At 40.4% G+C, this 288,358-nt stretch overlaps 1 protein-coding gene, 1 non-coding gene and 4 pseudogenes across 4 annotated transcripts; 4 read left to right on the top strand and 2 right to left on the bottom strand.

Annotated features, from left to right (window-relative positions):
• Nucleotides 1-57,758: 57,758 nt before the first annotated feature.
• LOC130034164 (tyrosine-protein kinase Fer-like) lies at nucleotides 57,759-63,745 on the top strand (annotated as a pseudogene).
• THOC2 (THO complex subunit 2) lies at nucleotides 61,589-181,607 on the bottom strand. 3 transcript variants are annotated; one of them, XM_056125639.1, is made up of 41 exons: nucleotides 181,527-181,607; nucleotides 162,143-162,201; nucleotides 157,794-157,885; nucleotides 153,898-153,949; nucleotides 149,572-149,642; nucleotides 147,888-148,009; nucleotides 147,145-147,278; nucleotides 143,290-143,456; nucleotides 130,063-130,155; nucleotides 127,683-127,838; nucleotides 126,919-127,091; nucleotides 125,235-125,430; nucleotides 114,561-114,683; nucleotides 114,369-114,410; nucleotides 113,854-113,984; nucleotides 113,658-113,759; nucleotides 110,433-110,504; nucleotides 109,802-109,886; nucleotides 108,726-108,819; nucleotides 108,122-108,202; nucleotides 105,864-105,960; nucleotides 103,886-104,003; nucleotides 100,620-100,799; nucleotides 99,405-99,569; nucleotides 90,762-91,037; nucleotides 89,205-89,346; nucleotides 88,617-88,774; nucleotides 87,139-87,267; nucleotides 86,786-86,917; nucleotides 86,515-86,699; nucleotides 85,838-86,016; nucleotides 85,332-85,434; nucleotides 83,396-83,823; nucleotides 83,154-83,212; nucleotides 81,688-81,804; nucleotides 76,917-77,054; nucleotides 76,516-76,585; nucleotides 76,278-76,435; nucleotides 73,680-73,756; nucleotides 72,977-73,022; nucleotides 61,589-63,558 (listed from the first exon to the last, which is right to left on the bottom strand). In XM_056125639.1, exons 1-40 carry the CDS (start codon nucleotides 181,595-181,597, stop codon nucleotides 72,995-72,997), a joined length of 5,055 nt encoding a protein of 1,684 aa, XP_055981614.1. In that variant the 5' UTR covers nucleotides 181,598-181,607; the 3' UTR covers nucleotides 61,589-63,558; nucleotides 72,977-72,994. The 3 variants fall into 3 exon arrangements, with proteins under 3 accessions (XP_055981614.1, XP_055981615.1, XP_055981616.1); XM_056125640.1 differs by lacking the exon at nucleotides 114,561-114,683; XM_056125641.1 differs by lacking the exons at nucleotides 110,433-110,504; nucleotides 114,561-114,683 and having other exon boundaries at nucleotides 81,688-81,723.
• On the bottom strand, nucleotides 177,717-177,823 carry LOC130034342 (U6 spliceosomal RNA). Its single transcript, XR_008794108.1, has one exon. It is a non-coding gene; the product is annotated as a U6 spliceosomal RNA (small nuclear RNA).
• A 5,305-nt stretch (nucleotides 181,608-186,912) lies between the features above and the next one.
• On the top strand, nucleotides 186,913-187,527 carry LOC130034165 (SAP domain-containing ribonucleoprotein-like; annotated as a pseudogene).
• Nucleotides 187,528-206,195: 18,668 nt separating this feature from the next.
• LOC130034166 (peptidyl-prolyl cis-trans isomerase A-like) lies at nucleotides 206,196-207,423 on the top strand (annotated as a pseudogene).
• Nucleotides 207,424-230,450: 23,027 nt separating this feature from the next.
• LOC130034167 (60S ribosomal protein L34-like) lies at nucleotides 230,451-230,868 on the top strand (annotated as a pseudogene).
• The last annotated feature ends 57,490 nt before the right edge of the window (nucleotides 230,869-288,358 follow it).

Below are 288,358 nucleotides of genomic sequence, written 5' to 3' on the forward strand. Positions count from 1 at the left end.
AAATTATTGAGGGCCTGCTATGGGAGCAGGCTTAAGGAATTGTTGGGAAAATTGGAGATAATGGTGGTGGGAAGGTGCAATGGTGGTGGGATTGGTGTTGGTAAATTGAAGGTCTGTAACAAATCATCACGAACAACATTGTAAACCACAGTGTTTATATAGAGTTAGGGGGAAATAAAATTTTAAAATAAGCAGGTATTGGTAATTATGTGAAAAATTGTTCCTTGTGAATGGTTTGTAGGAATATAAGTTGGTACAAGTCACTATGAAAAACAATATGGAGTCTCATCCCAAAACTGTAAACAGACCCATCGTATGATTCAGCATTTCCACTTCTAAGTGTTTCTCTGAAGAACATAAAATGCTAAGTCTAAAAGATATATGAACCCATATGTTCAGTGCAGTACTATTCACAATAGTCAAGACGTACAAGCAACCTAAATGCCCAGAAACATATGATTGGATAAAAATACTCAATGGAATACTACTCAGCTATTTTTTAAAAAGGTGAAGTCCTGCCATTTTTAACATAGTAGGTGGAAATTATTTCTTAGTAAAATAACTCAAATAAAAAGACAAATTCTATATTATTTCACTTATACATTATATAAACAAAACAGATGTACTAATTTAAATGAAAATAAACTTTCAGATTATAGACAAAATTGGTAGTTACAGATTAGAAGGGGAAAGAGATCAGGTAAATTCAGTATAGAGGCTGGAGGGGCATCAATTACTTGATGAATAGGTTTGAATTTTAGTGATGAACTTAATGAAGCATATGCTCTTGTTCATAATGATTTAGTCTTGAAGCTTACATAATGTTCTAATGCAGAGTTTCTTTAATTTTAAAAATTATATATACACACTGCTATATTCACTGCAGCACTATTCACAATAGCTACAAAATGAAAATGAAATACTCATCAATGAATGATGGGTTAAATATGTGGTATGTTCACATAATGCAATATTGCTCAGGTATAAAAGCATTCATGTTATTTGAGACTACCATAGGTGGGTAGACCTGAAGGGAATTATGCTTAAAATATGTCAGAAAGAGAAAGACAAATACCAAATGTGAAGTATAAATATGGCAATATGAGAAATACTAGAAAAATAAAACAAAAACACTGAAATATTCTGCCAACAAAATGATGGTAATCAAATGGAAAGAGGATTAGGAAGAAATGGTTAGAAGAGACCAGTTGGATAGTGGTGAATGATAACCAGACCTTTCATGGTGGGCCTGATACAGCACATATATTTAGCCAAGTATGAAGTGGTAAGTTTGACACTCATGTAATATTGTAAACCAATGGCATCTTAAGTTTGAAAATAGTTTGAAAATAAAAGCTTCACACAGAGAAACTGTCAATTCATATATTAATACACTGAGGTACTCCAAATACTCCAAAGGATGGAGGCTAGGTTCCAAAGATATACCTGAAAACAGTTATTAAGGTAGCAATCAATAGTCATTCAAAAGCACTACTGAAAACGTCTGTGAAGCATTTTTAATATTCCAAAATAAATTTTAAAAGAACTGATATACAATTACAACTTCATCTACAATTCCTAATCAATTTGAATCCTTTCACAAATCAGAGTAATTTTATCTGTATCACTGTATCACTATCATCCCATTGATTGTCGAATTACTCGAGCAGGCACCAGTAACATCTCTATTCCTCTCAGTACTGAGATTTTAACAGTCTCTTCTTACTCATCTTTTCCCAACGATTGGAGGCTCTTTCAGGGTCAGAAGAATGAGACTTGTTGTCGTTACTGTATTTGGCATATCAAATATGCCACGGGGAGCTTGCCAAGCTTTGCCCATGAGGGCAGGATACAACTGGTAGCTTGCCGGGCTCTCCGAGAGACATATATTTATAAATTTCTTTTTTTTAATTTTTTTATTAGTGAAACACCATGAGGTACAACTGTAGATTTACAATTTTTTGTGCTTGGGTTTCGATTATACAATGATCAGATACCCATCCCTCCACCAGTGCCCATTTTCCAACACCATGGATAATATCCCCCCCACCCCCATCCCCCCATCCCAACCTGACTCTGTGGCAGGGCAATCCCCTGTGTTCTCTCTCTCCTTTTGGGTGTTGTAGTCTGCAAAAGAGGCATTGAGTGGCAAACATGTTCAGTCCATGGTCTACTTTTGATATGCATCTCCCCTCCTGGGAGGATCCTCCAAACACCCTTTATTTGGTGCTCCCTTCTCTATCTGAGCTGCCCTTTCCTCTAGGATACCCGGCTGGCCTCTCAGTTATGGAGTAATGCTCCTGGTGCTGATCTCAGCTATTCTTGGGTATTAATCTCATACTTCGTTACTTTATATCCCCCAGATGAATGCAATCTTTCTATGTCTATCCCTCTCTTTCTGACTCATTTCGCTTAGCATGATACTTTCCAGGTTGTACCACTTGTATGTAAATTTCATGACTTCATCTTTTCTAACAGCTACATAGTACTCCATTGTGTAGATGTACCAAAGTTTCTTTAACCAGTCATCTGTTCTTGGGCATTCAGGTTTCTTCCAGTTTCTGGTTATTGTAAAGAGTGCTGCAATGAACAAACAAGTGCAGATGTCACTTCGATTATACATTTTTGCCTCTCTGGGATATATTCCCAGGAGTGGAATTGCTGGCTCAAATGGGAGCTCAATTTCTAATTTTTTGAGAATCGTCCATACTGTTTTCCAGAAGGGCTGAACCAGTGGACATTCCCACCAACAGTGAAGGAGTGTCCCTTTCTCGCCACATCCACGCCAGCATCGGTTGCTTTTGTTCTTTTGAATGTGGGCCAGTCTCTGAGGTGTGAGATGGTATCTCATTGTGGTTTTGATCTGCATCTCCCTGATGATTAATGATGTAGAGCATTTTCTCATGTGCTTTTTTGCCATTCGGATTTCTTCTTTGAGAAAGTTTCTGTTCATTTCATTGCCCCATTTTTGGATGGGGTTGGATGTTTTCTTCTTGTGGAGTTTAACCAGTATTTTGTATATCCTGGATATCAACCCCTTGTCAGATGTGTATTCAGTGAATATCCTTTCCCATTCTGTAGACTGTCTTTGTATTTTGGTCACTGTTTCTTTGGAGGTGCAGAAGCTTCTTAGTTTAAGATAGTCCCATTTATCTGTCTCTGTTTTCACTTGCTCGGCCAGTGGCGTGGCATCTTTGAAGATACCATTAGCTTCAACGTCATGGAGGGTTTTGCCAACGTTATCTTCAATGTACCTTATGGTTTCTGGTCTGATGTTGAGGTCTTTAATCCATTTTGATCTTACTTTTGTACATGGTGTTAGGCAGAGTTCTGAGCCTATTTTTTTGCATGTAGCCGTCCAGTTCTGCCAGCACACTTTGTTAAAGTGGCTTTCCTTACTCCATTTCACATTACCTGCACCTTTATCAAAGATTAGATGATCATATGATTGAGGGGAGATTTCAGTGTATTCAGCCCTATTCCACTGGTCTGCAGTTCTGCCTTTGTTCCAGTACCATGCTGTTTTGATTATTGCTGCTTTGTAGTACAGTTTGAAGTTCGGGAGGTTGATTTCTCCCATTTTCTTTTTCCCAAGAATTGCTTTAGCTATTCGTGGGGGTTTATTGTTCCATATAAATTTCAGGAGTGTTTGCTCCATTTCTTTGAAGAATGTCATGGGTATCCTTATAGGGATTGCATTGAATTTATACAATGCTTTTGGTAGTATTGCCATTTTGACAATGTTAAGTCTCCTGACCCATGAGCAGGGGATATTTTTCCATTTCCTCATGTCCTCTTTTATTTCCTGAAGTAGCGTTTTGTAGTTTTCTTTGTAAAGGTCCTTTACTTCCTTAGTTAAGCTGATTCCTAGGTACTTGATTTTCTGGGGCACAATTGTGAACGGGATTGTTTTCTTCATGTCACTTTCTTCTCTCTCACTGTTTGCGTATAGGAAAGCCATGGACTTTTGGGTATTGATTTTATAGCCTGCAACTTTACTATACAAGTCTATTTTTTCTAGGAGTTTTTTGGTGGAGGTTATTGGGTTCTCTAAGTATAGTATCATATCATCTGCGAATAGTGAGAGCTTGATTTCTTCCTTTCCTACCTGAATGCCCTTAATATCTTTTTCCTGCCTAATCGCTATTGCAAGTACTTCCAGTACTATATTGAACAGCAGTGGAGAGAGTGGGCATCCTTGTCTCGTCTCTGATCTTAGAGGGAAGGCTCTCAGTTTTTCCCCATTGAGGATGATGCTTGCTGTAAGGCTTGTGGTAGATGGTTTTAATTATGTTGAGCAAAGTGCCCTCTACACCCATTTTGGCTAGGGTTTTCATCATAAAGAGGTGCTGGATCTTGTCAAATGCTTTCTCTGCATCTATTGATATAATCATATGCTTTTTATCTTTTCTTTTGTTGATATGATGGATTAAGTTGATTGATTTCCGAATGTTAAACCATCCTTGCATCCCTGGGATGAATCCTACTTGGTCATGGTGTATGATCTTTTTGATGAGTAGTTGGATTCTATTTGCTAGTAGTTTGTTGAGGATCTTTGCATCTGTGTTCATCAGGGATATCGGCCTGTAATTCTCTTTCTTTGTGGTATCTCTGTCTGCGTTTGGTATCATTGTGATATTTGCTTCGTAGAAACTGTTCGGAAGTGTTTTTGATATTTCAATTTCATGGAAAAGCTTAAAGAGGATTGGGAGTAAATCCTCTTTAAAGATTTGGAAGAATTCACTAGTGAATCCATCCGGGCCAGGACTTTTGTGCTTGAGGAGACTTTTTACTACCACTTCAATTTCCTTGATGGTGATAGGTCTGTTCAGTATTCCAGGTCTTCTTGGTTCAGCCTTGGGAGACTGTAGGAGTCTAGGAATTTATCCATTTCCTCCAGGTTTTGATGTTCCGTTGCATAAAGCTTCTCAAAGTATTCCCTGAGGATCCTTTGAATTTCTGTTGTTTCTGTTGTAATGACCCCCTTTTCGTTTCTGATTCGGTTTATTAGGGTTTTCTCTCCCTTTGTGAGTTTTGCTAGAGGCTTATCGATCTTTTTCCAAATCTATGAGTAGTTAATTTTCTCAAAGAACCAGCTCTTGGTTTCATTGATCTTTCGGATAGTTTTTTGGGTTTCCATCTCGTTAATCTCTGCTCTGAGTTTTATTATTTCCTTTCTCCTGTTCGGGTTGTGCTCCTTTTTTTGGTCCTTCTCCAAGCTCTTAAGCTGTGAGGTTAGGTTACTTATGTGTGCTCGCTCCTCCTTCCTGAGGAATGCTGGTAGAGCTATAAACTTTCCTCTTTACATAGCTTTTGCTGTGTGCCATAAGTTTTGGTAACCCGTGTTCTCATTTTCATTCGTTTCTAGAAATCTTTTGATTTCCTCTTTGACTTCCTGTCTAAGCCACTCGTTGTTCAATAGCGCACTATTTAATTTCCAGGTGTTTGATTTAGTTTTCTGGTTTTTTTGTGTGTGATTTACTTCTAATTTCAGCGCATTATGGTCTGAGAAGATTGTTGATACAATCTCTATCTTCTTAATTTTATGGAGGCATGTTTTGTGGCTCAGCATGTGGTCTATCTTGGAGAATGTTCCATGTACGCTTGAGAAGAATGTGTATTCAGCTTTTTGTGGATGAAGTGTCCTGTATATATCTACCAAGTCCCTTTCTTCCATTGTTCCCCTCAGATGAAGTATGTCCTTGCTAAGCTTGAGTCTGGTTGATCTATCAAGAGGTGACAAAGCGGTGTTGAAGTCTCCCACTAGTATTGTGTTGCTATTTATGTCTTTTTCCAAATCTATGAGTAGTTGTTTTAAGTACTTTGCTGGTCTCTCATTAGGTGCATATACATTTATTATTGTAAGTTCTTCCTGTTGTACAGATCCTTTGATCAATAAGAAATGGCCTTCACTGTCTCTTATGACCTTCTTCACTCTGAAATCGATGTGGTCTGATATTAGGATGGCTTCCTCAGCTTTGTTATGGGAGCTGTTTGCCTGTAGGATTGTTTTCCAGCCTTTGACTCTGAGTCTGTGTTTGCTTTGACTATTGAGATATGTTTCTTGCAGGCAGCAGAAAGTTGGGTTCAATTTTCTAATCCATCCTGCCACTCTACATCTTTTAATTGGTGTGTTAAGCCCATTGACATTGAGAGAGATTATTGTTATGGGTTTTGTCCCATTGTTCTGTTGAAATTTGGTGTATTTGAGGGGCCTGTCTTGCCTTAAAGTAGCCCATTTAGTTGTTCTTGTAACCATGGTTTTGAGTCTATGAAGTTCCTGAGCTGTTGTTTGTCTGTGAAACTGTGTGCTGTTCCTTCTATTATGAATGAGAGTCTCGCTGGGTAAAGTATTTTTGGAGAGGCATTTATTTCATTGAGTTTTTTTCACTATGTCCCACCACTGTTTTTGGGCCATGAGGGTTTCATCAGAAAAATCAGCTGTGAATTTTAAGGATGCTCCTTTGTAAGAGATTTCTTTCTTCGATCTTGCTGCTTTCAGAATTTTGTCTCTGTCTAAGGTTTTGGTCATTTTGATCAGAATGTGTCTTGGGGTACTTTTATTCAGATTTCTTCTAGCTGGTACCCTTCGGGCCTCCTGAATGTGGTCACAAGTTTTCTTCAGCTCTGGAAACGTTGTAGCAATGACGTCTTTGACAGTTTCTTCTTCATCAAGGTTTTCTTCCTGTCCCTCTGGGACTCCAATAATTCTTACGTTAGCCCTCTTGGCTTCGTCACGATCTTCTCTTGCCATCTGTTTACGAATAGTGAGTCTCTTTTCCGTTTTCTGCTCTTTCCTGGAGAGTCTCTGAACTTCATCTTCGAGCTCACTGATTCTGTTCTCAGCCGCTGTTACTCTGCTGCTGAGGCCTTCCACTGAGTTTTTCAATTCGCCTACCAGGTTTTTCAGGTCTGACATTTCCGATTGCATTTTCCTCATTTCTGCCTTCAAATCCTCATCTTTTATTGGCATTGCTTTCCATTGTTTCTTTTAGTTCCCTAAGCATCTTAAGTAACTCCCTTCTGAATTCCTTGTCAGAGAGGTTGTCTAACACTACAGTACTGTTGATGTCTTCTGGGCTAGCCTCTTCAATAAGAAAGTTTGGTGGGCTTCTGCGTTGCTTTACCATTGTGACAAGTGTGGTTTAATCCTTGACGTTCACTGTTACTATTCTGCTTGATATGCAGTGTGAGTTGAGAGAGGCTTATGAGTTATTGGCTACTGAGTTTCTAGTGGCTGAGCTAAAAAAGAGAAGATTCCATCTAGGAAGGTAGCTTATGGTTCCTAGGGCATATGTAGTGGGAGAATATTTCGCGGCCGCATTAGCGGCCGCAGCTCTGGAAAGGGTCCCTGCACTGAATAGAAGGGGAGAAAGTTCACAGAGACCTTCAGCTTTGTTGCTGGGAGGTGGGCTCGGTTCCCGTCCCGCACAGATCAGGGGGAAAAACCGGCTGTCCTATGAGATCGAGCTAGCTGCGTGTGCGCAGAGAAAGTCCCAGGCCTTGGGGGCGGGCTGTACCTGAATGGAAGGGGAGAGAGTTTGCAGAGACCTTCAGCTTTGTTGCTGGGAGGTGGGCTCGGTTCCCGTCCTGCACAGATCTATATATTTCTTTTTATGATTTGTTTTCTACTGTCCGAACCCCATCAGATATGGTGCAGAAATTGTGGGAAATGGGAAGGAAGTGTTTTATAATGTGTTGTGTGGTCCAGAAAGCAGCCTGGAGCATGGCAGTGGTTGGGTAATGGAAGTCGGCTGCGAGGAATGGGTCCCTTGGGGTGTGGAGGGCTCTCACCTATCTCACAGCCTGATGCAGAGTCCGGTGGCATGGTTCTGGGAGTCTTATTTTATATTCCTGTGGGGAGGAGCATCCTGAGTTCTGGAGGGTGGCCGATGAGGAGATTATCTGGTGCTGGCAGGGGCTGGCTTATAGGTGTGATCCCTGAGTCACTGGAGTCACTGGAGACTGGGGGAAGCAGGCAGAGTATCTCTGTTCTGGGGTCCTTTTGAGTCCATAGTCCAAAGTCATGAAGTTCTGCATTATCTGGGTTCCGTGGGACTTGATTAATGCATGAGGCTTAGCCTGAGCATTCGGAAGGCAGCCTGGAGTGCGGCAGTGGTTCGCTAGTGGAGGTCGGCTGCTGCGGCAGGGTCCCTTGGGGTGGGGAGGGCTCTCACACGCCCCATAGCCTGGCACGGAGTCTCAGAGTAATTTTATAAGCTTTGTGCAAATGTAACCATTGTAAAATCAAAATGAAGAAATAGACAAAAGATAAAATGACTTGTTTATCAAATTTATGTTTAAATGTTTAATTGACATATATAATATATATACTATTTGATCTTTGCAGCACTTTGTTTATAAAAGAAAACCCAGGCAACAAATCTCTTGATATGTTCGTAGGATTTTTCAAACCAATGTTTAAAGCTTCAAAAAGTGCGGAAACATTGAAGACAAAGTTGGCAAAACCCTCCATGACATTGAAGCTAATGGTATCTTCAAAGATGTCATGCCACTGGCTGAGCAAGTGAAAACAGAGACAGATAAATGGGACTATCTTAAACTAAGAAGCTTCTGCACCTCCAAAGAAACAGTAACCAAAATACAAAGACAATCTACAGAATGGGAAAGGATATTCGCCGAATTCACATGTGACAAGGGGTTGATATCAAGGATATATAAATTACTGGTTGAACTCCACAAGAGAAAACATCCAACCCCATAAACAATGGGGCAATGAAATGAACAGAAACTTTCTCAAAGAAGAAATCCGAATGGCAAAAATGCACATGAGAAAATGCTCTACATCATTAATCATCAGGGAGATGCAGATCAAAACCACAATGAGATACCATCTCACATCTCAGAGACTGGCCCACATCCACAAGAACAAAAGCAACTGGTGCTGGCGCGGATGTGGCGAGAAAGGGACCCTCCTTCACTGCTGGTGGGAATGCCGACTGTTTCAGCCCTTTTGGAAAAAATTATGGACGATCCTCAAGAAATTAGAAATTGCTCTCCCATTTGACCCAGCAACAACACTCCTGGGAATATATCCCAGAGAGGCAAAAATATATAGTTGAAGTGACATCTGCACTTGTTTGTTCATTGCAGCAGTCTTTACAATAGCCAGAATCTGGAAAAAACCTGAGTGCCCAAGAACAGATGACTGATTAAAGAAACTGTTACATCTACACAATGCAGTACTATGAAGCTGTTAGAAAAGATGAACTCATGAAATTTACATACAAGTGGTACTACATGGAAAGTATCATGCTAAGCAAAATGAGTCAGAAAGAGAAGGATAGACATAAAAAGATTGCATTCATCTGGGGGACATAAAGTAACAAAATAGCAGATTAATACCCAAGAATAGCCGAGATCAGTACCCGGAGGATTACTTCATGGCTTAGAGGCCAGCCAGGCATTCTAGGGAAAGGGCAGCTCAGATAGAGAAGGGAGCACCAAATAAAGGGTGTTTGGAGAATCCTCCCAAGATGGGAGATGCATGTTGAAAGTAGACTATGGACCAAACATGATTGCCACTCATTGCCTCTTTTGCAGACCACAACATCCAAAAGGAGAGAGAGAACAAAAGGAAATGCCCTGCCACAGAGGCAGGGTGGGATGGGGGGGATGGGGGTGGGAGGGATACTGGGATCCATGGTTGTGGAAAATGGGCACTGGTGGAGGGATGGGTATTTGATCATTGTATAATCGAAACCCAAGCACAAAATTTGTAAGTCTACAACTGTACCTCATGGTGTTTCACTAATAAAAATTAATTTAAAAAATACTAGTTAAAAAAGTGCAGTCACCTATCATAAATATGTGTATGCATATAGATGTGACATTATGATCTATTACACAGAGAAGAGATAAAGGAAGACCTCAAAGAGAGAAGAGTAGCAGTGTTGGCCGATGAGGCAAAAGCTGGGAAAAGAATTCACAACACTCGCCTGATCTTCAACAACTACAAGACCAAGATGAATGCCCTAAGATGTCCTGATGGATCTATCATATCTTCCAGAAGGGCAGTAGAGAAGATTATCCACAACTACTACTCGGATCTCTTCAATATACACATCCACCTGCCCACATACCAAATTCCACAGGATGGATATGTCGTTCCCAACGTTCTCCCATCCGAAATCTGACATGCGATTCTGTCAGTAAAGAAGCGTACAGCAGCTAAAACCCTGGGTAGCCCAGCATCCCTGAGCCTCTTCCTGTTCGACTCCAACGCTGTGCCAGTCTTCCCCCCCCCACGGCAGTTAATCCGCCAGTATTTGAACCCGAGACTTGGCTTTCTCTGTGCAAGCACACCAAGCGTCCTCTAGGACCCTGGGTCACCCAGCATCCCTGAGCCTCTTCCGTTTTGTCCCCAATGCTGTGCCGGTCTTCTTCCCCTCGAGCTGGTCTCCCCCACACCCCCGCTGGCACAAGGTACCTGTGGGGGCATGGCCTCTTCGAAAGTGGGTGTGGCTTCTGTAGAAGTGGACGTGGCCTAATTTTAAGCGGGCAGACGCTCACACGGATGCAGGTAGTTTAGTCACACCAAGAAATCTAGTGTAACATCTCAGTCCCCATACCTCCACTCCAACATGAAGAAACAAAGAAAATCCCCACCACATGGGGAGGACGATGAAAAGAGTCCAGTAGCCTCAGTAGGTGCTACACACCTAAAAGACCTCTCTGAGAAAGAATTCAGATATGAAGTAATGAAGATGTTCAATGAGCTCAATGAAACAGACAGATACCCAGTAACATGAGAGAAACAATCAAGAAATTACAGGAAGAAATGAAAGAAGAAATTGGAAAGCTACGCACAGAAATGTCACGAATAAAAGATTCTGTAAATGAAATAAAAAACTCAGTCTGTGCCCTCAACATTAGAATGACAACAGCTGAAAACAGAATCAGTGAGCTGGAAGATCAGCTGCACCAAGCCAATAGGCAACAACAAACAATGGGAAGAGACCTCAAAATAGCTCTAGAGCAATCAGAGTCCCAGGAGATGACACAAAGAGGAACAACATTAGAATCATTGGACTACCAGAAGATCAGGGAAACAATCCCAACGAAAAAAACACGGTGAAACAAATCACTGCTGAAAAATTCCCAGAGTTCCACAATGCAGCCATTCAGGTTCAAGGAGCCCGAAAGGTGCCAGCTAAAAGAGACCCGAACAAAAACACTCCAAGACATATCATAGTTAGAATGATTGATGCTGCTGATAGAGATACAATACTGCAAGCAGCAAGGGCAAAGAAGGAAATCACATACAAAGGAGCACCCATTAGATTCACAGCAGATCTATCAGAGGAAACCCTTGAAGGTGAAAGGCAATGGTGGGATACAAAGAAAAAACTCACTGAAATGAACACTTCACCAAGAATTCTCTATGCAGCTAAACTCTCATTCAAACTCAAAAGAAACAGTACACTATTTCTAGATAAACAGCAGCTCAGGAACTTCATACACTCAAAACCAAACCTAAAAAAAGGGCTAAAGGGACAACAATAGACAAGACAAACCCTACAAGCACAACACACCCTTACAGAAAGATGACACAAAACCCCATAACAATAATATCTCTAAACATCAACAGTCTAAATTCACCAATTAAGAGACACAGAGTGGAAAAATGGATTCAGAGACAGAACCCAACATTCTTCTGCCTACAGGAAACTCATTTGAACAGTCAGAGCAAACACAGACTCAAAGTTAAAGGATGGAAAACAATCCTGCAAGCAAACAGCTCCCTCAAAAAAGCTGAGGTGGCCATACTAATATCCAACCACATCAATTTTAGGTTGATAAAGATTAGAAGGGACAGCGAAGGCCATTTTCTATTCATCAAGGGATACATACAAAAGGAAGAAATCACACTCTTAAAAGTATATGCACCTAATGAGGGAACAACTAAATATTTAAAATAACTGCTAACAGATTTTAAGGAAGACATTGCTAGCAACGCTATACTAGCCCAAGACTTCAACATCACCTTATCACCTTTGGATAGATAAAAAAAAAAACTCAGCAAGGACACATTAGCTTTGAAGGAAGAAACAGAAGAGAGAGGGCTTGTAGACCTATACAGAGCTTTACAGCCCAAAAAGAAAGAATACACATTTTTTCCAGTGAACACGGAATATTTTCCAAAATAGACCATGTGCAAAACATACCTCAATAGAATGAGGAGGATAGAAATAATATGAACAATCTTTTAAGACCATGATGCACTGAGAATAGAAGTGAATCACACACAGACACTGAGAACCAAATCAAACATCTGGAAATTAAATAACTCAATGATGAACAACGAGTGGGTCAGGAAGGAAGTCAAGGACAAAATCAAAAGATACCTAGAAACAAATGAGATTGAAGACACGAGCTACAAGAACCTACGGAATGCAGCTAAAGCCGTGTTAAAGGGAAAGTTTATAGCTCTGTAAGCATTTATCAAGAAGGAAGAAAGGGCCAAAATAAACAACTTGACTTCACAGCTCAAAAGCTTAGAAAAGGATCAACAAAAGGAGTCCAAATCAGGCAGAAGGAAAGAGATCATAAAACTTAGAGCAGAAATCAAAGACATGGAACCAAAAAAAAAAAAAAAGAATAATCCGAAAGATCAATGAGACAAAGAGCTGATTCTTTGAGAAGATTAACAGGATAGATAAACCACTAGTAAGACTCATAAAGAGAGAGAGAGAACCCTAATAAAATGAATCAGAAATGAGTAGGGGGATATCACAACAGAAACCAAAGAAATTCAAAAGATCATCAGAGACTACTTTGAAAGTCTGTATGCCACGAAACAAGAGAATCTAGAAGAAATGGATAAATTCCTGGATTCCTATAATCTCCCAAAGCTGAATCAAGAAGAGCCGGTTTTCAACCCCTGATCTGCGTGGGACGGGCACAGAGGCCCAGCTCTGGGCAACAAAGCTGAACGGCTCCAATTCCAACAGGTACCGCCCGCCCCCAAGGGCCTGGATCCCTCTCTGGGCACGCACAGCTAGAAACAGCCCCTAGACAGCCGGTTTTCAACCCCTGATCTGCGTGGGACGGGCACAGAGGCCCAGCTCTGGGCAACAAAGCTGAACGGCTCCAATTCCAACAGGTACCGCCCGCCCCCAAGGGCCTGGGTCCCTCTCTGGGCACGCACAGCTAGAAACAGCCCCTAGACAGCCGGTTTTCAACCCCTGATCTGCGTGGGACGGGCACAGAGGCCCAGCTCTGGGCAACAAAGCTGAACGGCTCCAATTCCAAACAGGAGATGTTCCCAACTCCTCGCCCAGTGTCAGGGACTCTTTCTGGAGCTGCGGCCGCATTAGCGGCCGCGAAATATTTTCCCACTACATATGCCATAAGCTAACTTCTTAGATGGAAACTTCTCTATTTTAGCTCAGCCACTAGAAACACAGTGGCCAATAACTCATAAGCCTATCTTAACTCACACTGCATATCAAGCAGAATAGTAACAGTGAACGTGAAGGACTAAACCACACCTCTCACAATGGTAAAGCAACGCAAAAGCCCACCAAACTTTCATATTGAAGAGTCTAGCCCAGATGACACCAACAGTACTGTAGTGTTAGAAAACCTCTCTGACAAGGAATTCAGAAGGGAGCTACTTAGGATGCTTAGGGAATTAAAAGAAACAATGGAAAGCAATGCCAATAGAAGACAAGAGGATCTGAAGGCAGAAATGAGGAAAATGCAATCAGAAATATCAGACCTGAAAAATCTCGTAGGCGAATTGAAAAGCTCAGTGGAAGGCCTCAGCAGCAGGGTAACAGCGGCTGAGAACAGAATCAGTGAGCTCGAAGATGAAGTTCAGAGACTCTCCAGAAAAGAGCAGAAAATGGAAAAGAGACTCACAATTCGGGAACAGATGGCAAGAGAAGATCGTGATGAAGCCAAGAGGGGTAACATAAGAATTATTGGAGTCCCAGAGGGACAGGAAGAAAACCTCAATGAAGAAGAAACTGTCAAAGAAATCATTGCTACAACGTTTCCAGAGCTGAAGAAAACTTGTGACCACATTCAGGAGGCCCGAAGGGTACCAGCTAGAAGAAATCCGAATAAAAATACCCCAAGACACATTCTGATCAAAATGACCAAAACCTTAGACAGAGACAAAATTCTGAAAGCAGCAAGATCGAAGAAAGAAATCTCTTACAAAGGAGCATCCTTAAAATTCACAGCTGATTTTTCTGATGAAACCCTCATGGCCCAAAAACAGTGGTGGGACATAGTAAAAAAACTCAATGAAATAAATGCCTCCCCAAAAATACTTTTCCCAGCAAGACTCTCATTCATAATAGAAGGAACAACACACAGTTTCACAGACAAGCAACAGCTCAGGAACTTCATAGACTCAAAACCATGGTTACAAGAACAACTAAATGGGCTACTTTAAGGCAAGAAAGGGCCCTCAAATACACCAAATTTTAACAGAACAATGGGAAAAAATCCCATAACAATAATCTCTCTCAATGTCAATGGGCTAAACGCACCAATTAAAAGACATAGAGTGGCAGGATGGATTAGAAAATTGAACCCAACATTCTGCTGCCTGCAACAAACGCATCTCAATAGTCAAAGCAAACACAGACTCAGAGTCAAAGGCTGTAAAACAATCCTACAGGCAAACAGCTCCCATAAAAAAGCTGGGGTAGCCATCCTTATATCAGACCACATCGATTTCAGAATGAGGAAGGTCATAAGAGACAGTGAAGGCCATTTCTTATTGATCAAAGGATCTGTACAACAGGAAGAACTTACAATAATAAATGTATATGCACCTAATGAGAGACCAGCAAAGTACTTAAAACAACTACTCATAGATTTGGAAAAAGACATCAATAGCAACACAATACTAGTGGGAGACTTCAACACTGCTTTGTCACCTCTTGATAGATCAACCAGACTCAAGCTTAGCAAGGACATACTTCACTTGAGGGAAACAATGGAAGAAAGGGACTTAGTAGATATATACAGGACACTTCATCCACAAAAAGCTGAATACACATTCTTCTCAAGCGTACATGGAACATTCTCCAAGATAGACCACATGCTGAGCCACAAAACATGCCTCCATAAAATTAAGAAGGTAGAGATTGTATCAACAATCTTCTCAGACCATAATGCGCTGAAATTAGAAATAAATCACACACAAAAACAGAAAACTGAATCAAACACCTGGAAATTAAACAGTGCACTATTGAACAACGAGTGGATTAGACAGGAAATCAAAGAGGAAATCAAAAGATTCCTAGAAACGAATGAAAATGAGAACACGAGTTACCAAAACTTATGGGACACAGCAAAGGCTGTGTTAAGAGGAAAGTTTATAGCTCTACAAGCATTCCTCAGGAAGGAGGAGCGAGCACACATAAGTAACCTAACCTCACAGCTTAAGAGCTTGGAGAAGGACCAAAAAAGGAGCACAACCCGAACAGGAGAAAGGAAATAATAAAACTCAGAGCAGAGACTAATGAGATGGAAACCCAAAAAACAATCCGAAAGATCAATGAAACCAAACGCTGGTTCTTTGAGAAAATTAACAAGATCGATAAGCCTCTAGCAAAACTCACAAAGAAAGGGAGAGAGAAAACCCTAATAAACCGAATCAGAAATGAAAAGGGGGTCATTACAACAGAAACCACAGAAATTCAGAGGATCCTCAGGGAGTACTTTGAGAAGCTTTATGCAACGGAACATCAAAACCTCGAGGAAATGGATAAATTCCTAGACTCCTACAGACTCCCAAGGCTGAACCAAGAAGACCTGGAATACCTGAACAGACCTATCACCATCAAGGAAATTGAAATGGTAATAAAAAGTCTCCCCAAGCACAAAAGTCCTGGTCCAGATGGATTCACTAGTGAATTCTTCCAAATCTTTAAAGAGGACTTACTCCCGATGCTCTTTAAGCTTTTCCATGAAATTGAAATATCAAAAACACTTCCGAACAGTTTCTACGAAGCAAATATCACAATGATACCAAACGCAGACAGAGATACCACAAAGAAAGAGAATTACAGGCCGATATCCCTGATGAACACAGATGCAAAGATCCTCAACAAACTACTAGCAAATAGAATCCAACTACTCATCAAAAAGATCATACACCATGACCAAGTAGGATTCATCCCAGGGATGCAAGGATGGTTTAACATTCGGAAATCAATCAACTTAATCCATCATATCAACAAAAGAAAAGATAAAAAGCATATGATTATATCAATAGATGCAGAGAAAGCATTTGACAAGATCCAGCACCTCTTTATGATGAAAACCCTAGCCAAAATGGGTGTAGAGGGCACTTTGCTCAACATAATTAAAACCATCTACCACAAGCCTTACAGCAAGCATCATCCTCAATGGGGAAAAACTGAGAGCCTTCCCTCTAAGATCAGAGACGAGACAAGGATGCCCACTCTCTCCACTGCTGTTCAATATAGTACTGGAAGTACTTGCAATAGCGATTAGGCAGGAAAAAGATATTAAGGGCATTCAGGTAGGAAAGGAAGAAATCAAGCTCTCACTATTCGCAGATGATATGATACTATACTTAGAGAACCCAATAACTTCCACCAAAAACTCCTAGAAACAATAGTCTCGTATAGTAAAGTTGCAGGTTATAAAATCAATACCCAAAAGTCCATGGCTTTCCTATACGCAAACAGTGAGAGAGAAGAAAGCAACATGAAAAAAACAATCCCATTCACAATTGTGCCCCAGAAAATCAAGTACCTAGGAATCAGCTTAACTAAGGAAGTAAAGGACCTGTACAAAGAAAACTACAAAACGCTACTTCAGGAAATAAAAGAGGACATGAGGAAATGGAAAGATATCCCCTGCTCATGGGTCGGGAGACTTAACATTGTCAAAATGGCAATACTACCGAAAGTATTGTATAAATTCAATGCAATACCTATAAGGATACCCATGACAATCTTCAAAGAAATGGAGCAAACACTCCTGAAATTTATATGGAACAATAAACCCCCACGAATAGCTAAAGCAATTCTTGGGAAAAAGAAAATGGGAGAAATCAACCTCCCGAACTTCAAACTGTACTACAAAGCAGTAATAATCAAAACAGCATGGTACTGGAACAAAGGCAGAACTGCAGACCAGTGGAATAGGGTTGAATACACTGAAATCTCCCCTCAATCATATGATCATCTAATCTTTGATAAAGGTGCAGGTAATGTGAAATGGAGTAAGGAAAGCCACTTTAACAAAGTGTGCTGGCAGAACTGGACGGCTACATGCAAAAAAATAGGCTCAGAACTCTGCCTAACACCATGTACAAAAGTAAGATCAAAATGGATTAAAGACCTCAACATCAGACCAGAAACCATAAGGTACATTGAAGATAACGTTGGCAAAACCCTCCATGACGTTGAAGCTAATGGTATCTTCAAAGATGCCACGCCACTGGCCGAGCAAGTGAAAACAGAGACAGATAAATGGGACTATCTTAAACTAAGAAGCTTCTGCACCTCCAAAGAAACAGTGACCAAAATACAAAGACAGTCTACAGAATGGGAAATGATATTCACCGAATACACATCTGACAAGGGGTTGATATCCAGGATATACAAAATACTGGTTAAACTCCACAAGAAGAAAACATCCAACCCCATCCAAAAATGGGGCAATGAAATGAACAGAAACTTTCTCAAAGAAGAAATCCGAATGGCAAAAAAGCACATGAGAAAATGCTCTACATCATTAATCATCAGGGAGATGCAGATCAAAACCACAATGAGATACCATCTCACACCTCAGAGACTGGCCCACATTCAAAAGAACAAAAGCAACCGATGCTGGCGTGGATGTGGCGAGAAAGGGACACTCCTTCACTGTTGGTGGGAATGTCGACTGGTTCAGCCCTTCTGGAAAACAGTATGGACGATTCTCAAAAAATTAGAAATTGAGCTCCCATTTGAACCAGCAATACCACTACTGGGAATATATCCCAGAGAGGCAAAAATGTATAATCGAAGTGACATCTGCACTTGTTTGTTCATTGCAGCACTCTTTACAATAGCCAGAAACTGGAAGAAACCTGAATGCCCAAGAACAGATAACTGGTTAAAGAAACTTTGGTACATCTACACAATGGAGTACTATGTAGCTCTTAGAAAAGATGAAGTCATGAAATTTACATACAAGTGGTACAATATGGAAAGTATCATGCTAAGCGAAATGAGTCAGAAAGAGAGGGATAGACATAGAAAAATCGCATTCATCTGGGGGATATAAAGTAACGAAGTATGAGATTAATACCCAAGAATAGCTGAGATCAGCACCAGGAGGATTACTCCATAACTTAGAGGCCAGCCAGGTATCCTAGAGGAAAGGGCAGTTCAGATAGAGAATGGAGCACCAAATAAAGGATGTTTGGAGGATCCTCCCAGGAGGGGAGATGCATGTCGAAAGTAGACTATGGACTGAACATGTTTGCCACTCAATGCCACTTTTGCAGACCACAACACCCAAAAGGAGAGAGAGAACACAGGGGATTGCCCTGCCACAGAGACAGGGGGGATGGGGGGATGGGGGTGGGAGGGATATTATCCATGGTGGTGAAAAACGGGCACTGGTGGAGGGATGGGTATCAGATCATTGTAAAATTGAAACCAAAGCACAAAAAATTGTAAATCTACAACTTTAAAAAAAATAAAATAAAATAAAGGGGAAAAAAAAAGCTGAATCAAGAAGATATGAAATACCTGAATAGACATATTAACATCAAGGAAATTGAAACTGTAATCAAAATTCGTCCCAAAAACAAAAGCCCAGGTCCAGATGGATTCACTAATGAATTTTTCCAAACATTTCAAGAGGACCTACTGCCAATCCTTCTCAAGCTTTTCCAGGAAATTGAAAAAACAGAAACTCTCCCAAACAGTTTCTATGGAGCCCATATCTCTCTAATACCAAAAGGAAACAAGGACACCACAAAAGAAGAAAACTACAGGCCGATATCCCTGATGAACACGAACGCGAAAATTCTCAACAAAATACTAGCAAATAGAATTCAACTACTCATCAAAAAGGTCATACACCATTACCAAGTGGGATTCATCCCGGGGATGCAAGGATGGTTTAACATTCGGAAATCAATCAACATAATCCATCATATCAACAAAAGAAAAGATAAAAATCATATGATCATATCAATAGATGCATAGAAAGCATTTGACAAGATCCAGCACCCGTTTATGATGAAAACCCTTGCCAAAATGGGGATAGAGGGAACTTTCCTCAATATAGTTAAAGCCATCTACCACAAGCCTACAGCAAGCATCATCCTCAATGGGGAAAAACTGAGAGCCTTCCCCCCAAGATCAGGGATGAGACAAGGATGCCCACTGTCTCCACTACTGTTCAACATAGTGCTGGAAAAACTAGCAATAGCTATTAGGCAAGAAAAAGAGATTAAGGGCATCCAAATAGGAAAGGAAGAAATCAAGCTCTCACTATTCGCAGATGATATGATACTATACTTAGAGAACCCTAAAACCTTCACCAAGAAACTCCTAGAAACGATAGAATTGTATAGTAAAGTTGCAGGCTATAAAATCAATACACAAAAGTCCATGGCTTTCCTATATGCAAATAGTGAGAGAGAAGAAAATGACATGAAGAAAACAATCCCATTCACAATTGTACGTCAGAAAATCAACTACCTAGGAATTAGTTTAACTAAGGAAGTAAAGACCTTATGGTACAAGCACGAAAGATCAAGTACGACATCATTGGTCTGACCGAAACGAGAAGACATCAATCCCATCATGCTGTTTTCGACACTGGAGAAGAACTGTTCCTTGGAACATGTGATAAAAGAGGCGTCGGTGGTGTCGGTATCCTTGTCAACACAAACTTAGTCACAAGCATTGATTCATTTGAATGCCTAACAACCCGAATCGGACGATTACACTTGAATAAATGTGCTCACTACCGGCAGTTTCTATCTATGTTGTCTACGCACCAACATCCAGTTATGGTGAAAAAGAAACTGAGAAATTCTACATGGAGCTGGAGAAATTCTATAAAGAAGATCACACCTTCTACAAGATCATTGTCGGTGATTTTAATGCCAAGATAGGACCAAGAAGATCAGTCGATGAACTCCACATCGGAACCCATGGCCTGGAATGGAACGAACAAGGTGACAGACTGTCTGAGTTCATCATGTCAACCAAAACCTTCCATGGTAACTCACAATTCCAAAAGGCTGAATCTAAACGTTGGACATGGGAGTCTCCCAATGGACGGTTCCACAATGAAATAGACCACATCATATTCAATCGGCGGTTTTGCCTAACCGATGTTGCTGTTGTCCCAAAATTCCAAACGGGATCAGACCACCGTCTTCTTCGTGCAAAATTCTACCTCACAGAACGAGGAGAAAAGAATGCAAGGTTTAAGAAGAAGACTCCCAGAACAACCACCAACTGGGAACTCTTTGGCTCTGTTGCAGCAACATGGGAAGATGCCATCATTGACAACATTGATGAGGAATACGATCGAATGATTCAGCACCTCCATGATTGTGCAAGGAATGCCAAGAGAGAGATAACCACAAAAAACCGTCTTTCTTCGAACACTCTTGAACTTATTCGCCAACGTGGCGTGGCACGTGCCTCAGGCAACCACAAGCAAACGTCCAAACTGGCAAAACAGTGCAGAAAAGCCATCAAGGATGACCTCAAAAACAGGAGAGCAGCAGTATTGGTAGATGCAGCAGAAGCTGGGAAAAACATTCGTAATGCCCGCCTGTCCTTCACCAACTACAAAACCAAGATGACTGCCCTCCGACATCATGATGGATCTATCACATCTTCCAGAAGGGCAATGGAGAAGATTATTCATGACTTCTACTCAGATCTCTTTAATAGCCACATCCACTTGCCCACATACCACATACCACATAATGGATATGTCGTTCCCAATGTTCTCCCTTCCGAAATCCAACATGCCATCTCGTCGGTAAAGAAACAAAAAGCACCTGGCCCAGACAAGATCAGACCTGAACACCTGAAGAACTTACCATCAGTACTCATCAATACATTAGCTCGACTCTTCACACGCTACCTGTCTGAATGCAAGGTTCCATCCCAATGGAAAACCAGCAAGACTGTACTACTATACAAGAAAGGAGACATCCACGACATTGGCAACTATCGCCCAATCTGCCTATTGTCTGTCATCTACAAACTATTCACTCGAGTCATCCTGAATAGGATTAGCAGAACACTAGATGAAGGACAACCATGTGAACAAGCTGGATTCCGAAAAGGATTCAGTACCATTGACCATATCCACACAATAACCAAGCTCATTGAGATATCTCGGGAGTTCAAGATGCCGCTCTGTCTAATGTTCATTGATTTAAAGAAGGCCTTTGATTCTGTTGAGACGGAAGCGGTCATAGAAGCCCTAGCCAATCAGGGCGTACAAACTCAATACATCAGGATCCTTCGTGAGCTCTATTGCGGATTCACTACCAAGATCTCACCATTCTACAAAGAAGTAATCATCCATATCAAGAGAGGGGTTCGGCAGGGTGATACCATTTTACCAAAACTCTTCAGTGCCACCCTCGAGAACATCATGCGACGACTAGAATGGGAAAACATGGGAGTGAAGATAGATGGTCGGCAACTACACCACCTCCGCTTTGCTGATGACATCGTTCTAATAACACCAAACATCAGCCAAGCGGCACAAATGCTTGCAGACTTTGACCGTGAGTGTGGAAAGGTCGGACTACAGCTGAATCTTACGAAGACAATGTTTATGAGAAACAGCCTTGTTCCTGACGCTCCATTCGCTCTCAACGGAACCACCATCTCCGAATGCAACAGTTATATATACTTAGGTCGAGAAATCAACATGATGAATGACCTGGCACCTGAGTTACGCAGGAGGAAGAGAGCGGCTTGGAATGCCTTCAAGAGCATTGAAGAAATAACTAAAAGGACAAAGAACCTCCAACTACGAGCACATCTCTTTGATTCCACTATTCTTCCTGCATTAACGTATGCCTCAGAGACCTGGACCCTACGAAAAGAGGATGAGAACACTATTCGGGTCTCTCAAAGAGGAATCGAAAGAACTATGCTTGGAATATCACGATTCACTCAAATGAGAGATAGAATCCGGAGTTCTGATCTTCGTCAACGCTCAAGAATCAGAGACGCTGTCTCATTTGCCAAGACATCAAAAATCAGATGGGCTGGACATGTAATGAGGTTTACAGACAACCGCTGGACTAGAGCCATTACTGATTGGATTCCACGAGACATCAAAAGATCACGTGGACGCCCACCTATAAGATGGTCAGACTTCTTCGTCAAGACCCTAAATGATCGGTTTGAGGCTCTATATGTTCCTAAAACGAACAGATACCATTGGGCTACACTAGCACGCAACCGGGATGAATGGAGACGTTACTGGCACCCGCTCGAATAAATCGATGAATAACGGGGATTAAGTGATTAAGTGATTAAGTGAAGGAAGTAAAGGACTGTACAAAGAAAACTACAAAACGCTGCTTCTTGAAATAAAAGAGGATGCGAGGAAAAGGAAAAATATCCCCTGTTCATGGATCGGGAGAAATAATATTTTCAAAATGGCAATACTTCCCAAAGCACTGTACAAATTCAATGCTATTCCTATTAGGATACCCATGACATTCTTCAAAGAAATGGAGCAAACACTCCTGAAATTCATATGTAACAATAAGCCGCCACGAACAGCTAAAGCAGTTCTTGGGAAAAAGAAAATGGAAGGAATTAACCTCCCGAACCTCAAACTCTACTACAAAGCAGTAATAATCAAAACAGCACGGTACTGGAACAAAGACAGAGCTGCAGACCTATGGAACAGGGTTGAATATACTGACATCTCCCCTCAAACATATGATCAGCTAATCTTTGATAAAGGGGCAAGAAATGCGAAGTGGAGTAAGGAAAGCCTTTTTTAACAAGTGGTGCTGGCAAAACTGGATGACTACATGCAAAAACTGGGCTTAGATCTCTGCCTAACACCATGTACAAAAGTAAGATCAAAATGGATTAAAGACCTCAACATCAGACCGGAATCCATAAGGTACACTGAAGACAAAGTTGGCAAAACCCTCCATGACATGGAAGCTAATGTTATCTTCAAAGATGTCACGCCACTGGCCAAGCAAGTGAAAACAGAGATAGACAAATGGGACTATCTTAAACTAAGAAGCTTCTGCACCTCAAAAGAAACAGTGGCCAAGATACAAAGACAGTCTACAGAATGGGAAAGGATATTCTCCAAATACACATTCCACAGGGGTTGATATCAAGGATATACAAAGTACTGGTTGAACTCCACAAGAAGAAATCACCCAACCCCATCAAAAAGTGGGGCAACGAAATGAACAGAGTCTTTCTCAAAGAAGAAATCCGAATGGCTAAAAGGCATATGAGAAAATGCTCTACATCATTAATTATCAGGGAGATGCAGATCAAAACAATAATGAGATATCATTTCACACCACAGAGACTGGCCTACATTCAAAAGAACAAAAGCAACTTGTGTTGGCGCGGTTGTGGCGAGAAACGGACCCTCCTTCACTGCTGGTGGGAATGCTGACTGGTTCGACCCTTTTGGAAAACAGTATGGGCGACTCTCAAAAAATTAGAAATTGAGCTCCCATTTGACCCAGCAATACCACTCCTGGGAATATATCCCAGAGAGGCAAAAATGTATAGTCAAAGTGACATCTGCACTTGTTTGTTCATTGCAGCACTGTTTACAATAGCTAGAATCTGGAAAAAATCTGCTTGCCTAGAACAGATGACTGGTTAAGGAAACTTTGGTACATCTATACAATGGAGTACTATGTAGCAGTTAGAAAAAAATGAAGTCATGAAATTCATATACAAGTGGTACTACATGGAAAATATTATGCTAAGTGAAATGAGTCAGAAAGAGAGGGACAGACATAGAAAGATTGCATTCATCTGGGTAACATAAAGTAACAAAATAAGAGACTAACACCCAAGAACAGCTATGATAAATACCAGGTTGTTCACTCCATGGCTTAGAGGCCAGCTGCACACTCTAGGGGTAAGGGCAACTCGGATAGAGAAGGGAGCACCAAATAAAGGGTGCTGGGAAGATCTGCCCAGGATGGGAGATGCCTGCTGAAAGTAGTCTATGGACCGAAATTGACTGCCACCCAATGTCTCTTCTGCAGACCACAGCACCCAAAACCAGAGATAGAACAAAAGGGAGTACCCTGCCACAGAGGCAGGGTGGGATGGGGGATGGGGCGGTGGGAGGGATACTGGTAATGTTGGGGGTGGAGAATGGGCACTGGTGGTGGGATGGGTACTCGATCATTGTATAACTGAAATCCAAGCACAACAACTTGTAAGCCTACAACTGTACCTCATGGTGTTTCACTAATAAAAAAAAAACATGCGGGGCCTCACAGGATGGGGTTGGAGCAAGCCCTCTACTCCCCATCCCAACGACTGCCCGAGTCGCCGCCCACAAATGGCCTCTATGCTTCCTGATCAAGCTGCTACACTGCTACACTGTCCTCCCATTGTTCATCGATTTTGCTCGAGCGGGCCCAGTAATGTCTCCATTGTGAGACTTCTTTTTACTGTGTTTGGCATATTGAATACTCTCGGTAGCTTGCCAGGCTCTCCGAATGGCCTCTCTGGCTCCTGATCAAGCCGTTTAATGGCCATGATCCCAAAGACTCAGAAACAAATCTCGAAAGCTAGCGGCTTTTGGAAGAAATATGTCCAGTCCCTGGAGTAGGTTACTAGCACTGGGTCACCCCAGGTGGGAATAGGTTTCGTGCCTGGGCCTGTTCCCCCTGGTGGCCTGGTGACCTCCATCCTCCAGAGGCCACTGGACAGTCTGGGCTCTCAGTGATGAGACACATTGGGGCTCATGGGATGGGGGTGGAGCTGGCCCTTTCCTGCCCACCCCAACAAGATCTGAAGTCGTCGCCAATGAATGGCCTCTCTGGCTCTTGATCAAGCTGCTTAATGGCCATGATCCAAGAGATTCAGAAACAAATCTCAAAACCTAGTGGATTTGGCAGAAATGCATCCAGACACCACAGTAGGTTACTGTCGCCAGTCCACCCTAGAAGGCAAAGGGTGTTGTCCCTCCACCTGCTCCCCCTTAGGCGGCTCGGTGGCCACCATCCTTCAGAGGTCACATGACAGTTAGATTTGGGCCCTCAGTGACAAGACACAGTGGGCCTCACGTGATGGGGGTGGAAGTCGGCCCCTTCCTCCCCATCCCAACGAGACCCCGAGTCGCTGCCCATGAACAGCCTTTCTGGCTCCTGATCAAGCTGCTTAATGGCCATGATCCCAGAGACTCAGAAACAAATCTCGGAACCCAGCAGGTTTTGACAAGAAATCCCTCCAGACTTAAATGTTAAAATTTCAGCATTTCAAAATCGCGCAGCCACTACTGCAGCCACAAGACATCATATGTTATTCTTAACTACCAATAGAAAACAAATTGTCTACTCTTGCCTTTTCAGCAGATATAAGTGTTGGGGTAAAATTCCAAATAATAATGCTGGGTCTGGTGTCAAAATATTTAATGTGATCAAAAAGAGAGAGTAATGTGCAAATCATCTGCCCTACAGGTAATGGGGGGTGTGGTATGGGGGTATACTAGGGTTTTTGGTGGTGGAGAATGGGCACTGGTGAAGGTACGGGTGTTTCATTGTATGACAGAGACTTAAACCTGAAAGCTTTGTAACTGCTCTCATGGTGATTAAATAAATAAAAATATAAAAATTTTTTTAAAAAAAAGTAAGGTTGAGTTCATGTCCAATTCAATCAGCTAATCAGTGGCTGAATAAATAGCAGTACTCCTACATTTAAAAAAATATTTTAAAAAGAAATAAGAAAAAAAAAGAAATGGAGCAAGCACTCCTGAAATTCATATGGAACAATAAGTCCCCGCCAATAGGTAAAGCAATTCTTGGGGAAAAGAAAACGGAAGGAATCAACCTCCCTAACTTCACACTCTACTACAAAGCACTAATAATTAAAACAGTATGTTACTGGAACAAAGTCATAGCTGTAGACCAATGAAACAGGGTCGAATATAATGACATCTCCCCCCAAAATATATGGTCATCAAATCTTTTATAAAGGAGCAAGAAATGTGAAATGGAGCAAGGAAAGACTCTCTAACAAACTGTGCTGGCAACACTGGACAGCTACATGCAAAAAAAGGCTAAGACCTCTGCCTAAAACCATGTATAAATTTAAGATCAAAATGGAATAAAGACCTCAACATAAGTCCGGAATCCATATGGTACATAGAAGACAAAGTTGACAAAACCCTCCATGACATTGAAAGATGGAGGGTTTTGTCAACCTCCTTCAAAGATGTCATGCCACTGGCCAAGCAGGTGAAAACAGAGATAGACAAATGGGAGTATCTTTAACTAAGAAGCTTCTGCACCTCAAAGAAACAGTGACCAAAATACAAAGACAGTCTACAGAATGGGAAAGGATATTTGCCCAATACCCATCCAACAAGGGGCTTATATCAAGGATATACAAAGTACTGGTTGAACTCCACAGGAAGAATACATCCAACCCCATTAAAAAATGGGGCGACAAAATGAACAGAACCTTTCTCAAAGAAGAAATCCGAATGGCAAGAAGGCATATCAGAAAATGCTCTATATCATTAATCATCAGGGACGTGCAGATCAAAACAATAATGAGATATCATCTCACACCAAGAGACTGGCTCACAAGAACAAAAGCAAACTGTATTGGTGCAGATGTGGCAAGAAAGGGACCCTCCTTCACTGCTGGTGGGAATGCTTACTGGCTCAGCCCTTTTGGAAAACAGTATGAACAAAACAGAGAACAGAAAAAGTATAGTCGAAGTGACATCTGCACTTGTTTGTTCATTGCAGTACTTTTACAATAGCCATAATCTGGAATAAACCTGAGTGCTCGAGAACAGATGAGTGGTTAAAGAAACTTTGGTACATCTACGCAGTGGAGTACTATGTAGCTGTTAGAAAAGATGAAGTCATGAAATTTACATACAAGTGGTACTACATGGAAAGTATCATGGTAAGTGAAATGAATCAGAAAGTGAGAGACAGACATAGAAAAATTGTTTTCATCTAGGGAACATAAAGTAACAAAATAGGAGGCTAACACCCAAGAATATCTGAGATAAGTACCAGGAGGTTCACTCCATGGCTTGGAGACCAGCTGCACATACTAGGGGAAAAGGCAGCTTGGATAGAGAAGGGAGCACCAAATAAAGGGTGTTGGGAGGATCTTCCCAGGATGGGAGATGCATGCTGAAAGTAGACTATAGACCAAACACGATTGCCTCTTAAAGCCTCTTTTGCAAACCACAGCACCCAAAAGGAGAGAGAACAAAAGGGAGTGCCCTGCCACAGAGGCAGGTTGGAATGGGGGGAATGGGGGGGGAGGGATACTGGGGTCATTAGTGGGGAAAATGGGCACTGGTGGAGGGATGGGTATCCAATCATTGTATAATTGAAAACCAAGCACAAAAATTTGTAAGATTACAACTGTGCCTCATGGTGTTTCACTAATAATTTTTTTAAATGAAAGAGAAAAAAAAGAAGTGACTTGTCTATAAAATATGGAAAATGCAAAAAAAAAAAAAGCGTAAAGCACCTGGTCCAGACAAGGTCAGAACACCTGAAGAATCTGCCACCAGGACTCATCAATACACTGGCTCGGCTCTTCACACACTACATTCTGAATGCAAGGTTCCCTCCCAATGTATAACCAGCAGGACCGTTCTGTTGTACAAGAAGGGAGACATCCAGGACATTGGCAACTATCGCTGAATCTGACCGTTGTCCATTGTATAGATGTTGTTCACTCGAGTCATCCTGAATAGGATTGGCAGAACACTAGATGAAGGAAAACAATACGAGCAAGCTGGGTTCCGAAAAGGATTCAGCACGATCGACCATGTTCACATGGTGACCAAGCTCACTGAGGTTTGGCGAGAGTTCAAGATGCCACTCTGTCTAATGTTCATTGATTTAAAGAAGGCATTTAATTCTGTTGAGACGGAAGCGGTCATGAAGCCCTAGCCAAACAGGCTGTTCAAACTCAGTACATCAGGATAATCCGCGAGCTGTATTACAGATTCACCACCAGGTTCTCACCACTCTACAAGGAAGTGATCATCGACATCAAGAGAGCGTTTCAGCAGGGTGATACCATTTCACCAAAACTCTTCAGTTCCACCCTCAAGAATGTCATGCAATGACTGGAATGGGAAGGAATGGGAGTGAGATTGACGGTCAGCAACTACACCACCTCCACTTCACTGATGACATCATTCTAATAACATCAAACATTAGCCAAGCAGCACAAATGCTGGCCGACTTCGACTGTGAGTGTGGAAAGATCGGACTGCAGCTGAATCTCACAAAGACAATGTTTATGAGAAAGGGTCTCGTTCCTGATGTTCTATTCGCTCTCAACAGAATGAACATCTCCAAATGCAACAGTTATGTGTACCTAGATTGAGAACTCAACATGACAAATGACCTGGCATCTGAGTTACACAGGAGGAAGAGAGTGGTTTGCAACGCCTTCAAGAGTGTCAAAGAAATAGCTAAGGATGAAGAACCTCTGGCTCTGGGCACATCCTTTCGACTCCATCGTTCTTCCTGCACATAACACTACTGGGAATATACCCTAGTGGCCCAAATGCACACAGAAGAAATGTCATTTGCACTTCTATGTTCATTGCAGCATTATTCAAAATAGCCAGAAGCTGGAAACAACCCAAGTGCCCGAGAACAGATGACTGGATAAAGAAACAATGATACATCTACACAATAGAATGCTATGCACCTATTAGGAAAAATGAAGTCATGAAATTTGCCTATAAATGGATGGACATGTAGAGTATCAGGCTGAGTGAAATGAGTCAGAATGAGAGACAGATATAGAGACCTGAGCCCTATGAAAACAGGACGAGAACACTATTCAGGTATCCCAAAGAGGAATCGAAAGAGCTATGCTTGGAATATCACATTTCACTCAAGTCAGAGAAGGAATCCAGAGTTCCAACCTCCTTCGATGATCAAGAATCAGGAACGCTGTCTTGTTTGCCAAGGCGTCGAAAATCAGATGGGAGGGACACATAATGTGATTTAGAGATGACTGCTGGACTAGAGCTGTTACCGACTGGATTCCACCAGACATCAAAATGACGCATGGCCACCCACATACAAGATGGTCAGACTTCTTCATCAATCCCCTGAACAAACAGTTTGAGGCTCTTCATGTTCCCGGAGCGAGCAGATGACATTGGGCTACACTAGCACGCAACACGGATGAATGGAGATGTTACTGGTGCATGTTTGAGCAAATCGATGAATAACAGTATGACAAGTGAAAAGTGATACAAGTGAATCTATTACATTAGATTGAAATTATTAAATTTACTACTCACTGTCCTGTCACTGTCCTCCCATTGTTCATCGATTTTCTCAAGCGGGCCCAGTAGCATGAGACTTTGCTGTTACTGTGTTTGGCATATCGAATATGTCACGGGGAACTTGCCAGGCTTTGCCGTGTGGGTGAGATACTCTCGGTAGCTTGAAAACAGAAACTACGTAGCATAGCTCTAACAACCAAAAAAGAAAACTAGTTATTGAGTACATGGGTTGCTCTAAATTGTGAGACTATAAATGTTATTTACTTTTTATTTGGGTATGTTACATGAAAAACTGCTCTACGTCACTAATTTTCAGGGAGATGTAAATCAATACAACAATAAGGTATCATCTCAGACCACTGGCACACATCCAAAAGAATATAAGCAATCACTGCTGGCAAGGATGTGGGAAGAAAGGTACTCTCATTCACTGCTGGTTAAAATGACAACATGCTCATCCATTTTGGAAAACAATATGAACATTCCTCAAAAATCTAGAAATTTAGCTCCCATTTGACCCAGCAATAACACTACTGGGAATATATCCTCGTGGCCCAAATGCACACAGCAGAAATGTTATTTGCACTTCCATGTTCATTGCAGCACTATTCACAATAACCAGAAGCTGGAAACAACCCAAGTGTCTGAGAACAGATGACTGGATAAAGAAACGATGGTACATCTACATAATGGAATACTGTGCAGCTATTAGGAAAAATGAAGCCATGAAATTTGCTTATAAATGGATGGACATGTAGAGTATCAGGCTGAATGAAATGAGTCAGAAGGAGAGACAGATATAGAATGACTAGCACAGCGGGTAGGGCGTTTGCCTTGCACGCGGCCAACATGGCCGACCCGAGTTCGATTCCTCGGCCCCTCTCGGAGAGCCCGGCAAGCTACGGAGAGTATTCGATATGTCAGACACAATAACAACAAAGTCTCCAATGGAGACGTTACTGGGCCCGCTCGATCAAATCGATGATCAACGGGTGGGCCTTTACCTTTACCTTTACCTTACAGAACTGTAGCACCGTCCTCCCGTTGTTCATCGATTTGCTAGAGCGGATACCAGTAACGTCTTCATTGTGAGACTTGGTACTGTTTTTGGCATATCGAATATGACACGGGGAGCTTTCCAGGCTCTGCCATGTGGGCGAGATACTCTCAGTAGCTTGGAGGAATCGAATCCGGGTCGGCCGTGTGCAAGACAAACACCCTACCCGCTGTGCTATCGCCCCAGCAATAGACTAATAACCAGGCCAGGAAAAACAGGAGCCAGGAAGTCTGGTCAATTGTTGGAAGCTTGCCACAAGAGTAACTGTGGGGAAAAGGGCAGTTGGGATATAGAAAGAACCAGTATGCCAATAATAGATGAAAATGATCTTGGACAGGAACTGAGTGTAGAAAGTAAGTAAAGGAATGTATACCTGATAACTTTTCAGTACCTGTATTTCAAAGGAAAAGACAGAAAAGGAGAGAGATAAAGAGGGAGAAAAGAAAAGTGCCTGAAATAGAGGAAGGTAGGTATGGGTGGGGGAAGGAAACTTGGAACATTGGTGGTGGGAAATGTACAATAGTGAAGGGATGGATGCTGGAACATTATATGACTGAAACCCAATTATGAACAACTTTGTAACTGTGTATCTCACTCTAATTCAATCAAAAATAAACTACAAATTTAAATTTAAAAAAATAAAAATATCCAGAGGCCATTGGACAGTAAGGCTTGGGCCCGCAGTGACGAAACTTGTTGGGCCTCATGGGATGGAGCTGGAGCCAGTCCTGTCCTCCCCACCCCAACGAGACCCCAAGTCATCGCCCATGAACGGCCTCTCTGGCTCCTGATCAAGCTGCTTAATGGCCATGATCCCAGAGACTCAGAAACAAATCTCGAACCAGCGGCTTTTGGCAGAAATGCGTCTGGAACACGCAGTAGGTTACTGTCGCCAGGCCAGCCCAGGGGGGAAAGGGCATTGTCCATCCGCCTGCTTCCCCCTGGCGGCTCAGTAGCTATCATCCTCCAGAGGCCACTGGACAGTCAGGTCTGGGCCCGCAGTGACGAGACACATAGGGCCTCATGGGATGGAGGTGGAGCCGGTCCGGTCCTCCCCACCCCAACAAGACCCCAAGTCATCGCCCATGAATGTCCTTTCTGGCTCCTGATCAAGCTGCTTAACGGCCATGATCCCAGAGACTCAGAAACAAATCTTGGAACCCAGCAAGTTTTGGCAGAAATCCCTCCAGATTTAATTGTTAAAATTTCGGAATTTCAAAATCGCACAGTCACTACTGCAGCCACGCAACATCATATGTTATTCATAACCAGCAATAGAAAACAAATTGTCTACTGTTGCCTTTTCAGCATATCTGAGTGTTGGGGTAAAATCTCAAATAAAATAATGGTGGGTCTGGTGTCAAAATATTGAATGTGATCAAAGTAGAGAGTAATGTGGAAATCATCTGCCCCATAGGTAGGGGGAGGGTGTGGATGAGGGTATACTGGAGTTGTTGGGGGTGGAGAATGGGCACTGGTGAAGGTACGGGTGTTTCGTTGTATGACCGAGACTTAGACCCAAAAGCTTTGTAACTTCTCTCACAGTGATTCAATAAATAAAATTATAAAAAAATGAAATAAAATAAAAAGAACAAAATTCCTGAAACACTACTCAATGAATTACATGCTGCTTACAGTTATTCTCCTTGTAATTTTGTAAGAACAGGCAGAGAAAAAAGACAGCAATCTCAGCCTAATCCCTTAGTATCTTCCAGGAGTGGGGAGCTGGGTGTAACTACAAAGACTCACCCCCAGCACGGAAAGAACACTAGAAAACCAATGGGAAAAACACGTAGAAGTCCACCAAGCTTAATGATCGCAAACAATATCACCAAAGACGTAATCAACACCAGGAAATCCTCAGTGTCTTTGGTGACACTGTGATAGAATTTCAGTGAGCTCAAAGAAATGATAGCACAGATAGTTAGCAAAGCACAAGAAAACATGAGTCAAAATGAAAAGGTTACTACAATCAGAAATGAATAACATGGTATGTGATACTTAAAAAGTTGCTAGAAGCTCTGAACAGCAAAACCACAGAAGCTGAGCAAAAGATCAAGGAGCTCCAAGATGCGAAGGAGGAAAGCAGTAGGGCAAAGCAGAGGGTGGAAAATTATCTGAAAAAAAAAATGTACAGCATACCAGAAAACTATGGGATGAGTTCAGGATAAACAATATAAGAATCATTGGAGTCTCTGAAGCACAGGAATAGAAATGTTTTAAAGAAACACTAGTTGAATAAATCATCAATAAGAATTCCCCTAAGCTGAGGACTACAGGTACCGAGATCCAAGAGTCTTAAAGGGTTCCAGTGAAAATAGACCCAATTAGGAAAACTCCAGGACACATTATACTAAAAATGACAAAATCCATTGCTAGAGAAAGAATATTGAATGCAGCAAGATTTTTAAAAAAGGAACTTAAATACAAAGGAAATACTATTAAAAGTACAGCAGATCTGTCTAATGAGACTCTATGAGGCCAAGAATATGGAAGGATATAATACAAAAACTCAACAAAATGAGCATCTCACCAAGAATACTCTATCCAGCTAGATTATCATTCATATTTCAAAGAACTGTACAGAGATTCATGGGCAGCAGACAGCTTACTAAATTCATAGCCTTGAAACCAGTTCTACGAGAAGCATTAAAAGAGCTCCTTTAGATATTCACCAAATACACATCTGACAAGGGGTTGATATCCAGGATATACAAAATACTGGTTTAAACTCCACAAGAAGAAAACATCCAACCCCATCCAAAAATGGGGCAATGAAATGAACAGAAACTTTCTCAAAGAAGAAATCCGAATGGCAAAAAAGCACATGAGAAAATGCTCTACATCATTAATCATCAGGGAGATGCAGATCAAAACCACAATGAGATACCATCTCACACCTCAGAGACTGGCCCACATTCAAAAGAACAAAAGCAACCGATGCTGGCGTGGATGTGGCGAGAAAGGGACACTCCTTCACTGTTGGTGGGAATGTCCACTGGTTCAGCCCTTCTGGAAAACAGTATGGACGATTCTCAAAAAATTAGAAATTGAGCTCCCATTTGAACCAGCAATACCACTCCTGGGAATATATCCCAGAGAAGCAAAAATGTATAGTCGAAGTGACATCTGCACTTGTTTGTTCATTGCAGCACTCTTTACAATAGCCAGAAACTGGAAGAAACCTGAATGCCCAAGAACAGATGACTGGTTAAAGAAACTTTGGTACATCTACACAATGGAGTACTATGTAGCTCTTAGAAAAGATGAAGTCATGAAATTTACATACAAGTGGTACAATATGGAAAGTATCATGCTAAACGAAATGAGTCAGAAAGAGAGGGATAGACATAGAAAGATTGCATTCATCTGGGGGATATAAAGTAACAAAGTATGAGATTAATACCCAAGAATAGCTGAGATCAGCACCAGGAGCATTACTCCATAACTTAGAGGCCAGCCGGGTATCCTAGAGGAAAGGGCAGCTCAGATAGAGAAGGGAGCACCAAATAAAGGATGTTTGGAGGATCCTCCCAGGAGGGGAGATGCATGTCGAAAGTAGACTATGGACTGAACATGTTTGCCACTCAATGCCTCTTTTGCAGACCACAACACCCAAAAGGAGAGAGCACAGGGGATTGCCCTGCCACAGAGACAGGGGGGGATGGGGGGATGGGGGTGGGGGGATATTATCCATGGTGGTGGAAAATGGGCACTGGTGGAGGGATGGGTATCTGATCATTGTATAATCGAAACCCAAGCACAAAAAATTGTAAATCTACAACTGTAAATAAATAAATAAATAAATAATAAAGGGAAAAAAAGAGCTCCTTTAAAGGACAGGAAAAACTTCCCATCATGTGGCATTGAGTATGACATTCACTAATGGTGTATATGGTTGTCTTCTACTAGATAAAGAAAGGCTAAAATATAAAGCAATTAGTCATCACAAACTGATTTTATTGATCTATTTTCTGATAATTCTGTTTGCCACACACTGTAAAAGGGTGTAAAAAGGTGTAAAAACTATAGAGCAGGTACCCTGTAGTGTGATGTCCTTGTATTCACCCCTTGCTGGGGCTTGAATTGGGGGAGGGTCTATCAATGGCTATAATTAAACAGAACAATAAGGGCTTCCACAGTTAGTAAGTAGACAAAATTAATAGTCCTGTTTATGTTAATCTTTCTTTTAGCTATTACAAAATATTTTTCCTAATTAATAATACAGAAAAGGTGAAAATTTCCATTGGGGGTGGGGCCTCAGTATTACTAACTAGAAACTTTTGCTAATGGAGCCCTTTTCTTAGGTCACAAATTCAAATCTGAAGTAGTAAAATCACCAGGATGTTTTTCTATACCCAAATTATTGTTAGCACTTTCTGTATGGCCACTAGGTAGCACCAAAGTCTGCTCTGTCACTTTGTAACCTAATGGAAATCACCCACAGGAGAAAATCTTGCAGTTTGCTGCAATTTAGGTGGAATTGGAGGGCTTTGTGTTAAAAAAAAAAAACAAGTTAGAGAGAGAGGGACAAATACTCGATGATCCCACTCATCTTTGGAATATGGACAAAACAAAGGAGTTGACAGTATGGAAAAAAAGTCCCTTGGTCTTTGATTTAAAAACTAGGAATATTGGGGCCAGAGAGATAGTGCCATTGATAGGGTGTTTGCCTTGCATGTGGCCGACCTGAGTTGGATCCCCAGCATCCCATTTTGTCCCTCAAGCATCGCCAGGCATGATTCCTGAGTGCAGAGCCAGGAGTAACCTCTGAGCATCACTGGGTATGATCCAAAAAGAAAAAAATAATAAAAACACCCCAAACAAACAAAACAAAACAAAAACACTGAGAATATCAAACAAGAGGGTAGGGGAACAAGAGGCAGGGAAGGATTAGAATTGAAGTAAGGGCCGTGTTTGAGGGCGTTGGGCAATTTGATAGTGGTCAGACATAGCAACTTTGTACAACAAAATCATAAATGTTAACACTGTTTTAAACCTATTGCCAAAACTACAATAATAATCAAAATGGAAAGAAGAAATAATTTAGTATGTTTAATATATTTTCATTCCTTCAGCCACTATTTCTGGAATATTTTTATACCCTTTTCTCTCTCCCTCTGTGATATCAATTGCAGTATTACAGTAGTAGGAGATCTTGGTGGCGGTGAAGGTGCAATAACTTTGTACAATAAAGCCATAAACCAGGGGTCAAAGAGATAGGAGAGCGGATAAGGTATTTACCTTGCACTCAGCCAGTCCAGGTTCAATCTCTGACACCCTTCTGGTCCCTCTGAGCCACACTATGAGTGACCCCTAAGCACAGAGCCAAGAGTAAGGCCTGAGCACTCCAAGGTTTAGACACTATGCCCAAAACACACTCCTCCCAAACCATAAGTGGTAGCACTATTTGTAACCATGCTACCTAAATTATAACAAAATATAAATAAAATTAGGCTTGGCAAAACATTAAAATAATAAACAGCAAACTTTGTGTTCCTGTGGTATGCAGTAACTGATATATCCACTTTATTATTAGGTCATCCACTTTCTAGTCTGGCCCCCTGCAGATTCTCCTATAAGTCTGTGTAACTTGACAGTCAAGAATTCAGACAGCACTGAGGCTGACTGAGTCTGTGGCCTCCTTGCTTCTAAGGTTTCACAGATAATTACCAGCTGTCCTATTGCCCTTGGGTTCAGTATGACAGTTTAAGTTCATAGGCATCAGCTTTCTGCATCAGCTGCCATCTGGAATGTGCTCAGAAAAAATAGCACTTCCAGATATATATCCATAAGAACTGAAAACAGGTCCTCAAATAAGTATATGCACTTGCATGCATATAGCATTCCCTATTCACTAAAGGTTAAAATGGTTCAAACGCCCACTACTAGATGAACAGATAAATAAATTATGATATATATGGACAATACGACATTATTTGGTTACAAAGAAATGAAGTAGGGCAAGGAAAGGAGCTAAAAGAGCTAGAGGACACACTTTGCATGTGGTGGCACCAGTATCGACACTTAGCATGTAGTGGCACCAGTATTGATCCGTTGTCACCCTATGGTCCCCAAAGCACCAATAAGAGCAAGCACAATGCAGGGTGGGGATTCCTAGGCACACCTGGGTGTGGCCCCAAACAACAAAAGAAGAACTAATAACTACTACAATATGGATAATTATAAGTGAAAAATTATGCTAAGGGAAAGAAGACAAACAAAAAGGTTACACATAATATGAATCTACTTAGAAAATGTATGGAAAACATAAACTTATAGCACTGCACTGCCCTCCCATTGTTCATCAATATGCTTGAGTGGGCACCAGTAATGTCTCCATTAAGAGACTTCTTGTTACTGTTTTTGGCATATCGAATACACCACTCATATATATATATATATATATAAAGGTAAAGGTAAAGGCCCTCCCGTTGATCGTCGATTTGCTCGAGCGGGCCCAGTAACGTCTCCATTGGAGACTTTGTTGTTACTGTGTCTGGCATATCGAATACTCTCGGTAGCTTGCCGGGCTCTCCGAGAGGGGCGGAGGAATCGAACTCGGGTCGGCCATGTTGGCCGCATGTAAGGCAAACGCCCTACCACTGTGCTATTATTTATATATATATATATATATATATATATATACATACATATACAGATACATATGTATGTATCATAACATTGGGTTTGTCCTTTCAGCCTTGCCACAGGAAACTTAGTTTACCTTAAAAAAATGTTCTTTCTGTATGGACACAGGAAGACAGTTAATATTATGCTTTGTAACTTGGGAGTTGATTTACTCCAATAATATTTACTCCTGGGCATCTGCTCTCTCAACTCAGTTGCCCTTGGTTCCTAGCACCCCAAAAGCAGGGTACTAATGAGGACTGAATGGACCCAGGGCAAGCTGTGAGCTACCCTGGCATCAAAATGGGCCAGGCAAAAGCGCCACAATACTCAACTATAAGTTGAGAGCATGAGCATAGACAAATGCTGTCATGATCCAAAAGTAACGACGAGACTAGGACCCTGCCGGGGTTAGGAAGACTAACCTGGCCCGAGGACTGTGGTCTAGAATATATAGTAAGAAGTCCTCAGGAAGAACTAAACTTTAATTTGATATATCTCTTACTGTGCTCATAAAAAATGAAATTGCTAGAAATAGAAGTAGATTTACTACAACTATTTAAGTGGATGAGAGACAATAGGCAGATTGGGCGATAGTTGCCAATGTTGTGGATATCTCCCTTCTTGTATAGTAGTACAGTCCTGCTGGTTTTCCATTGGGATGGAACCTTGCATTCAGACAGGTAGTGTGTGAAGAGCCGAGCCATTGTATTGATGAGTACTGATGGTAAGTTCTTCAGGTGTTCAGGTCTGATCTTGTCTGGGCCAGGTGCTCTTTGTTTCTTTACCGACGAGATGGCATGTTTGATTTTGGAAGGGAGAACATTGGGAACAACATATCCATCATGCTGAATGTGGTATGTGGGCAAGTGGGCGTGGCTATTAAAGAGATCTGAGTAGAAGTCATGAATAATCTTCTCCATTGCCCTTCTGTGTAACCCCAACAACGGCCAGGATCCAGAGATTATCACAACAAGCTCCCGGGAGAGCACAAGGCAGAGTCTCCTACCCTGTGTCTGACTATCCTCGCCAGGGCCCAACAGCTGAAGACCTCCAGGCCCCAACCAAGGCCTTACTGGGGCCACTCTCCACACACTTGGATAAGCCTCAAACATAACAGAACTGGCAGAGGAACCCAGGTGTGTGGGACCCGGGGCTGAGATCTCCAAGCCCGCACGGTTTGGGACTGGACCTGTCAGTAGCTAGACAGTTACACCCTCCAACTGCCGTGTAACCCCAACAACGGCCAGGATCCAGAGATTATCACAACAAGCTCCCGGGATTTTTTATTTACTTTTTTTTTAATTTATTTATTTACTTTTCTCTAAGTTTTCAGGGTACCTTAAATATCCAACCCGCACGGCAGAGCCTGGCAAGCTATCCGTGGTCTATGCCAAATAGACCAAATTGATATGCCAAATCCAGTAATAAATGGATCACATTTCCCTAACCCTGAATACGCAGAGTCGAGAAGGATATGGAAGGAGAGGCTGATAAAACACCAAGGCAGACATAGGCTGCCAAAACGAAGAAAGACAAAAATGATTGTCTGTACTTTTAATGCTCGTACGCTGGCATCTGCTGCATCCATTGAAGACCTTATGGTACAAGCGCGAAAGATCAAGTACGACATCATTGGTCTGACCGAAACGAGAAGACATCAATCCCATCATGCTGTTTTCGACACTGGAGAAGAACTGTTCCTTGGAACATGTGATAAAAGAGGCGTCGGTGGTGTCGGTATCCTTGTCAACACAAACTTAGTCACGAGCATTGATTCATTCAAATGCCTAACAACCCGAATTGGACGATTACACTTGAATAAATGTGGCTCACTACCGGCAATTTCTATCTTTGTTGTCTATGCACCAACATCCAGTTATGGTGAAAGAGAAACTGAGAAATTCTACATGGAGCTGGAGAAGTTCTATAAAGAAGATCACACCTTCTACAAGATCATTGTCGGTGATTTTAATGCCAAGATAGGACCAAGGAGATCAGTCGATGAACTCCACATCGGAACCCATGGCCTGGAATGGAACGAACAGGGTGACAGACTGTCTGAGTTCATCATGTCAACCAAAACCTTCCATGGTAACTCACAATTCCAAAAGGCTGAATCTAAACGTTGGACATGGGAGTCTCCCAATGGACGGTTCCACAATGAAATAGACCACATCATATTCAATCGGCGGTTTTGCCTAACCGATGTTGCTGTTGTCCCAAAATTCCAAACGGGATCAGACCACCGTCTTCTTCATGCAAAATTCTACCTCACAGAACGAGGAGAAAAGAATACAAGGTTTAAGAAGAGGACTCCCAGAACAACCACCAACTGGGAGCTCTTTGGCTCTATTGCGGCAACATGGGAAGATGCCGTCATTGACAACATTGATGAGGAATACGATCGAATGATTCAGCACCTCCATGATTGTGCAAAGAATGCCAAGAGAGAGATAACCACAAAAAACCGTCTTTCTTCGAACACTCTTGAACTTATTCGCCAATGTGGCTTGGCACATGCCTCAGGCAACCACAAGCGAACATCCGAACTGGCAAAACAGTGCAGAGAAGCCATCAAGGATGACCTCAAAAACAGGAGAGCAGCAGTACTGGTAGATGCAGCAGAAGCTGGGAAAAACATTCGTAATGCCCGCCTATCCTTCACCAACTACAAAACCAAGATGACTGCCCTCCGACATCATGATGGATCTATCACATCTTCCAGAAGGGCAATGGAGAAGATTATTCATGACTTCTACTCAGATCTCTTTAATAGCCACATCCACTTGCCCACATACCACATACCACATGATGGATATGTCATTCCCAATGTTCTCCCTTCCGAAATCCAACATGCCATCTCGTCGGTAAAGAAACAAAGAGCACCTGGCCCAGACAAGATCAGACCTGAACACCTGAAGAACTTACCATCAGTATTCATCAATACATTGGCTCGACTCTTCACACGCTACCTGTCTGAATGCAAGGTTCCATCCCAATGGAAAACCAGCAGGACTGTACTACTATACAAGAAAGGAGACATCCACGACATTGGCAACTATCGCCCAATCTGCCTATTGTCTGTCATCTACAAACTATTCACTCGAGTCATCCTGAATAGGATTAGCAGAACACTAGATGAAGGACAACAATGTGAACAAGCTGGATTCCGAAAAGGATTCAGTACCATCGACCATATCCACACAATAACCAAGCTCATTGAGATATCTCGGGAGTTCAAGATGCCGCTCTGTCTAATGTTCATTGATTTAAAGAAGGCCTTTGATTCTGTTGAGACGGAAGCGGTCATAGAAGCCCTAGCCAATCAGGGCGTACAAACTCAATACATCAGGATCCTTCGTGAGCTCTATTGCGGATTCACTACCAAGATCTCACCATTCTACAAAGAAGTAATCATCCATATCAAGAGAGGGGTTCGACAGGGTGATACCATTTCACCAAAACTCTTCAGTACCACCCTCGAGAACATCATGCAACGACTGGAATGGGAAAGCATGGGAGTGAAGATAGATGGTTGGCAACTACACCACCTCCGCTTTGCTGATGACATCGTTCTAATAACACCAAACATCAGCCAAGCGGCACAAATGCTGAATGACTTTGACCGTGAATGTGGAAAGGTCGGACTACAGCTGAATCTTACGTAGACAATGTTTATGAGAAACAGCCTTGTTCCTGATGCTCCATTCGCTCTCAACGGAACCACCATCTCCGAATGCAACAGTTATATATACCTAGGTCGAGAAATCAACATGATGAATGACCTGGCACCTGAGTTGCGCAGGAGAAAGAGAGAGGCTTGGAATGCCTTCAAGAGCATTGAAGAAATAACTAAAAGGACAAAGAACCTCCAGCTACGAGCACATCTCTTTGATTCCACTATTCTTCCTGCATTAACATATGCCTCAGAGACCTGGACCCTACGAAAACAGGATGAGAACGCTATTCGGGTCTCTCAAAGAGGAATTGAAAGAACTATGCTTGGAATATCACGATTCACTCAAATGAGAGATAGAATCCGAAGTTCTGATCTTCGTCAACGCTCAAGAATCAGGGACGCTGTCTCATTTGCCAAGACATCAAAAATCAGATGGGCTGGACACGTAATGAGGTTTACAGACAACCGCTGGACTAGAGCCATTACTGATTGGATTCCACGGGACATCAAAAGATCACATGGACGCCCACCTATAAGATGCTCAGACTTCTTCGTCAAGACCCTAAATGATCGGTTTGAAGCTCTGCATGTTCCTAGAACGAACAGATACCATTGGGCTACGCTAGCACGCAACCGGGATGAATGGAGACGTTACTGGCACCCGCTCGAATAAATCGATGAATAACGGGGATTAAGTGATTAAGTGATTTAGTGATTGCACTTCTGGAAGATGTGATAGATCCATCAGGCTTCGGAGGGCAGTCATCTTGGTTTTGTAGTTGGTGAAGGACAGGCGGGCATTACAAATGCTTTTCCTGGCTTCTGCTGCATCTACCAGCACCGCTGCTCTCCTGTCTTTGAGGTCATCCTTGATGGCTTCTCTGCATTGTTTTGCCAGCTCAGACGTTCCCTTGCGGTTGCCTGAGGCATGTGTCAAGCCACGTTGTTGCATAAGTTCAAGAGTGTTTGAAGAAAGGCAGTTTTTTGTGGTTATCTCTCTCTTGGCATTCCTCGCACAATCATGGAGGTGCTGAATCATTCGATCGTATTCCTCATCAATGTTGTCAATGACGGCATCTTCCCATGTTGCCGCAACAGAGCCAAAGAGCTCCCAGTTGGTGGTTGTTCTGGGAGTTCTCTTTTTAAACTTTGCATTCTTTTCTCCTCATTCTGTGAGGTAGAATTTTGCACAAAGGAGACGGTGGTTAGATCCCGTTTGGAATTTTGGGACAACAGCAACATCGGTTAGGCAAAACCGCCGATTGAATATGATGTGGTCTATTTCATTGTGGAACCGTCCACTGGGAGACTCCCATGTCCAACGTTTAGATTCAGCCTTTTGGAACTGTGAGTTACCATGGAAGGTCTTGGTTGACATGAACTCAGACAGTCTTTCACCCTGTTTGTTCCATTCTAGGCCATGGGTCCCAATGTCGAGTTCATCAGCTGATCTTCTTGGTCCTATCTTGGCATTAAAATCACCGACAATGATCTTGTAGAAGGTGTGATCTTCTTTATAGAATTTCTCCAGCTCCATGTAGAACTTCTCAATTTCTCTTTCACCATAATTGGATGTTGATGCATAGACAACAAAGATAGAAACTGCCGGCAGTGAGCCACATCTATTCAAGTGTAATCGTCCGATTCGGGTTGTTAGGCATTCGAATGAATCAATGCTCATGGTTAAGTTTGTGTTGACAAGGATATCGACACCACGGACGCCTCTTTTATCACATGTTCCAAGGAACAGTTCTTCTCCAGTGTCGAAAATGGCGTGATGTGATTGATGTCTTCTCGTTTCGGTCAGACCAATGATGGCGTACTTGATCTTTCGCGCTTATACCATCAGGTCCTCGATGGATGCATCAGATGCCAGCGTACGTGCATTAAAAGTACAGACAATCATTTTTGTCTTTCTTCGTTTTGGCAGCCTATTTCTGCCTTGGGATTTTATCAGCCTCTCCTTCCATATCCTTCTTGACTCTGCCGTATTCAGGGTCAGAGGAATGAGATCCATTTTTTTTTTACTGGATTTGGCATATCAAATAGACCACGGATAGCTTGCCAGGCTCTGCCGTGTGGGTGGGATATTTAAGGTACCCTGAAAAATTAAATGAATGTAAATAAAAAGTCGTGTGGCTGTGAATGCGGCCACGTGCTCCCAGGAGCTTGGTGTGATAATCTCTGGATCCTGGTCGTTGTTGGGGTTACACGGCAGTTGGTGGGTGTAACTGTCTAGCTACTGGCAGGTCCAGTCCCAAACCGTGCAGGCTTGGAGATCTCAGCCCCAGGTCCCACACACCTGGGTTCCTGTCCCAGTTCTTTTATGCGTGAGGCTCATCCAAGTGTGGAGAGTGGTCCCAGCATGACCTTGGCTGGGGCCCGGAGGTCTTCAGCTGTTGGGCCCTGGTGAGGACAGTCAGGCACAGGGTAGAAAACTCTGCCTTGATCTCTCCCAGGAGCTTGGTGTGATAATATCTGGATCCTGTCATCTACAAACTGTTCACTCGAGTCATCCTGAATAGGATTAGCAGAACACTAGATGAAGGACAACCATGTGAACAAGCTGGATTCCGAAAATGATTCAGTACCATCGACCATATCCACACGATTACTAAGCTCATTGAGGTTTCTCAGGAGTTCAAGATGCCGCTCTGTCTAACATTCATTAATTTAAAGAAGGCCTTTGATTCTGTTGAGACGGAAGAAGTCATAGAAACCCTAGCCAATTAGGGCGTACAAACTCAATACATCAGGATCCTTCGTGGTCTCTCTTACGAATTCACTACAAGGATCTCACCATTCTACAAAGAAGTAATCATCCATGTCAAGAGAGGGGTTCAGCAGGGTGATACCATTTCACCAAAACTCTTCAGTACCACCCTCGAGAACATCATGCGATGACGGGAATGGGAAAGAATGGGAGTGAAGATAGATGGTCGGCAACTACACCACCTCTGCTTTGCTGATGACATCGTTCTAATAACACCAAACATCAGCCAAGCGGCACAAATGCTGACCAACCTCGACCATGAGTGTGGAAAGGTCGGACTACATCTGAATCTTACGAAAACAATGTTTATGAGAAACAGCCTCGTTCCTGACGCTCCACTCACTCTCAACGGAACCACCATCTCCAAATGCAACAGTTATATATACCTAGGTCGAGAAATCAACATGATGAATGACCTGGCACCTGAGTTGCGCAGGAGGAAGAGAGCAGCCTGGAATGCCTTCAAGAGCATTGAAGAAATAACTAAGAGGACAAAGAACTGCTAGCTACAAGCACATCTCTTAGATTCCACTGTTCTTCCTGCATTAACATATGCCTCAGAGACCTGGGCCCTACAAAAACAGGATGAGAACGCTATTTGTGTCTCTCAAAGAGGAATCGAAAGAGCTATGCTTGCAATATCACGATTCACTCAAATGAGAGATAGAATCTGGAGTTCTGATCTCCATCAATGCTCAAGAATCAGGGACGCTGTCTCATTTGCCAAGGCATCAAAAATCAGATGGGCTGGACACGTAATGAGGTTTACAGACAACCGCTGGACTAGAGCCATTTCTGACTGGATTCCATGGGACGTCAAAAGATCGCGTGGATGCGCACCTACAAGATGGTCAGACTTCTTCGTCAAGACCCTGAATGATGGGTTTGAGGCTCTGCATGTTCCTAGAACGAACAGATGCCACTGGGCTATGCTACCACGCAACAGGGATGAATGGAGATGTTATTGGCACCCGCTCGAGTAAATCAATGAATAATGGGGGACCAAGTAATCAAGTGATTTAAGTGGATTACTTGCTGAGGAAAGAAGAAAATGACACACCCTGGGTGGGATCTCGCTCTTAAACAGATCTCCTAGTAATCCAGAGTAATCTCTTTAGATGAGATTTTATGCTTGAGTTAATCTCCTGGAGGAGTGGTCTTACTCCTCTTTGTTGATTTGTTAATGTTCAACCCACCTTCGTGTCACCACCCTATGTGATTGCTATATAAACTAAGACTGTAAGAGCAGAACAGATGGAGTCAGAAGCGAGAAAGGTCATAGTCAGAATCCAGGGGTTAGAGTCAGAAGTGAGAGCGGGTCTGGCTCCAAAAGTCAGTGTCAGGATCCAGGGAAGCAGAAGCAGAGAACGGAAGAAGAGGGCAGAATCAGAATCCAGAGCGAAGAGCTCCAGAGAGAGAAGCAGAAGGGCTCTAGAGAGATAGAGATCGGAAGAGACCAGAGGAGAGACTCAGAGACAGAGTCAGAGATAGAGAGACAGACAGAAGAGAGCACAGTGGCACACACAGAAGCAGAGCACAAAGGAGCCATCACAATCCGGTCCATACACAGCGGCTCGCCCAGAGAGCCCGCCAACAACACTCACATCTTCCCATCCCTCTGTATGCACGTTTTATATATATATATATATATATATATATATATATATATATGTATATATATGTATATATTCGATTCGTCCATCAGTCTCAGCCCGACAAGCTACTGAAAGTATCCCGCCCACATGGCAGAACCTGGCAAGCTCCCCATGGTGTATTCGATATGCCAAAAACAATAACAACAAATCTCACAATGGAGACGTTATTGGTGCTCGCTCGAGCAAATTGATGAACAATGGGAGGACAGTGCTATATATATATATATATATATATATATATATATATATATATATATATGTAACTGTCACGGTTCTCCCGTTGTTCATCGATTTGCTCGAGCAGGCCCAGTAACGTCTCCATAATGAGACTTGTTCTTACTGTGTTTGGCATATCGAATACATCACAGTAGCTTCCCAGGCTCTGCCGTGAGGGCGAGATACTCTTGGTAGCTTGCCAAGCTCTCCAAGAGGGGTGGAGGAATCGAACTCGGGTCGGCCATGTTGGCCGCTTGTAAGGCAAACGCCCTACCGCTGTACTATTGCTCCAGCCCATATATATGTATATATATACATATTTGAATCAAATCAAATATATATATTTGAATCACCATGACCTCCAGTTACAAATCTTTCATGCTTGAGTTTAAGTCATTGTATGTCATACAATGATAGAACACCCATCCCTCCATCAGTGTACATTTCACCACCAACGTCCCCAGTATCCCTCTCCCCACCCCATCCCACCCCTCCCCTGCCTCTATGGCAATTTACCTTTTACTCTCTCTCTCTACTTATAAATCCTGTATATATTAAATGGTCATCAATTTCTCAGTTTTAATTTGTAAAATATTTTCATTTTTCCACTTCCCTTTGTTGTTCTTCTTGGTGTGATGACTGAACAAAGATACATGCTCAGTTTGGTATTTGATCACTTGGTTATGGCACTCACCAGGGGTAACACACTATAGTTGGGGTGCTTGCACATGTTTTAATTGCAGTGCTCACCAGAGGTGTCACACTTGAAGGAATTGAACTCAAGTCTTCATGTTTGAAAGACAGACACCCTACTATTGAGTAAAGGCCAGCCCCCAAATAATCAACTTTAAAATGGTTAGAATATGTTGTACAAATTTCACTTCAATACATCATTTTCTGTTTTGGGTTTGGTTTGGTTTTGAGACACACCCTGATTTAATCCCCAAATCAAAATCACAAATCACAAATCGTCCTGTTATTTGTCGATTGCCTCGAGCAGGCCCCAGTAACGTCTCCTTCATCCTAGCAGTGAGATTATATTCAAGGCACTTTAGGAAAATGAGACCCATCATTGTTACTGGTATTTGGCATATTGGGTACGCCACGGGGAGTTTGCCAGACTCTGCCGTGTGGGCAGGCTACATTCGGTAGCCTGCCAGTTTGTCCAAAGTAGGTCCCCTCCAATGGGCCCCGGTGAGGACAACCAGGCGCGGGGGCAGGAGACTGCACTGTTCTCTTCAGGGAGCTGGTTTTTATAGTCTCTGAGTCTTGGCTGCTGATGGGATTACACAGCGCCAGGGGGCCAGTTGGTGGGTGTGACCCCTGCCTACTGAAATTTGGAGGATCTGGGTGGAGGATCCTCGGCCCCAATCCGAGTAGGCTTGGAGATCTCGGCCCCGGAACCCGCGTGGCTTTGTCCCTCTGCCAGTACCTTCATGTGTGCAGAGAGTGGTCTCAGCATGGTGGTGGCTGATTTAATCCCCAGCACCAGAAAATTCTCCCTGCATCCCACACAAGTATTGCCAGTGCTCCCTGACTACAAAGCCAGAAGCCCTGAGGGTGACTGGGTATAGCCCCCCAAAACAAAAAATACATATATAATCAAGCTCTATATAAATGTTCCAAGCAGAGCTGTATCATTTATGTCATTTGATCCCTATAAAATTACTAGCAATACTTTACCAAGGAGTAAACTGCGTCATAATCCATATAAAAGAAGACATAAAACTATTTTTGGTGGGAAAACTGCTGTTTTTAAAATTGCTTTCATCTCCTTGCATATCATTGGGAAACGGAACTATTGAAAACATTTTATTAGATGAGTATTATTTTTAAAATTCCGTTTTGTAACAAAAGGTGCTGCTAACATTTTAACAATAATTTTAATGCTCATTTACAAAAGCTCTTAATACAACTGATTTTTTTTGCTTAGAAATAGTTCTTTTTAAATTTTTACTAAAGAGCCATGATTAACAGACTTTCTGATCATTGCATTTTAGACATACAATAATTCAATACCAATCCCTTCTCCAGGGCCAACTTCCCTCTACTGGTGCTCCCAGATTCCCTCTCCATGCCGAGCCCCCAGTCCACCCCTGCCTGTCAACTTGATAGGCACATTACAAAGTTTCAGTGGTTGGAGGAAAGAAAAGATTTAAACCTAATAATATCAATAATGATATAAAATGTGTGATCTAAATATGACAATTAAGAAGGCAGAAACTGTAAAGGAACAAATGAACAAATGCCTCAGAATCTGAGAATGGGGCTATAATACTAAACTTACAATGAGTGGGTGGGAGTGTGAGGGGAACCAGAGACAATGGTGGAGGGAAGCAGTCACTCTGGTGGAGGGTGTGGCATTGGAATGTTGTATCATAAAACCCTATAATTAACAGTATTACAAGTAACTGTGCTTCCATAAAAAATTTAAAGGGGGCTGGAGAGATAGTACAGTGGGTACAGTGCTTGCTTTGCATGCGGCCAACCTGGATTCAATCCCCAGCATCCCATATGGTCTGCTGAACATTGCCAGGGCACAGAACGCAGAAGTAACCCCTGAGCATTGCCAAGTGTGGTCCAAAAACAAAAAAAAAATATGCAAAGTAAAGATAGTTTAATTTGATTAAAAAGAAACCCATATTTAAGATAAAGAAAAGAAAACTATAAAAATGAAACCTTAAAAAGCTATATTACGCCCGCTCCTCTCTGGAAAGAAAGATGGCGGCCGCACGGGAGCCTTGTGGAAAGCAGGTTTGAGCCGGGGCTGGCGGGAGCGGCAGGGACCTCATGGGAAGGGGGGCTTTGTGGGCCGTCCCCCACGCCCCACTGAGGTCCCCGGCTGCCCCCCACGAGCGGCTCTCCGGCACGGCCACGGCCCCGGAGGCACAAGGACTTAGCACAGAGAACCAGCCGCTTGGAGCAGAAAAGCAAATGGACTTGTGTTAAACCGCGCACCACCAAGCCTGCCCGGAGGGGAAAGGGCATTGACCAGCCTGCCCGCTCCTCTCTGGAAAGAAAGATGGCGGCCGCACGGGAGCCTTGTGGAAAGCAGGTTTGAGCCGGGGCTGGCGGGAGCGGCAGGGACCTCATGGGAAGGGGGGCTTTGTGGGCCGTCCCCCACGCCCCACCGAGGTCCCCAGCTGCCCCCCACGAGCGGCTCTTCGGCACGGCCACGACTCCAGGGCACACAAACCAATCTCTTAACTAGCTAACTTTTAATAGAAATTCTTCCAGGGTCAATAAGTAAAATAGCAGAAATTCAAAACCGCGCGGCCGCTATTGCGGCCGCGCGACATCATTTTATTCTTAAACCAAATTGTAGAAAGCAAATCATTTCACAACGCTGTTTCAGCATGTCTGATTGTGGGGGGTGGGTCGTAAACTCTAAACAATAATTGTGCATCTTCTATCGAAACAATCTATCTAGTCAAAGTAGATAGAGTATTAACTAGAACTCATCTGCCTCACAAGAATTGGGAGGGGTGGGAGGTGGGGGTCTATTGGGGTTCGGGGTTAAAAATGAGTATTGGTAAAGGGAAATATGTTTGGTATCTACATGACTGAGACCTAAACCCGAAAGCTCTGTAACTTTTCCCACAGTGATCCAATAAATAAATTATAAAAAAAAAAAAGCTATATTAATTGGAGGTGGGGGGTTTGGGTCCACTCAGTAATGCTCAGGGCTTACTCCAGGATCTGGCTCAGAAATCACTTCTGGTGGGGTGTGGAGCGGAGGGGCATATTGGATGCTGGGGATTCAACACATGTCAACTACATACAAAGCAAGCACCTTACCAGCTGTACTCTCTCTGGCTTTTAAGTAAATATAGGTGAAATAATAAATCACAAGGTAGGTTGGAAAATATTTTAGCTGAACTTGAAAATAGCACACATCAAATTTGTGGGGTGCAGAAGTACTGTAGCTAGAAATTTAACACACTGAATTGTTAAACATTTCTATAAATTGGTTTTCTGAATATTCAAATCCTCGGGAATTTTTTCATATCAACCAGTTGAAAAAGACTTCCCAAATCACATCTGAGATGATTAGTACCTGTAGACTCATATTAAAATTTAACTGGATAGGAATGGTGTGAAGGAGGAATAAGTGACACTGGGACAAAGGTGGGGAGAAGTGAGTACTCTGGTGGAGAGTGTGGTGCTGGAATATTTTATGCACGAAACCCAGTATTGTAAATCATGGCGCCTAAAGTAAGATTTTGGAAACTTTAACTGAACCCGACAGACACAGCTCATATACCTTACTCATTTTACAGTTCATTTCTTGATACATTTTGTAATCATCAACTTTTTCTGTATTATTGATGCTATAGATCAATTATCCTGGAAAATAGTGTCTATACAATGGTACCTAGCAATAACATGTCTAATTAGAATTCATGAATGTTCCTTGATAATGATATAAGTAATCCTAGTAGATAAGTATTACTACATAGTGTATGAACTCAGAATGACTAAGTCCTCGAATATAACTCAATCATAGTTTAAGGGGTTAGAACAATATCACAATGGGTAGGGAACTTGCCTTGCATGCAGCAAACGCAGGTTCAATCCCCAATATCCCATAAAGTACCCTAAACACTGCCAGGAGCAATTACTTAGTAAAGACAAGTGTGGCCCAAATATATTTACTTGTGTTTTTAATTTTGTGGGAAGGATAATGAAAAAGTGGAAAGTAATAGCAGTCATGGAAAGTAATAGTAACTTTATCATTCTGATACTCATGTATCAAAATCCAGAGATCAGAATAACCTATGTTATAGTTATATTCTGTGTAAACACAAAAAGGGGCTGCAGCGCTCTATCTCTTCCACTGCCCGCATTCGGCAACCTCACACCACTTCCCCTACCCAGGGAGGTGGATGGCAATGGGCAGACGAAGGAAGGAAATGAGAGCCTTGCTGGTTAGTCTTAGTTGCAGTTTATTCCAATCTCATCTCCATTCACTCCTGTCTCTCTCCCTCTGCTTCTCCCCCACCCCACTCTTACAGTCCAGTTAAATCCCTCCACATGAGGGGTTGGGGCTTACACATAAGTGTGACCACAATCAATAGGGTTAAAGTTCTTTCCCTCGGGGAAAGCTGCTTCTAGGACAGATTCTCATTTAGCAGCTCGACCCACCCTAGAGCGGAATTCCATGGGTGTTTCTCCTCTCCTTGTCCAACAAACATATAAGCATTCACAATATTAATCATTTTGTATGAACACAGTAAGAGATACATTAAGCTTATAGAATTGCTCTCCTAGGGCCATCTTGATCTCAGACTACAGTGCTCAGGCCAGATAGTCTTTCCTATCCCTAGCAGGGTCCTTATCTCGTCGTTACTTTGGGATCATGACAGTATTTGTCCATAATCAAGCTCTTAACTTACAGTTAAGAATCGTGGCACTTTGGCCTGGCCCATTTTGATGCCAGGGTAGCTCACAGCTTTCCCTGGGTCCATTCAGTCCCTCGTTGGGACCCTGCTTTTGGGTTGCTAGGAACTAAGGGCAACTGAGGCCTAAGTCAAGAAAGCAGATGCCCAGAAGTGAATAATATTCGAAGTAATTAAAATCCTATGTTACAAAATCATATTAACTGTTTTCCTGTATCTATACAAAAGAACATGGTTTTAAAGTAAACTATTCAAAAGATATAAGGAGAGGAGAAAGACAATATATAACTTAAAATACAAGTTCCCTGTCCTAGAAGGATCTGACCTTACAAAGTAACAGATTCTGATTAGGGGGAAAAGCTGATTAACTGATTGGGGAAGAGCATAGAGAAGTGGTTACAGATAAACTAAGGAATGGGAGTGACTGGGGGCAGGGAAGGGGGGGATTATGATGGGTGTTACTCAATGAACCTAAGCTTCTTGTGGCAAGGGGGAAAGAACAAACCAATGTTAGGCCTAAATTATTTAGAGCTATATTCCAACAATATTTCAGGTCATTTTCTTGCTCTATCCCTGAAACAAAAGCTACTTATAATTTTCAGTGGAGCAATTCCTTTTTTAAAAAATTATGCATTTCTTAAACTACATGTCCTGGCTCAACTAAAACAATTTTTCATTATTTCTCATTAAACACTGAGCAACACATCAAAGCTTTGTCAGTATGACCCATGCAAAAATGGTCAATAGTTTTCAAAAGTAGCTAATAAAACCAAAAGCAATTATTCTTACAATAAAATTTATTTTAGGCTGCAACACTCACTTCCTTCCGTCATTTCCCAATATCCTATTATGTCAATTCATATCTATAAACATAACAAAATCTGTGTCAATTTGCATAAATTATCATATTTAAAGCAGTTTTTTGTTTTCTTAACTCGACTCAAAATCTCTTTGGCTGTGTGTCTCTACAAATGTAACTGCAATTAAATTTAGTATCAAACCATGCTCCTGATAACTAATGAGACAGAACATTAGGTAAGTATAAAATACTAAAAGTTTCTTTCTACCTCAGATACATTCTTAAAAGTCTGTCTCCATTGAAAATGCCTCCACTGAAAGGAGGGAGAGGGTGGGGACAGGAGTATACTGGGGAGATTGGTGGTGGGGAATGTGCACTGGTGGAAGGATGGGTGTTTGATGGTTGTGTGATTGTAACCCAAACATGAAAGCTTGTAACTATCTCACAGTGATTCAATAAAATTTTTTAAAAAGGGAAAGGTAAAGGTAAAGGTCGATTACCTTGATCGTCGATTTGCTCGAGCGGGCCCAGTAACGTCTCCATTGGAGACTTTGTTGTTACTGTGTCTGGCATATCGAATACTCTCGGTAGCTTGCCGGGCTCTCCGAGAGGGGCGGAGGAATCGAACTCGGGTCCGGCCATGTTGGCCGCTTGTAAGGCGAACGCCCATATGGCTGGAGCGATAGCACAGCGGTAGGGCGTTCGCCTTACAAGCAGCCAACATGGCCGACCCGAGTTCAATTCCTCCGCCCCTCTCGGAGAGCCCGGCAAGCTACCGAGAGTATTCGATATGCCAGACACAGTAACAACAAAGTCTCCAATGGAGACGTTACTGGGCCCGCTCGAGCAAATCGACGATCAACGGGAGGGCCTTTACCTTTTACCTTAAAAAGGGAAAAAAAACAGTCAAGCACAACTTTTAAACTACTGAGATCTTGTTACTTGTTACTTTGTAGATCATGAAATCTACAAACTGCACAGTATATTTAAAGATATGCTTATAAAAATCTAAAATGCCAAAAATTTCATCTTAGGAACCTTTACCCACATATGCAAATATTTTATGGACTGCACGAATTCATATGTGTTCCTGATATAGATATATCCTTACTCAAATGAGCTTAGATTAACACTAACATTTCAAGGCCACTAAAAATCATATCCCTTTACTTACTGAAAATTTACTTATTTCTTTCTGAGAAAGCAAGTTAACTTTCAGGGCTTCAGAGTCACAAAATTTTCTCTCCAACTTTTTTTTTCATGATGGACAGTATAATAGAAATTACCATCCTCTGTGTAGCCTGCCTGCTATCTCAAAGCTAATTTAGTACCCATGTGTGTACATGACATTTTGGGCTATTAATCTCATTTTGGGGTTAATACCCAGAAATAAAATTTTAACACTGTACTGTATATTTTATAAATCCTTACTAAAATAAAATATGACTAATTCACTGGCCATGATCCAGAGACTCATAAACAAATCTCAAAAGAGATCAACAAGTCGCAGAGATTCTTCTGGACCCCACAAAAAGCTGGGCACCCCAGAGGGGGGCAGATCAACCCAGTACCCACCCAAACAGAGCCCCAACAACCAAAAGTTCCCACACTCCACAAGCACAACTATGCTCAGGCTAGAATCCACATTTTGGGACAAGCCTCACCCAGAAATTAATCTGCTGAAAAACTCAGGCATGTCGATTTTGTGACTGAAATCACCACGCTTTCACAGAACCAGGGATGGGCTGCCTCCCCACCTCCATCTCCCTGTACTTTCAGAAACCCTGGTAGTTAACACACATGGCCCAGAGCCACTACCCAAACAGTCAAAAATTTAACTCCAGCTGTATCACCCTGTTAAAAAAATTTTGGACTTCCTGAATCAGGCAGTCATATTTGCCAACGAAAACACTTCGAACTCTACAACACTGATAAATCAGGAATAGTACACCATATTGGATGCTATGTAATGTAGAAGGCAACCAACTGTGATTAACAAAATAGAAACACAGAAGGCTTAACCTGTAACATCTTGTAAGCTCTTATACAAAGATTTAATGGCCCCATGGTGAGATACAACAAACTTCACTAACTTCCTTCTAAGGAAGCATTTTTTGATCATTCTGTTATCAAATTATTGACAGCAAGCAATATAAAATAAATTATTGAGGGCATGCTATGGGGGTGGTGGGAAAATTGGAGACAATGGTGGCGGGAATGTATAACGGTGGTGAGATTAGTGTTGAAATATTGAATGTCTATAACAAATCATCATGAACATCTTTGTATATGAAATGTAAGGGGACAATAAAATAATATATAATAGAATAATTATATAATTGTTGGAGGAAAATAAGGCTATTCAGAGTGTCACATTATTACTTAAAATGCTTCCATGAAATAGAAAAATATTCTGTATCATGGACCAGTGTGCAAACACACACCAAGAACAACGGGCAATGGGGATGGCAGCAGCCTATCTCTCCCACCACCTGCGTTCGGTATTCTCAGGCCGTTTCCTCACTCCAGGGAGGTCGATGGCGATGGTCAGGTGAAGGAAGGAAATGAGGGCCAGGCTGGTTGGTCTTAGCAGCAGTTTATTACGTGGAAGAAGTGTATGTCATAGTGGCTCCAGGATCTCTCAACCTTGTTCTCTCAGCTTCTGTCCTCAGCCAGCCCCATCTTCCCAGGTTCTCTAACGCACGTGTTTCCCCAGAGAGCCCTGAAAACTCCCTTATATAGATCATGGTACCTCTAAAGGGCGCAATACAGTGATGTCATCAAAAGGAGTTACAGAAAGAACAATGAGATGACAGAACATATATTGTTTCTTTACATCCGCAGGCCAGTAATCTTGGCCTCACCTTTCACAAGCTACAAGCACTTGGATTAGCATATCGAAGACCAGCCTGCTAGAGCTTGGGGTCTACATCTCGAAGACTAGCCTGTCTCTTACAGTAAGGTTTCTGTGAGATAAGGGAAGCTGCCTCTCCACAGTAAGGTTTCTGTGAGATAAGGGAAGCTGCCTCTTGCTTACTGAAGGCAGATGAAGGGGAGAAATGTTCAGTCTCACCCAAGCTAGTCAGGAAAAATGGGAAGGCTGCTTCTAGGACAGATTCTCATTTAGCAGATCAACCCACACTAGAACAGAATTCCCTGGGTGTGTTTCTCTTCTCCTTGTCTGATCAACATATAAGCATATATAAGTCATTTTGTATGGATACAGTAAGAAATACTTTAAGCTTATAGAATTGCTCTCCTAGGGCCATCTCGATCTCAGACTGCAGTGCTCAGGCCAGATATCTTTCCTATTCTTAGCAGGGTCCTAGTCTCATCGTTACTTTTGGATCATGACAGCATTTGCCTATGATCAAACTCTTAGCCTATAGTTAAGAATTGTGGCACCTTGGCCTGGCCCATCGCGATGCCAGGGTAGCACATAACTTACCGGCTTGCCCTGGTTCCATCTAGTCCCACGTCAGGACCCTGCTTTTGAGGTGCTAGGAAGTGAGGGCAACTGAGGCTTAAGTTGAGAAAGCAGATGTCCAGGAGTGAATAATATTCAAGGACAATTAAATCCTAAGTTGTAGAGCATAATATTGTCTTCCTTCCAAAAAGGACATTGCATTAAACTATTCAAAATACATAAGGAGAGGAGAAAGGCAATATTAGCTTGCAGTGCAAGTTCAGTGTCCTAGAAGGATGAGACCTTACAAATTGGTTGGGCAAGAGAGCATAGAAGTGGTTACAAACAAACAAAGTAATGGGAGTGACTTGGGGGCAACCTGATAAACTTAAGCTCCTTGTACTCCAACAGACCAGTGACTTTACAAAAACTCCAAGTCATTTGTAGATCAATCAAAAAGGCAAGGCGAGATATTATAACTTTCATCTTTATGTTCAAGACAGGAAGATTAGCTTCTAACTTGCCAGTAAGTCAAGAGACTTGGAGTCAATTATAAAGTTTTCAGTAGTTCTAGCAAGAAACAGAAAAAAATACTTGTTATCTTGAATCTTTTTGAGAATCTGCTGAAAACTAAGACCCAGAGAAATGCACAGACCACAAACTCACATTCAACTTCTGGGATAGATGAGGCCCCTGATACCTTACAAGTCCACTTATGAGCTTGAAATTAAGAACTACGCTCTAGGGGCTGGAGCGATAGCACAGCAGGTAGGGCATTTGCCTTGCACACGGCCGACCCGAGTTCGATTATTCCCAGAATGGTCCCCTAAGCACTGCCAGGAGTAATTTCTGAGTGCATAAGCCAGGAGTAACCACTGTACATCGCCGGATGTGACCCAAAAAGAAAAAGAACCACATTCTAGAAAATTAGCAAGTTTAGTCACCAGTCATTAGACCTCAGTAGAGCTTTGGGGAAACAGAGAAGTGGGTAGGGCACTTGTCTTGTATGCAGCTGAACATGGGTTTGATCCCTGGCACCCCATATGGTCCCCAGAGCACCATCAGGATTCCTGAGCAGAGACAGGAGTAAGCCTTGATCACTACTGAGTATGGCCCCAAAACAAAACAAACAGAAAAAAACAAATCTGGAGCTTAAGAATACTATGGATTACATAACTCTCATGTAAAAGGTTCAAAACCCAGGCTATCAGGAAATATAAATGTTTATGTCTTCACTAAAAATTTCAAATATTCCTTTATATATTGCCACTCCACATGACTAGTTAGTAAGCCTTGCCTCACCTAACCTCTTTATCCTAGTTTACTGTTCCTCAGAGGACCTCCTTCCACCAAATATTAAATATTTGTCGTTTGACTCCACTATCTAGGATGACATTTTCTGAGAACAGAAACTTTGGAGGCCAGAGCAATAGTAGGGCAATTGCCCTATATGCTTTACTATCCTTCTGGCCCCTATCATGCTCATTTTTTGATATTTTAACTACCTGAAGAAGAGCATCAAGAGTTATATCCCTGAGACCTCTCTCAGAAGAGAGCATAGACACTAACATAGTCATGCCACCGCGCCAGGATGTTTCTTTCAGGTCACCCCAGAGGGGGATGAGTGAGGTCCCTCCCCACCCCAAGGACCCAGGCCCAGCACCCAAAAACCTCCAGAACTCAACCTCTGCCATGCTTACAGCCACTCTCCACACGCTTGGCAGGGATTCATCCACGAGTAAACCTATCCCTGGAGACCGCTCTGCCACATTCACGGCTGTGTGACATCTCATACCTCACACTACAAATGCACCACATTTGATTGGGTTTAAAGTAGAAGGCAACCAACTTTTAGAGACATAAATATACATATATACATATATGTGTATATATATACATATGTGTATAAGCACACAAGGCTCAACCCTTAACAACATATTAGTAATCTCCTATAGAAGGGCTTGATGGCACGTGGGTAAAATACAACAAATCTTCACACACTCTCCTCTAAGGAAAGTTTTTTGGAGCATTTTCAGCAGTTTATAACAAACAATACAAACGGTTTTGCTTTGGGGCAGGGGTTGGGGTTTGGGATGGAAACATCCAAAATATGGTGGTGGGAAGGTGTCATGGTGGTGCGATTGGTGTTTGAATATTAAATGTAATCAAATATTGTGAATTGTAGCACTGTACTCCCATTATTCATCGATTTGCTCGAGCGGGTCCAGTAACGTCTCCATTGTGAGGCTTGTTGTTACTGTTTTGGGCATATCGAACAAGTCACAGGGAGCTTGCCAGGCTTTGCTGTGCAGGCGAGATACTCTCGGTAGCTTGCTGGGCTCTCCGAGAGGGGTGGAGGTATTCCACCCAGGTTGGCCAGGTAGGCCTCATACAAGGCAAACACCCTACCCTCTGTGCTATCACTCCAGTCCCATTGTGAACTACTTTATAAAAATAACAGTTACATCCCCTTGACAACTATAAAATGTCAGCATTCCTCAATCATTTTAAGCCTTATCATTTTCTAAAATAAATTTTTGATATGCATAGGTCTTATTGTTTCATTTCCCAATAACCAGTGTAAATATGTTATTGGGAAATAACATGCGCTAAGCATGTCTTCAGACCACGGTAAATACCCTAAGTGCAGAGGTAAGCAAATGGAATTTTTCTTATTATATGAAACATCATTTGAAAACCATGTAGCCCATGGACTAAGAAATGAGAAGCGTCAACAGCCTCCACAATCCGGACTCTACCATATGAATGGGCACAGTTCCACAGGTTCTGAACCTCTGCACTCAATACCCAAACAGGTCCAATAGGTCCAACTCCACAGCTACTAAACCACACAACCATGACAGTTTCTCCAAATTCCACAAAGCACAGGAGGCGCACCGCCAACACAATGGGGAGGACAGGAACATGCCCACAAGTTCACTGAGCGAAGACAAGAACAGAGTGGGTTTTTTTAAAAAGTTTTATTAGTGAGACACCATGAGGTACAGTTGTAGACTTACAAATTTTGTGCTTGAGTTTCAATTATACAATGATCAAATACCCATCCCTCCACCAGAGTGTTTTAACTAGCAGAGCCAGCTCAGTAAATCCTTGGGCCATGACTTTAGTGACACTATTGTGAGGACGTTTAATGAGCTCAAAGAAACGATGGCACAGGTGTCAGAAAAGCCAGCAGTGCAGAAAAAAAGGTCAAATGCTGAAATGAGAAAACTACAGAAATGAAGAACATGGTAGGCACATTAAAAAGAAACTCAATAGAAGTTCTGAACACAGTAACAGCAGCCAAGCAAAAGATCAAGGAGTTCAAGGATGAGATGGAAGAGATCTCAAGCAAACAAGAGAAGATGGCGTAAAGTCTAAAAAGAAATGAACAGCACACCATGAAATTATGGGATGAGTTCAGAACAATGTAAGAATCATCAGTCCCTGAAGAACAGGAAGGAAAATTTGATGAGACAATAACTTGAGAAATCACAGAGGTGGAATCTCCTAGAACTGAGGGTTATAGGTATCAAGGTTCAAGAGGCCCAAAGGGTCCCAGCAAAGAAACTCAACTAGGAAAATTCCATGATACATTTTACTCAAAATTACAAATCCCCCACTGAGAGAGAAAGATTAGTAAGGAATTTACATTAAAAAGAAAGTCTTTTAAGATTCAAAGTAGAACAGACTCTCCAAGCCAGAAGAGAACAGAGGACTATCAAACAAAAATTTGATGAAATGAACATCAAATCAAGATCATTCATCCAGCTAGATTATCATTCAGATTTAAAGGAATGATACAAAGTTTCAGGGACAAGGACAAGCAACAGCTTAGGGAATTCATAGCTTTGAAACCAGCTTAATATGAAGCATTAAAGAAGCGTCTTGAAAGAACAGGTCAAGCTTCTCAGCATGTGGCATTAAGTATGAGTCACTCACGGTGCTCGTGTTCTATGTAAGAATGTATATTTACTCCTCGCTTGCTAAAGAACTTAATACATTTTCAATAATGGAATTCACATCTCAGTGATAGTTCTATGTCTATCACTTTTTTATATTGAGACCATTATTGCAATCTTATCTGCATTATCACTTAGGCAGTTTCTATTTTTTAAATATAAAACCAATTGTCTATGTATATATATGTAGCACTGTCCTCCCATTGTTCATCAATTTGCTCGAGCGGGCACCAGTAATGTCTCCATTGTTACTTGTTACTGTTACTTGTTACTGTTTTTGGCATATCAAATATGTCACGGGTAGCTTGCCGGGCTCTCCAAGGGTGGTGAGGAATTGAACCCGGGTCAGCCATGTGCAAGGCAAATGCCCTACCCACTCCGCTATTGCTCCAGCCCATATACAAAGACTAATATCCACAGCCAGGGGAAAAAGGGGCTAGGACTGGTCAATGGTTGGAATTAACCACAAAGGTGTGTGGGGCGGAGAGTAGGTAAGATAGAGAAGGGACTAGTATGACATGACAATAATATCTGGAAATGATCACACTGAACAAGAACTGAGTGTTCAAAACAGGTAAAGCAATATTCCTGATAACCTTTCAGTATCTGCATTGCAAACCACAATGCCCAAAAGGAAAGGGAGAAAAAGGAAATTGGGAGAGGGAGAGAGAAGTAAAGTGCCTGCCACAGAGGCAGGCTGGGGAGTGAGGGATGGTGATGGGAGGGAAATTATGCCGGTGCTGGGAAATGTACACTGATGGAGGGATGGGTGTTGGAACACTCTATGACTGTAACCTAATCATAAATAGCTTTGTAAAGTTCCATTTTAAAGTGATTCAATTAAAAAAAAATTCCCCTTCTTAGGATAAAACACGTTCCCCCCCCATCTGATTTTTGGGCCACACAGACAATTCTCGGGGCTGAATCCTGGATCTGAGCTTAGAATCACTCCTGGTGGGCTCATAGACCATTTGTAGTACTAGTGGTCAAACTCAGGTTGACTGCATGCAACGTTATTTCTATTTGAAATAGCTATTTCAAATATTTCAAATATGAGCTATTTCTCCAGCCTGAAACACTTTGTGCTTTAATAGACCTAATCACATTTTCTCTTTTAAATTTTTTAAATCCTCTTCCTTTATAAATTCTCACTAAATTTTACAGTTGTATGCTTTATTTCATGTAAACTCCAAAATATATTAGTGAATTAAACTTTTATTAATGACAGGGAAGCCATGATTATTGCCATAATGAGACCCAAGTATAAAAGTTAATACAAAGTATTTGATACCCAGAGGTGAAAACTTAGGTAAGTGAAAGTAGGCGTTATAATGTATCAAATGATTTTAATCTACTAATAGAAATTAAAATTGTATAGCAATCAATCACAAATTGACTTTTATTGATTTTCTGATCATTCCATTTGCCATTCCTTTTAAATTTTCTTGTAGTAAGCAGTATAAAATAATTTAGTTAAGTGCCTGTTAAAGGGCAGGACTCAGGGGAAGGAGAGAAACTGAGGGTGTTGGAGGAGGGAAAGTCAAACTGGTGATGAGATTGGTGTTGTAATACCGTATGCCTGAAACTATTATGAATAATTTTATAACTCTTGTTGTCTTAATTTTTCAAATGATAAATCTAACTGAACTATTTCTAAATTAATTTTAATAAATAACATATACACAATGATATACAATCATTGAGAAAACTACTGTTTATTTAGAAGAAGGTTACACCAGTAGAATTCAGTAGATAAAAAAATTTTCTTTTAAAAATGTCACTGTGAAACTTTTCCAGATGAAAGTTTAGCAATACAAAGCATTGTTGCTGTAGGATTAAAACACAATTAACATTTGACACCACCAACCCCCATTTGTCTAACAATTACAAGAAAAAAAGGGCAAGGGATAAGAGAGTGCTGGTACCTTTTTCTTTTTAAAATAATTTGTAATGCTGTATATGTACTAGTATATAAATGATTTCTAAGCATTCCATAAGACACACTGTTCCCACTTTTTAGTGATGAACACTGAAACAAGCCAAATAATAAATTGAAAGTGAATTTTTAATGAGGTAAATTGAAAATGTTCATTAATTATTTTCAAACCAAAAAAGGAAGCACTTCAGATTTGGGGATAACAAAAACTAAACCCAGGCAATATTTAGTTAACCTAAATGAAATTATGTATACATGTAACCTTATTTGCTTGTTGGATAACTATAAGCAGCACATTGTGCTAAAAATATAGAATAATTAACACTTTCAGCCATTTACTGAAAATAAACATGAAAAAACTAAGCACAATTTAAAATACAGTAATGCACAACTCAAGATTTTTAAAGTTTTCAGCATGGAGCAAAAGCAGAAAACTGAATAATTTAAGAAGATGCAAATGGACTCTTCATTCATAATTCGTTGAAATCTACTCAGGAAAACTTCCTTGTCACAGATGAGCATTTTCATTCCAATCTCACCTGAAAGAAACAAAGTGATTATATTGATAGATAAGGAAGAAATGAGGAAAGGTGGAAGAGAGGCAGTAAAAAGGGAGTAGTGAAGGAAAAAAGGTGGAACATGAGAGAGAAGGAAGAAAAAAGGGAGGGAAGAGGGAAAACCATGAACAGGAAGGAAAGAGAAGAAAAAAATGAGAAAGAAAAAGCAATGAGCTCTGTCGATAAGGCTTAAATTAAGTACTAGAGATATGTTTATGTATTCTTTAATGCCCATTCTTAAAACTTTAAAATGGACAAAAATGATGTTTTTAAAATGAATATATTATGAGAAAGGAGAGAAGGAATGAAAAGGGTCATAGAGGATGAAAGAAAAGTCAGCAAAACATTTCACAGGGGGAAGCAATTATTTGTCTAAAGGAAACAACACATAGCAATGAGAAGACTGATTTTACAGGATCAACAAAGAAAAATGACATCACATTTTTTCATAAGGATGCAGTTTTAATAGTGACATATTAAGATGTAATGTCTGCTAAATTATAAAAATTGCTTTAAAAATATATTGACTTAATTATACTTATTTCCTTTCCTTTATGTATTGACATTTTTCAAATACTGCATATTGAAATAATTTCAAAACATAATCATTACAACATGTGGCAAATAAGTTTATCTGCCTAACATTGTTCTCAAATTTTAAACTAATGCTTAATGCATTAAACTTTATTGATGAAAATACTACATTCACGTATTTCATAAAATCAAAGCTACAAGGGCCTTAGAAAATCACACTTTCATGAAATGCCGACAAATAATTTACATATCTTTTCTATATAACATTCTGTTCACACACACCATTGATAATCTTGACATTACCAATTTTAACTGTGGGCACACTAATGTTGAACTTACAATTTCAATACCTGAAAGTTCCTTCCATCACTAATGAATGGATAAACAAAACGTGGTACACAGTCATACAATGGAGTATTATTCAGTTATAAAAAGAAAGTCCTGATACATGCTATAACATGGATGAATCTTGAAAACATGATGTTAAAGAAGTCAGACACTAAATATCACATATTGCATGATTCCATTATTATGAAATGTCCAAAACAGGCAAATTCGTAGACAGAAAATACATTACTTATTTCCAGGAGCTGGGAAATAGTGAATTGGGAATAACTGCTAATTGCTGTGGAATCTCTTTTGAGTGATAAAATTTTCTGGAATCAGACTGTGGTGATGAGTATACAGCATAATATACAAAAAAAAAATTTAAAATGGCAAATTTTGTGCGTAAATTTTATCCCTTTTTTAAATAGAAAAAAAAAGTTTATGTTCCAATAGAGATCATCATAGTACCAGTATATCCATAAACAGAATTAAGGAATGGGTTCTCAATCATGAAGACTTCACATCAGGAAAACTGCTGGGAAAGGAAATTTTGACGATATTATTTAAGAGCCATCAAAGGATAAAACTTCTGTTGCCGTTAAAACTGGCAAAGGTGATCTTTCCTAGGAATTGAAATTAAAATTTTTACAAGAAGCTAAAAATCCTTAAACAATTCAATCATACCAATATTGTCAAACTTATAAGAGTTCAAACACAAATACAGCCTATCTACATCATTAAGGAACTGGTTCCAAGAAGCAATTTCCTCTCCTTTTCTCGTAAAGAAGGATGAACTAAAAACAATGAAATTTTCATTAGATGCTGCTTCTGGATGGCGTATCTTGAGCAAAAATTGTACACACAAGGGCCTTGCTGCAAGAAACTGCCTGGAGGTGAAAATAATGTTCTGAAAATCATGACTTTGGAATGTCTCGTCAAGAGGATGGTGGTGTATATTCATCTTCTGACTTAAAGCAGATTCCCATTAAATGGACAGCACCAGAAGCTCTTAATTATGGGAGATATCGTTCTTAGAGTGACGCATGGAGCTTTGACATCCTCCTCTGAGGGACCTTCAGCTTAGGGATCTGTCCATACCCTGGAATGAGAAATCAGCAAGCACAAGAGCAAGTGGAAAGAGGACAGTGGATGTCAGTCTCTCAGCAGTGTCGAGTGTACTTATAAAATAAAATAATGCTGAAGTGTTGAATCACAAACTGAAAACCACCCCCAAGTTCAATGAACTTCAGAAGGAGCTAGCTAACACCAAGAGTAAAGTCACATAGTGATGAAACTGTGTGAAACTTAAGTGTTTAGGAATCTTTCAACAGAGTAGTAATTTCTCATCATTAACAATCAAAATATACAGTGATAGCCAGAACATTTTTTCAAATATTTTACTTTTAAAGAATATGTGCTATTTTGCAGTCAATCCTATTTGATCCCTGGAACCACATATGGTCCCAAGCATGGCCAGGAAGTAATCCCTGAGAACAGAGCCAGGAGTAAGCCCTGAACACCACCAGATATGGCCCACCAACAAAAAATGTACTTTTTTACTTTTTAAAAATTGTGCATGCCACTTTAACCACTGTAAATAATTGGCTCTAAATATAAAGGCTTACAGATCCTTTTTCACAACTAGGACTGATGTTTCTCAGGTATTTTTTTTTTAAAAATCCTTCAGTTTGGTTCAGAGTTGGCTTTCTTCTGCCCTAGATACCTACTCTATTGAATCTATAAAGTACAATGACAATAACAAGTTTGCAGGACATGAAAGGTCAACAAAGGTGGACTTCTACCTCTCATTTAAACAAGATTACATTCACTTTCTATTGGGAATTATCTATATGTCTTCGTTTTTTCCCCTTCTTTTTTCTTGCCAGAAAAAGAACCCAGCTGTATTGGTATCACTGTCAATTCTGCTCCATTATGCCCTCCTAATTTGTAAGGAAATTCGAAAACTATGTATGAAAAGCCCTCAAAGATCAACCTCTCTGTGACAGCATATTTTATATGTTATTTTATAGAAAACTGTGACAAGACACAAGTTTGAAAAAACACGGTGGTCTGAAGGACAGGTAAGACTGGTGATCAAAGTAGAGAAGGTGAAAACTGCCTTGTTAACAGAGGTATGCCTTTCTGAATACATACCAAAATTTTATGTCAGTTCACCATGAAGGTCATAAGAATTAAACAGTAGTTCATAAATCCCTAATAAAATACCATACTGATGACCAAACCTTTCCTACAAGAAATTAAAAATTATAAATCACCAAATTAACAATAGATTATCTTGGTTAAGTATCTTTACATCAGTAGAGGCATTCCAGAATTTAGTTCCCTTTATTTTGACAATGCCTGAAGATGTTAGGATGTCATGAACTCAGTGTTCTCTTTCTGTCCTCCCACCCTCTCAGCTACCCCTACACACACACACACACACACACACACACAATCACCCCTACCACCAACACACCCGCCTGCCATAACCACCCATGTAGAATGAGGTTGACTGTTAAACAGTCAAACAATTATTTATGAGGAAGACGTTGTAAAAAGAAATACAAAGGAAAAATCATTCTAATTCCACTTTACTAAATTATTTACTATATTTAAAAATATGGGCTGGAGCGATAGCACAGCGGGTAGGGTGCTTGCCTTGCATACAGCCAACCCAGGTTCAATTCCCAGCATCCCATATGGTCCCCCGAGCACTGCCAGGAGTGACTCCTGAATACAGAGCCAGGAGTAACCCCTGTGCATCGCTGGGTGTGACCCAAAAAGAAAAAAAAATTTTGGACGTTTTAAAATCACTTAATGCAGATAAAAATTATAGAATAATGTTACTATCAATAAACACGTTGTAACAAAGGAATTTATTAAACACATAGTATAATCAAACCTTTTAATAGAAAAGATAGTAAGGTCAATGCTTTCTCTATTCCAAGAGATAATACTTGGAATTATCAATAGTTACATAATAGGGGCTGGAGCGAGAGTATAGCAGATAGTGTGCTTGCCTTGCATGTGGCCTACCTGGGGTTTGATCCCCAGCAACCCATATGATCCCCCAAGCACAGTCAGAACTAATTTCTGAGTGCAGAGCACCAGGATTAAGCCCTAAATACTGCAGGGTATGCTTCCACGCCCCCCCCCCAAAAAAGAAACAACCCTTCCATAATAGCCTTTCTAGTAGAATTAAAACAAATTCATAGTTGTTTGAGTAGAAGGAAGGGATGCAATTACTGCCTTCAACAAAATCACAAGCTAAGGAGAGAGATGTATAACATACTCATATATACATAGGAATCAATGATTAGGACTCTGCAGACAAGCCCTGGTGCTAAGCCTATCAAATAAACACACACAGGGTGAAATTACTGGGAAAAATACTTAAACATATGAGTAGTAAATAGGTAGGGCATTTGCCTTGCACACAAATGACCCAGGTTCAATCCCCAGCACCCCATATATGGGCACCCTGAGCCATGTCGGGAGTGATCCCTGGGCAAATCCATGTGTGGCTCAAAAACATTAAAAAAGGAACTTAAACTCTTTCTGTCACTGTCACTGTCCTCCTTTTGTTCATTGATTTGCTAGAGCGGGCACCAGTAACGTCTCCATTGTGAGACTAGTTACTGTTTTTGGCATATAGAATACGCCATGGGGAGCTTGCCAGGCTCTGCCATGTGGGAGGTATACGCTTGGTAGCTTGCTGGGCTCTGAGAGAGAGACAGAGGAATCAAACCTGGGTCGGCCACATGCAAGGCAAATGCCCTACCTGCTGTGCTATCGCTCCAGTAACTCTTTCTACTCCACTAAATATGTCCAGGATCTAAAAGTAAACCTCATCACGGCAACACATTACTGAAATAAATCTTTGAGCACCTGGGAGATGTTTCCAAGTACGTACTAAAGACAAACGGCTCAGAAAAGTAATTTTAAAAATTGTCTGTTGGTACAGGTTAATGTAAAGTGAGCTAAGAATAAACAAACTAAGGCTAACAAAAACAGACCTACTCTCTACTTAAGGAATATTGCACCTAGACAGTTCTAGCTCACTATTGCCACATAAAACTCAAGATATGTTACCAGAAATGTCAATTCTGGCTTTGCCAGAAATGGGTAGTGAATTTCTGATTTTTAATGATAACCAATTGTTAATAAAAAATATTCTATGAGGCCAAGAAAGCACATCTTAACAAGGTAGATTCTGTGCAAGGCTTGAGAATTTATAACATTTAGTCTAAGTTAGAGTATACCTTCAAGATTGAAGTTCAGAGACAATCTTATCAGGTTTTTTTGGAGAGAAGGATTAGAATAGAAATACTCTGTATTATTGATATAGACGGAAAGAAAAGAGCTCATTAATAATGTTGTTTGAAATCAAAGTCTAAGAAGACTGATCTTCTCAAAGCCTGAACCAAGTCTCAGTTTTAGCACAGAATCTTAGTTCTAAAAGGAACCTTAAAAGTTAGTTGAACTACAAAGCATTATACAGATTTATTGCACTACTCAGTAAATTCCAATGACAAAAAAATGAAACAAACTCTCCTAAAATTTATATGGAACCATAAAACTTCCCAAAATAGCTAAAGCAACTCTAAGAGGAAAAAAAGATGAAAAGTACTGTGTCTCAACTTTGAATTGTACAACAAAGCTATAATAATCAAAACAGTATGATACTGGAATATAGTTAACAATGAAACAGAATTGAGACACCAATGGAACAGAACTGGGAGTCCTCAGTTAAACTCCAGATTTATGGGAATTTAAACTATGACAAAGGAAATACACACACACACACACACACACACACACACACAAAGTGGAGCAAAGAAAGTTCTTCAAGTTCTTCAACAAATAGTGCTATAAAACATGGAGAACCAGATGTAAAAACTGAAATAGGAACCACATCTCATGCCATTCATGTAAGTAAATTCAAACTGGATTAAAGAAACCTTGAAATTAGACCATAAAGGCCCTCCCGTTGATCGTCGATTTGCTCGAGCGGGCCCAGTAACGTCTCCATTGGAGACTTTGTTGTTACTGTGTCTGGCATATCGAATACTCTCGGTAGCTTGCCGGGCTCTCCGAGAGGGGCGGAGGAATCGAACTCGGGTCGGCCATGTTGGCCGCTTGTAAGGCGAATGCCCTACCCACTGTGCTATCGCTCCAGAATCCATAAAATATATTGAAGAAAACATAAGCAGAATTCTGCAGGATATGAACCTCTGGAGTGTCTTCAACAAGATGACTAGAGCCAAAGACCAAAAATACCAAAAATAAGCAAATGGACTATATTAAATTAAAAAGCTTCTGTACAACGAAAGAAACTCAAGTTAAAATAAAGGCACCCTGGGGCTGGAACAGTGGGTAGGGCATTTGCCTTGCATGCGGCCCAACCCGGGTGTGATTCCCACCATCCCATATGGTTCCCAGAGCACGGCCAGGAGTAATTCCTGAGTGCATGAACCAGGAGTAGCCCTTGTGCATCGCTGGGTATGACCCAAAAAGCAAAAATAAATAAAGCACCCAACTAAATAGGAGAAAATATTTGCATATACTATATCAGATAAAAGGCTAATACCCAAGATATGTAAGGCACTCACAAAGCTCAACATCAAAAACAAAACAAAAAACCCCCAAGTGGAGCTGAACAGACACCCCCCCCCCAAAAAAAAGACATATGAAAGTCCATGAAAACTGTTTATCTTCACTTATCATTAGGGAAATGCAAATCAAAACAATAATGAGATATGTGTTTCCCTCTCTGGAGAAGCCCATGTTCTCTCTTGAGCATGTATCTCTCTCTCCCTCGTATTTCTCTATGTAAATTTCTTTGAATAAAAATAATTTGCTTCACTTAAAAAATGAGATGCCATCTCACACCAGTCAGAATGACATACATTAAAAACTTCTGCCAAGAATCAGAGTTGGTGGGGATGTGGTTAGAATGGTACTCTCACTGTTGGTGGGAATTCATCTGGTTCAACTTCTATGAAAAGCAATATAGAGATTTCTCAAAAACATATGAACTGCCATAGTACCCCCACAATACCACTTCTTAGAATTGACTCTGAAAGCACAATAATATTATATATACGTATCTATATTTATTGTCGAGCTTAGTACAATAGCTAAAATATGGAGAACAACCAAATGTTGTGGTATGATAGTTTTGAAATGAACACTGGACACAAACTGAATGCTGAAACGAGGTAAAGAGACATAATGAGCTTTCAGTATCTGTATTACTAACCTAAAAGGTGGGGGGGGGGAGAGGAGAGGGAGGGCAGGGAGAGGAGAGATGTCTGCTAAAGAGGCAGCCTGCAGGGGTGAAGGTTGGAGGGAAACTAGAAACTGGGGACACTGGTGTTGGAAATGTACAATGGTTAAAGGACCAGTGTTGGAACATTGTATGACTGAAACCAAATCACGAACAACTCTGCAATTGTGCATCTCACGGCAATTCAATTAAAAAGGGGGGAAAATAAAGACAAAGTAAAAGCCAAAAATATAAAGGTGTGTATGGATATCTGATGGAATACTATATAAGAAAGAAAAAATGATGTAATTTGTTGCTAGAGAGTATCATGCTGGGTGAAGTAAGTCAGAAGAAAGGGGATATATAGAAAATGATCTCTCTCATATATGAAATTTAAGGACAGTCTGGGAGCAATATATGTCCAAAGACAACATTAACTGGAGAGCTGGTCCACAGAACTGAGCTTAGAGTCAGGGAGCGGGGCACAGAAGGGGAGAACTAACCAGAGATCTTGGTAGAGGGAAATGCGTAATTCTGGTATGGTATTGCAATGATGTATGCATGAAATCATCATTAAAAGTATTGTAAACCATAACACCAAAACAAAGATTTTTAAAGTCAAATTATAATAAATTTAAAACCTAATCTAAAACAAATTATTCAAAGCCAACATTCAATACAAAGGGCAACACATATCAAATTATAAATAATAAATTAAAGGATAGTTCCAGGAGTAAATTTTTAATAAATTAGTGGGGAAGGTTAAAAGCAAAGAAGCTAACTAGTACTGTTCAAGAGACTAAATCAAGGAAATTATGAGCTTAGGCAAGAATTTTAGCAATAACATTCAACAGACAGAGAACAGGCAGAAAGGTTTTTACTTTATTAAAAGTTATGAGACAGAAAAAGAAAATAAAACACGTTAAAATGCAGTCTTTCTTTCAACATGGGTCGAATTTATATACTGTATTTTCTTAACCCTAATGTGATCATTTTAATATTTCTAAAGTCAGAATGGTATTTATAAGTCAATGTCACTTTTTAATTTACCCCTCTCAACAGTTCCTTCCAGAAATCAAAACTGAATCTTAGAGTTACTGTACTGTAGCACTGTCCTCCCATTGTTCATCGATTTGCTCGAGCGGGCACCAGTTATGTCTCCATTGTGAAACTTGTTGCTATTGTTGTTACTGTTTTTGGCATATCGAATACGCCATGTGGAGCTTGCCAGGCTTTGCCATGAGGGAGGGATACTCTCGGTAGCTTGTCGGGCTCTCCGAGAGGGAAAAACAAATAAATAAAATAAAAATATATACTATATACCCTGAACCTACAAGCGGCTGACAGGGGTCCAATCTCAAGCATCCTATACCCCCAAGTTCCACCCTTGTTAGCCTGGAGCACCACTCGCCCCACCCCCACCCCAGGCTGTGATGGCTGGCCTCTCCAGGCCTGGAGGTGTGGGCTGGGCGCAGGGCAGGCCACTCTGAATTAGGAAAATGTGACATTATGTAGTAACTCCCTTTTCTGTAAAATGCCAAATAATATAAAAGGGAAAGAGGAAGGAGCAGCATATTTTAAGTAATTTAAAGGTAAACGGTGCCATTCAAAAATGTTGAGATCTGTAAAAGAACAGTAAGATCTAACTTATCCTAGAATATAGCTAACACAAAAAGGCAGCTAAAATAGCAAAAAAAAAAATCAACTAGAGCCTTGTAAAATTGAAGGTCTAGTACATAGGTTTCAACAAGCACTTGAACACAGAGAACAGCAAGCTAAATATATGTTCAAAGGATATCTAAAGTAAGGTGTTTAGTTATAAGACCACACCAACCTAGCGCCCTGCCCAGACTTTTCATGCCTTTGAGAGATTAGAAAGAGGCAAAAGCTAGTTGAATATGGATGAGGTTCTATAGCATAACCTTCACATACCAAGGAATAATATGTAGGAACTGAGTAAAGAAAAGAAAAAATACGTAAAATCACATAATTGTCAGTAACAATCCTTGAGTCATCCCAACTGAAGATATTAAAGGTAGCATTCTGTTTCGTTTAATAAAACCACATGGCAAAGTAAGAAGAATTCAAGTAAAAAGCCAAAACAAAATAAAGATTTGGGTAAAGAACTGAAAACGTGTACTAAGTTTATAATAACTAGAATTAAAGAACTGGCATGAAAATTTCACTTACAATATTCCTAATATAAAAGTATACTATGGGCTAGAGAGGTAGTACAACAGTAGGGCATTTGCCTTGCATGTAGCCAACCTGAACCAGACACCCAAGCACCACATATGGTTCCCTGAGCACTGCCAGGAGTTATTACTGAGCATGAATCAAGGACAAATCCCTGAGCACAGCAGGTTATGGCCCTAACTCCCCCCTCCCAAATCTACTATATTCTCAATGGTCTGAGTAACTCTATTTACCAGACTCTACACTACTTAGATAACAGACACAGAACAAGTATGCAGAAAAAATATCAGATAGTTATCTACTAGGCAACCTCAAAACACTTTTTAACCAAATTAAGTATGATCAAATCCATACCCTAAAGCTTATACTCTTACACAGAAAGACACCTCAGGTATTTCTTCTCCTTAATTTAAATAAGGGTAAATAGCCTTGGTTATCTTGGTTATCTGCACAAAAGATTAGATACAGCAAATGCTACTAAGGGAGGAAAAGGACAGACAAGTTTACAGGATTATCATTAAGGATAACTTAATGACAGCAAAAAGGCAAGAAGAGACTAGAGAAAGAAGTACTGTAGCACTGTCACTGTCCTCTCATTGATCATTGATTTACTCGAGCAGGTACCAGTAATGTCTCCATTGTGAGACTTGTTACTGTCTTTGTTTTTTTGCTTTTTGGGCCACACCCAGCGATGCACAGGGGTTACTCCTGGTTCATGCACTCAGGAATTACTCCTGGCCATGCTCGGGGGACCATATGGGATGCTGGGAATCGAACCCAGGTTGGACCCAATGCAAGGCAAATGCCCTACCCGCAGTGCTATCACTCCAGCCCCAGACTTGTTACTGATTTTGGAATATCAAATACACTACAGGGAGCTTGCCAGGCTCTGCCATGTGGGCAGGATACTCTTGGTAGCTTGCCAGGCTCTCCGAGAGGGGTAGAGGAATCGAACTTGGGTTGGCCGCATGCAAAGCAAACGCCCTACCCGCTGTTCTATCACTCCAGCCCTAGAGAAAGAAGCGGGCAAATAATTCTGCATACTTCAGTAATCCTAAGGTATCACCCAACTAACTATTCAGATCATGTTCTTAGTACTCAAAATAGACTATACTGGGTTCTAAACCCACTCACTATCCATCAAGGATATATAATTTGATTGTTAAGACACTTCATGACAGCTGACAGCTGTCCTCCCGTTGTTCATAGATTTGCTCGAGCGGGCCCAGTAACGTCTCCATTGTGAGACTTCTTGTTACTGTGTTTGGCATATTGAATACTTTCGGTAGCTTGCCAGGCTCTCCAAGAGGGGCGGAGGAATCAAACCCGGCTCGGCCGGGCCTGGCTGCGCACAAGGCAAACGCCCTACCGCTGTGCTATCACTCCAGCCCAAGACACATCGTATTCTGACATAATAACTATCTCACATGGTATAATATGACGAAGTTGCATATTTTAAATTCCAAACCTAAAAGCAGAGATCTTATTTTTTGTTTTGTAAAGCATAGACAGTGGTAGGGGAAAAAAGGCACAAAAGCTTAAAACTAAATTTTCTGCATAACATGCCTATATGAAAAGGCAAAAAGAATAAAAAAACTAGACTAAGAAGAACTTTTGCTTATTGGTTCCGTCAGCTAATATCTCTGTATTCTTGAGTTTCAGTTTAAAATGCAGCTAGCCACCACAACCTGCAAGACTATGTGGGAACGTTCTTTAAAAAAGATAATTATCCAGAAAAGATGGAAATGAGTGGTGGAGAGACTCAATGTTTTTAAATATATCTTGGTACTAAAAATGATGCAAAGAAAGCCAATGTAGTTTTTATAAAAATATAAATCTTCATACTTATAAAAGCATGCAGCAATTTGGCAAAAACTGAAAAACACCTTAAAGAGAACTGTGAACCTGGTTTTGAATCTATATCAAAATGCCTGGGTATTATATTTATGTAAAAATTCTAGTTGTATGTTACAAAACTAATAGTTTATTGAACATTATCTGACCTCATTTCATGTGTCTTTAAATGAAAGGGAGGTGAAAGAGCACTCACCTTGATTTTAAGTCTTCATTATCTGTGCTTGTCCGAAGACTTATGAGTGGATGGCAAATTAAGGGAGAATAACTTTATAGGAAAAAAAAAAAAAACCAGAATGGTGTCTTATCTCTCAGAACAATCCAACAGTTCAGAGAAGTTATTGGCTATGACCACCAGGTGGCCTCAAATTCTACGAGCTCTGCTCACTTGCTGCTTCAACTTGCCTTCTATTTCTCATACACTCAGCTCAAGGGACTCTGTTTTCTTTCTTAATACAGTCTTTTGTGTCATAAACTAACCTGTCATCACAGATGTTAAAAAAAACAGACATCAAGTCTCCCATTTCCAAATTTCCAAATAAGTATTTAGGCAGGAGAGATAATACAGCAAGCCAGGTGCTTGCCTTGCATAGAGCTGACCTAGGTTCGTTCCCTGACACAACATATGTTTTCCTGAGCACCACCAGGAGTGATGCCTGAGCAGAGAGCCAGGAGTTAGTTTGAGTACAGCCAAGTGTGACCCCAAAACCAAAATAAAATAAAAATAAGCATTTAACCACATATTGTAAGAGTGTAATTTCAAACATGACTATTATCAAAGCTTTTCATTACACTGATTAAAATCAATACCAAAAGGGCTGGTAATATAGCACTGTATGTAAGGCACTGGATTTTATTTTGGGTACAGGAAAATAAATAATAAACTTAAAAAAGGATATTGTTTCTTCTCTTCCTTTCCTCCTGAACTGTCCCGTTTCTCTTTCTTTTCTAACTTTTCTTTATCATGCCTGGACTCCTATAAAGCATGGTGGAATTTTGTTGGAATCAAATACAAAAAGTAGTCCCAAATCCCTTTTCATTACCCACAAGTAAAGAGCTTTTTTCTTCCAAAACTTAATGACACAAAAAGCAGAAGCAACAAAAGCAAAATACTGAAATTTTGATGGAAAGCAAAAACTTTCGTGCAACTAAGAAAAGAAAAAGAAAACCTACGAAATGGAAAACTGCAAATCACACGTCCCCAAAAGGATCAACAATTTATAATATATAAAAAAGTCTTTGCAGTTGGAGAGATAGTACAGCAGAAAAGGCACTTGCTTTGCATGTAGCAGACCCAGGTTCAAGCCGTGGCCCCAAATATGGTCCTCTGCCAGGTGTTATCCCTGAGCTTACAGTCATCTGCCAGGTGTTATCCCTCAGCAATGCCAGGTGTGGCCCAAAAACAAACAAGAATCAAGCATTGCCGGGGGGCAGAGGGGGTGAATAGGGTTCCTGGGCCACTGAAGGGCCTCTGCCAGGTCTTATCCCTGAGCAATGCCAGGTGTGGCCCAAAAACAAACAAGAATCAAGCATTGCCGGGGGGCAGAGGGGGTGAACAGGGTTCCTGGGCCACTGAAGGGCCTAAGCAATACCATTCCCTCAGGTTCTTGCATTGAACTGCCAGTATCATTGGAGTGCCCCCCCACCCCCGGATTGCTAGGGAGACCCCACCCCTCCTCAAAAAGAAAAAAAAGGTAAAAATATATAAATAAATTTCCCCAACAAAGACATATGAATGGCCAAGGACAATACCATTAGTCATTAAGAAAATATAAAATCAAAACCACAATTAGACACCACTTCATACCCACAAGGACAGCTATAATAAAAAACAAAAGAAAAAAGAAACAGAAAGCATTGTCAATGATGTAGAAAAATGGTAGCCCTTCATATGCTGCTGGAAGAAAGGTAAACTGTGCATCCACTGTGAAAAAATGGTTTAGCAGTTCCTCAAAAAGTTAAAACATAGAATTACCAAATAAACTAGAAATTCAACTCCTGGGTATACACAAAAAATTTAAAACACATTTCAAGCAAATACTTAACAGCATACACATGTTCATAACAGCACTATTTACAATAGCCAATAGCCGAAATGTAAAAAACAACGTAATGCCCATCAACTGACGAATGGGTAAACAAATGTGGTATATTCATGCAATGGAGCATTATTTATTCATAATAAAAAATGAAGTGCTGATACATGATACCATAGAAGAATCTTAAAAATACCAGGGCCAAAGAGATGGTTCAGAGGGCTAGAGCACATGCTCTGCATGCAGGTCCAGATTTGAACCTTGGCACTGCATGGTCCCCTTAGCACTGACAGGTGTGGCCTCAAAAGACAAAAATATTATATAATGTTAAGTGAAAGTCAGAAGAGGCCACAATACTAGACAATTCCCCGTTTTAACGAATTATCCAAAATTGGTAAATCCATAAAGACAGAAAGCAGATTAATAGCTGTCAGGAACTAAAGGGATGGAAAATGGAAAATGGGGAATGACTGCTTAATGAGTACGGGGATTTTATCTAGGATGATGAAAAATTTTCTGAAACTAGAAGATGATGATGATTATGATGATGACTGAAAAAGTGTTAAAATACTAAATACCACTAAATTGCACATTTTTGAATGATCAAATTTTAGTTTCACAAATTTTACTTTAAAAATTTGTATTTCGAAAGTTTTCCTTTTTAAAGCATATAAAAATTTAAACTTTCACCTTATTTTTCCAAAACTTTTAAGGTATTTTGAGTATGTGTTAAATACTGTGAATGTATCTCAGAATAGTGTTTTTGTAAACATTTTATACATTGGGAAAACATGTTTACTTCATGACAGTTGCTTGACATTTATTTTTAATATCAGCCATTAGTATCTAAGAGAATCCACACCACATTTAATTTGAAAATCACATACAATTTGCAAATACATCAGTGTTTATCAGGAGAAAGTATTATAAAAATATGCTTTAAAAATCACAATATTTCATGGGGCTGGAGAGATAGTACAGCAGGTAGGGCATCTGCCTTGCATGCAGCTGGCCAGGTTCAATTCCTGGCACCCCATGTGGTCCCCTGAGCACTGCCAGGAGTGATCCATGAGCACAGAGCCAGGAATAAGCCCTGAGCACCAACTCATGTGGCCCAAAAACAAAAAAGTTAACAATAGTTTATGACACTGTAATGATCAGGGAGAATATTTGTAACCATATTTTAATATGATGAACAAAGAGAAACTAAAGTCTAAGAACTGAAGAATGGAGGAAAAAGCTGAAACTAAACAGAAGTGGGAATATAATGGAGAGAAAAGGAATTTTGGAGGTAAAAGAATTAATTCTCCCAGTAATATGGCTCTGAACTGGCTTAATTCCCTATGTAACCTGCACTCTCCCAAAATAGTATTTGACTACAAAATACTCAATATCTGCTCAATTGTTAAAGGGTTCTTTTACTAGAAAAAAATAAGTAATTCCTTGGATTTTTTACTTTACCTTTTTTCCACCAGAGGAGATTTTATCCATCTTTTCAGATTTAAATGAATCGCCACCTTTTTCTTTGCCTGAAGATTTTGACTTATTTTTTTCCTTGTCTTTCTCATTTGCATAAGGAGATTCACATGGACTTTCACTTTTGTGTTTTGAAACCCCCACTAAAAATTACAAAAGAGAATAATGAAATCCTTCTCCAATTCAGTTTGATGTTTGCTTCAAACATAGTAAATCTACCTACTTGTTCCATTTTCCTCTTTTCGTCTCTTGGTTAAGTCTGGTGGCACTTCGCGGTCATTGTTTGAGTGATCCTAGAATCAAGAATTGTGAACTACATTGATCAAGAGCTTATGTTTTTGTTTAAAGTATTACTTTTATACAAGGCATAACAACTAACTATAGGAGAATATTTAGGAGTAGTTTCATATACACAACAAAATGACAATGAAAAGACAAGCAGAGCCGGCAGAGATTACCAGACTGTAGATCCTAAATATTCAAGCATACTTTAGAGTGAGAGCACCAGCTTTAAAAAAATACTAAATTATAGGCTGCCATGAAACAAACTAATAATTTTTAAAAGAACATACTACTGTACATGATAAAAAGCTTTCCAAACTAGTTGTTAAAAAAATTACAAACCCTTTTTCGCTCTTTCCTGTCCTTTTCATCTTTTTTCTCTCTTTCTCTGGATCTTTCCCTCGACTTGTCCAAATCTTTCTTGTCCATTTCTCTCTCTTTACTCTTGGATAGTGGTGGAGGAGTATGATTAATGTAGAGCTGTTAAATTAAGGCAATATTACTAAAGATTATTAGTTTTCCAGTATTGGCATTATTTGCTTGATTGTTTATTTAATGAAAGACAATAGGTAGTTAGACCCAAAGTCAAAACTGGTCAGCTGTCTGGATTACAAGAGGTAAAATAAGAGAACATGGAACAAATTATGCAGAGGCTTCAATCCTTGATCTTATGAAAATGGATCATTAAAACTCAATAATATCATTACTGCCTCAACTGTGACTCACATTAGTAAATTCACAAGAGAAGAGTTCCTTTCATAGTTCTATATTGTGAAGGCCTATTACCAACAATACAAAAGTCCATCTGAGAAAAATGACTGGACTTTTACTATCCATAGAATCCAAGAAATTTTGAAAAATTTAGCATCTATTGATAGGCCATTGTTGATGGTGTGCCAAAGGGGAAAAAAACCTAGCCATAGCTTTACTAATAAATATTTTGTGCCTTGTATAGGTTATACTAAATTATTTTTAACTGTAAAGGCTACATATTTTTACATCTAAAAGCACTCAAATTTCTATTAAATAATCACAATTGACTGTATAACTCAACAGTTATATATAGCTCAGAAATCTATACCATGAACTGAGCATAATAAAACAATACAAAAACTGAAAAATTAACTGATGGTCTCTATTTTTCTCTGCCAAAAGATTCACAGGCAATAGAACAAAGATCAGATATGTCAACTCTAAATAATTAAGAGATAGCCTTACTTATGTAAGTCATAAAAATGGAAGTCCATCATAAAAGAAAATATTAAGGATGTTATATACCTAAATCTTACACCACTTATAACTGTTCTATGAAGCTTATGTTAAATTTAAGACATTGAAATACTGAATGTTTGTTACATAACTACACCATCCTAGGTATTCCTTACGAATGAAAATACTGTGGTCAAAAATCTGTACACCAGGAAATCCTTTGATGGTCAAAGGAATACATAAAAATGATAACCATCAGTTTGAGAATAAAGGAAACAATTATTTTTAACAGCATCAAACATTTTCAATTCAGTTGGCTCAAAAACACTGCCATAGCAATGCAGAAGCAGATTCTTTAAAATTTCAGTGTTAAAAAGCTGATGAGGAACTGAAATAGACAAAATGTTTATTAAATAGCAAAGAGCAAGAGAATAAATTAACAGTCATAAAAGTACTTGTCTAAAAGGTACTCTTGCTGGGTATATTACCCTAACCTCTCATTAGTAGTCATGTTAATATTACTTACAAAACTGGTAAGACAAAGTAAATAACACATCATGGCAATACCAAAAGATTTCATTCAAGTGTTGCTTATTTCTACCAATAAATACAACAAAAACTTTGTGTTTATAAATAAACATGCATGAATACATGCACACACAAGAATGAAGTTAATTTTAGCACACCTGACTTTAACTTCTGTACTGCACTAAGAAAACTGTTTTGAACTAAGAAAACTAGTTTAGAGATATACCAAATTCTATTTCTTCTTTCTAACCTTCAAAGAATGGTTCTGATCACAATACTTTTCCACGAAAACATAGTTTCTGTCTGCAGAATAAAATCCATATGCCTTAGCATAGATATTTTAAGCTTTTCACAATCTTTGCACAACTATGTACTACTAAGGAGAAACTCAAAAATGCGCTCTAAGCTGTGGCTACCACTGTTGCATAAACATCCTCTCCTTCCCAACAGTTTTTCACTTTACCAAAATGGTTGCTCACTTTCATCTTATTCTCTTAAAGTCATACAAAGATAGCTCAGAAGTCACTAGCATCTCAACCTTCCCTCAATCCTCCAACTCACTAATGAACTTTTGAACTATTCTATATTAACCTCATTTGTGTCACAGACGTCACCTATAAATTTTGTGTTCTTAATTTTTGTCCACAACATAGTTTATGAGACAGCAGTGGAACTCACATATCATATTTCCAAGTCTCTTGCACAGAGTAGTAAATACATGTTTGCCAAATAAAATTAATAATTTGTTAAACTGATCTAGAAGCACTATTGGATTTTTTTGATTTTTTTATTCTAGACAAGGGGATCATTAATGCATGAAAATAATTTGATTTCAAATGTGCTTAAAGAACACTGCTACACTGACTTTATTAAACCTTCTATACACACGCATATGCATGTATATATCTGTGTATGAATGATGTATATATAGCCTCACTTTTAGGTTTAGGCTTAGGTTTAGTTGCTAATCCTTATTTCAAAATCAATAGAAAAGCTCAATTGTCTTGAGGTGGTTATTGCTGCCCCCCAAAATTATAGAGAAAAGTGACTTAAAATAGCTTTTAGGATAGGTAGGTGAAAAGACAACTGACCAAACTAGAAACATGTCAAACAGAAATTGGAGGTGAACAAGAATTGAACCGACAAAAAAGATTTGGATATTACGGTCTCGAGCAGGTAGTACAGCAAGCAGGGTGCTTGCCTTGCATGTAGCCAACCAGGTCGATCCCTGTCATCCCACATGGTCCCCTGAGCCTGCCAGAAATGATTCCTTAATGCAGAGTCAGGTATCAGCCCTGAAACTGCCAGGTTGTGCCCCCCACGACAAAAAGGAAATAGAAAACACATAAATATTAAACTAGTATTTTCCCTATACTGAACCACTTGAAAAGCCAAGAACATGTAATGAAATAACAAAAGAGAGGATCCCAGGGACAAAGCATAACAAGGCTAAACTAAAACAGGGAAACAATTTATATATGAGAGTGACAAGATAACATGAAAAAAGGGACACACACCTTTCAAATCTTCTAAAATAAAAAAGCTATCAGAGAAACAATGAGTTTATATAATCAGCTTTAGATATAAGTTCATTTCAAAAACTGAACATGTAATCATATCGCCAGGTACCACACACTTAGCAGTATCTGAAATCTTATGAATCAAGTAATTTTTAACAGTGCATTTATATAAAACTTTCCAATTTCCTGGTTGAATATGAAAAAAAAATCTACTATGTTTTACATGCTCACAAAAAACTCACCACCTTTTTTAAGGGGTTGGGGGAAGTGACGTGAATCGTTATAATTTGAAGAACAAGGCAAATACTAAAAGAGTTGGAAACCTTTTCAGCTATTGTCAATATGGATGCTAAGAATCAAGAAACCAGAAACCATAACTTCTCTAAAAACTATTTTCATTGTAGTAAGACCACTTTAAGAACCTTAATTTGAGTGGGAACTAGCAGGTTATAGTTCCACTGGAAAAGATGCCACTGTATGGCATCTGGACTTCTTTAGTCTTTTAGTAAAAATAAGTACTATTACCTTCCCTATCTACTTCACAACACTGTTATGAGTATGAAATCACTATCTCAAATGCCTATCTCACATGTTTAATTTTCAAAAAGCTTTCATCAAATGTAAGAGGAACCATTAATGATTAGAAAATTCAGTTAACTATTAACAGCAGGTTTCAAACTGCTTCCAAGTTATGTTTCAAAAAATATTCACAAGGTAACATTGTTAACCCATGAATTTAAAAGTCCACAAAGGTCATGGTTAAGACTGATTGTTAAGACTGGCATACACAATCTCAAACTAATTATGAAAACCTAATATATTTCAATACATCTGTATTTTAGCCAATAAAAAGTTTTACTTTAAAAGAAACCATTCACAATACCACTGATAATTTTGATAAATACAGTATATTCTAAAAACAATGCTTCAATTTCAGGACACAGGCACAATTGCTAATCTAAGTAGTTAAAATTAGTGCGTATTTGCCCAATATCCACAGACATTTCATAATAAAGCTGTATGTCTAAAAGCGGTTAGTAATGTCAACTGGCTTTGTTTCAAAATTTCATTTTGTATCGGCCCATCAAATAAGAAATGCTTAGATATAAGAAAAGGCAAAGTAGAAAATCAAAGTGAAGAGGGTACAAATTTTATACGACAAAAATAACACAAACAATGGACAATTAAACTACAATAATGAAATGGACTCTGTAGTAAGATACACAAACTGCACATTGTTTTTAGTAGCAGAGTGCTCAAGAAAGTAGAGCAATAAGAATTAATACTGACATGTAAACACACTCATCAAGTTGATTATTTCCTTCCAAGAGAATAGAATGATTAGTTCACATTAACCATATTTCTTGCTATTATGCTACAACTACCCATAAAAGTAGTTTGGTAAAGGCAATAAAGAAAACTCTATGGATTGAGATGGCTCATTTTTAGAACAGCTATGTAACTGCATCAAATTTGTTTTTAGGACTTTGGTTTGTCTTTTTAAGAAGTTAGAAAACAGCCTAACAGATTTTTGTTGAGATATAAGCCTACTCCCCAAAACAAACCAACTCTTTCCCCAAACCTTAATGTATTTCCAGACTTTGAAGCATAAAAGAATAATGCAGAACACAGTGAGCAGGAAGAGAGTATAGAAATGTCACATTACACACATTTTATAACAATCTCATTAAAAGGGACCATTGTCATCCATTGTTTCTGTTTGTAATGGGTATTTTTAAAGGTTTTTCTACAGCTTAAACTGAATTTACTTGAGTACGGGTATCTAATAAGCAAATGAAGTAAAGACTTTTGTTTGTTTCTTTTACTTAGGCATGATGATTTTAAAAGACTCAAACCTTTGCTGAAGACTCCTTGAGTTCGATGAGACTGTCCTGTAGAAAATGAATGGAGATGACAGGTGAGCTGGCATAGTTCTCAGAACCCAGAGGAACTTTGGGAAGTATGGCTGTAACCTGGAAATAAACCAGCTACTTCTTGTGAAGATAAATCTTGTGATGTTATTATTACATGATTATCAATAAGAAAAAAAAAAACAAAAGCAAAACCATGTAATGGAATTGTAATGTTCAAAAAACTAAATTATATGTACTCAATGTAACAAAAATCTTACTTTGTTTAGAACTTTAAAATGTCAATGCCACATCTTTTATCACTGTACTTAAGCTACAATTAATGTTAAGATCTGAAGAACGGAAAACCTATCTTTCTCCACAAAAAAAGTTAAAACAGTGGAGATCACTGTGGAAGAACATTGCCTTACATTTTTATACTTTTTCTTTACTTGGGAGGTTTCAAGTTTCACTTCACTAGTCAGAAAACTCTGTGGCATTATATTAACAAGAAAAACTTCTGTAAAAGAGTAATCACTTTTTTACAAAGTGTCTCTGATGATAATTCTCAGACCTCCCAAAATAAGCATATTAAAAAAGAAAAAGAAATCAATTATGGCATTCCACCACAGTGCTCAATGAATAATTATTAACTTACAGTTTTAAAAGTTCAACGTCCTGCAATTCAAAGATTCCATGAAATTAGATGACTTTAGAATTAAAATTAAATATGGAGCAAGGAATGGCTACCCTGAGTCTTCAAGAAGGCTACACCCACGATTTTGTGCTGCAGTTGAATGCCTGGGGTTTCTCTTTGCTGGGTGGTAGGATTGGATGCCACATCTGCTTTTATCGTAACGCAAGGTTCAACTTGTTGGGAACCGAATGGGTATAAACAAACCTCCAAGGGAAGATACAACAGAAGCTGCATGCTCACTGAATATACACAACTACAGGAGAACTGATCACCAAGGAGACTTTAAAATGGAACTCCTTTCAAGACTCCTTCTTAGAAGGCACACATCGGTATGATGCTCATCAAGAAGCTTGATGAATTCAGAGGTATCTTGTTTATCCTGTATCATCCAGCAAGTCTTCAGAGCTATACATTCTTCAATATTTATGCCGAAAAATAGGCTTCATTCTGCTGAAAAGATTCATTTGCTTGTAGCTACCATTGCACTCCAAAAAAACTGCTTAAAGCAGTGAGGCACTTCTGAGTAAAATTTCTCTTGCACTTTGAAGCGCTATAAAATTAGTGCTAGGTCCTTGAAGTTTTATCATTTTTACAATAAAAACACTCAATAGGAAAAAAATCAGTCCACCAATATGTAAAAAATGCATTTTGTAATGCAATATAAAACCTCCAGTGGCTCCAGTGAATACTCGGCACAAGACTTGAAGGAAGTCAGGACACGTATTCCAAACAGGTGAGCCTAATATGGACGCTGCCTTCCTCAGGCTATACTAACCTTTACTGTTGAGGAATGTGATGGAGAAGGGTGGGTATCAATTTTACGGCGTTTTTGTTCTGTTGAGACAAAAAGAAAAAGTCACAACAAGGTTTATTTTCACTTTTCCCCAAATATTTCCAAAAACTTATCAACTTTTTAGGCTCATCAAGTATCAATCTTCCCAGATAACTTGTCAAGGACACAAGAACTAACTATACATAACAACAGAAGGTAAACAAGTATAAAGAAAGACAGTGTACCCCTTTCAGGTTCTGCAGCATCTGATCGGGGAACAGGTGACTTCAAGGACCCAGAAACTGGTGGTTTTTCTCCTCCTTTAACATTTTCCTTTGATTTAGTTTCCTTTGCTATATCTCTCTCTCTGGATGGCTCCTTCTCTCTTTCCTTTTCTTGAGTTGATTTGGACTCTGTATTGGGAACAACGGTCTTGAATTTCTCATCTTTAGCTTTTTCTTCCTTCTTCAATTTTTCTTTCTCTTTATCAGACTTGGGTGTTCTTTCCTTCGTCTCTCTTGCTTTTTCATCTTTATTTGGCCGCTCTTCCTTTGGTTTTTCTTTACCATCTTTACCAAGTACTCTTGCCTCTGGAGTAGTAGCTGGGGTCTTTTCTTTTTTCTCTTTTTCTTTCTCTTTTCCTTTTTCCTTATCATTTTCTTTAATAGCTTTGCTGTGGACAAATAAAATTATAAGGTTTTAAGTTTTCATAAATATATTCTGCATTTTAAGTCAGAACAGATTTCTTCCTTGTTTCTTAACATACAAAATTTTAAAATATGCACAGTGGTCTACAACACCTACCCCATAAATGTAAGATTAGGAGTTCAATCGCCAGTGCTACCACATATCCAAGTGTGACCCTGGCAGCTCTGCTCTCTGCAGTCCTCACACTACAAACCATCTCTGACCCCACTGCAGCCAGGTGTTCTATAAGCACCATAACAAAGGGGTGCAATCATCAGCAAGCACAACTAAAAGAAACGTGAGCACCAAAGCAAACCTTGAATGAGCCTCACAACCAGGAATTACAAGAGCACAAGGAACGAACGGGACAGGACCTTTGCTCTAGTTGTACACTGTGGTCAAGTGTGCAAGCACTACAAACTTATGTGCAACTCTGGTGAGCACCACAACTAAATATGTGACTCTGTCAGGCACATTAATGTGTTACCCTGGTCAATGTAACAACAAAGGGAACGTAGGGTGGAACTGAATAAAAACATTCTACAACTAAAAGCAGCCCACTCTGAAAACTAAAGTACAACTTTAACCAAACCCATAAACAGATTTAAAAGAATGTTTACAATAATGTCAGGCCTATTTTTATGTATATTCATAACTTTTGAGATTTACATGATAACAATCACAAATTATGCCAGAAGTCAAACAAGGGTTGTACTATCAGGAACTGGATTACTTGGATAGATGGAGCACTGGTCTGAATCAGTACAGGTTTCTTTTACATTATTTATGCTCATCCAGATTGTCCACAGGAATTGCTTATCTTCTTTTAAAAAAAAAATACAGATCAGGGACTGGAGTGATAGCGCAGCAGGTAGGGCATTTGCCTTGCACGCAGCCAACCCGGGTTCAATTCCCAGCATCCCATATGGTCTCCTGAGCACTGCCAGGAGTAATTCCAGAGTGCATGAGCTAGGACCCCTGAATATCGCCAGGTGTGACCCAAAAGGCAAAAGAAAAAAAAACCTCATAATAAAGATGATAAACATCATGGTAATAGGCACATAAAAATTTCATTATCCAACACAATCACGGCAGGGCCTGGCAAGCTCCCCGTGGCATATTCAACATGCCAAAAACAGTAACAATAACAGGCCTCATTCCTCTGACCCTGAAAGAGCCTCCAATATGGCAGCGTCGGGAAGAACGATTAAGGAGAGGCTGCTAAACTCTCAGGGCTGGGACGAATGGTGACGTTACTGGCGCCCGCTCGAGCAAACTGATGAATGGGATGACAGTGACACAGTGACAGTGATCCAACAAAAACTATTTTCATATTAACAGAACTAGTACTCTGTTCCATTCCTATCAAATGAGGTTGATCCTCTACAAAGGCCAGTGATGTGGCTCAGTGATAAAGTAATAAAGTGAAAGGTTCAATCCATAGCACTGAGGATTGGGGATTCTGAATTTCGATTTATAGTACATATATCTTACCTATTAGAGCCACTATTTCCATTGTTTGAATTTCCTTTTGGTGTGGCAACAGAAGCTTTATTAACAGCTTTCACTCCACACTGAGATCTCTCCCTTGATTTATCTGAAATAAAGGTAAAATTTTATTATTAACAAGTCCCTGGACATAGATTAATTTCACATCAAGATTATTCTTAATTAATTGAAAGACACTTTGGGGCCAGAGTGATAATACAGTAGGTAAGGCTTTTGCCTTGCATGTGCCTGACCCAGGTTCAATCCCCAGCATCCCAGTAGGTCCCCTGAGCTAATTCCTGAGTGAGAGCCAGGAGTAACCCCAGAACATCACCAGGTGAAACCCAAAAACAAAAACAAACAAAAACAGAAGCAAAGGCCTGAATGCTTGATAATTACATACCAAGGGAATTTAAAAAAATAAAATTATATTTTACTTGTTATGGGATATAGAACACTTCAATTTGTTGAAGCAAAATATATTACTTATAAATTTCTACAAATAAGCATACCAGTCTCCTCAGTACTGCTTTCATCTGACTTAGATGTACTTCCTATGGATGATGAAGAAGGCCCACCACCAGGGCCATTTTGTACACTGGCAATTGCATTTCTCGGAGGAGGGTCTTTGTGATGAAACTCATTTTCAGGTATCATGTATGACTTTCTACTTTTCAACTGCCCAGAGTAGCTGAAAGTCGCACAAAGTATTTAAATATACAAAAACAAATCAAATAACAAAAACAAGAGGCATACATGAATAAAATTAGCAAGTTTTTCATTCCACTATTTGGAGTTAAAGTATAAAAAATTAACTTTCAGTAAGTTTTTGAAGTTCTTTTATAAGAGAGCCCTAGATTCTATCTTTAAAATAAAAATTTCTATGTAACTAATCCTTCTGCTAAGATACCCCTTTTTCTCCTACTGAAGATCTGATAACTGATGATCAAATTACATTTCCTCTAAGCTAAGGCATATTATATTTGACTTGACACTGTCATCCAGTCTAGACTGGAAGCTGATAATCAGAATTGACAACTCTCACCAGCCTGGGGGAACATGATCGCATAATCTCCCATAATCTCCTGAAGTAAGGCAGATAAACTTCAACACTGTAAAACATTTTAAAGTCTTCAGAATTCTTCTGTAATCTAGTCTCACAAACCACATTAAAGTATAATTGTATTACCCCATAGCCAATGCATATAGATCTGGCCTCTTCTCCTTTTCTTCTTGGCAGATTTTATGTACTCTTCTTTCCAGTGCCTGACCCAAATTCAAAACTTTTGGGTACCAAGGAAGTATTTTTGTTAGCACAATCAAGATATTCCTGATGTGAGTATATTCTCCTGTTTCAAGGCAATGTACTGATGCCTACAATAAATATCATAAGATAAATTATTATGAATGTGTAAGTATGAAAAGAAAATAAGCATCACCTTGTAGAGTTTTTTTTTTACCTTGGTTAGTTTATAATGCCATTTATGTACAACATGTCGAAAATTTTCATAGTCTAACTGATCAGCTTTATTTCCACCATCAAATCCAGTTGCCCGTAATATAGTAAGAAAACCTGGATAGTTTCCACATTCCTATGGGGGGAGGCAAAGAGAGAAAGATTATAGCTTTTAGCAGAAAGAAGCACAAGTTGAAATTTAAGTAGACTGATCTAGATTAATGAGTACAAGTGAAAACACAGTGCATATGGGAATGGCAACTCTGTCAAATGGTTCAGCTTATTCACTGATATCTGGAATATCAATGGCATTTGAGAGAACAAAATACAGTATGCAATGACACCTATTAGCCATACCTTTTCATATGTGGCTCTATCACTGTGCCACCTAGTCACAGTCTCTAACATACAGCAAAGAAATCTCCCATAACGACTAGCTTCATTTTCAGTACAACTTGCAACTGTATAAATTATGTCAGAGAAAACCTAGAGGAAAATGTAAAAAATAAATATCAAAATTAGTCAAATCATCCTGTTATTCGTCGATTGCCTCGAGCAGGCCCCAGTAACGTCTCCTTCATCCTAACCCTGAGATTATATTCAAGGCTCTTTAGGAGAATGAGACCCATCATTGTTACTGGTATTTGGCATATTGGGTACGCCAAGGGGAGTTTGCCAGTCAAATATTTTAAAAGAACACACTATGGCAAATAATACGAAACTATTTAGAAAGTTTAGGAAAACATTATCTTTCCCTAATACAATAACAAGACAATTAATAATTCCGGCTTTTGGGAGGGAATATCACATTCACAAAGCAACAACAAAAAAACTTTTATTTAAAAAATAGTTGGGGGTTGGAGCAACAGAACAATGGGTAGAGAGCTTGCCTTGCACACGGCTAACAGGGATGCACTCCCTGGCATCCCCGAGCCCGGCTAGGAGTGATCCCTGAGTGCAGAGGAATACTTCCTGAGCACTGCTGAGTATAACCCCCCCAAAAAACAAACAAAAAATTCCATCCTTTAATGGGGCCAGAGAGATAGCACAGCGGGTAAGATGCTTACACGCAAAGAAGCCAACCCAGTTTTGATCATCAGAATCCCATATGGTCCCATGAGCACTGCTAGGAATAACTCCTGAGTACAGAACCAGTTGTAACCCCTGAGCATCGCCAGGTGTGGTCCAAAATAAAACCAAACATATATCAACAAATAAGGTTGGTTTGCAATGACAAAAGAAAAATCTCATTACTCAAGTCCTTTTATAAATGGTTTTGAAGGGGTAAAGGTAGAAAATGGAGTTTGCACCTATTATGAAAAATACAGTACACTAAATGTAGAACAAAAATATTAAAATAAGGGTATTATGTATTAGGCACTATTCAAAGTGTTTCTATGTATAGTGATTCACTTAATCCTCACAGCAATTCTTTATAGATATCTTATTTTGCTGATAAGAAAACTGAGATATAGGTAGCTTAAACAACTTGCAACCATATGTCTAGAAAGGAGATAGGGGATTTAAAGTTCAGGCACTTGTCTGAAGTTTCTGCTTTTTTTTCTTATTTTTTTTGGGGGGGGTCACACCTTCAAGTGCTCAGAACTTAGTCCTGGCTCTGTGCTCAGGGACCACTCCTGGAGTTGCTTAAAAGACCTTATGTGGTGCTGTGGATGGAGCCGAGATCAGCTACATGCGAAGCAAGCGCCTTAATCACTGTACTTTCTCCAACACTGGGTTCATGCATATAACCATACACACCAATACTATCTTTATAATGTTTAGCTATGTCTGTTTAAAACATTTTCTTAAAGATTGCATTTTAAAGAACTTACTCGGTCATAGCAAAGAAGTGTGGAAAAATTTGGAGTTTTTTGTTGATGTACTAATTCAACAAAACGAGCACAGTAAACAGCATCAATTGCTGAAAAAATACACCGAGGAAATATACATAGCTGAAGAAATTTTGTGATGGTTTCATTTTTGGTAGATTCTAAAAATAAGGAAAGAATAGAGTAAGTGGTAAACTTCTTCCTCAAGTACTTTAAAGCCATGAAACATGATAGCATACTAACTTCAGTTAGAGAATGCTATAAAATTGCCAGCTACTTATTGTTTGTAACCAAAAAGTTATGCCTGGTATGACTTTCATTTTCACTCTGTGAACATTCTTCTACCCTACTTCTCCATAAAAACAATTTTTACAGAAAAGTTGAATGACAAGCTACTGGCATTATAAGTCAACTTCACCACAAACTAAATTAGTCTGCTTCAGTTTAACGTAAGAAATTGAGTCCGTGTTAATGAATAACTAAAGATCTAGTGGATAAGTATAAACAAGATATACCATAAGATCTCCTAAGTTGCAAAGGTTTGCTTATATAATTTAATAGTAGCATGAATGAAACAATCCCCAAACTCACTTGCTAAAAGCCAGTTGTCCTTTTCCAGTTTCAATCTCTGTAAAACTCGTTGTACATGTTCCATCTGCTTCTTTTCTTCTTCAAGAAGCTTGTCCTGTAGGGCAGTACAACGCTCCTTTTCCTTTTTCTTTTTATTTGGAGGCTACAATGTATGTTAGATACTTTTCTAACTAAGGGTACATTGCCTTCCCTCTTGCTTTTAATTTAAAAAATTTCAGAGAAAAATGTGAATATTATGACTTCAGCATGGATAACTTAGGGGTTCACTTGGTTATGTTTTCACATCCATCCAACAAATTTAAGACATCCTATCCAGTATTCATCCACCGATCTTAGACTCTTTCATTCTAATGTTCCAACTTCTTACACATCTTGTGCATTTCCACCACCTTCCCACCATCTAAACCTCAGTAACTCACAATGATTTACACAAAGTCCACTTAACGGGGTCTCTATCCTAACGCCAGTTCCTTCCTCCATCAAATACAGCCTTTGTAGCTGCTGCTACAGTAATCTTTCTAAAGGTCTCAGTTTATCACTGTTCCTTCCTCAGCAATCAAAGTAGCTGTCAACAGGTAGGGTGTTTGCCTTACATGTCGCCAACCTGGGTTCAACCTCTGGCAGCTCCAAGCTCTGCAAGGAGTGATCCCTGAGCATAGAGTCAGAAATAAGCCCTGGGCACCACCAGTTGTGCCCACAAAACAAAACAAATCAAACGAAGGAGCCATCAATTTTATAAAGTCTTCTCTTCTAACTTTCGAGGTATATAATTTTTTTCTTATTGGGTCACAAACAGCGATGCACAGGGGCTACTCCTGGCTTTGTACTCAGGAATTACTCCTGGTGGTACTCAGGGGACCATATGAGATGTTGGGAATCAAACTTGGGTCGACCGCATGCAAGGCAAACGCCCTACCCATTGTGCTATTACTCCAGCCCCGGTATTATATAATCTGGCACAATCCTAACTATTCAGATTTATCACCAAGACTATTCACGATGGTAAAAGTGGTCTCCTTAAACTTTTGCCTACAGAATACATTAAAGCCAGCTCCTAAAGAATTCTCCTTCGGAAACTGGAATCAATCTTGAAATTGAAATTATTAATTCACAGAAATACTAACTTGCAAATACAACTTTCACTAGAAAAGCATACCCAGATACCTTTTGTTGCTTTGTTTTATAGGCCTCTCCAACAGTGCTGAGGACCACCAAAGCTACTCACAGAGGTTCTCAGAAGGCCCTGTGGTGCCAGAACTTGGAGACCTATGCATGCCAAGCATACCCTCCAGTTCTTTACACTATCTCCTGGGCCCCCAAGTGCCTTTTGATTAATCATAACCTTCATCCATTTACCAAGCCCTTGTTTCAACTATCTACTAAGAGGAAATAATTAAAACCACCTGTAAAATATATATATATATATATATATATATATATATATATATATATGTATGTATAAGCAAGATCACAGCTTTAAGTAATCCAAGTGCAAAATATGGGCAAATGAAAATACTATAAAGTTATGACACTTGAGCTCCTAGAACAAAAACTTACCATTTCCTGATTATCATCAATTGCTTTCATCTGGATTTTAAGTTTATTCACTTCTCGTTCATAGCTGGTATGTGGAACTGCAAGGTCATACATTGTCAATGACCAGAATGTGGCATAGAATTGAGGACTGATGTCATCCCAGACTTTGGAAACATGTAAAGAGACAACTGCTTCATGTACAGGAGCCATCACCATCTCACAAGATGTAATGTACTTATGAACTTTATGTTGTTGTTTACTTCCCTTTTCTGATTTCTTAAGTTCATCATACTTTGACTAAAGGTAAAAGTAAACATAAAACACAATTTCAAGCACTGAATTTCACAGTATAAATACCTATGTAGCACTTTCAAGGTCAAAAGATGACTATCTCATAATGGTATAGAAGTCCTAGTTTCTTCCCAAAATTTAAGACTAAACAATCACTGAAAGCAATTCCAATATTTAGTCCTACTCACTACGAATTTTACAGAAGCACTTATCAAATCTGACCTATTGAGTAAGAGAACAAGTATATATGCCCCACATATATTCTCCTCATTTTACTATTAGTGCTGTATCAAGGATGAAACACTAAAGGCTACTACTCTGTTTTTAAGATATTCAAGGAAATAGAACAGAGGGTTATAATATTAGTAAAGAAGCAGAACAGAACTAGCAACAATCAATTAGAAGACAATGTTTTATCAGTATAGATATCTCTATCAGCTGTTTTAAAAGTTAAATTAAGAGAAATACTAAGAAATATTATGAGGAAGTGTGCCAAATGTAAAAAGAAATTACAAAATGGATTTCTTACTATTTATCTCGTGCCCTTCAATCTCTCTAAGATGTTAATGTTGTTTGTGTTCTTGTCTTGGGCCACACCGGGCAATGCTCAGGCATTACTACTAACTCTGCATTCAGGAATTACTCCTGGCAGTTCTCAGAGGATCATATGGGATGCCAGGAATCAAACCCAGCTTGGCTGCACGCAAGGCAACCACTCCACCCACTGTACTACCTCTACATCCCCCAAGATGAAAGTGTTCTGATGAACAAAGTCTTATTTGATGAAAAGACAAACATAGGGAGAGTTGTGCAGGGTCTTGCACACTTTGATGGTGCTGATGGAGGTACAGTAACATTATACATAAACACTATATAGATTAACACCATTGTAATCATGGTGTTAATGCTAATTATACCATTGTAGTACTGTCCTCCAGTTGTTCACTGATTTGCTCGGGTGGGAACCAGTAACGTTTCACAACAAATGGTGAGACTTGCTGTTACTGTTTTTGGCATATCGAATACATCACAGGTAGCTTGCCAGGCTTTGCCACATGGGCGAGATAGTCTTGATAGCTTGCTGGGCTCTCCAAGAGGGGCGCAGAGAAATCAAACCTGGGTTGGCCGCATGCAAGGCAAACACCCTACCGCTGTGCTATCGCTCCAGCCCATCGTATGGTAATTCAATAAAAAGTATAAATTAAGAATTAAAAATAAATGATCCTACTACAATAAGTTATACTTGTGCTTGAGCGCACCAATTTGAAAACTAAGACTCCAACTAAATGCTATCACTTTATCTTGATGGGTTCCTCCATGGTGACCATATACCATGAAAAACAGAAATATAGACCACACTGAAGATACTGAAAGGGCACCAAGTAAAAAATGACAAAAGGCTCCTTCAAAGAAATGGCCACGTGGGGCTGGAGCAATAGCACAGTGCGGAGGGCGTTTGCCTTGCACATGGCCAACCTGGGCTCGATCCCCAGCATCCCATATGGTCCCCCGAGCACCACCAGGAGTGATTCCTGAGTGCAAAGCCAGGAGTAACCAACCCCTGTGCATCGCCGGGTGTGACCCAAAAAGTCAAAAAGAAATGGCCACGAAAATAAGAATTACAGAATCAACGGGTATTAGGCATTGGTAACTTGATCACTTGATATACAATTACTGATCAACTTGCTCGAGCAGGCACCAGTAACGATTCCATTTGTCCCTGTCACGTGCTAGTGTAGCCCAATGGTGTCTGCTTGCTCCAGGAACATAAAGAGCCTCAAACCGATTGTTCATGGTCTTGACGAAGAAGTCTGACATTCTAGTAGGCGGTAGGCCACGTGACCTTTGACGTCCCATGGAATTCACTAGGTAATGGCCATACTTCCAGCTGTAACCTCCAAATCGCATTATGTGTCCAGCCCATCTGATTTTCGACGCCTTGGCAAACGAGACAGCGTCCTTGATTCTTGATCGCTGATGGAAGTCGGAACTCCGGATTCTTTCTCTCACTTGAGTAAAGCATGATACTCCAATCATAGCTCTTTCGATTACTCTTTGGGAGACCTGAATAGGGTTTTCATCCTATTTTCATAGGGCCCAGGTCTCTGAGGCATATGTTAATGCAGGAAGAACAGTGGAATCGAAGAGATGTGTCCGGAACCGAAGGTTCTTCATCCTCTTAGCTATTTCTTCGAGGCTCTTGAAGGCATAACAAGCCACTCTTTTCCTCCTGCACAACTCAGGTGCCAGGTCATTCGTCATGTTGACTTCTCAACTGAGGCACACCTAACTGTTGCATTCAGAGATGTTTGTGCCATTGAGAGTAAATGGAGGGGCTGGAGCAATAGCACAAAGGGTAGGGCATTTGCCTTGCATGCGGCCGACCCAGGTTCGAGTACCAGCATCCCATATAGTCCCCCAAGCACCTCCACGAGTAATTCCTGAGTGCATGAGTCAGGCATAACCCCTGTGCAATGCCGGGTGTGACACAATAGTGGGGAAAAAAGGAGAGTGAATGGAATGTGAGGTACGAGACCATTTCTCATAAACACTGTCTTTGTGAGATTCAGCTATAGTCCGACCTTTCCACACTCATGGTCAAAGTCGGCCAGCATTTATGTCGCTTGGCTAATTTTTGGTTTTAATAGAACAATGTCATCAGCGAAGTGGAGGTGGTGTAGTTGCTGATCTTCACTCCCATTTCTTCCCATTCCAGTTGTCGCATGACGTTTTCAAGGGTGGCACTGAAGAGTTTTGGTGAAATGGTATCACCCTGCCGAACTCCTCTCTTGACGTCAATGATCACCTACCTCCCTGTAGAACGGTGAGATCCTGGTAGTGAATCCGCAATACAGCTCACGGAGGATCCTGATGTATTGACTTTTAACACCCTGTTTTGCTAGGGCTTCAATGACTGCTTTAATCTCAACAGAATCAAAGGCCTTCTTTAAATGAATGAGCGTTATTAGACAGTGGCATCTTAAACTCCCGAGAAACCTCAATTAGCTTGGTTATCTTGTGGATATGGTCGATCGTGCTGAATCATTTTCGGAACCCAGCTTGCTCGCATGGTTGTCCTTCATCTAGTGTTCTGCCAATCCTATTCAGGATGACTCAAGAACAGCTTGTAGACGACAAACAACAGGCAGATCAGGCAATACTTGCCAATATCGTGGATGTCTCCCTTCTTGTACAGTAGAATAGTCCTGCTGGTTTTCCACTGGGACGGAACCTTGCATTCAGACAGGTAGCGTATGAAGAGCCGAGTCAGTGTATTGATGAGTACTGACAGCAGATTCTTCAGGTGTTCGGGTCTGACACGGTCTAGGCTGGGTGCTGTTCACTTCTTTACTGATGAAAAGGCATGTTGAATTTTGGAAGGGAGAACTTTGGAATGACATATCCATTCTGTGGAATTTGTTATGTTGGCAGGTGGACATGGCTATCGAAGAGATTTGAGTAGAAGTCATGGATAATCTTCTCCATTGCCATTCTGGAGGATGTGATAGATCCATCAGGATGTTCGGAGGGCAGTCATTTTGGTCTTGTAGTTGGCGATGGACAGGCGAGCATTGCGAATGCTTTTTCTGGCTTCTGGCCGCATCTGCCAGCACTGCTGCTCTTCTCTCTTTGAGGTCTTCCTTTATTGCTTCTCTGCACTGCTTTGCGAGCTTGGACATTTGCTTGCAGTTGCCTGAGGCTTGCGCCAAGCCACATCGGCGAATGAGCTCAAGAGTTTTCGAAGACAGGCGTCTTTTTGTGGCTATCTCTCTCGGCATTCCTCACACAATCATGGAGTTGCTGAACCAGTCTATAGTATTCCTGGTCAATATTGTCAATGACTGCATCATCCTATGTTGCCGCAATAGTGCCAAAGAGCTCCCAGTTGGTGGGTCATTCTCTTCTTAAACTTTGCAGCCCTTTCTCCCCGCTCCGTGAAGTAGAATTTTGCATGAAGGAGATGGTGGTCTGATCTCGTTTGGAATTTTGGGACAACAGCGACATTGGTCAGGCAAAACCGTCCACTCATTATGAATGATGTGGTCAATTTCATTGTGGAACCCTCCACCGGGAGACTCCCATGTCTGATGTTTAGATTCAGCCTTCTGAAACTTTGAGTTACCATGGATGGTCTTTGGTCGACATGATGAACTTGGATAGTCTCTCACTCTGTTCGTTCCGTTCTAGGTCATGGGTCCTGATGTGGAGTTCTTCAGCTGATCTTCTCGGTCCTATCTTGGCATTAAAATCAATGACAATGATCTTATAGAAGGTGTGGGCTTCTTTATAGAACTTCTCCAGCTCCATGTAGAACTTCACAATTTCATCATAATTGGATGTTGGTGTGTAGACAACGAAGATAAAAACTCCCAGCAGTGAGCCACATCTGTTCAAAAGTAATCTTCTGAATTGGGTTGTTAGGAATCCAAATGAATGGCTCATGGCCAAGTTAATGTTGACAAGGACACCCACAACACCAATGCCTCTTTTGTTGCATGTTCCGAGGAAAAGTTCTTCTCTGGTTTTGAAAACGGCATGATATGATTCATGCCCTCTCATTTCAGTCAGATCAATGATGTTGTACTTGATCTTTCCAGCTTGCATGATTAGGTCCTTGATGGATGCATCTGATGCCAGCGTACGTGCATTGAAAGTACAGATAGTCATTTTTGTCCTTTTGGTAGCTTGCCAGGCTCTCAAAGAGGGGTGGAGGAATTGGACTCGGGTTGACCAGGTTGGCTGCGTGCAAGGCAAATGCCCTATTCGGTATGCTATCACTCCAACCCACTATTCAGCTATACAAAAAGGTAAAAATCATACAATTGTCCCCTTCCTATGTTTCTTTCTGTCCTGCAGATGAGAGTGCCTTTTGTATCTGTCCTTCTTTCTGACTAATTATAATAAAAAATTCTGTAAACTTTTATTGGAGCACAATTCAATATAATTTATATAATTGACATATAATATATATTTACATATCAATATAAAAGTTATTGTATCATTTATTATATATTTAGTAAATATAGTGTAATGCTGGGCTGGAGCGATAGCAGAGAGGGTAGGGCATTTGCCTTACAAGTGAGCAACATGGCCAACCCAAGTTCGATTCGTCCTCCCCTCTCAGAGAGTCTGGCAAGCTACCGAGAGTATCTCGCCCGCACGGTAAAGCCTGGCAAGTTCCCCATGGTGTATTCGATATGCCAAACACAGTAACAATTGTCACCGTGGAGACATTACTGGGCCTGCTCAAGCAAATCGATGAACAACAGGAGGACAGTGACAGTAACAGTGTAATCCTATTATATATGTGTGTAATTTTATATATAAAAATTCTCTAGCTACATATGTGCTCCACTGCAGAATATTTGTTTTTAAATCATTGCAATTTTTATTTAGGCACCATGATTTTATAATACTGTTAATAGTTCATGTCACATGTTTACAATAGTGTTGGCACTTAAAGTTTTGATGATACACAGTTACCTCACCTCATCATCAAAATGCCAAAGTTATATTCAATCCACCTCATCATTCCTCCCACACTCCCTCCCTGCTTACTTGGCATCCTCAGTTCTCTAAGTTTTTAAAGCTAAAGATTTTTTTTTTAATTTTTAAAAATTTGGGTCAGCCTCTTCCCTAAGATTTAAAAAAAATCTCATCCCTTATTTATATTATAAAAGTACTAAATCAGTTATGGTTCATTCTAAATCATGAACTCAGAGCCAGAAAGTCAGAAATAAAAGTGACACTTCTAGTTCTGCACCATGACAGGCTGTTGGCTCCTTACAGTCCAGGATGCTAATATCAGGATCACTAGTCCAAAGGCATAGCAAGACCTCTTTGTTGCAGAGGGTATGCCATGCAATTTCTCAGAATCCTGTAATTATTGTACAAGTATATTAGTTATAAAAGGGAATTAGTAAGACTTATCACTTGTTATTCCTATTTAAAGATCATACATGTAACTGCTGAGACCACACAAGTAACAAACTGAAGAATGTTATGAAAAAGAGGTCCCAATAACACCACATAGCTGAGAAGACAGCAGTTAAATTTTAAAAAGAGGTTTAAAATGTTAAGGTGGAACTGGGGACACTGGTGCTGGGAAACGTACACTGGTGGATGGATGAATGTTTGAACACTGTATGACTGATAGTTCAAACCTCCCCCAGTCATCTGGTTCTAAATCGGTAACTTCTACTTCCAGTTACTCCAGTAAATCACTAATTAAAAATATAGTCTTGATCAGAAAATACGGCTATGCTTCACATTAACCTAAGATGAATATTTCCTTGTCTAAAGTCAGTTTAACTCCCTCTTCAAGCTCACATCTTTAGTCAAATGGAGAGGCCTAACGGTTTTTGGCTGGCTGAATTATTCCCGTGAGAAGGTGCTTGCAAGGGAATAATTCAGCCAGCCAAAAACTGCTCATATATTTGGCAGATATGAGGTTTCTGAATAGTAATTAGTAATTAAAAGTATAGTAATAATGATGGCTATCATTTCAATTTATGATAGAGTCCTATCAGTCATTCATACACATTCAGATTCTAATCAAAGGCTCAAGGAAGACCTCTATCCAAGAAGCAAGAACCCCCAGCGAAATATGGTTGTCCATTGAACAAAACTATAGTTACTAAAGGCTAACTCCCTTTCTAAAGGATAGACTGGCCTATGATTAAAAGACTTATCCCTGACTTTGCTACAGAGCCACCTTTGTATAGTTTTGTTTCCTCCTTTGAGAGGAAAACATGATTTGTTCAGACGTCCATATCTCTTAAATCACAAAGACACAGTATTTCACACGAAAAAGTAGCTATTGATATGAACATCCTGCTCATTTTTTCTGGCTTGAATAAATTCAATCAACCTCAGGCATCAAGGTTAACTGATAAGGTTTAATAATGTGGATTACTGTGTTCACAACTCAATATGATCAGACACGTCAGAATTCCTTACATGAATCAATTTTCCCAACCTCAATCCTTTAAGGAATCAAATTTCCTGCTGTATAGCTGAAACTTAACTACTGCAGAGTGGGATGACACAGGAAATAACTACAAAAGAAAACATATAATTCAGGTCTAAAGAGATAGTACAAATCAGTGGCTGAATAAATAGCAGTACTCCTATATAGAAAAAAAAAGAGATAGTACAGTGGGTAGGGTACTTGCCTTGCATTAAGCCAACCCATATTGGATCCCCAGCATGCCATATGGTCTCACAAAGTGCCAGAAGTGATTTCTGAGTGCAGAGTCAGGGGTAACGCCTGAGCATCACCAGGTATGACCAAACACAACCACATATACAATCTCTAAACTGAGATATTTTAAAGGGAGATTCTGTGCTATAATCTCTCCCCTTCCCCTCCAAAGAGTATAGTACAGAAACTGTTACATACTGCTAGTCAAGTGGTAACTGAACTAATTAAATTTAGTCCATAATAGAGGGATGTGTGCCACTGTGGTATCTGATACGTAAACATCAACAGCTGACAGTCAATTAAATAATCAGACAGAACCAAAATTCCTCAGCAAATATTTTTCTATGCCTTTACTACACAGCCCTGAATCTCAACTTAAAACAAGAAAGGGTTCTATCCCAGTTTAAGAGAAAAGACAAAGATCAGTAGTTAAAGTCATGGACTTAAAAACAATAAATAAATGGCAGAATTGAAACCTATACAAATATCAAGAATATATTAGGGGATTCAGTTAGTGTGGGGAAGTGCTCACGTTTGCAAATGTAACACTGACCATGGCCCAGAAAATGAAAAGTAAATTCCCACCTGAGAAGCACTACTTTGTAAAGAAAAGTGTAGATGGCAGATAGAGAAGGAGAAAAAGGGTTGTCCCCTTTTTCCCCACATAATACTTGAATGTCAACCATCACTACTTGGGATACCCTGATGAAGAAGGTTCTAGTTTGGTTTTGTTGTTGTTGTTTGGTATCAGTTTTTAATTTAGATGAAGAAATAAAACAAGAAGCATGAGCATACCTTTCTTAGAGGCTGTACAATCAAGAATGCAAACATTTCTTTCAATCACTGGATGAGAGGCAAGTCTTTCTATCTATATGTATTTCTTTGAAGACAATACACTAAAACTAAGTCAACTACTTGACAGGAATATTTAAGGAAACAGGACTCCAGACTGTTTCTCAAAATGGCACACCAAAATCAACTGAATCAGAATCATCAGGTGCTTGTTACAAAAAACTCAAAATAGATATTTCTAGGTACCATTCATGTTAGTGAGTTAGAATTTGAAGAAATGGATGTTAATATCTATGTCGAATGCAAATGACTTTACAAATGAAATGATTAAATATTTATAATAATTCTTAAGTGACCGCACAGATACTTATACTCACCGAAATATGATGAGCATACATTGGCCTGGACAGAAAAAATGCTGCGTCATGGGGTGTATGAAACTCATTACAGAGCACATCAATTGAAGGGACTCGCTTTATATAATCTTCTGTGCTTAGATTGGATGCTAAAAACCCACCAAATTGTACCAGAGTATCATGACACTAAAATTAAAAATAAGACAAAAACCACAAATATGAAACTTTTCGATAAAACCAATATTTTCTACAAAACCAATATTTTCCAAAATAAGATATCAGTTTATTAGTATTTTATTAGCAATTAAGAATACAAATTTTACAACTTCAAAGAACTTTAGAGATGATCTAGACAAATCATATCATATTACAAAAATACAAGAGTGAACACACTCTAAGAATGATTAATATAAATTTTAATAGCCAACCAAGTCTCAAGTTCAAAATTTAGTTATCAAAATCACCCAAAAAACTGTTTACAAGAACATTATGGGCTACAAGTGAATCTGCACAAAAACCAGGTATGCGGGACTTGTGACTGAAAACTCCCAGGTTCAACAGAACCTCAACCAAAGTAAATCTATCCCTGGACCACACAGCGGCAAACACTACTCATACTCCAAGAGTAGCGCACCACATTTGATGGGGCTTAAGGTAGAAGGCAACCAATCTTACAGGGAAATACATTTTTATTTTTAAAAGCACATAACAACATATTAGTATTCTCTTATAGAAAGGCTTAATGGTCCCTGAGTGAAATACAAAAATCTCCACACACTCTCCTCTCAGGAAAGTTTTTGGGAGCATTTTCAGTGGTTTATTTATAACAAACAATACAAAATAAATATTTCAGTTCTGCTTTGGGGCAGTTTGGGGTTCGGGATAGAAACATCCGAAATATGGTGGTGGGAAAGTGTAATGGTGGTGGGATAGGTATTTGAATATTAAATGTAATCAGATATTGTGAACTACTTTATAAAAATAAAATAAAAATTTTAAAAAAGAACATTATGGGCCAGAGAAATAGTACACCAGGTATGGTGCTTGCCTGGCAACCCATGGCTCCCTGTAAGAGTAGCCCCCAAATGTCACTGTTTGTGGCCATAAGAACAAATAAAATAAGGAATACCAACATAAACACAAAAGTTAATCAATGATGTGGTTCAGTGCAAGAGCACATCATGCCAGGTGTGTACACACACACACACACACACACACACAATTACATTAACTTGCCTGATCATAGAGCTTTCCCACAAGTTTCAAATGTTTCTCACCACCTTCCTGAAAGATTACCCCATTTCTCTGCTGAGCCATAAGTAAACAAAGAGGAAGAGCAAGATCATGGTCCAATAATGCATCCTTTAATCGCTGAGAGGATTTTTTAGTGTTTCTGATCTGGCCAAAATAACCACCCTAAAAAGAACAGACATAAATTTACCAGTGTATACCAGATAACATGTGCCACCTGACTTGAGAAAGAAAAGCTCAGTTATGATCCTGAAGATGGAATCACATCTGTATCTCATACTCTATATTCCATTTCCTCCTTCTCAAATTTAAATGACAATATGACTATAATCACTGATTTACAAAAAACTGTTAAAAGTTTAGCTTCTGTATATTTTCCATTTTAAACCTTGAAGTTACTTACTAGCACTGTCCTCCCATTGTTCATCGATTTGCTCGAGCAGGCCCAGTAACGTCTCCATCGTGAGACTTGTTGTTACTGTGTTGGCTTATCAAATATGTCATGGGTAGCTTGACACGCTTTGCTGTGCGGGCCAAGATACTCTCGGGTGCTTGCCGGGCTCTCCAAGAGGGGCTGAGAAATCGAACTCAGGTTGGCCGTGTGGGCCTTGTGCAAGGCAAATGTCCTACCTGCTGTTCTATCGCTCCAGCCCTTAAACAGTATTATTCTTCATACAATACTGAACTGACTCAACAACAAAGTAATGATAGTGAGATTTATTCCAGTTAGGATATTAAGGAGAACTGCACTTTTTTTTAATCAATGAACCAACGTGAGGTACAATTACAGATTTACAAACTTCCATGCTTGCATTTCAGTCATATAGTAGTTGAGTATCCATCCCTCCACCAGTGTCCATTTTCCACCACCAGTGGTTCCAGCATCCCTCCCACCAGCCCCACCCCGTTCCCCTTCCCCCACGCCCCCCTGTGGCAGGACATACCCTTTTGCTCTATCTCTCCTTTTGAGTGTTGTAGTTTGCAATAGAGGTATTAAGTCGCCATCACGTTCGGTCTGTATTCTGCTTTCAGGGTGCGTCTCCCATCCACCAGTGGATCCCCCTAGCACCATTTACTTGGTGATCCCTTTTCTAACTGAGCTGCCTTTTCCCCCAGTATGTGAGGCCAGCTTCTAAGCTGTGGAGTAATCCTCCCAGTACTTATCTTTAATAATCTTGGGTGTTAGTCTCCCATTCTGTTACTTTATATTCCACAAATGAGTGCAAGTTTTCTATGTTAGTCCCTCTCTGACTCACTTCACTTAACATGATACTTTCCATGTTGATCCACCTATACACAAATTTCATGACTTCATCTTTTCTAACAGCTGTATAGTATTCCACTGTGTTGATATACCAGAATTTCTTTAGCCAGTCATCTGTTCTCAGGCACTCAGGTTTTTTCCAGATTCTGGCTATTGTAAAGAGTGCTGCAATGAACATACAAGTGCAGATATTATTTCGACTATACTTTTTTTCCTCTCTGGGATATATTCCCAGGAGTGGTATTGCTGGGTCAAATGGGAGCTCAGTTTCTAATTTTTTTGAGAATCGTCCATATTGTTTTCCAAAACGGCTAAATCAGTTGGCATTCCCACCAGCAGTGAATAAGAGTCCCTTTCTCCCCACATCCAAGCCAGCACTGGTTGTTTTTGTTCTTTTGGATGTAGGCCAGTCTCTGTAGTGTGAGATGATATCTCATTGTTGTTTTAATCTGCATCTTCCTGATGGTTAGTGATGTAGAGCATTTTTTCATGTGCCTTTTGGCCATTCGGATTTCTTCTTTGAGAAAGTTTCTGTTCACTTCCTCACCCATTTTCTGATGGGGTTTGATGTTTTCTTTTTGTAGAGTTAAACCAGTGCCTTGTAAATCCTTGATATCAACCCCTTATCAGATGGTATTGGGTGAATACCCTTTCCCATTCATTTGATTGTCTTTGAATTCTGTTCACTGAGTCTTCTGAGGTACAGAAGCTTCTCAGTTTGAGGTAGTCCCATCTGTTTATCTCTGATTCCACTTGGTTGGCCCTTGGAGTGTCCTCTTTAAAGATACCTTTAGCCTCAATGTCGCATGAAGGAAATGGGCAGAGGAACCCAGGTATGCAGGACCCGGGGCTGAGATCTCCAAGCCTGCTCGGATCGGGACTGGGCTTCTTCCACCCAGATCCTGCATCTTCCATTAGCTAGACAGTTACACCCACCAACTGCCGTGTAATTCCACCAACAGCCAAGATCCAGAGACTATAAAACCAGGCTCCCGGAAGAGAGCAATGCAGAGAGAGTCTCCTGACCCCGCACTTGGCTGTCCTCACCGGGGCCCCTTGGAGGGGCGGGTTGAGTTTCCCTCTCACCCCAGCAGAGCCCCAGCAGCTGAAGACCTCTGGAACCCATCAACAGCCATGCTAAGACCACTCTCCACATGCTCAGACAAGCCTGACGCATGAAGGAACCAGCAGAGGAACCCAGGTGTGCGGGACCCAGGGCTGAGATCTCTAAGCCTGCTTGGATCGCAACTGGGCCTCTTCCACCCAGATTCCCCCATCTTCCAATAGCTAGACAGTTACAACCACCAACTGTCGTGTAATCCTAACAATGCCCAAGATCCAGAGACTATAAAGCCAAGCTCCCGGAAGCTTGTTGTCTAGTTGTTGTTGTCCTGACCTCTTATTGTCTAGTTTTCGCTCTAAGAGAACCCGGCAGGCTACCGAAAGTATTCTGCTCGCATATATGACAGGGAACTCCTGTAAAGGTGATTAGAGGCTGCCCCAAAAGCCTCCATCCCTCTCCAATAGCCCGACAAGCTACTGAGAGTATCCTGCCCGCACGGCAGAGCCTGGCAAGCTACCAGTAGCATACTCGATATGCCAAAAAACAGTAACAATGATGGTCCTCATTCCCCTGACCCTGAAAGAGCCCCCCAATATGCCATTGTGCTACACTAGCATGAGACAGGAATGAATGGAGATGTTACTGGCGCCTGCTCAAGCAAGTCAATGAACAACAGAATGACAGTGATACAGTGATACAGGATATCAAGGATCACAGAAGTTTTGATACTTATTCACTGTCTTTGGCACTTTGTTTCCACGTTATATAAGTTTAAAATAACCAAAATATCTCAAACTCTTAAGGGCAATTGTAAGAAGAGAGTATGGGGATTTGACATTTGGCTTCCTGTTGTCATTACATGGATTTTTAATATGAGCATGCACACATCTTTAAAAGTCAATAAACAAAAATAGTAACTCTTACTTCAGCTTTTAATTGCTCTCCACCAGTCATGGCCTCTAGTTGCTCCATTGTCATTTCCTCTGTAATTTCTATTCCTGCCATTTTCTGTACCACTTCTTTCAAAATAAGAAGGTCAAAACTGTTTAGAAAAAAAGAAGTAAGTTTACAGCTGAAAAAGTATACTATAGAATATTAATATATTGAGAAATCCCCCAATTATTTGTATGTTAATAATGGGGGAGAGAGGTGAAGTGGCTTTTAAGGAAAAACTGCAATGTAACCTATTACTACATTGAAAAATATTTAGCATATATGTTTATGCTCAGTTAAATTTTTTACTTGGAAATAATGTTAAACTTGCAGATAAAATACAAAGATAAAAACAGTACAAAGCACAATCATGTACCTTTTTTTTCAACAAACTACTAGCAAAATTTAGTTTTAATTTTTACTATTAATATTTTTAATTCCTGTACATGTTAGTTTTGCTTGTAATATCTCCTTTCCTACCCACCCCACCAACACACACAAACAAAATTTTGGAACTGTTTGAGAGTAGTGCTTTAATTTTTTGCTTGGAAATAATATGAAGCTTGCACACAGAATGCAAAGATAAAAACAGTGCAAAACACTATCATGTATCTTTTGTCTCAACAAACTACCAATAACACTTAACTCCTATTCATTTTATCATTGTGCTAGCAAGCTCTCACTTCCCCCACCCCCAACCATACACACACGTTATTTTGGAACTTCTTGAAAGTAATCATTTCTGGGATACATTTTTTCCTAAAATTCCTAAGAAAGTATTTCCTAAAAATAAACTAGTCTCATTTAAATAACATCTCATTTTTACCAATTCCAGCAAATCTAACACTACTTTCACTTCATGTTTACCATGTTTACCAAATAATGGTCTCTGTAGAGTTTTTATTTGTTTTGAAACCACACACACTGATACTAAGGGTTTACTCTTGAAGTGCTATGGGGTATTCTATGGAGCCAGGGATCAAACCGAGGCTTCAGCATGCAAAGTATGCGCATGAATTGAGATATCTCCTGCCAAGCTTTATAGTATTATTTTATTCTCAGGTACATCATTTAATTATAGAAAACTGAAAATGGAAAAAAAACACAAAGACTGCACCATGCACTGAGAGCTAGTGACATAAGGCTTAGTGAGGGGCAGGCTGCCTACCAATCATAGGTTCCTCTCTATGGAAGGGGGATTGGGCAACACCAGGCTATGCTCAGACATTACTCCTGGCTCTCATGGAGGACCCTATGTGGTGCTGGTGATCAAACTGGGGTCAGTCACATGCAAGGGAAGTGCTTATTCCCTGTACTATCTCCCCAGCCCCTACTTAGGTAATATTTGTTCAAAATATCAGATCACTTTTGGATTTTATCAGAAAAAGTTTTGGAAACAATTTCTAGTTCTTTGATTCTAGACAATCTACAGCTCTTGAAGCTAAATATACTAATTCAAGCTCTAAGCACTAAGGGTCCAGAGCAAAATAATACAATTCAGAATTTATAGAGAATTCACTATTCAAATAGTATCTAAACTGTATCTCTAACATTTAAATACCAAAAACTGTGGTCTAAAAATACTACATACACTCTCAAAAATAGACATGCTACTACCAAATGCTCAATGTAAATATCAATTACTCTCCATACTGTTATCAATAGAGTGATATATTTTGTCTTAAGAGTGATAATATGCCATATAAACCATTTATTATAAATCATGTTAATAAAAATGAATTAGTCTTTTGAAGGAATCACACATATATATTACTCATCCAAATAAATTTTTACAAAAGCATTTATCTATTAAATTATAATTATTCTCAAAATTCCAAAAAGAATTAGATGCAATGATTCTTACCCAAGCTTACAATCAAGTTTTTCAGAATGAAAACCTCAACATTTTAATATCATCAGAATTATTCTACTTATTGCAGTTCATTTACATACAATTTGCTATGAATACCTTTTGCCTGCCTTTAGCTGATTAGCCACATACTGAAGAAGACCAGCAAGATCAATAGGATATTTACGAAAAACTGCGCCACAAAAACTTGCCAGACCTGTATGAAATAAAAAAGAAATGTATAAAAAGTTTATAAAACAAAAAGCACAATATTAAAATATCATTTCTTCAACTACTTCAATTTCTTAAACCAAATTAAGTAAGAATAATTGCTAATTGCTGATGCTATTGAGTAAAGTTTTATTTGACTAAAGTTTTATAATAATAGCTTTCATTGAATATATACATGCCAAGTATTATTCGAGAACTTTGTTAATAATCTTATTAAATCTTTGCGATAATCATCTCAGGACGGTATAAACCTATGAATGAGGCAAATTTGGAACATATGTAATGTAACTTGCCCATAGATCACAGTCAGTACAAGATTGAGTAGTTATTCAAACCTATTTGGTCTAATCTCAGACCAACTGACATTAACTAAAATACAAAAAAAATATTGCATTCAACTTTGTATTAACTTTGACATTAACTTAACTTAACTTAACTTAACTTAACTTAACTGTATTAACTTTGACATTAACTTAACTTAACTTAACTTAACTTAACTTTGACATTAACTTAACTTTGACATTAACTAAAATACAAAAAAAATATTGCATTCAACTTTGTAAATGATTAACCTACCAAACACTTAGCCCTGCCAATCTAAACAAAAGATGCACATGCATTATGCTTCCCGAGCCCATGTGCTAATGCCAAGCACATGCGTGCCTGAGCACGTGTCACCTGCATCACCCCTCATGAGATGTGTACTTTCATATCTAATGCTGGGATGTGTACTGGAGCAGCTCTTCCACTCTGGAGAAGCCCATGGTCTCTTTTGAGCACTTTATTTCAGTGTCTCTTTCTCCTTCACTACGCCCTTCCTCAAAACTTCAAAATAAAATCTACTATAACCCCCCCCCCAATGCTCAATGTAAACATCAATTACTCTCCATACTATTATCAATAGAGTAATATGTTTTGTTTTAAGAGTCATAATATGCCATATAAACAATTTATTTTAAATCATGTTAATGAAAATTCTTTTGAAGGAATCATATATTATAATATATGCCCCTCAAATGTTCAAATAAAGAAAAAAACTTTTTTCATTATGCTCAAAGTTATAGACAGGCAAGAAAACTGATAAAAGTATTGTTCATTCAAGAAGCAGAAGAAAAGATGAATTTTAATGAATAGCACTTTGTTATGAGTAGGGATGAAATTCCAGTCAAGAAAAGGGATTTCTAGTAAAGTCAGATTATGACTTTGGGGTGTAAATGTTAACAGGAAAAGCTTTCTGAAAAGGGTGAAATCTCAACTGAAATCTAATAAATAACTAAAGGGAGAATGTGGTAAAGAAGATATCAAAGGCACATGAGAAGACAGTCTATAGAGGAAGTAATGTGCAGAAGAACCACTGAATATAGAAAAAACTCAGTATTCACAGAAGCTACAATATTGGGGAAGGGTGAAAGATGAAAACTTAGAGAAGGGCTTGAGGCCAAAATAACTTAAATGTATGACTAAATAAAGTTTTCTGACTCTAAAGGAAAAATAAGAGCACAACTCCAAGATTCAGCTATCAGACACAACAGATTGAAAGAAGAGGGAACTGGCTTCAAAGCCTATCATGGTAAAAAAATAATTTAAAGACTGAATTTTTTAAAAAAAAAAACCTAGTTTTAAGACAACCTGAATTCTAGTAATGCTTACCCCAAATTCTATCAGAACCAATCAGTATTTTGATATTTCCTTCTGATTTTGGAATATAAATAATACAATATAATCTTACATAGCCAAGTAGTTGGTCATTCTGTAGAACAAACTGAGTGGCTAAAAATTTTTAAGAGCTAATGAGGCTGAGGGAAAGCTGATCACCTTGCACACAAGCCAACCTGAGTGGGTTCAATCCCTCGCATCACATATGGTCCCAGATCCCTGCAAGCCTAGATCCCTGTGCTCAGAGCCAGGAATAAGCCCTGAACACAGTCCAGTGTGGGCCCTTTTAAACAAAGTAAATTCTTAAGAGGGCTTTACAAAAAACCTCTTGGAATACAAACCAGGAAAGTTACAACACATGAGGAAAAAATCTGGGACCCCAGGGACTGAACCCCAGGACCTCACATATGCAAGACGTGCTCTGGCTCTGACCCATCCATATTCCTGAGTCCCAGATGGGAATTAATCTTTGGAAAAATTTAAATACTTACTCTGAAGCCAGCTTGAGATCGTTGTATCATCATGTTTCATTCTCTCCTTTTCTGGATTAGCTAAAGCTTCAATGATACAGTCTTTTCATACATTAAGAAAAAAATTAAGGGACTACATTTCTAACAAATTCTTAAAGCAAAAATATTATGCCTTAGAAAAATATTAGCTTGACATTATAACAAATTACTAAGAAAACATTCATTGTAGTTCCTACTTTTCTTAGTCATTTTCTACCTGTTGACAGATTATAGCTGTATCAAGACGGATATAACTTATCATCTCTACATACAACACAAACATACAAATACCTGATTATCTCAATTTCAGATTAGTCAACTGATTCAACTTTCAGATTAACAAAAAAACTAGAAATAAAATAAAATGTTCAAGATTAAGATTCTATGAATTGTGGGACTGTACAGCAAGTAGTACAGCAGGTAAAGTACTTGTCTTGCAGGAGCTAACACAACTTCAGTCCAGCAAACCATAAGGTCACCCTAACCCTGCCAAGCATGATCCCTGAGCACAGAGACAGATGTGGCTCAAAATAAAACAGAAAGATTCCATTAATTGTAAAATCTGTTATTTGACTTGAAAGGATACAGGCCAAGACATCATAATTCAATGAAGTGAGATATTTCAATGAATCTACAACAGGTGTTATTAAGTTATCATACTTCTGTATTTGTGACAAGATCTGGAAATAACAAAGAATACAAATATTAACTAACCAAAAGAGAATTTCTACTGTGCCAACTGAATAATATTTCAAAAGAAATAATGCTTAAAATAAAATGATTTGCTTCCATTTTGCATTTATACAAAACCATCTCTTCTATAATTTCCCAAGGAAGTATTATTCCAAGTTCCATCTACCAATCAGAAAACTTCCTGGGCATGTAAATTTATACTGTGGCATTACAGGGGAATGTCTAATGTCAGATGTGTTTTAGAAATGTCTTTTGAAACATGTGTTACAAGTGTTATATGTGAATAAAATAAAAAAATTATGCAAATGTTTCTCACAACTAAAATCAACACATAATGCCTCTAATAATGTTATATTTTTAAATCAAATTGTAGTAAACAAATATTTTTGTTTTTAGATCACACCCAGCGATGCTCAGGATTTACTCCCACCTGTAGGCTCAGGGATCACTCCTGACAGGCTAGGGGGACGATATGGGGTGCCAGGCATGGAACCCAGGTCGGCCACATGCAAGGCAAATGCCCTACCAACTAACTATACTATCACTGTGGCCTCCAAAGTAACATTTGACTACATATTAACGTAGCACTGCTATATATGTAACTAGAAAACAAGATTACCAGTAAATGTATTGTACAGGAATTTTTGTTTTCATTGGATAAAATCTTTTTCTGAACACTACCAGTTTCAAAAATTTCAAAAATTCCACATATAGGGGCTAGAGCGATAGCACAGTGGGTAGGGCGTTTGCCTTGCACGCAGCCAACATGGCCAATACAGGTTCAATTCCCAGCATCCCATGTGGTCGCCCGAGCACCACCAGGAGTGATTCTTGAGTGCATGAGCCAGGAGTAACCCCTGAGCATCACCAGGTGTGACCCAAAAAGAAAAAAAAACAATTCCACATATAAATGTACTAATTTCAATATAACATATAACCCCTTAAGACAATATTAACCTCAAAACATACATAATCAAACAAAATGGTTGGATTGCTGTGGCTCAACTTTCCAATTTGTCTTCCAGAAGGCTTCACATTTTCCTTCGTCAGACGCCTACAAGGGAACAAAAGGGTGGCAGGTATCATCTTGAGTAATTTCCTTCATAATACTGATAGCTTTGCAACATCATTGGCAAGAAAACAGTTCATTCCCAGTAACTAAAATGAATGCATGTAAACAACCAAATTTTTCATAACAGACATTAGTGCATATCTTAGGCTATTTTAATTAGGCATTCTCACAGAGGGAATTAAATTTTTTTGTAATAATGCTTAACATTTGTAATATATATCTCCATTTTATAGTAATAGTTCAATAAGCATTAAAATCTTAATACACTACAAGTACACAAAACTTTTCTTACAATGGAATATAATTATTTTAGATTTAAAAGGGATCATTTATCAGTTTAGGGATTAAGCTATCAAATTCAGTGTAATGCAAACTAATGTCTCATGCCATCTGTCTCAGTAACTGATAGTATTAGCTTATATGTATTCATTAATAAAGTTCTGGTCTTCATATTCAAAGAAAATATTTATAATATACTGGAAATTTATATTTAGGTTTGAGAGATAGTACAGTGGGCAGGGCGCTTGCCTTGCATGTGGCCAACCCAGTTTCGATTCCCGGCAACACATACGGTCCCCTGAGCCAAGCCAGGAGTGATCCCTGAGAACAGAGACAGGAGTAAGCCCTGAGCACGCCTGGGTTTGGCCCCCAAACCAAAATAAATAAATAATTAAGACCCTTTATGGTTCTTCTAAAATATAAAACTTTATATCTATTCTACAGGTACATAAAGCTTTTCATATAATTAAGCATAATTATTTTAGTTAAAAGGGATGATTTATCAGTTTAGGGATTAAGCTGTCAAACTCAGTGGAATGCAAACTAATTTTATGCCATCTGTCTCAGTAACTATGAGAGTAATAGCTTATCTGTATCCCTTAATATAGAAAGTTATGTTTTTAATATTCAAAATAAATATTTTACAAATATTATGGAAATTTATAACAAGGACTGAAAGATTGTTGTGAGCAGGGCACCCTACCCGGGTTCAACCTCAGCACCCAGATGGCCTCCTGAGCCCCACCAGGAGTGATTCGTTGAGCACAGAGCCAGTAAATAAATAAATAAATAAATAAAAGCAAATGAAAAGTATGCAAGGTGTAGCCCAAAAACCTAAAAATGCATATTTATGAAATGCTTACATTCAACACAATACCTTACACTCTTATATAATACTTTAAACTTGTCTAAAGAGCTTATTATGCAATAAATGAAGACTTAAAATCTGAAATGCTTATAATGTGATATAAAACTTTCTACAATAAAATATACTGAAACACATACTAAATTCCGTTTACAGTTCAAGGTATGTGACTTCTGGGAAGTGATAAATTTAATAGTTTTATTAAGAAGGTTTATATTAAAAACTGACATACCAATTGAAAATATTTCATGAACCGCTTCCCTTTACAATTTCTCTATGGTCTAGCTATAATTTTCCAAAGAGAGGAGACCCATCTGTTTTAAACTTTGGCTATACTCTGATCCACCTTCAAACTTACCACCACCTGTCCTGACTTCTAACCCTACTATTTGAGGTGGCCCTCCTACTTGTTATCACATTCCCTTCTGTCTTCACCACCCTGGAGGGAAAAGCAAATAAAAATAAAGGAATAGTTTCTTGATTATGTCATCCCCTTAAGCTACACATGGAAGTCTGACATATGGAACACAATCAACAAATATTTGTGAAATTAATTAAAATCTCTATAACAAATTCATGTGGTCTTGATTGTTTGGGGGTCACAGGAAAACAAAAATATACGCAAAGGAACAGAAGCAAAGGGGACCAACATTCATTAAAGAAAACGTAAGTGGGCTCAGTACATCTGGAACAGGCAGGAAATGAACTTAAAAATAGGGAGGGACAGATAATGAAGGATGTCTAAGATCCTCATGCCAGGAAGTTTAACACATAGGGGCTAGAGAAATTACAGTGGGTATAGTGCTTGCCTTGCACACAGCCAACCTGGGTTGAATCCCCAGCATCCCAAATGGTCCCCAAACTACCAGGAATAATTCCTGTGCGTAGAGCCAGGAGTAACCCCGGAGCATAGCTGGGTATGACCCAAAAATTACAAAAATGATTGACATATAACCTGTTGGAAAAGGGTAATCTCAAAGAACTTTTTGGAATAAAGAAAATAATACAAGACACTACAGCACTCAAGAAAAAAGAACTAAGGTAGGAGCTGAAAATGTAGTACAGGATTTGGGGTGCATATACGCCTTGCATGTGTCCAACTCCTATTTAATCCCCAGCACAATATGGTCCCCAAACCAATACTCAAGACTCCAGAATATTTCCAGGTAATCCCTGGGTACCACAGGGCCTGAGCAGTACCACATCCATGTGTCCTTATTAAACCTCTATCCTAATTAGCCAAGAATTAACAGGAAGATGCTTGAGCCGCCTGAGCACTACATAGGAGGCCAAAAATAAAGGGTGTGTGTGTGTGTGTGTGTGTGTGTGTGTGTGTGTGTGAAGAACTAAGGCAATAGCAAAATAGTATGGAAAAAACAGACTCAAAAGATTTAAGTTAACCAAATAGCACTAAATTCAGTGCAAGGCACACAATAATTGGTCACAGTCACGGTCCTCCCACTGTTCATCGATTTGCTCAAGTGGGCCAAGTAATGTCTCCATCGTGAGACTTCTTGTTACTGTGTTTGGCATATTGAATACGTCACGGGTAGCTTGCCAGGCTTTGCCGTGCGGGGATGATACTCTCGGTAGCTTGCCGGGCTTGCCGAGAGAGGCGGAGGAATCAAACCTGGCTCGGCTGGGCAGGCTGCGCACAAGGCAAATGCCCTACCACTGTGCTATCACTCCAGCCCGCACACAATAATAACTCCATAAATGTTAGTTGTTGTTATTAAGTTGAAAACTCTATTTTAAGATTGGAACTCTTTCAAAAGGACCAGTTCTAATAGCATCTTCCCTTTCATGACTTACCCAACAACCCCAAAAGTGAAATAGTTCACACTCTTATTTGCCCAGAGAACATTACACATACCATTTAACAGCCCCTATTTACTGTGACTATCCACACACCTGTTTCCCCAAGAGAGTTATGAACAGAGACAGTATCACTGTGCAAAGACAGTATCGTTGCTGGGTTAACTATTTAAACTAGAGAACATAGTACTTTAATTAGAATAACTATCACTGCACAGATACTATGCTGGAAATCACAACTGTGTATTTGGTATCTGATGCAAGAAAAATCTGAAGAATATTATTTTCATAATTAAAACTCAAAAAATTTACCAGAAAGTAGAATAACAACACATATATACTTCAAATGACATGAAAATAAATGTATTCCAATAGATCTTCAAAAAGGAAAAAAATAATATTTAGCAGAAAAAATTGCAAGAAACATGATTTACCAACACAAGCCATTATTTAACATATCAGGGTAAACTGAACATAGATCATGATAGGCTGTGCTTTACATTGTATGCTTATGCAAATACACAATATATTTATTATCCATAAATATATCGTAAGTATATATATATACGTATATATATATATATATATATATGAAACAGCTACTAAAACATTAACTTGATAGTCAAGGAACAAAATCCACTGATCATGCTACTGTCAGTATATATACATATAGCCATTAACAAATATTCCTGAGCTTCCTCAAAATTGATGTTTAGACTCTAGATGGCTAAAAGAAAGTAAAAGAGATGAAAATATACCCAAAATCAATGAAAACGAAATTAAATTAAACTTACTTCATGATGTATTTAGCTCGGTCAATTGTTTGAGCTTTAACTTTTACTAAAAGTGGGTGACTATTATAAGTTTCATTCTTCCACTGGCCATACAGACGATACCTTAAATGGTAAGATGAAAGAATTAGGAAATGTTAAAATACTCAATTAATACATTAGGTTAGTATTTAAAAATATGAAATGATTATGTATTTACCTATGCTGATATGGAAATGTTTTAAACATTCCCCATAGTTCTTCAGACATACAAGCATTGCAATCCATCAAAGAGAGAGATGGAAGTAGTACCTGATCAGTAATACTAAGCAAACAGCTGAGGATAATTTCCTAAGAAGAAAGGGAAAATTATTTTATTGAAAGTTCCATATTAATTTCAGCCGAATAAAATTATTACAACCTTGAAAAATGTCATTACTTGATTTAAAAATCTGTCAGACTACTGCTCTCTTTTCCACAATGATTGGTTTTGTTTCTCTAAGATAGCAAATGAAGTCAAAGGAGGAAACGGGTAACATTTTATTCCTCTTCTCACTAAGGTGAATCACCAAAATAAGAAAAGGGTTTGGTCCTTCTTAAAAGTTAATTTCCTATGATATTCAAATAAGTCATATTCAGTGTTTACAGCATAATTAGTCACACAAGTGGTAAAAAACTTGTTTACACTAACATTTTGACAAACATTAGGCACATTAAATTTTTCTTGTCTCTTACCGTTTTTTCTTTATCCTCTTGCCTGCTTCCTTCAGACTGAAACTAAAATTATAAATAAAATACAAAAAGTTAAAATTATGCTTACACAATATAGAGTTTTAAGTTTAAAAATTAATTTTCATATGGTTACGATTTGTTTCCTTTTTACATACAAGTAGATTTTTTTACTTTTATTTTTTTGGGGGGCCACACCTGGCGGTGCTCAGAGGCTACTACTCCCAGCTCTGTGCTCAGGTGACCATGCGATGCCGGGGATCGAACCCGGGCCTCCTGTATGTAAAGCACGCGCTCAGCCCATTGAGCTCTCTCTCTGGCCTGCAGGTAAATTTTAAATATAATCTTTGTTAAACAATTAACATTTTAAAAACGTATATTTTAAAACTGTAAATAACTCTAAATAATCATACTTTTAATTTTTAACATGGGCCACAACCAGCAGTGCACCCCAGGCACCCGAGAGCCACTCCTGGCAATGTTCTGCCCAGAGGTGTAGTTCTCGGGGATACCAGGGCAATTCAGCACTGCTGGGGATCAAACTCAAACAAGTATTCTACTGCTGGATCTATTTTCTCCAGCACAGACATTCATTAATTTTAGAATCAATCTTATAAAGCATTTTTCTCAATTTCATCACAATTCAAAATGTCCTACAAATGATCTAAGTATTTATTATTCAATTGAAGCCAAGACAATAATTTGGTTATGATATTTATATTTTTCCACTTAAAAGAAATTTAGTAAAGGCTACAACAAGAAAAATTTAATACAAATAAATTGAAACCTGTTTTAATTCACCATTACTTAAGTCCTCACTGAAAAATAAAGCCACAATATTAGTAACATTGCTGACAAAAACACTATTGCCAAGCTTAGACAGAAAAAAAAAACATAAGTAAATGATTTGTAAGAAGGCTGCTGAAAAGCTGCCATGTTTGATGTTGTCTACTCATTCAAAATGAAGTATTATTTGTATGTATAGATAGGTGAAGGGTTGGGGCATTATTTATAAAAACAAATGACTGAAATTCTGACACTCAAGGATAATATTAATTTCTAGAAGGGATTTAGCTGAGGGATCCAGTGAGGGAAAGGTTAAGGAAGCTAATATAAGGGCTTTTGTGGCTATGCTCTTATTCATGCCTTATCATTCAGAGAAGTGGAACTTTTGTACATTTGTACATAAAATTATTGCACTATCATGTTGCCTTGATCAGAAAACATGTATGAACACTTGTTTTTTCAAAAGTCAGAAAGAAAAAAAAGCGCACTCCTTGTACATCTGAGGTCCTAGGTTCATAGTACATTTTTAAAAGAAGATAGAGAAGAGGAGAGAACCTGGGGTAAGCATGGAGGGATGGGGACAAGGGGTGGTGGGACTGGAGATGGGAACACTGAGTGCCTAAAAACCTATTGTAAACAACTATGTAAATCAGTGTTTAAGAAAAAGAAGACTAATGCTGAGAGAGAAAGAGAGTCAGGGAGGAAAAGGAGATAACAGATAATCTCCATTCTCTTGTCTTTTTCCTTTAATCTTCTTAACCCAAGTATTAAAAAACCCTCTGGGGCCAAAGAGATCACTTAAAGGGCTATGTGGCATGCTTTATACAAGAGAAAGAGGTTCAAGCCTTACAAGGCTCCTGAGCACTGTCAAGAAAGACTACTAAGCACAAAACCAGAAGCCCCTTAGCCTCACCAGGTGTATCTCCCAAAATAGCAGATCTCTCTTTCCGCACAATACTAAATTTTGTTTATGGAAAGTTTGGGGGGGGGAAGGAGGAAGAAAGAAGAGAAACAAAGGACTTCTATTCACTTACTATGTGCTAGGCACTAAGAATTCAAAGATGAACAAGAGTCCCTATCTATGTATGAAGAACACGGAAAGGTAGTCCCTAGAGAACTCTTCAGAACTCAAAAATTTAAAAATTCAAAATTATGTTTGCCATTAGGGACCTCAATCTTTTTTTAAATTATAGTTTAGTAACAAGACTACAACAGTGTTGACATTTATGGTTTTGATGCTAACAGTTATTGCACCTCACCATTACCCAGGTATCCAAGACACTCCACCCACAGTCCTGTTACTTCCAAATCCACAAGGTATATTTCACCCTCCCTCCCTCCCTCCACCACTTTGTAATCTCAATTTTGCATTCCAAAGCCAAGGGTTTGTCATTGTAGGAATGAACCAAGCATTCACAATTATGAATAAAACCAAGCATTCACAATTATGCCTAGATAGAGCATCAGCTGAATAAATGAATGACCCCAAGCAGTTTCTAATCTTGTCTTATAAAGACAGAGAAGTTGAGAGGGTTACAAAGCAGTACCGGGAAAAAAAAAGAATGCAAGTCCATCAAAAGGAAGTTTTGGGGAAGCCAAGAAATCAAGGTTGAAAAAGAAAATAACAAGACTGAAAACAATCAAGGTTGAAAAAAGAAAAATAGCAGGGTGAATTACATTTTATTACAAATATTTTTATTTACCTTCATGAATATTTCAAATATTAACTTAAGACAATCTCAGAAAGGGAAAGCTTGTGACTACACAGAAACCTGAAGCTGCATCTAAATAAATTATGGTACTACTTTCATCTTTTATTTTCTCATTCTTAACCATTATTTATCAAGTACACACTATGTGCCATGTACTAAACATAGAGTTTCACATCTGTCTTAAAATTATTCTATGAAGAAAATATTTTTCAAGAAATGATTCCATAACTCCCCTCAAAAATGACACAGAAATTAGAAAATATGTCCTATAAGATAAAAAGTTACAAAAATATAAATATACGAAGCTTGAACACAAGATAATGGAATCTTCTTTCAATGTTTTGTTTGAAAATCTTTTTTTGTAAGGGCCACATCAGGAGGTAGTCAGGGATCACACTTGGTAGGCACAGGAAACCATATGGAGTACTGGGAATCAAATCTGGGCTGACCACATGCAAGTTAAGTAAGGGCACTATGCTACTGCTCCAGCTCTCAGCGCATATATTTCAATAAGAAACACATAGGACTTCATAAACAACCAAAACGTTGATATCATATCATTTATGAAAAGACAGGAAGAGAGGGGGTAGAAGAGGCAGTTCAATGGGCAGAAGTTATGATCAGAACGCACTCCATTCTTTGTAAACAAAAGTTACAGCATTTTGTAAAATTCCTTAATTTTGTGTGGAATGCAGTCAGTTAGTAAGTTGTTTGCAAGGTCACTGATAACCGGATAAGTCGCCCCAGGCCTTAGACAAATTAGTCAGTTTATTTTAGTTTTATTTTAGACAGCTCCTTATCAATGAGGGGCAGAAACTTCCCACCTTGAACTCAGGCTGGCCAATTCAATTGGCAGCACTCCAATTTGATTGGTCAGTGGACCCTTAAAAGACAGGCTTCTGACAGCCTGTCAGACTCTGATGTAACCTCTGCATCTCCTGTCTCCAACATACTTGGGACCTGGCGTGAACCTCTGAATCTCCACCTTGTTCCCAATGTGCCTGAGACTGGGATGGACTCTGTCCCACAGGGGTGACAAGCCCTGTCCTTCTGCCAGCCTCATGTCGGGTGGAACGGACAATCCTGAGCTGAGACTGCGGAGGTCACCGGATAACTAAGAATTCCTGGATTGTGGCTTCAGTTAAAGGGGAGGATAGGATTTGGAATATTTATTAGTTACATGATTGTTTTAGTTGGATTTGTTTGCTTATATGTATGACCTTAGTGATGATATTGATTATGTGAATCATTATTCAATAAATTGAAGTATTTAAGCATATCTAACTCCACTCACCTCTATCATGCTCATGACAGCAAAACACAATAAATAATAATGAAGGAATTCAAAAAAGAGAAACTAATTTAAAAAATACCACCTTCCAATATATTTTGATTTTGGTCAATACAAGTCTGCACCAAGATGCCAGTAAAGAAAATACTATGGTTACCGATACATAGGAATTCAGAATGTGTTGGTTCTCATTTCTTTGCTAGAGTTGCTGAATTTCATATTATAGCATTTAAAAAGTCTATAGTACACGTAAGGGGGAAGTATATTTATATTCTTAAATCAGAAAATAATTTACCAGGATCATGGATAAACTGCAGAGCACTTGCTCTTCATATGAGGTCCCTGATTTACTTCCCAACAAAGTGAGGGGGAAAACAACAATCAGGAAAATGACTTCCGTATATTTTCTTCCTATATCTCAGGCAATTGAGTCTTAGAACAATAAATTTATATATATATATTTTATATCCTTTATATAAAGGAATAAAATAAAATCACGTAAAACAAATGAATTTCTATTTTTTAAAAAATGTATTCAAGGGGGCTGGAGCAATAGCACAGCAAGCACGGCATTTATTTGCCTTGCACACAGCCAACCGAGATTCGATTCCCAGCACCCCATATGGTCCCCCAGCACCACCAGGAGTAATTCCTGAGTGCAGAGTCAGGAGTAACCCCTGTGCATTGCCAGGTGTGACCCAAAAAGCAAAAAAGAAGAAAAAAACCATTAAAATGTATTCAATACCACATTACACAGAAAAGTAAAATGTTATCAGTCTTTAATTCGACCCCATTTTCACTTTCCAATCTACTGGCTACCACTACTGACAGGTCACATGTTTTGTGACTGCGAGGTAAGAGATACCGTTTTCGGATTGTTCTGCAACGTGGTTTCCACACAAACACACATACACACAGTCAAGTCAGCATATATAGCTCTACCAAATCAAGAAAGATGTGGATCTTGCTTTTTATCTAGTATCTTTACCACCTTTCAGTATCAGAAAGTCCAAGGATAGACAGTAAAGTTCCATAACTACAATGGCAGCATTAAAACTGCAGTGAAACATTTCAAGAGTGGTTTAAATATTGAAAGCATTAAATATTAGCAAAAAGGAAACCAATAGATATATTGCAACATAAATTTTACTATAAAGGGAATGCCCTACCACAGAAGCAGGATGGGATGGGGGGTGGGAGGAATACTGGGATCAGTGGTGGTGGAGAATGGGCACTGGTGGAGGGATGGGTACTTGATCATTGTATAACTGAAACCCAAGCACAAAAATTTCTAAGTCTACAAGTGTACCTCATGGTGTTTCACTAATAAAATTTTTTTTAAAAATTTAAAATTTTTAACTTGTTAAAATAAAGAGTAAACACAAGGAAATGAAAAAGCTATATTCATTAGCTAGAAGAATTAAAACGGTAAAAAATGATAATCGTATCAAAAAAAAGTAGATTCAATGCACTACTTATCAAAATTCTAATGGCATTTATCAAGGAAACACAGCAAACTTACTAAAAACTGAAATCAAAAAAGATCCAAATAAAGAAATCTTGAGAAGATGACAGACATCATATCCCCCAACTTTAAACTGTACTAAAAAGTTAAGAGTAATCAAAATACTGAAGAATAAAAGCAAAAACTCAGACTAATAGAATACTAAACTCAGAAATAGACCCTCAACATATATAAACAATTTACAACAAAGAAGCCGAAAGCATAAAATGGAGAAATGGAAATCTCAACAATAAGTGGTGCTGGGAAAAACAGATAGCACAGCGGTAGGGCGTTAGCCTTACAAGTGGCCAACATGGCTGACCCAAGTTCGATTCCTCCGCCCCTCTCGGAGAGCCCGGCAAGCTACCGAGAGTATCTCGCCCGCACGGCAGAGCCTGGCAAGCTACCCGTGACAAACTCAATATGCCAAACACAATAACAACAAGTCTCATGATGGAGACATTACTGGGCCCACTCGAGCAAATCGATAAACAACAGGAGGACCGTGACCGTGCAACAGAATGAAACTTGTTCCGTATTTCACATCATCCACAAAGTTTAATTCAAAATATTAAGACTAAGATGTTAGACCTGGGATCATAAAATACACTGAAGAAAACAGATGAAATACTCCATGATACTGGCTTTGGTGGTGTTTAAGGATACAATTCCACTAGAATAAAAGAAACAAAAGCAAAAACAAACAGATTACATCAAACTAGAAAGCCTCTGCACTGCAAAAGAAAGCATCATTAGAACAAAAGAATATTATGATGAATAGGAGAAAATATCTGCACACCATACATGACAAAAACCAACATGCAAAATAAAGAAAACTTTATTCTCGCAGTGATTCGATAAAATTTTTTAAAAAAGAAAATTTATATAAAATCTAAACAACAAAAATAAACACCATCAAAAAATGGGTAGAAGATTGGAATGGACATTTCACCAAAGTGTACAAGGTCAATATAGACAGGAACATGAAAAAATATTCATAATAATTTAGTATCATTTTAAAAAATCTAAAAAATGAGGTATCACCTGACATCTGTGAATATGCTCTATATCAAAAAGTCAGAAACAAAAAGTGTTTACAAGGGTGTGGAGAAAAAGGAAGGCTTACACAACATTTGTTAAAAAGACTTTCCATGTTCTATTTAATACATCTAGCTCCTTTGTGATCAAGTACCTCTAAATCTGAGAGTAAAATACTGCATAATGAGGAGAGAAAGTTAAAAAGACGGAAAGGCATGCTTTGCCTGCAGGAGTTCCACAAGTTCCAGGAGTTCCCTAGCACCACATGGTTCTTTGAACACCACTTGAGTGTGGCAAAAAAATTAAAACAAAGAAATGCAACCACCACTCATAAAATCTGCAGCTGTTCTTTTTGGGACTGTTGGTCCACACAAAATAGTGCTCAGGAGTGACTCCTGGCAGCTCTCAGTGAACCATATGTGGTAGCAGGGGATCAAATTAGAGTTGGCAAAACTACAAAGCAAGATCTTTACTACTTGAACTATGTCTCTGGAGCACTTAAAGTTGTTCTTATAACTATAACTAAATGCTCTATTGGTTGACAAATGAAATCAGGTATTTTTCTGGGCAGGGGTGGGGGCACAACCAGTGATGCTCAGGGGACCATATGGGATGCCAAGTAATTGAGCTTAGGTTAGCCACATGCAAAGCAAGCACCCTACTCACTATGCTATCTTTCCAACCCCAAAATTAGGTACTCAGCTTAAAGACCTTGGGGCAAGCAAAGATCTCTTGGGGAGAAATGCAAATCATAAAAGTACTACTGAAGTAAAAGTAGTCAAAATTCAAATTTTGGCTTAAAATTTTCTTTTCACAAATATATACAAATGGGACATCTAAGAAGTTTCTGTACTACAAAAGAAACAGTGAGTAAAATAAAAAGCCCCAATTAAGTGAGAAAATATTCATTTACTATATATCTGACAAAGCAGTATACTATCTCATATTACAAAAGCACTAATGAAAACTTTAAAAACATGTATAATTCAAACCCAAGCACAAAAATTTGTAAGTCTACAATTGTACCTCATGGTGTTTCACTAATAAAAATGTAAACAAACAAACAAAAAAAACCCTTAAAAAACAGAAGCTAAACTTCCTCAAAGAAATAAACATGGATAATAGGCACATGAAAAAGCATTTGTCATGACTGATTATCAGGAAAAAGCAAATCAAAACCACAAACAAATACATCACCACACACCAGCAAGTATGGTCTGTAATAAAAATATTAAAAAGTGGGTCAGGGGCTGGAGTAATAGCACTGCGGGTAGGGTGTTTGCCTTGCATGCAGCCAACCTAGGTTCGACTCCCAGCATCCCATATGGTCCCCCGAGCACTGCCAGGGGTAATTCCTGAGTGCATGAACCAGGAGTAACTCCTGTGTATTGCCAAGTGTGACCCAAAAAGCAAAAAAAAAAAAAAATGTGGATCAGAGAGTTAATACAGAGGGTAGGGCACTTGCTTTGCACATGCCCGCCCTAGGAACAATTCCTGGCTCTATATATGGTCCCCTGAACCATACTAGGACTGATCCCTGAGCACAGAGCCAAGAATAAGCCCTGAGCACTGCTGGGTTTGACCCCAAAACAAAATAAAAATTAAAAGTCCAGAAATAAGTGCTAGTGTGGATGTGGTGAAAAGGGGTCTTTCATTCACTATTGATGAGACTGTTACCTGGTTCAGCCTTTTTGGAAAAGACTTTAGAGGTTTCCAAAAAAAGGAATATAGCTTCCACTGACCTGTGAATTCCATTTCTTACCCCAAACATACAAACTCATTAATTTGAAGGATATATGCACACCTATGTTTACTGCAGCATTATTTACAACAGTCAAGATCTGCAAACAACCCAAATATCCAACAACAGATGAGTGAATAAAGATACTATTTAGCAGTAAGACCAAAGTTTATTTTTCTTGGGGGAAAGGTCCATACGCTAGCAGCTCTCAGGGCTTACACCTGCCCCTGTGCTCACAGGGCCCTCCTGGTGGTGCTGGGAGGTAATATGCAGTGCCAGGAATCAAACTGGGGTCTAACACTTGTAAAAAAGTGCTTAATCCCTATACAATCTCTCCACCCCAAAGCTTATCTTTTTCTACAACATGGATGGAACTGGAGGTCATCATGTTAAGCAAAACAAGTTGGAGGAAAAAAGATAAATGTCAAATAATCTCAGTCACATTATGGTACATACAGAAACAAAGAAAAGAGTGTACACTGCCCAGCAAAAACAAACCCCCAGATTATAACAGAACTGTAGTTTCCAAGGAAGTGGATTTGGGGCAGGGTAAAAAAATGACATAACAAAAGAGAACAGGAGTCTTTTGCACTTTGGTGATGGTTCAGGTATAGTAAGTTTGCATAATAAAAAATACTATTGTATACCATATTATTACCTCAATTATTTTAATTTTTGCTTTCAAAAAATAGCTAACAGAACGAAGATAAATTGGGCTGAAAAGATGACTGAAGGGGTAGGGGCACATGTGTGGGCCCCACAGTTCAATTCCTGACACTGCTTAACTTTCCCAGGCACCATCAGGTATGACCTAGGTAGCTTCCAAGTGCAGCCCAACCCAAGCACCAAATGTTAAGACCTGCACTATCAGTCCATTCATCAGGGATGGTCTTGCCCACTCTACTTCAGCAACACTGGACATAGCTCCTATTTAAAAAGTTAAATCAGTCTGAAAAAATATTTTGTAAATGACTTATCTAATAAAGACCCTGAATCATATGCATGAATGTAAATATATATTAAGAACATGTGTATCTCAATAACACGAGTAATCCAACCTAAAAAACAGTCAAGAGGTCTGAATACTTTACAAAGTAATAATGTAGATTTATAAAGATGATTACAAATAGGTACACAAGTATAGAAAAAGATGCCCAATCATCATTGGTCTTCAGGAAAATGTAAATTAAAAGCAAAACAGATTATCACTATACATCTATTAGAAAGACGAAAACTTACAGGGCTGACAATATCAAATACAGGGGAGGATGTGGCCAACTGAAAGTTGTAACACTGCTTCCAGGAATGCAAGATAGCACACCCACTGTGAAACAGTTTAGTAAGTTAAACATACACTTACCCATTATGTGTAAAGAATACCACTCCTAAGGGGGAAAAAAAACTATCGACCTAATGAAGTATTATTCAACAATAAATAAACTACTGACATGCAAAACTTGGATGAATCCCAAAAACATTAAGTGGAAGAAACCTGAAGACAGAAGGTATTTTATACAATTTAATTAATGAAGTTCTATAAAGAGCAGAATTAGGTGACAAGAATCATTGGCTGCCAGAAACCAACAATGAAGAGAAGAAGAGATCACAAAGGGGCAAGTGAGAAATTTCTGGGTGATTCTGAATCGTGATTGTGGTGATGCACATACAACAGTGTGATTTGTCAAAACTCACTATATCAGTGTGGTTTACTCTATGGAAACTGTACCTCATCTAAAATCAGTGTGGTTTACTCTATGGGAACTGTACCTCACAGCTAATCTTTCTTAAAAACAATTTTTTAAAAGCATGAAGTGGTTACCCTTGAAGAAGTGATTAGGAGTTAGAATAAGAGAACTCTGGGGCACTGATATGGGTGGTAGATACAAGGAAGTTTAGTTTGGAGAAAACTCTGTGCAGTACAACTGTGATGCACATAAAAGTTTACTTAAAGATAAAAGAATGGATGCTGAACAGTCTGAGATTGAAGAGGCTTCATACCAAAATATGGCAATCATTCAAAATCGCAGCCAGGAAAATAAGTGAACAGAGAAAAGGGGGTGGGGGAACACTGAGTTAACTATCAATCCTTAGGGGGTTTAAAGAGAAACCACTTCAACAGACATTAAGAATTGTATTGCAAACCACAATGCCTAAAAGGAGCAGGGGAGAAAGAGAAGAAAAGTATCCACCACAGAGGGCAGGCTGGAGTGGGGACAAGAAAGTGGGGGATATTGGTAGATTGGTAGTGGGAAATGAACATTTCTGAGGGGCAAGAGTTAGAACACTGTGGACTGAAGCCCAATCAAGAACAACTTTATAACTATATCTCATGGTGATTCAATTTTAAGAACATAATAAATAAGATACTGATAACTGGTTTTCAGTAGGAAGTTTACCACCAGGTGGGGGTAGGGGGACAGAGATGGGGACACTGAGACAAAGGTGGAGGGAAGCAGACATTCTAGTGGAAGGTGTGGTGCTGGAATGTGTTATGCATGGAGCCCTACCAATAACAGCTTTGTATACAATGCCTAAAATCATTTAAAAAAAAAACAATAACTAGCCCAAAGCATAGGAGAACTAATAACCTAACCATATTTTCTATTCACAGACATGCATGCATGCATGCACATATATAGCTGGCATACAATGAACTTCCCCCAAATCTTACTCAATACAATTTATCTTAAAAAAGGTTCACCTTATTTTTACTTCTAAAGATACACGTAACAGATACATTCAGGATATTTAATTTCAAAATTTAGGGTTTTGCCGGAAAGTAAAAGAAAAACTTACTAACCTCCTTCATAAATGACTTGCCTATGCGCACCACTTTTGCAAATAAAATGGGATCATGAGAAAGGTGAGGGCCAAGGTAACAAAACATATTGAAGACATCCCTTCTCAAGTCTTCAAAGCTCTCTGCTTGTTTAGGTGCTTTCTTATTATGCAAAGCATTAACAGGTGAGCCTTTAGCACCTTTAGGAACACCAACCCTAGAAAAATAATCAAAAATATATAAACAATATTTCATGTAAAGTTAATAAGTCATCTTAATCAGTAAGTAAATCTTTTAATCCTCACATTTGCTTTCTGTATTTCAATAGTGCCTAACTTTGTTATTCCATATAAATTAACTCACAACCAAAGACAAAAATGATTTGGGGTGTGGAAAAATATTTTGGAAGTAAAATTAGGACACTGATGGAGGGTCTTGGGTACTTTTGTGGCAATGAGGTGACATAACTGCATATATCAACACCACAAACACTACGTAACTAAGTTTTCGAATCTGTAATACCAAAATGAATTTTAAATTAAAAAACTAATATGATATTCAAATAGAGCTCAGGAGAAAGCTTTGAGCTAACTGCCTAAGAAAAGGAAATCAAAGAAACGCAGATATTAAAGACCATTCAACACACAAAATAAATGTTTTTTAACTTGGTATCAGGAATTTGGGTATTAAAATGGGAAATCATAAAGAATGGGATTCAGAAGTACCAGAAGATAAAACAAAAATATAACTAACAAACTTCATGCAAGTCAATAAACATTTCAAAAATGGGTTCTATTACCTGAACTCAGTATGAGGGGGGTGATCACAGGGAAAGCGAGGAGCATAACAAAAATAGATACTAAATAGAATGGTATACTTTCAGCACTTACTCACCTGCTGAGCAATTGCCCCACTCTGAAGTCAAAACAGCCACTCTGAGAAAAAGTGGGCCATATTCCAGAGGACTAACAGCAGCAGCTATGCACAAGTCAGAGGCTGGTAATTTTTTGGGAGGGTACACCCAGCTGTGTCCAGGGCTTACTCCCAACTTTGCACTCAGGGATCACTCTTTGCAGTACTCAAGAGAACATGTGGTACAGATCAAGCCCAGGGCAAGGGCAAGGCAAGTGCCCTACCAGCTATACTATCACTCTGGCCCAGAGCTGGCGTTTTTAAGGCAATCTTTGATCTGTGAAACTGAAACCAGATTTGCTACCAATACTTCTCCTAAGTACACTTTAGTTAGGTTGAAGACTAGAACTGGTGACTCAGTAACTAGAGAGGATAAGAGATTGTACTAACATTTTCTAGAACAGCCACATATATGCCAGGAGAAGAGAAACAGGAGTAATGTCTTAACTCAGTTAATCAAAGAAGATAAAAGACACTTAGTTAAAATGCTAGGGATTTCCTCCCCTCCAAGAGAGGAGGAGAATCAAAATCAGAAGAATGAACTTTTCACACTCAATTGAGCAAACCGAACCTAGAAACGTACCTACGGTGTTTAGACTACATTCTACAATACCTAATGAAGATATTAGGAGATAATTCACATTAAAACATACTGGTATAGTCTGTGGAAAGTTCTTATCTTCTGGTAAATCATATACGCTTGGTTTGAGGAGACAAGATAAATATGCAGGACTTTTTAATCATGCTACGCCATTACTACCTCAATGATTTAGTAAAATATATAACGACATACCTTCGGTAGAGAGGCTCAATAGTTATATGAATGAGCTTGCAAATAGCAAGGGCTATTAACTTATGTGAAGCTGCGTAGTATGGAGGCATCTGATCCATAATGCTCTGTGCATGTTGCCAATCACCAATCTTTAACAAGGCTTCCAACAAACCAAGTTTTTGGTTGTCAGGTGGCTAAAAATGGACAATTACAGCAAAAACACTTAGAATACAAGAACAAACAAATCTTAATATTTTTTTCCATTTAAAAAGGTTAAACACCACAAAAACATGCCAAAACGATAGCTGGTATTCATAAAAAATGAAGTGATATTTCCCTGAAAGGAAAATCAAGTGCTTTAGGCTATTAAAATATAACAAAAATACTTTTACATTTACACATCTAAGTTGAGATAGTTTACAGACTTGGAATAAAATTCATTCATTTTAACTATTCCTTTATAGCCTGAGAACATTAACATACAGAACAAAATATAATAAATACATTCATGACTTTATTTAGAATACATTTTGAAATTTAAGAAAAACATGGCTCTCACTTTTGGAAACATTTCAATTATGCTAAAAACAAAACCATCTTTGCAAACTATCATTTCAAACATCACATCACATATCATATTTAAAATTTATGCTTTCACCCAGGCACTGCAAATATGATGTTACTTTTAATAAGAAATTATGTTTCTACAAGTTAACTATTAAAAGTTAAATCTTATAATTTTAAATCTATAAGACAGTGCCACATTTACTAGAATAACTTTATACCTTCTCTACCTTTTCCTCCTCTTTTTCCTTTTCTTTCTCTCGTTCATCCATTTTATCAGAAGACAATACGACCATTGTAAGTTTTCGAACAATTTGCTTAGCTTCAATAATTTCTCTTTTGTGTTCATCCATAATGCAATTATCAGCAGGAAGAAGCTAAATATGGTTCAAAGAAATTTCATAAAATAGTAAATACTGTTTGTGTAGATATATGTATATATAAATCATGTACTATTTTCACTTGATAAAACAATAAATAATAAGCCTAGATTATATCAGGACCACAAGTTCTCTAATAAATTTGTCTCTACTATTTTCTTATAATCTCACAGAGCTAAGTAGCTGAATTTGTACACCCTTTAAAATCAGATAGCAGAGTCAGAGGAACAATACAGTGGTTAAGGCACTTCCCTTGCAAGCAGCTGACCCCTGTTTGATTCCTGGAGTAGGCCTCCAGTACAACCAGTTATGTTCAAAGAAACCAAAATAGACAGAATCAGATAGCAGTTCAAAGTTTCACATCCTTGTGCTGAAATTAGATAAGGGACCAAACGTGATAGTCTCTTAGTATCTATATTGCAAACCATAATGGCCGAAAGTAGAAAGAGAGTATGGGAGAAATCATCTGCCACAGTGGCAGGGGGAGGGTTGGGATGGGGGAAAGACTGGGGACATTGTTGGTGGAGAATGTACACTGGTGGAGGGATGGATGTTTGATCATTGTATGAAAAAACTCAAACATGAAAGTTTTATAACTGTACCTCATGGTGATTCAATAAAAAAATAAGTTTCACATCTTTTGTTGTCTTAATCAAGTACAATAGTTATGCATACCATTAGTACTGGTTCACTAAAATGATTAGACTTCCCTGTAATGGCCAAAGTTGGGGGACACAGATATGACTCTGTAGTAAAACAAGGCCTTGCATATTTAAGGCTCTGAGTTCAATCCCAGGCACCACAGAAAAAATAAAGAAAAGCCAAAAGGCAGATTAGAGTACCACATATAGATCAAGTTTGGAGAGGTGAGCTATTACACAAAGGGGTAAATCTGATTCTTCTAAATGAAAAATCTCTCAGTAAAGAGTTATCAGCCCAGTGTACTTTCAGGTGTGGCACCAAATCAAACAAATCATCAACAACTTGACAACTCACTTTTTATTTTATGGATACCTATTTGTCTTAATTAACAAACCAATTTCAAATTATAAAAAGACCAAATAATAAGTCAATTGTCCATTGTGAAAAAACTTGAAGATCTCAATTACAGCAATCTGCATGAGTGAAAAATTTAGACATTTCATTAAACAACCCATATGCAGGGGCCAGAAAGACAGAAAAATGGGTAAGGTGCTTGCCATGCATATGGCCAACCCTGGGTCAATCCCTGGCACCACATATGGTCCCCAAACATCTCTGGGAGTTCTGAGTTCAGAGCCAGGAATAACCCCTGAGCATTACTGGGTGTGCTGATTAAAAAGAGACCTGATAAAAAAAGAGGCTGTTAATCACAATCATATACTCTTCTAGGTTCTGTATCCAGCCAAGAAAAGCTAAATATAAAAGTAGATAAAGGACCAAATGTGATAGCCTCTGAGTATCTGTACTGCAAACCATAATTCCACAAAGCAGAGAGAGTATGGGGGAAATTGTCTGCCATAGAGGCAGGGAGAGGGTTGGAAGGGGGGTAAATACTGGGGACATTGGTGGTGGAGAATGTGCACTGGTGGAAGGATGGTGTTCGATCATTGTATGACTGAAACTCAAACATGGAAGCTTTCTAACTGTATCTCACAGTGATTCAATTTTAAAAAAAAGCCAAATATTTATCATAACTCAATAAAAATATAAGAGATTTTTAAAAACTGGGGCTGGAATGATGCCACAGCAGATAGGGCGTTTGTCTTGCATGTGGCCGACCCCGGTTGATTCCCAGCATCCCATATGGTCCCCTGAGCACCGCCAGGAGTAATTCCTGAGTGCAGAGCCTGTGCATCACTGGGTGTGACCCCAAAAAAAGCAAAAAAAAGAACTTTTTAAAAAACTGAACAATTAGGATTAACATCTGGGGGAAGAAAACATTTTTATATCCCATATTTTCATAATTTGTATATATTAGTGAAATCTAAAATCACATTTGATATAACTTGGCTTAACAACCTTGAACTTTGTATGGGTAACCTAAATGTACAGATTTCCATAGTCTGTCAAAGAACTATACTCATTCACTTTAGAAAGTAATCACAAAACAAAGTATTAGGGCTTCAAAAATTAAGACCTAAGAGGTTAATCAACATTGAGAGTGCTATATGGCTGCCTACACCTCTTTCCCATTCCTGGGTAAACAACCAATATTCTCAGCACAGCCCACATGACTTACATGTACATACAGATCATCTAAATCAATAAGATTATATTGTAGAAGTACTGCCGCAACTCTGTATAAAGATGAAGGGGTTTCTCCATTTGGTTCCTTAAAAGAACAAAAAGTATTTCTCTTTAGTACATAAAATAGAGAACCTTAAATCACAGGCTTTGACAGATCAAATAAGTCCAGGTCAATTATACTACTTATTGTTCTTCCTGATCAAGTATAGATACATATAGACAAAACATTTGAATTCAGAACAAACTCAATAATACCAACATCCTATTTTCACCTGAAACATCACTGAACATAGGGAAAGTGAACACAATCTACAGAACATTCTAATACTTGAATAAATTCAGATTTTATACAACATAATATTCTGTACTTCTGTTTATATGTATGTTCTTAACTTGCTTTTTCAATTAGTTTTCAGTAAAAATGCAGTGAGACAAGACTAACAAGTCTGGAAGTATAGAACCACCTGTATCTGTTTTATATTTCTTAGGCCTCAAAAGTACTGTATCTGCTTGTCAACTAATTTCCCCTTTAAAATAGTTGTCTACAGAAATTATACATGAATAAACGAACAGTTTAAAGGAATGCCCAAGTCTAGTCCAACACTGAGTACCCTACACAAATAAGGGAGTTTCATTCCCCCCCCCCAATTTTTAAATTTCTTAGAACCAGATAAATAGAAGAGTGAAGATAGAATAAACAGGCAATTACTAGTGGCAAAAATGCACATTAAAATATATTACAATACAATATTTTCTGCTTCTACTCTATACTAAAAATGAGCCCTTTTTAATTAGACCCCACCAACAACATGATATGCATATAACACAAAGTTAGTTAAAGTAATACCACATAAAGGTTTTGTTACACTCACTGTCTCAATTTTTGAGACAGTCCTCATTTTAATAGTTTTATAATCATAATTATCTCTTTTTTTGTTATATAAGTAAAAGGTTTCCAATGTTCCAAAGAAAACCCAAAAGAGCTCACTACCTAACTTGACTCTACCAGGAATATTATCATTACTCCTGGTAGCACTTGTTTAATTGAATGAATACAAGAATAACCCCTCAAGGCTAACACCTATGCCCATACTCTGACTTTCACATTGCTCTACACAAAGCCTGACCTATTCCAACTCTCCACATCCTTGAAACATTATCATGGAATTATTAAGAACTCATGATCCATAAACACCACCCTATATATCCTTAACATATCCTCTAAATGTTCCCCTCACCTTCATGCTCAAACAGCACTTAGCACCTCCTAGAAACATCTCTGCCTCTGTAACTCAGTCAATGTTTGCTATTTCCACCCTTCTCCCCCAACCACTTCAAATTACTAGGTCTTTTTTTACTTCTTCTAGCTTTCAGATCATCACTCTCCCTGTGGCCTCCCTAAAGTCCACCCTGACTTTGAATCTTATATTCCATATTCTCCCTATTAATAATTATCCTGATCTAGTTTCATGCAATTTTGAAGGATGTTTTCAAGATTTCAGTGGTTTCACTGTTTCTGTTTTGTTTTGGAGTCACATCTAACAGCACTACTCCCAGTGAGGTGCTTAAAGGATCATGAGGTACCTAAAGTTAGAACACAGGACTTCAGACGTGTAAGGTAAGTGCACTGAGCCACATCATAAAGTCCAATGTTTCAGTGTTAATTTTTACTGAACTTGTTTTGTGTTCAAAGATTTGGTCATTTCCTAAAGAACATTCCATGTTCACTTGGGAATAATGTGCCATCTAAATAGAATAGTCTACATAAAGAGCTGGAGCAATAGTACAGCAATAGTATAGGTAAGGTGTTTGCCTAGTACACAGCGAACCCAGTTCAATCCCCGGCACTACACAAGGGCCCCAGAGTCCCACCAGGAGTGATCCCTGAGCACAGAGCCAGGAGTCAGTGATGAGAACTGCTCCTTGTGGCTTAAAAATGAACAAACATATGAGTATTCTATGTAAGCTTATTAATTCTAATTGTTTACACGGTGGTTCAAATCCATATTTCCTTATTGATCTCTTTTTGTCTGGCTTCTCTGCCCATTAATGAGAAAGGGTATGGAAATAATCAAATGTCATTGTGGAATTAATTGTTCTTCAGTTTTGTCAGTTTTTCTTTATATTTTTCTTCTGAGGCTGTTTGATGCATATGTTTGTACCTATTTTTGACCTTTGTGGGGCTGATCCTTTCACAATGTCCTTCGCTTTCTGTTGTAAATTTTTTTTACCTGATGTCTTTTTTTCTCTGATATTGGTTAGAATAACCACTCAACTCCCTCCCTGGATACAATTGCCTGAGATACCTAGTTCCACACTTTCACTTACAACATATTTCTATCTTGAATCTAAACAAAGTGTTTCTATTTTTAGAGGTAACACTCTCAAATCATGCTTTTAGATACACTACAACTCTTGCCATTATTAAAACTAAAAAGTATGATTCCTTTAATTTAAATTAAGTACTAATAAGGAACTGTCATTTTTTGTTTGTTTTCCCTATTACACTATGTTTTTGTTCCTGATTTTCTTCATTACTGTCTTCTGTTTTTTTCGTAGTATACCATTTTTATGCCCTGCTTCTTTCCATTTGTTTATATTTTAGGTTATTTTTAAGAGTTTCCCCTATGTAGAACAATTAATCTATTTGGTGGGGAGGGCACACCAGATGGTACTCAGAGCTTATCCAGACCTTCGGAGATTCCCTATGTGCTGCTATGGGTAAGAACCCGGGTTGGCAGTGTGCAAGGCAAGTGTTATAAGCTCTATCCCCTACAACTAGTATTTTGAGTTTATAAATGTAAACACTCTTATAACCCTATTACCTAAACTATAGTAAGTTTTAATAAAAATTAACTTATAATAACCTACTTTGAATACCAATTTAGCTTCAATAATTTATAAAAACTGCTATATTTCTCTTCTCTCCCTTATATCTTTACACAGTAAGTACCAATTAACAAATTGTTTAAGTCCTTTTGAAATAATAAAGGGCAAAAAGGAGGTAACAAACCAAAACATCAAAGTAATAAAGGTTTTTATACTAATCTACAATTTCATTTATCAGTGATTTTTATTTCCTCGTACAGACCGAATGGCCATGCTCAAGCTCGACCTCCAGCACTGCCTAGTCCCGAGAGCCCCACCAGGAACAACCCATTAGCCCTGAGCCAGAAGAAGCTCATGCTCATGGCTGGGGGTGACCCAAAAACAATAACAAATTTTAAAAGTGTATAAATATATATTCAATGACCTAGAGTCTACTCATTTCAGACTACAGGATTCCCTTTAGCATTTCTTTGCAGAACAAGTGAACTGGCAATGAATTCCCCAGCTTTAATTATAAATGCCTCTCATTTTAAAAAGAGTATTCCTTAATATACAATTACTAGTTGCTTTATTATTTCAGCACTTTATGCCATCTCACTATATTCTGAAAAGAAATCAGCTGTTAATAGTGTTATGCACCTCCTGTACCTAATGAGTCATACCTTTTGCTGCTTTTGAGACTCTGTCTTCAATAAATTTGACTGTATAATATATCTTGCTGCAAATGTCTGAGTTAAGACTGACTGGTATTTGCAATGCTTAGCGGAACAACAGACTCTAATCTTTCATCAAATTTCTAATTTTTCAACTACAATTTTCCAAATTTGCTATTACTTTATCTCATCTTTCTCTGGGTTATTATATAATGAATATACTGGCTAAACCAATATTTTCTTCATTCTTTTCTTATCAACCCACAACAGTTACTTTCAACTGATTTATGGAGTTGACTGTTCCCTCAAGTCTGTTTCACAACTACAGTGAACTTTTAATTTCAGTTATCAAATTATTTTACATAACAACTTATTAGGCTCATCTTTTACAACTTTTATATATTAATACTTTGTCTAGTAAGATAGTGCTCTACTTGTTTAATTCTTTATCAATAGTTTCCTGTAGATAAGCATACTTAAGGACTGTGGTTTAAATTATTTATCTAATAACTACTGCCTGGGCTTCCTCAGAGATAGTTTCTGTTAATTTCTTTTTTCTTATGAAATATCTTTGTATCTTTGCATACCTCATTTCTTTTAGAAAACTGTTTATTTTGGATATTATAAAGCAAATAAAAGATTCTGCTCCCTCTGGGGATTTTTAAAAAATCTTTATTCAGTTTTGCATTTTGGGTCACACCTAGCGATGGTCAGGGGTTATTCCTGGCTCTGCACTCAAGATTTACTCCTGCCGGTGTTTGGCGGACCGTATAGGATGCTGAGGATTGAACCAGGTTGGCCTCTTGCAAGGTAAACGCCCTACCCACTGTACTATCACTCCAGCCCCAGGATTGTTGTTTTGTTATCTAATGATTTTTGTAAATTTGTTTTGCAATGTCTGTATTAGTATGTGGCACTAGATCTATATTTTACTAGCTTAATGGTCAGCTAATGTTCTGAGTTTTCTCTTTTTATTATTTTTGTGGTTTTTGGTCCACACTCAGTGATACTAGAGGATTATTCCTGGCTCTGAATTCAGGAATTACTCCAGAAGGTGCTCAGAAGACCATATGGGATGCCCAGGATCAAACCTGGGTTGGGGGGCTGGAGAGAGAGCACAGCGGGTAGGGCATTTGCCTTGCACACGGCCGACCCGGGTTCGATTCCCAGCATCCCATCTGGCCCCTAAGCACCACCAGGAGTAACTCCTGAGTGCAGAGCCAGGAGTAACCCCTGTGCATCGTGCATCGCCAGGTGTGACCCAAAAGGCCCTCCCATTGATCATCGATTTGCTCAAGCGGGCCCAGTAACGTCTCCATTGGAGACTTTGTTGTTACTGTGTTTGGCATATCGAATACGTCACGGGGAGCTTGCCAAATAAATAAATAAAACCTGGTTTGGGCACATGCAAGGCAAGTGCCCTATCTGCTATACTATCTATTCAGCCCAAGATTTGAGGTTTCTTAGAGGCCTAAAACCAAATAAAAGAAAAAACAGAAAAAATATATATATTCCCACTCTTCACAAAATGACTCTCATCAATGTTTTACAAGGCCATTTATTACTCTTAATCTTTACTTCCTACTTGCACATAACCTGAAAGGCTGTCAGAGAAGAAAGTTCGGATTTTTTCTTCTTTCCTTGTCCTTTTTCCTTTCTTTTTTTTTTTAAGTCCTTTACTTAGCATGCATACAGCTCCTGAAAATGCATGGTCTCCCTCCCCACCAATTTCCTTGTATATGTAGGAGGATTTTCTACGCTAGAGAAGCTTTAAAAAAAAACCTACGCTTCTGGGGCTGGAGCAATAGCACAATGGGTACGGTGTTTACCTTGCACGCAGCCAACCTAGGTTCGATTCCCAGCATCCCATAAGGTCCCCTGAGCACTGCCAGGAGTAATTCCTGAGTTCATGAACCAGGAGTAACTCCTGTGCATTGCCGGGTGTGACCCAAAAAGAAAAAAAAAACCCTACGCTTCTTTGTATTAGTATACAACTTCTTCTTTCCCAGTCTGTTGGGCTCTTCTACTCATAAAACTGCTGTCTCTTGCTCCAGGGCTGCTAAAGCTAAGAGCTGTACCTTTAACTTCTGGCAAAAGCTGCCCCAGAAGGGGTGAGAGAGATAGTGTAGCAAGTAAGGCATTTGCCTTGTATGCAGCTGACTGGGTTAGATAGCTGGCATCCCATATGGTGCCCTGTATACAGCCAGGAATGATCCCTGAGCTTAGAGTCAGATATAACCCTACATCTCGGTGAAAAAGGCTGTCCCAGTCCTGATAATGCTCCTCTTCAAGAAAAACAAAAACTGGTCCTTGTGTCAAGTCATTCAAGGAGCAGCCAGATAAATTAAGAACTTTTAAAAACAATCCCTTGCACCCTGTAGTATTAATCATCTGCATTAGGCATGGGAGTTTCTTTCTTCATGGCCACCATCGAGTGTAAGGAAACTTAAAATGCCACAGTGCTCTCAGCCCAAATCAGAACGTTTTATTCACCAAGCATTTCCTTGGTTGTATGTTTTCTACTAGGTTCCAGGTTTCTGTAAAACCTGACTGAATTTTTACCATTTCATTAATTGTTTATATAGGAGAGAACTCTGGAGAATTACTCTGACAGTTTTTCCAAGATTTCCAACTGCTTTCATCTAGGGATCTGTGCTAAGTGACCCTCTTCATTTAGCAATTACCATACATCTTTTGATTCTCTGTCACTCTCTATCTATTTTTTAATTCTTGTAGATAAGCAGACATGAGGGCTGGAGTGATAGCACAGCGGGTAGGGAATTTGCCTTGCACGTGGCCAACCCAGGTTCGATTCCTCCACCCCTCTCGGAGAGCCCGGCAAGCTACCAACAGTATCCCGCCCGCACGGCAAAGCCTAGCAAGCTACCCGTGATGTATTTGATCTGCCAAAAACAGTAACAAGTCTCACAATGGAGATGCTACTGGACCCACTCGAGGAAATCGATGAACAACGGGAGGACAGTGCTACAGTAAAGCAGACAGGAGAATAGTGCTTTCATCATGCTGGCTTCTCAGCCCACTAAACTCTTCTAAAATTCTTCTCCTCTACCCTATTGCAGACATTCATTCCATAAGCCTAATTTTAATATTACATACAGCTAACAAAATGCCAAAATTTCTCAGAAACAAATCTCGGAACCCAGCAGGTTTTGGCAGAAATCCCTCCAGATTTAATTGTTAAAATTTCAGAATTCCAAAAATGCACGGCCACAGTAGTGGCCGTGCAACATCATATGTTATTCATACCCAGCAATAGAAAACAAATTGTCTACTGTTGCCTTTTCGGCAGATCTGAGTGTTGGGGTAAAATGCCAAATAATAATGGTGGGTCTGGTGTCAAAATATTGAATATTATCAAAGCAGAGAGAGAGAGCAATTTGGAAATCATCTGCCCCACAGGTAGAAGGAGGGTGTGGGATGGGAAGTATACTGGAGTTTTTGGTGGTGGAAAATGGGCACTGGCAAAGGGACGGGTGTTTCACTGTATGACCGAGACTTAAACCCGAAATCTTTGTAACTGAACTCATGGTGATTCAATAAATAAAATTTAAAAAGGGGGGAGGGAAGTAAGGTGGAGTTCATGCCCAATTCAATCAGCCTAATCAATGGCTGAATAAACAGCAATACTCCTACATAAAAATAAATAACGCCAAAATTTCACTCGCCATCATAGGTCCTTCATGCTGCTGACCATCATCATCTATTTCTCTTGCCCTTGCACTCTCCTACATAACAATTTCCAACCTTCTTTCCTAGCCTGTCACTGTCCTTCCGTTGTTCATAGATTTGCTCGGGCAGGCCCAGTAACGTCTCCACTGTGACACTTGTTACTGTGTTTGGCATATCGAATATGTCACGAGTAGCTTGCCAGGCTTTGCCGTGCAGGCGAGATACTCTTGGTAGCTTGTCGGGCTCTCCGAGTGGGGCAGAGGAATCACACTCAGGTCGGCCATGTTGGCTGTGTGCAAGGCAAACGCTCTACCCACTGCGCTATCGCTCCAGCCCAACCTTCAATACCTACTTCCTTGTATTGTCTCTCAACTAATGTCCTTACTTTCTAATTCAGCAAATATATTAGATCAACAGGACTTCTACAAACACTCATCACCATAGCTATCCACCTATGAAGATTATCTACTACACAGGTATTTCTGTAATTTTCAGCATACCTCTATCTAATCAATGCATCCACTAAACCCTACTCCCTAGAGCTACTGAAGAAAACGGAGGCCAAAACAGTAAGATGGGTAAGGCGTTTGCCTTGCATGCAGCTGATGCAGGTTCATTCCCTGGCACCCACTATGGTCCCCCAAGCGCCGCCAAGAGTGATTCCAGAGCACAGAGCCTCTTTAATACCACACTGAAGTACACCAAAATGGCTAGTTCTTATCTTCTTGCTAATAAAGCCAATGAGCAGTTTTAGTCCACATCTTAAATTATCTATCAGAGGCATTTTACAGGAATTGGTGGCTCCTTCTTCCACTTCACTTTCAAGGTGCAACACTCTCTTTTTCACTTACCATTTATGTTCTTTCTTACCTCCTTACCTGATCCCTCCTGTTCTAGACCTTTTAACATTTGAGTATCGGATACTCGGTTATTGGTCCACTTTTATATTCAACCTTTGGTTATTTTATCCAGTATCAAAACTTAAAATTTCATCTACATACTTTTGATACACATATTTATATTTCTAACCAAGTCCTTTCTCCTCAATACCAGATCAATACATGCAGTTATTTCTCAACATCTCCATATGAATATCTAATAGATATCTCAAACTTAATGATTCAAAACTGAATTCTTGGACCTGGGATATGGATTAGTGGTAAAGTATTTACCTTCGATGTGTGAAGCCCTATGTGTTCAATTTCCAGGACCGCAGGGGGAAAAAAAACTGAATTCCTGATTCCTATCTTCAATACTCCAAACCCATTCCCCTGAAACTTAGCATATCCCAGTATATAAGACCAACTTTCCAGCTCCTAAGCCCCCCACCAAAAAAAAACCTGGAATAGTCCTCAATTCTACTTTCTATATCTAATTCAGCAAATACTATTGATTCTACCTTCAAGATATATTTAGTCTCAGCAACTCTAACTGCTACTATAGCCATACTCATCAAGTCAAAATTCACATAAACCTTTTGTTATCTCTTCTCACACAGATACACGATAAACATCCCACGCATATCACTATTAGAGGTTAAAAGGTAAAAAAAGGTAAAGGCCCTCCCGTTGTTCGTCGATTTGCTCGAGCGGGCCCAGTAACGTCTCCATTGGAGACTTTGTTGTTACTGTGTCTGGCATATCGAATACGTCACGGGGAGCTTGCCAGGCTCTGCCGTGCGGGCGAGATACTCTCGGTAGCTTGCTGAGCTCTCCGAGAGGGGCGGAGGAATCGAACTCGGGTCAGCCATGTTGGCTGCGTGCAAGGCAAACACCCAACCGCTATGCTATCGCTCCAGCCCATTAGAGTTTAAATAAATCCTTATTACAGCATCTAGTAAAACATGGAAACTGACACATCTGTCCAACCTTTATAGACGAAACTGTGTTTGAGATTAATCAAATAATACAAGTTGATAAGGTACAAACACCTCTTTATAAAAGAATGATAGCTAATACTTGTAGAGGGCATTATAAATTAAAAAAACTTGGAACATTATAAAAAATAACTATGAGGTCGCATGATAGTATAGTGGATATGACATTTGTCTTGCACGTGGCTGACCTGAGTTCAACCCCCGTATCCCCACAAGGAGTTATTACTGAATGCAGAGATAGGAGAAACCCCTGAGCATCGCTGAGTATGGCCCTGAAAAAAACTGACTAGAGAAAGTATTAATATTCTAAATCACTTAATGTAACTGGACATTCTGCTGGGTATGGCCCAGAAAAATAACTGACTAGAGAAAGTATTAATATTCTAAATCACTTAATGTAACTGGACATTCACATTAACACCAATATCACTCTTACAACTGACAAGGAGAGAAATAGCATTGGATAATGGAAGGATTGACTGTAAAATTCTCAAACCCAAGTCAGACATATTATACAAAGTGAAATATACAACATAATCAAAAGTATACACTTGACATAAAATATTTTAGCTGAAAACAGCCAAACTTTTAGACTTAATACCATGTACAATATGAAATGCAAGGTACAAAGTACAAATTAAACCAACCATAAAAAGTATCAAATAAATTCAAAAATCTTCAATGGCAAGTTTCCGCAATAAGACAGTTACTAAAGGAGGATATGCTCTAAATTTAAGAAAATTGAAGAATTCTAACAATCAAATGTAATGTGATTTTTTAAATATTTTTTAGTTTTTATAGTAATGTCTTTTCGAATAGATCACTGAGCATTTTACACTTGTAAAATGCATTAGGGAAACATTTGAGGAATTTGAATACAGTCTGAGTTTATATATTTACTATATAACAAAGATCAACTTGGGCATACAAATGATATCATGTTTATAAATGAAAATGCCAAAGAAGTTCAGTCATACGTGGGATATACAGAAAGGGAATGGACAAGAGCAAATGAAAACAAATCCTTGGATTATGAAAAAAGATATGAGGTTAACCCAGACAGGCAGACAGCACTAATATTACTGTAAAAAATTTAATAAACAGAAAAATTTCCTACTTTTAAAAATTAAAAAATAATGTTTTTAGGAGTATTCAGCTGCAATAAAAACATGCAATATACCAATATAAAATGTGTTATAAGTGATAGGATAATAATTATTATGCCATTACTCCCTTGCTAATATATTTGAAAATGTTCATAATACAGTGAAAAGGGGGGAGGGGCTAATGCAAATGATTGGAAGCAACCGTTCCCAATTAGATCCCCAGAATCACATAATCCTTCAAGCATTGCCAGGTGCAGCCCTGGAGGCCCCCAAGCACTACCAGGTTAACCCAGGTAATCCCTGGCACCAAAGGGCACACACAGCATTCTGTCTCTGGCACTGAACTGATGATTATGTGGCAGAGAATCACTGGGAGGGATCCAGAGCCTCATGAACAACACTTAGGAGACAAAAAAGCAAAACGAAAACAAAATTAAAAAATAAAAATAACTGGTGCCGGAGCGATAGCACAGCAGGTAGGGCGTTTACCTTGCATGCAGCCAACCCGGGTTCGATCCCTGGCATCCCATATGGTCCCCAAACACCGCCAGGAGTAATTCCTGAGTGCAGAACCAGGAGTGACCCCTGAGCATCGCTGGGTATGACCCAAAAAGCAAAAATAAATAAATAAATAAAAATAGCTGAAGCCAGAGATACCAATCAAAGAGTTGGAGTGAATGTTTTATAAGCTAAAAGCCAAGAGCTGGCACCCACAATATTCTCCAAGCATTGATGAGCCTGCAATAGCCTCCAATCACGGTCAGGTATGACCAAAACAAAACAAAATTAGAATTAAGATCATCTACCTTAGTGCACTAATTTATAGTTAAACATTACTCTAAATCCACTGGTTCACCCCACCAAAGTCAAAAACCTTTCCCTTTATATCTTTATCTATCATTGACATAATCTACCTATTTCTATGATCTAGTTACACTGGCTCCTTGTTGTTCAATACTTCAAGCATGTCTTCAATTCAACCTCCAGACCTTTGCATAGGCTGTTCTCTTTGCCTTCAGGATCAAGAATCCTAACAATTCACTTCATCACATTCTTTGTGTCTTTGCTACATTTTCACCTTTTCAATGAGATCTATTCTTACTCTTTTATTTAAAATTGCAAATTCCCATTCCAACAATCTTCATACTTGTTATGCTCGGTTTTTGTTTGTTTTTATTCTGGTTTTTCTTCATTAGAAAGGGATAGGTTGATCACTTTCTAACCTTTCATTTGATTTACTGAAAACACAAGGACCATGAAGGCAAGGAAATGTATTTACATAAATAATAGCCCCAGAATCCACAGCAGTACCTAAAATACAAGAGGTATTTCTTATGCACACCTCTTTTGTACGAGTATTTCTTACATAAATACATTTAGAGTACAACTATGCCTATACATTGTGGGATTATTACTTTTTTATGTTTCAATCCATAAATCAAGGGCTGTGACCTGGGTCAGTCATTATCTCCTGTGGCAAGACAACTCCAGTCAAGTTTGCCTTTAGGTATCCAAAAACTGTCTTGTATTCCTTTCTTTCTGTTTTTTATGATAATCCTTGTGCTATCCCTAAGCTTGCTATTGTGCCAATCCCTGTTAGGAGAATCTAGCAGATTTGACTGCACTCCCTATTACCTAAGTCGAACATTCAGAATAGTTGATCACAGGTAAATACTATATTAAAATCACTCTAACATAATTATGGGGATGACCAGTTTTGTCAAGAGAGAGAAAAATAAGAATTCCCAATTGATGAAAATATGGACTGTGGACAAGTTGAGTGAATGAACATTTTCAAATAGCAGTAAAGGAGGGGCAGATTAAGGCAAGAGAATAATAACACAGGCTGATCCTGGGAACCAAAGTCAAATTCACTTAAAAGTCCTTGATTTTCCTGGATTTTTTTTTTACCTCCCAGACCACAATTATCTATGAGATCTCTAACATTTTATTTCGTGTCTTCAGTGATATTTAAGCATGCAGTCTCACAACATATCTCAAGCAATAAAAACAAGGGAACAATGCCAGACAGAGCAATACAAGGGATACTCTCCAAAATTAAAGGTGATTTATAAATCAAATGTTTCTTCAATGGATATTTCTTAAAAAGGTTGATAATCTTCAAAAATATTTTAATATTTTCAACACTACCCTCAGATATTTTTAATCAGTATGAAACAGATATATTATGAGGCAAGGTCTCATATAATTTAATTTTAAAATTCACATAAATTTAATTATTGTGATTTGCTTTGAAAACTAGTATCCAAAGCCCTAACCTAAAAATTAGTAAAACAGAGACCCTGTCCTATTTGTTTCACAATCCAGGAAAGAGATGTAGTTTATTCTAACATAACCTCCTAAGTGCTAGAAGTCTGCATGCCAAGTTTTATCAGAATAGAGATTAAGAGGTGACAAACTGTTTATGGCTGAAGTGTCAGCCAAGAATTATACTGAGAAAGTAGCCCTTGATCTTAAAAAACAAATAGTTCACAAGATAAAAATAGGTGAGAGGTTTAGTTAAGAACAATTATAAGGGAAGACATGAATGTGGGTGTACTTAAAGCAGACCTTCTACCTTAACAAGTTTTCAATTTAAGGCCATTGACAATCTAAAGTCTTCCCACCATTCCATTTCCTGCCCCTTCTTTGCCCCACACCTTAAAAAAAAGAATCAAGCCATGGCAAACTATATACCATGTCTTTAATCTGTGATGTACATTAATGCCACCATATCTTCACTCTCACCTCTATGCAAGACACTCATCAAACACCTATTAATTCTTCAAATTCCAGGCTTTTAAAGGGGAGGAATATATCTATAATGTCTTCCCTAACTCTCCAAAGGCAAACATTTATCATGCTTTTCTAAAGGCTTTCACATCACATCATTTATACTAATATGGTGCTCATCACCTACTAGTTATTCATCTCTTTAACCATCTCTTCTGTTAGAAAGACTAGCTAAAACTAATTTATAAATAAAATTCAAAATAAATTATATAAACATAAAATCATTAAATTAACCCCACTCTATATATGTACATATAAATGTATATTTTTACCTGATAAAATTTGAATTTGAACCCAAGAATATGACACAGTGTTTGCGGTTCACACATACTCATGTAAGATTCTAATAAAGATATAAAGAAGTCATCAAGCTCTGGCCTGCATTCAAACACTTCTAAAATGACATCCAAAACTCTATTGGGATCCAGATTAAAGCATCCTGCAACAGATGAGATATACACAAATCAACTGATTAAACATTACTTCTAGTAAAGTTATTTACTTTCAGGGATAACGTATATAACAAAATAATGTTTTTTAAAACTTCTTTTAGAAGTTTGCTTCGTTTGCCCCAAAGGGAAATCTTCATAACTGTCAAATGATCAAGTTTGCTCCTGAAAAGACATGTGACTTACACAAATCACAATTTGGGTTAATGACAGGGCTAGTGTTAAAGCCCAAGATCTGTCACACTAACTCAAGTACCCTTTCTTATGTGTCACAATATCTTATCAGTTCTTGAGTATTCAGGAGAGTAAAAAATAAACCACATTTTCAATTCTTGGCAAACTATGAAAATCAAACAATGCATTTTACAAGTTACACAAAGAAGTGTTTAATGATTTATGCAGACATCTGAAATATCTATAAATATCTCAAATAAAAGCAAAACATTCAGATTGAGCAAAATATGCCATCATTTTTAGAGTCATCAATAAGTTTATAGTATACAACAAAGCGATAAAATAAAATTGAATTGCAGCATTGATTTATATTTAAGCTTTTTGAGCAGCAGTCTAAAGGTATAACAGATATATTTCCAATATTAAAGAGATGAGAGAAAACCAACAACTTGAGCACAGAACAAAGGAGTGTTGACTGAAAAAGCAAAGAGGAAAAAGCAGGCAATTGAACAAAGCAGAACAAAGAAGGGTAAGAAACACTGAATAAATGCTCATGAATATTGTGGGTATTCCCCTGGGTATGCTAAACAGAATCAATGATATAGATTTAATGAGCATTTTATCAGTCATCCTATTCTTAACACATTAGCTCTATTTGCTTCTACTTCAGCTGTTCTATAATTATAGTGCACATTCATGAGAATGTAACCATTTACACACAGCAAGTAGAGAAATAATTTAAACAATTTAAGCAAATTCATCAATCTTTCTCTCAATAATATTTATGACTCGGTGAGCATGAGTTATCAATGTGACATGCCCTCAAGTTTATTCAACTCCCACATACTTCATGCAGAAAGCTAAAAAAACAAGTATCAGGGCTGGAGCAATAGTACAGTGGAAAAGGCACTTATATTGCATGCAGATGACCCTGGTTCGATCTCAGGACCATATCATTCTTTAATTATCACTGTGGTTGAACACCACATATGGTCTCCCAAGCCTCCTCAAGAGAGAGATCCCTGAGCACAGAGCCAGAAGTAAGCCCAGAGCACTGCCTGGTGTGACCCAAAGACAACTGCAAAAACCAAGTATCAGCCTTTGCATCTTTCATAAAAGAAAAACTGTCTTATGAATTTTCTATTAAATGTCTCAGGCATCATAAATTTACCCAAAGAGAATGACTTTGGCTACATTAGACAGAAACAGTAACCAAGCAAGATTTTAGTCTGATCATTAAAATGATCTTTAAAATCTTAGCGATTTGTTAACTGTTAAGCTTTCATATTTAATGAGCCTCTAGTAGCAATCAGTAAGCTGTAAAGTCACAACAATTTTTTTCTAATGTAAGTTATGTATAAAACATAGGCACTTTTTGTGGAAGCTTCTTAGAAAGGCTTTTGTCCAGTGCAAGCGCCCCTAGTCATGTTCTGTTGGAGCAGGCGATAGTTCAAAGGACAGCAGTGCAGGCCTGGTACTAGAAGGCCAGGTTCTATTCTCAGTACCACATCATTTTTTAATTATCACTGGGGTGGCCCCAAGCACTTCTAAACCCAAGCAGCACTGGCCTGAGTAATGCAAAGTAACACCAGAAGTAATCCCCAGGTCTCCTGAGGACTGCTTGGGAAACTTCAAGCAAAAGTCATTTAATCTTGAAAGAGATCTTAAGCCTAGCTCCTATTTTTCTCACCAGTTACATTACGGAATAAATACACACATGTAATACTTTTATGTCTTTTGAAGAACAGAGAACCATGTTGAAAGGAAACAAGTGGAAAAATAAGAAAATAATGAACATATAATGGCTATAGATTCATTACTTCATTTAAATAAACATAAAAGGCACTACATTCCAGGTACTTATGAGGTGGAGATTACCTCTCCTATCCTTGAGGAAAGTTTATAACTTTTGGCTGATACATATCTGAATAAATGCACCAAAAATTACCGAAGTTTCCCAAAGATGAACAAGATGGCTAGTATATTAAGATAAGTAAGTATAACTAGAAGAAAAAAAATTACTAAATTGGCAATGGCAGTATTGGGATTAAAGCAAAACTGAGGTCCTTAACAGAAAACAAAGAAGATCAAGGTAATACTGTTAAAATATGATTTGGAGAGGTGTCTAACTTACACATTTAGATAAGAAATCAGAAATCAGAATGATAGCTTCAAGAATCATGTTCCTAAAAGGAAATGCCCTGCCACAGAGGCGGGGTGGGATGGGGGGGATGGGGGGATAGAGGGGTGGGAGGGATACTGGGATCACTGGTGGTGGAGAATGGGCACTGGTGGAGGGATGGGTACTCGACCATTGTATAACTGAAACCCAAGCACAAAAATTTGTAAGTCTACAACTGTACCTCATGGTGTTTCACTAAAAAAATATTAAAAAACAAAATGAATCATGTTCCTGGGGCTGGACCAATAGCACAGTGGGTAGTTTAATTGTCTTGCACACGGCCAACCCGGGTTTGATTCCCAACATCCCATATGGTTCCCCAAGCACTGCCAGGAGTAATTCCTGAGTGCATGAGCCAGGAGTAACCCCTGTGCATCACCGGGTGTGACCCAAACAGCAAAGAAAAAAAAAATCATGTTGCTGGCAAAATGGATGTTATCAGGTAAGAAATACCACGTTCTGAACAAAAGAAAATCATCCGACACCCAAAATTGAATTAGAAACAGGTTATGCTATGGACTGAATGTTGGTGTTCCACCAAATTTCCTGCTGAAATTTAAATGTCCAATATAATGGTATAAGGGTAGAGCTCTGTGCTTATGTCATGCGGGCAAAGCTTCTCAAACAATGGGAATGAGTCAGCCAGAAAACAAATTAACAGACCCAGCAAGAGGAAATCGACCACCTCAGCACCTACATTCTAGGCACTGAGGTTAAAGGTACTAAACCAAGCAAACAAAGCCTTCATTTCCTTGTGGAGCTTAAAAATTAGCACGGGTATGCATGCTATATAAGAAAAATAGTCAGCAACAAGAAGTGCCAAGTGTGTGGTCAGAGAAAGCTTCATCAGAAAGGTAATATCTGATTAATGTCTTATTGACGTGTCATAATATACTTGCTGGACTAGTACAAAAGTTTAGCCCAAGAAATCAAATACTACTCATGGAATACCACAAGTTTGCAGTTGTGATATCCACCTTGTTCTTCGGAGACAACAACATGACTTTTCTCTATGTGCGTAAATTTCATGGAAACAGGGGCAAGAGATTATACAATGGTCAAGGAACCGGCTTAGTATGCATCTATCACAGGCCCCAAACATTACCATGTGTAGGCTCAGCTTTCAATCAGTGACCCAGTAAGTCTAGAATCAACAAGAGGTGCCACCAGGCTCCATGACCACTACTTGGGAGACATCCAAGTCCCACCAAAGAAAGAAAAAACTATGAGACTAACATTTTCTGTTTTATGTTACACTTGAACATTTGCTGTACTTATCTTTTTACTTCTGTCTTTATAGTCTGCAAATTTAAAAAACTTACCTATTAAAGATTTGATATTTTCTAATATCAAATCACTAGTAACATTTCCAGATAAATCTTGTCCCAATTCAGCAATCAGCTTGGCATAACCTTCATTCTCTTCTCTTAACAAATTGAATTTCTGCTGCTTATAACTGAAATTATATAAATATCATACAGGACAAAATTTGATTAAAAGGCTGCTATGAAACTGCTGTTTTCATTTGTTTCTTATATACAATCTTCAGAATAACTGTTAAAAAGTTTACCTCTCTGTATCTTTTAAGATAGAAGGTAACAGTGGTTCAGAATTACGTGCATGAGAAACCATCATTAAGAATATTATAAAAACACGGAATTTCAATCCACAAAAAAATTAGTAAAAAGGAGTAACAGTGGTTCATAAGAGACACTCCAATGTTACTTCACAAGGAAAATCATTAGCACAAGGACAGCATATCACTAATACACCAAGGAGCAATAATTTCCACCACTAAGAATAACCATAGTTCCAAATTTTATTGGCAGTAATAAAAACAATTAGTATTATTTTAACTTAGAATATAGGAAAAAACACTAGTTTCACACAGATAACATTCACTGTTGACCTAAACTCCTTGTTTTAGAAAGAAAAAATACAAGACACATGCTAACAGCAGCAAAAATAGTCTTTCAAATTGCCTACAGAATCTTCTGGCATTTTAAGTGAAAACATAAACATCACTCAGGTTTTTTATATCCAGCATAAATATAAATGTACTTACAAGAGCTTTGTCTTGATTTTAACAGACTTTTGATTGAACTGCTGTGATTGTTTGATAAGTCCTAAGGACTCCAATGTTTCTGGATCCAGGCGTTCCTTTAGAACTGTGTCCGAAACTAAATACTGCATCAAAAAATATTGAAAGTCATCTGTTCCTTAGCATTTCAACCATGCATTCATATGTGTTCAAAAATAATATTTCATAATAGCACTGCACTGTAGCACTGTCCTCCCGTTGTTCATTGATTTGCTCGAGCGGGCCCAGTAACATCTCCATTGTGAGACTTCTTGTTACTGTGTTTGGCATATCAGATATGTCATGGGTAGCTTGCCAGGCTTTGCCGTGAGGGTGATATACTCTCAGTAGCTTGCCAGGCTCTCCGAGAGGGGTGGAGGATCGAACCTGGGTCGGCCGGGTCCACTGAATGCAAGGCAAACACCCTACCCGCTGTGCTATCGCTCCAGTCCAATATTAGATAATAAGAATATTAAAATAATATACTATAAACAATTTATAACTTTTTAAAGGCTTTAAAGGGTACTTTAGAGATAGAACAGGGGTCAAGGCAGAGGACCCACATGCAACCAGCCTTGGTTCTATCCCTAGCACCACATGGTCCCCTGAGCATTGTAGATTTAATCCTAGAAGCCCCCAAGCACTGCCAGGGTGACCCAGGTAACCCCTGACACTGCAGAGTCAGAAGCAGCACCAAATCTTAGGTCCTCACAGTGAACCACTAGCCCACTAGGCTACAAATCACCAGAAGGGGAACCCTGGACCTCTTGGACACCACTTCAGACCCCACCCCACAAAAAAGGCTTGGAAGTTTAGTAGCACAAAAATCATGAATCTAAGTATTAAAAAATTAAAATGTTACTCTTTTAACTAAAAATACATTTGCTATACCCAGCCTATGAACAGTAAAAACAAAACAAAACTACAGACAAAATTCTGATTGATCTTATTGAGTGTATCAACTCAATGTTCTTTAACAGAGCACATCAGCCACTTGGGGGTATTCTTTTGTTTTGTTTTTGGACCCACGCCTGGTGGTGGCTCATGGACCACGTGGTATAAGGAATAGAACCCGGGCCACCTACCAAATGCATTCACCTACCAAAAACAAAGCATACCCTTCGCCCATTGAGCTCTCTTCAGCCCCACATCAGCCTTTTCTGCTATTTAAGTTTATTTCTAGCACAGCAAATACATGTACATTCTTCCAGTTTTAAGTAATGACACTTCTACTTGGTTTTAAACTTATGAATATTAAGCAGTTTAACATGTTCTAGAATTTATCATTTTAATCTACGTCCATTTTTGTTGTCTAATAATGGATTTATGACACATTTTTCACTTCAAAACCTTTTCAGATCATTTCTACTCACTTGATACTTACCTTCTTCTTAATCACTTTAGTAAGTCAGGAGTATCACCAAAGGCTTTATAAGTATAGGTCTGAAGAGCATGCAGTTTATATACATATACAAAAGCTTGTAAATATACATGTCTATGTGTATATAACTTATAATTTCATAGAAATTATTAACATGTCTAATATAACTAAACATTTCATGGAAAAACCCAAATCTCACTAATTGTCAATATACTACTTCATTAACATGATTTACTATAAAGGTAATTATTCTATGTAAAATTTAGAGACAAAGTATTTTAAACTCACCAAACATGCTAATACCAATTGTGTAAAATAGTCTCTCTTGCTTTTTTCTTCTAAACAATTTGTCTCAATATCTATAAAGATGAACAAAAATAGATGAATATTTTCTTAGACTCTAAACTCATGAGAATAGCAAGTAAGGGAAGAATGGGGAGCATAGGAGGTGGTGGCCGACTGCTGGCAATGTAGGACCACTGATCAGAGGTGTTTGACATCTTGACAATGTAGAGTTGAGGTAACTCTATACATCAGAACTGCAAGAGTCAATACTACTGTAAACATGCATGCAAAACTATTAGCATTTTTAAACTAGTTTAATAGGAAGCAGAGGGGAGACTCCATGGCATTGGACACGAACACTGGTGATGGGTTCAGAGTTGAAACAGTGCATACCTAAAACTATTATTAACAGTTAAGTCACAGTGCCTTAAAGGAAAACTGTTTAAAATTTAAAAATTGAGTTAACTAGATTTCAAAATGGCTAATTCTAAATTTAGGAAAAATTTAAATTATGGTTAAACATGAGCTGTCCTATATATGCCTGTGAATGATTAGAATTAACTTCTCTTCCTATTGAAGAATGACCTCACAACAAATGCTATATCCATACAAGAGTTACACGCTGTGTCACTCAAAATAATCACTGTCACTGTCACTGTCCTCCTGTTGTTCATCAATTTGCTTGAGCAGGCCCACTAACATTGTGAGACTTGTTACTGTGTTTGGCATATTGAATACGTCACAGGTAGCAGGCTTTGCCGTGTGGGCAGAATACTATCGGTAGCTTGCCGGGCTCTCCAAGAGGGGCAGAGGAATCAAACTCAAGTTGTGGCTGTGTTGGCCACATGCAAGGCAAACACCTACCCACTGTACTATCGCTCCATCCCATTCAAAATAATAAAACTTAAAAATACTTATACTGTTTTGGGGGGGCTGAAGTGATAGTACAGTGGGTAGGGCATTTGCCTTGCACGCAGCCAACCCGGATTCAATTCCCAGCATCCCATATGGTCCCCTGAGCACCGCCAGGAGTAATTCCTGAGTGCAAAGCCAGGCGTATCCCCTGAGCATCGCCAGGTGTGACCCAAAAAAGCAAAAAAAAATATTTATACTGTTTTCAAAATTGGAAATATTCAAGCAAAGCTTAAATGATCAAATCTTGGAGCTGAAGCAATAGTATGGGTAGGGTATTTGCTTTGTGCCCAGTCAACCAGGGGTTTGATCCCTGGTACCACATATGGTCTCCCACCACCCCAGCACTACCAGGTGTGATCCCTGAGTGCAGAGCCAGGAGTAAGGCCTGACCACCACCAAGTGTGGCACCTGAACCCCACAAAAAATGTCTAAACAGGTTTTGTTCTTTTAACCAACATTTTTCCTAATACCTAAGGAAAGGTAAAATACCTTAAGGGGTTTTTTCCAAAAACCCTAAGATTCATCGACCTTAAGTTTGCTTTCCTCTTAAACTTCTAAGTAAGGTACTATTGTCTAGGTGTTGGCCATGTTAGAAAATGATATTAAAAGGACCTCAATAAATTTCTTAGCAAAGTTACCGCAATAACCAAACAGGCTCTATTAGCACAGCTATGCTGTTTTCCCTTGTTTTCTTTATTCCTTTGCTCCTAACTCACAGATTAATCCTAACTAATTCATTCATTACCCTTGATTCTTAAACTGAATCAGTACTTGGTAAATTCTCTTTAATTTCCCCTTTAAGTTTACTAAAAATTCCTCAACTATTTCCAACTAGTTACCAATATCAACAACCACCCCAGCTAAAGATTCCACCAGTGCATCAAGTTTCAAGTTGCACAAGACCAATGGTAGGTACACTTGAAGTTAATAAAGTTGACAGGTCCCTTCACCATTACATGATTTTACTCTTTTGAAGAAAATTAAAGAATAGTACAACTGGGTAGCGCGTTTGCCTTGCGCAAAGCCAACCTGGGTTTGATCTCTGGCATCCAATATGGTCCCCTGTGCTCGTGAGGCATGATCACTGAGCAGAGTTAGGAATAAGCCCTGAGCATACCCAGGTGTTGGCCAAAATAAAAAAAAAAACCTTTCAATTTTTAAAAATAAAAGTATCTTCACTAGTAAGTTACAGTACTGACTTCCCTATAAACTTTTAAAGTATTGCAAAGACACCGGGCTGGAGCAATAGCACAGCGTGTAAGGCGTTTGCTTTGTACAAGGCCAACCCGGGTTCGATTCCCAGCAATTCCATATGATCCCCTGAACACTGCCAGGAGTAACTTCTGAGTGCAGAGCCAGGGGTAACCCCTATGCATCACTTGGTGTGACCCAAAAAGCCAAAAAAAAAAAAGCTTTACAGAAGACCTATAATATAGAAAGTGCTACCCAAAGCCACCTATTTTAGTATTGTTATCATCATTATGACTGCCATCATCATTATTATTAGTTAACTCATTATTACTCCTATTTCTCTACCTTGATCTGGGCTCACACTCAAGAGTGAGGGGGTGGATGAGTGAGGGGGCAGGTAAGAGAAATTTTCTCTCCAAGTTTGCTGCCCTAATCCTGCTTGTAAAAATGGACTGGACAGGCTAAAAGAAATTTCTTAAGAGCAACCAAACATCTTGAATTCATGTTACTTGTAAAAAAGACTTGTAACAATAATTTTTAATACCATGCAATGCAACAATGGAGGATAAATATATTACAATTAGTTGATAATTTCTGATACTTTTATCAAGGAAAATTTTTTCACAAAATATTACCTACAAGTAGTAAGAGCAAAATTTTTAAATTATAACTTGTTTCATAGATTTAATTTTAATACATCTTTAGTGTTAGTTTTTAGACATAAACAAACAAAAGATTTTAGAATTGTTGGCATAAATGAACTAATCCAAATGAGAACAGAAAACATAGATTATCATCCAAATTATGAACAGTCTTAAAAATGAAAATAGACACTATCAATGACTATGCCAGGGAAGTAAAACATAACTAGGACAAATGTTCACCCCGTCACTGGTCTGCTCTTTCCAATCAACATTCATTGTCCACATACATTCTATCTTGCTCCAACCAGATTATAAAATCTTTATCAAAGAATCAAACACAGGACATTTGAATTCATGAAGAATAAATTCCAGATTCTAAGAAATTTTCTGATTCTAGAGTTAACCTTAATGAGTTTGAGGATGCAGAGATAGTACAGTGGGTCAAGTGCTTGCCTTATAGACAGCCAGCCCAGGTTCAATCCCTAGCATCCCATATGATCCCCAGAGCCCATCAAAAGTGATCCCTAAACCCAGCACCAGGAGCAAGTCCTGAGCACCTCCAGGTGTCACCCAAAACAAAACAAACAAAAGATTAATAAGCTAAAGCAATTCATTCCGTTCTGACAAGCCTTCAAAAGATGTCTTTTTTTATTTTTAAGTGATTATTATGATGTCTGGCTCTTATATTGTTTTCTGTAAAAGCAAAGCTAGAGAATGTATATAAGATTGATGAAAAAAACTCCAAAACTGCTCGCAGTTATATTCAGACCTAAAATTAGACAGAAAGGTGTAATTTGCATTACATTTTTAACCCATGCCTCCGATGGAAGGACGTTTTGTTCTAAGTCAAAGAAATATTCCTTTTTCGTTTTTTCTTTTGGGAGCATACCTGGAGGTACTCAGGGATTACTCCTAATTCTGTGCTCAGAGATAACTCTGGGTGGGGGCTCAGGGGTCCATATGGCATGCCCGGGATTAAACCCAGGTCAGCCACATGTAAGATTAAGTGCCCTACCTACTGCACTATCTCTCCAGACCCAGAAATATTTCTTTTTTAATCAACATGAATTTTTATTTAAACTACTATTTCTAAAGTTGGTGTCTAATCTCCCAAACAATGTATTTTGATTACTCTAGCATTTTTACTTCTAGAATTAACAAGAATCAAAAATGTAAAAATGAAAGTAAATATAAATTAAGTGTCCTAAACTTGAGAACATGACACTTATTGATAACCTAAATTAATAAGAATAATTTTGAAGCTATTAAAATTTGAGTTAATTCAAACTGACTTCAGAAAACTTGGGACTTTTACTTGATATTATGTAATGTGGCTCAATTTTATAAGACATTCTGAAAAATTCAAGTTATCTAAATTATACTTTAAAGTTAGTTCATAGTGATCATACTCACATCTGACTTACAATATCATATTCTTAATAAAGTAAAAACAAAATAATCTATATTTGTAGAAACATTCATACATTTCTAAGTATCTTTCAAAATAAAATATTTTATTTAACAGTATGCTAATTTCTCAAACCCCACTTTACAGGTGAAACAAAGACCTGATACCGACCGAGTATGCAGAATACATCAGCAAGAATGGAAGGCATGTCCTCACGAAATTCCTAATTGTAAAAATAGAATTAGTCATCGTAAATACTAGAATAGCAATTCAGCAAGTATTACAGTTTTAGATTTAACACACCTGAGTAAAACAAAATCTAAAAATATACACCACTATGTTGACAAAATTATTCAAATTCCTTTAAGAACATAAAAAGGTAAATAATGGTTAAAATATTTCAATTTCTAAATAACTCGATTACAGAAACAACCAAGGGTACATTCTCTGCTGAGAATGTGCAATCAGAACCTAAAATGTTTCCCTTCTCCCTCTGTCCTCTGCTCCGTATTTCCCACCCTTTACATTTTTCATTCTATGAGTGAGTGATATCATCATATATCCAAAACACAGACTCAACAAAACTGAAAACATAAGATCTAAATTAAACTACAACCACTGAAACATTGTAACCTGCCTAATCAAGTTGACAGGTAGAGATGGGGTAGGGTTTGAGTGGGGAATAAATATGGAAAGCTGCTGGAGGGACGCTGACACTGGTGGGAATGGTGTTGAAATATTATATACCTAAAACTCAACTATCAATAACTTTGTAAATCACAGTTAATTAAAAAAATACAGGGGGCTAGAGAGATAGTACAGCAGGTAGGTAGGGCGTTTGCCTTGCATGTGGCCGAACCAGAGTTCAATCCCCGGCACTCCATTTGGTCCCCCGAGCCCCGCCAATAGTGATCCCTGAGCACAGAGCCAGAAGTAAGCCCTGAGCACAGCTGGGTGTGACCCAAAAACCGAAAAAAAGAAAAAGAAAAGAAGAAAACAAAACCAAGGAGGATTAGGAGACATAATACAGAAGGCAAAGCACTTGCCTTGCATGCAGCAGACCCTGAGTCTATCCCTGGCACTGCATAAGGTCCTCTGAACACTGCCAGGGTCATTCCTGAACACAGAGCCAGAAATAGGAATAGGCCTTGAATACGGCCTGATGGGGCCTAAACCAATCCCACATATATACATACACAAAAGGAAACCAAGGCCCGAGAGAGAGTACAGAGCAGTCTCCAGCATCCTAGATGGTTCCCTCAAACACGCCAGAAGTAGTGCAGAGCCAGAAGAAACCTCTGAGCATCACCGGGTGTGGCCCAAAGATAAAAAAATAAATTAAAAAGAGATCAGAGAAGGGGTGAGGGCCATGGCTTGCAGGTGTGAGTCCCTTGATTAAATCCCTGACCCCACCTCAGAAAGGTAAGGGAAGGGATGGAAAACAATCACCTCAGGAAATATTGAAAAGTAAAAATGAATGACACTTTTTCACTGACATTTCATGTTACAAACCAGAATTTGAAGTACGTCACATCTACATAACTCAATAATATTAAAAATGGTACATTTTTTCACCTAATTTTAAATGCTGTAGGGACAGAAAAACAGTACAGGTTTATAAATGCATGCCTTAACTACAGCCAGGCTGGAATGAAATGATCATCCAAGTATGATCTAGTTCAGCCTTGGAGGCCCCCAAGCACTGCCAGGTGTGGTGCCAGAGATCTCTGAGCACACCTGGGGTGACCCAAGTAATCTCCAGTTATATCACAACAGGACATGAGCAGCACATCACATCCTTGAACCCTTGCATTGAAGCCTCAGCACCAAGAGGTATCTGCAATGTTCCTCAGACCTCCTAAATATTACTTGGGAAGTTCAAAATACAATTTTTAAAAAACAAAAATTTCAAATGCTGTGTTCAATACTGAATCAATACTGATCTATGCAAAAATCAAGAGTGGCAACATAAAATTAAATTTAAAAAAATATGGGCCGGAGTGATAGCACAGTGGGTAGGATGCTTGCCTTGCAAGTGGCTAACCTAAGTTCAAACTCCCATATCCAATATGGTTCTCTGAGCATCACCAGGAGTGATTCCGGGGTGCAGAACAAGGAGGAATCCCTAATCATTGCCAGAAATGCCCCCCCAAAAATTTAAACTAGGAAAAACAGGGGGCCAGAGAGACAGTTCAGTGGGTAAGGTGCTTGCCTTGCACACAGCCAAACCAGGTTTGATCCTGGCATCCATATGGTCCTCTGAGCCTGCCAGGAGTGACTCCTGAGTGCAGAGCCACAGGAACTCCTGAGAACTTCTTTGGGTACCCCAAAACAAAACAAAAAATTAAAGTTTTGAATTTTTTTAAAAACAGGAAAAACTAGTTTAAGCATCTGATGCCAAATAACCTGATTCTCTTAAGATGAAAACAGAAAAAAGTTTTCTTCAATATGCACTTTTATTTGTGGCCTTTGGAGAAACAATCAATCAAGTTTCCCCTTGCTTCTAGATAACTTCAGTACTAGATTTGTCTCGATTCCCCACTATTATACTTAATTTTAGTTATCTTCTATTGGTAAAGATAATAGTTCAATTACTGCAATTAGTTTGCTGAGACTATAATTAGCCTATTTTCAGATGCTGAAGAGAAATAGAATTCTAAAGAAAAACTGACAGCTGTAAGGTACACAATATATGTTTCTGTGGTTAAGATATAGGACAATGCAATAAGAGACTATGAGAAAGCAATGACAAAGCAATCCAGCTAAAGAAGTATACATAAGCAATAATTACGGAATCAAGGGAAAAGGGACACTTAGTGACACACACACAAAAGTTCATTTGAACTGTTCATTTTCAATAATGGGAAAAGTATTAGAATCAGATTACATAAACAAACTAAAACCTACTCTGATGCCCAATGTATGGAATGAAATAACCTTAACTGTCAACTAGTCTTTAGTGTCCGCTTCTTAAAGTCTATGAATTATGGCTACATCTACTTGAATGCAAGTATTCAAGCAACTTGAAGGCCAAAATAACAGATCAAGGTCAGAGTTTTCAAACACAGAATGCTAACTGTTTAGGAGATAAACAACTCTAAGCCAGAGAACAGTAATAGTATTAAGGTGCTGCCTTGCACATTGCTGGTTTCATTCAGGTTCTATCCCAGGCACCACACATGGTCCTCTGGGGACCCCCAGGAGTGATCCCTGAGCACAGAGCAAGAAATAAGTCCTGAACCCAGCTGGGCACGCCACTCCCCTAAAAGAAAATAATTCAAAAATAACACTAACACTGCTGTTATTAGAGAGTTCAGGGATGAAAGGGAAATTCATATTAAAATGTTTAATGTTCAAATACATCTCAATATGGGGAAGAAACATTCTAATAGAGAGTTAAATTTAGAAGTTTCTTAAGACTATCATTAGAAAAAACAAAACTTATACAAAGTAGATTATACCTTAACAGAATAAGATGATAGAAGCTAAAAGCTACAGAGGGGAAATCCATACTAATATATCAAAAGCTATAGTTCCTGCTTCAATAAAACTTACTAAAACACTGTTCTCAATTTAATAAAATTTATAAAAATTTCAAAATGAACCTAATAGTAATAATAAAACATTCCACTTGAAATTAGTTAAAATTTTCTAAAACAAACTGCAAACATGAAAACTGTCATCAAGTGAATGCTAGGTAGGCAATTCCAGTTTAAATCAATTTAATCCTCTATTTTAAAGGATAATGAATTTCTAAACATAAACACTAAGAAAATGATATTTGTATTGGGTGAAAAGTCTTCTAGTACTTTTACGGTAATACTTTTAAATTAAGTAAATCTTGATCTTGTTAAAAAGAAAAACTTCTGTCCTCCCAGCTAACCTAACATGTTCTCCTTTACAAGAAACTAAGCAAAAATACCTTTATTTGCAACAATGGCTCAAAATATTTAAAACAATGCTTTAACCTTAAAACACTAAGATAATTTTGAATAAAAGCTATACACTTTAAAGATATATAAAACACAGAACAAGATAAACAAATGCAAACACATAGATATACTTACGCTTATATCACTAAGGACGTTAGATGCCTGTTCATGTTTTAGATTTCCTTTAATAACATGGTATGATAACTCATAGAGAGCTTGCTGAAAATCTATCAAACATAAAAGAAGGTGTGAAGACAATCTCTTAAACATAAAATGTACATCATCTGGGGGAAGATTATGTATTTCCAACTTCTCAGATTATAAACAATGAAATATATTAATTATGGTTTTGTCTACATTTTCTTCCTTTTATCTTCACAAAAACATATTGCAAAAAGAGTAGAAAAAAGCTGATTCCACTACTTCAACTATACTTTAGCATTTCCTTCCAGTTTTTCCTGTATATATTTTATATATTCGTATTCATGGTGCAAACTGTTTAGTATTCTATTTGTTTGGGGGCCACACCTAGCCATGCTCAGGGCTTATTCCTGGCTCTGCACTCAGGAATCACTCCTAGTAGGGGTCAAAACCATAAATGGTGCTGGGGATCAAAACTGTGTTGGTCACGTGCAAGGCAAGCATACTACCTGCTGTACTATTGCTCTAGCCCCCCATTTGGTACTCTAATGCCTCCAATAAATACTACTTCGTTTTAGTTTGGGTGCCACACCCAGATGAGCTCAGTCCTTACTCCTGGCTGTGTTCAATGATCACTCCTGGTGGGGTCAGAGATGGAACCCACGTCAGCTGCTTGCAAGGGAAGCCCATACACACCACACTATCTCTCCAACCAAGGAATTCAAATCTTAATCACAGAAGGAGAATAATAATAGAGAACAAATGGTTAAATTATCTTATTAACATTAAGGTGAAATAAAATAGTAACAAAATAGTAAGGATTGCCTCAATTCACAAAATTTAAACACCCAATTTACTGATCAGAAACTACTACAGCACTGTGCATCAATCTTCTCTGTAACCAGTGCCCCTTCTGGGATTTTGCATTCCTGTGGCCCACATGTTGTGCCATTTGGCATCCAATCTCTCATCACAGCACTCACCCCTGTGCATTTATGGTTTTCTCCTCTAACACTCTTGTAATATCCTGGGAGTACTTTATCCACAGTAACTTTTCCCACAGAAACATGAATCACTACACTGTAACACTATCCTCCTGTTGTTCATCTATTTGCTGGAGTGGGCATCAGTAATGTCTCCATTGTGAGACTTGTTACTATTTTTGGCATTTAGAATACACCATGAGGAGCTTGCCAGGCTCTGCCAGGCAGGCGGAATACTCTAGGTGCGGAATACTCTAGGTGCAGAATACTCTAGGTAGCTGGTGAGGCTCTCCAAGAGGGAAACATGAATCAAAATGGCATAAAATTAATATTAATTTAATATTAAATATTGACTGAAATTAATATTCAGTCCTCTATAAGAACTGAAATATTCTGGGCAGAGAGATAGCGCAGCACCTTAAGGTGTTTTGTCTTCCACACAGCTGATCCAGGTTCAATCCCCTGCACCACATAGGGTTCCCCAAGGAATCAAGACCCCAGAAGCAATCCCTGGTCAAAGAGCCAAGAATATGCGCTGAGCAGTGCCTGGTATGGTCAAAAATAAAACAGAAAAAACTTTTGACTGAAATAATCACACCATGTTAAAGTATTTACAGTTTTTCTGAAAATTCTCTCATCTATTTAAGATGTTTATTGTAAACAAAATCAAGGTTAACTGAGCAGTTATAAACATGTCTTAAACATAGGGAAGTGGGGGTAGAGTATTGAAGTGTTTTTATAAAGAATTATTTTTCCTTTGTTACATGTATGGCAGTCAAGTAAGATTCAAAAAAGGAGATATTGGGGCCACAGAGAGAGTACAGCAGGCAGAATGCTTGACATGAATGCTGACAACCCAGGTTCAATGCCTGGAATCATATATGCTCCTCCAAGCACTCCCAGGACTGATTCCTAAGTGCAAAGATAGTAGCATCACTGGTGTGGCACCCAAAATGAGAGCAAAAAAAGAGATATATCAACATCAGAACTCTTTATGAATGCTCATGATGTGTTAAAAGTAGAATGAATTTTAAATAACTGGGAATGGGAGGGCTAAGAATGCTGTCTTAAAATAAGGCTTATCCAATGACAAAAAAAGGAAAAGGCTCATTCTTTAAAACTGCCCGGGGGTGGGGTGGCAGAGCAACAATGTAGAGGGCAGGGCATCTGCCTTGCATGCAGTCGAAGAGGGTTTGACACCTGGCACCACAAAAGGTCTCAGGAGCCTTGCCAGAAATGATTCCTGAGCACAAAGCCAGGAGGAAGCTCTGAGCACTGCCAAGTGTGGACAAAAAAATGTTTTCCAGGGCCAGAGAAATGGTACAGTGGATAAGGCACTTGCCTTTCATGCAGCTGTCCCAGGTTCAATCCCCAGCATCCTGTAAGGTCTACAAACTTACAGGGAATGATCCCTTGGGAACAGAGGCAGGAGTAAGCCCTGTGCAGAGTCAGGTGTGACCAAAACATAATGTTTTCCATTCAAATTTCCAAAATTTCTTTAAAAATAATTCAGACTCGGGAAATATCTGAAATCAGGGACATACAGAACCCAAATTCAGGATTGGAGCAGTAGTACAGCAGATAGAGTTGCTTGCCTTTCACCTGGCCAATCCACATTTGATTTGCAACACCCTATATGGTCCCCCAAACGTACCAAGAGTGATTCCTGAACACAGAACCAGGAGGAAACCCTAATCACCACCAGGTGTGGCCCAAAAGCAAACCAAAAAAGGGAACCCAAGTTCAATTCCTGATATTATTTAGACCCGAGAGCACCACTGGACATGGCCTTGGTGGCATCCGTAACTACTGGGCTTAGCAGTGAACTATCTAGCCAAGAATTTTGAGTACATGGGGCTGGAGAGAGAGAGAGAGGATTGGAGAGCTAGCACAGCGGTAGGGCGTTTGCCTTGCACGCAGCCACCCGGCAAAGCCGGGTTTGATTCCTCCGCCTCTCTCAGAGAGCCCGGCAAGCTACCGAGAGTATCTCGCCCGCACGGCAAAGCCTGGCAAGCTACCCGTGACATATTCTATATGCCAAACACAGTAACAAGTCTCACGATGGAGACGTTACTGGGCCCACTCGAGCAAATTGATGAACAACGGGAGGACCGTGACCGGAGCTGGAGAGAAAGTACAGAGGGTACAGCTAACCCCAGTTCAGTCTCCAGCATCCCATATGGTCCCCAAAGACCAACAGGAGTTGATCCTGAGTGCAGGGCCAGTAGTAATTCCTGCACATTGCAGTGTGCGCAAAAATGAAAAAAAAATCTTGAATCCTGAGGCCTGAACACTGCTTGGGAGCTCCCTCTCCAAAAACATATACTGTCATACTGGAGACGGAAAGATACTACAGTGGTTAAAGCACCTGTCTTGCATACAATCAACCAGTTCAATTCACAAAACTTCAGATGGGCCCCCAAACCTACCAGGAGTGATCCTTGAAAGCCAGGAATAAACATAGCCAGCTGTGGCCCCCAAACAAATAAGTATATAAAAGCATATACTCTCATCCTATCAGTTTTTAATTTTTATTATTGAGCTGTGATTTACAAAGTTATTGACAGTTGAGTTTTACAATTTTTATAACAGTAAACTCGTCTACAGAAAAATGTTCAAATCTATTCATAAACATATACAATAATAAATTTTATCAAATAATTTGGGGGCTATAAATTATTTTTCCAGATTGAATAACGTTATGGGTTCTACAACCAGTGAAAACTACATTTGAAAATGTATTTGCTTTTGTCACTCTTTTTCTAAATTCATGTGCCTAATTTTAAACTAATGGAAGTTAAACAGTAAAATTCTGTAAAGTACCTGAAAATTCATATCCTGACTTAATTACAAAGCATTTTATTAATAAATTACATTTGCAACTGCAGTAAACAACTCCTTTGCTTTTAATGTTTTCCATGACAACTACCTTTAACAAGATCCCTAGACACCACCTAAACATAACCAGCTGAACCTTAGTTTCTGGAAATTTCCTAGAACAAACAAAATCAGAATAGCTTCAATTTCCACGCTGATTTTTTCTTCTATTTATAACTTTTCTCTTCTATTTATAACTGATAGCTAGTCTGTATAATTTTTAAGAGTTACCAATTGCTGAAGTTTAAATATACATGACAATTATGAAAGTCAAACAATATACGACTACCACTCAAGTCAAGTAACACCCACATAGAGAAATGTGATATTTAATCGTAACTGTAACAAATTAATTTTTAAAAAAGCTTTATGTAATGTGAAATATCTTAAGTCATAAGTCTTGTTTTCATTCATAACAATTTAATAAAGAAATAGGATATTTATCTTAAATCAAAATAATAGGCTTATTTACTAAAGTCTTACCTCTATAAGTTGAACTATCATGGCTTTTATTTTCACTAAGGATCCGGCATAAAAGCAAACTAAAATAAAAAAAGATGCAACCTGTATTAATTTCCAATCCTAACACAGATAATCCCTGAAGGACAAATTACACCAAGTAAAAATATGTGGAAGTGCATCAAATATGTTTAAGTTTCATTAGTTTATAAGAATAGAACAAATCAAAAAACCTTAATTGGTCAGAATTAAAGAATGCTAATGTATCAATTATTTTTAAAACTAGTAATTAAAAGAATAAAAATCAGGTAATTCTGCCTATATTAACCAATACTGGTTAAGAAATTGGGTCTTGAAAGACAGTACAGGATTAAGGCACTTGCCTGACATGGATGACAAATTTCTATCCCGAACTACTACTGCGTATATTCCCGTAAGCCCTGCCAGGAGTGATCCCTGAGCAGAGCTAGGATTTTGCCCTAAGCATGGCCAGGAAAAAAAGTCTACTGGGGGCCTGAGAGACAGAAGATATGGCACTTGCATTGTACATATTTAATCATAGTTCCCAGCTCCAAATACATCAATGTCCCCCCCACCCCCAACACATGCACACGGCACTGCCAGGAGTGTTCCCTGAATACAGAGCCAAAATTAAGCCGAGCCAAAATTAAGCCATGAGCACAGCCAGACATGGCCCAAACCCCCTCTCACCCCTACCCTGCAACAAAATAATTTGATAGATATTTGACAAAAATCAAACTCCATTTGTTTTCTTTAATTCTTGGGTAGTTAGTTTAGCAGTAGAGATTTATTTGCCTTATATGTGTGAGGCCCTAAGTTAAGATTCCTGGCATTGCAAACAAACAAAACACTCTTAGATAACACAGGGTAGACAATGGATAACAGAGATATAGGACAATGGGTAACACAGGAATATAGCACAATGGGTATAAAGCATATCTCACATGTATGTGTCCCTCAGTTGAATTTCCGTCAAGGGGTTTAAGACAGAAGTACGGTATAGTGGTAAAGCACATGTCTCACATGTGTGTGACCCTGGATTTACTTTCTGTCAGCAACTATAATAGCTCAATCAGAAAATAATTAGGCCTTTTAACAAAAAAATTGAACAAGAGTCGTAGGACCAGACTAGCCTTTTTGGAAAATATGGGCATTCCTCAAAAAAAAAAAGCCTAGAAAATGAGCTTCCACATGACCCAGCAATACCACGTCTGGAAATATATAATGAGGCTGCAAAAAAAAAAAAACACAAAAGAAATTACATCTGCACTTCTATGTTCATTGCAGCACTGTTCACAAAAGCTAGAGTCTAGAAACAACCCAAGTGCCCAAGAACAGACAACTGATTAAAGAAACTATGGTACATAGACACAGTGAAATACAATGCAGATGTTAGAAAAGATGTAGTCCTGAAATTTGCTTATAAGTGGATGGACATGGAGAGTATCACACTGAGTGAAATGAGTCTGAAAGAGAGGGACAGACATACAATGACTGCACTCAGTAACATGAGACTAACACAAAAGGATAGTAGAGACAAGGGTCAGGAAGATTGCTCCATGGTTGGAACCCTGCCTCATATGCTGGGCGAGAAGGCAGTTGGGATAGAGAAGGAACCACTAAGTCAATTATGGTTGGAGGGATCGCTCGGGATGGGAGATGTTTGCCAAAAGTAGACAAAGAACCAAACATTACTGCCTCTCAGTATCTGTATTGCAAACCATAATGCCCAAAGTAGAGAGAGAGTAAAAAGGAAAGTGCCTGCCATAGAGGTAGGTGGGTGGGATGGCAGTGGTTGGAGGGATATTTGGGGTCATTGGTGGTGGAAAATGTACACTGGTGGAGGGATGGGTGCTCAATCATTGTATGACTGAAACTCAACATGAAAGCTTTGTACCTGTATCTCACGGTGATAGAAACAATAAATAAATAAATAAATCTTAGGACCAGAGAGATAGCTCAACAGAGTACGTGGTTTGCATGATCCCTGGCACTACAGAGTTCACCAAGCACAGAGCCAGGAGTAACACTGGAGCACCACCAGGTATAGCTCAAACAACAACAAAACCAAAAGAACTGAAAAGAGAAATTACTATAATTTGATAAAATGATGATTCTGAGTTTTCTTTGGAGGAGGGATTGAGTGACAAATGGCTGTGTTTAGGGCTTATCCTGGCTGTGCTCAGGGTTCACTCCTAGCAATGTTCAGTGAACCATATGCAATGCTGAGGAACAAACTGGGTCAGCCAAGTGAAAGGAAAGCACCTTATCTCCTGTATTGTCTAGCCCAAAACAGCCAATTCTAATAGCGTAGATGATGAACTCCCAATTCCAAGAAACTTTGTATAAATGAGCAGTATGCAGTTATCCATAACTCTAAAGATTCTTCCTGATATATAGGTTTTAAACTATATACTGCTTGCACTTTCTCTCTCTCTCTCTCTCTCTCTCTCCCCCCCCCCATAGGTTTCTATTTACGAATAGAAACTGCTAGTGGGGTTATGAATTGTTATGACAATTCTTATTATTTTAATGATCTTTCTGGTGCGAGGATGAAAACCATGACCTCATAGATACAAGGTATGCACTCAATGACTGAGTTACAATACCTGACCCCCCAAGACTTTCTGGACTTCTATAAATCTAAACTACATACTAATCTTTCATTTACACTTTTTGTTATATTGATATTGCACCAACAGTGCAAATCATGGTGCTTTAATACTTTTTTTAATTCTCAAGAAAAGGCCAAGGAAACCAGCTGGCACCTCAGCTTGTGTCAAGGCAATAGCACCAAACTGTCTCACTGAATTCTTCATGACTCAGAAAACAAAGGAGAGGCCAGAGCAATAGTAGAGTGAGTAGGGTGCTTGTTTTGTACAATGCTGACCAGCATTCCATATATGGTACCCCACATCCCCTGCCAAACCCCACTAGCAGTGATTTCTTGAGTGCAAAGCCAGGAATAAGCCCTGAGCACCACCAAGTGTGGCACACAAAAAAAACTCAAAGGAATTAGGATTGGAGACAGTGACATAGTACAGCAGGTAAGGCAATTGGACAAGGCTAACCCAGATTAAATCCCTGGCACCATAAATGGTCCTCTGAGCCTACCAAGAGTGATTCCTGGATGCAGATCCAGGAGCAAGCCCTGACTACAGCAGTGTGGCCCCAACACTCAAAAAAAAATCAAAGGAAAGAAAAAAGTCAAACTCAAGATGTCACTAAATTTTTTTCTTGACTGTTCACAAACAAAGCACCAAGAGTAGCTGTGATGAGTGACATCAGCAAGACTGGAAAAAGGAAGCCCCAGGCCTTCCTTCCTCCCATAGAACCATCCATTAAACACAATACACATATAAATTCCCTTTATGAGAAATTCAGAAACCAGTTAGGCTCTAGTACTCCAAGGAAAAACACTAACCAGCTTCATCAAAGTCAGCAGGAAAATCTGTGATATCCTCTCACTAGAGTCCTTAATCCTCAAACCACCATATAATTGCAAGGCAACTCAGGCTCCCAAATTCTCCCTGACATTCTAACCTGTAGGAAGAAGGGTGGGAGATGAGCAGGAAGGTGGCTACTTGAGGGACTAGTTTTATTCTTTTTAAATTTTTTTTTTGCTTTTTGGGTCACACCAGGCGATATACAGGGGTTACTCCTGGCTCTGCACTCAGGAGTTACTCCTGGCGGTGCTCAGGGGACCATATGGGATGCTGGGAATCAACCCGGTGCCGTGTGCAGGGCAGGTTGGCTCCAGCCCTAGTTTTATTCTTTTTTTTTTAATTTTTATTAGTGAGACACCATGAGGTACAGTTGTAGACTTACAAATTTTTGTGCTTAAACATCTTGCAGCAAAGTTAAGGTTGGTTTACTGTCATGTTTTTCTCATTTTTTTTTTCTTAGCACAGCCCTCTTCCAACCTGTTTCCTTCCTATGGTCCCTGTCCTACCAGTTGATATTTACACAATTTTCACCTGTGACCCCCTCCTCTCCTTGAAGTATCCTGGTGGCCTACAGGAGACATGACAAATGTTGCTTTAAGTGGCCAGAGTCTGCTGAGAACAAAATGATCTGGGTAGCAAGTTGTAGATCTCTAAGATACATAGTTCAAGAGTAAATGATACAGCTTGGCAGTCTCCTAGTCTGCCTAGGAATATGGTCTATCTAGTTGGATTTAGGGTAGGGTTTCTTGTAATTTTTCCACTCCAGACCTCTATTCACCAGGAAACAGGCAACAGTGGATAGGCCAGAGAGAGAGAGAGAGAATACAAAGATTAAGGCACTTGCCTAGCATGTGGCTGTTGCTACATTTCTATTTTAAATCCAGGCACTGTATATGTTTCCCAGAGTAGGACCAGAACTGATCCCTGAGTACAAGGGTTAAGTATGGCCCACAAGCACCACCAAATATGCCCCAAAACAAAAAAATGCAACACGGGCAAGCGCTGAAAGAAACAGTTTGTGTGATTAATTTTTAATTGAAGGTTTATAAACCTTTTACTGCTGCCAATTACTTCACAGTCCTCACACTCAGTTATGAAATCCCCTATAGAGTCATGACCACAGTTAGAAGATAGGACTTAGGACACTGACAAGATGGGGAATAATCTACCGTATGGGGTCACTAAGAACAAAAATGACTTGGGTAGTCTGATGCTGCTTCAGAAAATTCATGGTACAAAGACACCAAAGAATGCAAGAATATAACTGTCTTTAAAAAAACAAAAACAAAAATTAGATGGTCTTTTGAGTTTGGAATCCATGCATTTCAGTGAAGACAAAATCAGAGAAAAAGTTTGTGAAGCCCGCAGAATCTACTGCCAGGCAGGCCAATAAAAGCACTAAGCCAGTAGAAAAATGACTGAAAAAAGTGTCTTTTAAAATTCAGTGATACAATACAAAGTTACAAGAAACCCAAAGAAAATGGAAAAATCTCCAGAGACTGACTTAAAGAATTAGAAATATAAGTAGTATAAGAATTACCTAACACTGTAGCACTGACCTCCCGTTGTTCATCGATTTGCACGAGCGGGCACCAGTAACGTCTCCATTATGAGACTTGTTGTTACTGTTTTTGGCATATTGAATATGTCACGGGTAGCTTGCTATGGTACTCTCAGTAGTTTGCTGGGCTCTCCGAGAGGGGTGGAAGGATCAAACCCAGGTCGGCCGCGTACAAGGCAAACGCCCTACCCACTGTGCTATCGCCCCAGCCCAATTATCTAACAAGTATTTGAAATCACTATACAAAGATGCTCAATAGTTCAGGAAAATGATGCAGAGCAAAAAAGTATTGACAACAAAAGGATAGAAAAATAATCAAATACATTTTAGCACTAAAGAATGCAGTTAAATGGGGATGGGGAAGATGGGTGGAAATGGACTATGGGAAGATGGGTGGAGGGATATTGTCACGACACTGGTGTTGTGACTGGTGTTGAAATATATGCCTAAAACTGTTAATAACTTTGTAAATCACAGCTCCCTATATATTTTTCAAAGAATGCAAAACTTTAAATAAAATTTTTACAAGAATGCTAGGGAGTTTGCCTTGCACACAATCCCAGATGTTCCCCCAAACTCCACCAGGAGTCATCTCTGAGCACAGTACCAGGAGTAAACCCTGAGCTGATGTGGCCCCAAAACAAAAAAGAATGCAACAACTGAACTGATATACTCAGTGGAGAAGACCCAATCGCATTAAAGGAGTAGCAAGAAATGAGTAGAAAGGTTATTTTATTGGGAAGTGCACACCCGGTGGTGCTCTGGGCTATTCCTGGCTCAGTCCTTGGGAGCCCATGAAATGTTGGAGCTTGAACCCAGGCTACCTACATGCAAAGTATGTGCTCCAGCCCTTTGAGATATCTCCCTAGCTCCTAAAAATACTTAAAGATAAAATAGCTGGGGTGAGGGGAAAAGCTCAAAGAGATGAAATACACACCTTGTATGGGTAAGGCCTTGAATTTGATCTCAGGTACCACTTGCCTCCAACCCCAACCCCAACACTGCCAGGTGTGGCCATGTAAGCCCCTCAGCATCAAAGAGCCAAGCAACAAACAATCAGGCCTGCACCACTGGGCCAAGAGTTACTCCTAGGTCCCAACACCATTGGAAACCCCCAACCCCTCCAAAAGATAAAGAAACAATAGCTGAAAACATACCACTGGATAAAAGAATATGGACATCAAGATTCCAAAAACCCAATGGATCCAAAAAAAATGAGTAAGTTTAAGGCAAAAAATGAGTAAGTTTAAGGCAAACAAAAAGGGAAGAGATGGAATACATGTTAAGGCCTTGCACACAGCTGGCTCAATTCCTGGCTGCACATATGCTACCCAAGTACCTCCAGGATGACCCCTGAGCACAGAACCAGGAGTAAACCCTGAGTACCACTGGGTGTAGTCCAAAAACAATAAGAAAGCAAAGTGGTTCATCATATGAAAGGAAAAGCCCTCCCCAACAAGACTATCACTGAATTTCTAAGCAAAAACCTTAAAAGCTAGATGATAGTAGATCTATTCTAAGTGCTGAAAGGGAAAAATAGCCACCAAACAAGGATATTACATCCAGAGAAGTTGTCCTTTGAAAATGGGGACTAATTTGCTACATAAGGGAATGAAATCATCAACATAATATTTGCCTTAAAAGAACTAGGGGGGAGGGCTGGAGTGATAGTACAGCAGGTGGGGCATTTGCCTTGCATGCAGCCAACATGGACGACCCAGGTTCGATTCCCAGCATTCCATGTGGTCCCCTGAGCGCCGCCAGGAGTAATTTCTGAGTGCATGAGCCAGGAGTAACCCCCTGTGCAAAAAAAAAAAAAAAAACTAGAGGGCCAGAAGTTCCAGAGACATAGCTCAAAGGGACTGAGTGAAGGTTTTACATTCAGGAGCCTCAGATTCAATCCCTGGCACCACATAATCCTTCTGAGCACTCCAGGACAGGGCCCTAAACACTGCTCCAAGAGAAACCCACAAACATCACTTTGTGGCAAAAAAAGTAGATATAGTAAAGATGCAGTAGTTTGTATACAATTGAAAGCAATCTATTAAAAACTCAGAATAAATGCTGTAACTCTAAAATGTTTTATGCAAGCCCCAAGTTAACAACAAAGAAAGTAACCTAGAAAAAGCTTACAAGAGGGGTTAGAAAGATCATAGTGGGTGCTTTCCTTGCATATAGCTGACTGGGATTTGATCCCCAGCACCCCATATGGTGCTCTGAGCATTGCAAGGAGTGATCCCTGAATGCAGAGCCAGAAATAACCCCTGAGCATTGCCATGTGTAGCCCAAAAACAAACCAAAAACAAAAGACACAGAGAAGAAACTAAGAGAAGGCACCAGAAATGTGGCTCACAGCAAAGAACCAACCAGTGTGGTCCCTACAACAACTAGGAAAATATAAGAAAGACCCAAATATATACTGTCTATAATTAATTCACTTTAAGACCTTTATTAAAGACTTCATATTAAAAGTCAAAAGATAGGAGCCAGAGCAATAGTACAGCGGGTAGGGCATTTGTCTTGCAAGCAGCTGACCCAGATTCGATACCTGGCACCCCATATGGTCCTCCAAGCACCACCAGGAGTAATTTCTAAGTGCAGAGCCAGCAGTAACACCCAAAAAGCAAAAAAGAAGTTAAAAGATATAAAATATAAAAGGTATAAAATATAAAAGGATACTACAGGTAAATGGTCACTAAAAGAAAGAAGGGGTGGTCATTTTAAGTAACACAAAATGGGGCCAAAGCAATCATACAGAGGGTAGGGCACTTGCCTTGCACAAAACTGGTGTGGGTTCGATCCCTGGAACCCCTATTCCATCAACCAGGTATAATTCCTGAGCACAAAGCCAGGAGTAATCTTTGAGCATTGCTGAATATGACCCAAAAACCAAAACAAAAGTCGTAACTTTAGGAGTGGAAATGAATCCCTCCCCACTGCAAAAAAACCTGAGGGGTCTGAAATAACTCAGAGGTACAAGATTTTGGTTATACAAGGTCACAACACCAATGTGATGTCTTTCTGTATACTACTGGGGTGGCCCTAGTAGCCCCCCAGCACGACATCAAAACTGAGCTGCCAGAACCTAGCATCTGAACAGCTGGCTAGGTTGGCTTACAATTGCTAGAAGTGGCCTTTGGGCCTCCTGAGCACTGCTTGGGAAACCCCTAGCAGTTTCTTTGAGAAACAAGAGACATTTTCCATATAGTAAAACCAATAAAAGGCTTAAATACAAAAATATAAAAGAACCTACAAATAAAAATACCAACAGGGCTGGTAAATAGAGCTAGAAAATGTAATTTGCAAACAGGAGTATTCAGTTTGGTCCCCAGCACTCAATAGTCCCCCCAAGCATGCCAAGCTGCAATATCAAGTAGAGTGAGTCCTAGCCCCAGCACCACCTGGCATGGCTAGAATCCAACATTTTTTTTATCTTTTTTTAATTTCTAGAAGAGTAATGATTTATAAATTGTGGTATTTGTATTCTTTTGTATTGGTGAATCACCGTGAAGTACAGTTACAGACTTACAAACTTTCGTGCTTGTGTTTCAGTCACACAATGCTCGCGTACCCATCCCTCCACCAGTGCCCATTCTCCACCACTGATGATCCCGGTATCCCTCCCACCCACCCCACCTCTGTGGCACCTCTGTGGCACCTTTTGTTCTCTCTCTCCTTTTGGGTATTGTGGTTTGCAATAGAGGTATTGAGTGGCCATCGCGTTTGATCTAGAGTCTACTTTCAGCATGCATCTCCCATCCCAAGCAGGTCCTCTAACCATATTTTATCTGGTGTTCCTTTCTCTATCCAAGCTGCCTTTTCCTCCAGCATGTGAGGCCAGCTTCCAAGCCGTGGAGCAAACCTCCTGGTACTTTTCTGTTATTCTTGGGTGCTAGTCTCCCATTTTGTTCCTTTATATTCCACAGATGAGTGCAATCTTTCTGTCTCTCACTTTTTGACTCATTTCACTTAGCGTGATACTTTCATTTTGATCCACTTATATGCAAAAGTCATGACTTCATCTTTTCTAACAGCTGCATAGTACTCCACTGTGTAGATGTATCAAAGTTTCTTTAACCAGTCATCTGTTCTCGGGCACTCAGGTTTTTTTCCAGATTTTGGCTATTGTGAATAGAGCAGCAATGAACATAGAAGTGCAGATGTCATTTCAACTGTACTTTTTTGCCTCTCTGGGATATATTCCCAGGAGTGGTATTGCTGAGTCAAATGGAAGCTCAATTTCTAATTTTTGAGAAGCGTCCATACTGTTTACCAAAATGGCTGAACCTGTCGGCACTCCCACCAGCAGTGCAGGTGGGTCCCTTTCTCCCCACATCCACGCCAACGCTGGTTGCTTTTGTTCTTTTGGATGTGTGCCAGTCTCTGTGGTGAGGTCAGAATCCAAAATTTTTTTAAGGAAAACACTGACAAGAGTGACCCTGAGCAATACACCAAAGCTTCAGAAGTAACCTCTGAGCACCACTGGGTGTGGTGGCCAAAACAACAAAGGCCTTTCAAAGGGGAGTAATGACAAATTAAATCTTCAGAAAATTAAATCATGGTTTGAACATCAGTTACTAGTTTTTCAAGAAGGATCAGATTTTATTAAGTTTTATCTTACATCTACATAATATGCAACTTTTTCAATTAAACCACCACACTGGAACTTTAAAGAGTATACAAATTGACAACTTCCAGGTATTGTCTTTTGAGTAGGAGCAGCCGCTGATACACCTTAAGCTGAAAAAAGGCTTGACTTCAGAAGGGAGTTTCAAAATTAACTTTCAAAAGCCCCAGTGTGGACAGAATCTAGCCTGAACAAATTCATCCCCACACACAGGTTTAACTGAGCCACATGATTTGCCTTTTACAACTATCCTGGGGCTGATAATCAGCTGGGATACAATGGCCTGGGCATAGCAATTATTTTTTCTACTTTTTTCTACAGTGCAATTATTATTTTTAACCAACTATTTTTTTCAGGAAGCACCTTAGGAACAGTAAAATAAACTGATTTAAATTTAACTCCAAGTACTTCCCAAGAGTAACTGAAGACAAGACCTCCAATATGTTGAGAATACTGGTTGAACTTCGCATTTCTCAAAATACATTAAACCTATCATAACCTTCCCTGGAGTGTGAAACAGCCTTCCAAACAGTAACACAGATTCATCAGCTTAAATACTACCATCAGAGATAAAATTAAATGTCTTATATAGCACCTCTTTTGAAATATATATGAATAAATTATAGGGTCAGAGAGCATAGGGTGAAGATACATGTCTTGCACATGAATAACACAGTTCAATCCCCAGCATCACTTAATGGTACCCCCAAGTACCACCAGGTGCTCTCTGCTTAGGAGTGATCCCAAACTGGAGAGTAAGCCCTGATCACAGCAGGTGTGACCACCCCCCCAACAAAAAATACAAAAACAAATAAGATGTTTTATGACTACTTCTATCATTTGATTAAAAGAAATATAAACAATTTGACAATATGGTTCTCAATAAGCACATAGATTCATTCCTGTAGAATGTAGTGGGACAGAAGAACATCTTGTCTTTGACAGAATATAATTAATAAGCAATTCATCTTTTCCTCTGTACTCAAGCTTCTTAAGGTGAATGTACTTGTTTAATCTCAATTCTTCACTTTCTCTAAGTTTTCATAAACATAATGTATGCCTTTTGCAATAATCCTATTGGTGACAGAAACATGTCAGTGTTCCAACCCCCACCTAATCTAATGGTACATAAACTGTTACATAAAGAAATAATTAGAATACAATTCTTTTCTGCCACTCACAAAGCCAAAAACATTCATTAGGATACAGATGATAATTTCATCATGAACTATTAATTAACAACTCAAAGATTCAGTCAAATTGAGTAAGAATTCAGTGGTGGGTTATTAGGATAAGGCAATTCACTTGCATAACATACTTTTAATGCCATAATGTATGATTTCTTCTTGTAGAAAACTAAAAACCCCCCAAATTTCCCCCAAGATTTGTGTATATACTTGTCAAATTAACCATTAATAACTTGGGGGAATTTGTTTTTGTTTTTAGGCCACACCCAGCAGTGTTCAGGGACCAATCCTGATAAATCTTTGGGGGACCATATGGGATGCCAGGGACTAAGCCTGGATCGGACCTGTACAAAGCAAGCAACTTCACTGCTATACTATCTCTCCAGCCTTTATGAAAAAAAAAATTTAAAAAAAACAACTTTAGGAGGGCTGGAGCAATAGCACAGCAGGTAGGGCGTTTGCCTAGCATGCGGCCGACCCGGGTTTGATTACCAGCATCCCATATGGTCCCCTGAGCACTGTCAGGAGTGATTCCTGAGTGCAGAGCCAGGAGTAACCCCTGTGCATCGCCAGGTGTGACCCAAAAGACAAAAACAAACAAAAAAAAACAACTTTAGTTTGTTTTGGCACGCACAGCTTTGCTCAGGGCTCACTCCTGGCAGGGCTCAGGGGGAGCATTAAGTCATGCAGGGGATTGAACCTGGGTCACTTGCATGGCAAGGCAGCCAACAATACCCACTGTACAATCTCTCCAACCCCCAAAAAATTCTTAAACAATTCTTGGGGCTGGAGAGATAGTACACGTTTCCCTTGCATACGGTCAACCTGGGTTCAATCTATGGTGTACCTGAGCAATGCCAGGAGTGATGCCTGAGAGCAGAGTTGGGTGCAACACCTGAAAGTTACTGAGTATGGCCCAAAAACAAGGAAGGAAGAAAGGAAGAAGGATGGAAGAGAGGGAGTTTATTTGTCTTACTACACCTATTTAAGAGTTTAAATATGCTATCCTAAGTAATAAGGGGAGAAAAATATGAGTAACCTCATAATTCATAGTGCTTTATTTAATAGCACTGTAGCACTGTCCTCCATGTTGTTCATTGATTTGCTCAAGTGGGCCCAGTAATGTCTCCATTGTGAGACTTGTTACTGTGTGTGGCATATCGAATATGTCACGGGTAGCTTGCCAGGCTTTGCCGTGCGGGGGTGCTTTAATAAATTTTGAAACTAAAAGTTCTGTGCTATTGTGCCGATGTTGTCTCAGGTTCCTGAGAACAGAGACAGAACTTTAACAGTCTATGATTAGTTAAAATTAAACACAATAGTATCTTATGCTCTCCCAAGGACCTAAATTTTGTAAATAGTTCTTTTCTTTTTGAAGGGGTGGGGTAATAAACCCAAGCGTGTTCAGGAGTTACTCCCAGCTCAGTGACCTCTCCTGGCAGTACTTGGGGACTATTCAGTGCAGAGGATTAAACCCGGGCATTCAACACATAGAGCACATGCTCCAGTCTATTGAGCGCTCTCTCCAGCCCCTATGAATAGGGGTTTTTTTTTGGCTTTTAAGAAAACACCTGGCAGTGCTCAGGGTTAACTCCTGGCTCTGTGTTCAGGGAGCACTCCTGACAAGCTATGGGGATTATATAGAGTACCCATATTAGTAAGACAAAAGTCCTATCCAGTGTACTATCACTTCCAGCCTCCTGAAAATTTATTTTTATATAAATAAATATATATACATTAATTGCTTTTATTATTGAATCACCATGAGATAGTTACAAAGACTTCATGATTTTTAGTCATACAATGACGGAACACCCATTCCTCCGCCAGTGTAATTTTACACCACCAATGTCCCCAGTATCCCTCCCACCTCCCCCACCCCACTCCACCCCACCACCTGACTCTATGGCAGACAATTTCCTTCTTACTCTCTACTTGTGGGCATTATGGTTTGCAATACAGATACTGAGAGGCCATCATGTTTGGTACTTTATCTACTTTCAGCACACATCTCCCATCCTGAGCGATCGCTCCAACCATCACCACTTAGTGATCCCTTCTCTATCCCAGCTGCCTTCTCTCCCCGCTCATGAGGCAGACTTCCTTCCAACCTTGAAGCAATCTTCTTAGGCCTGTCTCTACTGTCCTTGGGTGTCAGTCTCAAATTGTGCTATTTTATGTTTCACAAATTAGTGCAGTCAATATATGTCTGTTCCTCTCTTTCTGACTCATTTCACTTAGCATGATACTCTCCCTGTCCATCTACTTATAAGCAAATTTCATGACTCCTAAAGAATTCTTAACACGAGATTTAGCTTTCCACCTTACTTGCTTTCATTTAGCCATTAAAAACAAAGAAACATAGGGACCAAGATGGCCAAAGGCAAGAGAAAAAATAATACAGCATGAACCTGTGATTCTAGATTATGCTCAATATCTCAAAGTTGGTTTTCACATTTGAAAAATTAATGTCAGGGGCTGGATAGCTCAAATGGCTGGAATGCAAGTTCTGCATGAAAGAGTTAAAGTTTCCATCTTCCCCACACTACATGGCTCCCCAGCACCTACTGGAATCAATTCTGAGCACTGAGCCAGTAGCTGCCCCCAAGCACCAGTGGCTGTGGTCCAAAAATAAAAAACAATTAAAAAATTAAAAACTTTTCAATTTGTACTTGTCGATTCTTAAAAACAAATCAAAAAAGCTAAATTTGGTTAAGCAAAGTGCTACCTCTATTTTAACTGTTAAGACAGTTATAATTCACAAAAGTGAATATTGAGGCCTAAGATAAAACTATCTTGAAACATGCATTTATGAAAATAAAACCATGCATTTACAAGAAGGGAACAAGAAATGCTCAAAGGCAACAAACATTCTGCACAAGTACATTCATAGCTCTCTAGCTAAATGTTCTAAATGTTTAAACATTACAATTTCTCAAACAAGGGCAGTGGTCTAGAAAATTTCATGATATTTTTACATTTTCTGAAGAATACATTTCTCTTACAAGGAAAACAGAACAATTAATACTGAATTTGTGACTACAGGTAGAAATGAGAAAATAAATGTCAAGTGAAAAGACATGAAGAAATGATTTCACATAAAGCTTCTGCTGAATTTATAGCATTTTGAAGGAAAAAAATCTACTATTATTTCTTGAATTATTTATCACAAACTTCCCCCCTCCCATGTAAGACTAAACACATTTAAAGAACACATAATTCTTATTAGATAAGTTCTAGAATGTGTAAAATTATTTAGTGGTAGGGGAAAAGGGCAATCAAAGCATTTCACAATGAAATTCATTAATTTTATTATACTATCAATAATCAAAAAAGTGAAAACAGGGGCTGGAGAGATAGCACAGTGGGTAGGGCGTTTGCCTTGCAAGCGGCCGACCTGGGTTCTATTCCCAGCATCCCATATGGACCCCTGAGCACCATCAGGAGTAACTCCTGAGTGCAGAACTAGGAGTAGCCCCTGTGCATTGCCAGGTGTAACCCAAAAAGCCAAAAAAAAAAAAGTGAAAACAAGGGCTGGAGCAATAGCACAGTGGGTAGGGTGTTTGCCTTGTACACGGCCGACCTGGGTTCGATTCCCAGCATCTCATATGGTCCCCCAAGCACTGCCAGGACTAATTCCTGAGTGCAGAGCCAGGAGTAACCCCTCAGCATTGCTAGATGTGACCCAAAAAGGAAAAAAAAGTGAAAACAACTAAGATTTCTAATTGATATATATATTTTTTTTTTTTTTGCTTTTTGGGTCACACCGGGCAATGCACAGGGGTTACTCCTGGCTCTGCACTCAGGAATTACCCCTGGCGGTGCTCAGGGGACCATATGGGATGCTGGGAATTGAACCCGGGTTGGCCGCATGCAAGGCAAATACCCTACCCACTGTGCTATTGTTTTAACAAACAGATGATATTCAACAAACGTAAGAGTGTCAATATTAGACTCTAAGTATTGACATCAAGCTAACACCTTTGGATTAAAGGCATAGAAACTAAATCCCCCTTAAAGATTTTTTCCAACAGATCTACCAGTACACACAAATACATTAGTTTAAACAAAGCAAGTTCTATGCCAATATGAAATCAATACATTAAAATTTTAATTCCAAAATTAATGACTAAATACACAACTTGCACAAATTGCAGAAATTGAAAGAATTTGCATTTAGATGTGGCACTTGTGCGAGTAGGTTAATTACCTTTTTGAAGCCTTTATACTTTTGATATCATTTGGAAAAGATCATTTTTAAGAGTTCTATAATTTACCATTAAAAAGTGAGCTGGAGCAGGGTGGGATGGGGGGATTGGGAGTGGGAGGGATACTGGGATCCGTGGTGGTGGGAAATGGGCAATGGTGGAGGGATGGGTATTTGACCTTTGTATAATTGAAACCCAAGCACAAAAATTTGTAAGTCTACAATTGTACCTCATGCTGTCTCACTAATAAAAATTTTAAAAATAAAAATTTTAAAAAGTGAGTTGGGGTCGGAGCAATAGTATAGCTGGAAGGGGTGCATTTGCCTTCCATATGACAGACCCAGACTCAAACCTCAGCAGCCCATATGGTCCTTCAAGCCCACAAGGAGTGATCCCCGAGTGCAGAGCGAGGAGAGACTACTGAGCACAGCCAGGTGTGGCCCAAAAAACAAAACATAAAATAAAATAAAAGTAATCAGTATCTCCAGAAGCACGTTAGGTAGGCATGCAATGGGCTGCTCAGGTATTTTTTTAAATCTTTTTTTTTTTTAAATATAGAACGCTTCACGAATTTGCGTGTCATCCTTGTGCAGGGGCCATGCTAATCTTCTCTGTATCGTTCCAATTTTAGTATATGTGCTGCCGAAGCAAGCACTAAAAAATCTTTTTTTTTTCAATTTTAATTACCTAACAAAAATTGTCCTTCAAACCCAAGACCTTGGATAAAGTTAAGTTGCTTTTCATGACACACAATTAAAACTTAGCCATTATGGGCCAGAAAGATTAATACAGGAAGAAAGGTGCTTTCCTATAGCACCTTGCAAGCAGCCAACCCTGGTTCAATCCTCATCACAGCTTACAGTCCCTCTGCCCACCACCAGGACTGACAGGAGCACAGAACCAGGAATATGTCCTGATCACCACCAGGTATGGCCCAAACCCCCAACTTAATAATAGAATTTGTTCTTTCAGGGCTAGAAATGGGTCAATTGGCTGAAGTGCATAATTTGCATGCAGGAGGACTGTTTCAATCCCCAGTACCACATGGCACCTGAATCAACACCAGGAGTTACCTCTGAACCAAAAGTAGACCCAGAACAGCTGACTGTGGCCCCCAAACAAAAACAAGCTAGCAAACAAAAGAGTTGCTCTCTCTAGGGAAATGGCTCAATGACAAAGTGCATGACTTGCATATAGCACCTGGAGTTGAATCCCAGCTCTGCCCCCTCAAAAAAATGCCAAGCACTTTAAATGTTGGTAAACACTGAACAAATGTCAAACATAGACTTACACTGGTAAAAAATGATAAAAAAATAAATAAATAAATAACAAGGGCCAGAGCAATAGTACCACAGGTAGGGCATTTGCCTTGCACACTACTGACCCGGGTTCAACCCCCAGGACCCCGCATTGTCCCCCAAGTCAGCCAGGAGTGATCCCCTGAGCATAAAACCAGGAGCTAGGCCCTGACCACTGCCAGGTGTGGGAGAAAAATTAAAAATAAATAATTTTAGTCCATTAAAGTTCAGCTGATAGCTTCACATAAAAAAAGGATTTTTTTTTAAAAAGGAAAAAATTACCAAAATATATTTTTTTCTTTTTGGGTCACACCCAGCGATGCACAGGGGTTACTCCTGGCTCTGAGCTCAGGAATTACCCCTGATGGTGCTCAGGGGACCATATGGGATGCTGGGAATCAAACACGGTTTGGCCGCGTGCAAGGCAAATGCCCTACCCACTGTGCTATTGCTCCAGTCCCCCAAAATATCATTTTAAATATTAGTCATATCCTAAAATCCAATAATTAGGCACTATTTTCTCTTAAGAGTCCCTACAGCTGTTTTATATTTAAGTGGTGGTTTTCAGAGTATTTTCTAACATTTACACCATTCAGTTCTAATAAATTGAAAATGTTAACATCTATCTTTACAAAGACTCACATTATATCTCCAAAGTTAGCTATCTTAAAGTTTTCAAAGAGAGGAAAAAGGTTATATAAATGAAAGCTAAGTGTACTGAAGGTGTTTGACTATTTAAAATACTTCATTATATCACAGAACTTTAACCTCTCCATCTTCTTCATCTAACGGAATTCAAGTAAAAATATTGAATGTACTGATCTGAATTTACTGTAATACAAATTATATGCCACAAATCACTTCATATGAGGTTCAAAGCAGCTTTTCAAATATAGTAACTATGACAAGTAGCAAAATCATGTAAATACACATGAAGTGAATACTGTTTTCCATTTTCCTAGGTACTGAGACCTCATACATGTTTTGCCCCCAACTATTGCCAGTCAGAAGCCAGGCAGAATGTCACCAGCCAGGGGGATTGTCACCGCCTAGCCTTAATACCATTCATTCTAAGGTGGGTGTAGTAACAGTAAAACTGTCGCTCACTCTCTGTCTCTGTCTCTCTCACACTCACACAGACAGTTGGAAGCAGGAAGCTCAGCAATCCACAAAGGTGAGACAGCCCCTAAGTAACTATGCTGAATTTAAAAACAAACAATAGTGCACAGATTTATCAGTTTGGGGTAGGGGTTACTCTAACCTAATATAGATTAAAATGGTTTGGTTTAGTGACATCCCGTTTTCCTTTCTCTACCCACAAGGGACTTAATAGTTACCTGTTAACTAGCAGGTATAAGGATTTGGAAAATGTTCCCAAACATTAAGAATCAATAGTTATCAAAGATGTCTCTCAGTTAACAACAATAAGCACTTGAAGCATATGCTAGAAAGTGTACAAGGGGGTGTCTGAGGTTCAACTAAGGGAAAAAAAAATCAGAACTCTTCGGGGTCTTTTGATTCCTTACCTGTAGAGCATAGAAGTGCAGGAGAGGGTGAGAGCAATTTAACTGCTAACCTGAGTGGTACAGACTTTTTAGCGCAAAATCTGGCCTGAGAAGTTTAAATATCTCAAGTAGAGGATGGCATTACTTTTATTGACCATCACTTATACACTTACTCCAAGTCAAGTGCTTTACAGGCATTATTTGGTCTTGACAACAATCCTTTGAGTACTACTTATTAGTCCCAATTTACTCAAGGGGAAACGGTCAAAGTGGTTAAGGAACTTATCCAAGGTCACACAGCTATTTAAGTGGCTAAGACCGCTTACTCGACAATCCAAATCTAGAGCTCACAGTTAAAAAGAATCCGCAAAGCAGTGCGAGCGCGGGGGCAGAAGTTGGGGGTGTATTTGGGACTGGCAATATTACACGCGCAAGAACAGGCAACGCGTTCCGCGCGTTCCGTTCAAAGATTTGGATCTTCTTGCCCCAGCAACCAGCCATAAACTGATTACAGAAGGAGGGGGAGGGGACAAAAAATGGCTAACCAGAGTTCATCTCAATACCGGGTTGAGCTTTCGTTTCTAAAGCAATTCAAAAAAGGTAATCATTTGATTTTTGTTTGTTTGTTTGTTTTTACGTCTGGGTTAATTGGGAGGACTGAAAGGTTTTGCTCCCTCCACCTCCCCCCACCGCAACGGAGAGAGAGCTGAAACGTGGGGTGAAGAAACCACGGGTCGGGCAAATTACCGTTTTCTTTATTGTATGGCTGGGCAGGGAAACAAGTTTTGTAACTAAAAGGGAACGCGTTATTCTAGGTACTCTAGACGCTTGGAAGCGTGCCAAAATTAGTTGCCAGTCCCAGGACAAAATGGGGTTCCGGAACCCTTTAATGAGGAAAGTTGAGGCCAAGGCGAAATTATTCCAATGTGCAAGCAGCAAAGCGATGTCAGTGGGTCATCGGAAAAAGCGGCCGTGCCTGCACCATTTCTCGCCCTCTCCGCGGCAGTGCCAGGCACCCGCTCCCCTGGAAAATGAGAGGATCCAAGCGGGGCTCGGAGCGACGCCCCAGGTTTCGCGGCGGGCGGAGGCGGCTCGCCTTCCTTGGGGCAGCGAGGGAAGCACCCGACTCTCAACTGAGTCGGCAGGCTGCAAAGTAATGGGGCAGAGCGATGATAGCACATCGAACCTCTCCCCCGCAGCGCGAGCCCGGAAAGAGAAAGGAGCCAAGTGAGCTCGAGCAAAGACAGGAACAAAAAAAAGAGAGAGCGAGCGCCGGAGTGTGAGGACGAAATGAAATCCTGCCGAAAGGCTCAAGGGCGGACGGCAGAGATCTCGAGCAAGTGCGACGTCGGCTGGGGTCGGTGACTGTTCACCCCCGGCTCTCTCCGCCTGGAGTTCGAAACTCCCAGCCAACCATCCACGCCCGCCGTCTGGATGGGGGAGGGGTGCACATCCCTCCCCCCCCCCGCCCCGAGCAAACCTCCCCCAACAAGTGAGAGTGCATCTGAAAGCCGAGCCCCGCCAGCCCCGCGCCCGGTGCCGCGCAGATACTCACAATTCGCTTCTCCCTGATTTCTCCCAGTTCTTTATCCACTCTGCGGGAACCACCACAGCCGCGGCCGCCATCTTCCTCTCCCTAGTAGCAGAGGCCCGGATGTGTAGCACGCGAGCGAGCGAGCGAGGGGTCAAAGGGGAGCGCCGCCCACGAGGAATGCCGGGAGCAGGAGCTTCGCTTTTCGATTTCCCGCCCCGCTCGGCCCCCACCCGCCCAAGCCTGGGGTTCGAATCCCCGCGCCGGGCTAAGTTACGCCAGCCGGGCGACCGCCACGCCTGCCCTCCCTTCCATGAGCCCGCGCCCTGCAGGGAGGGGGGAAGGGCCGCGGCGACCTCCGGCGTATCCCTTTCAGACACCCTGCCGCGCGCCCGGGGCCCGGTGGAGTGACACCCTAAACGACGAGGCACCCACCCGCTGCGCGCCCCCCGACCCGGGGGAGGGACGGCGCGGCAGAGGCGGTGGCCCGCGGCTCCCTCTGAGACACAAAGCAATGACTCGGGGGCGGAAGCGGCCATTGACTCCGGGGCGAGCGTTAGGCGAGTCCCCAGGGAGGCAACAAGGGCCCCGGGAGAGAGAAATCTACCCCGCGGACAGAAAGGGACGGGGGAGGGGGGGTGGGGAAGCCGACGGCCCGGCGAGAGGTAGGGGGTCGGCTGTGGCGGGCGACCCGGGCCCGTCTAAGGGCGGCGTCACGCCACGAGGAGCCGGCGTTCACGTTACGTGGTGTGCTAGAACCTCCTCGGGAGGCACCATGTCACGGGGCGAGGTGACTTAAGTTCCCGCTGGGAAACCGTGGCCGATACCGTTCGGAGGCGAAAAGATGCGTCTCCGTGGAGAGAGGCGCGTTCCTGGCTGGCTCGAGGCCTCCCGTGGGGGCGGCGGCCCCCGGCTCGGCGAGGAGCCCCCAGCACGGCGGACTGAGCAGGACCTCCATGGCGGCGCGAGCCTCCGTCTGGCGTCGCGAGAGCCGCTTTTAAACGCTCGTGCCGGTGCCCGCGCTAGAGCATGCCGGGAGCGGCCGTGCCCCTGGGCCCTCTGACGGAGACCCCCTATACAAAGCTGCGCGCGACGCCGGTCGCCCGCTACCCGACGACCGCGCGTCCTGCGCCTCCCGCCAAAGCGCGCGGACCAATCGCGTGCCGTGCCTCGGGGTCGAGGTTGATACCACTGGGAGCTGCATCCTGGGAGGACTCGGCGAGACCCTTGGGGAGGGGGGAGGTCTGTGAAGCAACTGGAGTCCGGCTTTAAGATTATCGGGGTTCTTTCTGAAGACAAAGTCTGAGAAACAAATTCCAGGGGGGAAAAAACTCACAGGACAACCATCCCTGGCCAGAGGAAAGAGGTGGGGCGGGAAACGTTTCCTTCCCTTTCAAGGGGCTTGGTCGCTTCCACATTCGCCAAATAAAGAATGTAGATGATGTAACAATAGGCCAGTGTCCATTTATTTATCCTCGCACCAAGGTTAAGTAAGAGATAGTTCTAGAAACTAAAAAGTTTCGCGTTCTAGTGAAAGAAAGTTCTGGTTCTGGGGGCCAGAGATGTGGATCAAGTGCAACCTTGACCTTACATGTGTGCGGCCCAGATTCAATTCCAGGTAAGGGCAAGCCTCAACCCAGCCTGCCTGGAATCGTCCCCACAATAATTAAAAAATTACTCACTGGGGCTGGAGAGAGTACAGCGTATAGGGTGCTTGCCTTGCATGCAGCCAACCCAGGTTCGATCCTCAGCATCCCGAATTGTCCCACAAGCACCACCAGGAGTAATTCCTGAATTTCACTGGATGTTACCCAAAACAAAACAAATTCATTACTCACTGAAATATTTTGAGATGGTAGGACATTATTCTGTAACTTATTCTAAAATGTTTTAAAAACGAATGATTAAACAAATGTAAAATAATAACATTCTATGTTCTACTTGTGTAACTTTACAAAATAAAAAAGATTTCAATAAGGTTGATAAAAAAATTTAAATATAGACAAACCCAATGAAGATGTTCTACAATATGGTTATTAAGAAAGGAACTTTAGAACAAGAACCATCTATTTGGCAAATTTTGCTAAATGAACCAAGTTTATTTACACTGAAAAACTCTTTAAGGGACGTCCAACATACCCCCACCCCACCACCACAGTTATATAAGCCAACTGAGTTCCATCTCAGGCACCCCATATGATCCCTGAATGTAAGGCCAGGAGTAGATCTGAGCAGCTCAGGGCATAGGCCCAAAACAAAACCAAAACCCTTCATGGGATATATTATATTCAGAGTAAGTCCTAGGGATAAAACTACATTGTGTAGCATTTTCAGTGGTTTATTCATAACAAACAGTACAAAATAAATTATTTGAGTTCTGCTCTGGGGCAGGGGTTGGGATTTGGGTTGGAAACATCTGAAATATGATGGTCGGAAGGTGTAATTGGTGGTGGGATTGGTGTTCAAATGTTAAATGTAATTAAATATTGTGAGCTACATTATAAAAATAAAATTAAATTTAAAAAAAACTGCAGGGACTGGAGCAATAGCACAGGGGGTAGGGCGTTTTCCTTGCACACGGCCAACCTGGGTTTGATTCCCAGCATCCCATATGGTCCCCTGAGCACCGCCAGGGGTAATTCCTGAGCGCAGAGCCAGGAGTAACCCCTGTGCATTGCCGGGTGTGACCCAAAAAGCAAAACAAAAAAAAAACTGCATTGGGACTGGAGCGATAGCACAGCAGGTAGGGCATTTGTATCACACGTGGTCAACCCGAGTTCGATTCCCAGCATCCCATGTGATCGCCTGAGCACCACGCCAGGAGTAATTGCTGAGCGAAGAGCCAGGAATAACCCCTGAGCATTGCCGAGTGTGACCCAAAAAGGAAAAAAGAACCGTGAACATAATAATTTTTTACAATATAAATTTAATAAAGGATTTATAAAAATAAATAAATAAATAAACTGCATTGCCGTCATCAGCCCTATTTACTCTAATGTGTGATTGACTTTAAAAATATATAAAGCCACTTTTTAAAAAAAAATTTTATTAGTGAAATACCACGAGATACAGTTATAGACTTACAAATTTTTGTGCTTGGGTTTCAGTTATACAATGATCGAGTACCCAGACCTCCACCAGTGCCCACTCTCCACCACCACTGATCCCAGTATCCCTCCCACCTCCCATCCCCCATCCCACCCCGCCTCTGTGGCAGGGCATTCCCTTTTGTTCTCTCTCTCATTTTGGGTGCTGTGGTTTGCAAAAGAGGCATTGAGTGGCAATCATGTTTGGTCTGTAGTCTACTTTCAGCATGCATCTCCCATCCTGGGCGAATCTTATAAAGTCACTTTTTTTCCTATTGGGGTCACACCCGATAGTGCTCAGTGCTTAGTCCATCCAGGTGCTGCACTCAGGGATCATTCCTTGGCAGAGTTCTGGGAACCATCTGGGATGCCAGAAATCAAACATAGCTCAGCAACATGCAAGGAAATCACCCTATTGGCTGCACTCTCTCTTTGGGTCTAAAGCCACACCTTTTAAATTATACCCCGTTCACTTCCCTTGACTTCTGCATACAGAAATACTTTGTTTTTCTAGGGAGGTCTAGAAATAAGTGTCTGCTGATCTTTTTATCTTTCATTATTGTGGAAAATTTTGAATATATGCAAAGTGAACTGAATAGTGGAGTTAATACTCACATACCATCGTGTTCTCTAGAAAGATTTGAAATCATAATTTCATGATGACTTATGTAATATAAGAAACACTGTCCTGCTGCTTATATAGACTTCATTATATTATCCAGGGGAACTATGTAGATTTGGAACCAGATAATTCTTTGTAGGGGGCAGAGGGTCTTAAATATTATACTATGTAGAGCAATATCCCTGGCCTTAATACACACATATACAACCCATGTGATATAACCAACAATGTGTCCTGAATCACAATACTTGTTGAGAGCCACTGTACTCTATAGTATTCTCCTGTATTATGTTTTTTTCTAGGCACTTCATCACAGTGCCTTTTTTCAAACACTGAACTGTACTATACATACTACTCAATATGACAAAAATATAGTATGGCCTGACTGCAGTAATTTTCTTTGAGCTCTTGATTTTCCCTTCTGCCAGAGCCTGCAGAAATAATTTTACATGATATAATGATTCCTTTAGGAATTTCACAGAACTAAATGGGTTTCATCCTATAAAATTGCAAAACTATCATCTCTTTTACGTTCTGGTAGGTTTGGGGGTTTTGTTTAGTTTTGTTGGTTGTTTTCTGGTGGGTTTTTTGCTACTACTATCTGGTATTGTCTCATTAACTGGGAGTATTGTTCTCTAGTGATCTCACTGGCTTATGAGTACTAGTAGACCAGAGACCACGGTCTGTGGTGAAGGCTAGGGATTGGGTAGTTTCAATGTTTACCGTCTAATGTATCAAATAAGTTAATATTAAGTAACTGTAAAGTAGAAGAATCTGTTATCAGAGTCAATGAAAACAGATAATGGGACCAGGAAGGAGACACATAAAAATACACAATAAATACAATTATTGAAGTATTTGTAAAAAATATAGTACCATGATAGGTATTCAGTGACGGCTGTGAAATATGTGGAGGTAAAATTAACAATTATAAGGAGAAATAAACCACAGTAAGAGGATTTAATTCTCATCTTTCACAAGTTAATAGATAAAGTAGGGCAAAAACAAGAAATACGTAGAAAATTTGGGCAACAAATGAATATATTTTTGTCTAGTAGATATACATAGAACACATTACCTAGCAACTTGAAAATAAACATCATTTACAAGTACACAAGAACAAGTCACCATGTACAGAGTGTTCACTGATCAAAGGCACTTAACCAAAGGGGTCAGACGGGGGTCAAAACCATCCCACACTCCACTGGCCAACCCATATACTCAGGTACAGTGCTTCATAGCTCTGAAAGAAAGGTTATAGTTACATAATCAACACAAAGGCAGTGTGTTGTCTGGTAGTGGACCAGTACCTGGAACACTTACGAAAATTAATCATACACTGAGTTTTTTTTTAAGCAAATATCAACAAATGTCAAAGTCAGTATATCAGTTTTAAGACCAGACTGCAATTAAATTGAAAATAAGTAATGGGGGCTGGTGTGACAGTATAGCAGGTAGGGTGCTTGCCTTTCATGTGGCCTACGTGGTTCAATCCCTGGTGCCCCATATTGCTCCCTGAGTACACCAGGAGTGATCCCTGAGCACTGCAGGATGTGACCCACCCAAAAAGCCAAAAGAAGTAACAAAAAGACAAAATAAACACCTATATTGAACATTTTAAATATGTATTTTGAAATGAATCACAGTTCAAAGAGAAAACTTTAAAAATTAAAAAAACAGTGGAGCTGTGGAGTGTAACAAGATGGCTACAGAGATAGTGGAGCTCCATAAACTGAAGTTTGCTGAGTCTTGCTCGTGGATTAGAGACTAAGGGACTAAAACAAAACCTCATCAACAGACTCCAGGCATATTTGGAAGAGCATACTAAAGAAGAGGCAAATGAAAAGGATGTACTGGGAGATGAGACAAACGAAGAACCAAAATCCTTAGGACTGTCTGATAAAGAGGAAGAAACCTATGAAAAAGCAGTTATGTGGCAGCAGAGAAGAAAGTGGTAAAAATTACATATAAAATACCACAAAATGAGAGAAAGCATAAGAGAGGAGAAAGAGTCAATGTACTTGTGAGTTTGGAGTGTAAGAATGCTGCCTGAGCTGCTAGATCTGGGATTTTTTCAGTTTCATCCAAGGAACAATCATCTGATTCCAAACCTATGTTTACCCTGGAAAAGCTAGAGGAATGAGCTTAAATATTTGGTTTTAATGTCTCTTCAATCTCCAGAAAGTCTGAACATGATGAGAAGCTGAAAAGAAGTAAAGAGCAATATGGGATTGTTATAAATTCTGCCGGAGCTAGAACCAAGAAAGATAGAGGCAAGGAAGAGAAAAAGAGAGAGCACTTTGGAATTGCCTGGTGAAAAGCTTTTTCTTTCTGTTCTTTAGTGGTTTCTAGCTCTATGATTCTTCGCAGTCACATATGTACCTAAATGAATAGTCACGTGCCTTAGTCGTGCCTCACAATATATGAGAGCATGTACCCCATGTACATCTGTTAATATTGGCATCAATTTGACTTCCTGCTGTTTTTTTAAATTTTTTTATTTTTTTAATTTTTTTTAACTTTCATTTTGTTGTGGTGTTGTTGTTGTTAACTACTATTTTGCTTGTTAATAGAAAAAAACTAGAAAAAAGGAAAAGTTAAAACATTGGGGCCGGATCAATAGAACAGGGGATAGGACATTGACCTTTTGGCTGACAGGACAGTTCAATCCCTGGTACCACACATGGTACCTCCAAGCCCTCCGGGAGTAATCCCTGTGCACAGAGCCAAGAGTAAGCCGTGTAGCCCAAAAACCAATAAAATGAAACAAATTAGAAACCATTTGGGCTAGAGAGATAGTACGGTGAGTAAAGCATTTGAATTGCATGCAGTTGACCCAGGTTCAATCCCCAGTTTGTCATGTGGTTCCTGAGTACCACCCAGAGTGATTCCTGAGGTAGAACCAGGAATAACCCCTGAGCATCAACAGGTGTGGCCCCAAACCCCCCAAAATTAAAAAAAAAAACATTTAGAACAGAGCATCCATTAAAATATTGCACATCAAAACTAGTGAAAAATTATGGATTGTAGCTAAAGAAATAGTTCAAAAGAAATTTATGTCCATGAGCATTAGAATTATTGAATAAAAAAGGCTGGAAATTCAGATATTATGTGTCCAGTTTAAGAAGTTACAAAAAAGGACTGATGAGATAATACAACAGGTAAGGCACTTGCCTTGCTTGAAGCCAATCCAGGTTCAATACCCAACATTCCATATAGTCCCCCGAACGCAGCAGGAGTGATTTCTGAGTGAGAGCCATAAGTTTCCCATGGGCACTGCTGGGTATGGCTCAATAACAAAAGAAGTTACAATAAAATAACCAACAGTAAGTGAAATAAAGTAGAAATTAGGACATTTTAAAATAGAAAATGCTAATACAAGAAGAAAGTATCTATAAGGCAAAAATTGGTTGGATTTTACTAAAACTGATAAAACTGACAAATCTAATTATAAAAAGAAGAGATGGGGAGCACGAATATATTTCAGCAGTAGAAGATATGCCTCATACCTGAAATATCTGGGGTTATTTTCTGGGAGAGCGGAGAGCAGGGAAAAAAGAGAAAGATTTTTACACATAAATAAATATTAGGAATTGTATAGATTTGAATTGTCTATATAGAGTTGTACAGACAACTATTGTGACTTGACAGGAAACGTTATATACTCAAAGAGGATAATTATAAAGAATTTAATGTAGGAGCCAGCACATCAGTGTGGGTAGTTTTTAAAAATCAAATGATAAAGTACTTCAGAGTTAACAACACTGAAGCATTAATATCCCTACACCTAAAGGATAGTACAAAATGAGACTACAAAACAACAAAAGGTCAGTGCCACCTTGCAAAATATAGGAGTTCTCACATATTCACTGACGGAAATACTTCTTCCTTGAACATTAGAACCTCAGCTCAACACATCCAAAAGAACAAGAGCAACAAGTGCTAGCAAGAATGTGGTGAGAGGGGCTGAAACGATAGCACAGCGGGTAGGGCGTGTTCCTTGCATGCGGTTGACCCAGGTTCAATTCCCAGCATCCTGTGTGGCCCCCTGAGCACCGCCAGGAGTAATTCCTGAGTGCAGATCCAGGAGTAACACCTGTGCATTGCCGGGGGTGACCCAAAATGGAAAAAAAAAAGAATGTGGTGAGAAAGGGACTCTCCTTCCTTCATTGTTGGTGGCAATGCTGACTGGAACAGCCTTTTGAGGAAACAATATGAACATTCCTCAAGTAGACTATAGACCAAACATGATTGCCACTCAATGCCTCTCTTGCCAACCACAGGACCCAAAAGGAGAGAGAGAGAGAACAAAAGGGAATGCCCTGCCACAGAGGCAGGGTGAAATGGGGGGGATGGGGAGGGATGGATGCTGGGATCCGTAGTGGTGGAGGATGGGCGCTGGTGGAGGGATGGGTACTTGATCATTGTATAACTGAAACCCAAGCACAAAAATTTCTAAGTCTATAACTGTACCTCACAGTGTTTCACTAATAAAAATATAAAAAACAAAAATTTAATTAATAAATAAATAAAAAAGAACTAGAAATTGAGTTCCCATTTGACCCAGCAATACCACTTCTGGGAATATACCCTGGGGCCCAAAACCACAGCACAAATGTCATTTGCACTTCTATGTTCATTGCAGCACTATTCACAGTAACCAGAATCAGAAAAGCAACCCGAATGACAGATCAGATAACTGAATAAAGAAAATATGGTACATCTACACAATGGAATACTATGCAGCCATTAGGAAAAATAAAGTCATGAAATGTGCTTATAAATGGATATACATGGAGAGTATCATACTGAGTGAGATGATTCAGAGGGAAATGGATAGATATAAAATCTACTCATTTGTGGGATATTTATGTATATATCTGTGTATATATGTATATATTATGAGACTAATATCCAAGGCTAGGGAAAACAGGGACCAGGAGGACTGGTCAATGGTTGGAAGATTTCCACAAGAGTGTCCAGGTGGTGAAGGGTTGTTAGGATAGAGAAGGAACCAATATTACAATAAAGTTGTAAATAATCATTTTGGACAGGAACTGAGCGTTGAAAGTAGGTAAAGGGATATACTTAATAACCTTTCAGTATCTGCATTGCAAACCATGAGGCCCAAAGGGAAAGAGAGAGTGAGAGAGAAAGAAGAGAGAGAGAAAAAAAGTGACTACATATAAAGGCAGGCAGAGGGAAGGGAGCGAGAAGGAAACCGGGAACATTGGTGGTGGGAAATGTGCATTGGTGAAGGGATGAGTATCAGAACATTATATGACTGAAACCCAATCATGAACAACTTTGTAACTGTGTAACTCACTGTGACTCATTTTTTTAAAAAAATCCAATAATAACTACAATTCAGAAGAAAAAAAGAACCTCAGCCTATTAATTCCAAGATGTAGTGATGGAAAGCAAGTGTATCTTGAGCCAAAAAAGTCACCCTTCTACCACTTAAATCCTAGATCCATTCATTTTGATATTGGGGAGATTATATAATATTTTGGGCACTGGTTCTGAAGATAATGAGGTGAGTAAGATCATCTTGTATTCTATTGATGTTGCTTCTTTCATCAGCTTCCCTCATACTTGCTCAGTTGGCTCAAGTACAAAACAGTCATAGTAGCTGGAATAAGGAGAATATATGTACTCAAAACAGAGTCAGCAGGAATTTTCACCGTTCTATTAAGCCCGATGTTTCTGGATAATGATACACATGATAAAACTAATGAACTTGGTGAGGATAACTCTCTTGCCTACTTCCTTCGTGCTAAAATGAATTCTTTCTTGGAAGCAGTGTTGGTTATGATACCATGGTGATGAATCAGGCATTCCATGAGTCCACATGTGGTGCTGGCAGGAGCATTGTAAGAATGAAGAGCAAATCCATATTCATAACATGCATCTATTCCTGTCAAGACAGTTGGTGCCTTCTTGATGCAAGAGGTTCCATAGAATTATCTACCAATAGAAGACTGTTTCCTCTGAGGCAGTACCATATCAGTGTCTCATCATGATAATCAGGTTGCAAATTCAAAGTGGTGGTAGGTAGATCATCTTCAGTGAGGAAAGAGCCTGTTATGAGTCCATATAATTTCTCCATCCTAGAGGCTATGGCTGTTTTGTACATGGTCCTACTGAGCACTCATGAGGGAAGCTAAAGAATGAAGCTGACATCAGCAGAACACAAAATCATCTTGTTGAGTGCCTCCTTTACAGTGGATAATATTTTGCAGGGGCCAATTGCACGGAACACAAATATCTCTATACTCTGACCTATTCTAAGAGGCCTACACGTATACCTCTTTCCTGGCTCTTTATTGCCAAATTCGTATCTGGTTTGATCTATGTTTCACTATTTGGCCAGCTCATCAATCAGTGTCCTTAAATCAGTCTACATTTGTATCTTTGGCCTTTTCTACTTTCACAGAATTAGGTAATCTGATGTGCTCACTAGATGAGATTCTTTTCCTTTCCCTCTGCCTTAGGGGTCATCCCTCATTGGGTCTGCTGGACAACTTCCATCTATCTCTAAGGGGTACCAGGTTACATGCAGATCAGCTTATAAACCCAGAGAATGCTCCTTGAACTCTCCTTGAAAACATATGTATAGGCTGGTGTAGAGGCAGTGATAAAGTAGAAGCAAGTACTTTGAGAGTCACAGTCACTTCCTTACTCACTTCACTTTCACCTTACCATTTTGCTAATATCTGATTTCAAACACAATTTCCATTTATCAATGAGACACTGCTTCTCAAAGTCATTTGATAATTGAAAGAAATAGATAACATTCAATTGGTTGGGAATTTAAGCCATTTGTCACTTGGTATTCCACAATAAGGAATTCATTCACTACCAAGGCCTCCTGGAAATCCAAGCATTGCCTTTCAAATGGAGAATAATTGTAAAGTAAGGAAAGCGTAACTCTGTTTCAACCCCTAAAGTTCTGTACTATGACATTTCTACTGAGCCTTCGTAGAACATCTTTGCCACAGACTTCAAAATCCACTGGATCTGCAGAGTCCTACAACCAAATTACAGAGCAGCATGCACTGCAGCCCAATTTTGCTGCAGAGGCTTTTCTTGCTGTATATCCTATTCAAAACTGGCAGCCTTACAGGTTACTCTGTAATTGGGTCAGTGCAGCATGCCCAAATATGGCATACATTGCCTCTTAATCCAAAGAGGTTCCACCAAATGTTCTTTGTTTGCTTGCTTGCTTGCTTGCTCTGGAATAGATGGTACAAGGAAGAACAACTTACCTCTGACTTTAAGAAAGATACCTTGACAATATGACTAAAACTCAACTATCAAAAACTTTGCAAATCAGTTTTCAATAAAAATAATTTCCTAATTGGTGGTGGGAAATGTATACTGGTGAAGGAACGGGTGTTAGAAAATTGTATGACTTAAAACCAATCATAAACAACCTTGTAAGTGTATATCTCACTGATTCCATTAAAATAGATAAATAAATAAATAAATAATTTTTACCTTATAACTGTGTATCTCGCTGATTCCACTAAAAACATACAAATAAATAATTTTTAAAAGAAACCAAACAAAAATAATATTATAAAGATACTCTGAAACTGTCCAAATTGCTGAACATCTAGAAATGCTTTTCCTAGAGCAGGCCCCCAAACTGTCATTAGCTTACCTCCTATTCTCTGACTGAGTTTCTTCTCCTCTGGCTTTTAAGATCTTCTTCCTATAAGCTTTCAGGATGTTTGGGTTTCTCCTGCTTATCAGTTTTATTAGAATAATACCATAAATTGAATAGACTAGCTTTAAGTGTTTAGAATGAAATGGACAACTTCAGTTTCCTTCTGGTTTAGAATATGACAGAAAAAAGAAAGACAGACTTTAAGATATCTGAGGCTGGGGATGTAACTCAGAAGTGGAACACATATCTGCATGTATAAGGCCATAGGTTTGATCCTAGCACTAGCAATGGGGGGGGGGGAACTACACACACACATTTATCACACACACACACACACATATATCCCTGAGATAAGAACATCTGGTTATCTCTACTGACAAGGGCAATATATACTAGAGATCATTGATATGCTTGACTAAAAATACCTCATTGGATAACTCATTGGAAACCATTAGAACTACTACCTGATTAAAAATAATCCACTAGCATTCTCCAAAACCTACATGGCTTTTTCCACAGATAAAACTTGCAAGAAAGGATTTTTCTAATTTTTTTTCAGGCATCGTGGTTTAATACTCTTAATCATAGGGTTTCATGCATGATACAATTGGACAGGCAAGTTATATAAATTTTTAATGGAATCATCATACTAATTTTTCAAATCCTAGGTTTTGGTTCTAATCTCTAGTTTCAGGGGCTGCTATTTGATACTTCCTATATAACCCTCCCTCCATGGAGCTATGCATCAGAAAATAATGTACGCCAAGAGATAGTACAACGGTTAAGGCACTTACCTTACACACAGTTGAACCTGGTTTGATTTCTGGCACCACATAGTTTGTAATGTCCCATACTTAGTGATTCCTGAGCACAGAATCAAGAGTAAGCCTGTGTATGGTTCAACAAACAAGTGCAAAAAGAAAAATGTTGATATTCTGCCACGATAGGTCCAGGTTGACCTAAAATGAGCTCAGATCAGGACTTTATTTAGGCCAGAGTGACAGAATAGTGGGTAGAGTGTTTGCCTTGCACATGGCCAACCCAAATTCCATCCCCAGCACTCCAAATGGTCCCTCAAACCTACCAAGAGTGATCCCTGAGTGCACAGACAGGATTGTCCTAAGTACTACCAGATAAGACCCAAAAAATAAACAAAAAGGACTTTATCTATTACATGACTCCTTACTCTCTCTAGGGATGTACCTCAATAGCATATTGGTTTCCCAAGAATTAACATTCATTCAACCAAAATCTAAAAACTTTCGAAATGCTATTTTGGGACTATGAAAATCACTCTAAAGGTTGGAAAGCATGCATGTGGCTCGAGTTCAATCCCCAGCACCATGTGTCCCCGACACACCTCCACCAGGTGTCTGTGATACCCCTCAGCATCACTGGTCCAAGAAAATTTGCATCACCAGCATTGAGCCCTTTTACTTGTTCAAGTATTTTTTTATCTTTTGGGGTCACACCCAGCTATTGTCAGGGGTTCCTCCTGGCTCTGCACTCAGGAATTAATCCTGGCTGTGCTCAGGGGGCCACATGGGATGCTGGGGATTAACTCTGGTCGCCCACATGCAAGGCAAATGCCCTCCCTGCTGGATTATCGCTCTGGCCCTACTTGTCCAAGTTTTACCAAGTGTTAGGTATGGACTCCCTGATCATTTCTTGGAAGTCACCCCCCACCACACACCCTACAATAAAGAGTATTTTCTTTTCTCCTAATATAATGCCAAAGGGTACCAGTCTAAAGATTTTGAAGACGTTTAGTATACAATTGTAGATGAGTCCTTTCCAAAGAGATTCAGTTTCTCCCTACTTCGGGGCCAGAGAGATAATACAGTGGGTAAGGCACTTGCCTTGCATGCAGACAGATGACCCTGGTTCAATCCCTGGCAGTACATATGGTCTTCCAAGCCCCATCAGGAATAATTCCTAAACACAGAACCAGGAGTAAGCCTTGAGCACATCTGGGTGTGGCCCCAAGCTTCCCAGAAATAAAAATAATAAATTAAATAAAGAGACCCCAGATCTGGAAACTGGACTAGTAGATCAGGGAGTAAGCCCTGAGCACAGCCGGGTGTGGCCCCAATACCCCCCAAAATAAAAAGTAATAAATTAAAAAGTCCCAGATTGGGGCTGGAGCTACAGTACAGCGGGTAGGGCATTTGCCTTGCACATGGATGACCCGGGTCTGATTCCCAGCATCCGATATGGTCCCCTGAGCACCACCAGGAGTAATTCCTGAGTGCAAAGCCAGGAGTAACCCCTGTGTATTGCCCGGTGAGACCCAAAAAGCCAAAAAAAATCCCAGATCTGGAAACTGGCCTAGTAGATCTGGAAACAGAGCCCAGAAGTATGCAGAGTAAGGTGGGCCCATCAGACCCAGCACTTGTGTGTGTATATCCTACCTATTTCATTACTAGGGAAGTCCATCAATAATCTTCCACTGCAGCAGAAGGAGGCTAAGATACTCTGGCTATCACTCTTATCTGTGTGCTCTATCGTGTTAATTATGCCTACCTTACTTTTCACTGTTCTAACTTTTAGGATCCTACATTGCCTGCTGAAATCAGGGCATCAAATGACACTTAAGCTCTCCCACCATCACTTCTGACTTACAGAGGAAAATTCATAGAGCTTTTCAATAATGTTGGTGTTCCTCTCACTATTAAATTTCTTTTTTTAATGTTTAATCACCATGAGATATACTGTTACAAAGTTGTTTGATTCCGTTTTGGTAATATAATATTCTAACATTCATTCTTTCACCAGTGTACATTTCCTGATGCCTTAGTCAAGAGTGACCAACTTGGGTCTGGAGCAATAGTACAGTAGGCAGGGCGGTAGCCTTGCACAGGACTGACCTGGGCTCAATTCCCAGCATCCCATATGGTCCTCTGAGCCCCACCAAGAGTGATTCCCAAGTGTGGAGCCAGGAGTCAGTCCTGAGCAGAGCTGGGTGTGGCCGAAAAATAAATTAAAAATAGTGATTAGCTTATTCCATTTTTTCTTGGGATGCATCCTTTTTTAAACTGAAAAACAAACAAGCAAACACTGTCCTCCCGTTGTTCATCAATTTGCTCGAGCAGTCCCAGTAATGTCTCCATTGTGAGACTTCTTGTTACTGTGTTTGGCATACTGAATACTCTCGGTAGCTTGCCAGGCTCTCTGAGAGGGGCAGAGGAATCAAACCTGGCTCGGCCAGGCTGTCTGCGCGCAAGGCAAATGCCCTACCACTGTGCTATCTGAAAATCTGAAAACTGAAAATCAGGCTGGAAAGACAGCACACAAGGGAACACACTTAAGGTCTCCTGAGCACAGATCCAGGAAGAGGCTTTGAACACTGTTGGGTGTGGTTTGGGGGCTACAGCCAGCAATGCTCAGGGGTCACTTCTGGTTCTGAAATCAACAATACTCCTAGCAGTGCTCAGGGGACCATATGGGATGCCAGGGATCCAACCCGGGTCAGCCACATGCCAGGCAAGCGCCCTACCTGCTGTACTATCTCTCCAGCCTTCTATTCAATGATTCTAATGGGATGGAGACAATGAGGGATTTTAGGGTTTGGTCCTAAGGAGAATTAGTAATTTTTGTAATGCAAACATTCCCATGAAAATCACTAAAGAGCTCTTTTGTAGAGAAAAGCTGGTATCTAATGGGATAGGGGGCTAGGAATTTAAGGCTACTTCTGGCAATGAAGATTCAAGCAGAGTTGGGGGTCTAGGTTTTCCTCAGCTTCATCTGTTCATGACCAATACATCCCCATGACGTATTCGATATGCCAGACACAGTAGCAACAAAGTCTCCAATGGAGACGTTACTGGGCCCCCTCGAGCAAATCGATGATCAATGGGAGGGAAAAAAGAAAGAAAAAAAAAAGAAAAGACATCTGTTCATGCTCATATATTTGCATCCAATTTGTTAGGGTCATATTCTTGCCCCAGGAGTGCCCTTAACTTGCCTGAAACGTCCTGCAAGATTGTACCTTTAATTGATGCTGTACCTCTGAAACATCTATAATCAGTCCCTGAGCGTGATCTTTAGGCATATGTATCCTGAAGCTCCAGGAGAATAAAGAGTAATGGTGACATTGAGGCACTTTGATTTTTGCACCATGATCTGAGATGTGTATTCAAGACTTTCAATTTGTCTTCTTTTCTTTGTAAGCTCTCTAGGGTCATCAGAAGCAGTTAGCACTAGCCACATCCTTTGCAATCATCATTGACACTAAAGGGACTAAGTACTCTAGCTATTTGATTCCCCAAAGATTTGCCCTCCACTTGTATTCCATTTTAAGCCACTCTGGGTGATAATTTGAATAATCATCATCCAGTGTTGCCATGCATTACAAGTGTTTCACTTTCCGAGAAAAGAGGTTATTACTGATTGAACTGATTTTTTGTGAAGCAAAATAGATTTTAATAGAACTTATTTAGCAAGATGTGAAGGGGAGGAAAAGTGAGAGGTGTGTGTTCAAGAGAGAACACAGGCTTCTCCACAGTATAAACAGGCAAGCAAAGAAACATAGAAATAAGTAAGCAAGATAAGTGTTCAAGTGAGAATGTGGGCTTGAAGACTAAGCCCCAAATCACTTTCAGGAGGAGCTTGTATAGAAAGATATGAGGGTATGAAAAGTGAGAAGCATGTGTTCAAGAGAGAACACAGAAGAGAAACAAGAGAAACACAGACACAAGCAGGCGACATTATTGTTCAAGGGAGTTTACAAGCTTGAAGACCAAGTTGACTGCACTTTTTTTTTTTTGCTTTTTGGGTCACACCCGGCAATGCTCAGGGGTTACTCCTGGCTTTGCACTCAGGAATCACTCCTGGCGGTGCTCGGGGGACCATATGGAATGCTGGGAATCAAACCCGGGTCGCCCGCGTGCAAGGCAAATGCCCTACCCACTGTGCTATTGCTCTAGTCCCTGACTGCACTTTTTAAGAAGTAGATGCTGACCATTATTTGTTATAAAATTCTGATTAACTGCAAAGGAACTGCCTAAAATTGATTTGTGTTGATTTGTGTTAAGTCCCTTTAATAAATTATATGCATGTATATTTTCAAAAAAAGCTGTAGAAACTGAAATTCAGGAATAAAAACTATATACTGAACAGTGGTGAAATCTGTGAAGGAAATCAGGCCACAGAAATGGGCAGAGGCAGTATAGGCAGACCAGGTGAACTCCAAAGTCTGTGCCGATTCCACTACAATCAGCTCACTGTCCTCTCCAAGGTGAAAGTTCAATGTAACTAACCTGCCATAAGTTGGCTGATCAGTGTCTTCTATGCCACTGGTACTATATAAAAGGGTCACTACATAAAAGTCTCTACTGCTGGCTTCTTGACCACTAAGCAATGGCAGTCACAAAATCAACCATGGAAAGGTGAAGCCCATGCTTCTGGGCCCATATATAGCTTCCATCCTTACCTGCATAACTACTTATCAAATCCCATTACTAAAGTTATGGGTGTGGCCCAGGAGATAGGTTGGTTTATCCACCTGCTTATTTTTTAATCTTCATTGTAGTGAATGTTCTTTTGTGGATATTAATGTAAGGTACAAAGAGTTGCACATTTTAAACCCACTCCCCAGGGGTCCACCTACAGATCTCTTGCCACTGATATTTCAGCTCCTTCTATGCTTTGCCACTTCCTAGAATTCACTGTATGTGTGCATCTACCTCCATAGATAAAAACAGGGACAGGGGCTGGAGCAATAGCACAGTGGGGAAGGCATTTGTCTTGCATGCGGCCGACCCAGGTTCAATCACCGCATCCCATACGGTACCCTGATCACTACCAGGAGTACTACCTGAGTGCAGAGCCAGGAGTAACCCCGAGAGTCGCCGGGTATGACCCAAAATCCAAAAGAAAAGGAGCAGGGAAAAAAGAAGACACCAAGAATTTCACAGAAGAGGCAGGAAATAAAATGCAAAATAGCATCACATGATATAAATATTATTCAACCAGGTCGCCAACAAGCAACAAGTGAAATTCCAGTGTCCATCTATTAAGTCTTACAGGAACACAGCCACTCTTTTTCACTTCCACATCATCTATGACTTTCACACAACAAAGGCAGATTTTACGGTCTGGAAAACCAAAAATATTTGCTGCTAGCCCCTTTCTTAGAAATCAAACTTCAAGAAAAACTTAAGTTACATTTAAAGTTAAGTTATATATGGTGGTCGGAGATATAGTACAAGACGTAGGGTGCATGCCTTGTACATGGCCAACCCAGGTTAGATTCTCAACATCATATGTGTTCCTGCTAATATGCCAAAAGTGATCTCTAAGCACAGATCCAGGAGTAAGTATGAGCACCATCTCGTTTGGCCAAAAACACAAAATTTAAAAATAAAATAAAGTTGTGTACAGAATTTCAACATCCTATTTTATTTTCAATTAAAAATTTCCTATCCTATTTACGATCACGATCACGATCATCCTGTTGTTCATCGATTGCCTCGAGCAGGCCCCAGTAACATCTATTCGTCCTAACCCAGAGATTTTTAAAAATGCCATATTAAGGCTCTTTCAGGATTAGGAGAATGAGACCCATCATTGTTACTGGTATTTGGCATATTGGGTACGCCACGGGGAGTTTGCCAGACTCTGCCGTGTGGGCAGGTAACATTTGGTAACCTGCCAGGTTGTCCAAAGTAAGAGATAAAAAGATGTTGCACGGCCGCAAATGTGGCCCCGAGCTTCCAGGAGCTGGGTTTTATAGTCTCTGGGTCTTGGCCGTTGATGGAATTACATGGTGCTGGGGGTCAGATGGTGGGTGTGACCCCTGCCTACTGGAAGATGGAAGATCTGGGTGGAGGATGCTCAACCCCGATCCGAGCAGGCTTGGAGATCTCAGCCCCGGACCTGCATGCCTTTGTTCCTCTGCCGGTACCTTCATGCGTGTGGAGAGTGGCCTCAGCATGGTGGTAGCTGATTCTGCAGGTCTTCGGCTGCCAGAGCTCTGTTCGGGGGCCGGGGAGGGAAACTCAACCCGCCCCCATCCAAGGGGCCCCGGCAAGGACAGCCAGATGAAGGGGCAGGAGACTCTGCGCTGTTCTCTTCTGGGAGCTGGGTTTTATAGTCTCTGGGTCAACCCGCCCCCCTCCAAGGGGCCCCGGAAAGGACAGCCAGATGCAGGGGCAGGAGACTCTGCGCTGTTCTCTTCTGGGAGCTGGGTTTTATAGTCTCTGGGTCTTGGCCGTTGATGGGATTACAAAGGCATCTGGGTCCTGGGGCTGAGATCTCCAAGCCTGCTCGGACCGGGGCTGAACATCCTCCACCCAGATCTTCCATCTTCCAGTAGGCAGGTGTCACACCCACCATCTGACCCCAAGCACCATATAATTCCATCAACGGCCAAGACCCAGAGACTATAAAACCCAGCTCCCAGAAGAGAATAGCGCAGAGTCTCCTGCACCTGCATCTGGCTGTCCTCGCCTGGGCCCCTTGGAGGGGAGCGGGTTGAGTTTCCCTCCCCGCCCCCCAAACAGAGCTCCGGCAGCCAAAGACCTCCAGAACCAGCCACCACCATGCTGAGACCACTCTCCACACGCATGAAGGTACCGGCAGAGGAACAAAGGTATGAGGGTCCTGGGGCTGAGATCTCCAAGCCTGCTCGGATTGGGACTGAGCATCCTCCACCCAGATCTTCCATCTTCCAGTATGCAGGGGTCACACCCACCATCTGATCCCCAGCGCCTGTAATCCCATCAACGGCCAAGAGGCAGAGATCCTATTTACACTTTTTAAAATTCTTTTTGGGTCACACCCAGCAATGCTCAGGGGTTACTCCTGGCTCTGTACTCAGGAATTACTCCTGGTGGTGCTTGGAGGACCGTATGAGATGCTGGGGATTGAACCCTGGTCAGCTTCATGCAAGGCAAACATCCTACCCACTGTAATATGGCTCCGCCCTCCCTACTTAAAACATTCTTAGGAGCAGTTTAAAAAAACAGGGAACAGAAATAGTATTTTGTGTATGAGTCAGTGCTTTGAATCAAACTCAGGACTTCATCCATGCAAAGCAAGTAACATACCATTAAGCCACAATCTCCCGCCCTTGTAATTAGCATATATTTCTACAGAGAGATGGAGAAATGATGGGGGGGGGGGGAGTCAATAGCTCAAAAACATTAGTTTGTATTAGAATCACAGATTCTGCACACAGGGAGTACAGCAGGTAAGGCACTTGCCTTGTATGCCTCTCACCCCGGTTCCATTTCCAGAATCCCAAATGGTTCCCTGAGCCTGCCAGGAAAGAATTCTGAATGCAGAACCAGGAGTAACCCCTGAGCACTTCTGTATGGAGAGAGAGAGAGAGAGAGAGAGAGAGAGAGAGAGAGAGAGAGAAAAGCAAGCAGTTGAGAGTTTGTTCAAATGAGACTGTTAGACCTTCACTTGATCACTTGACATCCCGTTATTCATCGATTTGCTCGAACGGGCACCAGTAATGTCTCCATCCGTCCCTGTTGCATGCTAGTGTAGCCCAATGACGTCTGCTCGTTCTAGAGCCTCAAACCGATCATTCAGGGTCTTGATGAAGAAGTCTGACCATCTCATAGGTGGGCGGCCACGCAGTCTTTTGATATCTTGTGGAATCCAGTCAGTAACAGCTCTAGTCCAGTGGTCGTCTCCAAATCTCATTATGTGTCCAGCCCATCTGATTTTCGACACCTTGGCAAATGAGACAGCGTCCCTGATTCTTCACCGTCGACAGAGGTCAGAACTCCAGATTCTTTCTCTCATTTGAGTGAAGCGTGATACTCCAAGCATAGCTCTTTTGATTCCTCTTTGGGAGACCCGAATAGAGTTCTCATCCTGTTTGCGTAGGGCCCAGGTCTCTGAGGCGTATGTTAATGCAGGAAGAACAGTGGAATCAAAGAGATGTGCCCAGAGCCGGAGGTTCTTCGTCCTCTTAGCTATTTCTCCGACGTTCTTGAAGGCATTCCAAGCCACTCTCTTCCTACTGTGCAACTCAGGTGCCAGGTCATTCGTCATGTTGACTTCTCGACCTAGGTACACATAACTGTTGCATTTGGAGATGGTCGTTCCATTGAGAGCAAATGGACCATCAGGAATGAGACTGTTTCTCATGAACATTGTCTTCGTGAGATTCAGCTGTGGTTCGACCTTTCCACACTCACAGTCGAAGTCGGCCAGCATTTTTGCCACTTGGCTAATAGATCTGCTAGATCTTACTCCTAATAATTCTTACTGAGTAGAATAAGGGTGGAGTTTAAAAATGTATACGTCTAAGAAATTCCCAGGGATGCCCTTGCTACTGGTCTGGAGAGCACATTTTTAGAACTGCCATTTTAATCATTAGAAGTGGTTCCTCAACTACTTCAGCAGCCCACATCTGAAGCACCTTGATCACTGGTCTCATTTACATTCAGGTATAGAAGAGCTATCTTAATAAACAATTAAGCAAGTAGATATAAAATGCAATAAAATAAAGCAGAGCAGAGAATGAAGAGTGGTAGGCATGGTATTCAAGAAAGCGTAGTCAAATTAGGGTTCTCTAAGATAACATTGGAGAGAAAACTTAAGAAAAGTAAATAACAAGCTATTAAATATAGTCAAATTGATATGCTAATATGCAAGATATAAGTATACCAGACAGAAAGAACAGTGCAATGACCATGAGATAAGACGTACTTGATAAGTGTTTCTGGCATAACTCAAAGTCAAGAATTGAATACTCTCTTCTTTGTGGTTCTTTTTGTTCTTTTCCCAGGGCAAAAAGCTTCAGTTTATGTTCTATCACACAAATAGTATCATACAATATGTGCTGTTCTGTACTTTCCCCCAGTAGTAAATCATGAACATTTTTCATTTTGCTACATCTAAAATTAGCCTCTTCTATGAAAGACTGAACATTTCATTGCAGAAAGATACTAGGATTCACTTTTTATTTTCATTTATTGGTTTTTGGGCCACACCCGATGGTGCTCAGAAGTTTTTCCTTGCACTCAGAAATCACTCCTGGTGGCTCAGGGGACAATCTAGATATTGGGGAATCAAACCCAGGTCGGCTGCCTGCAACTCAAGTGCCCTCTCCAGCTCAGGATTTACTCTTAAAGCATCAATTAAATGTTAATTGATAACCAATTTTCTATAGTTCCTAGCTCCTTAAGCACAGATGAAAATCTGAAATGGAATTGCATAACTGAATGTGGATGCAAGAATTTTGGCAATTTTGGCAACAGTAAGATTTCTGAAGGAGCAGGACAAAATATCAATTAAAAATCAAATAGATGGGCTAGAGCAATAGTACAGCAAGTATGGCATACTATCTGTGGGTCCCAAAGATGACTGCACATTGATATCACCTGAACAGATTTAACAATCCTGATCCCTTCATCCCATGCTCAAAGATTCTTCTCCTTTAATTGGCATGGTGGTCGTCTCTCAACCTCAACTCTGCTATTATGAATATTCTAGAGACATTTAGGAATTTTAAAACTCATTTTTAAGACATTAGGAATTGTAAAAGTTCTCCAGTATATTCGCATAATAAGCTTGAGAACCTCTGCTAGAGGCTGGAAAAGACAGGAATACAATGGTCCCTTACAGTCTTCAGAAGGAATGTAAACCTGTGCTAGGGAGACACACTTTAAATATCTGACATCAGGAACTGTAAGGTGAAAAAACATGTGCTGTTTTATTTGCGGGGACAGGGAGTGAGCCACAACTGACAGTGCTCAGTGGCTACTCTTATTTATTTATTTACTTATTTATTTTGCTTTTCGGGTCACAATCAGCAATGCTTAGGAGTTGCTCCTGGCCCTGCATCCAGTAATTACTCCTGGTTGTGCTTGAGGGACCATATGGGATGCCAGGGATTGAACTCTAGTCGGCTGCATGCAAGGCGAACTCCCTACTCGCTGTACTATTGCTCCAGCCCCTCAGTGACTACTCTTAGCTCTGTGTTCTGGAGTGATCTTTGGAGGAGCTGGGAGTTGGGGGATGGGGAGGACATATGTGATTCAAACCAGGACAAACACATAGAAGGCATGGCCTTACCTCCTATACTACCTCTCCAGCCCAAACTTGGATAGTTTAAAACCATCAAGTTGTGGTAACTTGTTCTGGTAATTAAAGAAAACCATTGCATGGGTTGGTTGGTAACACTTTTGTTTTAAAACACAAGTGCGTGATTTCACCCTTACTTTTGCCTCCAATTGTGGAACTGTAAGTCACTTAGAGGCATTATGGGATGGCCATGGGTATTGCAGTGCCCTCAGCCCTGACATTCTGAGCTGCTAAAAAGATGCTCAAAATCCCCAACCTCCAGCCTTCTAACTCTGAGAAAAATAAAGTGACTTAGGTATTCTGTTACATGCAGACAAAAGTATCCCTGAGTGATAAGAACATAAAATTTTAAGGAACTGGAGGAGAATATCACAGAAACATAACCTGCTTGTGAAAAGTGAGATGTATGCAGTTGATTTGGAGGGCCCAATATTCAATTGCCCAATATTCAGTTATCTTCTGTGTGTATACCCTTTGTGGACCACCATGCCAAATTTCATACTTCAAACTGCAAGAGAAGAAATCCTTCTCCTGGTAGTCAATGCACTGTCACTCAACTTATCTCCACCAGAAAAAGAATACAAGTGTATGTAAAGAAGGTTAATCATTTCTTCTCACCCTCCCAGAATCCCCTAGGCAATCATTGTTTCTGTATAGGCCAATGACATCTCAGTGCAAGCGCCTGTGACTCTCTGCCTGAGGACTTTCTGTTCATGGAAGTGTGCCTGGTCAGTGTTCTAGGCAGGCCGGAATAGCAAGAAGTTAAGGCCCTGAGGAGCTACCTTCAATCAATAGTAGACATGAATGAAGGGCAAATAGCCCATTAAGTGTCCTTGTTCCCTGGGTGGAAAACACTGAAGCACATTTTATTTAGATTTCCTGTAGTCCCAGTAGAACTGAGTCCCAGTTGTCCACAACGCTAACCTGCTCATTAACAGACTTTGTTGTTTTTTTTTTTTCTGTCTTCCCTATTTTGCTTCCCAACTTCCTTCTATTGCATTCTGGACTTACCTTCCAAATAAATCTCTTGATCTCAATTAATTCGGGGTATGTTTCCCTCAAAGTTAGATAGTTGGTGCCAGATTGATACTCTAATTAGACACTGGGGCCGAGTTCCTAAAAATCTGATCACTTATAGAATATATGAATACAAACATCATTACTGGTGGTAAGTAGGTTGGAGGTAATACATAGAATGCAGTACAATCACAATTGGTGAGACTCACCTATGCTGGATTTGGAAGAGAATGCAAATTGAAGGAAATGCACTCTTTTTTGTAATAGCTTTAGTACTTTAAAGATTAATGCTTTAACAATCAAGGATTTAGGACCAGAGAGATAGGACATCATTAAAGTGCACACAGCCAATGTGGGTTCGATCCCAGGCAACATATATAGTCACCTGAGCCCCTCCAGGAGTGAACCATGACCACACAGCCAGGAGTAAGCCCTGAGAACCATTAGGTATGGCCACAAAACAAAACGAAAAAATACATTCAAGGACTTAGGACTGGAGAGATAGTACAGAAGGTAAAATGCTTGCCTTACATGGAGTAGACGCTGGTTCTGTTAGATCCCAGTCACCACACATGGTCCCCCATCACTACCAAGTGTCACTTCTGAGATCAGAGCCAGAAATAGCCCTTGAGTACATACAACTGTGGCCCCAAAAAACAAAAACAAATTACAAACCACCACCACCACCACAAAAAAAGAAAACCAGGGATTTGTTTTGCTGCTGTTAACCATCACAGAAACTCTCAAACAACCAAGTAATATGGGTAACACTCTTGTCTTGTATGTGCCCAACCCCAGTAAAATATCTGGCACCAACTTGATCCTCCTGAGCTCCTCAAGGAATGATCCTTGAGCACAAAACTAGGAGTAAATCCTGAGATTAGCATGTAACTCCAAATCTCAAGTTTGAACAAAAGAAAGAAATTAATTATCGGCTTGATAAGCCAACTATTTACTCAAGTAACAGACTGAAAACAGAATGCCTTTATAGGAACATTTTCCTCAATGTCTTTTCAGAAAGGGGGAATCTAGGCTAAAATGAAGATCATATTTGTTTATGAGGGTGATAAAACTACACAGGAGCATGATGCTTGTTTTCCTCAAGATCTGCCCCTACCTTAGCATATTTAAGCTGTGACCAAAAATGGAGATAATCTTAGCATGGCACAAGCAGCAAACTCCTGTTTCTACTATGATAGATATAAAACTTGAAAAATACATATTTTCAGGATTTAGATAACAATATAGTAATGGATCTTAAGGGTGATGGACCAGGGAAGAATATAAAGCTGGATATGGAGCTGTTTGCTGATATTGAAACACTCTACCACGACTCAGGATTCAATATCCTGGCAAAGACACCAGGGCCAGTCCTAGTGTGCTGGTTGTAAGACTCCTTAAGCTGGAAAACAACCAACAAGTATAATACATTTAGTTGTTGGGAATGCATTGGCAGTACTGACAAAAAGGGAAAAAATACCTTAGAGAAGTAGCCAGACATAGGAATGGAGGGGGACAGTGCAATTGTATAATAGGTAGGGTGTTTGTCTTGCCTGTGGCTAACCTAGATTCAATCGCTGGCTCCCACATGGTTCCTCAAGAACTGTCAGGAGTAGCTCCTGAGTGCATAGTGAGGATTAACCTCTGTGCATCACTGGGTGTGGCCCAAAAACCAAAGGGAGGGAGGGAGGCAGGGAGGAAGGAAGGAGAGAGAGAATGGAAAAGATAGAAGTTGATGATGTTACTATGGGAAAGCCCAGATAGTTTTTAAGGCAGTAACAAATGTGCTATAGTCACCTTTGAAAAGCTCCAGTGTCACTGAATTGTATGGGTTAACGTTCATAATATAGGACATTCTGCGTAAGTAGTGTCTGTTGTTAATGGAGATGATAAAATTCTACAATAGTGGAATCCAGAGAACAAATAATGGTATGATTCTTCTGACTCCTCCCTCTTTGACATCTAAAGGACTGTCTTTGCCATTGCCTCCAGGTTCCCCTAGTCCTCCACCATGATCAACTCCACCGTGTTCTTCATGAGTCTGGTCCACGTGCCTTTGAGCTGTTTGCAGACAAAGTTTCAACGATGACAGAATTTTCATGCTCTAAGCATTGACAAGAAAGGATTTGGTTACAAAGGTTCCTGCTTTTGCAGAATCATCCTCAGATTTATGTGCCAGGGTGGGGACATCATTTACCACAACGACATCGGTGGCAAGTCCAACTATGGAGAGAAGTTTGACGATGAGAATTTCATCCTGAATCAAACAGGGCCTGAAATTATGTCCATGGCAAGATCCAACAGCAACGGTTCCCAGTTTTTCATCTGCACTGTCAAGATGAGTGATTGGACAGTAGGCATGTGGTATTCGGCAAGGTGAAGAAGGACATGAATATTGTGGAGTCCATGGAGCGCTTTGGGTCCAGGAAGGGCAAGACCAGCAAGAAGTTCACAATTCCCCACTGCAGACAAGTCTAAAGGCTCTGATTCTCTCAACCACCAGACCATTCCTTCCTTCCTTCTGCAGTTCGGGAGGGCACCCCGCCCCCATGAACTAGGAATGTTCTCTGGTCTCCATGTTCTCCCTGTAGTTCTCTCAATTCTACTGTTTCCTACACCTCTACGCCCCCCCCCCCCCAGTCTAGCTGGATTGGAGAGTTGTTTATGATTATAAAATAAAAAATAGTTAAAAAAACAAAGTACTGTCTTTTCACTCAATTGATCCCCAGCTTTTGTGTTGTGTGCATCCTGATTTCTTCTTCATTTGAAAAGTGCCTGCCATAGAGGCAGTCTGGGGGGTGGGGGCTGGAGAGTGACAGAAGGGATATTGGGGACACTTGTTCTGGGAAATGTACACTGGTGGAGGGGTCGGTGCTGGAACCCTGTATGACTGAAACCTAAAGATAAACAGCTTTGTAAGGGTCTATCTCACAGTGATTCAATAAAAAAATGTTTTCAAGAATACAGGTCCACTGTATGACCGAGACTTAAACCTGAAAGCTTTGTAACTTTTCCCACAGTGATTCAATAAATAAATATTTAAAAAAAGAATACAGGTCATAGAGCTGGAGAGAAAGTACAGGGGATAAGGTGCTTGGTTTGCATAATGCAGAGCTCAGTTTGATCCCAGCATCCCACATGGTTGCCCAAGCACAGCCAGTAGGCCAGTAGTGATCCCTGAGTGCAAGCAGAGTCAGGAATAACTCCAAAGCATTATCGGGTGTGGCCCCTCCCAAAAATACAAAAAAAATAAGATTTGAAGGGATTAGGCCCATTGAAATTACTTTAGTTTACCACAATTAGCTCTTTAAAAAAAATTATTAGTGAATCACCATGGGGTACAGTTACAGACTTACAAACTTTTGTGCTTGGTTTCAGTCATACAATGGTCGAGTACCCATCCCTCCACCAGTGCCCATTTTCTACCACCTATGGTCCCAGCATCCCTCCCGCCACACCCACCCTCTCCCCTCCACCCTACCCTGCCTCTGTGACAGGGAATTCCCTTTTGTTCTCTCTCTCCTTTTAGGCGTTGTGGTTTGCAGTAGAGGTATTAAGTGGCCATCATGTTCGGTCTATAGTCTACTTTTAGCCGGGATCTCCCATCCCTAGTGGGCCCTCCTAGTACCCTTTACTTGGGGCCCCTTCTCTATCTGCGCTGCCTTTTTCCCCAGCATGCAAGGCCGGCTTCTAAGCTGTGGAGTAATCCGCCTGGTACTTATCTCTACTGTTCTTGGCTCTGTAAAGGCCCTGTTTCAGGAGCCAGAGAAATAGGTAAGCTTTTTGCATTTCATGTGCCCAACCCGGGTTCAATCCCTGGCATCCTCTATGATCCTCTGAACAATGCCAGAAGTGATTTCTGAGTGCAGAGCTCTGAGCACTGCTGAATGCACTCCTCCCCAAAAAATAAAGGTCCTGTTTCAAATTACAGTCAAATACCTAGTTATTAGGGGCTAAAATTCCAAAATACAAATTAGTCTAGTCACAACTCAGTCTCAATTCATTAATATAACCCAACAAGGGCAACAAAAAACTTGAAAAGGCAATTAGAATACAAACAAATCAAAATAATTGAAGAGTGTATTGATTTCAGTGGCTACAACAGAAAAATCATGATCCATTTTGTAGTTTCTCCTGAATATTTTCTCAGACCAAGGGCTAATCAGTAAAGATCGGATTTTCTTAAAGAAGAATTTTGTAATACCCCTGCAATTAGATTTATGATTCTAACAATTCTAGCTAAAAAAACCCTAGACTTGTTATCATTGTAACAGTATAGTGAATAGAAAAAAATACATATTTGGGGGATTGATATCAGAAAACCCAAAGCATCATCACGGAGTCTGCTGTTAGACTGGGGGGTATGGCCTGATAGGAAATTGACCCCTAGCACAAGTCTTAAACAGGGAATCCAAGATCCAGAGACCCATTCTGTAGTAATTTGTTTTGTTTTTGTTTGGGGACCACACCCAGTGGTGCTCAGGGCTTACTCCTCATTTAATACTCAGGGACCACTCCTGGAGATACTCAGTGGGAGCCACATGAAATGCTGAATGCAAGGAAACACCCTATCCTCTGTACTATCTCTTTGGCCCTGAATATCATTAACCGTGATATTGTAAAATTATGTGAAATTGTACCTTTCCATAAAAAGCAAAAGACCTTATGATTTAAGTGGCTAAGTGGAGGGTTGGAAATAGGGCGTTTGCCTTGGATATGGCTGACCTGGGTGTGATCCCTGGCACCACCTTATGGTCCCTGAATATAGAACCATGAGTGAAGCCCTGAGCACTGCTGGGTGTGACGACAAAACAAAACAAACAAAAATAAAAGTCTAAGTGGAAGTCTTTGAAACTCCCTTATCTAGTCAAAATAAATTATGCCAATCCTAACTGAACTAGCAGGGAGTATCACTTCCCTTGTGATAAATTCCCTGGGTCTGAGCAGCACCACAGCACTGAGACTGAACCCAAGAACTGAACCATCCAGACTGGTTGGCTGATTGGTTGAGTATCATCAAGAGTGACCCATAGAGCCCCCAAGACATTGCTTGGGAGGCTCCCCCCAGATAAATAATAAACAAGTGGGACATACAGAAAATTAAAAAGCTTTTGCACAGAGAAACTATGTATACACACATATATACATGTACACGTATATATGTGTGTATGTATATATACCTGATCCATATATACACACACACACATGTATATATATATGTATATATATATATATGTATAGTACAGAAGGTAGAGCACTTGCCTTGCTTTTGATTGACCCAGGTTCAATCCTCAGCGCCCTATACGGTACCCTGAGCCTGCCAGGAGTGATCCCTAAGCACAGAGACAGGAGTAAGACCTTAGCACTGACACGTGTGATCCAAGAACTAAAAAGAAAAATATAAGCAGACCCAAACCAAAGTCTGCTGAATGCGAAAGGGCATTTGTACATCATGCATTTGATAAATAGTTACTATTCCAAGGTATATTTTAAAACAGGATAATTCAACAACAAACAACCCAATGAAAGTGATCCAAAGAATTGAATAGACACAGAAGACATACAGATGGCCAACAGTCAATGAAAGGTGAAATGAATGAAATGAAATGAAAAATGAAAAACAAAACAACTTATTATTTTAAATCTGCAAAGTGAAATCACACTGAAAAACCTTTTTTTTACTTCACAGATAAGCAAAGACCAAAATATTGGGGAGGCGGTTGGGTTGGGCCACACCCAGCAGTGTCCACGGGCTTCTTGTGGCTCTGTGCCTAATGGTGAGTAACCTCTGGCAGTGCCAGGGGGACCCTATGTGGTGCCAGAGAGTCCGACCAGGGTCTGCAGGATGCAAGGTAAGTACATTAACTATCTCTCTGGCTCAAAGACCAAAACATTTTCATTATTATTATGTTTTTTGGGCCACAGCCAATGGTACTCAGGGCATACTCCTGGCTCTTTACTCAGAGATCACTATTGGTAGAATTCATAATTCATCATCATTTATGTATTTATTAAGAAAAAGCAAATCAAAATCACAATGAGCTACCTCACACTTCAGGATGACTTATTTCAAAGACTAGTAAAGTGTTGGCAAGTGTGTGGAGAAAGAACCTGTTACACTGCTCGTAGGAATGCAGACTGGTGCAACCATTTTGAAAAACAATATGAAACTTCATCAAAATACTAAAAATAGGGGCCGGAATGATAGTACAGAGAGGAGGGTACTTGCCTTGCACAGGTCAACTGGAATTCGATTCCCAGCATCCCATATAGTCCCCTGAGTCTGCCAGGCATGACCCCTGAGCACAGAGCCAGGAGTAAGTCCTGAGCATCGCTAAGTGTGACCCCCACACCCCACAAAAGAAGGGAAAAACCCTTAAATTTGAATTACCATATGATTTAGCAATCTCAACTGAGTATCAGAAGAATATGAAACCATTAATTTAAAGAGTTACATGTAGATTAATTAGAATAAAAATGAGTCCCCAGAGGAGGAAAGTGGCTCACCTGAATATCTAGAAGACATGTTTTTAGCAAATGGAAATTTTTAAAAAGACTAAAAATCAATATAAATCAATATAAATAAATGAATCTATATAATTCGATAAACTTTTATTATTTTCTAATAATTCTATTTGTCATTCCTATTATATTCCTGTCAAGGTGGCAAAACAAAAAAAAAGCCTTATTTATAACAGGAAAAATATGATGATAACCACAATTGGGTTCAAGTACAAAGTAAAACTTAATGCGATACGTTTTAGATGCCAGAGTTGAAAACTTAGTTATGTAAATGAGAATAGGCTTGAAAACTTAGTTATGTAAATGAGAATAGGCAGTATGCTATATTGTATTAAATAATTTGAATTTCCTTTACACAGGTTAAAATCATATAGTGATTAATCATTGCAAGCTGAATTTTGTTGATTTATCTTCTGATAATTACACTTGCCATCTCTTTAAGTTTTGTTGGAGCAACAATATGAAACAAATTTGTTATATCCCTGCCAAAAGAGAAGTCTGGAGAATGGCAGGGACCCTGAGACCACTACAACACCTGTAGTGGGACTGGTGTTGCAACACTGTATGACTGCAATAATTCTGTTATGGACAGGTTTATAAATCCTGGTGTCTTGATAAAAAAATTAAAGGACAAAAGGAGCACAAAAAACCAGTTACATGTACCACAATGTTTACTGAGACATTATTTACAATAGCTAACATATGGAAACAACCTACATGCCCATGAATAAATGAATAAAGATTTTATAAATTTACACGGCAGAATACTGTTCAACTATTAAAAAGATGAAATTTGAGGACTGGAGAGGTAGTACAGTGGGTAGGGTGTTTGCCTTGCATGCGGCCTACCTGGGTTCAATCCCCGGCATCCCATATGGTCCCCTAAGCACTGCCAGGAGTAATTCCTGAATGCAGAGTCAGGAGTAACCCTGAACATAGCCAGATGTGACCCAAAAAGCAAAATAAATAAAAATAAAAAGATGAAATTTTGCTGTTTGCAGCAAAATGAAAGGAATTTGGGCTTATGCAGAAGAATCAGAAGTAGAAAGACAAGTACTGGATAATATCACCTATTTATACCATATAAGGAAACAAAGCTGATAAATGGAAAAGAATGAAACGAAAATAAACAAGTGGACACTGACAACAAAACTGAGGTTATCAAAGGGGAAGAGGAGACTTAATAAATGGTGGTATATTTTTCTAAATAAAAAAGAAAACATGGAATGACCTCACTTATATTTTTACTAATAATTTTTAACTGAACGGGCTGGAAAGACTACAGGGGTTAAAGAGTACAGGGACTGTGGCCAACCCTGACTTGATCCCCAGCACTGCTTATGGTCTCCTGAGCATTGCCAGGAGTGACATCTGTGTACAGATGCGAGAATATCCCCTGGGCATGGTCCAATACCCCCCAAAGGAACAGACACCCTATTCTGGTACTTTCCCAGGATTTGGGATAGTGATGGGGTGGAGGGATGGGCTCTGGTGCTTAACTACGACTGGGAAGATCCTATATATCTCTTTGAATTCTTTAGCCTCTATGCTGTGCTTCTGATTCAGGAAAAAACAAGTTCAAACTCACTCATTATTGGGGCTGGAGAGATAGTAAGGTTTTGACCTTGCACAAAGCCAACCCAGGTTTGATACCCAGCATCCCATATGGTCCCCAGAGTTTAACCAGTAGTGATCCCTGAGCACAGAACCAGGAGAAGCCCTACATAAAGAACAAAACAAAACAACTCATTATTTAAATTTGCAAAGTGAAATCACACTGAAAAACCTTTTTTTTACTTCACAGATAAGCTAAGACCAAAATATTGGGGAGGCGGTTGGGCCACACCCAGCAGTGTCCACGGGCTTCTTGTGGCTCTGTGCTTAATGGTGAGTGACCACTGGCAGTGCCAGGGGGACCCTATGTGGTGCCAGAGAGTCCGACCAGGGTCTGCAGGTTGCATGGTAAGTGCATTAACTATCTCTCTGGCTCAAAGACCAAAACATTTTCATTATTATTATGTTTTTTGGGCCACAGCCAATGGTGCTCAGGGCGTATTCCTGGCTCTTTACACTGTTGGCAGAATTCAGGATACCATATGGGGTGCCAAAGATTCAACCTGGGTTGGCCACGTGCAAGGTAAGTGACATATTCATTACATGATCTCTCCAGCCCCGAGACCAAAATATTTTAAAATAAAACCCTTTGGAGCACTGGGGAAACAAATAAAGACGAAGAAGGCATGCTTAGTATGGACAAGGTCCTAAATTCAATCCCACGTGGCCTCTGAAGCAACATCTAAATTAAAAAAAAAATGAGAGTGCAGGCAAATAGGCAGTTTTGGACATTTTGGTGGGAGTAAAAATTGATATGACTTTTATGAAGAGCAGTTTGTCGATGTCTTAAGAATTTTAAACGTACGTGTTGTTTGACTCACAAATTCTATGTTCAGAAACTGGTACAAATTGCAGATATAATGTTATTCACTGAAATACTTTGAAATTAATGGGAAAAAAGCCCATTAACAGAGGACATAAAATGGTTATTACATAAAATTTTGTATATATAAAGTATCAAGAAGGAAGCTCTCTCTGTACATCTCAAAGTTAAAATGTTAAGACAAAGCAGTAGTACTGTCCTCCCGTTGTTCATTAATTTGCTTGAGTGGGCACCAGTAACGTCTACATTGTGAGACTTCTTATTACTGTTTTTGGCCTATCAAATATGCCATAAGGAGTTTGCCAGGCTCTGCCATGCGGTCGAGATACTCTCAGTAGCTTGCCTTGCTCTCTGAGAGGGACGGAGGAATAGAACCCAGGTCGGCCGTGTGCAAGGCAAACGCCCTCCCTCCCTGCTGTGCTATCGCTCCAGCCCAGACAAAGCAGTTCTTACACAGCAATTGTAATTAAATTTAAATAGGACCAGAGAGATAGTGTGGGGGTAATGGTTAAGGCACTTGCCAACATGCAGTGGACCTCCGTTCCATCTCTGAAATCACATATGGCCCTCTGAATATTGCCAAGAGTCAACCTGAGCACCATCAGGAATGGCCCTTATAATCCCCTCATCAAAAAATGCAAATATCTCTGAAAATCTATGGGACAAACTAGTGACTTAAATTGCCCATACGTAAGAAAACCAAGTATCTAGAGGAAGGGGTGAAAAAGAGCTTTAACCTGTACGTCTCTTGATAATTTTTGAATTTAAGCCATATGAAACTTTAATACAATTAAAATATAAAATTATCCCATCTACTTCAATGAAGCCATAGTGTTTGTCAAATAAATCTTATATATTTCCTCTTCCACTCATTTCTACACATTTGAAAATTTGTATTGTTGTCATTGTCAGTAGATTATTTTTCCATTTCTATTTCAAGTTGACGTTTATAACTTAAATATAACTATTGGAAGTGCTGGAGAGATGGTACAGAAGGTAAGACACTTGCCCCAAACATGGACGACAATGGTTACCAGACTCCCTAGCACCACATATGCCCCCCCAAAACTTCCAGAGCTCAGTCCTGAGCACAGAGCTCCTGAGCTCTTCAGGGTGTGCTCCCCCCAAAAAATACTATTTGAAAGAGGGGAACACTAAAAAGGAAAAGAAGAAAAACAGTCATCATTGATTTTTGCTTATTCCTAACCTCTTACCAGAAACTTGCGTGCAATAGATTTTGTTAAGCTAGATTCATTTCCTCTGAAAATAATAAAACTCAAATAACTCTGCTTGTTCTTTCTAATATGCATTTTAATATATTTTGGTTTTGGTGAATGCTAAAGTCAACAGGGAGAAAGAGAAACAGGTGGTGTAAATGAGATCAGGGTTTCTTTCTAGACAAGCATTGAGCATCCAGGCTGTTGTTCTGCCCTAGCTCCACAAGGTTATTTAGTGAGCCGGTTTTCTTTTATCTTGTTGCTCCGCCACCTACTGGGCATTATACTCATCCGCATGGTTGAGGAAAATGGTATTTATGTCTGTATTTTAGTCTGTGGGGAGCAAGGTGAAAGAAAAGTTTATCAAATCTCCTCCCTTTTTAGAGTGCTGGGGTTGAGCTATTCTATACATGGAGGTGGGGCGCGGAACCATGGATGGGTGCTGCTGGGGAATAAAGTGTTCCAGTCATTTAAGCCATCTCCTAGGCCTGAAAATGACTACTTATTTTATTTTATTTTTATTTTTTTTATTGAATCACCATGAGATATAGCTACAAAGCTTTCATGTTTGAGTTTCAGTCATACAATGATCGAACACCCATCCCTCTACCAGTGCACATTTTCCACCACTAATGTTCCCAGTATCCCCCCACCCCCACCCCAATCCCACCCTTCCCCCCTCCCTCTATGGCAGACTATTTACCCATACTCTCTCTCTACTTTTGGGCACTATGGTTTGCCATACAGAAACTGAGAGGCTATCAGTTTGGTCCTTTATCTACTTTCAGCAAATGACTTCTTTTAGTGGCATTGAACCCCTGGTCTCACACATGCAAGGCAAGTGTTCTACCTCTGAGCTACATTCTCAGCAGAAAATGACTATTATTTCATCATTTAGAATAGCATTTGCTGTTTTTTTTTGTGGGGGGGAAACCCGGTGGTGCTCAGGGCTTATTCCTGGCTCTGTGCTCATATGGGGTACGCATGGGGTGCAGGGTAATCAAAAACAAATGTGCAAAGCAAACACCCTACCAGATATACCATCGCTCTGGATTGCTGTTGGGTTTTGATAAGCAATCTATCACATTTAAACAATTTCTTTCCTAAAGTAAACTGCAAAAAATAATATCTTTCCTATTTCTATTGTACTTTGAAAACATATTAGAAATGGTTGCTGAATTTTGTTTATTTGATTTTTGAGCAATGGTTGAAGGTGTTAAGGATTTGTTCCTCACTGAGTGTTTAAGGGATCACTCCTGATGGTGCTCAGGAGACAGTATGCAATGCTGCAGATTGAACTGCAGTCAGCTGCAAGCAAAGTAAGAGCCTTAATCCCTATACTATCTCTCCAGCCCAATTGCTGGATTTTCTAATGTTTTTCCATTTTTACTGATATGAAACTACAGTTTTCCTACTTAAATTGCCTCTAGTCATAAATTATGATAGTCTTCCTACAGACAAATTATTTTTACATTTATGAAATAAACCCTATTTGATCATGTGTGTTAGCTTTGTCACATTGCTAGATTCCATTTATTAATAGGATTTTCTATGTATATATTTTGTACAACTATTATCCTATTTTAATATACTCCTACACATAAGGCTATTATAGCTTTACAAAATGAATTTAGGATCTTTTCTTCCTTTATTGTGGTTTAAGGGTTAATGCCAGACTCTGAGCTATTTATTACCATAATAAGAAAAATGAAGAAATTGAGAGGATTTAGAAAGCTGTTGTTATGACATCCACGCAGTGATTAGTGGACTCAAGAATGAGTCATGAATTCAGTTTTTGTAATTATTTTGTCCCTAAGTTAAATTTGCTTTAATTATATTTTAACAAAGTATAATTTGTTTCTGATTAATCTTGAACAAATTGATTGGTATTCTGTGGTTTACAACATTGTTAATAATGGTTTCTCATGCACATAATTCCAACAAACACTAATCCTTCATCAGTGTGCCCACCTCTGTCCCCCTCCAAAAGAACCCTAACCTTAAATTTTCAAACTGAACTTGCATTTGCTCATTATTTAATTTTCTTTTTTCTTTTTCTTTTTTTTGTTTTTTGGGTCACACTCGGCGATGCTCAGAGGTTACTCCTGGCTCATGCACTCAGTAATTACTCCTGGCGGTGCTCGGGGACCCTATGGGATGCTGGGAATCCAACCCTGGTCGGCCACGTGCAAGGCAAATGCCCTACCCACTGTGCTATCTCTCCAGCCCATCATTACTTCATTTTCTAATAATTTTTATTGAATTTTACAGAAGCATGTATTGACAATGGTCAGTTTTTTTTTTTTAAAAAAAATGGTACTTCAATACAGACATTTTGAATGCTACTGGTCTGAAATGAACCAAACAACACTGAAATTATTCCTGGTTTGTGTGTAAAATTATTTTTTAAGATTAGCTGAAATTAAGTTCTGAAACCAACTGCTGACTTTTCATTTTCTTCTATAGCAATTGCCTTCTTTGAATTTTCTTCCTCCAGGGTCAATCAATTCTGGTAGTTTCAATTTATTGGGAAATCATTTATTCTTTTCTATGTTGAAAATGATTATCTCTTAAGTCTTTAAAATATTTTTGTAATAATGTTTTTATCTATTTTTTCATTACTAATATTTAACCCTCTCTTTCATCCTTTTCTTCCTTCTAATCTTTTGTTGGCCAGCAAGGAGTTTATTTTATTGATCCTTTCTAAAACAAAAAAGGCTTTTGAGGGCGGGCAGGTAAGCCCAGTCCCTAGCCAGCAGGAGTTACAATGAGCGAGAAGCCACGAAAATGGGGTTACTCTGAAAGGAGGGACAGGGGTCAGTGAAGGCACCATCCAGGGACAAACAACAACTGACCCTAACTAGAATTATCCATGCTTCCAGCGCGGGTCCCTAATCCATGCTTCCAGTACGAGCCCCTTCTTCTGGCGCCACCCCGGACACTCTCTTCTTTGTCGCGGTCACGGCCAGCGCTTCCCACTCCTGCTCCTCCTCCTTCTACTCCTGCTATTCCTCCACCCCCTTGTCCTCCCCCTCCTCCTCCCCCCTCCTCCTCTCCTTCTCCTCTCCTTCTCCTTCTTCTTCCTCCTTCTCCACCTCCTCCCCTCCTCCCCCTCCTTCTCCCTTTTTAGAGCACGGTGCCAGGCCCCTCCTTGATGTCTTGTCTCTCTCTGCACAGTTACCTCTGCCACCTCCGCCACTCGGTGGATCACCTGCATCAGATGCTCTTGTGATCCAATGGTACACAGAAAGAAGTACAGTCTCAGGAGCTCAGCCCAGGGCACAGTTAGAAGATTGGCTGCCACAGGCTTAGTGGGCTCAAACACTGTTTGGAGCCACTATCTTATCTGGTGCAGTAAAAGTGAGGACTTTTGTTTCAGCTCAGGACCTTAGTACAGCACACCCTGCTCTCAGTGTGTAGTTTCCAGCATAGAGAGATACACAGCACCTCTGGGAAACATCCCCATTCATCAAGATATTTAAGGAGCAGAGAAGATAAATACACTTTTTGGCATACATTGATCTTATACTGCTAGTCATGGTAGGCCTTAAAGGTAGGTTTACCATTATTCCTATACTGGTTAGAACTCAGAATAAATTAAAAAACAAGCATTTGAGAAATTCTACAGTGAATGGTGCAGCACGGCCCAATAGAAATATAAAGGGGTCCATAAATGTGAGCTATTTGTGTAGTTTTGAATGCTCTAGTAGCTACATTTCATAAAAAAGAAACTTATCAAGTCAATGCTAATATGCACTGTAGCAAGGTTCAGTAAAGTCTCCATTGTGAGACTTGTTGTTACTGTGTTTGGCATATCCAATACATCACCGGGAGCTTGCCAGGCTTTGCCATGTAGGCAAGATACTCTCGGTAGCTTGCCGGGCTCTCTGAGAGGGACGGAGGAATCGAACCCGAGTCGACCAAGTTGGCTGCGTGCAAGGCAAATGCCCTACCTGCTGTGCTATTGCTCCAGCCCAATGCTAATATAGTCAAAATATCAGTATGGAAAGTATGATATATTTAATAAACCAAGTTTTTGACACCTTGTATTTTACACTCCTGGACATCTCCAGATTAGCCACATCTCAACTTCTCAATAGCCACATGGCTAGTGGTCAGAGAACAGAACAGTATATTTCTTCTCTGCCTAGAGTTCAAAGGCTCTGAACATTTACTCTGTTAAATATAGAGGAAATTACAGGCCTGCTGACTAGAATATAATCTAAATAAGACACATAGGAATGAACCTGGAGAAATGGCCCAGTGACTTAAGAGTGCCTGCTTTGCAAGTGTGTGGTCATGAGTTCAAATACCTCACATCCCACATATGCTGAGCATGCTTGAGGTTGATGGCTATGTTGTCCACAACCTCAGGCACCACAAGCAATTTCCAGTCTCACCACACTGTGTATGTCACAAAAAGTGGTATAACCCTCTTTAAGCACTACAACTAAAATGATGTATGATGGAGATAGGATAATATGCATGGTGCTTGCCTTGCACTCCACTGATCTAAATTTGATCCCTGGTACCCAATATGGGCCCCTGAGCAATGTCAAAAGTAAGCCCTGAGCACAGAGCCAGGTGTACACCCTGAACACTTCTGGGTATGACCCTAACTTTTTTTGGGTTTTTTTTGGGGGGGTCATACCCAGTGATGCTCAGGGGTTACTCCTGGTTCTGCACTCGGAATTACTCCTGGCAATGTTCGGGGGACCATATGGGATACCAGGTATAAACCTGGGTCTGCTGCATGCAAGGGAAACTCCCTACCAACTGTGCTATCGCTCCAGTCCCCAAAACATTTTTAAAATAAAATAAATGTGTGAGCACCAAGGCTAAGAAGTGTGATCTCTGGCAAATGTATGAACACTATGGCAACCCTCAGTGAGCATCACATCCATTACTTGTGTGGCCTCAAGTAAGTGTGAAAGCTGGCTGTGATGCGTTTGAACAACACAACCTGATTTTCAGACTCCACCAAGCACTACAGCTAAAAATATTCAAGAACCAGAGGGCTGGATGGATAGTACAGCAGGTAGGGCATTTGCCTTATTTGTGGTTGACTCGGGTTTGTGGATGCACCATAGGATCCCCCAAGCCTGCCAGGAGTGATCCCTTTGCAGAGAACCAGGAATAGGCCTTGAGCACAGCCCGGTGTGGCCCATCAAAATAAAAAAAAGATGTGCAAGAACCACAATCAGGGATGTGTACAACTTTCCATTATCACAACCACATAAATAAGAAGGAAGGAGGTAATTTTCAAAAAAGAAATGCAAGACCAGAGAGAGATAGTACAGCAGGTAAGGCCCAACTGGGTTCAATCCCCTTCACCACCTGGGTTCAATCCCCTTCACCACATATGGTCTGCCACACTACCTGGAGGGATCCTTGAACACAAACCTAAGAGTAAACATAAGCTGAGTGCCGCCCCCAAAAAGTGAAAAATAAAGGGATAAAAGGGAAGGAAATTAATTACAAAACAATCATACTTATAGATGATCAACAAAGCTAAAATGTTTTTATTTATTTATTTATTTGCTTTTTTAAAAACATTTTATTAGTGAAACACCATGAGGCACAGTTGTAGACTTATAAATTTTTGTGCTTGGATTTCAATCATACAATGATCAAATACCCATCCCTCTACCAGTGCCCCTGGTGCTAAAATGTTTTTTAATACCAATAAAAATATTATGGGACTGGAGAGAGAGCTCAGCCGATAATGTGCTTACCTTACATGTAATCAACACAGTTCCATCCCTGGCATCCCATAGGTCTCCCAAGCACTGCCAAGAGTGGTTCCTGAGTAAACCCTGATAATTATTGGGCATAGCCCAAACCACCATGCTCCCACGAAATTTTAAAAACATTAAAATGTTATGAAGACCTCACCATCAGTGAGACTGACCAAGAAAAAAAGACAAAATGAAACATTATATATGTAAAAAAGATATTCATGTGTTGCAGATATTAAAACACAAGAAAGTATTATAATTTCTGTCAATTAATTTGAATATTTGGATGAAATTAAAAAATCTAGAAAAATAACTTGCCAAACTAATTCAAGAAAATTTAATAAAGAAACTAAACTTGTGGCAAGAGAGAAAGTACAGAGGGTAAGGTACTTGTATTGCATTTTGCCAGTGCAAGTTCAAGCCCCAGCATCCCATATGATCCCCTGAGCTGGAACAGGAGTAATCTCTGAGAACAGAGCCAGGAAAAAGCCCTAGGCACAGTTGGGTGTACTCCCTGAAAAAGAAAAAAGAAAAAAAGAAACTAGACTTTCACTTGGGGTGGTGATTCTGATTTAGCAGGTACAGATGTCAAGGTATATAGTCCCCTAAGCACTGCAGGAGTAAGCTCTGAGTACAGCCAGTTGTGGCCTCCATACAAAACAAAAATATAAAACAAACAACAAAAACAACAAAACAAAAACAGATATTCAGTTGTACAGCATGTACAACTGAAAAATATATTATAAATCAAAGCTATTTCAACAGGGACCAGAGTGACAGTACAGCAGGTAAGGCATTTGCCTTGAACAAAGCTGAACCAAGTTCGATCCCCAGCATCTCATATGGTCCCACGAGCACCACCAGGAGCAATTCCTGAGTGCAGAGCCAGGTATAACCCTTGAGCATTGCTGGGTGTGACCCCAAAAAGATTTTTTTAGGGTTACTTCAAATGAAATTCAAATGGTCAAAAGGTACATGAAAAAATGCTCATCACTAATCATCAGGGAGATGCAGATCAAAACAACAATGAGATACCATCTCACATCACAGAGACTGGCACACATCCAAAAGAACAAGAGCAGCCAGTGCTCACATGGACGTGGAGAGAAAGGGACTCTCCTTCATTTTTGGTGGCAATGCCAAATGGTACAGCCTTTTTGAAAAACAACATGGACATTTCTCAAAAAACTAGAAATTGAACTCCCATTTGACCCAGCAGTACCACTCCTGAGAATATATGCTGGGGGCCAAAAAACACACAGCAGAAACACTATCTGCACTCCTATGTTCATTGCAGCACTATTCATCATAGCCAGAATCTGGGAACAACCTAAGTGCCCAAGAACAGACAAAAGGATAAAGAAACTATGGCACATCTACACAACGAAATACTATGCAGCTGTCAGGAAAAAGAAGTCATAAAATTTGCCTATAAATGGATGGACATGGAGAGTATCATACTGAGTGAAATGAGTAAAGAGAGGGACAGATATAGAATGACTGCATTCATTTGTGGCATATAAAAATATATATTAGAAGACTAATATCCATGGCCAGGGAAAACAGGGGCTAGGAGAGCTGGTCAATATTGGAACTAACCACAAGTGTGTGGGGGGCTGAAGGTAGGTAAGATAGAGAAGAGATGAGTATGACAATAATAGCAGGGAATGATCATGCTGAACAGGATCTGAGTGTTAAAAGTAGGCAAAGGGATATTCTTGATAACCTTTCAGTATCAATATTGCAAAGCAAAATGCCCAAAATGTGTGTGAGAGAGAGAGAAGAAAAATGCCTTCCATAGAGACAGGCAGGGGTTGGGGGTTGGGGGGTGATGGGAGGAAACCTGGGGACACTGGTACTGGGAAATGTACATTGGTGGAGTGATGGGTGTTGGAATATTGTATGACTGAAATATAATCACGAACAGCTTTGTGTCTATCTCACGTGATTTAATAAAGAAGTGAAAAACAAAACAAAAAAGTTACTTCAATAATAATTTGTAGAAAAGAAAAAATGTCTGGGGACATTGGTGGAGAGAAGTGGACAATGGTGAAGGAATTGGTGTTGGAATATTGTATGCCTGAAATTTACTAATGAATAACTTTGTAACTCTGTAATTCAGTGATTAAAAATAAAGAATTATGAAACAAAGAAAAGAAAAAAATGGATAATTAATGGACTGATAAGTTTGAAAGAAAATAATATAAGAAATTAAAAACTATTTCCCATAAACTGTACATCTAGCTGGCATCGCAAGTTATTTCTACCCCATATTCTATGAAGAAAACATTGCAATTTATGTATGCAAAATCTTCCAGAGACGAGGTAAGGTGGATGTCTTCCCAAATCATTTTATGAGTCAAAAGTGAGCAATACCACCCACCACATTGTGGGGGGGTGGTACTAAATTGATGTGAATGGGGGTGGTAATAACTTTCAGTACAACTGAGGGGAGGGGGAATGCTTCCTGTTTATGTTTAAAAAGGTAGATTTCAAAGTAGGTGCTGAATAAAGGAGAGTCATAAGTAAAATTAGTATGGGCACCTCTGGCCTAACATAATCTTGATACCGAATCTGAAAAAGGATAGCCCAAGAAAGAAAAGCTACAGTTAAACCATATTATAAACATGATTGCCAAATCCTGGGGAAAATATTAGAAAACAATATCCAGAAATACATGAAAAGAATAATGAGTAGATTGAATTTGCCACAAGAATGTGAGCTTCATTTAACATCAAATATCAATCAGTGGGGGACAGAGATTTGTCTAAGCAGTAGAGCACTTGCCTTGCATGGATGAGGTCTTAGGTTCTGTTGGCACTGTAAAAAGAAAAAGCAATGAGGGGGCCCAGGGATATAGCTCAAAGAGCTACAGTTCAAGCTTTGCATGAAAGAGCTGCAGTGCTCTATTCCTGGAACTTCTTTGTCCTCCATAGATTTCTGGGAGTGGCTCCAAAACAACAACCTGATGGGAAAAAATTCTATCAATGTAATTTTCAGTGTAATTTAGGGGAAGGCAAATAATTAAAGTGCTTCCAATGCCTTAATAAAACTTTTAATAAATATAAGGAAAAAATAACTGCAAACAAATAGTAACCTTCTTGAATTTTGCAAATACTAGAATGGAACTTCCTTAATCTTAAAAGTTATCTAAGGGGGTAGGGTGCCACCAGCAGGTCAATCTGTACCTGTGAGGTGAGTGCATCAGCAGCCTTATGGGGCCTTTCCGATTGCCAGATACCCCAAAATTGCTGCTGTGCCTTTGGCCAGACCCCAAAAAATTGGGGCAAAGTTTACCAAGAAAGTAAACAGCAAAAAGTTAGGTATATGAGAGACACACCCACAAACCACATCCGGCTCAGCTATATAATTGGAGGCAAAGCCTCTCTGGTTCCTGATTGAACTGCATAACGGCCATGATCCCTGGAACTCAGAAACAAATCTTGAAACCCAGCAGCTTTTGGCAGAAATGCGTGTGGACCGCGCAGTAGGTTACTGTTGCCGGGCCACCCCAGGGGGGAAAGGGTGTTGTCCCTCCACCTGGTCCCCCTAGGCGGCTCGGTGGATGCCATCTTCCAGAGGCCATTGGACAGTTAGGTTTGGGCCCAAAGTGAAGAGACACGCGGGGCCTCACAGGATGGGGGTGGAGCCGGCCCTTTCCTCCCTGTCCCAACGAGACCCCTAGTCGCCGCCCACGAACGGCCTCTCTGGCTCCTGATCAAGCTACTTAACGTCCATGATCTCAAAGACTCAGAAACAAATCTCAAAACCCACCGGCTTTTGGCAGAAATGCGTCCGATCCCTGCAGTAGGTTTCCAGTGCTAGGCCACTCCAGGTGGGAATGGGTTTCATGCCTTGGCCTGTTACCCCTGGCAGCCCGGTGGCCGCCATCCTCCAGATGCCACTGGACAGTCAGGTTTGGACCCTCAGAGGCAAGAAACTTAGGGCCTCACGGGATGGTGGTGGAGCACGCCCTTTCCTCCCCATCCCAACAAGACGTCCACGAACGGCCTCTCTGGCTCCTGATCAAGCTGCTTATTGGCCATTATTCCAGAGACTCAGAAACAAATCTTAAAACCAGCGGCTTTTGGCAGAAATGTGTCCAGACCATGCAGTAGGTTGCTGTCTCTGGGACACCACAGGGGGAAAGGGTGCTGTCCCTCCGCCTGCTCCCCCTTGGAGGCTCGGTGGCCGCCATCCGGCAGAGGCCATTGGACAGTCAAGTTTGGCCCACAGTGATGAGACACACGGGGCCTCACAGGATGAGGGTGTAGCCGGCCCTTTCCTCCCTGTCCCAACGAGACCCCGAGTCGCCGCCCACGAATGGCCTTTCTGGCTCCTGATAAAGCTGCTTAATGGCCATAATCCCAGAGACTGAGAAACAAATCTCGAAACCCAGCGGCTTTTGGAAGAAATATGTCTGGACCCGGACCCCTCAGTAGGTTACTGTCGCCGAGCCACCCCAGGGGAGAAAGGGTGCTGTCCCTCTTCCTGCTCCCTCTTGGTGGCCTGGTGGCTGCCATCTTCCAGAGGCCATTGGACAGTCAAGTTTGGGCCTGCAGTGACAAGACACGCAGGGACTCACGGGACGGGGGTGGAGCTGGCCCTTTCCTCCCCATCCTAACGAGACCCTGAGTTGCCGCCCAAAAATGGCCTCTCTGGCTCCTGATTAAGCTGCTTAAAGGCCTTGATCCCAGAGACTGAGAAACAAATCTCGATTTTGGCAGAAATGCATGTGGACCACGCAGTAGGTTACTATTGCCAAGTCACCCCAGGGGGGAAAAGGTGTTGCCCCTCAGCCTGCTCCCCCTAGGTGGCTTGGTGGCTGCCATCTTCCAGCGGTCATTGGAAGTCAGGTTTGGGTCCACAGTAGTGATGAGACACGCAGCACCTCACGGGATGGGGGTGGAGCCGGCCCTTTCCTCCCCATCCCAAGGAGACCTCGAATCACCGCTCACGAACGGCCTCTCTGGCTCCTGATCAAGCTACTTAATGGCCATGATTCCAGAGGCTCAGGAACAAATCTTGGAACCTAGCAGATTTTGGCAAGAAATCCCTCCAGATTTAATTGTTGCAATTTCAGAATTTCAAAATTGCGCAGCCACTACTGCAGCCATGCAGCATCATATGTTATTCATAACAAGTAATAGAAAACAAATTGTCTACTGTTGCCTTTTTGGCAGATCTGAGCGTTGGGGTAAAATCCCAAATAATAATGGTGGATATGGTGTCGAAATGTTGAGTGTAATCAAAGTATAGAGAGAATGATTTGGAAATCATCAGCCCCACAGGTAGGGGGATGGCGGTATACTGGGGATTTTGGTGGTGGATAGTGGGCACTGGTGAAAGTATGGGTGTTTCATTGTATGACTGAGACTTAAACCCGAAAGCTTTGTAACTGCTCTCACGGTGATTCAATAAATAAAATTATAAAAAAATGGAAAAAAAAGTAAGGTGGAGTTCATGCACAATTCAATCAGCCTAATCAGTGGCTGAATAAATAGCAGTATACTCCTACATAAAAAAAGTTATCTATAAGCATCATAATTAAAGGAGATAATGAAAGTTTTTTTTGGCTTGCTCTTCGTACCATGTTCTCTCTTAAAAAGTCATATCAATTGCTTGTCTTGATGTTTCTTTTACTGACTCTTTCCACTCTAGAGTTCCCATAAGTGAAAGTAATTCTACTCCTGTGCATGTAACAGGAGTAATTAAAACATGTTCAAACAAAAACCTGTACACAAATGCTTACTGCACCGTTTATAGTAGCCAAAAAGTGGGAATGACATATATCAATCAACTGATGAATGGGTAAACAAAATGTGGTAACATGAAACCATCAAATATTATTCACCCAGAAAAAAAGGAATGATATACTGCTACATTAAAATACATGCTGCTGAGAGCTGGAGCAATAGTACAACGGGTAGGATGTTTGCCTTGCGGACAACCCAGATTCAATCCATGGCATTCCATATGGTCCTCCAAGCACTGACAGAAGTAATTCCTGAATTCAGAGCCAGGAGTAACCCCTGAGCACCTCTGGGTGTGGCCCATAAAGCAAAAGAGAGAGTATGGAAATCATACAAGACAGTTATTTGAGAAGGAAGAAGGCTGTAATTTAGAAGGAAGTATTCATTAGAGGAATAGCATCACAGGGTTAGAAGTCCAAAGATCCCCTCCTACAAAATGGACCATTTATTAAAGAATTCTTACTGTACTGAATGGGAAACTTACACCCAAGAATAGTAGAGATGAACACCAGGAGGATTGTTCCACGGCTTGGAAGCCGGCCTCACATGCTGGGGAAGAGGGCAGCTCAGATATACAAGGGACCACCAAGTATGGGGTGCTTGGAGGGCCCGCTTGGGATGGGAGATGCGTGCTGAAAGTAGACCATAGTTCGAATGATGGCCACTAAATACCTCTGTTGCAAACCATAACACCCATAAGAAGAGAGAGAGAGAGAGAGAGAGAGAGAGAGAGAGAGAGAGAGAGAGCAAAAGGGAATTTCCTGCCACAGAGGCAGGGTGGGGGTGGCGGGAAGGATACTGGGATCATTGGTGGTAGAGAATGGGCACTGGAGAATGGGTAATTGATCATTGTATGACTGAAATGTAAGCAGGAAAGCTTGTAAGTCTGTAACTGTACCTCACGGTGATTCATATAAAATTTTTTAATTTAAAAAATAAAATTAAATTAAATCTCATTATGAATAAAAATATATAGTTGTGAAAATTGTCAGTAGTTATCTGAAGGATGTATGTATATACTTTTCTACCCATTTCTTGATAAAGAGGAAAACAAGTAATGGTTTGGATATCTATAAAAGATTATACATCAACAACAAAAAAAGAAATCTTACTGTACTGTATCAACAGAAGAGGAAGCTTTTAATAAAATTAGACATCCAAACTTCTTCCATGTAGCATTAATTCCTAATTGTTAACCCAGAAACTCCCAGAATATTTTGATTAGAAAAAGACACCAGGGGGTATGGCGCCGCCAGTATGTCAATCTGTACCTGTGAGGTGAGTACATCAGCAGCCTGATGGCACTTTCAGACTTCCAGATACCCCAAAATTGCTGCTGTGTCTTTGGCCAGACCCCAAAAATTTGGGGCAAAGTTTATCAAGAAAGTAAATGGCAAAAAGTTAGGTATGTGGGAGACAAACCCACAAACCACCTCTGGCTCAGCTATATAATTGGAGGCAAGGCCTTGCTGGTTCCTGATTGAACTGCTTAACGGCCATGATCTCAGAGACTCAGAAACAAATCTCGAAACCCAATGGCTTTTGGCAGAAATGTGTCCAGTCCCTGCAGTAGGTTACAGGCACTGGGGCAAACCAGGTGGGAATAGGTTTTGTGCCTTGGCCTGTTCCCCATGGCGGCCCAGTGGCCGCCATCCTCCAGAGGTCATTGCACAGTCAGGTTTGGGCCCACAGTGACAAGATATGTGGGGCCTCGTGGGATGGGGGTGGAGCCGGCCCTTTCATCCACATCCCAATGAGACCCCGAGTCTCCACCCACAAACGGCCTCTGGTTCCTGATCAAGCTGCTTAATGGCCATGATCCCAGAGACTCAGAAACAAATCTTGAAACCCAGCAGCTTTTGGCAGAAATTCATCCGGACTGCGCAGTAGGTTACTGTCGCTGGGCCACCCCAGGGGGAAAAGGGTGCTGTCCCTCCTCCTGCTCCCCCTGGTGGCTCAGTGGCTGCCATCTGCCAGAGGCTATTGGACAGTCAGGTTTGGGCCCACAGTGACAAGACATGCGGGGTCTCACGGGATGGGGGTGGAGCCAGCCCTTTCCCTCTCACCCCAACGAGACCCCGAGTCGCCGCCAATGAATGCCCTCTCTGGCTCCTGATCAAGCCGTTTAATGGCCATGATCCGAGAGACTCAGAAACAAATCGCGGAACCCAGTGACTTTTGGCAGAAATGTGTCTGGTCCCTGTAGTAGGTTACCAGCACTGGGCCACCCAAGGTAGGAATAGGTTTTGTGCCTTGGCCTGTTCCTCCTGGTTGCCAGGTGGCTGCCATCCGCCAGAGGCCACTGAACAGTCAGGTTTGGGCCCACAGTGATGAGACACGCGGGGCCTCACCGGATGGGTGTGGAGCATGCCCTTTCCTCCCTGTCCCAGCAAGACCTCGAGTTGTCGCCCGTGAATGGCCTTTCTGGCTCCTGATCAAGCTGCTTAATGGCCATGATTCAAGAGATTCAGAAACAAATCTCGGAATCCAATTGCTTTTGGCAGAAATGCGCCCGGACCCTGCAGTAGGTTACTGTCGCTGGGCCATTCCAGGGGTGAAAGGGTGCTGTCCCTCCGCCTGCTCCCCCTAGGAGGCTCGGTGGCAGGTATCCTCCAGAGGCCATTGGACAGTCATATTTGGGTCCTCAGTGATGAGACACGTGGGGCCTCATGGGATGGGGGTGGAGCCGGCCCTTTCCTCCCTGTCCCAATGAGACCTCAAGTTGCCACCCACAAACGGCCTTTCTGGCTCCTGATCAAGCTGCTTAACGGCCATGATCCAAGAGACTCAGGAACAAATCTCGGAACCCAGCAGGTTTTGGCAGAAATCCCTCCAGATTTAATTGTTAAAATTTTGGAATTTCAAATCGCATGGCCACTAATGCAGCTGTGCGACATCATATGTTATTCATAACCAACAATAGAAAACAAATTGTCTACTGTTGCCTTTTCAGCAGATCTGAGTTTTGGGGTAAAATCTCAAATAATAACGGTGGTCTGGTGTCAAATATTGAATGTAATCAAAGTAGAGAGAGAGAGTAATGTGGAAATCATCTGCCCCACAGGTAGGGGGAGGGTGTGGGATAGGGGTATACTGGGATTTTTGGGGTGGAGAACGGGCACTGCTGAAGGTTCGGGTGTTTCATTGTATGACCAAGTCTTAAATCTGAAAACTTTGTAACTGCTCTCATGGTGATTCAATAAATAAAATTATAAAAAATTTTTTAAAAAAGTAAGGTGGAGTTCATGCCCAATTCAATCAGCTAATCATTGGCTGAATAAAGCAGCACTCCTACATGAAAAAAAAGAAAAAGACACCATTGGCTGGAGTGATAGTACAGTAGGTAAGGTGCTTGCCTTATATGAGGCCAAGCCGGGTTTCATCCTTGGCATCACATATGGTCCCTTAAGCACCAGCAGGAGTGATTCCTTCTGTGCAGAGCCAGTAGTAGCCCCTGAACATTGGCAACTGTGCTTCTCCCCCCCAAAATTGAAAAGAATAATACATTCAGGGAACAAAAAGAAAGCTCAACAGGCTGGAGTTCTCCATGCAGGAGGCCTGGGTGTGTCACCCAGCACTAGAGGGTCCTCCAAGAGCCACCAAAGGCAACATATGAGCACTGATTTGAGAATAGTACCTGATCACTGCTGGGTGTGGGCACCCAAAAAAGAAAGTGAAAAGTAGAACCCAGCATCTACACAAAGTTATGAGAAAGAAAATAGGCAGTGGCTATGATGTTGGGATGATGTATGCATGAAAGGTGTAACTAACAATATTGTAAACCACAGTACCTCAATAAAAATGGTAAAAAGAAGAAAGTGAAAAACAAAATTTTAAGATGATAAAAAGTATAATCAGATCTACACCACCTCTTCCAGGACAGTGTCTAGAGACATTCAGAATTGTCCAGGGTTTGACATGCCATCATCAAAGATGTTCCTACAAAATAGCCTCCAACAAAATGGCTCTCCCAAACTCCTGGAAATAGAATATTTTACCTTTATACCAAAAAGGTTGGGAAGTCTCCAAGTCTGCATGTGTCGTGTTCCTGAGCCAATATTTAGGAGTTTCTGCCATGAGACTTTAAGAGGCCTTCTAAAGTAAAACAAAACAAAAAAACATGTCAGCAGAGCTTATGATAATTCCATGGATACAAAGTGTGTCAAGACAAGATCAATGGTGCTTTCCTTACTAAGGAGCAGAAAATCATTGTGAAAATGTTTGAATCACAAGCACAGAGTCAAAATTTTTATTAAAACAAAATTTTATTTAAAATAAATTTTTAATAGTAAAATAAAAAAAGCAACCTCTCCCTAAGCCAGAGAGATAGTGTAGGGGTTAAGGAACTTTATTTGCACATAGCAGACCCCAGTTCAGTGTCTGGCACTGCAAAAATTGTCACCAGCAGTGATCCCTGAGCACAGAGCTAGGAGTAACTCCTGAACGTAGTCAGGTGTGCACCAACTACCCTTCCCAAGAATATTCACCTCCCAATTAAAAACAACCACAAACCAGAGAAAAGCATGAAGTAAATGTATTAAACAATCAATCACAGGGCTGAAGCAATAGTACAGTGGGTAGTATGCTTGCCTTGCATGTAGCCAACCTGGATTCAATCCCCAGCACTGCATATGGTCACCTTATCACTGCCAGGAGTGTTCCCTGAGAGCAGATCCAAAAGTAAATCCTGAGCACAACGGGGAGTGATCCCTGCCAAAAAAAAAAAGAAAAAAAAACAAAGTACCCCCAAAGCAATGAAATAATATGATATGAAAAAATACTATGCACACATCAGAGAATTTTAAACACAGAATTGAGGAGCAGAGAGATAATACAGTGAATAGAGTGCTTGTCTTGTAGGTGACTAACCCAGGTTCTATCCCCAGCACTGTATATGGTCCCCTGAGCACTGTCAAGAGTGATCTCTGAGAACAGAGTAGGAATAAGCCCTGAGCACTGCTGGGTGTGCCTCCAAAGCAAACAAACAAAAACAACAATAACAAAACAGCCCACAAATAGAGATTTGAAACATCTGGAAAATGTGAACAAAGTGCTGACTGAACTCATGAAAAAAAATGAAGAAACTGATGGAATTATCTCAGAGGGCTAAATTATAAAGTACCCAAAAGAAAAGGGGTATGATTGAAAAGCACAGTAAGCAAAAGAATAAGAAAGGAAGAGGCTGAAGCAATAGTACAGTGGGAAAGGTGTTTGCCTTACATGGCTTGTACATGGCTGACCCGGGTTGGATCCTCAGCACTACATTGGTCCCCTGAGTTTGTCAGGAGTGAGCCCTGAGCAGAGTCAGGAATGAGCCCTGAGCAATGTCAGGTGTGGCCCCAAGCCCCCCAAAAACAGTGAAAAAGAACTCAGAAAAATAAAAGTAAGAAGGTAAAACAAACTAAGGAGGAGAAGAAAACAGACTAAACTATGAAATCCTGGGACTAGAGAGGTAGTACAGTGGGTAGGGTGCTTGCCTTGCACAATGCAGATCCAGTTGAATCCCTGGCACCCTGTAGATTCCCTGAGCATTCTAGGAGCAATCCCTGAGAACAGAGCCAAGACTAAGTCCTGAATACTGCCAGGAATCATCCAAATAAATAAAGAAAACAAATCTGAGATCCATATTTTAATATAGTTTGCTTCATCTTTTCTAGAGGGTTGTTTCACCTAAGCTACCTTAGTTTTGATCCTTATGGGTAGTTATACCCTTCTAAATGCTTTTAGTATCAGGCACCATGCTTAAATCCCACTCAACCACACACACACACACACACACACACACACACACACATACACACACAGTCTACAAAATAGGAATTTTTCACCTTTCTGTTTGCCCAGCTACTCCACTTCTTGCCAGGGAATTTGGCTGTAATTCAGTCTTCTTAAGGGCTTGCAAGACAATTTTATTTAAACAGCACATTTTTCTGTAGTGGCAGAATCCCTGATTTCTGTCAGGACCCGATAAAAAAGTTATTCCTTACTCTAGGATACCAGTAAAATTTAGGAGCTTTGTTGTTTTTATTTTTTAAATCTAAGCTGTAACAGCTTGTTTTACAGCCTACTCCGCTGATTGCTATTTAGCCATAACACAAAAGAAAGAAGGTATTTATTTTAATTATGAAAGATGATGGCTGGCTTTTTGTTTGAGGTCAATTTTTTCTCATGTTAAGGCAATACCTATTCCTGCTTCTTTAAAGTTTTATAAAATACTATCATAGGGTCTGGAGGATACAGTGAGCATGGTGCTAGCCTTGCATGCAATGCACCTGTGTTGGATCCTAGGCAAGGCATATGGTCTCCTAAGCATTGTTAAGAATGATCTCTGTCTTATACAAATAATGAAAGAAAAGAATGAGGTATTAAAAAACAATGCAGTTCATAATTGTGCCTCAAAAAATCAAGTACCTTGGAATCAGCTTAACTAAAGAGGTGAAGGACCTGTACCAAAAAAACTGTAAAACTCCTTCGAAAAATAAAAGAGCACACAAGGATATGGAGACATATCACCTGCTTGTGGATCAGGGGCATTAACATCGTCAAAATGGCAATACTTCACAAAGCATTATACAAATTCAGTTTAAGGATAAGCATAAGGATACCTGTGACATTTTTCAAAGAAATAGATAAAACACTCCTGAAATTCATATGGAACAATAAACCCTCACAAACAGCTAAGGCAATTCTTGGGAAGAAGATGGGAGGCATCACCTTCCCCAACTTCAAACTGTACTATAAACGTGGTATTGAAAAGAGACAGATACCTGCAAACCAATGGAACTGAGTTTAATATCTTGACACACACCCTCAAATATCATTTGATCACTTGACTTCCTGTTAATCGTCGATTTGCTCGAGCGGGCGCCAGTAATGTCTCCATTTGTCCCTGTTGTGTGCTAGTGTAGCCCAGTGGCATCTGTTCATTCTAGGAACACGAAGAGCCTCAAACCCATCATTCAGGGTCTTGATGAAGAAGTCTGACCATCTGGTAGGTGGGTGGCCACGTGGTCTTTTGACATCCCATAGAATCCAGTCGGTAATGGCTCTAGTCCAGCGGTCGTCTCTAAATCTCATTACATGTCCAGCCCATCTGATTTTTGATGCCTTGGCAAACGAGACAGCGTCCCTGATTCTTGATCGTCGAAACTCGATTCTTTCTCTCATTTGAGTGAAACATGATACTCCAAGCATGGCTCTTTCGATTCCTCTTTGGGAGACCCGAATAGCATTCTCATCCTGTTTGCGTAGGGCCCAGGTCTCTGAGGCGTATGTTAATGCACCTTAGTTATGTGTATCTAGGTCGAGAAGTCAACATCACCCTCAAATATATGATCACTTAATCTTTGATAAAGGAGCAAGAAATGTGAATAGAATAAGGAAAGCCTCATCAACAAGTGGTGCTGGGAAAACTAGACAGATACATGCAAAAAAAAAATGAACTCTGATATATCTTTAATGCCAGGCACAAAAGTCATATCTAAAAAGGATTAAAGACCTCAAAAATCAGACCTGAAGCTACACGGAGGAAAATGCAGGCAGGACCCTCCATGACATTGAAGCTAAAGGCATCTTCAAAGATAAAATTCTACTGACCAATCAAGTGGAAGCAAAGATAAACAAATGGGACTACATTAAACTAAGACGTTTCTGCACCTACAAAGAAACAGTGACTAAGATAAAGAAACAGCCCATGAAATAGGAAAAATGATTTACTCGATAACCATCAGATAAGGGGTTAATATCCAAGATATATAAGTCACCAGTACAAGAAAAAAATCCAACCCTATCAAAAAAAATAGGGAGAAGAAATGAACATAAGCTTCCTCAAAGAAGAAATACAAATGGCCAAAAGGCACGTGAAAAAATGCTCTACATCATTAGTCATCACCAATCATCAGGGAGATGCAAATCAAAACAATGTGATACCAGCTCACACCACAGAGACTAGCACACATCAAAAAGAAAAAGAACAACCATTGTTGGTGCAGAAGTGGGGACAAAGGGATTCTTACTTATTATTGGTGGGAATGCTAACTGGTCCACCCTTTTGGGAAAAAATATGGGCATTATCCGCCCTGTGAGGGGAAAGGTGTCTGTCCCTCTGCCTGTCCCCGCTTGCGGCGGCGGCACGGTGGCCTGCATCTTTTAGAGCCTAGTTAACAGCCAGATATGAGACTGCAATGATGAGGCATGTGGGGGGCTCGTGAGATGGGGGGTGGATTCGGCCCTGCTCCCCGCCACGACAATGCTCCGGGTTGCCACCCTCAAACGCCTCCTCCGGCTTCTGAACGACCATGATCCAAGAGGCATACAAACCAATCTCGGAACCCAAGGACTTTTGGCAGTAATCCCTCTAGGTTTATTACTAAAATATTAGAAATCCAAATTCACGTGGCCGCTATTGTGGCCACACGACATCATATGCTTTTCATTATCAGCAATAGAAAACAAATTATCTAATGATGTCTTTTTGGCAGGTCTGAATGTTGGGGAAAATTCCAAATAATACTGTTGGGTCTTTTGTCGTAATATTGAATGTGATTAACAGAGAGAGAGAGAGAGAGAGAGAGAGAGAGAGAGAGAGAGAGAGTAAAGTGAAAATCAACGTTGATTCCAATCATTTGTGGGATATAAAAAACATAGTATGAGACTAATACACAAGGACTGTAGAAACATGGACCAAGAAAGGATTGGCCCACAGTTGGAAACCCGACTCAGGTGCTGCGGGAGAAAGCTGTTGGAATAGAGAAGGAACCATCATGACAATGATAGTCAGAAATGATCACACTGGATAAAAACTGCATGCTAAAAGTACATGAAGCAACAAAAATGATAACCTTCTCAGTATCTGTACTGCAAACGATAATTCCCAGAAGGAGAGAGAGAAGAAGAAAAGTGCCTGCCATAGAGGCAGGCTAGGGTGGGGGGTGGTGGAAGGGAAGCTGGGGACTTTGGTGATGGGAAATGTACACTGGTGGAGAAATGGGTGTCGGAATATTGTGTGACTGAAATCTGACTGTGAATAGCTTTGTAACTGTGTATTTCAAGGTGATTCAATTAAGAAAAAAGAATAATGATCCCTGAACAGTCAAAATTAAACTTTGAACACAGCTGAATGTGGCCCAAAAAATAACATATTATAAATAAGTTGAACTACATTTTATGTTTTCTGTTTTCTGAGGTAATATTTCAGAGTATCATCTTTCCTTTTTTAGCCTATAAATATAATAAACATTATAGCACTGTAGCATTTTCCTCCCATTGTTCATCGATTTGCTCGAGCAGGCACCAGTATTGTCTGCATCGTGAGACTTGTTGTTACTGTTTTTGGCATATTGAATATGCCACGGGGAGCTTGTCAGGCTCTGCCGTGCAGGTGGAATACTCTTGGTAGCTTGCCGGGCTCTCTGGTGGGACGAAGGAATCAAACCCGATGGCCGCGTGCAAGGCAAACGCCCTACCCACTGTGCTATCGCTCCAACCCAATAAGCATTATAATTTTAATATATTTCTTCATACATATTAATGTATCTTTACATTCAAGAATTAGTTCCGCTTGATAATGATTACTGCATGACAGTATTCTTTGTTAGTATCTTATGAGTTTTTTCAATAATAAAGTGTTATTTAGTCAAATTTATTTTTATAACAACTCCCCCTTTTCCCTGGAGCGCTAGCACAGAGGGTAGGGTATTTGCCTTGCATGCAGCCAACTAACGTTCAATTCCTCCATCCCTCTAGGAGAGCCCGGCAAGCTACCGAGAGTATCCTGCCCACATGGCAGAGCCTGGCAAGCTCCCCGTGGCATATTCGATATGCCAAAAACAGTAATAAGTCTCACAATGGAGACATTATTGGTGCCCACTCGAGCAAATTCATGAACAACGGGATGACAGTACTACAGTGCCCCCTTTTTCTAGCAAATTATCTCTTTCTAGCAAGAGCAGAGATCATATATATATATATATATATATATATATCACAGCTTACATGTATAGCACATTCCATTTAACCATGCATAATTCCTACTTAGGCCACAATTCCTTTAAAAACTGTTTATCCCTACAAAACAGTCCCCTCATGGAACCTGTAATCTTCAAGCGTAGTAGCCAGTGAGCTGGAAAATGGACCTCCACTAGTTCAGGATCCTTATGCAGATTTCTGTTCCAAAAAGCACTGAACAAACAATTGGAATTACAACACTTACCAGATCAGTAGAATTTCTCCTGTTCAGACCAAGGTCTATATAGATACCACAACAACAACTCCTACCAAACCCTATAAGCCTTACTCAGGAGTTAGCACTGGAAAGTTGACACCTGTACCATGATTTCCCTCATACTATAATCATTCCAAAACCACAGTTAACCATGTTAGAATAAAAACCTAAACTAAACAGTTATCCAACCACTTCATCAAACTGAAATAATGCCTACCAAGAAGAGGATTCGTGCAAGTATACGATATGCAACCATTCTCTTATCTTTTATTTGGCAAATAAAAATTTATTTGAATATCTACCACATATATAAGGTACTACACTACAGTAAGCCCCATAGTACTCTGAGAGATAGTCTCCCTAACCATATTGTGAAGATTCGGTCCCAGCTAAAACCAGGGCTAGAGTCATACAATGTCTCAACATACTATACTGCTTTAAGAACCTTCTTAGCCATGAGCTTAAATCCATACTGTGGCTGTAAAGGAGAAGAGAACTTTTACCTAGTTTGGGGCAGTGTCAATATCCATGTGCATACAAGGGCTTAGCAAACTAGGCACCGGGCCTAGACCAAAACAGAGTCTAAATCCATAGTGCTATTCAGCAAATTATGGGATACTCTGTTTTAAGCACTTGGCTAATACATATGTCAATATAAACCACAGCTTGGGCCCAGACAGTCATGAGACTTAGTTAGAAAGACACCTAAAGCCATGACTTTATCTTTATTTTTAAAAAAAATTGGAGGGGCATTTGTGGGCCACATCCAGGAATGTTCAAGTGTTAGCTCAAGAGCTGGCATAATTCATGGCTTTGCACTCAGGAATTATTCTTGGTGTTGCTTGGGGGGTCTTATGGGGGTTGCTGAGGATCTATTAAGGACAGCTGCATGCAAGGCAAGCACACTGCCTGCTGTACTATCACTTTGGTGCCCTTACGTCTATCTCGGTGCCTGAAAGACATGATACACATCTCAGTCATATAATTATCAAAGCAAGAACAAGTAACTCAATTCTCAACACCAAAATTTTTGTTCATATCTATAGTTTACTCGATTTTTTGCAATATAATACTTCATGGAGTAAATAAAGCATGGTGTAGTTAACTCTTCTCTGAGGGACAGCTGCTAAAAACATATACAATACCCTGGAGTAGTTACAGATGTGTATTTGCCAGATATATATCTATGTGAAAATGTTCAATCAAAAAATATGTCTATCCTCAAATTTAATAAATAATAACACACAATTATCAAAAGTAGATATACTTTGGGGGGCCAGAGTGATAGTACAGCAGATAGGGAGCTTACCATGCACACAGGCGATTTAGGTTCAATCTTCAGCATCCCATATGATCTCCCGTGCACTGCCAGGAGTTATCCCTGCTTGCTCTCAAGCCCATGTTCACCCTTGAACACGTACCTCACCTGCTTGCTTACTTCTGTTTCTTTTCTTGACTATTACCACTTTTCCACTTTGGAGAAGCCTGTCTTCTCTCTTGAGAACACACTCCTTTCTTTTTCTCACCTCACATCTTTCTAAATAAGTTTCAATAAAAAATTCTAGCTTCACACACACACAAAAATAAACCAACCAAGTGGGGCCAGAGCAGTAGTAACACAGTGGATAGGGTGCTTGTATGCAGCCTATCCAGATTGAATCTCTGACATCAGATATGGTACCCTGAACTCACCAAGGGTGAGCCCTGAGTATCACCACCTATGGCCCCAAAACCAAAAAAAATACTTTAAAAAATAAAGTAGCTACAATTTTAGAAAGTGGTATAGTATTGCTGTTGTTCCATGATTTTACTGCTATTGTTAGAGTAGGTAGTTATTTTAATTAATTTTAGTAGCTAGCTTAATTAATTCTCACTAAATAAATGAGTATGTAATAGCATTGGGCTGTGTTTTTAATGGATATTTACATGATTATGAGATTTGGAGCTTTAATATTATTTGAATTTTCTATTTTTGTATCAAGTTTGATAAGTTGTGTTTTAGAGACATTTTATTTAATGTTAAAATGTTTATCCAATATACAAAGTAATGGTTGAACTCCACAAGAAGAAAACATCCAACCCCTTCAAAAAATGGGGCGATGAAATGAACAGAAACTTTCTCAAATAAGAAATTAGAATGGCTAAAAGGCACATGAGAAAATGCTCTACATCATTAATCAGGGAGATGCAGATCAAAACAACAATGAGATATCATTTCACAGCACAGAGACTGGCCCACATCCAAAAGAAAAATAGCAACCAGTGTTAGCATGGATGTGGCGAGAAAGGGCTCTCCTTCACTGCTGGTGGGAATGCCGACTGGTTCAGCCCTTTTGGAAAACAGTATGAATGATTCTCAAAAAATTAGAAGTTGAGCTCCCATTTGACCCAGAAATACCACTCCTGGGAATATACCCCGGAGAGGCAAAAAAGTACAGTTGAAGTGACATCTGCACTTGTTTGTCCATTGCAGCACTATTTACAATAGCCAGAATATGGGGAAAAAACCTGAGTGCCCGAGAACAGATGACTGGTTAAAGAAACTTTGGTACATTTACACAATGGAGTACTACATAGCGGTTAGAAAAGATGAAGTCATGAAATTTACATACAAGTGGTACTACATGGAAAGTATCATGCTAAGCAAAATGAGTCAGAAAGAGAGGGACAGACATAGAAAGATTGCATTCATCTGGGGAACATAAAATAACAAAATAGGAGACTAACACCCAAGAATAGCCGAGATAAATACCAGGAGGTTTACTCCATGACTTGGAGGCCAGCCACACACTCTAGGGGTAAAGGCAGCTCAGATAGAGAAGGGAACACCAAATAAAGGGTTTTGGGAAGATCCGCCCAGGGTGGGAGATGCATGCTGAAAGTAGACTATAGACAGAACACGATTGCCACTCAATTCCTCTTTTGCAAACCGCGGCACCCAAAAGGAGAGAAAGAACAGGGGGGAGTTCCCTGCCACAGAGCAAGGGTGGGATGGGGGGTTAGGGGGTGGGAGGGACACTGGGATGGACACTGGGGTGGTGGAGAATGGGCACCGGTGGAGGGATGGGTACTTGATCATTGTATAACTAAAACGCAAGCACAAAAATTTGTAAGTCTACAACTGTACCTCATGGTGTTTCACTAATAAAAATTCAAAAAAAAATGTATCCTAAAGCAAGTCCTGATACCCTTTTATTATTAAATATCTCCTAGATCATGAATCAATAAGTTCTCACTACATTTTTTTCCACAAAAATTGCACTGCTTTATTTTGGTGATTGAATTGTGCATGTAATATTTAAATTTTCACTCACCACTCAAAAAACAAAGGTCTAGCTAGTTGTCAGGAAAACTTTGAAAGGCATTACACACTTTATTCTTTTTTAAAATTGATTTTTATTAAAAGCACCATGATTTACAAAGTTGTTCATTATACAGTTGTTTCAAGCATTTAGTGTTCCAACACCACCAGTGTTGCTCATTACATTTGTGACTACTTGGGTTTGGGGGGTTGGGTTTTTTTTTTGCTGTTTCTTTTTAATTTTAATTTTTTAATTATTTTTTTAAATTTGTAATTGATTGAGGTACTGTGATTTACAGTATTATTAATGATGGCTTCCTGAGTACATAATTTTAATACCATACCATCACCAGTGTACCCACTTCCTTCTCCACCAAGTTGCCTAATACTCCTCCCCGCTCCCACATACTCAATTTTGTGAACCAGTTTTCTCTCCTAGAGTTTCCTTTGGTGTTTTGTTGATATTTGTAGCTTTTTGATAGTGTTTGTTTTGGGCCCAGATCCAGTGGTGCTCAGTGCTAATTCCTGGCTCTGCTATTACTCCTGGCAGTACTCAGGGGATCAATCATATATGGTGTCCAAGATGAAAGCCAGGTCAGCTGCTTGCAAAGCAAATGTCTCATCCACTGTACTATCTCTCTGGACCCTCTTTGGTGGTTTTAAACACATCTTTTTGGGTTTTTTTCTGTTTTTTAAAAATATAGCAGTATTGTTCTTTGTTCAGCCATTGATTAAGCTGATTTAATTGGGCATGAACTCCACATTACTTTTTAAATTATTTTAAATTGGTTATCCGTGAGGTAGACCATTACAAAACTGTTCATAATTGGGTTTCAGTCATACAATGACCCAGCACCCATCCCTCCACCAGTGTAAATTTCCTACCACCAATGTCCCCCGTTTCCCCACCACCATACCCCAGCCCCCTACCCCCATCCTCCCTCTATGGGAGGCACTTTCAGTCTTGCTCTCTCTCCTTTTCCTTTTATGCATTATGGTTTGCAATACAGGTGCTAAGAGGTCATGGTATTTGTTCAGGGCATTTGGTATTTTTTCAAGACAGTAAGGCTGGAGTAGTTTTTCAACTGGATGGAAGCTTTGGGGTATGGATGTGACAGCTGAGGCTTCCAGAAGTACAGGAATGTTGGGAGTACCTCATTCCAACTCTGAGAAAGCCTGGAGATTTCAGTCACAAAACACACATACCTTAATTTTCAACAGATTATTTCTTGGTGAGGTCCATCCTAAGAAAGTGGTGTCAGGCCAGGGGTATGGCAGCGATTTTGAATTATGAAAGCAAGCAGTTGCCGGGGGTTCTGCTTGGGCAGGCACAGGCCAACCTGTCCCATCAGATTTACCCCATGCGTGGGTCCGAGCTCAATTGCAGCTTTTGATCTCTTTCAAGATTTATATATGGGTCTCTGAAGCAAGGCTGGTAGTAGAGCTTACAGGGTGGCACTGAAGTTGGTTTGAAACACATCTTTTTTTGTATGATTGGGCTTGGTTCACTGTTTTTACCTTTCTTTGGTAAGGTTGAGGTGAACTACCTGGGTTGCCCTTACCTGAGAAACTGAAGCAGTTCCTATTTCAGGTTTTTTGGCCACATCTAGGGATGTTCAGGGCTTACTTCTGGTATGTGCTCAGGGATGGCTCCTGGTGGGCTTGGAGGACCAAATGTGGTGCAAGGGATCAGACCTGGGTCAACCACATGCAAGGCAAGTGCCTAACCCACTGTACTATCACTCCAGCCCACTGGTTTTTGACAACATCTTAGGCATATATTTTTAAGTAGTACAAAGTCAGACTGGTGGGAAACTTCATAGTGTCTTGGGCACTCATTTTTGCCCAAAATGGCGTATCCTAATGTTTTTCTTGTAATGGCATTCACATAAATTTATTAATATTTTTGTTTGCTTTGGAGACCATACTCAGTAGTGTTCAGGATATAAGGGTGAGTTTTGTCCCATTGGTGCAAATATGAAATATGCTATATACCTGTCTTTTTAAATTTTATTTTATTGAATCACCATGAGATAGTTACAAGCTTTCATGTTTGAGTTACCTTCATATAATGTTCAAACACCCAGCCCTCCACCACCCATCCCTCCACCAGTGCACATTCCCCACCGCCAATCTCCTCAGTATACCCTCCCTTTCCCACTTCCCCTGCCTCCATGGCAGACAATTTCCCACATACTCTACATACCTATCTGAATGCTGTGCTTTCTGGCTTTTTTCCCCTTGTGGAGAACTTTTTAAACATCTCTCTTTTTCTCTATTTTGCTTCCAAAGGAAGAAGGAAGGAAGGAAGGAAGGAAGGAAGGAAGGAAGGAAGGAAGGAAGGAAGGAAGAAGGAGCGATAGAAAGAAGAGAGAAAGAAAGGAAGGAAAGACAAAAGAAAGAACAGAAAGAAAAAGATCTTCTTTCCTTAAGATCTCCGAAAATAAAAAAAAAACCCTCTCCTCCAATTCACAGAGCACTAGAGTAGAGAAAACTTTAGACATTAAGAATCAAGGTATTTCATCTGGGAACATAAAGTAACAAAATAGGAGACTAACACCCAAGAATGGCCGAGATTAGTACCAGGAATTTTACTCCATGGCTTGGAGGCCAGCCACACATGCTAGGGGAAAAGGGAGCTCAGATAGAGAAGGGGGCACCAAATAAAGGGTGTTGGGAGGATCTTCCCAGGATGGGAGAAGCATGCTGAAAGTAGACTATAGACCAAACATGATTGTCAGCGATTGCCTCTTTTGCAAACCACAACACCCAATAAGAGAGAGAGAGAACAAAAGGGAATGCCCTGCCACAGAGGTAGGTTGGGACGGGGGGGATGGGGCATGGGAGGGATACTGGGATTCGTGGTGGTGGGAAATGGGCACTGGTGGAGGGATGAGTATTTGATCATTGTATAATTGAAACCCAAGCACAAAAATATGTAAGTCTACAACTGTACCTCATGATGTCTCACTAATAAAACTTTAAAAAAAGAGTCAAGATATTTCAGATGAGGCTTTATATCTACAAGTGCATATATAGAGAGAGCAGCAAAGTGACCACCTATATCAGGATTTGTATATATGTAGAGATTACAGAGTGAACTAGAAAATAGACCCCAAGCAAACCTCATTGCATGGCAACAAAATGGCCCCAAAAACAAAGACACTGCATGCCCAGGAAATTACTTATACCTATCCCAATGTCTCAACAATCGAGAGTTAGCCATCTCTTTTCATCAGAACCAATGTAGGCAGCACCAGGAAAGATGATTCCACCAAGACTGGGCCTATATCTTTGGTACATATCAAGCAGACCAGGGGAAATCCAGGTTTGCCCTAAACACTACATTGACAGTAGGGGATAGGGTCACACCTGACAATGCTCAGGGCTTACAACTGGCTCGTGCTCATGGTCAATGATCATTCCTGGCAGTAATCAGGGGACCATGTATGGTGCTGGATATTGAAATGAGGTTGGCTGTGTACAAGATGAGTGTCTTATCTCCTATTTCACGAGCTCCTCTGAACACACAATATTTATGTAACATAACAAGTGATGGTTTCCACTAAACACTGACCAGGCATATTGAAAGTCAAGAACATTCAATGGAGGTTCTTGTTACCCAGAGGAACTGCATACAGGCTAAGAACAAGAATAGAAAGTGAATAATATGCCATAGATAGAATCATCATGCAGTCCCCGGTCATATGAGAACAAATCCTCACGTGTATCGGTACACACCATTCAGAAGGAAATGTGCTTTTTGCAGCTATCCACTATTGTACCAGTTTAGGGTACTGGAGAGTATACAAAAATCTTTCATGAAACTCTCCTCAGATCCCCAGATTCTGCTCCTGCCTCTCCACACCTTCCCCAATATTCCTCATTCTGACTTGTGCCACACACCCACCGACATGAGTCAACAATGCTGTTCTCTGGATCCTCAAAGACATCTCCCAACACTCCCTTCTTCCCACAGTTTCCAGCTGGGACTCTACTCAGGCAGAGTTCCTCCATCAAGGAAGACTGGGCTGGCCTGCCCACAGCACCTAGAGTGAACTCTTGGGTAAAACCTGTGATCTCAATGTGCCCATCTCTCCCCATCAAGCACTGAGGTCTTCCTGGGCAGGAACCCACTGTTGTTTACTTTGGAGGCCCCAGTAAGAGCACCTGAACCAGGACTCCCTTAAGCCCATGTCAGTCAGGCTGGAGGGATTTGCACTCAGAAGCCTGGGGAGCAGCTGGGACCTGTGGAGGGGATCCCTCAGTTTCCAGAAAAAGGCAGGAGAGGAGACATGGGCCTGTATGGCGCTGAGGGGAAAGCTTGAAGGAGGAAGTAGAGGACGGTCTATGAATCAGGGCTGCTCTGAGCGAGGGGTAGCACGGGCCACCTCTAGTAACCACGGTGAGGGCTGATAGATGTGTGTTGCTAGGCTAAGAGACATCACAGGAAGCATGAAGTGTCCTTGAATTCCCACTATTAGGAGAGATCATTTGGCAAGCAGAAGCGAGGTGCTCACCAGCAGGGGAAGGAAATGTGCTCAGTTGTAGCATAAAGGAAGGTACAACGGAAAGTTCCAGGTCAAGTACAAGATTCCCATGTTCCTGAGCCCAAATGAAACTGAGGCCCTCTGAGAGTGGAGTCAAAGCCGTCTCTGCAGGAGACAGGAACACATATTCCATCAGAAGGCTGAGGACTGGTGTCAGACTCACAAGTAGCTCAACTTGGTGGGACGTGGTTTTCCCAAGAAGCCCAACTTTTTGCTTTCAACCAGGACAGAGGCCTGGGCAAACTAGGGCACTTGGGCACCCTGGGTGGCTTTGGACAACTCGCCAGGTCAGTGCCAGAGAGGGCACTTTTTCCTTCTGCTGTTCAGAGTAGAGGAAATTAACCAGGGCAAGGAATCACCCTGCAGCCATGGGTTATGTACCTCATTACTTTATAATATGTTTTTAAAAGTTCACCCTAAAGTTAATTTTAGATTTTTGCCAGAATATTGTTGGAAGGGCATATAGAGAACTCCCTGTTCTACCTTACAAGTATGTGACAGAGGGATGAAAGGAAAAAATAAGAAATCTACCCATGATAGGTAAGTGCTGGGTATTTTCCATGACACCTTTTTTAAAAAATTTTTTTAATTTTTTTTTATTAATGAAACACCATGAGGTACAGTTATAGACTTACAAATTTTGTGCTTGGGTTTCAGTTATACAATGATCAAGTGCCCATCCCTCCACCAGTGCCCGTCATCCATGACACCTTGACTCCCAGATCTATTCTCCATTCTTGTGTTTCCCTATATTCCCTAGGATGTCCATAGTCTGTACCACATGTTTCCTTACCCTCTGACTTCTGGTTGGGTTTTTACAGTGGTAGGCACTGACATGAAACTGGAGAGGGGGAAGAGAAGTCAGGGTATTTATTCTTTCTTTTCCCTTCCTGACCAGCCCTGGTTTTGAAAGGGATAGCAATCCTCAGTGCCCCAAATTCCTATTATGCAATAAAGTGCAGACAGTGAACATCCTTTCCTTGTGCAAGGTTTCCCAGAAAAATAAGAATCGAGTTGACATATGTCCCAGAAATTTCACTTCTTGGTCTCTTCCTCCAGGACACAAAAATATTAACTGAGAAGGGCATATGTATACTATTATTCATTGCAGAACTTACCACAAGAACTAGCATATGGAATCAACCTAGGAGTCCAGTGATAGATGAATGGATAGTAAAGGTGTGGTATATATATACATGGAATACAATGCAGCTACAAGGAAGATGAAATTACCTAATATGCTGTAACTTATTGGAACTAGAGGATATCCTGTTAAGTAAGTCAGAAGAAGGACAAATACTGGATAATATCACTTATTATATAAAATATATAAAATAACAGGACAAGGGAATGCAAGGTGTCAAAGTAATGGGTTACCTAAAGGGTTACAGAAATTAGAAGGGCATGGAAGGAAATAAATCAAGAGGGGAGTAAGTGGTGGATGGGAGTTAACAGGGTTAGGGTCAAAGGTCTCATGTATATTGGTGGTGTAGATGAGTGGTATATGTGTAGAACTAAACCACAGAGCTAACAACACCGTAAGCACTACATCCAAACTACAAAATAAAAATTCTAAATGTCTCTGTAGGGAAAAGGGAGCCAGAGAGACAATAGAGTGGGCATGACACTTGCCTTGCACACAGCCAACCTAGGTTCAGTCCCTTGTACCCCAAATGGTACCCTGAGTCTGCCAGTAGTGATTACTGAGAGAAGAGCCAGTAGTTAGCCCTGAGAACAACTGGGTGTGGCCCAAAAAGCAAAATAAAAATGTCTGTCAAGGAGGCAAGCTAGGGAAACCTGGGAACACTGGTAGCAGGATATACAGGCAGTTTGATTGCTGGTAAAACATTATATGCCTGAAATTCAATTATTAATAACTATAAATCATGGTGCTTTAATTTAAAAATTAATATTTCATGAGGCAGAAGATATAGTATAGCAGAATACACAAGGGCATTAGCCTTGCATACAGCTGATCCGTGTTCAGTCCCCAGCATACCATACAGTTCCCTGAACACCAAACAAACAAACACTGTCCTCCCATTGTTCATCGATTTGCTCAAGTGGGCCCAGTAACGTCTCCATTTCGAGACTTGTTGTTACTGTGTTTGGCATATTGAATACGTCACGGGTAGCTTACCAGGCTTTGCTGTGTGGGCAAGATACTCTCAGTAGCTTGCCGGGCTCTCAGGGAGGGGTGGAGGAATCGAACCTGGCTCGGCCGGGCTGGCTGTGCGCAAGGCAAACGCCCTACCACTGTGCTATCACTAGGGAAGTCCTCCCTGAACACTGCTAGGAGTAATTTCTGAATCCAAAGCCAGGAGTAAGCCAGACCACCACTGGGTGTGGCCCAAAATCCCAAAAATCGCATAAATAAAAATTTGAATTTTCTTTTTATTGAATCACCGTGAGATACAGTTACAAGGCTTTCATGGTTGAGTTTCAGTCATGCAATGATCGAACACCCATTCCTCCACTTGTGCACATTTTCCAACACCAATGTTCCTAGTATTCCCCACTTTCCAATCATCCCCCTGCCTCTATGGCAGACAATTCCCCCCACACTCTCTCTCTAATTTATGGCATTATTGTTTGCAATATAGATAATGAGAGGCTATCATGTTTGTTCCTTTATCTACCTTTAGCACACATCTCCCATCCCGAACAATTCCTCCAACCATCATTGACTTAGCGTCCCTTCTCTATTCCAGATGCCTTCTCCCCTAACTCATGAGGCAGGTTTCCAACTATTGAGCAATATTACTGGCCCTTGTGTCTACTGTCCTTGGGCATTAGTCTCATAGCATGTTATTTTACATTCCACAAATGAGTGCAGTAATTCTATGTCTGTCCCTCTCTTTCTGACTCATTTCACTTAGCAGGATACTCCTCCATGATCATGCATCCACTTACAAGCAAATTTCATGACTTCATTTCTCCTAACAGCTGCATAGTATTTCATTGTGTATATGTACCAAAGTTTCTTTAAGCAGTTGTCCTCAGACACTTGGGTTGTTTCCAGATTCTAGCTATTGTGAACAGTGCTGCAATGAACATACAGGTGCAGATGTCATTTCTATTGTGCTTTTTTGCACCCTCAGGATATATTCCCAGAAGTGGTATTGCAGGGTCATATGGAAGCTCTATTTCTAGTTTTTAAAAGAATGCCATATTGTATTCCAAAAAGGCTGGACCAGTCAGCATTCCCACCAACAGTGAAGGAGAGCCCCTTTCTCCCCACATCCACGCCAACACTAGTTGCATTTTTTCTTTTGAATGTGTGCCAGTCTCTGTGGTGTGAGATGATATCTCATTGCTGTTTTGATTTTCATCTCCCTGATGATATGTAGAGCATTTTTATGTGCCTTTTGGCCATTTGTATTTCTTTTTTGTTCTGTTCATTCATTCTCCCCATTTTTTATGGGGTTGGAGATTTTTTCCTCATACAATTCTACTAATGTCTTATATAACCTGGATATTAATCCCATATCAGATGAGTATTAAATAAATATTCTTTTCCATTCCATGGGCTCTCTATGTATTTTGGTCACTTTTTCTTTTGAGGTGCAGAAGCTTCTTACTTTAATATAGTCCCATTTGTTTATGTTTGTTTCCACTTGCTCGGTCAGTGGTGTTTCATCCTTAAAGATGCTTTTAGCTTCAATGTAATGAAGGATTCTGCCTACATTTTCCTCCATGTACCTTATGCATTCAGGTCTGATATTGAGATCTTTAATTCACTTTGATATGACTTTTGTGCCTAGCTTTAGACAGAGGTCAGAGCACATGTGTCGCCTGCATCTCCCCTCTTGAGATGTGTACTTTAATGCTTTCATATATAACGCTGGAATGTATGCAGGAGATCTCTCCAGTCTTGGAGAATCCCAGGAGAATCTCTTGAGCACATTACTCTCCCCTCTCTCCCACATTCTCTTCCTCGTCTCCTTCAAAAAACCTCTAAATCTGAATATTTTAAATGATCTAAGGGTCCTAACTTCATAGGGGTTATATATGGGCCATGAAAATTTTAGCAAGAGTAAGAGGCTTCTGATGACACAAAGACCAATAGTCTGCTATATAAGGAATCTGAGGCAATTCTAGCAGTGCTTGCCCATGTCACATCTCTCTGGTTAAAAGGGGTGATGGCCAGTGCAAAAAAATTTAAGAAGCCTTTTGCTAGAGTATTGTTCCCATTGGTTCACCTTGATTTGTGAGTAATAGCATAAAATTCAGTCTGTGAACAAACTCCTTTCAACAACCTTTTCTCAGATTTACAACCTGAAAACATTTTACAGACTAGAAAACTGAGTCATACAGAGGCTGAGTGATACCATTAAGCCAAAACCAAGATTTTTCCTCACTCAGGCTGTTCTACTCACTGGTTCCTAACTATGGATGGGGGAAACTATCCCCTTTTCAGAACGTAACAGGAATGCAGAGTTTAGCAGATATCAGCCTTTAGCTAGACTGAAGCAACCTGCTGTCCCAGAATGCCATTTGGATCTAACAAACAAATAGTTGTATTCTTCATTATATTCTGACTGTTCTTGGGCACATCTGTCCTATAGCCTGTCTCTCTCTGCTTGCCTGAACTGTTTCACACTCAGGAAAGTATAAAGAATTTCTTAAGTAGCATCGCCCATTTACTATTACAGTTCAAAATTTCTGGGCTGGGGATATAGCTCAAAGGTAGATCTTTGTGTGAGATCTTGGTTTTGATCCCTAATTAACACCTTCCCCCAAATTTAGCATGTTCTGTATGTTTCAGAATTTCAGCCCTATACATATATATTTGGAGGGTGCTATAGCCAGCAGTTTGGGGACTACTCCTGACACATATGTGGTACTTGGAGGACTATTCTTCAAGGTTCTTTGAGGTACCATGTTGTGCCAGGGTTCCTGCATGTAAAGCATGTACTCCAGTCCTTTGAGTCATCTTTATGGTCCCAGAATTTTAGCAATTTTGTCTTAGGAGGATTTTGGGTCACACATGGTATTCAGAGGCTCCTCTTGGCTCTGTTCCCAGTGCTGCAGGTTTGCTCCTGGCACTGTTTGGGGGGATATGTGGCTCCAGGGATATAACCTATGCCTGAAATATGCAAAGTATGCATGCACTCAGTCTAATCAAGTATCTCTCCAGTACAGAATTTTAGCTATTAAGATAAGGAATAAAATATATCACTACTGGGGAGATGGTTCAAGAGGGTGGAATGTATTCTTTGTATAAGTGAGTCCTAGGTTCAATCCCTGGCTTTTCTGGATGTTGTCCCCAAACAAAAAGAAACTAAAGAAGAAATAAAGTAGATCACCAGTTAGTGATCCCTTGGTACTTCACTTGGACCCCTTTTGTTTCCCTAGGCAAAGGTAGACATTGCATTGCAATCAGAGCTTATCCTTCCCATGCATGCCAGAACTTTTTACAGTCTTTTTTTTTTCTTTTTAAAATTTCATCATCCAGCATGGGCAAGAAATACTGGTTCCTCAGGTTCATTTAGCCTCCCTAATCATTTTCATTCCTCCTCTGATGAGGTATGCTCTAATTTTGTTTACTGTCTATGTTCTTGGTGATCTTAATCTACCAAAGTGTAGTTTGCATGCAAGGTTGGAGAGAAGCAGAATTGGTGTGATTACTGAGCTTTTACTTTTGACACAAATAAGCTGTTCCCATTTCATTCTGTCACATCCAAGTATTACACACCGGGCCAAAGCAATAAAAGCACATACACTTGCTAAGAGGTCCTTTGCTCAGATAGTATTCTAGAGTGTGTGCTGAACTAGGCAAGGGTTACACAGAGTAGATGCAAATTTCTTGTTTGGATTACGAAGTATTGAGCAATGAAAGAAACCAGAAATAACAACTCAGGAGCAGTAACAAGCATTAGATTCCAAACAATCATTTTTACATTAGAAAAGGGTGTTGGGAGATAGTAAAGACAGAAGTGCACATTTGAGAGGATGGAAAGATATGGCACAGTGGATAAGGTGCATGCTTGCACATGCCTGACCTGGCTTCAATCCCCAGTACCCCATATGGTCCCACAATCCCCACCAGAAGTGATCAATTATCACAGAGCCATGAGTAAAGCCTGAGCATTGCCAGGTGTGCTTACCCCCCCCAAAAAGCATTATTGAAAGCTGAGAAAATATAACGTAATTCTTTTGTTGAGCTAGAGAGATGACTCAAAGGACTAGAGTACATGTTTTGCATGCTACACCCCTGGGTTTGATTACACGCATTACATGATTCTCCCAAGCACTGCCAGGAGAAACCTCTGAGCACTGAGCTGGGATTAGTCCCTGAACATACTGGGTGTGGTCAGGACAACAAAGCAAAAGTCCTGTTGTTCTTTCCTGGTTTGGGGCTATACAAAGTAGTGCTAGTGCTCAAGGGGTACTCCTGACTCAGTACTCAGGGGGTGCTCCCCGGTGGTGCTTAGGAGAACATTTGATGCTAGGGATTGAACCTGTCTCTCCTAAATGCAAAGCTTGCACTCCAGCCCTCTGAGACACCTCTCCAGTCTATAACTTTCTGGGGGAGGCGCAAACCCAGCAGTGCTCAGGACTTACTTCTGGTAGTGCTCTGCATTATGTGGTATCATGAATTGAACTCATGTGAAGCAAGTGCTCTACCACTGAGCCACATATCTGGCTCTCAGCCTAGATCTTAAAAGATCTTATCTTAAGGAAAAATATAGCCATGTTGTGACAGATGTTAACTAGACTTACTGTGGTGGTTATTTTATAATATATATACAAATATTGGATCACTAATATACACTTGAAACTCATATAATATGTAAAATTAGCTTCAATTTAAAATAAAATAACTGATCATAAAATAAAATGTAAAATAGGCACAGGTAAACAGATAAAGAACAAGGATTCAATGAGAAAAAAACTAGAGACCTTGCTTATCCTTTAATACATCTGATTATCTATTTATTTATTTACTTATTTATTTGGGGTTTGGGGTCACACCCTGTGGTGCTCAGGACCTACTTCTGGCTCTGCGCTCAGGGATCATTCCTGGCAGGGCTTGGGGGACCATAATTGGTGCTGAAGAGTGAATCCAGGTGAGCCACATGCAAGGCAAGCACACTAACTGCTGTACTATTGCTCTGGTCTATGTTGCATATACTTTATTGATCTGCACCTCTATATCCACGCTCTGCTCTGTACTGATTCATTTATAAACATTAGGGAAATCCATTGCCCCTGGGTTCCAACTGGGGAGGACTTGACAAAATAGTACAAGCACGGAGGTTAATGAAATTGAAGGTTAATTCATATGCCTTTTTCCTGGGATTTCTGTAAATGGTTGCATTACTAAATACTTTTGGCAAAATATTTGACTGTGATATTGGTTCCTGTTGGACATTAGCTGAATAGGACTTACAGCATTTAAGAAAATTCTTTTGTAAGTGGGAGAGATAGGTCACAGCTAGCAATGATCAGAGGCATTCCTGACTCTGTACTCAGCGGTCATTCTCCAGCGGTACTCTGAAGATCATGTGGTGCAGAGATTAAACATTTGCAAGGCAAGTGCCTTAACCCCTGTACCAATTCTCCACCCAGTTATTGAGAAAAATCTGGACATGTTAATTCTATTACTTTTATTGATGACAAGTTAAGAACATTTTCTTTTTACATTCTTTTCTTTCTTTTCTTTTTATTTTTTTCTTTGTGGTCAGGGGACCATAGAGGGCAGTGATCTGGGATACTTTTGGCTTTCTGGTCAGGAATGACCACTTTTGGTGCTCAAGAGACTATATATGATGCTAGGGATTAAAACTGGGTTGGCCACATACAAGGCAAATGCCTTACTTCCTGTACTATCCCATAATCTAGCCCCTTCTCCCTTCTCCTCCCCTCCCTTCCCCACCACTTCCCTCTCTTTTATCTTCTCTTTTATCCTTTCTTTTATCTTTTTTCCTCCCACAGTGGGTAGTGTTCAGGGTCTATGACTTCCTGGGTGCTGAGAGGTTATTGCTGTTGGTTCTGGGGTGGACCATGTGGTCCAGAGATGAAAACCAGGTCTCCGACATGCAAAGTATGTGCTCCAGCTTGTTGAGCTATCTTCTAGTCCAACAGTTATCTTTATTTTTTTTGGTTTTGGGACTACACCCAGTGGTTCTCAGTGGTTATTCCCAGCTCTGTATTCAATAATCTCTCCTGGTGGCTCTCAGAGGACCATAAGAAATGCCAGGGATTGAACACGGATTAGTAGCATGGGAGACAGGAGGATTACTCACTGTTCTATCTCTCCAGCTTGATAGGATTATTTTAGAATTCAAGAAGATCCATAGAAAGACTCTAACTGATAATATTGTGAAACCACAAAATTTATCCACCTAATCTAACCTCCTTCATACATAAATAATTCCATGTCTTAAGCTCAGGAATCTATTATAATTTTGTTGATTTGTTGACTTTTATGAAGGTAACTTCTGATACATTAGTTAATATAATGTCTTTCTTACAAGAGTGTAAATTCTATGATATTAGGGATATAGCTGTTTTGTTGACTGCTGTATCCTTAATGACCAGGATAGAACCCTTCAAAGAGTAGACACAAAAATATGTTTTAATGTAATGAATTGGTAAATAATGGTTCCTTAAAAATGTCAAAAGCTGTAGTAAAAGCAGTTAGCCATCATGAATACTAATAAATGAGTCATTCTCTTAACTAGGGACAGATAAAATGAGACAGTCATCTGTTTGGATAGTTTCCCTAGTGAGTCATATGACCGCTGTGGCTTACAATAGTCTTCTTGTGAAAGTGGTGTGGGAGTGTTCGAAAATATTTTATTTTTGTTTTTTTGAGTCACACCCAGTGGTACTCAGGGCTTACTCCTGGCTCTGTGCTTAGGAATCATTCCTGGTGGCGCTCAGGGGACTATATGGGGTGCCTGTGATCAAACCCAAGCTGATCGTGTGCAAGGCAAGTACCCTACATACTCTACTATTCCTCTTGCCCATATGTTCATAAATTTTGGTGGGTATTTGCTCCATTGCAAGAGCTAACAGGAAATGGCATGTTTTAACACTGCCTGCACAAAATTGTTTAGAATTTACTTTAGGAAAGCCTTAACATATTAAGAACTAAAAGAAGGGCAGAAAATAGTGTCGTGGGTAGGTGCTTCCCTTGTAAACTGCTGGGTGGGGTCCAACCCCCAGCACGCAATATGGTCCATCAAGCTCTCCCAACATCAGGAGAGATCCCAGAGTGCAAAAGTAGGAGCAAGTCTTATGCACTGCTGGGTGTGGCCCCAAACCCAATCCAATCAAAAAAAAAACTAGAGTCCAGGGTTCAGAGAGAGTACAGAAGTGCCAGAGAACTAAACTTAGTGTCTCACACATGCTCTAAGGCACTTACTCTGCCACCAAGCTATACAGATATCCCTGGCCACAAATGTTTTTGATAAGATCATCAGCAGTAATTTTTTAACTTGCTTGAACCCCTCACTAACATATAACCCAGGAAATAAACTTATCAGTACATTTTTGCAAGATATTCATTTGTGGATACTTAAGGTTAATCAACAAACTTTCATAGCACATCCACTATTCATATTGCCCTGTGAAGGCATCCTCCCACCCTCAGTGCCTGGCAACGCTGAATGAAAGTAATGCATGTCTGATTTCTCACAGACTAGTGAAATCACAACCATAATAGAAGTTACTCTAATACAGATATTATTGCTTTATTTTTTATTTGGAGATCATTTAAAGCTTAGAGATAGTGTGAGAGAATAATAGTAAGGATATCTGAATACCATTTATTGAGATTCATTAATTGTTCAGTTTTTACCCCATCACGATCACGACCATCCTGTTGTTCATTGATTGCCTCAAGCAGGTCCCAGTAACATCTCCTTCCTCCTAGCCCTGAGATTTTTTAAAAAGTGCCATATTCAAGGCTCTTTCAGGGTTAGGAGAATGAGACCCATCATTGTTACTGGTATTTGGCATATTGGGTACACCACGGGGAGTTTGTCAGACTCTGCCGTGTGGGCAGGTTACATTCGGTAGCCTGCCAGTTTGTCCAAAGTAGGAATGAGATAATAAGATGTCAAGTGGCCGTGAATGCGGCCGCGCTTCCGGGAGCTAGGTTTAATAGTCTCTGGGTCTTGGCTGTTGATGGGATTACACGGGGCCAGTTGGTGGGTGTGACCCCTGCCTACTGGAATTTGGAGGATCTGGGTGGAGGATGCTCAGCCCCAATCAGAGCAGGCTTGGAGATCTCAGCCCCGGGACCCGCATGCCTTTTTTCCTCTGCCGGTACCTTCATGCGTGTGGAGAGTGGTCTCAGCATGGTGGTGGCTGGTTCTGGAGGTCTTCGACTGCCGGAGCCCTGGTCGGGGCGGGGAGGGAAACTCAACCCGCTCCCCTCCAAGGGGCCCCGGTGAGGACAGTCAGGCGCGGGGGCAGGAGACTCTGTGCTGTTCTCTTCCGGGAGCTGGGTTTTACCCCATATGCTACATTATTTGCAAGCTCTATCATCTGTTAATTGATCTACTGATCTACATATATTTTCCCCTGAACTGTTTGAGAGTATTTATATATTTTTTATTTTTTTATAAATATGTATATCTCATTGCCCTTTACTACAATGCCTATGCTCCAAAAATATGCTGATATTCACTTATATAACCACAACCCAGTTATTAACTTCAAAGATTTACATTTTTAAAATGCTTTACTTTATTCCCCCATATTCCAATTTTTGTAGTTGGAATATCTTTTAGAGCATTTCCCATAACCAGCACCAGACCTAGTCAAAGGGTCAGATATTGCCTTTAGTTGTAGTTCCTTAGCATTATTAACTCAGTAACATTTCTACATGTTAAAAAATACTTTTGGGGAGCTGGAGCAATAGCACAGTGGGTAGGGTATTTGCCTTATATGCGGCCGACCCGGGTTCGATTCCCAGCATCCCATATGGTCCCCTGAACACTGCCAGGAGAAATTCCTGAGTGCAGAGCCAGGAGTAACCCCTGTGTATTGCCAGGTGTGACCCAAAAAACAAAAAAAAAAAACTTTTGGGTGGTGGGTCACAGAGAGACAGTACAATGAGTTAGGTGCTTGCCTCACATGCGGTCAAATCAGGTTAAATCCCCAGCACCCCATATGGTTTCTCTGAGCACCACAGGAGTGATCTCTGATCACAGAGTCAGAAGTAAGCGCTGGGTATCCCTGGGTGTGGCCCACAACAAAAAATAGCTTAAAGAAAAATTTAAAAATACAATACAGGGGGTTGTAGCTATAGTACAGCAGGTAGGGTGTTTGCCTTGCACGCGGCCGACCCAGGTTCAATCCCCAGCATGCCATATGGTGCCCCAAACACTGCGAGGAGTAACACCTGAGTGCAGAGCCAGGAGTAAGCTCTGTACATTGCCAGGTGTGACCCAAAGAGCAAATAATAATAATATAAAATGTAAAGTAAATAAAAATACAATACAGCAAAAAGTTTCTCATTTTAGCACTTAACTAATTCTTTAATGGCTAAATTGAGATTTTTGTATTTTTTTCATCCCCCCCCAAGCAGAGCTCAGGGGCAACAGGTATCATTCATCATTCCTGGCAATACTCAATCTACCTATGACCAGGGCCACACCTGGCAGTGTTCATGGAACCATACAGTGTCAGTGATGGAACTTGGATATAAGTTATTTCTCTGGCTCTATGTATTCCTTTTTGATTAAAAATTGCATTTGGGGGAACTGGGTAGAGAGTTCAAAGGGTTACTATGCATGCACTGCATACAAGAGGCCAGAACAATCCCCAGCACTGCATGGTCCCGATTCCCACTGGGAACAACACTGAACCAGTAGTCCCTGAGTGCCACCCATGTGTTTGGGTGTTATACAAACTATACTCCCCCTAAAATGTACCCACATGTGTACATATGAATATACATTGTATATACTATGCATATAAATGAGTCTATCACTATCACTGTCCTCCCCTTGTTCATCGATTTGCTCGAGCAGGCCCAGTAATGTCTCCACTGGAGACTTTGTTGTTACTGTGTTTGGCATATCGAATACATCATGGGTGGCTTGCCAGGTTCTGCCATGCAGGCGAAATACTCTCAGTAGCTTGCCGGGCTCTCCGAGAGGGGCGGAGAAATCGAACTTGGGTCGGCCATGTTGGCTGCGTGCAAGGCAAACGCTCTACCGCTGTGCTATTGCTCCAGCCCTAAATGAGTCTATAAGCAAGCATAAATACATGTATATACATATTTGAGAGCAATAAATTTTACTTTCAATCCATAAACACAACACTATTTCTTGCCTTTCCCCTTTTCATATTTTATACCTTTCCTTCTTCTATTTTTCTTTCTTAACCTTTTTATAGAGGTATCAGGATTTACAATTCCTTTAATCACACGTTTCATGTATGCATGGGCTGGAGCGATAGCACAGCGGTAGGGCATTTGCCTTGCACACAGCCAACATGGCTGACCCGAGTTCGATTCCTCCACCCCTCTCGGAGAGCCCGGCAAGCTACCGAGAGTATCTCGCTCGCACGGCAGAGCCTGGCAAGCTCCCTGTGACGTATTCAATATGCCAAACACAGTAACAACAAAGTCTCCAATGGAGACGTTACTGGGCCCGCTCGAGCAAATCGATGATCAACGGGAGGGCCTTTACTCTTTACTTACTTTACTCTCATGTATGCATCATTATCAACACCACAATCATCAACCTGAGAGCCTACTTCTCCGCACCAGTGTCCAAAGGGTCCCTCCCCAAGTATATCCTTTCCATCACAAGGAGAACCTGACTTACAACAATATCAACTCACTTCTCCTAAATTGGGAATTCATAAGATACTTAAATTACTGCCTTTTTTCTTTTACCCTCATATCTGCTTTAAGTGCAGTTACTTGAAATACAAAGTAGTTCATTTCTTTCAATTTGCTTTCAATAGAATATTGCCCATTTCATCATATTGACTCATTTTATTACATAGAATATCAATATGCTTACAAAACCCAAAATTATGCAATAATATTGGGACCAGAACAATAGTACAGCAATTACAGTGATTGCTTTGCTTGTGGCTAACCCAGGATCAATCCCTGGCTTCCTATATGGTCCCCTAAGCGCCACTAGGAGTAATTCCTGGGTACAGAGCCAGAAGTTACCTCTGACCATCACCGGGAATGGCCCAATTCCCCATCCTCAATTTATACAGTAATGTATACTCATTCTTTCTCACATATTTTTTCTTTTACTTTTCTTTTTTTTTAATTTTTTCCCTTTTTGTGGGGGCAATACACAGTTGTGCTCAGGGCTTACTACTGGTTCTGCACTCAGAGATCACTCCTGGAAGTGCTTGGAGGACCATGCGAGATGCTGGGTATTGAACACAGGTCGACTATATGTGAGGCAAGCACCCTACTTTCTCTACTACCTATTCAGCCCCCTAGTTCCTTCCCATATCTTTTATTAAAAAAAAACCTCTCCTTTCTGACACAACCTCTTATAGTTAAGCAACCATGTTTTCTGATTTGCTTGTATTATCTTTCTTTGAGGGGGAGAAACACACCTAGAGGTATTCAGGGCCTACTGCCTACTGTGTACTCCTGGGTTGATCTGGTGGTATTATGAGGAGTGTGCAATAAAGACTGAACTAAGAAATCTTGCATGTAAAGAACACACTAGGTGAGGCTGGAGTGATAGCACAGCAGGTAGAGTAGGGTGTTTGCCATGCTCGCAGCCAACCCTGGTTTGATTCCCAGCATCGCATATGGTCCCCTGAGCACCGCCAGTAGTGATTCCTGAGCGCAAAGCCAGGAGTAACCCCTGAGAATCACCGAGTGTGTCCCAAAAAGAAAAAAAAAAGAATGCACTAGGCCTTATTACCTTCTTCCCCAACACTGTGTTTATTTTTCTCTCTTAGTTTATTATTTTTAAGTATTTTCTTTGTGCTGCTAGGGAGCAAACACCAGACAGGCAAGACATGTACTTTATCACTGAGCCACATTCTTGGCTTTGGTGTGTTCCTGTGTTCTCTTCATTTTAAAGATAAGAAATTCTAGAGGCCAGAAAGATAGGATAGGGGTAAGGTGCTTGTTCCATATCTGGCATCTCGTAGGTCCCCTTAGCACTGCCAGGAGTGATCCCTGAGTACAGAGCCAGGAGTAAGCCTGAGCAGCAGTGGGTGTGGCCTAAAACAAACAAAAAGCAGTTCTGTGAATAAATATGTTCTTGTTTTCCTTCCTTCTTGAACTGATGGGAATTTATTATATACTATTTCCTTTGTGTCTTTCACTTATCACAGTACAATATGGATGTTTTGCAGGGGTTACCAGAGTCAACAGTAGGGTGAAGTGAGCAAGAAACCTAGAGTACAATATTTAAGGAGACACTAGTGAGTTCCACTTGGATGAATCTCACAGGTAAACAGAAGTGCACCTAGCAGAGAAGAGAGATAAAGTCATTTGGGACAAAGGGAAAAACAAATTCATCATCAAGGATACCCAAGAGAGTATGGGGTGAAGTGTAGAAAGTCTAAAGTAAAGGATGCTTATTAGAAATGATCTGAAGTAGAGCCAGAGTGATAGTATGGCAGTTAGGGAGCTTGTCTTATGCATAGCTGACTCAGGGGGGCCTCAAACACAAGACCCTATTATAAAACAAGTACTTTACCACTGAGCTGCATTCCTCATCCTTGATATTTCTTTCTCTCCCTCTCCTCCCTTCTTTCTTTATCTTTCTTTTCTTTCACATCCTTGGTTGCTTATTTGTTTGTTCAACTCAGTCATCAATTTCCACTAACTCCACTTCTAATGGCTTACCATGAAGGGTTTTGTTTGTTTGTTTGTTTTTAGTTTTTTGTTTTTTGTGTCACCTGGTGATGCAGAGGGGTAACTTCTGGCTCTGCACTCAGAAATTACCACTGGCAGTGCTCAGGGGACCATATGGTATGCTAGGAATCGAACCTGGGTCAGCCGCGTGCAAGGCAAATGCCCTACCCGCTCTGCTATTGCTCCAGCCCCCATGAAGGGTTTTAACCAGAGGTGTAGCTTGATTATAATTTTCTTTCTTTCTTTTTTTGGTTTTGAAGCCACAATCTACAGTGCTCAGAGGCTCTTTCTAGAAGCCCCAGGATCCAATGCCTAGAACTTTCATGGTCCCTTAAACACCACTTAGAATGATCCTGTAAGCACCAAGCTAGGAGTATGCCCCAAGCATCACTAGTGCAACCACAAAACACACAAGCAAAAAGATTTATAAGAAATATAAAGTGGGCCTCTATATATTTTTATTTAACTCTCTAATGATGAAAAACAAGTATGAGGGACCAGAGAGTACAGGATTGTGAAGGATGTGATTTCTTGCATGTGGTCAACCTGGTTTGATCACTGGCACAGCATATAGTCCACTGAGCACTGCCAGAGTGATCCATGAGTACAAAGCTAGAAGTAGCCTCTGAGCACTGCTGAGTGTGGCCAAATTCCCACCTCCACAAAAATAAAAATCAGTCTATTAAGTTGATTCAAAGATAAATTTGAGGAACTTGCCTCGCATTCAGTCAACCTGGGTTTAATGCCCAGCATCACACATGGTCCCTCAAGTACCACCAGGAGCAAACCCTGAATGCAAAGCCAGGAGTAAACTCTGAGCACAGTGAAGTGTGACACCTAAATAAAAATATCGGTCATGGTCACGGTTCTCCCGTTATTCATCGATTTGATCCAGCGGGCCCAGTAACATCTCCATCATGAGACTTGTTGTTACTGTGTTTGGCATATTGAATACGTTACGGGGAGCTTGCCACGCTTTGCCGTGCAGGCGAGATACTCTCGGTAGCTTACCGGGCTCTCTGAGGGGGGCGGAGGAATCAAACTCGGGTTGGCCATATTGGCCGCTTGCAAGGCAAACGCCTTACCCGCTGTGTTATCTCTCCAGCCCCACCTAAATAAAAAATGAATTTTAAATAAAGCATATATAGACACTAAAAATAATTTTAGGGACCAGAAAGATTTGTATATTTGTGAAAATATACAACTTGTGGTAGTACCACTAACCCTCCAGGAGATAGTAATCCCTGAGCATAGAGTTAGAAGTAATCCCTGAACACAGCCAGACATGGCCCAAAACCCAAAAAGGAAAGAAAGAATTTTATAAAAATACTTCTATTAGATACAATACGGATTTATGTCCCATACAAAAATGTTGCATTTGGGGGCATTTTTCTTTTTGGTTTGGAGATTTGGGGGGACAAGTGGCACAACCACTATATGCAAGGCAAATGCCCTATTCACTGTACTATCTCTCCAGCCCCATCGGGACATTTTTCTTACTGAAAAGAATCAGTTGCATCTATACAAACAAAAAGTTTTCAAGTTAGAAAGTAACTTTAGGGAATGGAGAGATAGAACAATGGGTAGGGAGTTTGCCTTGAACGTAGTCAACCCAGGTTCAATACCTAGCATCCCATATGGTCCCCTGAGCACCACCAGGAGTGATTCCTGACTGCAGAGCCAGGAGCAATCCCTGAGTATTGCTGGGTGTGGCCAAAAAACAAGCAAACAAATAAAAGTAACATAATAGATAGGAGTTCTTAACCAATAGTAGACAGCAAGTCAAAAAGATCTCTTTATCTATGGGGCTGAAGCAATAGCACAGTGGGTAGGGCATTTGCCTTGCACGCGGCCGACCCAGGTTCGATTCCCAGCATCCCATATGGTCCCCAGAGCACCGCCAGCAGTAATTCCTGAGTGCAGAGCCAGGAGTAACCCCTGAGCATCGCTGGGTGTGACCCAAAAAGCAAAAAAAAAAATCTCTTTATCTAAAGACTTACATAATGTTTGGGCAGGCTTATTCCAATGCTCCAGTACAATATGTACAGTATATCCTTTTGCCTAATTTCTAAGTTGGGTATAATTTTTCTTATTACTCCATAAGAATTTCTGTGTCGAGTATAACCTCCTGGTATTGTTGAAATCACAAATGACTGCTGCATCAGGGGAATGTCCACCCCTCCACCATACACATACACATTTCCATACTTCAGCAGGGAATCAGATCCATCAGCTAGGGCCATTATCTTCTCTGTTTTTAGGGCTTGAATGCGTGTCTCTGAAATCAGGCAAGAAAATCAACACCCCAAGAAAAATAAGGTACTACCCTGTTTATTTTCATGTCTCCCCAGGTGCCCATGCAAACTTCCTTTACACGATTACCCTGCGCAATTTGATCCTAATGCAAATAAATATCTTTGTGTTGTCTGCCCTTCCATGTTATGAGACATGCCCAGATATGGCTGAATTGGACCCACGAGAAAAATGAACAGAAGCCAGGGGACCCATAATTGTTATCTTCATGGATTCCAGTAGGCCATGGAGAATGCCCTAAAGCTCATGTTGGAAAAATGCACACAAAGGCAACACTCACTACTCATACGGATCTCTTGGTTTACTCTTATCCATGATTGACATGATATTGTTCTTTCCCATAAAGCTGGATTTAAGAGCACCCAAGCCACCTTGCCCCCTGAGGCAAATCAGTGAGTCTGGGGCAAGAGTAGATAGTGATTCCATATCACTCTTCTTGTTTACCATCTGGTAGCTCTACAAAGCCTGGATTTCTAACTTCCTTTTTGTTGTTGTCCATTTATTCATTCATCATCATTCATCATCCTGTTATTCGTTGATTGCCTCAAGCAGGCCCCAGTAACGTCTCTTTCATCCTAGCCCTGAGATTATATTCAAGGCTCTTTAGGAGAATGAGACCCATCATTGTTACTGGTATTTGGCATATTTGGTACGCCACAGGGAGTTTGCCAGACTCTGCCCTGTGGGCAGGCTACATTCGATAGCCTGCAAGTTTGTCCAAAGTAGGAATGAGATAATAAGATGTCATAAAAAGACGTTCTGATAAGACGTTGCGCGGCCGCAAATGCGGCCACGCGGTTCTGGGAGCTGGATTTTATAGTCTCTGAGTCTTGGCCGCTGATGGGATTACACGGTGCCAGGGGGCCAGGTGGTGGGTGTGACCCCCGTCTACTGGAATTTGGAGGATCTGGGTGGAGGATGCTCAACTCCAATCCGAGTAGGCTTGGAGATCTCGGCCCCGGAACCCGCGTGGCTTTGTCCCTCTGCCAGTACTGTCCATACTCAGGGATTATTCCTGGAGCAATATTAAGGGATTATTCCTGGAGGTGCTCAGAGGACCATTGGGATGCTGGAAATTGAACTTGGGTCAGCCTCATGTAAGGCAAACTCACTAGCTACTGTACTATCTATCACTACAGTCCCCACTTTTTTTTTAACAAAGAGTCAGAGTCTTGTAGGAAAGAATAAATGTCATTTACATCCCTACTCAATTTGCATGTGCTTGTTTTTCTTTGTTCTTTATTTTTTGAGGGGAGGCATACATGGTGGTGCTAGGACTTACTCCAGGCCCTGTGCTCAGGTATTACTTGTGGGAGGGCTCAGACAACCATGTGAGATCCATATAGAACCTGGACCAGACATGCACAAGACAAGTGCACTACCTGAACTATTGCTCTGGCCCATGTATGAGGCTATTTGTCTAGAACCCAAGCCCATTGCCCTAAAGAAAATCACTGTAACTTGGTACCCTGAAGACAAATACTATTACTTGTTAGAAAGGAGATTCCCCAGGCTCCACGAAAATGGCACCTTCATGCTGCCACTTACAAAACAGCTCCTTATATCTTTGGCTGACAGGAAATAGCTGACACATACAAATGATTAATCTGAGATGAGTTGTCTGGTTAAAATTTCAATATATTTTTGTTATTTTAGAATGAAATATTTAAAATATAATAAAGTATCACTGTGTCACTGTCATCCCTTTGTTCGTCGATTTACTCAAGGGGGCACCAGTAATATCTCCATTCATCCCAGCCCTGAGATTTTAGCAGCCTCTCCTTACTTATCTTTCCCAACACTGCCGTATTGAAGGTTCTTTCAGGGCCAGGGAAATGAGACCCGTTATTGTTACTGTTTTTGGCATATTGAATATGCCACAGGTAGCTTGCCAGGCTCTGCTGTATGGGCAAGATACTCTCCGTAGCTTGCTGGGCTCTCCGGATCAAAATAAGAACAGCCACATTCAGGACAAGAGCCTTGAACTCTCTCCAGCCCACACATCTCTTGCCTTCTGAAGTGGATAATGCATGAACCCCTGCAGCTGGATTACCTTAAGACTTGGGAGTTGGGGGTCTACAATGTGACTTAATAGTAGAGCACATGCATTGCATATGTGGGCACATGGATTTCACCTCTAGCATAGGAAGAAACTGAGTCTCAGGATAGTCTCTCTTTAGTCACAAGTTGCTACTAGAGAAAATTCACCATCCTATTGAGGAAATACAGGAAACCTCTAACAGGAGCACTCAAACCCTGCTTAGAAATTTGGATTCACAAACACACAAATTCTATTGGCAGAAGATAGCATGAGTGAAGCATGACTTAAGTAAGGGCCAAAGACACATTGAAAAGACCATAGGCTTATAAAGGAATAGCTGGAAAATTACCACTTTCCAGTGTGACAGTCATGCTCCATACAAGATCTCCAGAACATACTTCAGCAGCTACCACAAAGCAGCATTGCATTGTGGCACATCACAGTCAATGACAGGACTCACACATATCTTCAGACAACATCCCCCTGAACAGTTTGAGTCAGTCCAGGGTGCACAACCCAACCCCACTCAGATACACTGTGAGAGTGCTTCCCCTCAGATGCCTGTTACTGTGTCCACTGAGGGATATACCTTGCAGGAAGTCCGCCCCTTTGAACACCATGGCACCTGCTAAAGCAGGCTAGAACACACACACATGAGTAAAGTAAATGCACACTAAAGGTTAGTAAACACACACTAAAGGCTAGTGCAAGATCGGGGATGGTTCTAACTGACTCAGTACATGCCCCAGTAAACAAGCCAGTCTCAAGACCCTGTGGACAAGACTGGTCTTGCTAAAGGACTTAAGTGCACTTGTGAAGCACAGAAACCCCAACTAGAACTGAGAGCCAACTCCTGTTTGGAAAGGTTTCAGAGAAGGGCACGACACAAGTCACATTCAGGCAACCATACCAGTACCCCCAGACTCTGGATACGGGCCTGCAGTCCCACCAGGCACCTCCAATGGACCCACATCTCAGATCAAGAACCTCTTAATTTCCTCTGCTCTTAACAGCAGAGGGAAAAGGTGCCCTGTTTGTCACTGACCTGGAGGGCTGTCCAAAGCCACCCAGGGTGCCCAAGTGCCCTAGTTTGCCCAGGGCTTTGTCCTGGTTGAAAATACAAAGTTGGGTTTCTAGGGAAACCCACGTCCCAGAAAGCTGGGCTACTTGTGAGCCTGACACTAGCTCTCAGCTCTCTGATTGAATGTGTGTTCCTGTCTCCTGCAGAGAGGGATTTGGCTCCACTCTCAGAGGGTCTTAGTTCCATTTGGGCTCAGGAACATGGGAATCCTGCACTTGACCTGGAACTTTCCATTGTACCTTCCTTTATGCTTCAACTGGGCACATCTCCTTCTCCTGCTGGTGAGCCTCACTTGTGCTTGCCAAATGATCTCTCCTAACAGTGGGAATTCAAGGACCCTTCATGCTTCCTGTGATGGCTCTCAGCCTAGCAACACACATCTATCAGCCCTCACCGTGGTTACTAGAGGTGGCCCTTGCTACCACTTGCTCAGAGCAAGCCTGATTCATAGCCCCTCCTCTACCTCCTCCTCAGCACCATATAGGCCCATGTCTCCTCTCCTGCTCTGATATTAGTTCCCATACCTCTATAAAAACTGGATAAAGGGATACAAAACGTTTCACATAGGGGCTGGAGGCCAGAGTAATAGCATAGCGGGTAGGGTGTTTGCCTTGCATACAGTCCAGCTGGGTTTGATTCCTCCGCCCCTCTTGGAGAGCCCAGCAAGCTACCGAGAGTATCCCACCCACATGGCAAAGCCTGGAAAGCTACCCATGACGTAGTTGATATGCCAAAAACAGTAACAACAAGTCTCACAATGGGGACGTTACTGGTGCCTGCTGGAGAAAATTGATGAACAACGGGAGGACAGTGACAGTGACTCTTCTCCTGCCTTTTACAGGAAACTGGAGGGGAAAATAAGAGAGAGAGAACAAGGGGGAATGCCCTGCCACAGAGGCAGGGTGGGATGGGGGGATGGGGGTGGGAGGGATGCTGGGACCCGTGGTGGTGGAGAATGGGTGCCAGTGGAGGAATGGGTACTTGATCATTGTATAACTGAAACCCAAGCACAAAAATTTGTAAGTCTATAACTGTAACTCATGATGTTTCGCTAATAAAAATAATCTGTCCTCCCGTTGTTCATCGATTTGCTTGAGCGGGCCCAGTAACATCTCCATTGGAGAATTTGTTGTTACTGTGTTTGGCATATCGAATACATCACAGGTAGCTTGCTAGGCTCTGCCATGCGGGCGAGATACTCTCGGTAGCTTGCCAGGCTCTCCGAGAGGGGCGGAAGAATCGAACTTGTGTCGGACATGTTGGCTGCGTGCAAGGCAAACGCCCTACCGCTGTGCTATCACTCCAGCCCAATAAATAAAATTTTTTAAAAAAGAAAGGAAACTGGAGGGATCCCCTCCACAGGTCCCAGCTGCTCCCCAGGTTTCTAATTACAAATGCCTCCAGCCTGACTTACAAGGGCTTGAGGGAGCCCTGGTTCAGGTGCTCTGACTGGGGCCACCAAAGTAAACAACAGTGGGATCCTGCCCAGAGGACCTCAATGCTTGATGGGGAGAGATGTGCACCTTGAGATCACAGGTTTAACTCAAGAGGTTACTCTAGATGCTGTGGGCAGGCCAGCCCAGGCTTCCTTGAGGAGGGAAATTCTGAGCAGAGTTCCAGCTGGAAACTGTGGGAAGAAGGGTATGTTGGGGGACATCTTCCAGTGCCCAGAGAAAAGCATTATTGATGCAAGTTTGTGGATGAGTGGCACAAGTCAGAATGAGGAATGTGGGATATGGGAAGAGGCAGGAGCAGTATCTGGGGCTCTATGGACAACAGTCTCACAGAGGAAGCTACAGTCCCCACTTTTTTAACATTATCCAGTACCCTAAACAGGTCCAGTAGGGGAGGAATGCAAAAACAATCTTTGGATTTGGTAACTGAATTCCTAGATTTGCACAACTGATACATGAATGCAAAGGCCAAGGAAGAATGGAAATATGATGGTGGAGATTGAGCTATCTGGTCACTGTCACTGTCACTGTCCTCCCGTTGTTCACTGATTTGCTCGAGGGGGCCCAGTAACATTGTGAGACTTGTTGTTACTATGTTTGGCATATCGAATATGTCCTGGGTAGCTTGCCAGGCTTTGCTGTGAGGGCGAAATACTCTCGATAGCTTGCTGGGCTCTCCAAGAGGGATGGAGGAATCAAAAGCGGCGGAATAGAACTCGGGTAGGCCAGGTGGCTGCCTTCAAGGCAAACACCCTACCTGCTGTGCTATTGCTCCAGCCCAAGGCTATCTGGTAATTTTCTAAAATCTTGACTCAAATCTTAATTGTAGTCAAGGGCCAGAGTGATAGTACAGGTGGCACGGTGCTTATTTTGTACATGGATGACTTAGGTTCAATCCCTGGCACCACATATTATCTTCCAAGCAACATCAGGAATGTTCCTTGAGTATAGAGCCAGAAGTAAGCTCTGAGCACTGCCGGGTGTTATCAGTCTCCAATGGAGACGTTACTGGGCCCGCTCGAGCAAAAGGAAACAAAACAAAAAAAATTAACCAAAGTAGAAATTGAAACTGCACAGATAATAATGACAGTAAGGAACTTCCCTTGCATATAGCCAACCAAAATTCAAGTTTGTAGTCCCACACATGTTCCCCCAAGCACCACAGATATCACTCCTGACCCCAGAGCCAGAATGGCCCCTAAGCTTAATCAGGTTTGAAGCAAACACACTCACACACAAAATAATAATGGCCTTGGATTGTTGTTTAGAATGGAAGTACTATAGCAGTTTAATGGGATGTTGGGAAGGACACAGTAGAAAATATAAAATAAAATAAATGAAGACAGAATAAATAGTTATGGTAGTGGTCAGGAATGCTTCATGGTGCTAAACTTTCTGAGGAGAATTCAAGTTTTTCACTCATAATCATGACCAGTTGAGAGTATTAACTACTTTTTCTGATGGCTGACTTGTGTACAGACTCTGGTCTAAGCAAGAATTATGCGTGTATACTTTATTGTATACTGGGACAGGGAGCGCATTGTCCCCTATACTGCTGTTTTAGCAAGTGCTGGGACCGCACCAAGTTTTGTTCTCCTGAGTAAGTGGCGGCAGGTGCAGGTGGCAGTGCTCAGAGCAGTTTAATGGCTTGTTGAGCAGGAATAAATATCAAGGTCTGATTCAGAAAGTTCTCATAGTATCCTGAGAAATGGTTCAGGTACAACTTGTGCATTCATGGTTCCTGGTGTGCCAAACAGGAGTGTGTGAACTTTGCTATACACTGTCTGAAGTTGCTTTGTCTGTTGTGAGTGGTCACCAGTCCAGCTCCCACAAGAAGCAGATGATTATGGTCAGTATGCTGATGAGCTGTTTGATCACCCCAAGCGTCCAGTGCCTTACTGAGCAAAGATATTTTCACAGGCTCTGTTGTTGGCTGGTACTGTCTTGTTGGTTCATAAAATGGTGGAGGTAAAGGCCCCAGTTTGGTCTAGCCTTTTTCCTTAGTGGATACTCCATTCCCTCTTAGAAAAGGCAGTGATGGACCACAGAGAGCTCAACAAGTTGAGTGCATGCTTTGCACCCCCGAGACCCGGGTTAAATTCCCAGTACATTATGGCCCATAAGCACTTTTGGGAGCAACATACCAGTATAGAGCCAGATTTACAACCTGACCACCATATCATATTCCCCCACCACCACCAGCAAAGAATTTACAATGGTAAAACAAGGAGCTCTGTCTATGAAGAATTAAGCACTGAGGATGTCAAGAGGAGGTGAGGGGATGTGGCCTCACCATCTGTCATGGGTGAGGAGTAAAGTTCTCCACATAAGGTTTTTTCTGGGTTAATTTTCTTTTTTTAAAATTTGTATATATATGTATATATAATTTAATTGCATCACAGTGAGATACACAGTTACAAAGATGTTCATGATTAGATTTCAATCATATCATGTTCTAATACCCCTCTTTTCTCCAGTGTACATTTCCCACCACCAATGTCCCCAGTTTCCCTCCTGCCCCTCCCCCGCCTCTATTGCAGGCTCTTCTCTCATTCCTTTTGAGCATTTTGGTTTGCGATACAAATACTGAAAGGTTATCATGTATATGATAACCCTCCATATAAGTTGAGTGAGGGTACAGGTGTCTTGGTGTTTGACTCTGGGGACTTTATCTAGCCCTGGTGCAACCGCAAAACGTGATCAAGGATACCAGGGAGACACTCAAAGGGCTGATTACATGATTTAATTACAGGATGTCCTGCTTTGATCACCAGCATTACATTGTTCCCCAAGCACCATTAGGAAAACACCATTTGAAGGAACTATATAAAACCTCCTCCTGAAAGCCATTCAGGGTTTGCTCCTTCAAGCCCATGTTCTCCCTTGAAAATGCACCTATGTCTCTTTGTTTGCCTGCATGCTCTGCAAGTCTATGTTATTCTTTGAACACATATTTTGCTTGTTGTTTCTATGTCTTTTTGCTTGCTTTTTTCCATCCTGCAGAAATCCATTTCTCTCTTGAACAAATATTTCTCTATTGAAGCCGAGGTTCTCTCCTGAATATGTTCTCTCTTGAACATGTGTTTTTGCTTGAACATCTTTCTAAGTAAGTTTCATTCAATAAAAACTATGTTGTTTCACTATTTTTCCTACTCCTGAAATTCTTTTTTAAGGGAAAAGTTATTGTCCTGGAACACCTATGTTGAGGTTAGGACTGACTTTTCCTTTCCTGCAAACAGCAATTTCTCACTCCAGCCTAAGTCCATGGCTCCCTGAGTAACTGGATGGTATAGATCAACTCCCACACTGTGCAGAAAAAAGTCGGCTTCAGTTTGCAACTTGACTGCTGCCTTGTAGAGCTGGCAGATCATGAGCATCTATGCCATTGTAGGTGCTTATAGGAGACTTTACCAGTCCTGCTCTAAGCCAGGCATCTCCTTGGATGGCCAAGATCAGTCTAGCAGAGAAATGGAAACACTCTTTTTTTAAAAAAAAATAATAAATTTATTTATTTTTAGTCATTGCAAAATTAGAAAGCTATTTAGGCTTCAGATATACAATTTTACAACACTGATGACTTCATCATGTCCATTTTCCTCCACCAATGCCCCCACGCCACTTGCTTTTTTCCCACTAGTATGCTTCTATGAGAGGTTCTTTTTATTCTTTTTGGGTCACACCCGGGGATGCACAGGGATTACTCCTGGATCTGCATTCAGTAATTACTCCTGGCAGTGCTCAGGGATCCATATGGGATGCTGGGAATCAGAGGAGATTGGAGAGGAGATAGGAATAAACTACAATTGATACTGACCAGTCTGGCCCTCCTTCCTTTGCCTACCCATTGCCGTCGTTCTCCCCGGGGTCGGGGAAGCAGAGACCACCGAACGCAAACAGCAGGAGAGATCGAGTGCCACAGCCCTTCGGAAAATACACAATGGGGTACACTAAATACCCAGCACTCTAGTCATACAAGCATATATCTACACTGGAATGGGAGAAAAGAAACTACAGTCTCTAAACAGGAGCAGAGTCATGAACATGCCTCATCTAGATGAACTTCCAAAAAAAAAAACCTTGCCAGAGAACACCATATTGAATTTCTAATTATCATAGAGGAGTCAGTCACCAGCAAGTTACATTTTGTTTTCGGTGTTTGCTTTTGGTTCATAACCAGTGGTACTGGGGGCTACTCTCTGCACAGGTGTTTATAGATTTTTCCCCTGGATGACTGCATGATAGGTATCAAATATGGGACTCCATCATTCAAAGTACATGCTCCAGCCTTTTGTACTATTTTATCTTGCTTGTTTTCACCATGTTTGTGAGAACTATACCGGGTAGTAAAGGTAAAGGCCCTCCCGTTGATCGTCGATTTGCTCGAGCGGGCCCAGTAACGTCTCCATTGGAGACTTTGTTGTTACTGTGTCTGGCATATCGAATACTCTCGGTAGCTTGCCGGGCTCTCCAAGAGGGGCGGAGGAATCAAACTCGGGTCGGCCATGTTGGCCGCGTGTAAGGCGAACGCCCTACCCGCTGTGCTATCGCTCCAGCCCAGTATGAAGGGAGGGCTGAAAACATGTTCTCATGGGATTATAAAGATCAAACCCAGGACCTCACACATGTAAGGCATGAGTTTTACCACTTGAGTCATATCCCTGGCTCAAGAGGCACCATTTTTTTGTTTTGAGGTCACACCCACTGATGCTCAACTTACTCCTGGCTCTGCCCTTCAATCCTGGTAGGGCTTGGGGGAACATATGAGATACTGAGAGATCAGACTCAGGTTAGCAGCATGCTAGGCAAATGACCTCCTCGCTGTGCTATTGCTCTGGAAACCAGCCACTATTTTTATAATATCTCACTTTTATAATCTGTCATTTTAATCATTTTTATAATCCCTCATAACTTTGTGGTAGACACCAAACACTTTCTTCTTAGTGACAGGGTTTTTGTTTTTTGGGTTTTTTTTTTGTTTTTGAGTCACACCAGGCAGTTCTCAGGGCTTATTTCTGGCTCTTCTCTCAGGGATTACTCCTGGCAGTGCTCAGGTGACCATATGGCTGCCAGGGATTGAATCCAGGTTGGGCACGAACAAAGCAAACTTTCCTCAAAGCCCTTAGTAACATACCTTTTTTTTTGTAGGAGGGCTACACCTGGTGATGCCCAGGACTTATTCCTGGCTCTGCACTCAGAGATTACTCCTGGCAGAGCTCAGCAGATCATATGGAATACTTGGATCAACCTGGGTGGGCAGCACACAAGGCAAGCACCTTTCCCACTGTACTATCGCTCCAGCCCCAATAACATCTTGAGAACAAGTAAGTCAAGCTAATAGTTGAGCTGAGGCCTAAGAAATCCTTGCAAACAAACATACCCAGCCCTTCCCAATCCACTTCTGACTGCTAGGAAGTAGACCACACATCTAGAGTCACAAAGTAACCTATAGCCCATTCAAAGCATAACCAATTAGCAAGGGTACTTCATTGCCTCTAGTGCTCTCATTTAGCCCTAGAAGACATGCTCTATGGGTTAGGCTCCAGCATCCTCTTAAGTCACTGCCATACAGATTTTCCTGTGCAACCAGTTATATGTGACCATAGCAGCACAGGCAGACTACCAGACACTTATCATCTTGAACCTGTGGTTGTCCTCCAGGTTTGCTCTAATTTAATGCATAGGTACGCCAGCACTCACATGCTCTAACTTCTGGTTTGAATCAAAGGCACTTCATAGAGGACCCCAAGCATATCCAGGGGCATCCTTGAGCACAGAGCCAGGAATAGGCCCTCAGCACCGCTGACTCAACCCCCTAAAAAGAACACAAATGTCCCATAGATATCCAGGTCTTCTCAGTGCTACTGCTATTATTGGGTACTTATAACTATGAACCACCAGTCAGTGATCAGGTCTACTTGACTTTGACACCAAAATTCCTGACAGGCCCTAGCAACTGTGAAACCTGTGTTATAGTTAATACCTACTCAGCCTTGGTTCTATCACTGGTGCATGGCAATTTTGGTCACAAATTCCCAGCAGTCATTCTGGTCCATATGAATCAGAGCCACAGTCTTTGCCTGAAATTTGTGATAATAAACTCTCAATCACTACCCACATCTACTCAAATACAGACCTTTTCTCTGAGTCCTGACGTAACAACTGGCATAACGAAGAAGTGGAAAAAAATTATCTAAACTGATGGAATTCATCTGTACTGATGGATAATGTTGGGAAGTACTCCAACCATATAAAAACTGTCTAAACAGAGAGTAAGAAGGAAATTGCCTGCCACAGAGGCAGGGGGTGAGGTGGGGTGGGGTGGGGGTGGCAGGAGGGATACTGGGGACATTGGTGGTGGAAAATGTACACTCGTGGAGGTATGGGCATTTGATCATTGTTAAGACTGAAAATCATGAAAGCGTTGTAACTGTATCCCATGGTGATTCAATAAAAAAGAACTTTCTAAACTCCCTGATGAAGACTTCCAAGCAACAGACATAATGAAGCCTGCTGAAATGAGTAAATCAATTGAAGAAAACTTCGACAAGAACAAAGAAGGTATGGGGAAAATCCAAACACAAATCACTGAGCTAAAGAACACAATAGCTGAACCAACAATGTAATAAAAAGGCAGTAGCAAAATGACTGAATGTGAAAGTCAATCCAATGAGTTGAGAAAATCAGAGAAAATCTGATTAGAGAAAATGTTCCAAAAAGAGAAAAGTTATAAAGAATGTTTTAAAATATAGTTAGGATAAAGCTGGATCAATTGCACAGTGGTTAGGGCCCTTGTCTTTTGTACAGTCGACTTGGGTTTGAACCCCAGCACTACATAAGGTCATTTGGTCCCCTCCAGGAGTGATCCCTGGGTGTAGAAGTAGGAGTAAGCCCTGAGACCAACTGACTGTTGCCCAAACCCTGAAAACAAATTAAAAATTAAAATACAGATAAAGGATTTATGAGACAGCATCAGGAGGAAATACATTTTCATCACAGTGTTTCCAGAAGAAAGAGAATAAGGAGAAACATTTTAGTTGAAGAAATAATAGTTTAGAATTTCCCCCCAAGATTAGATGCTTTCTTATTTTGAGAAAATCCAGAAAGTCAAAGAAGGGTTAGAGACTCAGTACAGAGGGTAGTGCTTACTTTGTATATAGTCAACCCAGGTTCAATGCCCACACAACATATGGCCCTTTGGGCACTTCCAGGAGTGATCCCAGAGCATAGACAGGTGTGACCCAAAAACAAATAACAGAGGCTCAAAGAGTAACAAAGAAAATAAATAAACCAATGCACACCAAGGTGCACTGTAAAATAGAGAATATAAAAAAACAGATGTAGTATTCTAAAAACATCAAGTAAAATGCAAACAGTAGCATATAAGAAATCTTATATGAAATTCCCATAAGACAGATTTCTGTACTAAAAATACAGGCTTGAAGGCAAAGTATTGAATGGAAAAACAAACATGCTCTATGGAAAAACAAACATGAGTACTCTATTTGGGCTGGAATGATAGTACAGCAGGTAGGGTTTTTGCCTTGCATGTGGATGCCCTGGGTTCAAAATTGGACACTGCATATGGTTCTCCAAGCCCTGGCAGGAGTTACCACTGAGCACATAGTCATGTATAAGCCCTGAGAAACACAAGGTGTGACTTAGTAGTGTTCAGGAGGTACTGCAGACTCTTTCCCTGCAGTGCTTTAGGGAACCATGCTCTACCACTGTGCCATATCCCCAGCTCCTATACATAGAGCTTTTATAAAACTTTGATTTACTGAGCTTCATGTTAAGCTAACTGCTTCACAATCACTCTTTTTATCTCCTTGCACCACATCCAGTGATGTTTGGGAGATACTCCTGTTATCAGTGCTCAGGGGCTGACCCAGATGGTACTCAAGGGACCATACAGTATTAGGGACCAAGCCTGGGTCCCTTGCGTGCAAAGCATATGCCCTAGCCTTCTGAGCTATCTCTTTGGCTGAAAGGCTCCTTTAAATGCTCACAACAACTAAGCCTCTGAGGAATGAATTACTTTCCTTATCTTCAGTCAATAACGATGACTTCCATTTAAATGGGGGGAAAGGATACAATGCATAGGATCCCAAGTTTTCCAATTCTCCAGACAAAATCACTCAATATCTTTAATCACTTCACTTCCTTTATTCAGACTATGAAAATAAGTCAAATGGGCAGATATTATTTATAGCCTTCTTCTTTTTTTGGCTTTTTGGGTCACACGCAGCAATGCTCAGGGGTTACTCCTGGCTCTGCACTCAGGAATCACACCTGGCGGTGCTCAAGGGACCATATGGGATGCCAGGGATCGAACCCAGGTCAGTAGCGTGGAGGGCAAACGTTCTACTCACTGTACTATCACTCTGACCCTATTTATAGCCTTCTATTTGAGAGACACACAGTTATTTCATGGTATCAAGGAGAGCATACTTTAACAGAGAACATGGAGATCAACAAGAGATGTCCAAAAATAAGTACCGAGGGACTATTAACAAAGGGCAGAAAGCTGGCATCCAAGGAAATGCAGAAGAGAAGGATCCCAGTAAGGTGGGGGCAGGGGGAGAGGAAGAGGTAGTATAAATGACAGTGTTTATTGTGGAGCAGCTCACTGATTTCTGAAAACATCCTTCTTTTCACCTCGGGTGACTTTGATATTGTCAATGAAATCAAATGTAGTCTCAACCTATCACACTTTGGATGCTTTCATAACTTGGTTGCATGGAATGTCTCAAGGCCTATACTATTCTTGTATATGTGAAGCCCTGGGCTCAATTACCAGCAGCACAGGATTCCCTGATCATGCAGGGAGTGGTCTTCAATCATAGCTGTGTGTGGCCCCCAAAACCAAACCAAAAACGGCTTGTCAACTCATATATTAGACAAAAAAAAAAATCAGGACAGGGCCAAGGCCCGACTAATTGATTAGTAAAGACATAGTGTTACTTTTAGATTTAGGTTTTTCATTACTTTAGAAAGACAACCAAAGATAATAAGCCTAAAATGTCAGCTACCCTTAACCCTTGTTTCAGTTCTCTACTATCCTCAAAGGCCTCATCCTGCCATAGCTTTGATATAATTTAATGCATCTCTTTACATCCTGTCATGTTTGGCTTTCATTCTTTTGTTGTTGTTGTTGTTTTATGTAGGAGTACTGCTATTTATTCAGCCACTGATTAGCTGATTGAATTGGGCATGAACTCCACTTTAACTTTTTTCATAAAGGTAAAGGTAAAGGTAAAGGCCCTCCCGTTGATCGTCGATTTGCTCGAGCGGGCCCAGTAACGTCTCCATTGGAGACTTTGTTGTTACTGTGTTTGGCATATCGAATACTCTCGGTAGCTTGCCAGGCTCTCCAAACTTTTTTCATAATTTTATTTATTTATTTTTTCTTCTTATATTTATTTATTGAATCAGTCTCTGTCTCTGTCTCTCTGTCCTCCCGTTGTTCATAGATTTGCTCGAGCGGGCCCAGTAAACGTCTCCATTGTGAGACTTCTTGTTACTGTGTTTGGCATATTGAATACTCTTAGTAGCTTGCCAGGCTCTCTGAGAGAGGTGGAGAATTCAAACCCGGCTCGACCGGGCTGGCTGTATGCAAGGCAAACGCCCTACTGCTGTGCTATTACTCCAGCCTTCCCCGAATAGAGACGAACTGGTCTTCGGTCAAGAGCATACGAGTAGCTGTGCTCCCCTGCTAGAACCTCCAAACATTTATTGAATCACTGTGGAAAAAGTTACAAAGCTTTCAGGTTTAAGTCTCGGTCATACAATCATCAAACACCTATCCCTTCACCAGTCCTCATTTTTCACCACCAAGAACCCCAATATACCCCCCTCCAATCCCTACCAATGCCTGTGAGGCAGATGATTTCTACTTAACTCTTCTCTACATTGATTACATTCATTATTTTGACAAAAGATGCACCATTATTGTTTAGAATCTCCCCCCCACCAACAATCAGAATTGCTGAAAAGGCATTGTGAAATACTTTGTTTTCTACAGCTGGTATGAGAATCATATAATGTCATATAATGATTTTGGATTTCTGCAAAGAGCCAGATAATTACAAGATTGGTTTCTGAGCGTCTGGTGTTATGGCTGTGCTGGAGAGCCACTCGTGATAGGCAATTCATGACCTCGGTAGGGCGTGAAGGACGAGCCAGTACCACCCCCCTTCCCATGAGACTATAGTTGCCCCGTCACCGCTGGCTCATATCTGGCTTTCCTATAAGCTCTGAGGAGGCGGCCACCTTTCTGCCAGGGGGCAGGGGGGGGAGGCGGAAGGGAGCAACATCCTTTCCCTCCTGGGGAGGCATGGAGCCATAGTTTAACACATGGTCCATTCACTTTCCTGCCTCAAGCTGGTGGGCTCTGGACTAAGTCCTTTTGCCTCTGGAGCCATGGCCGTGCCAGAGAGCCGCTCGTGGGGGTGCAGCTCATGACCTCGGTAAGGCATGAAGGACAAGCTGGTATTATCCTCCTTCCCATGAGACTACAGTTGCCCTGTCACCACCGGCTCATACATGGCTTTCCAATAAGTTCTGAGTTGGCGACCACCTTGTATGCAGTCCAGAAGCATTTTTGCCAAAGGCTGCTGGGTTTCAAGATTTGTTTCTGAGTCTCTGGGATCATGGCCATTAATCTGCTTGATCAGGAGCCAGAGAGGCTGTTTGGTAGGCAGCGACTCAGGGTCTCAGTGGGATGGGGAGGAAAGAGCCAGTTCCACCCCCATCTGGTGAGGCCCCACGTGTCTCGTCACTGCAAGCCCAAACCTGACTATCCTGTGGCCTCTGGAGGATGGCGGTCACCAGGCCGCCAGGGGGAACAGGCCAAGGCACGAAACCTATTCCCACCTGGATTGGCCCAGCGCCAATAACCTACTGCTGGAAGAGGGTGTATTTCTGCCAAAAGCCTTTGGATTCCAAGATTCGTTTCTGAGTCTCTGGGTTCATGGCTATTAAGCAGTTCGATCAGGAACCAGAAAGGCCATGCCTCCAATTACATAGCTGAGCCAGAGGTGGTTTGTGGGTGTGTCTCCCACATACCTAACTTTTGGCCATTTACTTTCTTGGTAAACTCTGGCCCAAGTTTTTGGGGTCTGGCCAAAGACACAGCAGCAATTTGGGGGTATCTGAAAATCTGACGCTGCCATCAGGCTGCTGATACACTCGCCTCACAGGTACAGATTGATCTGCTGGCGGCACCAGACCTCCCTGTTTGGCTTTCATTGAAGGTGAAGACATTCTCAGCATATATCCTCACTTCCTTTCATCTCTACAATGATCCATGGTTCCTCATTCACCCCAATTCCATCCAAACCTCTCACTTCCAGACCTTTCAACCTGGCCTCGGGAAACACATTCAAACACAGACAAAAATCTGGGGTCAGATTACAGTGGGTAAGGCAATGTTTTGGTTTTGGCGCCATACTTGGTGATGCTCAGGGGTTACTCAGGCTCTTCACTCAAGAATTATGCCTCATGGTCCTCACAGAAACATATGGGATGCTGTGGATTGAACTCGAGTAGGCCATGTGCAAGGCAAGTACCCTACGTGCTGCACTAATTTTCTGAACACAACAGAGATATTTTTAGGTTTATTTATTATAGTTTGAGTCCCAAGCTTATAGTACTATTGGGTCTAGTGTTTAGATATGTACGGGTAGTTCACTTCTACACCACAGGTGAGCCTAAAACCCCTGAGCCTTGCCCCTTTGTTATTCCAGACAATCTCTGCTCACTCCCACATATTCTCTCCTTCCATGGCAGTTTTGTTTCTGTAATCTAGAACCACTGGTTTGCCCTCTTTTGATATATTTCATTCTCTAAAAATGTAGTTCTATATACCACAAATTAGTGAGTATAATGCAGTATTTGTTACTGTCCTTCAATTTATTTCACATAAAGATCCTCCAGGTTTCAGCGAATTGCAAGATTTCATCATTCATTGTGGCTATATAGTAATCTACTGTATAATGAGAGCAGAAAAATGAGAGTTCCTGTTTCACCACATCCCTGCCAGCACAGATTGTGTATATATACAGCACAACTTCAATAACGACTTAGCTGTTGTTGGACACCTGGGTTGGTTTCCATATTCTAACTACTGTATTAAGTGCTATGATAAATATAAGTGTCTCCTATATCTTTTTTGGTTTTGGGGACCCACCCAGATTACTCCTGGTTCTATACTCAGAGATCACTCCTTGTGGTATCAAGGTACAGTATGTGGTGCTGAGGATCAAAATCCAGTCAGGCACATGCAAGACAAGCATCTTACCTACTGTACTATCTCTCAGCACTCTTTTCTAATGAATATTTTTATGTCCTGGAGGAGATACTGAGAAGCAGAATCGTTGATTCAGAAGCTTTCTTTAGGGCTCTCCATATATTTTTCCACAGGGGTTGAACCAGGCAACAGTCTCCCTGCCAGTGAATGAGAGTTCCTTTTTCACCACATCTCTGCCATCACAGATTGTTCCCAAACTTTTTGATATATGCCATTCCCATTATCATATACCATATTCAATGGCAGAACTGTAGGTAAGCCCTGAGCACCGGCAGGTCTATCCCCCCCTCAAAAAAAAAAAAAAAGGAATTGCAACAGACTGCATTCAGACTTGTAAGTCTGGTAGCACAGTATTCAAATGAACTCTATTATAAAAGGAATTTCCTTTGAATTCAACTTGCATATTTTTTTATTTTTTGGGGGGGCTACATCCATCAGTACTCAGGGCTTCCTCCTGTATCTGTGCTATAGATCACTCTTGGTGGGGCTTGGGGGATCATATGTGGTGCCAGAGACTGAATCTGGGTTGGCCATGTGCAGAGAAAATTTCTCATGTGCTATGCTATGGTTCTGGACCCTCAAGTTAAATTGTTGGTTTTGGTTTTGGTTTTGGTTTTGGTTTTGGGGCCACAAACAATGATGCTCAGGAGTTACTCCTAGTACAGTAAATGGTAAGTAAACACATGAGACTCTTACAACCCTTAACGTACCTTCCAAGTATAACCACCAGGTGTCAGCCTCTCCTAGCTAAACCCTCCTACACTAAGGGTGACCAGGTTCTCTACCTTCCAGTGAAAAACACAAAGGACCTTCAAGTGACTATTTGCACCCCCCCACCCCACCCCCCACCCCCGGCATGATCAAAGATACTTGGGTCCTGAAATTCCTTAGTACGAATTTCAGATAAAAATGTGTCCGCCTCCGGAGCAAGCCCAATTAAAAGCGCTCTGCAGTCTCCCTAGGCACTACAACTTGAAAATAAATAAAATCAGGTCAAAGAGAAGCAGATAAAGGACATTCAAGTAAAAAAGGAGCAAAATCAAGCCAATTCAGGAAAAGGCCAGAGCGAATCAAGTCAGATGGAAAAAAGGAGAAAATTAGAGAGAAAGATAAAACTTCTTACTCAAGTCACCTCTCCAGGGCCTCACCCAGAGTTTTTCTTAAGCCCTCTAATTTAAGCCCCCAACAATTTAAAACCCCTACCTTCCATACGCCTGGCACAAATCAAATCCCCCTTTAATCCTTGTAATCCCACAGACTCTCTAGCTGGCTTTCCCCATTGTATATATATCAGAAAGGAGCTTTAGAGTACCTGAGTAAAGAACTCATCACTCTTTTTCAGCCCATGTAATTTCTACTTTGTATCTGAGCTTTATATTCATATTTTGTAGACTACCCCATTAGAAACTACATTCCCGTTTTCTAAAACTCCTTTCCTACCTTTATAATCACCTCTTTGACGTTCCAGTTAACCATGCTACATATTTTTTTCCCAAGTGCCTAGTACTTTCTTTATCATTGACATACATTTTCTCAGACTTCCAATACAGTATTTTTAGGAGAGTTCACAGGCTTCCTGTGGGTTACAGACTTTCTTAATTTTAGTCTTAATTTTTTCTTAATGTCTTATAACATGTGGCACACCCAAATAGGAACAGTCTTTGTTCAGACACCACCCTGAAGCAGAACTGTTGACACAGTCTGCTCTCTGGATAGAAACCTGACTGAAACTGTTACTTGGGCTCAACCACCAGGTAAGACCTAAAGATCTTTTCTCAGGCATTTCTAAAGAAATAAAGGCATTTTATTTCTAAAGGCATTTATAAAAACATTAATTGAAAAATGGAACCAATGCACTAAATAGAACAATACAATAAAAAGTAAAACATGCTGTAATTAATATTAAACTTAAGCTTGTTAACTACCATTTTTTCCATAGTCAGGTGTGGCAAAGGGAAGTGAACCAATTTCTAAGAAAACATAAAGATTCTGAGAACTATCTAGTTGCCTGAAAAATCTGAACATGGATTTCCTCCAAACTGTGATCAGTTCAATCAGTTCTAGATCACTCAAGAGAGGCCTGATCTTTCCACTTATCCAAGATTACTGTGACTTTTTCTATCTGTTATCAATAGAGAAATAGCCTTATAAATATAAATATATAAATATAAAAATATAAATAATAGGGAAATGGTACTGCCATGGCCACACTGCACTGGTTTTCAGAGGTAAAGGTTTGAATTGAGTCTTGGAAAAATGTCCTGTGATGCTCTTTGAGCATGAGAGGATGGGAAGTCTGTAAGAAGCTTCTAAGAAGCCATATCCCACTTACCTAGCTATCTCCCCTGGGAGGCTCTGATGAGCAGAATTCTCATCATTGCGGATTATAGTGGAGTCTCTGTCCTAGTCTCCCAAAAGAGAGCTACTATAGAGAATAAAACCCCTTAGCAATAGCTGAGATTTGACTTCTTAGAAGCAGAGTGTCTGATGAGGTATGGGGCAACCTATTATTTCAGTGTTGCTGTTTTCATTTTTATTGTAATATGTAGAACAGGGGTTGTAGAGGGACTGACAACTTGGGTTTATTTGTCTTTTTGCTATTTAATAAAATACCTAAATCTAAAAGTCATTCAATTTTTGGGTGGAGGGAGCACACCTGGCAATGCTCAGGGGTTACTCTTGGCTCCGCACTCAGGAATTACTCCTAACGGTACTCGGGGTCCATACGGGATGCTGGGGATCGAACCCAGGTTAACTGCGTGCAGGGCAAGTGCCTTACCTATGTAATATCTCTCCTGCTCCTAAAAACCACTCATTTTATCTTTACTGACCACCAGTCAGACCTTTAGTTTCCTTGCCTTGTGTGTGAGCTTCATTTGTCTTAAGACATTCCACAAAAGCGAATTGCATGAGGGTTGAGACTACATTAGATTTCCTGACAAGATCTGGGCTTCCTATCTAGTGTGGCTGTTGCTATTTTCATAAGTAAGTGAGAGGCCAAGAAGCACATTTTCCCCTATTGTACACTTCTGGAGATAGTTCTTCTGAGACAGAGAAATATTTCCAGCACGTTTCATAATTTGTGTGTTTTTGATTAGGGGCCACATCTGGTGGTGCTCAGAGGCTCAGTGTTTGGAGTTAGCTCCCAGATATGTTCAGGAGAACAAGAGCTATAGGGAACCTGGGTTTTCTATGTGCAAAGCATGTTCAAGATCATTTAGCTACCTATTTCATAATTTTTTGCTAGGGGGTGGGGAGGATACCCAGCGATACTTGGTGACTTTTCCTGGCTCTGTGCTAAGGAGTGACCCCTGGCAGGGCCTGGAGGTCCATATGTGGTGTCAAGGATTTGGAACAGGATTGGCAGCATACAAAGTATCTTACCTCCTATACTGTCTCTCTAATACATTAAAAAATATATAAAAAGGGCCAGAGCAGTAATACAGTGGGTAGGGTATTTGTCTTGCACACGAACAACCTGGGTTCGATCTGTGATATCCGATATGGTTCTCTGAGACCTGCCAGGAGTATTACTTGAGCACAAAGCCAGGAATAACCCTGAGCACAGCTAGGTGTGTGTGGCCCAAAATCTAAAAAAACGGAGATATAACTTAGATGAAATTGAATGCAGATATAAAGTTTGGTATGGGACGCATGCAAACTAAGTGCCTTCCTCATTGTACTATCTCTCTGGACCTATATCTCAGTTTTATTTGTTGAAGATCTCACCTGCTCCTTTGCATTAAATAACTACACTTTCCTCATGAAGGGTAGCCACTGTTCGAATTTTCATTTCTTATAATACATAACTACGTATGGCTCCTTTTGCTCAAATTTCTGTTTTTAAGATTTTTTAAAAAGAGTTATTATTATAGATTGTTATGTGAATTATAGATGCTCACCTAATTATCTTTGAAAATTAGAGGAGTCTGTAAGACTAGAGGCAAACAGAACTGTATGTGAAAAAGTGAAATCTGGTTAGTAAAGTTGTTTCCCATGAATATAAGATTAACACTTCTGAAACTGCCATACATGTCAACTGGGATTGAACAATAAGGGATACTGATAGGTACATATAGGAGACATGTTTTTCACGGTTGGGACTGAAAGGTTACAGATACTCAAGAGATAGACGCCAGAGTGACCAATGTTATGACTGGTTAGAACTGGAGACAATATGAACTCTTCATTATCTGACTATAGACATTTATAGATTCATATATGAATACTTATGAATACATGTGGATTAGTTTATACACATGTATCTATGTGCCCTGTCTGCTGAGAGACCCTAGATACAATGATAACACATTTAGCTGCAGGAATTGTTTATTTTAATTGTTTGTTCTCAGGACTTACTCCTGGATCTGTGCTCAGAAATCATTCCTGGCAGGACTCAGGAGACCACATGGGGTACCAGGGATTGGCCCTGTATCTGCTGCTTGAAATGCAAGTACTCTACCTGCTAGAATATCACTCTGGCCCCAGCAGATCTAGGCATCTAATACCATAGTCTCATAAAAGGAACAAGGGCTTCTGGAAACATAGCTAAATCTAAGAATGGACCAAGAAATATACAAGATGAATATGGACTATTTGTACTGCCAGTAAGTAAAGAAGTTCAAAAATGTAATGTTAAAAGGACAGAGAAGTCAATTGAAAGAATTCCCATTAGCCCAAATTGGAACAATTTAAGCCAAAGATATAAGTATTTTATACATGAGTCTATATTAATATAAATTATCTAACAGATGAATGAGAGAGAAGGGATAAATATTTCACACAGAAAAATTTTCAAGTTATCTAAATAATATATTTTACCTCATGGAAGTGGGATATGACCACCTACCTCTTAGTAGGGGCTCAGCACAGTGACATTCATTCGAAGAGCACAGTTATGAGGGCTGACCAATTGGTTCAGGAGGTAAGATGTTTGCCTTGCATGCCGCTGATGCCACTTCAATCCCCAGTACAGCATATAGTCCTCCAAGCACTGTCAGGGGTCACTCCTAAGCACAAAGCTAAGAGTAGTCCCTGAGTACTACCAGGTGTGGCTCAAATTCCCTCACCCTCAAAAAAGAGCACGGGATGGGGGGAGGACCCCGGAGCGATAGTACAGCAGGTAGGGCATTAGCCTTACACGTGGCTGACCCGGGTTCACTCCCTGGCATCCCATATGGTTCCTTTAGCAATATAAGGAGTAATTTCTGAGTACAGTGGCAGAAGTAACACCTGAGCATCACCATGTTTGACTCCAAAAGCAAAAAAAAAAAAGAGTACAGTGTGCAAATGGTCAAAAAAGAGTACCTAGGGCCAGAAGGATAGTACAGCAGACAGGGCATTTGCCTTGCAAGTAACAATCTGAGTTCAATCCCAGGCACCCCATATGACTGGAGTTGAACCTGAGTTGACCCACCAGGAGTTGACACCTGAGCACAGAACCAAGAGTCAGCCCTGAACACCACCAGGTGTGGCCCAGGAACAAAAGAAGAAAGAAAAAGAAAAAGAAAGTATCTAGTACAGTGGAAAGATTTAACAAAACATCAGACAGGTGATTAAAGTCAACATTAAGAGTGATGGACTTGGCTAAAGTCATAGCTTAATAAACTGAGTGTAGGAGTGACATCTGGGAACCATCTCATCCCTGAATAGAGATCTGGGAGCAGTCACCAAGCATCTCTTGGTATGGCCCCCAATCAAAACAAAACAAAAGAGTTGAGTTATGTTCATACCACATACCCTTGATATGGTAGAAGGACTTTCCTTCTTCCTCCTCAAAGTACATAACCCTAGTTTAATCATGAGGAAAATATCATATAAATCTCCATTAATAAGCACTCAGAACTGCCCTAGATATCAAAGAACAGAAATTTCAGGAAAAATTAAAGTAAAAGAGACTATAAAAAGGCTGACTGGACACATAAATGCAATGTATAACCTGGATAGGATCTTGGAACACTAAAGAACATTAAATAAAGGCATGGGAGACAGCCCAAAGAGCTGAAGAATATGTTTTGCATATGAGAGCCACAAGTCGACTCTCAGCACAATTATAAGCACCACAGAAAGCAATCCCTGAGCACCAAGCTAGGAGTCTCCAAGCACAACCCGGAGTGGCCACAAAACAAAAATATGAATGCTAACAGAAAAGTGGGTTAAGTGGTCAAGTATATGCTTTGCATGTGTGAGGTCTTCCCTGAGTTCCATGGCACCTCAGTCATCCCTCCCATAACTGCTAGGTGTGACTGCCACAAAAATAATAGTTTTAAGGAATAAAGGGGGGAAAGGTGAATGTCATGAAACACACATACACACAAAAAGGCTGTGGAACTTTACTAGGTGAGAAACTAAATGAAATAGCAACTAAATATAATGTGTGACAACTGAGTAGATCTTAGATAGTGTTTAAAATATCTCTAAGGGGTGTTATTTAAAAAATCAGGGGATGGAGAGATGGTACAGGGATCAAAGCACTTGCTTTGCTTTGCATATAGCTAACCCTGGTATGATCCCCAGCACTGCATACGATCCCCTGAACACCTCTAGGAGGAGTCCCTGAGCACTGCTAAACATGACCCTCAAAACAAAACAAAATGAAACAAAAGCAGAGACATGCAGGGCCAGAGCAATAGTATAGAGGGTTGGGCATTTGTCTTGCATGAGGCCAACTCGGGTTTGATATCTGGCATCCCAAATGGTTCCTCAAGCCCTGTCAGGAGTGATCCCTGAGTGCAGAGCCAAGAGTAAGTCCTAATCAGCGCTGAGTGTGCCATTCCCCCACTCCAAAAAAAAGCAGAGGCATGTGAATATGGATTGCAAAATATATAATTGTTAAAATGTCTTTTTTTAGGACAGAAGCACACCAGGAAATGCTCAGGTGTCTTTCCTGGCAGTACTCAGGGGACAAAGGACTGAATCTAGGGCTCTTGCATGTAAAGTATGTGGTCCTATCCTTTGAACCCTGGCCCCTTTGAGCCATTTTACTGGCTCCTGTTAAAATATCTTGAGCCAGGGGTCAGAGAGATAGTGCAGAGATTAAGGTGCTTGCCTTGCAGCCCACTGATTCTGGAGCCATATAAGGCTCCCTAAGCACAGAGCCAGGAATAGTCCCTGAGTGCTGCTAGGTGTGGCCCAACACCCCTCACACCCCTCCCTCACACCTCCCCCCACCATCCCCTGCCAAAAATGTATTGAGTGTGATGATTGATTGTGCTAATGGAAGAATGCCTTTACATTGGGAAATATATGCTGAAGTATTTAGGGATTATGTGCAATTTTCTCTCAAATGATTCAGGGAAAAATAATGTGTATTTAGACCTAGATATAGCAGCAAATGTGGGAACAAGATAACTACTAACAGTTGATAAACAGAACAGAGCTATTCATGATACTATTCATACCGCTTTTAAAAATGGGTGGGGAGTCAGAGATACTCAAGGAGCTAAAGTGCAGGCTTTGTAAGCAGGAGTCCTGGGTTTGACATCCAGCACTGAGTAGTCCTCTAGGCACCAAGCCAGGCATATCTTCAGAGCACCGCTGGATATAGCCCACTGCTCCCCACAAGTAATATTCCCTGATTTTGATCCCTGGCACCAAAAAAAAATATTGGGGTCAAGATAGCTCAAAGGAGGGATAGACATAGAAAGACTGCACTCATCTGGGGGATATAAAATAACAAAATATGAGATTAATACCCAAGAATAGCTGAGATCAATACCAGGAGGATTACTCCATAGCTTAGAGGCCAGCCGGGTATTCTAGGGGAAAGGACAGTTCAGATAGAGAAGGGAGCATCAAATGGAGGGTGTTTGGAGGATCCTCCCAGGAGGGGAGATGCAGGTTGAAAGTAGACTGGACTGAACATGTTTGCCACTCAATGCCTCTTTTGCTGACCACAACACCCAAAAGGAGAGAGAGAACAAAAGGGAATTCCCTGCCACAGTGGCAGGGGAGGATGGGGGGGATGGGGGAGGAGGGATATTATCCATGGTGGTGGAAAATGGGCACTGGTGGAGGGATGGGTATTTGATCATGGTATGACCGAAACCCAAGCACAAAAATTTGTAAATCTACAACTGTACCTCATGGTGTTTCACTAATAAAAAATAAATTAAAAAAAAAAAGAAAGAAAAGGAGTTTCGAGAATAGGCACTGGTGGAGGGATGGGTACTCGATCATTGTATAACTGAAACCCAAGCACAAAATTGTAAGTCTACAACTGTACCTCATGGTGTTTCACTAATAAAAATTAAAAAAAAAGATAGCTCAAAGGACTAGAATGCATGCTTCGCATGCAAGAGGCCTGGATTCCATCCCTAGCATTGCATCATCCCCCAAATATCACTGGGAATTGCTCCTTAGCACTGAGCTGAAAGTAGTCACTGTGCATTGCCAGGTGTGGCCTCCAACATTCTCCAAAATTCCCCCCCTTCACTTCCCATTGATATTGGAAGGACCAGGGATTGCACACATGCCAGGTGATGCTCACACATTTAACTGTGCTCACCAGGTGTCACAGAGCAGATTGGAGTGCTCACACATTTGGTAATGGTGCTCAACAGAGAGGTATGCTCCTTTAGTTGTGCTGATCACATACAACTAGCTGTAGTGCAGCTGTAAATTGCTTACAGTACCAAGGATCACAGACAAAGTTGCCAGGTTCAAACAGTGGGGCTGCCAGGATAGTGCTTGGAACATGCGGCAGCACCAGGATCAAACTTGCAATCTGATGCTTGCAAGGCAAGAGTTCTGAGTTGCTGAGCTATATCTCCTGGGGTCCTATCCTGGCATCTTAGTATTTGAAATGTTTTCAAAATAAAATGGGGTGACGAGCACTGCCAGGAGTAATTTCTGTGTGCAAAGCCAGGAGTAACCCCTGTGCATTGCCGGGTGTGACCCAAAAAGAAAAAAAATGGGGTGAGAAGAACCCTGTTGCAATGAATATTCTTGAACATATTTCCTTGAGCACATAAAACCATTGCATAATTAAAAGAATTTCTGAATATGGGGCCTCAATGGGTAGTATAGAGGGTAGGGAACTTGTCTTTTTTTAAAATTGAATCACTAAGATACACAGTTACAAAGTTGTTCATGATCGTGTCTCAGTCATATAATGCTCCTACACCCATCACATCACCAGTGTATTTCCCACCACCAATATCCCCAGTTTCCCTTCTGCCACCCCACCCCAGCCTGCCTCTATGGCAGATACTTCTCTTTCTCTCTCTCTCCTCTCTCTCTCTCTCTGATTTTTTGGGCATTTGTTTTATATGAGGCCAACCCAGGTTCCATCCCCAACATCCCATACAGTCCCCCGAACACCATCAGGACTGATTCCTGAGTGTAAAGCCAGGAGTAAGTCCTGAGCACCGCCAGATGTGACCCCCTCAAAACAAAACAAAGAAAAAAGAATTTTTGAATTAAAGAATAAAAGCAAAATACTAATGAGAGAATACTAGCTCTTTACTACATATTGTTCAATTACTTTCAAAGTGGTTGTATTTCCATCACTTTTTATACAACACTATCAGTTGTAGTCTTTTTTTGGTTTTTGGTCATGCCCAACAGTGCTCAGAGCTTACTCCTATAGCTCTGTTCTCAGGGCTTACTCCTATAGCTCTGTGCTCAGGGATCACACCTGGCAGTACTTTGAGGACCAT

This window comes from Sorex fumeus, unplaced genomic scaffold, assembly GCF_029834395.1.
Source record: "Sorex fumeus unplaced genomic scaffold, SorFum_2.1 ptg000058l, whole genome shotgun sequence".
NCBI lineage: Eukaryota > Metazoa > Chordata > Mammalia > Eulipotyphla > Soricidae > Sorex > Sorex fumeus.

Bases quoted from the DNA above. Each gene is read 5' to 3' on its own strand.
- THOC2 (XM_056125639.1), bottom strand. From the start codon at position 181,597: ATGGCGGCCGCGGCTGTGGTGGTTCCCGCAGAGTGGATAAAGAACTGG. The intron at 108,820-109,801 runs GTATGTTTTGAG...TGTTATTTCCAG, and splicing joins CAACCATTTTGTTTGATTAT to ATCTTGTCACAAATACAGAA. The intron at 73,757-76,277 runs GTAAAGTAAAAA...CATGCTTTATAG, and splicing joins TCTCCTCTGGTGGAAAAAAG to GAGTCCAGGCATGATAAAGA.